Genomic DNA, 268,911 nt, shown 5'->3' on the forward strand with positions numbered 1-268,911 from the left:
CAAAGTGGCACATTCTGGCGGAGCCTTCCTGAACCCCTTTGTACCCCAAACAAAAATATGCATAACCCAACATGAGATGCATTGAGATATTAATATATATACTTGTGCTCTGTGGCACATACCCAGGGATTCTGCCATGAGCGAGTGGTAGATCTGTACATCCTCTTTATATAGAATCTAGAGCTGTGCTGTGTAATTAATATATTTAGTGGTATAATATAATATACTACTAAAGTTTATATAATATTATGCAACTAAAATTAAGTTCACTTGCTTCTACTTTTGAATATGGCTACTAGGAAATTTCAAATAATACATGTGGCTCACATTTTATTTTATTTTATTTTTTCACGTTTTATTTTTGGGATTGCGCTGGTCTATAGGCAGCTGGAGTAGAGAAGGGCAGAGAAAAAAGGTCGTGGAGTTCTTCTAAAACCTGGGGTGGGAAGCTGGGTTTCTCACCACCAAAGCATCTCTGCCCTGTTAGTGGCCTCACAATGACTCACAATTTTCAGGATGCTCCAAATCTGAGCAGTGTTATTTGAGGAAGTGGGCTCACACTGTGTCTCAGGAGCATCCTTAGGAAATGTTTGGGGTAGCCAATGATTGGTCCCGCTAATGTTGATAACAAAGATGCACCTGGTCAACTCCTACTCTCCCTTCAGGATTCGGTTCAAGCACTGTATTAGGCCCTTGCCCAGCTGGACCACATCTTATAGGTCTTCCATATTGTCTGCTGCATCAGTTCAGGGCTGGGCCCACAGTGCGTGCACAATACCTGTCACAAGCTGAACCGACTACTGACCTTTCCCTTGTACGTTTCTTGGTATTTCATAATTATTCTTTTTCCACTAAATAGAGAAATATAGTTTCCTCTGAAATAAGAATGCTGCTTAAACATTATGGTGAAACAATCCTCTCTGCATGGTATGTAGAAGGAAGGACCCAGAACCATTTGATACAATAGCCTCTAGGGAAGGGAACAAGGTGGCTGAAGACGGAAGTTTAAGAGAGATTTTTCTGTAGTCTTTCAACGTGGAACTTCATGTCAGGAATTCTTTTAAAATGTTTGAAAGAACATATCTTCACTATACAGAAAAAAGATTTTGAAAGCTGCGACTCCATCAGAGACTTGTAAAGAAGTTTTCTCGCAGCACTCCTTTTAGATAACAGTCAACAAATTGGTTCTGTGAAGCACCAGATAGTAAATGTTTTAGGCTTTACGGGTCTCCAACAACTACTCAGCTCTGTCACTGTAGCAGGAAAACAGCCACAGACAACAGTTAAAAAAAAAAAAAAAAGTGTGCGCAGCTATGTGCCAATAAAACTTTATTGACAAAAATAGGTTGGGATTTAGCCTACACCTATAGTTTGCCACCCCCTGCTTTAGATAGTGCTTCCTTTGAACAACAAAGAAAGTGCAATCATGCTTTTTCCTTCTTCATTCTTTTTTTTTTAATTAAAAAAAATTTTTTTGAGTTTATTTACTTATTTTGAGAGAGAAAGACAGAGAGAGTGAGCAGAGCAGCGGCAGAGAAAGGGAGCGAGAGAAATCCAAGCAGGCTCCGCGCTGTCAGCGCGGAGCCCAAAGTACGACTTAAACTCACAAACTACGAGTTCGTGACCTGAGCTGGGACCAAGAGTCAGATGCTTAATCGACTGAGCCACCCAGGTGCTCCCATGTTCTAGGTTTTTATCTTACTCTCAATATCGAATGCTCCCAGAGTATTAACTGAAAGCATAGTCCCTCCCAGGGAAAATGAATCAAAGCAATACATCTATTTTCAAGACAATTTCTTGTTCAAGGAAAAGATAAGAAGTTTCAAACTTGACAATAAGGCACTACATCACCACACAGTGCCACCTGGATTCCCCAACTTGTCACCAGTATTCTTCTCAGAGGAGAAGGTAGTACCAAGGAAGCTACCAGGATGGAAAGGGAGCCCCATTCGGAAGAGAGAAAATGGAATGGCATCCATAGATTTGCCACCATGTTTTAGAGGTCTTCGTGGACATGAACCTTAAAAACTAAAGCTGGGTGGCAAAAAGCAATTCACCCAGTTCAAGTTATATTTCCATCAAGGCCTGGTTTGGAAGACAGCCCCTGTAATAAAAGACAGATTAATAGGAGAAAAACAAACAGTTTACTAACATTGTATACCTCCAGTACACAAAAGATAATTACTCAGTTTTCAGAGCTTTTCCTATGTCTGCTGTTTCTTTAAAATCAGCCTAAAATAATCCTTATACCAATGAGACATATTTTGGGGGTGTTGGGGAGGAAGACCTTCCTGTGCCCTTCAAGGTCCTTCTAGCCAGACTAAGAATCGAACTGACATGAGACAGATTGACAGGAATAAATCAAATTTAATAGCATACGTAAGGAGAATCCACAGACATGGAAATTCCAAAGATAAGGAGGCAACTTGAAGTTTAGCTAAGGAAAGGAGGAGGGGCCTGAGGACACAAAGGGGAGAAAGACCATCAGCGGGAAGGAAAAGGAGATGTTTTGAAAAACAAGGTTGCCCTATTATGCAGATAAGGTTTTTAGGTAAAAGGGGGTCTCTGTTAACAGCGCTCTTCTCTCCAATGTGAATTTTGGCAGTTGAGGGGAAGCAGAGAGCTTTTCCCACATCTGCTGGGTTTGGATTACTTTCCACTAGAAATAATCTTTATGCCAAAGTGGCCCATCTTGGGGCAGCCTGCCCTGGGCCCCTACAGGGGCAAATTCTGCTCGCCTTCATTTCCCCCAGCACCTGACACCATGTGTGGCTCATGCTGGGGGTTCAAGACAGATTTCTTAAATGAACGATTTATAATAACTTCCTATGTGTTCAGGTCCCACAACTGCTCCGCTACTATTACCTACCACCAAGCCTTCAACGGATTCCAGGTTCAAGGAGTGTCTCCAAAAGAGAAAAACCTCACGGAGCAACGACAGAAAGACTAGTTTATGGTTTTTAAGTGCCCTTCTTCCGGTCCTATTTACATGCATCATTAACCCCCAGTGAGAGCACTCAGTGATAAGTGACTTTAGAAATCATAATCATCACAATTGAAAACTTCCATTTAAGCCAGACTACCCGCCCCTTTGTGATGTTAAAGTCTGCCCCCCCCGTGCTTAAGTCCCGCTTTCTATGAGGCCCGTTCCGGCTTTTAACCTACCTTGTGGGCTTTTCATTTGGAGCCTCTTGTGATCTTCAAGCTGTAATTTTCCCAAGTGGAGCCCTAAAGCTCTTTAATATTTTTATTTACCAGAATTACTCCTTTCACTTCTGCCTGTGTTTGCAGGATGAATTTTCTGTAGTGTCTTACAAAATAACGCTGTAACACCTCACAGTACTAAGAGGAAAAAGTTAAAGGGCCAAAGACAACCACACACAAGGAAAGTTAACTGAGCAGTTAAAATATTTAAATCAGTATCAGAAAGCTCCAGTGCGCAACAGCTGTCCTCTCAAGGACATCGAACAGGAGCATACTTGATACCCTTCAACTGTTCACTTTAAATTGGTAAATTCTAGGTTATGTGAATTTCAGCTCAATTAATCTATACATATATATTTTTTATTCCCCCTTAAATTCTGCCCGCCTGCCTTACTTGCCATCCCTAGTCTTGGACTTGTTTAATTTTATTTGTAACTAAAAATAAGCAGGGTGACAAACTGAAAGAAACTTGGGCCGCACCCAAACTTGTGGTTGAGTTCCAGCTCACAGAATGACTCCATTTTTACTTGAAAATCACTATTGCATGTGCCTTGTCAGCCTTCTCATACATCACAGTGAAGGCCGGGTTACCTGGATCCTTGCTCCCTGCCAGAACAGCACCACTAGCCAGACAAAACACAAACACACTTTCTCCCCCATGAGGTCATTGGGAAAAGTTTAATTGGCTACAGAAATTTGTGAGAACCAAAGGCTGCCTCTGGAGTGAAACGGAAACTAGCCCTTGGGTTCTGGTTCATCTATAATTAGATCCCCTTTGAGGCTTTACATCCATGTTTGGTGGAAAACAGAGCAGATTTTCCTCAGAGAGTTCGTTCATCCTGGCTTCAATTACATCAGAGCCTAAAAAAGAAAGAAAGAAAGAAAGAAAGAAAGAAAGAAAGAAAGAAAGAAAGAAAGAAAGAAAGAAAGAAAGAAAGAAAGAATATAAGTATTAGCAACATCAGAAACTGAATAATGTAAGTCTTAAAATACCTCCAACTAGCCTTTGTACCATTTTGGTTTGCTACTAAAGGTCTCCATGTTTGGGGCGCCTGGGTGGCGCAGTCGGTTAAGCGTCCGACTTCAGCCAGGTCACGATCTCGCGGCCCGTGAGTTCGAGCCCCGCGTCGGGCTCTGGGCTGATGGCTCAGAGCCTGGAGCCTGTTTCCAATTCTGTGTCTCCCTCTCTCTCTGCCCCTCCCCCGTTCATGCTCTGTCTCTCTCTGTCCCAAAAATAAATAAACGTTGAAAAAAAAAAATTAAAAAAAAAAATAAATAAATAAAGGTCTCCATGTTTGAGGTAAACCTAAACAGAGAGAGATATGCTTTCCCTAGTGAACATGAATATTCCACCCCAAAGTGAAATATGAAGAGAGCTCATACTAGAGCAATTAACTCTTTATAATCTTTTCAGAAGCTTCTGTCCTGCTAAGGGAAGCTGCTCATTCACTTCAAGGCCTGCCATAACACTAGACTTGTCCCAGGCAATATCTGCCTCTGAGCTTGAGTTTAATAAAGCTATCCAGACTGCGATCCTCCCTAATAAAGCCTAAAAGAGCCATGGAGAAAATAAGCTGTCCTCAGAAGCCAACCCGGTCTCTGGCATCTTCCTACAAAGAAATAAAATACAATTTTATTTTATACAAATTCAAGGAAATCTGCTTTTCCCTGAAGGACCTAAACGAGGGATCAGCAAACTATTTTTATAAATAAAGTTTTATTGGGAAAGCCACACCCCTTCATTTATGTATTGTCTAGGCTTGCTCTCCCTCTAGAATGGCATCGTGGAATAGTTCCAACAGAGACTGCACGGCCCGCAAATCCTAAAATATTTACTATCTGGCCTTTTACAGAACAAGTTTGCTGACTTATTACTACTCTAACCACTATCGCCCCCAGACACACATTTGTAAGTGCACTTACATATTTGTTCCTGGCCCCAGGTGCATTCTATTTTCTCCCTGCTAACCATTTTCACCAGAGCTTTCTCTGGTGCATCCCAGTTTCCCCAAAGCATGATCGGCTGTTAGGCCTATCCTAACTATGCCCTGGGATGCTCCTGTTTGCTACCTATGTTAGTCAAATAAGAGCATCCTGAGAGAGCAAAATCCTACAAGGCAAGTCCTACGATGCTACTTTCTCCACGGGACAACAGCTTATCTGTAAGACCAACAGATAATACTTGAGGATTCCATCTTACCCTCTCAGGAAGTCCTGATCATTCCAGGTCATGTATTAGTTTCAGCTTATTTCCAACTCAGCTATTCTTGGCTCTGAAAAGCTGTCATCACTGGCATCGCTGTATCTATCACTAGATCAAAAGAGGAACTAATTTAGCAAGGTGCAAAAAAAAAACAAAACAAAAAAAAAAAACAAAACAAAAAACAACCCTGGACCATTATTCTATTTCCAATTCTGAACACTTTCCATAATTAATCCCCATTCAGAGAAAATGCTAAGAAATATTCTACTGTCACTTTCTAGGCACTACAGAAGGAAGTTAGTTCAACTGCACACGGTGATCTCCTTTTGTCAGATGAGCTGATCACATGCTTTCATCTTAAGTTGGAGGTAACTTATTCAGAAAATTGATAAAATCATTTCAACTTAGATTACCATTCATAACCTTCTGAAGACTGCTAATAAAGATCAGTAGCATGAAAGTTTTCCATTCCAACATTCTCAGACATCCAAGGATTTGAGAAATAATTTGCACAATTATGCTATTTTCATATCAGAAACTTTATGGCATGTTCCTACTCCCTCGAGTCACATGTAGTATTCAAAACAGGACCAATTACTGACATAGATGTTGCCGTGTTGGGTTCCCTCAGAAGTGCACCTTCTCCAGGAGATAGCCCTGAAATTGTAGTTCTGTTTTGAGCCATGAGCTCAGGGTGGGGTTCCTCTCGTTCGGTTCCAAATAAGTCAGCAAGTAGATCAACTTCACAAGAGTTCTACTGATCTATGGAGATGACGTTGCCAGGAAGTATTTTATGTGTGACCCAATCCTGACCTTGACCAACTTTTTTTGCTGACGTATAGCAATAGAAATCTCAATTCCATAACAGGTGAAAATCCACTTTTTGTTTGTTTGTTTGTTTAAGGAGGAAAGGGAACAACTGAAGAAACCCTATGCTGACAGGTTAGGAAACAAAGATTTACTCTAAATATATTGAGCAAGTATCAATAAATACATAAACAAAAATGTGAAAGACAAGCCCACTCTCCTCCATGACTTTTGAACAAAATACTGGAAAGGCTGCAGGGGCGGGGCTAGAGTACGGATAGGAGATAAAAGATTAAGAACTGGCAGAAGAGAGCAGCCTGGGTGGCTCAGTCGCTTAAGCTTCCAACTCTCAATTTCAGCTCAGGTTACGACCTCACAGTTCATGAGATGGAGTCCTGAGACGGGCTCTGTGCTGACAGCGTGGAGCCTACTTGGGATTCTCTCTCCCTCTCTCTCTGTCCCTCCCTCACTCTCTCTGTCTTTGAAAATAAATACACTTAAAAAAAAAAAAAAGAATTGGATACAAGACATGTTAGAGAAACATTTAATGAACATATCCTTAACCAAATAGAAGAAAACTCCTACTTAGATTTTAAATCAGGAAAATCAGTTCTGTTACAAGAGGGTTTCCAGTAAAGAAAACACAGGAATAACTGAAGAACGTTTTTTCAGAAACTGCCCCTTCCTTATCTATGCAATCTCACTACACAAATGTAGAGTCTTTCCTGGTTCTGTGCAACAAAAAGGGATTTGGAAGTTGCACTCCACTTTCTCTAGGAGAAGAAATGAAGGTCAGGGTGTTGCAGTGATTCATCTGGCACACAGCTCATTCAAGGTGGGGCCAGAATCCCCATCATGCTAACCCAGGCCACAAGCTCAAGTCTAAACTGTGCTACAATGTGCCAGCAGTCACATGTCCTCTGACTCCACAAGTGAGAAGGCATCAGATTTTATACCTGCTTCCTTCCCTACTTCTGAGCCCAGGGAAGAGTAAGGTGGGCCCACATCTTCCCCCTCACACCCCTGGTTGTACTATTTATTAGCCACATACTTTTGGACTGACCTCTTGACTCCTGAGAGTCTGGGAAAAAGTAGTAACAATACCTACAACCTCACCAAAACGTTATGAGGGCCGAAAGAGAATACATACATGTGCTCTGGAGACTGTATAAAAACATAAGTGATTGCTGTTTATGGGATTTACACATTTACAACATGATAGTGCTCAACAAGTCGTGGAAATATAAGGTCATAAAAACTGCCAAGGGCATGATTTTCAGAATTGTTTCTTGTACCGAGTAATTCCCTGCTCACGTTAGCCAGCAGACTTGGGTGGATCTGTTTGTAAGCTAATGGCTCTCATTTCTATCTGATGGCTGGCTACACCAAACTCTGACCACACATCAAAATGGCATAGGCTGAGCCTAACAAAGCGAGACTCAGCTTGAGTTTATTCACGTCCCAGGCAAATGAGTGGGTTCACTCATTTTCTTTCACATGTGTCGCTGGCCAGAAGCAGGACGATGAAATAAGCCATGGCCCTCAAGAACAGAATCATCAAAATAGGCATTGCTGTGAAACGTGCTGATTTTAGGGCATTCACGTGCCAGCAAAAAGCAAGTGCTAGAAATAAAACGTAGATCATCACCACACGCAGAATAGCAATGGCTCCCACACATTCCATAAAATGCGGGTGCTACTCTGTGCCGTATATGACTTAGGGGTTCTTTTTGCTTTCACACGGAACAAACTTAAAGAAGTCATAAGATATACTTATTTGGGTACGTTTGCACTTAATTCGAGACATCACAGCTCTATCTTAAGGCTAACCCATCTTTTTAAATAATCTTCTCTGTACCCATGCACATGTTTCTCAGGAGGGAAAATTATTAGACATTAAGGTCTTACATGTTAAATTCTATGAAATGTCACAGAATATGGACTCATTTGTGTGTATCTTGATATATTTGATGAGGGGAAGTTTTTTTTTTTTTTTAAGTTTATTTATTTTGAGAGAGAGTGAGCACGCACAAGCAAGCAGGGGAAGGGACGAGAGAGAGAGAGAGAGAGAGAGAGAGAGAGAGAATCCCCAGTAGGCTCCTCAGTGCTGCCAGCACAGAGCCCAACTGGGGGCTCTAACTCATGAATCCTGAGATCATTACCTGAGATAAAATCAAGAGTTGGAGGTTTAACGGCCTGAGCCACCCAGGCGCCACTTGTGGAGGGGAAATTTTAAACCTGTACTGCCCAATATAGAAGCCACAAGCCACAGAAACTATCTAAATTTCAATCAATTAAAATCAAATTGAACTGAAAATTCCATTCCTCACTCACTTCAAGTGTTCACTATGTTACCGGGGCACTTGGTTCTTATCCCAGATGCACCAAAGAATTGGAGACCTGAGACCAGAATGGGGAGATAGAGTTTATTAACTAGATAAGTATAGTACACTTTCAAGAAAGAAAGGGGGCCACTGCTGGAGCAAAAGTGGTAATGGCCCCAAGAAGCTCTAGCTGCACCCTTTTAAACCTGTTTTCTGCATATGCAAATTTGGCTTTGATTGACAGCTTGTGGTTATAGTGCATTTTGGCTTCTGTGCAAGTGCCTACCCATGATGCACCTGTTATAATTGTATTTATTTGTGTATTATATATTTATGAGTTTCTAATGAGCTTTTGCTGTGACCTTAAGGGCAAGCTGCACCTTGTGCGCACATGCTCAGCTCGTGGAAGTCGCCTTGTGGCTTTTGAGCCAGCTGTGGGGCTAGGCCTTTCCTGTTCCCTTAGCTCTCAGAGGTGGCTCTGAAAGTGTGGCCGTTAACCCTGGGGGATGGCTCTGAGGGTGTGGCCAGCATCTGCTTTATGCCTCCTCCCTCTTGCTTAACTAACTACCTAACAAAAAGTCATGTGTGACTGGTGGCTGTCATATTGGGCAGTGCAGATTATAGAACATTTCCATCATTTCCATCATTGCATTGCAGAAAGTTCTATTGGATAGTACTTATTTTAAAACAAATGAATAATGATTTAAAAAAATATGATCATCTCCTTGTCACTCCCTAAAAAAAAAAAAAAATGTTTTTTAAGACCTGGCTATCTACAGTTAATGAAAATCACGGCAAATGTCTCTCGTGCATGCATATGCCCCCAAATAACGGAAGCACTCTTTTTTTTCCAAAAAAGTTTTTTACTATATTCTTTTTAAGTAGGCTCCAAGCCCAAGGTGAGGCCTGAACCCACAACCCTGAGGTCAAGAGTCACATGATCTACCGACTGAGCCGGCCAGGTGCCCCTATGTTATTTTTTACAAGACAAAATGAAAATCACCAGCAACGACTCATGGGAATCTCTATCCTAACAACACTGGCTTGACTTACCAGACTTGACTGCAACAGTCTATGTGTGGTTCTTTGACAAATAAAAGGCTTGTCATAATCATTTGTCAAAGATTCCTGGTTCCTAATAAATTCCCAGTGTAAGAAAACATATATTCCAAGGCACCAGGACAAGATATATGATGCCTCATATATCCCACCTTTTATGCTACCCCAGGGGCAGCCGTTAAACCATTTCTTCTCCATTAATAGAAAGAGGTGGTTGGAATTTAAAAAAACCTTTTTTTTGACGGCATACTGAGGATTCCCAGCCTACATGAGTTCCCACAATACTTTAGATCAAAATCCATTCTGTGTGGAACAAGCATGTTTTAAAACAGGTTGCCAGGCACACAGTTTTCTCCAAAGCATTGTTACTGCTACACTTACTTCCTTTTCAGAGAGCCCCTGGAAGCCATAAAATATAAGAGCAATGGAATGAAAACTTGGTATGCTGTGAATGACTTTTGCATTGAATAGTAAATGGTGGACTACAAGCCAGGCAGGGCATTAAAAGCACAGTAGTCTCTAGTACTAGGAACTCCATTCCTGGTGGCACCCGTACCATCAGCACTGCAGTGAACCACCATCAATAAAACAGCACCTTTCAATCAACATTTAAGCCCTAAGGGAAGGTGTACTCAAATGTGGTTTATTCACAGTACTTTACCAAAAAAGGTCTCAAGGTATGGAGTTGGTGACAAACAATGCGGGGCAGGGAAGGGGGCGCTGTTTTAAAAGGTGTTTTAAAAACTGCTTAAAAAGAATCATTTTTTTCCAGGTCACTTTTCCTTGAAATGTAATAAAGGGGAAAAAGTAGCCTCTTGATATCAGTAGCTGGAAAGGATGTAGACCCTGAGATTTAGGAGTAGGCTTGGGAAAAAGTACCCCGTAGGTAGCAAACCCAGAAGTCAAATCCATAGCACCTGCTCTATGTATCCACATTGTCCCCAAAGAAACAATCTATTTGCACCTGTCCCCTCTAAGGTATTTTTAGCTGGACTAACAATCAAAGTGACACTAGACAGATTAATAGGGGAAAACTGAAGAGGCAAAAGTTTCTCTTGAGCCTGCAGGGTCTTGATCGCCTTCAGCTCAAAAACAGTCCATGTGCCAGGGGCGCCTGGGTGGCTCAATTGTTTAAGCGACGGACTTCAGCTCAGGTCTTGATGTCACCGTTTGTGAGTTTGAGCCCCACATTGGGCTCTCTGCTGTCTGCACAGAGCCCGCCTCGGATCCTCTGTCCCCCCTCTCTCTGTGCCTCTCACACACTTGCTCTCTTTCTCTCTCTCTCTCTCTCAAAAATAAACACTTAATGCGGTGCCTGGGTGGCTCAGTCAGTTAAGCATCCAACTTCGGCTCAGGTCATGATTTCATGGTTGGTGAGTTTGAGCCCCGACTGGTAAACTCGAGCCCTGCTCGGAGCTCCACAGTCTCTCTCCCCGTCTCTCTGCACCTCCTGGGATTCTCTCTCTGTCCCTCACTCATTCTCGTGCTCTCTCTCTCTCTCACACACAAATAAATAAATGAAAATTTTAATAGATAAATAGATTTAATTTAAAAATAAATAAATAAATAAATAAATAAACAAACAAACATTAAACAAAAAATAGTCCATGTGCCAAAGTGGCATATTTTGAGGGAACTTGTCCCAAACCCCTTCAAACTCGAAATAATCTTTATGCCAAAGTGGCCCATCTTGCGGTGGCCTGCCCTCGGCTCCTACACACCATATATTGTAAGAATGGCCCTTGGCCACACTAACCGTGCAGCCCGAAATTTAAAAAAAAAGTAGGCAAAACGATTCCAAGTTTAAAATAGTGCTAGAAAATGTACATCGGAGAGGCCACACCCACCTCCAATGCCCCCACCACCGGTCAGCAATGATTTTCCTCCAACTAGCATCCTAACAGGATACAGATTGGCAGGATACAGACTCACCTCTCACTAAGAGGTTTAGGAATGTATATCAAGAGCCACAAAAGTGGTGTGAGCTGAAGCAAAAGCATTGAAATCTTCTGGGGAGATCGAGGGACTGCAAGCTGTTCCCTAAGGATTTGTGTGCATTTTATTCTAGAAGTCAAGAAGCCACTGAGAGTTTTAAACTCCAAAATAATGTAGGAAGATGGACTGAAAAGAGGAAAGCTGGAGGTAGAGACACCAGGTAGGAAGCGTTGTAGTAGGACAGCGGGACAGCAGAACTAAGGTAAAATTAATAATTCTCATTTAGGGGCACCTAGCTAGCTCAGTCGGTAGAGTGTGTGACTCTTGATCTCGGGGTTTGTGAGCTCAAGCCCCATGTTGGGCATAGAGCTTACTTAAAAAAAAAAAAAATCCCATTTAATTTCCCACCATAGACCAGACACTGTGTTAAGTGCTTTACATTTAGCCTGGGTGGCTCAGTCAGTTCAGCGTCCGACTTCGGCTGAGGTCATGATCAGTGGCATTCGAGACCTGCATCGAGCTCTGTGCTGACAGCTCAGAGCCTGGAGCCTGTTTCAGATTCTGTGTCTCCCTCTCGCTCTCTGCCCCTCCCCCACTCTCTCTCTCTCTCCCTCTCTCTCTCTGTGTGTCTCTCAAAAATAAATAAACATTAAAAAAAAAAAAAAAAAGAGGAGGGTCCTGCTTGCCGGGGAACTCAGGAACTTGGCTTTCAGAATGTTTTATCCGTTACTAACTGATAATGCCAGTTTCACTTGGTGCAGGCTGTACGTACAAGCAATGTGATTTACGGTGAATGCTTGCTTTCCTTCTGAGAGTCTGGAATGTGAGTGGCTACTAGGTAGAGAATGCCTATGTGACCAGCCCCAATAAAAACCCTAAACTCTGAGTCTCAAATGGGCATAAACACCACACACATTGCTGCAGGGGGAAGGCGAGCTCTGTGTGACCTTTCACGGGAGGGAGAGGGCACAGGAAACCTACAAATCGATTTCTCCAGACTCCACTTATATCTTTTCCTCTTACTGATCCAGCTGTGCAAACTTAACTCTGTCACTGTAGTGAATTTCAACCATGAGTACAACTGTATTCAGATTTCCTTCTAGTGAATCATCAAACTTGTGGGTTGTCTTGGGGCTAAAACAAAGACTTTGAGTTTGATATTGCATGTACTTTTGAGTAGCTTATAAAAACTTGAAAAGGGGCACCTGGATGGCTCAGTCGATTAAGCTTCCAACTCTTGATTTCGGCTCAGGTCATGATCTCACAATTCATGAGTTCGAGTCCCACATGGGGCTCTGCACTGACCGTGTGGAGCCTTCTTGGGATTCTGTCTCCCTTTCTCTCTGCCCCTTCGCTGACTGCTATCTCTCTCAAAATAAATAAAAATCAAACTTAAATTTAAGAAACCTGAAAAAACACTATCCTACAGCTGTTATGCCTCTTGAACAAAAGACTCCAAGTTGAAAACCAGGTGGAACTGGTCCTCATAACTGCTGCCACTCTACAGATAACAGAGTGGCCAAAAACTTAGCACACTAGTTCTAGATCCCCAAATAATATTCTCACTGCAACTTCCTAGGCACTAAAAGAGAACTCTTCTCCACAGGGCAGAATGCAGAGGTTATAGCTCAGGTGTACGAGCACAAAGCCAAAATTTTTTTTACATTCTGGGCTTTAAAGATGTCAGCTGCACATGTGCCATGTAATTACATACCGTCAGCCAATTTCTGGGAAAGGAAGTCATTATTCCAGTGTTCATATTCCTTGTTATGGTTGTTTATGGTTGATTACAGTCGGTAATCTTGTTTGACAGAAATACAGTCCCAACTCAGCTCACATTAGAGCCTGGCCGTCAAAGCAGCTGTCTGCTTTTCAATGTTCACTGACACCATGGAGCTGGGCAGAGAGAAGCTGAAGTTGAAGGTTCCTCTGGAATCCTGGTGTCTGTCACTGGGTTAATTCACTGGTGCCATTCTTAGTCAGAAAACCCCCTTAGGTGTCAGAATTAGACTACACTGTATCCATCCTCCCGTGCTACCTAGAATTGTTACTTTAGCAAACAAGGTTGTACTAAACAACCTGGTCTGCTGGGGAGCCAGGGAGGTAAAGATAAATAAGATGCTCGCCGCCCTTAAGAAATGCACTGGTTGGGGAGCCTGGGCGGCTCAGTCGGTTAAGGGACTAACTCTTGATTTCGGCTCAGGTCATGGTCTCGCAGTCCATGAGTTCGAGTCCCACACTGGGCTCTGCACTGACAGTGCGGAGGCTGCTTGAGATTCTCTCTCCCTCTTTCTCTGCCCCTACCCTGCGCTCTCTCTCTCTCTCAAAACAAACAAATAAACTAAAAGAGAGAAAGAGAAACGTACCGATTTATGGCTGATATGTAGGAATTGTCTGACTACCATGGAAGCACGCTGGTCAGCTGTAATTCCAACACCAGCATCAGAGTTATGTTAAGAAGTCTTTCTCAGAAACTGCTGGTAAGCTTTACTCAGAGACCACCATCCCCCATGTAGGAATCGGCAGGCCATCCAACACATAGGTGGGCAGTCCCCGCAAATTAGGTAGCATTTATTTCTAGCCACTGCTTGCAAACAACCAGTTTTGCGTGAATTATTTCTCTCAGCCATGTAACTTCCTCCACTGTCACTCTCCTTTTACATGTGGGCACCTGAAATAATGGAGACTATAAAGTGGCTGAGAAGGGTCACAGCGCACATGTGACATGGGACCCCACTGGCATTTCCAATCTGCTACATAAGCCACGCGGTGTCAGAACACAGGACGCTCTCTCCACACACGATCTCACACGGAACCATATCACATGAGCCTGATCAAGTGCAGCTGCTCAGCTGGAGCAGGGAAGCTTCTGGAGCCCCCTCAGCCTGCTCCTCGCAGCAGCCCAGATCCAGCTCCACAGGGCACAGTTTGAAAACCAGTGCGCCGGCTCCAGAGTATGAGGAATGATCATTAAGTCAGTAAGACACCCAACATGGAAATACATAAAGCTGTTCCCATTTCAAAATGTGGGTAAAAGAAATGATAGAGAGCCATGAGCTTCTCCTAGTAGGTGATGTCCCAAAGAAGCAGGCTTGGGTAACACGGGCACACACACACCCATCGGACACTGATCCTGGCACTCTAAACTGCAATATCACGAGGGTTATTTGCCACGATGAGGGTCAGTGACAGTAATCTTCTAAACAACACATATCCAGCTACTGTGGTACTAACTCTACCTAACCGCTCTCTGATTCTGGCCAGCTCCATAAAGTTACTGTATCCAATATTCTTGCATGAGAAGGAGTAAAGATATGAATTCTCCCCAAACTAACCATTTACATGTAAAAACCATTTACATGTAACCATTTACATGTAAAGAAATTTTCATGAAAATCCCTAAGGTATTTTTTTTATTTGAACCTCATTTTCAAAATCATTGTATAATTCATCTGGAAGAATGGCAAAATATATTTTTTTGAAATGTTAAAGAATAACGGGTGTAGGGTAGATAAGGACTTGATTTACAATAATGCTATGATAATGAAGAGGGTGGTAAGGGTTCAGAAATAAGAGATGAAATCATCAGTGGAACAAAACAGAAATCCCTGCAACAAATCTGAACGACTCAGCTTACTAACCATGGGGGTGGGGTGCAGATACTACCTTAAGTAATACACCAATAATAAAGTACATATAGATTATAGATTTAAACTATAAAATTGAAAGCATAAGAATACCAGTGGAAAACAAATGGGCCATTATTTATATAATATTTTTGATAGGGAAAGGAAGATTTTAGGCATGATACTAAAGGCAGAATCCATAAAAGTTAAAGATTTGATTACATAAATTTTAAAAATATGTAACTAAGGGCACGTGGCTGGCTCAGTCGGTAGAGCATGTGATTCTTGATCTCAAGGTTATAAGTTCCAGCCCTATGTTGGGTGTAGAGCTTACTGAAAAATAAAATCTTTTTTTTTTTTTTTTTAATTTTGAGAGAGGAAGAGAGCCCATGCACAAGCATGTGAGCAGGGGAGGGGTAGAGAGAGCAACAGAGAGAGAGAGAGAGAGAGAGAGAGAGAGAGAAAGAGAGAGGGAATTCTAAGCAGGTTCCATGCTGTCAGCACAGAGCCTAACATGGGGCTCAATCCCATGAACCATGACATCATGATCTGACCAAAAATCAAGAGTCAGATGCTTAACCAACTCAGCCACCCAGGCACCCCGAAAAATAGGATCTTAAAAAACACACACACACACACATATAAAGACTATACAAAGTCCTAACTGAAAACTCTTTAGGGAAAATGAAAACTACCATTAACAATTTAAAAGTCAAACAAACCCACTTTGAAAAAATATTTGCAACCTAAGAAAGGATTAATGTCCTTTATATATAATGAGCTTACCAATCCGTAAGAAAAAGGATATAATAGCAAAAGGAAAAAATAGAGCAGAGGGTATGAACAGGTTATTCCTAAAAAAGCAAATAAACACAAAACATTTTTATATATTCATTAATCAAAGAGTCAACACAAGAAAATCCCATTTTTCACTTATCAAAATGACACAAATTTCTAAAATAATACCCAGCACCAGCATGATTTGGAAAGCTGACATGCTACCATTGTAGATGTGAAGAAATCATTTTCATTCAGAGAAAAAAATTATGATTGTTAAGAAAGAAAAAATTACTCGTTACTTTTTTAAAAATCCTGTAATGATATTAAATTTCATGAGAAACCTAAAAAAAAAAAAAAAAAAAAAAAAAAAGACGAAGAAGAAGCCCAAGACATTGGTAAGCACAGCTTGGGATGGGGCTAGGAGTAGTAAGCTGGTTACCTAGGAGACAGTTTGCAGCCCTCTTGCAGGTAGGTATGCAGGTTCCCAGTTGCGGCAAGTAATAGTCCCAGGTATGGAGGGGAAGGCTTCATCGGCCTAGAAGAAAACTCAGGATGGAATTGGACACCAACAAAATAGGGGTGATCTGAAATGAGAATAATCATGATGCAATTGAAGCAGAAAAACACGAGAGCTGCTTTCAAGGTTTTATCTTTTCACAAGAAAACACATCAAACAGTGAGACAATTAACCTGCTATCATTGCCAGTGACTTTCATGAGTCATCTTCACACCAGAATTTCACACGGCAAAACACATCACACTTAATAAGAGATCTGGCATTTTATCTGTGCAAGGTGCCAGCATGAGCAAAATCAAACCAAACTTGAATGATGAATCCTGCTTGCCCAAAGTCCGCTTGCTTTTTGAAGGCACTTCATAGACTTACCTTGGCTCCATTTCAATGGAATCCCTCTCGCTCTAGGCTAATTGTAGGTCATTCTGTCTCTTAGCTGGCTTCAGGCCATTTCCTACAAGGTCTTTACCGTTCCCAAGGGAAGAGTGGGGGGAGGGGGGGGAGGGAATGCAGCAAGTACTTGAGGGTATTAATCAGAGATGGCACCATGAAACTGAACTGACACTCCTACTTTAGCCTATGCCAACTTATCTCCTGTGACTATGAGACTCAGAGTGATAAAAGGATGGCCTTTCAACGTGTTAATGGTGGTAACGGCTCAAGGTGGTAAGAGGTCAAGATATTTTTATTTTCTTCCTTATACTTTTCCCTATCATGTGAAACTTTTCCATGAGCCTATGTTCCTTACATCATTGGGGGGGGAGGGGGTGGAGGGGAAGTTAAGCGATTTTCATATCAAGGGTTGTCAAATCTCCTACACGAACAATTCAAGTTCTCTTAGATGTAATAGGAAGAGAAAAGTAGCTTTACCAGCTACTTTTAAATACACGAATCTTGTTTTAGAATGGAAAAAATTAAATGGGCAACATTTCCAAATCTCGGTAGAAATTGTACAGAATTGCAAATTCCTTCCCCTATCAGAATTCTCAAAAACTATGTTTTTTCCCCTGATTAGGAAGCAGTTCCTAATCAAGCAACTCTCTAGAAATCCAGCAACCCTCTTATCCCATAATCACTAGAGTACAGAACATGGTCAGTGCTATATTCCCTACTTTAAAAATTATTTTAACTTGGGCAACTGGGTGGCTCAGTCAGTTGAGCACCTGACTTTGGCTCAGGTCATGATCTCACAGCACTTGAGTTCAAGCCACACATCAGGCTCTGTGCTGACAGCTTGGAGCCTGGAGCCTGCTTCAGATTATGTGTCTCCCTCTCTGCACGTCCCCTGCCCGCACTCTCTCTCTCTCAAAACAAAATAAATAAACATTAAAAATAATTTTTAATTATTTTAATTGCTATATATATCAAACCGAAGATGCCAGAATATAAGTTTTATAGGGGGAAGTAAATATAACTTTAAAGCTTTCAACAAGATGCTTTATCAAATGAACTAAAATTCTAGTATGGAAATCTGGGATGCCTGGGTGGCTCAGTCAGTTAAGCGTCCAGCTTCAGCTCAGGTCGTGATCTCATGGTCCATGAGTTTGAGCCCCACATCAGGCTATGTGCTAACAGCTCAGAGCCTGGACCCTGCTTGGGATTCTGTGTCTCCCTCTCTCTGTGACTTTCCCCTGCTCATGCTCTGTCGCGTTCTCTCTCAAAAATAAATAAACATTAGGAGCACCTGGGTGGCTCAGTCGGCTCAGGTCATGATCTCACAGTTCGTGAGTTTGAGCCCTGCATCGGGCTCTGCACTGACAGCTTGGAGCCTGGAGCCTGCTTTAGATTCTGTGACTCCCTTTCTCTCCGCCTCTCTGCCTCTCTCTCTCTCTCTCTCAATCAATAAACAAACATTAAAAAAAACTTTTTAATAAAAAATAAATAAAAATCTAGTATGGAATTCAAAATCACAAATCTCCATCACTTACCACCGGAGACCCAAAGTTACAAGTGAGGAATGATGATGGAACAGAAATGCCCACTCTTGTAAGGTTATCATTTAAAGCTTTGCTATACAACATGGCAGCTCCCAGCCACATGTGGCTATTTAAATTCATTCAAATTAATTGAGCACATCTCAAATGTTCAATAGCCACACATGGCTAGTGGCTACCATACTGAACAGGGCAGAATAGGCCACCATGGCAGCAAGTTTAATTGGACAGCTCTGAGTCCAGAAAAATCCAGTGTAGAAATCCTCTACATCACATCTAGGAAGAAGCCTCCTTGAATTACAGGGACATTCAGGTAAGAAAGCTTGGTGAGGAGAATGCTACCTTCTCCCCGGAATGTGTCCCCTCAAGAAAAGAAGAAACCATCCATTCTTAGAAAAGAAACTAAGTGGGGCGCCTGGGTGGCGCAGTCGGTTAAAGCGTCCGACTTCAGCCAGGTCACGATCTCGCGGTCCGTGAGTTCGAGCCCCGCGTCAGGCTCTGGGCTGATGGCTCGGAGCCTGGAGCCTGTTTCCGATTCTGTGTCTCCCTCTCTCTCTGCCCCTCCCCCGTACATGCTGTGTCTCTCTCTGTCCCAAAAATAAATAAAACGTTGAAAAAAAAAAAATTTAAAGAAAAGAAACTAAGCAATGTAGCTTTAAATTTAATATGCAATGACTCTTACAGCACAGCATGTAGGGATGTCTTTGAAAGAAGCAGACAGTAATTGTGCTTTTTGTACAACTACACACAGAAGCCAAGCAATGAGTCTGTCATAGCCAGGGACAAAATATTTGAATGAATGGATCACTGTTCTGAATCACTTTCTCCAAAAAAAAAAAAAAAAAAAAAAAAATCCCCTATGCCAAAATGAGGAAAGAACCTAAAAAGTTTTTATTTTCATGATGCTCTATATTAGTCAGGTAAAATATCTGTTAAATAGTGCTCTTAATTGCTTTGAATCACATTCTGACGTTATAGTAATCTCAAGCTTTGTTTTTCCTTTTAGAACCCCTTTAGGAATGTTGAGATTCATGGATATGATTCTAAGGGGTAGCTAAGATCAGAATCTTTGGGGGGAATTTTCCTTAATAAGATAAATTTCTTTGCAATCAACTTTTAAAAATTGCAGGATTTCACAGCGTCTCTCATTTCCTTTCCAACACGCACGAGATTTGCAAGTATCAACGGGAATCTAAATCCAGGCGATAAAAGAGGCATCTAAGAATTTGCTGACAATAATGAAAGCCAGGAGAATTAAAAGAAAGTACGTACTTGAATGAAGTAAACAAATAGTTATCTGCTTAAGAAATTCTCTGCCCTCTCACATGCCAGAAAGATTTAAGAGAATTCAACCCCAAAGAGTGATCCACCCTATAAAAATTCTAAATGATAGGCATTTCCATCAGAAAGACTACAGGAAATACATCCCCATTCCCTAATTCAAAACTTCAGGCACGGACTGATAATCTTAAGTGGAATGTCCAATGAAAACAAGAGGAACAATAAAATCCACAGAGGTGGTCACAGGCCGTGGTTGGGCTCCAGCTGTGCCTGTGACTAGCTGGATGGCCCTGGGCAAGTTATTTATCCTCTCTGCACTCCAATCTCCTTCTCTGAAAAGTGGGAATAACATCACCTGCCTTAAATAAGGCACGCAGAGTCCCTAGCAAGGGGTCGAATGAGAAGCATCTAGTGAGTGTGCATGCAGTGTCCACTGCTTTCCCTCTTTGAGGTCCAGGTAACATGTTACTGTATTCAAAGAAGACTTCGCCAACTTTAATTCTCCTCCCTGCCCAGGACTCCTGAAATACCTGAACAGATTAGAGACAGAAAAGGAAAGGGAGAGAGAGAAGGAATTTGAAATAGAGGAATGTGACGTGGGCTAAGATGGTAAAAGAAGTAGGACATTTAGAAGAGTAAGTAGTCCCGAATATTTGTAGCCTAAAGTAGATAGGTTGGGGGGAGCCTGGGCAGCTCAGTCAGTTGAGCGACCGACTTCAGCTCAGGTCATGATCTCACGGTTTGTGAGCTCGAGCCCCGCGTCGGGCTCTGTGCTGACAGCTGGGACCCTGGAGCCTGCTTCGGAGTCTGTGTCTCCCTCGCTCTCTGCCCCTCCCCCACTCATGCTCTGTCTCTCTCTGTCTCAGAAATAAATAAACATAAAAAAAATTTTTTTTCAGTTGATAGGTTGAAACGATAGGTTCTAGAATGTCATGTTACCATTTTCAGAGTATCCTGTACAAACTAAGCATTTGATAAATGAGACTGGCTTATCCAACAAATTAGTGTCACACGCACTGCACAGTCACAGCCCTGTCCTCGGTAGGAGGTGTTGCAGAGGGAAGAGCCTGGAGGCAGGGAGAAGCTTTAGGACCACTCTGGGTTGGAGTCACCATGCACTGGGCCCAGGGTGGGAGGGATGGGAATGAAATCCCAAACTCGGTCTTTCTTTCTCGAGACGCAATCTACAGGACTTGATAGCTGATTACAAGTTGGGAGTATAAAAGGGAAGAAAAACTAAATGCATCCAATTTTAAGCCTGATAGTCTAGGACAGTGGTTCCCAATCGGGGCGAGTGTGTCCCTCAGGGACATTTGGCAATGTCTGCAGATGGTTTGGGGTGTTGCAACTTTTGGAGGTGAGGATGATACTACTGGCAGCCAGTGGGTAGAGGCCAGGGATGCTGCCACATATCATAGAGTGCACAGGATGGCCCCCACCACAAAGAATGATCCCACTCCCAATGTCAATGGTGGCAAGGGAGAGAAACACTGGACAAGGAGATTGATGATAACAGAAATAGTCAGGAGGAAGAACTAGTTTGGAAGCATGTAAAGTTAATTTTAAATAAGTTGAATTAGAAGTCCTAGGAGAATATCCAGATAGATAAACAGGTCAAGCAGGCAACTGAACATGTTAGGTTCAAGTTAGTTAAATGAAGTATATACGTGAGTCCCGAACAGGGGTTGGCAAACATTCCTGTAAAGGGCCAGGTAGTAAGTAACCTTAGAGAAAGAGTAGGGATCAGCTGTAAGCATGGGCTTACAATATCTTTGCAGCTCTGAATGAGAACACTGTCCTCTGTCTCATCATTAATGGTGTATGGTTTGTGCCTATGCTCTCGAGGGTGTCCCAGGCCACACACAACTTCTTCAGTGATCTCCCTCAACGAAAGTCTAATCCCTCTGTGCTGTTTGGTCTTACTAAGAACTTCCGTGGATACAGCGACTAGTGTTCAAAAGTCAAATGACTAGCCCACACTTGACCACAGACAGCAATATAGAAAGGCAGACTCCAGGTACAACGAGGGGCCCACGTCCCAAACACAACAGACGTCAACACCAGTCACCAGTAGTGAGGAGGGCGCTGGGTCATTCTTCCTCAAAGGAGGAAGAAGGCAAAGTGTTACTCAATAACAAGCTGCCTGCCTTTCCCAGAGCAACTAACCTAGAGGCTAGCAACGGGAGAAGGCCCAGAAAGGGGGCAGGGATGGTAAGGAAGCATACTGCTAGTGGGACTGGTAGACTCAGAACAATGTATCATTTTATGGTAGATTCAGACTACTAGGCCCCAAAATGATTAGGACTATACATGGTCTGTTTTCTCATGTAATTCATATTTAGTCATATTATTTATGCTTAGTTGTGTATTTATTTCCAAGGAGAGGGGAAAAGAAGGACAGCAAAGAAAATAAATCTCAACTTATATCTTCACATACAACATCAAATTGTATCTTCCTATATAACAACAAATAGACATTAGTTTACCATGAGAATTTTTAAAAACAAAAAGCCCACTTACTTGCCAGTTCAATGATTTCCATCCTCTCCCCATCGACATCCTGACCTACAAAACTTAAGTCCTTCTGCTCAAACTGACTGATCAGGCTTGGGTTCACCTGGAAAAACAAGAAATTAAGTGTCTTTGGGCAGAAGTATCAGCTTATGAAAATGTCCATCCATTTCAGTGATGCTCTTAACTAGTAGCTCATTTCTATACCCAGCTCCCAAAGCCTATTTTTAAACTCATGATGAACCTGAGAAACAGGCTAATCACAGCCCCTAAATCTGAGAAGCCCACCTTCTGTCGCTCAAAGACGAGATTCAAAAAGGACTGTGATGCAGATTTCTGACTTGGAGCCTTGAGATTAGCTATTTATAGCTGCCACCATATTTGCTTCTTCGAGTTATGTGTAATTAAGTATCTCTCCTCAAATCACAAATCTGCTTGAGGATTAAAACTATCTTATTTCCCTTGAGACTCACCCCAATGCTTTCTCTACGTATAGTTACATAAAAACTCTAAGGAGAAGCTTAGAGCAATTTTTCTGCTAGAATATTGGTTACAGATGACAGGTTGATGACCTGGCGCACACAGCCCCTTTCCTCGTTCATCTCGTCCCTAGTCCTTCCCGAAACTTTTCAGCCTCTCCACAGAAAGCACTTGCTCACCTAAAATCAAAGTGGGGTCCCACCTATTGTCCTCAATCTTAACCCCATAGGCTTTTATGTTATTTTTCTAACATTAGGTTAGTTTTCATAATTTGTAATTATTTTTCCTTTTTCTAACAGCTTTATTGACATATAATTCACATACCATACAATTCACCCACTAAAAGTGTACAATTCAATGATTTTTAACATATTCACAGAGGATTTCAGCTATGACCACAATTGATTCAAGAATATACCTTATCCCCTCTAACCATCATCCCCTAATACCCTCATCACCTCCCCACCAGCCCTAGGCAACCACTGATCCATATTGTCTCTTTAGATTTGTCATGTTAATGGAACCATACAGTATGTAGTCTTTTGTGACTGGCTTCTTGGCTTCTTTCCTTAGCATAACATTTTTAGATTCGTCTAGGTAGTAGCATGCATCAATATTTCATTTCTTTTCATTGTCAAATAATTCCATTGTATGGATATACCACATCTTATTTATCCATTCATCAGTTGGTGGATATTGGTTGTTCCTTTTTTTTTTTTTTTTTTTTTAGCTCTTATGGATAATGCTGCTTTGAGCATTTGCATATGAGTTGTGTGCATGTATATTTTCATTTCTCTTGGGTTATATATCTAAGGATGGAATTACCGGGTCATATGGTAACTCTGCATTTAACTTTTTGAGGAACTGCCTGATGATTTTCCAAAGTGGCTGCACCATTTCACATTCCTACCAAGTGTATCCTCACCACCACTTGTTATTATCCATCTTTTTTGACTATAGCCATACCTAGTGGTATTTCTTTGTGGTTTTGATTTGCACTTCCCTGATGATTAATGATGTTGAACATCTTTTCATTTGCTTATTGGCCATTTGTATATCTGTTTTGGAGAAATATCTAATCAGAATCCTTGCCATTATTTATTATCCAGTTCTAAGAATCCTTTATATATTCTAGATATAAGGACCTTGTCTGATATATATTTTCTGTTATCTTTTTTTAATCCTGTCCATTGGAATGTAAGCTCCCTATCAGGAGAGAGACCGTGTGTGCTTCCCCCTCCCATCTCCAGTGCATATCAGAGGCACGAGAAGAATGGAGGAATGGATGGCCACAGTATTGTGTGCACAGTAATTCTCACACCTTCTAGCTACCACTTAGGCAAAGCAGCTCAATAGTTTTTGTCCCACCAGTTAGGCCAGTTCCCAATGGAAATAAGACCAAAAATGGCCTATACTCAGCAAAGTGTTCCCTAATTGTAGTGACACTGTTGATAGCCTACCCGGCATCGACTCCCAGCGGTCTTCCCTCAAAACAGAACCGTGGACTTGTCCTAGCATCTACTCTACCCCCACATGACCCATGGGATTCCATCTCCCCCATTCTAAAAGTTGGTCCTGACTGGTCTAAGCCAACATGATAAGCCTATCCCTCTTGGCTAATGAATGATCCAAGAACTCAGGTTTAAACCCGGTTTAGCTTTGCCTTTGGAATGGTTACTATTTCAGAGGTGGGCAAGTGATCTGTATTGATCCAATCAGACTGAAGAAAAACTTCCATGTCTAGGAGAGATGCGTGTTGCCTCAGCTGCAGCTGGTAGCCATCTTGCATCTATGAGGGAAACCAGCCTAGGACAAGGTAAACACCGAGAAAAGGGTAAGGCCGAGAGAATCCCAGGGATAGTAGAAGCCCTGATTATACCATGCCTGGAGCTTGCCCAGCCTCTGAACTACCTATTATCTGATATAACTAGTTTCTTTACTGTTGAGGTTGGTTTGAGTAAATAACAAGCAGGGATTTTGATTCTTCCCAGCCAAAAGCATCACAATTGATACACCAATTAATCCTGGTATAGATAGTCTGCATCTTGGGGAACCTATGCTTCTCATGTGACAATCTCAACAGTCACTCTTAGTAATCATGTGACACTAAGGCTCTTGCTCAATGTAGATTTCCAAAGAGATTCCCAAACCAAGAACTCATTATGTGATACCCAGAGATGCATCCCTAACCTGAGAGACATACGGTTCAGAAGATGTAAGTGCCCTTTACCCAAACCTTCCAAAATAAAGGGCAGGGGGTTAAGGATAAAGATGATGACCTTACCTTGGTCTAGGAGACAACAGTTAGGGTAACATAGAACCCTGATAATGTCCCTTGTGCAGATACTTAAAGATTTTGCCTTTGAAAAGCCAAGAAGGGCTGAGCCCAATGGATACCACAGAGCTGGACACCTTTTCCAGAGGTCCGCTTGTAATCACCGGAGTTCCTTTAACTAAGCATCTACATTCCATAGTAATTTAGTGTGTGGGCCATACCTCATACCGATGTCTGTGCCTTTCTTCTATAAAAGGAACATCACCATAAAGTTTCCCTATAAAGATACAAGAATGAAATTAAAATCAAAGTAATCAGTTTTGGAATCACATTGATAGCATATGTATGGGGGACATCTCTTTGATCTCTATCCATATGTTAGAGGCCCAAGAATTAACTAGACTCCAGATAGTAATCTAGATTTTCTTTTCTTACAGTACAGAATAGGAATAGCTTCAAAACCCTAAAACAATTCTCAAGTACGCCATCACCATTGCATAAAGGGAAGCTCTCTGTTAGACAAGTTCACCGTGGAGTCCAAGAGATGTGCCCTCCTTTTATACACCTACCTGCAGTACTGAGAGGGGGAGTAACGTCTGCACCATCCCTCCTGTGCAGATTCATAACAGGGCTCATTTTACAAAAGAACAAAACAAAACCAAAGGAACGGAAACGAAACTGAAGGACTTGCCCAAGGCCCCACCCTGCTGGCAGCACAGTTCTGTCTTGAGCCCAGACACCCCCTGCACCTGGTCCATGCTTTCTCCACCATACCATCCACCTCAATGTAGTGGCCAAATTGGTTTGCACTCTGCCTTAAAAATAAGCCTGTCCTTCGACTCTAACATTTGACCTGTAAGAATTTACCCCGGAAAATAGAAACAAAGAGAGTTCACCATGAAGATGTGCACTGCTTCATTATTTACCAGCGGACAATTGGAAACAAGCCCAGAGTCAGGAATAGAGGACTGCTGGATTAAATGAGAGCACATCTATACCAACACTTCTGGGTTTTTTTAAGTTTTTTAAAAATTTTATTTATTTATTATTTTGAGAGAGAGAGAGAGAGAGAGAGAGAGAGAGAGAGAGAGCCCAAGCAGGTGAGGGGCAGAGAGACAGGGAGAGGGAGACAGAATCACAAACAGGCTCCTCACTGTCAGCGTGGAGCCCATCACGGGGCTGGAACTCATGAACGGAGAGATCATGACGTGAGCTGAAACCAAGAGTCAACAATTCTTAACCAGGAGTGCATGGCTCACGATCACGTGCGGGGCTGCTAAAACATGCCCATGTCACTGCAGGTGCTGCAGCCCAGGGCAGCATGTGGGGCATGACCAATCTGGCAATGGTCACAGTGACCGGGGGGATGCCCAGTGACAGCAGTGTCAGGCGGATAGCAGTGGCATCTGTCACCAGACCCCTCTCAAGAGCGGGCCCCCCTGGATCATGTGCAGAAGCAGGACGGCACTGGTACCAAGCAGGTTTTAACACTAGAGCAGCGGGAGAGGCCAAGAGCCACCCCCTCAGCGCCAGCCATCATGACGCAGACCCCCGGCACACGGAGAAAACCCGCCAATGGTGCTGGAGCGCATTGTCCAACTACAACAGAATGGCCGGCAGTGCTCAGTTCAACAGGCAGGGGGTCACCAGACTCTCCAAGACGTCACGAGGCTGCGGGCAGGGTATTCCCACCAAGACAGACCAAATGCCTCGTGCCTCCTTTGAGATTTTTGACTCGGATAAAGCTCACATCAGTTGTATTCTCGCATGACTGATATGATCGTTTATCACAACTGAACTTCTATTTGCGATTTTGTCCCTATAGATGCAGCTCCCGGGTGATGATGTTAATGATAGTGAATATTTACCACATGCGTTTTAGAAAAATCGGAAATAGGTGCGCACAGGGAGCTACTTTGAGAGAGCTCCAACATGCCACCGAGAGGGGGCTCGTTCACGACAGAGCCTTTGTACTCAAACTATCGGTTCATAGAAATGAAAGGAAAAATGGTAACTAATAGCACAATAATGCCCAGTTGGGGGGAAAAAAAGAAGAAGAAGCGTATGTATCATTGTGAAGTTACAAGAGAAACCATTTGAATGCTCTGGACCTAACTTTGAAAGGATCCTGATTCCCTTATGACCTCTGACTTTGTGATCGATCTTTTCCTCCTGTGGGCCAAAATTTCCTCTCTGCTTTCTCCATTACAACAGATGACCTAGAAATCCAATAACAGAGCCTACCAATATTGACAGATGGTGAGGAAAATGGCAAAAATCTCCACATTACGATATAAGGAATTATATATATCTATATATATGCTTTTATAAATAAAGTTTTATTGGGAAAGCCACGCCCCTTCATTTATGTATTGTCTAGGCTTGCTCTCCCTCTAGAATGGCAGCGTGGAATAGTTGCAACAGAGACTGCACCAGTCCCCTACGCCATTTAATGCATATGTGGCTTGGGTAAATTATTTCACCTCTCTGCCCCAGCTTCCTCATCTGTAAAATGGGAATTACAATAGTCCTATTTCATAGGGCTGTTGTAAATAAATCATGTGATTGCTATTGTTATCGCTAGACTAGGAAATCCAAGCAGGAAAATGATGGACATGATGGGGACTTGTCCCTTCAATTCTTATAACCAGTGTCTAGCACATAAGCAGGTAATCAATAAATATTTGTTTAATGAATGAGAAATATATATACAGGGGATATGATGAAATATGGTTTCAGAACTTTGGAAATACTGTTTTTTGCATTCAAATTCTTTCCCAATGGCTTACAAATCTGTCAAGAACGAATTAACAAAACTAATCCTTTGCCATATCCATGAAAAAAATTCAAATTTCCTTTAAAACTATATGTTGAGAATCAGCTCAGAATCTTAGCAGTCCAATTCTCTTTGAAGCCTTACAGGGCACAGGCTGACTCAGTCAGTGGAGCATAGGACTCTTGATCTCTGGGTTGTGAGTTCCAGCCCCACATTGGGTGTAGAGATTACTTAACATAAAATCTTGAAAGAAAGAAAGAAAGAAATAAAGAAAGAAAGAAAGAAAGAAAGAAAGAAAGAAAGAAAACACCTTAAAAACAAAATCAAACCAAGAATGCTCATTCTGGGGCCCCGCCCCAGGGATTCTGATTTGGTTACTCTCAGGAGAGTGCCTGGGCATATGGGTTTTTACAAAGTGCCTCCTCCCTGTGCGTTCCGGGCTAGGAACCACTGATCTACACTGTCACTGAAAGTGCTGTAGGAGAACAGTCAATGACAAGGCAAGATGCTAACTGCTGCTGAATGTGGAGGGTATCTAGGTGTGGAGTGAAAAGACTGCGGGGTAGAGACACCATGTTATGAAGAGCGGTTCTCCAGATGGATTTATCAAGCGCACACACACCATGGCATGATCTTGGCCACAGGGGAAATCCTCCACAAAACAACAGTCTTCCTTTCAATCCTAGTCTTTCTGGAGACAAAATCAAATGCAACACAGGAGCACCTGGGTGGCTCAGTCGGTTAAGCATCTGACTTGCCCTGAGGTCATGGTCTTGTGGTTCATGTGTTCGGGCCCCACATTGGGCTCTGTGCTGTCAGTGCAGAGCCTGCTTTGGATCCTCTGTCTCCTGTCTCTCTGCCCCTCCCCAGCTCATGCTCGCTCTCGCTCTCTCAAAAATAACATAAACATTAAAAAAATCAAATGCAACAGAGATTAAGTGCACATAAGGTTAAGGTTCACTTAAGAAGTTAGGCGCCTGGGTGGCTCAGTCTGTTGAGCGTCCAACTTCGGCTCAGGTCATGATCTTGTGGCTCTTGGGTCCGAGGCCCATGTCGGGCTCTATGCTGACAGTTCAGAGCCTGGAGCCTGATTCTGGGTACCCCCTCTCACTCTGCCCATCCCCCACTCATGCTCTGTCTCTCTCTCAAAAATAAACATTAAAAAAAATTTTTTTAAGAACCAAGTGCCAGCAAAGCTTTAGAGAAAAGCAACTGATAAAAGTCTTAAAACCCATAAAATGCTCCCAACATAGGCAGCAAGACACCAATAATAAGTACAATAGGTTTCTCAGAAACAAAAACACTTTGCCAATTTACATCATCTCCTTCTCTAATTTGCTACTGGGTAAATTCTGTCTCATACATATTATTTTTTCTCTCTTTCTTTCCTTCTTTCTTGAGAGAGAGAGGGTGCACGAGCAGGGGAGAGACAGTGAGACAAGGAGAGAGAAAATCCCAAGCAGTCTCTGCCCTCAAACTCACAAACATTGAGATCATGACCTGAGCCAAAACCAAGAGTCCGACGCTTAAGTGACTGACCCACCCAGGCTCCCCGATACATAATATATTCTTTTTTTTTTTTAATTTTTTAAAATGTGTATTTATTTTTGAGAGAGAGACAGAGACAGAGACAGAGACAGGACAGAGTGTGAGCAGGGGAGGGGCAGAGAGAGAGGGAGACACAGAATCCGAAGCAGGCTCCAGGCTCCAATCTGTCAGCACAGAGCCCGACGTGGGGCTCAAACTCACAAACCGCGAGATCATGACCGGAGCTAAAGTCAGTGGCTTAACCAACTGAGCCATCCAGGTGCCCCCAAAATATATTCTTAATCTATGCATGATCCTGCCCACTCCCACTCTCGTGTTAGTAATCCTAGCAACTGAACCTGAGTTATTTTTTGCTCCTTTTCAGAGCCAAAATTTTCCCCTTCCAAAAAGCTATATAAAGCCAAAAGGTGAAGGAAACCAAATGTCTATGGCTAGAAAAATGGATACACAAAAATGGACCATACATACAATGCAATATCATTCAGCCTTAAACAGGAAGGAATTTCTGACCATGCTACAACATGGACAAACCTTGAGGCTATTACACCAAGTGAAATAAGCCAGCCACAGAAAGACAAATTCTGGATGATTCCACTTATACGAGGTCCCTAGAGTAGTCAAATTCATGGAGACAGAAAGTAGAACCGTGGTTGCTAAGGGCTGCAGGCAGGGGGAATAGGAATTTGTTAAACGGGTACAGAGTTTCAGTTTTGCAAGATAAAAAAGTTCTGGAGATTGGTTGCACAGTAATGTAAATATCCTTAATACTATTGAACTGCACATGTAAAAACATTAAGATGGTAAATTTTATGTTACACGCATTTTACCACAATTAAAGTATTTTTTAAGTTTATTTATTTATTTTGAGACAGAGCAAGAGGGACAGAGGGAGCACAAGCAGGGGAAGGAGACAGAGGGAGAGAATCCCAAGCAGGTTCCACATTGTCAGAGCAGAGCCCAACTTGGGGCTCGATTCCAGGAACCTCGAGACCGTGACCTGAGCCAAAATCAAGACTCGGACGCTTAACTGACTGAGCCACCCAGGTACCCCCACAATTAAAATTTTTAAAACTGAAATTTATACAGCCCCATTCTTGCCCCCACCATTCCCTCTTCCCCTAACTTCCCCTTTATCCAAACCTCCCATCCGCATTGTTTGCAACCTATCTTACTGAACTGCTCTCAAAAACCCAGCAGATCTGTCTTCAGTTGGGACCACAGTAACTCCCCCTTTCCCCATCTGTGACCTCTGTTCCTCTGTGCCTTCTGCTGGCCCCGTTTACTAGCTGTTTATCCTCAACTGGAGACACCTGCCCAGAGCTGTACCCTCCCTTCTTCCCCCACTTTCACTCCTAAAAGCCATCACCCACATGCTGTTGACCCACATTCTGTACCTTCTGATCCTTCCCTTTCACCTGGGCTCCACAGCTCCTATTTCCAGGGGGCTAGAGGAAATCACCCATGGCATGGACAAAAGGTAAAATCGCTACCTGATGGGTTTTGTTACCTCTTTCCTCTTGACAGCACTGCCTTGCCTTTGCACAAATAGCTTTTAACTGCTGCACGAGTGTCTTAATTCGAGTCACTTCGAAGACTGTCCAGAACCATGCCCTGTGCTAATCAGGCACTACCAGGAGCTAGAACTCTCTGTGTACGTGCAAGTGTTTGCTGGTATTTGTCCAACGAAGAGGTTGTTCAGGGTGTGGATATGTGGTGTGTTTGGCTTGCATAGTGTTGGCGGACACACGGTGTTTTAAAACTTTAAATATGTTGCCAACATTTAGAAACCATGAGATTTCTCATGAAACTCCAGATTTCCAGATTCTGTTGAAAATTTAGACGACTGGCAACAGTGAATGCACAGTCCTTCATGTGACTATCAGTTTTAGCAGTTACTCCTTTGATGGATCAAGTCCTTGTCAATTTGCCCCAGTCCCCACCACTCCCTACTGCCTCTCTGACTCTAAGGCCTGATTTAGCTGCCACTGATTGTTGAGCTTAAGCTGTGGCATCTCTTATACCTGGCTGTTTGACTCATTTACATTCCCAGCCCAGTCCTACTGGCCCAGCTGCTCAGCCCTATGTTGATTCAGTGTGTGTGTCTCTCCTCAAGCCAAGCGTGTGGTTTCAGACGGGCTTTCAGAAGCCAGAGTGGGGTCTACATTTCCTGCTCTCCCTGCTCTCCTTTCACAAGACACTCCGGAAAGCTGTGGAATCCTGTCCTGGGTCTCTCAGCACAAGGCAGCTTTCAGCTCCGCAAGCTGTTTGGGTGTTTCTATTCCCCCTTTAATTAAGGTCCAGCCATTTGGTATAGTGAGGTGGTCAAGAGCTCAGGCTCAGAAATCAGCTGAGTGACTTTCTAACAAATAACCTGGCTAAGATGCCTTTCTCTCTCGTGCAAAATTCGCCTGGGTCCTAGGGGTGTTGAAACAAATAACTGAAATCATGCACATGATGTCCTAATTTACTGATGCTTAGAAAGTGTGCAGCCAGGGCCAGCCACTATCTTTGTCTTTCTTTACTTATTACTTTTAGATTTTACTACACCGCTTCCTTAGTTTTTATAAAACATCTCATTTCTTTTAAGTATCTAAACTCCTCCTCTTTCCCTAGTTTTGTTTGTCATGATCTTTTACCTCAATTTGCTAGTATAAAAATGCTAATTTTCTATTTTTGAAATGCGATTCCTTGCCTTTAACTCTACAGTTTTTTCCTTGCTCGAATCTCTTCCCCTCCACCCGGCTTAGTATTCTTATCCTATTTTTAACATCTCTTTTCTTAGATTTTTCTTTATGCTTCTGCCAGTCCCTATTAGCAGGTGGGAAGCAGAGAGACTAGAACGACGGGGAGGTCTGCTCATCCTCACCCTAGGCTCACTGCTTCTCCCCTCCCACTGCCATCGCAGGACCCCATTCTTTTTTTTTTTTTTTTGTATATTCATTAAAATTTTTTTTAATTGGAGTATAGTTGAAATACGATGTTATATTCATTTCAGGTGTACAACATAATGATTCAGTATCTCTATGTTATGCTGTGCTCACCACATTGACTCACTCACCATTGACTATATATATGCCCTATACTTTTTATTCCCATAACTTACTTACTCCATAACTGGAAGCCAGTATCTCCCACTCCCCTTCACCCATTTTGCCCAACCCCTCACCCCATCCCCTCTGGCAACCATCAGTTTGTTCTCTATTTATAGGTCTGGATTCTGCTTTTCATTTGCTTATTCATTTGTTTTGGTTTTTTTCAGATTCCACATTATGAGTGAAATCATATGGTATTTGTCTTTTTCAGTCTGACTTATCTCACTTAGCATAATGCCCTCTAGTTCCATCCATATTGCTGCAAACGACAAGATCTCATCCTTTTTACGGCTGAGTAATATTCCACTGTGTAAATGTACCACAGCTTCTTTCGGCATTCATCCGTTGATGGACACTTAGGTTGCTTCAATATCTTGGCTATTGTAAATAATGCTGCAAGAAACATAGGGGTGTATATATTTTTTTTTGAATTAGTGTTTTTGTTTTCCTTGGGTAAATTCCCAGTAGTGGAATTACTAGATCATATAGTATTTCTAATTTTTTTTGAGGAACGTCCATACTGTTTCCCACAGTGGCTATACCAGTAGTGGGGCCCCCCATTCTTAATACTGGGTCATACCCAGGGGTGCCTGGGTGGCTCAGTCAGTTAAGCATCTGACTCTCAGCTGACAGCTCAGAGCCTGCAGCCTGCTTCGGATTCTGTGTGTGTGTGTCTCTCTCTGCCCTTCCTCCAATCACACTGTCTCTCTGTCTCTCTGTCTCTCTCTCTCTTTCTGTCCCTTCCTCTCAAAATAAATAAACATTAAAAAATATATATTAGGTCATATCCAGAACTTTGAGAGACTTGCAGGTCTTATCGTATTGACAATATCCCCTTCACGTTAACGATCCTAACAGCCACACTGAAATAGTGCCTTTTCTGTGCCGGGCACTGAAGGACCCACATGCATAACTGATTTAACCCTCAGAAGAACCCCCTGAGGCAGGAGGCATTCTGGTGTCCGTTTTGCAGATGCAGAAACTGTAATGTAAGCACCTACACGGCCAGGTACTGAGAGCTGGGGCTGGGGGGGCCTCCGATGGGGCAGTGTGGCTCCTGCAGCGGGGCTGTTGGCCTCTCCACTGGTTCCCATGGGTGAAGAGCTGGGCACAGAGCCAGTCCAGTAAGGGTCACATAAATGCCTTCTGTTGTTGTGTCCCAGACCTGTGAGTCCCCATATCCACAAACACGTTAGCGAATGGTTTCCCCAGCAAAAGGCAGGAAGGAGCAGGGGAGAGAGCTACCCCGCACAGTGGACTACCGGCAGGGAGGCGGCGAGGCTCGCCAGCTGGCATGCTCCCATTGGTCTCAGCACGACAAATTACCGTGCCATGGACTTGCAACGTCCCTAAATCCCCGGTGACTTCTTTTAGATTGTTTTGTAAATCACCTCATTAACCGAGCCAAAGCTTTTTGTATGGCGTGATTATTTTCCTAAACCTCCTAACAATCTAACCACACCAGGAACTAGAAGCTGTTTTTCTCTATCAATGCCTTGATAAGAGATAAGAAAGCAAAAGCAATTTGTCTAGCCGGTGAAAATTTGTTCCACCTTATCCCCTTGCCTTTCAGTGCTTTCAAATTGGAGATTGACCACTCTGTATCTCCAAGGCCACGTATTTAGCCCAGATCCTTAATGCGGGCACTCACTCAACACTTCCTGGTTGGCCTGTTGCCTGTTCTCTCTGAACAAAACCTTTTTTTCCCTTAGACTGAAGCAGGGCCAAGCATTTTAGTCAAGTCCTCCTCCTCATCCTGACGAAATGCAAAGAAGATCCCCAAAAGGAAGTGAGTCTGTTCCTAAAGCACTCAATTTCCACTTGCTGCCAACATCATGCTCAGGAGCTTGACACAGGTGTGTCAAGTCTCACCGTCCCTTGTCATCTGCCCTGATGATGAGGGTCATCTTCTCAGAATTCTGATGGGAAATCACCAGGACCTGGTCTCCAGCTGGATAGACTGCACTGCAGAGGGCTTCTAATTCCTCTCAAAATGTGCCACATTCTCCACTGCACTGGACACCCCTACAGGGCAAAATGGCAGCCACTGGCTTTTTAAAAAACTTTTTTAATGTTTATTTATTTTTGAGAGAGAGAGAGACAGAGACAGAGACAGAGCGTGAGTGGGGGAGGGTCAGAGAGAGGGAGACACAGAATCTGAAGCAGGCTCCAGGCTCTGAGCTGTCAGCACAGAGCCCCACTCGGGGCTGGAACTCACGGACCGTGAGATCATGACCTGAGCCGAAGTCGGACGCTTAACCGACTGAGCCACCCAGGCACCCCATCATCCGCTTGCTTTTAACGACCCCACCGCCCAGCACTGTGCTCATGGGGTGGCCCTTTCCCTCCTCTGCCCGCACCCCCCACCCCACCTCAAGTGCTCAGGTCTGCTCTGCACCCTTCTACCCCTACAGCATTCCTGTTTCTAAAAGCAAGGGCTCCCGACCATTTGGGTGTTGGTTTGGAGAACAGAGTTTCTCAAATTGCACATCAAATACGGGATTGCTTTAAGAGGAGTCTACTCTAGCATCCCTACCAGTGCATAAACACACCAGATTGTGCAGTAGTTTTTAAAGTTTATTTATTTATTTTGAGAGAGAGTGGGGGAGGGGGACAGAAAGGGAGGGGTGGGGTGGGGTGATAGAATCCCAAGCAGGCTCCTTGTTAGCTCGGAGCCCGATGTGGGGCTCCATCCCATGAACTGTGAGATCCTGACCTGAGCTGAAACCAAGAGTTGGATGCTCAACAGACTGAGCCACCCGGGTGCCCCCCAGATTGTGCAGTATTAAAACATGCTACCTGCACGGTCCGAAAAGCACATTCTTTCTGGTAGGTGGCAGTTTGGTTTGAAAAACACACTTAGCACAAAGACATGCTCCCTTTCCTGGATGTCTCAGCAACATATCTGGGACCTGACTAAAAAAATGAAGCCTGGGGACGGTAATATTTTGGAAACTATAATCATCAAACAAGTTGTCAGCTGTCCCCTTAATGAGCTCTGAACCTTGTCTGAATTGCTTTGTATTTTACTTACGTCCCCATCTCTCACACTCAGTTGAGAGCCACAAGCAAAATGATAAAGTTTATTTTTGGAGTCTTAAAACCCTCTCATAAAAAAGTTCCCTGGTGCTTTCCCTGGTTCCTCTCTCACCTGAGCCTGACCCACTCCATCTCCAGTCATGCCTCATTTTTGATTTCTCACTCTTCAAAGCACTCCACTTAATACTTAACCTGCTCTGCACCATCTCGCCCTGCTTTTCAGATGTCATCTAATGAGTTAATCAACCAAGTAAGCATGTCACTGTGAGACAAGTCCTGCCATCTATGTATCCAGACAAAATGTGGTTTTGAAAAATTGAGGGTGTGAGGCGCCTGGGTGGCTCAGTTGGCTAAGCGTCCGACTTCGGCTCGGGTCGTGGTCTTGTGGTTTTTGAGTTCGAGCCCCGCGTCAGGCTCTGTGCTGACAGCTTGGAGCCTGGAGCCCACTTCGGATTCCGTGTCTCTCCCTCTCTCTACCTCTCCCCTGCTCACACTCTGTGTCTCTCTGTCTCTCAATAATAAATAAACGTTAAAAAAATTTAAAAAAAAGAAAAATTGAGGGTATGTAATTTACATGCAATGAAATCTACAGATCTGAAGGGTATATAGAGCTGTTTAATGAATTCACCAGTGGTAAGATGCATGTTTTTTTAAACATTTTTTTAAGTTTACTTATTTATTTAGAGAGAGAGAGAGAGAGAGAGTGAGTGAGGGGCAGAGAAAGAGGGAGAGAGAGAATCCCAAGCAGGCTTCAAGCTGTCAGCACAGAGCCGGACGCAGGGCTCAATCTCACAAACTGTGAGATCATGATCTGAGCCCAAATCAAGAGTCCAACGCTCAAGTGACTGAGCCACCCGAGCACCCTAAAATGCATGCTTTAGGAGTCGCATTTTGGAGAGTGATTATAGTGGTGGGCTGTGAGGTCAGGGCCACCCATTCCAGTAGAAGACTAGAAACTATGTGAGAAGAGTGGTCCAGGCCTGTTCTGACCATCCACTGACCATGAGCCTCATCCTGTCACTACGTGGTATATTTAGGCAGGCAAGCAGACAAGTGGGGAGATACCCTGAGTACTTCCCAGGAGGGTAACAGCCTTACTGCCTGGGACTACACCACGTTCGGCCTGTGCTTCTTGGTATAGACTAGGATTTGGCAAGCCATGGCAACTCCGAGGCAAACCAGGAATCCCCTGACTATGTTCAGCCCTCAAATGAAGAATGGTTTTTACATTTTCAAACGCGTGGAAGAAAAAAATCGAAAGAATATTTCATGACACATTAAAATTACATGAAATTCACATTTCAGCCCCCATAAATAAAGGTATACTGGCACACAGCCACACTTGTTCCTTTACATATGTGCCTCTGGCTGTTTTCACACTACAATGGCAGAGTTGAGCAGTTACATCAAAGATAGTGTGACCCCAAAGCTGAAAATATTTACTCTCTGGGCTTTAACAGAAAAAGTTTATTAACCTCTGGTTTAGAACATTTAGGTAATAGACTTTGGGCTGGTAGATCTCTCCCTTCCCATGTTTAAGTGTTGATGGGAACACGGACAGCATATACACAAATAAACCAACATTTTGGGGTGGGGGAACTTTCTACTTTGTAGTGGAAAGAAATGCAGTAATGTAGTAATGGAAAGAAAATGAAAAAGAAATGTAGTAATGAAAAGAAATGCAACATAAAGTACAATAATAAAGGGTCCTTTTTGTTCTGCTAATAAAGCAAAAAGACAAATGATAAAAACACTAGCAAAGCGATTAGAGAAAGCAAGAACAGTACAGTGTAGTTCACATCATTATGAACTGGTTCACCTCTTCCATCAAACAATCTGGCAGAATTATCAGTCATAAATGTGTTCACACCCTTTGACCTAATAGTCCGAGTCCTAGAAATCTATTCTAAGGAAACAATCAAAAGAACATAAACACTGTGTCAAGATGTTCACATTACCATTTTTCTAACAAAATGCTGGAAACATCCTGAAGTGTTTAGAAATAAGAAATGAAACAGGGGCACCTGGGTGGCTCAGTCAGTTAAGCATCTGACTCTTGATTTCAGCTCAGATCATCATCTCACGATTCATGGGTTCGATCTCCACATTGGGCTCAGTGCTGACAGCATAGAGCCTGCTTAGGATTCTCTCTCTCCCTCTCCCTCTGTTCCTCCCCTGCTTGCACATGCTCTCTCTCTCTCAGGATAAATAAACATTTAAAGAAAAGAAAAGGTCATGAATATGCAATTAATACTTAGGTGAAGTGTTAGAGAAATGCAGTCTAGAAAAATATCTTGTTTGTGAAGACCTTTGAACCAGCTTTGATAATTTCCCCCCACACTGTCATTAGTCCTTTAATAAGCAAAAGCCTTTGTAGATAAGGACAACACACACATACAGAACGCAGGACAGGAGTGAGCCTCTGGGAACACAATTCTTACAAATAGAGCAAATGATGATTAGCAGTACTTTGGTCCAAATCAATTTATACCTATAGTCTCCACTTCCAAAAACTCAAATTCAACTCATCTCGCTGCATACATGAAATATGTATAGCTGTTTGTATGTCAATCATGCCTCAATAAAGTGGTTAAAAAAAAGAAAAAAGAAAAATCAAATTCCTAGTTTTCATGAACCTTAGGGAACTAAGGACTCTAAGAAAAAAAAGGAATTTGTTCCTGATGAATATAAAAATCAGAATCACTTTAGTAATCCAGCCTTTGTGTCCACCAATATCTTTAGGCTTTGGTCCTATTCCAAAGTATTCTCTTTTACTAAAAAAAAAAACAAAAAAAATAAACAAAAAAAAAACAAAAAAAAAAACAACAACAAAAATAAACCTTTACTTTTCTGTTTTTCCATTCAACCCAGAGCACTGCAATCACAGGCCCATAAATCAAATTTAAATAATGAATGAATAGCATCAAATGCTTTCCATCAAAACTATAAATTATTTTCAGAAGCAATGTAAGCAAATGTATTTTGTTCCATTTTGCAGAAATATGCTGATGAGGGGGCTGTGGGGGGAGCCTTACAAAAGTAATGGGCTGACTAGAGAAAAAATGCTGCAAAAGAAATACGCCAACTAGGGGGAAGAAATCCACAAGATACTATGGTGCTATTTGTTTTTATATATATATTTTTTTTAATTTTTTTTTTCAACGTTTATTTATTTTTGGGACAGAGAGAGACAGAGCATGAACGGGGGAGGGGCAGAGAGAGAGGGAGACACAGAATCGGAAACAGGCTCCAGGCTCTGAGCCATCAGCCCAGAGCCCGACGCGGGGCTCGAACTCACAGACCGTGAGATCGTGACCTGGCTGAAGTCGGACGCTTAACCGACTGCGCCACCCAGGCGCCCCTGTTTTTATATTTTTATGACACTCAATACAGCCATGGCCAGTGGTCGTATTGGTATCTCTCATCTCCAACACGACACAAGTGCAAGGGCAAAACCTTATGCATCCTGAGGCTCACAGGTTCACACACTCATATGACATTTGCAAACTATGAAGCACAGTTTAAATTTAAGGGCAGGCCTGGGGCGCCTGGGTGGCTCAGTCAGTTAAGCGTTGGACTCTTGATTTCGGCTCAGGTCATGATCTCATGGTTGATGAGTTTGAGCCCTGCGTCCAGCTCTGCGCTGACAGTGAGAACCTCCCTGGGATTCTCTCTCCCTTTCTCTCTGTGCCCCTCCCCTGCTCTTGCGCTCTCTCTCTCCCTCTTCCAAAATAAATAAAATAGACTTTTAAAAAAAAATTAAGGCAGGCACGGAAACAACCCAAATGTCCATCAACTGATGAACATATCAACAAAATGTAGTCTAACCATACAATGAAATAGTGTTCAGCCCTAAAAAAGAATGAACTGCTGATACGTGCTACAATGTACATATACCTTAAAACATTATGCTAAATGAAATAAGCCAAACACAAATATCATATATCATATGGTTCCACTTATATGAAGTGTTCCTAACAGGCAAATCTGTAGAGACAGTAGATTAATGGTTGCTTAGGACTGAGGGGGGCCGGTCATAGCTAAAAGGAAACAGGGATTCTTTTTGAAGTGACAAAGATGTTCAGAAATTGACTGTCGTGGTAGTTGTACAACTCTGTGAATATAATAAAAAACAGTGAACTACATACTTTTAGTAGTTGAATTGTATGGTATGTAAATTATATCTCAATAAAGCTATTACAATTTTTTTTCAAAGTAGGCAAAAGATATTAATTAAAAGCAAGGATTTTTCGGGGCGCCTGGGTGGCTCAGTCGGTTAAGCGTCCGACTTCAGCCAGGTCACTATCTCGCGGTCCGTGAGTTCAAGCCCCGCGTCAGGCTCTGGGCTGATGGCTCAGAGCCTGGAGCCTGTTTCCGATTCTGTGTCTCCCTCTCTCTCTGCCCCTCCCCCGTTCATGCTCTGTCTCTCTCTGTCCCAAAAATAAATAAACGTTGAAAAAAAAAATTTTTTTTTAAAATAAAAGCAAGGATTTTTGTTCTCTAGTCAGCCCATTACTTTTGTAAAGCTTTGTTGTATTCAAGACTCATAAAAATCATCGACATTACTTTTATGCCTACTATAAAGAAAAACAAATCCTAAATCAGTCTTATTTCTATCAAGACAGATCAAAATTTAAAATATTTTGAAGACAATGCTCTTTTTTAGAAGCTTAGTACAATTAGCAATGAATCTTTTACATAAAACAGATACAATTTTAAAACATTAACTTTCTCACTAACCATTTTTTGTCTCTTAGGCAATTATTTGAACAAAGTTTCAAAGTATTTGAAAACATTTGAAAGCTGAAGAATCACTACTAATATCCACAGAGAGAAAAAAATTCTTATATTCTTAAAGAAAAAAGTCACTTAGAGAACAATGGTTTCTTATCCAGAGAGAGTAAAGAAATGTGCCTTGAAACTTTTCTTTTTTAAATTTCATTCTTACTGGGAAGCTTTATATTCCTTAGAAGCTGTTTATCACTGGGCACCTGGGTGGCTCAGTCGGTTAAGTGCGGGGCTCTTAATTTCGGCTCAGATCATGATCTCATGGGTTCATGGGATCAAGTCCTGTGTCAGTGCAGATTAGGAGTCTCTCTCTCCCTCTCTCCGTGCCCCTCCCCCCCCAAATAAATAAATAAACTTAAAAAAATTAAAAGAAGCTGTTTATCATCCATAAAGGAGAAACTCATATTTCTGGTCTTATTCTTCGTTAAGAGGTCATTTTTCTAAGATATGCTTATAACTTCATGGGAATGATGCTGGACACCCAAGATACCTGGGTTCCCTTCCCCTGCTTCCGGCCCTTTCAGCACCTTTCATGTTCCCTTTCATGACACTCTTTCCACTTGTTTTGAGGCCCTGGGGGAGGACAGGGCTGATATTTGTCCTGGGCACTACTGTATCTGCAGAATCTAGCACAGTGCATATGGCACAGAGTAGGCACTCAAGATGTCTTTATTAAACTGAATTCAGGGCTCTGGGGTTTTTCTTGCTTTATGTTAGTCTCATATAATGTGTTAATCTATGAAAATAAGTTCCACAGAAATTAGAGTAACCTTATCGGGAGTGAAAGATGAGCAAATATCAGATGGCAAGCCACATCATGTTTTCCTCTCCCCGACCTAAAGCTGCTGGGGGAACAGAGAAATATACTTCTCAGACTTAATTGCTCTACTCCTTAAGAAGTTTGTAAATTAGTGGCTGACACCAGTCAGACATCAAAGAAGTAAACAGGGAGCTAGCTGGTTTCATTGTAGTGGAGAAAACTGTGGCTTGGAAAGAAGTGGGTGAATCAGGGCTCTCCCCGTGCAAGGTCATCTCCAGGAGCATCGGTAAATCACAGAGCAGCCCGTTGGGCCCGGTGTCGTGGCGGTCAAATAAGAAGGGGCCTTCACAGGCTTTCTACCAAGCCTTCCGGGGAGACTAGGGGGAAAGCAGGAGGAGCAGCAAAGGCAAATGGGACAGGTGGGATAAAGAGTCACAGCACCTGGAGCTACTGGAAGGGAAGCTGGAGAGGTGGAAGGGGCAGCGTGGGCTCCAGAGGACTCTGACTGCGGCTGTGTCTGCACAGAGCCACGCGAACCACCCGCCCCGACCTCTGAGAGAACAAACGATCGTAGACACTTACTTAATATTGAATTTTCAGTTTTGAAAACAGTTCTTCTGATTCCCAGTCTCATTGTTCCTCCCAAATTGCCAGGGTTGTGTTCGGGCATATCAATCACCTTAGAAAACAAAACAAGTCCGGTTTTGCCATTTATACAAATGTAATTTCCCAAATTTCAAGCTTTACTTTTAAAGTAACAATCATTGGTTGGGTAAGGATGTTCCCTAGACAATAAAACCTGATCATTCCTTCCAATTTTCTTATTCAAATACAGCCATGCTTTACACACTCCTCACAGTAGGCTTCCTTTTCATCTCTGTTCTAATCTTTCATTCAAATCACTTGTACAAAATGTGTCAGGACCTTCTTTATGACCTTCCATCTGTCATTACTCAAGACGTCAATTCCAAGCAATGTTCACACTTCAAGTTCTGGACTTCTAGGGCCACTCACTTTGGTATTCGCATCCCCCCCCCCCCCACTGCCCATTTCATTCCCTAAAGATTCTCCATAAGCAAATCTGTCCATCCTTATGGAGAAGTACACCAAAAAGACTTTTTTTCTAGAAAACCTTAGGATTCCTTAAAAAAAAAAAAAAAAAAAGATAATGTCATCCATTCTAGCACATTCTCTGTGTCATAAATTTCAGCACCACCCTGGATCTCTCCCTCTTCCTCATGACTCATCTCTCATTTGTCAAGTCCTATCAATTTACCCCCTTCCAGACTTCCTGCATCCATCCATGGCTCCAACCATCACCCAAACCACAGCCCCTCAACCCAAGCTATAGCCAGAGCTCCGCATTCACGTGACCCCAGTCCACCCTGCACACTACAGGCAAAGCAGTTGTGGTATTTCTCCTGCTTGAAGTCCTTGACTGCATGATATCAGTGCAGCCTCGCCCTCCAGCCCCATGTCCCATGACCTTCCCCTCACACCCTGAGCTCTGGTCATGGTGGCCTCCTCCATTTCCTCCAGTGCATCTTCTTCCCTCCTGCCATGAGAACTCTGCACATGCTGTTTCCTCTGCCCAGAACATCTCCCATTCCCCTACCCTCTTTTCCTAAATGAAACCATCCTCAACCTTGAGACCTTAGCTCAACTATCCAACATGAACTCCTACAGGAGTTTATATTCTCAGGCACCATAGCCTAGTGAGGACCCCCATCTCTGCCCTCCCCAACCCTGCACTTCCCTTGTTCATGTCTGTAGAGTGCTTTGCCTGTGAGACTATACAGCCTTGAGGGCTGGGGCAGTGCTCTCTCTCCTTACATTGCATTCCCGGCCCCTTGCATATATGGGACTGGCGCATGGTATATACTGAATGAATGCATGCATGAATGAATAAATGAATGAACTCAGACCAAATAATTTCAGATTTATCTTTATGATTACTTCATAGAAATTCCAAAACATGATTTTTACGAAAAGCCTGTTCTTGTTAGTCATTGCTCTGTTGTTTCCGTTCTGTTCGCTACGATCTCGTGGTTTTGTTTCATCTATTGTTTTGTCAAGCTGTTAGAACAGACTACAGTCGGGCAAGTTAACGTGTTCTGATGAAACTGCTCAGGTTTCCCTCTCATAAAACCTTTCAGTTTCCCCCCACACACATTAAATGCCATGTAGTGCTCTATAGAAAACCTGGACAACTAGAATTTCCTGAGGTAAAAATTTTCCCAGAACTTGTATGATCTTATCAGCGCCCCAGAACTTTCCGAGCCATCTGAACCCTGCGTCCCAAGTGCACTCCAAGAGTCACCGAGGGGAAGGGGTGGAGAAAAAAACTTGATTACTCCCCTTGTTGGATGGAGTGCTCAGTTCTGAAGTGCTCTAGACCTTGACATCTCTTTCCTATCTTCTCTGGTTGGCTATTTATGGCTAGATTAAGTATTACTGGAGTGAGGTGAGAGAGGGCATTAGGTTCCAGTTCTCAAAGCTGAGCTGCTTATAAATGCCCAGCCCCTTATGTATTTTCTAGGAAAAGGCAGATAAGATTGCGCTACCCACCACAGCCTCAATTTTCACTGCAGTTCAAGACAACCTGAACCATGTAGGAAGAGCACAGCGATGACCCCCCTAACGCCCCCCACCCCCGCTTCTTAGAGGTGTATTCTGGTTGTTCGATCCACTCTTACTTCCTGTATTGGGTTCTTCAGCCCAGGAAGAGTCTTTTAACGTAGTTTGTGTAGTTACTGGCATGTTTGGTTTTCAAGAAATGTTCCGCCATGCACCACTGAGAAAAGTCAAATGACCCACCTGAGAACAGGAAACCTGCCTTACTGCTTACTTGAGATGATCTTGACAGACACAAGACCACATCATATCTCCAAAAGAAAAATGCAGTGGGCACAGGGGCTGCCTAAGAGTGTTAAATACTCCTCCAACGTAAAGGGAAGTCTGGAAATCCCTAACAGAGCAATATAAGAATATTATTTAAAAACATGGGGGTAGGGGCACCCAGGTGGCTCAGTTGGTAGAGCACATGACTCTTGATCTTGAGGTCTTGAGTTTGAGCCCCACGTTGGGGGTAGAGTTTACTTAAATACATACATACATAAAAATAATAAAATAATAAAAGCTTGGAGGTAAATATCAGGAGAACCAGCTGGAAGACTTGAGGGTGGCAGAGAGGGGGTAAGGATTACTGAATATTTTCATTATAGGCCTTTTGGAACGAGTTGGCTTTTAAAACTTTGTATGTGGTATTATTTTTAATGAAAATACAAATTTAAAGCCCAAACAGTGCAATCTATCATTTAGACCTTCCACTAGGGTGTTAGTTCACATTATCCCTGCTGTTTTCAGAAGCAATAACTACAACCGTCTCCGAACATGATGGCACAGAAAGAAATCCCAAGGTACAGCAGCCACAGCGATCCTCTGATTAAAACACGCTAGCACAGAAACCAGAGGAGAAGGCACAGAAGAGGTTAGAGAAAAGATGGGGGTGCAGGTGGAAGTAGCTTTCCAATGGTGAACGATGCCCCGCACGGCAGTGAAAGGAGAAAAGCACAGCAAGAACTGACAGGGGAGTCTCCGTTGTCTCTGGGCTGGCTCAGAAGGCCACATCTGGGGATTCTCATCAGACACTCAGTCTTCTGATGGAAGCCAGGCGCAAGCCAGTGGAATCCAAACACACCAAGGGGAAGGTTGGGGAGGGTAGAGAATACACCGCAGTTCTGGACAAGCCAGGCCCAACCAGCTGCCTTCAGTTACAGTCGCCTCCGATGAGCTCAAAAGTTGCCAGTAGGACTGCCTCTTGGGTTATAAGCAGCCTGATTCAGCAACAAAATTCGGGAAAACGTCTCTGTGCCTGGTATTTCCCTCCACAAAAAGCCTGAGAGACATCAGTTTCAAAACATATCCTTTATCGTGACTGGAGTAGTTAAAAAAAAAACAAACTCAAATATGCGTTAGTTTTAATCCCAACATTTCCAAAATACCCTACATTTGCATCTAAGAGGAAAATGCCTCTTCCACTGCAAAAGGACTGCCTTGGCCTGCTCTGATTTTGCCGAAATACTGGCTGTTGTCTGATCCCCACTACAGAGCTGTCCTTTCTTGGAACTGAGCCAGCCATATAGCATAAGAAAAATAAAAAAGGATCAATAAGTAACGAATATCGGTGGTGATAAAGCTTTAGATGTAAAAGTACCACATAAGGATAAATACAGCCCTGATTAACCTTTACCGAAGTTTCCGCAGCCCACGATAAAAGTGTAATGGGTTCAAGACTGGGTTCATGCGTCCCAGATGCCTTAACAACAGAGTCTAGGGAAGTTACGGTCTCTTATCAAAGATGAAATTCCAGCATACGAGGTAGTACACACTGACTGACCCAACAGAGCCCTGGTTAGGTCAGTTTCCCTTACGTCCCTTGCCTTTGGACATTTCATATGGGGACGCTGAAGGAGCCTACTCTCCCAAGCCAGCTGTTTCCAGTCTCTCAGGCAACACACAGTGATTTTTCTCAGACTTTCTACTATATTCCGCAAGTATTCTTTACAAGGATTTCCCCAACCCATTCCCTTCCTCCCGTCCATTAGTTTTTCCTGATCATTTTTTTTTTCAAGCCTGCTTCTGATTTCGATTCTTGATGACTCATGTTCAAGTTGTGCACAAAGTACGAACAAAGTGATGTTCAAATCTATACTCTTCTGCACGTGGCACTCAGGTCCCACCTCACTCGGGAACCCAGTCTGGCTAAGCTCTCCCCAAAGCGTCCTAACCTGTGGTTTCTACCTTGGATGGACAGGTTCATCGCTGATGGCTCCTCTGCTCCCCTCCCACCACTGCTCTACACCTATATCACCTCTTCATTACTTTTCCTAAAATGCCTTGCCCCCCCCCCCCATTCCACATGGGCCCATGCTTTCGGGCACCCTCCAGTTCTCCTTACTGACCCATGATTAACGCCATGTTATTATGCTAACCCTACCAAATAAATAATACGTGGCAAAAGAGACTTTGCAGACATGCGTATATTAAGCCTCTTGAGACGGCAAGGCTGTCCTGGATTACCTGGGTGGGTCCGATGTAACAACAGGGTCTTTATAAAAGAGAGGCAGGAGGGTCAGAATCAGAGGAGATAGATGACAGTGGCGGTCAGAGAGAAAAGAGAGAGAGAGACTGGAATACGCTACATTGCCGGCTTTGAAGATGGAAGAAGGCACCATGAGCAGGCAACCTCTAGAAGCTGGAAAGGCAAAGAAACAGATCCTCCCCTAGAGTTTCCAGAAGGAATGGCAGCCCTGCCTGCCTACCCACTTTATACTTGTCCAGAACTGTAAGAAAACAACCTGTGGGGCTTTTTTTTTTTTTTTGGGGGGGGGGGGGGTTTAATTGTGTTGTTTTAAGCCACTAAGTTTGCGGTAATTTGTTACAGTAGCCATAGGATACTAATACGGTCCTTCGTTGTATACAACCTTAGCCTCCTCCATCATTTCCTTACCTGCCTCCTCTCATAGGCTAAAGGGTGGGCTCATCAAGCACAAGGACTGGAGCTTCTTCTCTGTCTCCAGCAGAGTCCAACACAGTGTCAGATTCCAACTGATGGCTCCACAGTGAAATCTCCCTGGATTTCTATCAGAAACGAGCAGAGCAGACGAAGGGGCTAGTGGGCAGCCTAAGAGCAATGGAAGGGTCTCGGTCCTGAGCCGCAGATGGATGGTTTCAGCATAGGGGAGGGGAGGAACAGTGCCCCGCTCTGAAGCAGGGCACCCCTGAGCCCAAGCACACCTCTAACCCAATGCAGGACTGTTACATTGCCCTGTCTGTCTCCCCAGCCTGCCTCATCACCAGCAACGGGACGATGGAATCCACCAGGGTGAAGGCACGGAGCAGTCCCATAAATACGTTTATATTTTCCAGTGTTTTCAACTCATTTTCCACCAGTAAAAGAAGGCCTGTGTTACTTCCATCAGAAAGAAAACATTCTTATACCTTCAGGTGTGAACATAACACATAAGTCCTGCCTCTGGGCCTCACGCTAACGTTGACCAGCTCTCCTCACAGAAGCCCTCCTCCTGAGGGGGGCAGGCAGCACGGCGGCTGAGGGGGCAGCCTCGGCCTGGGCCAGAATCCCAGCTCTAGTACTGCCCAGTGCTGCGACCTTTAGCTGGTCCTTGAACGTCTCTGGAGACTGCAGGTAACAGTGGTATCCAGTTCACGGGGGTGCTGTGAGGATTGATCAAGGTAAAGGGCCAGGGTCGGCCAAGGGCAGCACTCAGCCACAGGAAGGACCAGCCCTCGCTAAGTGTGGGCTATGTGATCAGGAGGCCTCTGTGACCTCAGCACAGGCGGGCCCCAAACCGGGGAGACGCAGGGCCCAGGCAAAGGTCGGAAGTGGAAAAGAACGTGAACTCTGCGGCAGTGCACCAAGTAGGCTGGCGAGGCAAAGCTGTTCTTTGCTGGTCAGACTCTTTTCAAAACCTCAGGATCAAAGACAACATGAACCCAGGATAGAACTGCCTGCCCATTTTGTTTTGCAGGGCCTGACACTGACTCTCCTCCCAGAGGTGCTTTTTGAGGCACTACCTGCTGTGGGCTTCGAGTCAAATAACACAGCTAAGGAAGCCTATGGTACAGGGGCTTTTAAAATAAGTTACTCTTGGCATCCCTAGGAAACACTTAAGTCTGTCCAAAGATCAAGCAATTGAATGGTGAGGTGATAAATAACCTTTGCCTCTCCATTTTTCCATTACCAATCTTGTGCCTTGTCATTTTTTCCCCTTCTCTAGTTTCAAAATGCACTCTTTTGAACACACCCTGTGTTTATCGCCCGTCTCCATGTATTTTTAGTTAATGTTTCATGAGAATATCTAGTGGCGGATTTCATGTTTCTCACTGCGGGTTTATCCTCACACTTGAGAACACAGGTAAAGAGAAACATAAGGGACGAGAGATGGGCCTGGCAGAGCGGAACAAGTGAACATTTCAGACCTATGGGTTGTTTTTCAAGTTCTGTTAGTGTTTACTACAAGCATAAGTTCTGACAACAAACAGCATTGGGCCTCGCTTATTATTTTTTTAAAGATTTTATTTTTAAGTAATCTCCACACCCAACGTGGGGCTCAAACCCATAACCCTGAGATCAAGAGTTGCATGCTTTACCGACTGAGCCAGCCAGGCATCCCAGCACTGGGCCTCTGTTAATCAGAAGTCCTCCCTTGAAACTATAGATGCGTAGCCTGAAAGACTGTTAACCAACACCGTTCCAAATGTCTCTTTTAGGGTTAATTTCATATGCACACACCCTATATATACAACATATGCCATGTGCTATACATAACATATATCTGTCATATAATATGCAGTTATTAAAATTATATAGTTGTATATCATATAGTTATTAAAATCATTTCTTTGATATGGACTCAAGAAATATGACAATCGCCGTGTTGATTTTAGCTCACAGGCGGTAATTTAAGAAAACCGATGATTTAAGATGTTTTTACCACATTTGGAGAGATTTGAATTTGGCCTGTGATAATGGCATTGTGGTTGTGTAGAAGAATCTCCTTGTCCTTATGAGACAAGATTGCTGAAGTATTTAGAGGAGAAACCGGTCTGCAACTGATTCTCAAATGAATCTGGGCAAAAGGTAGGTTGGGTGTTCACTGACCACTCTTGCAGCTTTTCTGTAGATTTGAAATATTTTTTTAAGTTATTGGAAGAAAAAGATATTTTTTTTGCTGTGATTGTTCAACAAAAGCTGACTTCCTCCCAAGTAAAACAGAGCATAAGCATAAAAACACTAGAAATTCTCTAAAATCTTCATTAAAATGCATTGCCAAAATCAGAATATTTTTGCAGAAAATCTTACAACTAAAACCAAAATGCTTATCTTTACTCCAAGAAGTGAGTTCATATATATTCAATACCAGTGGGTACCAAAGTCAAAGAATCTGTAATAAAAGCAAGAATAACATCTACAAGGACAGTGAAGGCACATGGAGTGATAAATGCTCAGGACTGCTGGGAAGTTCTTAAGAAACTGTAAGATTTCACATTTGTTCTCCAAGGTAAATAAGGCCCTAGAAGTTTAGAACTGAAAAGTGTCAGAGAAAAATACAGTCCAATAGCTCAATGCTCAATTTATACATGATATGATGAAGGGTCAGAGAAAATTATACAAGCGTGGAAGTGTGCAAGTATTTAAAACCTGATGAGGACTCTTAAAGTCAACCTGAAACCCTGGATTGCAAGTTACAATCAGTATTAGATTAATGCCCTTTGGAAACGTCCTTGTTCTTTCATAGAACGCTTTCCAGTAGAAATAAATTTAGTCTCCAATTTTAAATCCTGGCAGTTCCACAAGTTTGAAGTATTTCCAACTGAATAAAAGTAAGTCAAGTATTTTCACAAGTTTTTAGAATGATTAACAAAATATATTGGGGGAAAAATAGTTATACACCTGAAACTAATGTAAAATTGCGTGTCAACTGTGCTTTGATTAAAAAAAAAAAAAAAAAACTTTGTATATATGGTAAGGAAAGGAGTAATGAGAAAAAAAAGCAGATACGAGACCAATAAATAATAGAAGAGTTGAAAAATGATCATGCGACTTGGTAACCTTGCTTTGCCAAATAAAACCACAAATTATTGTGTATCTTCTCCTTGTTTCTGAAGTCTGCTTCTCAGTGATACTTCTGTCCATTCATTCATTCAGTTGTTCAAGTATTTAAGGACCTAATCTGTACAAAACACCACAGGGACTTCCACAGCAATGCTGCAATTTCTTAGACTATATAGTATTGACCACCCACGATAGCATTTTTTTCTGCATATGAAGAAAGTTACTTTTTCGAGCCTAAATATGCAGCCAAATTGAAAAATATACAACTCTCCATAGTTAAGCTTTCCAAAATGTGAACACTCAGCAAATACAGTAACGCCACATTGGAGGGAAAATACAATGTAAGGGGGGGAAAAAATCCAAGTTTACGCTTGGGACTCTGAACCATGAAGCAACTGTTAAGGTGGCCATTTATTGGATCTTGCCCTTAATTATGAGGTTCATGCAGTCTCAAGCTTGGGTTTCAAAAACCATTAATAATTACCCTTAAATGGCAAACAAAAGGAAAATTTCATAATCAGGGTGGTGAGTCCGTAAAGACTATAAAAGTCACGATCCTGCTCAACTCTTCGCACTCCTATTTGATTCTTCTAGCTGCCTTGCTGCTGGGCAACCAGGTAAGTGTGATTTTAGTACTTCCTGGAGCTCTTTCTGCTTCTTTTCAGAATGGTTGTCAAAGATACAGGTCAGGAGAGAAAGTGGGTTTGTGCCATCTAAAGATATTACCAGTAACTTAGAGGCTAAAAGCTGTGGTCAGGTTTCTTCAAGACCACAGCCTACAGAGCACAGACCAGGTACATAAAATGTGGAGAATGTCACAACTACTAATCAAAGTGTAAGGCTCCAGGGACTATCTCGTAACAGATGTACTCTAAGAATACACACTGAACATACTAAGATGATTATTTTTACTACACCAAGGAAAGAGCCCAAAGGCACTGAAGTGTTGGCAATCATCGGTATAAAACTCCAGCTCAGCTTTCTGGTGAGCTCATTCCTTTCCCGATTTACAGGACACCAAAATGAGTGCAAAAAAGTCTCCTGAAGAACTGAAGAGCATTTTTGCAAAATACGCAGCCAAAGAAGGTGATCCAGACCAGCTGTCAAAGGAGGAGTTGAAGCTATTGATTCAGACTGAATTCCCCAGTTTGCTGAAAGTGAGTGCACAACCACAGAGCCCACGAACGAACGGGGACTCTGATGGTGACAAGGGAGGACAGGGGAGGGGAGAGGCTGAGGAATGCAATACCCATCCGAGCTGGGTCTAGGCCAGAGCACACAGCAGACAAGGTGCGGGCATCTGTTGAGCAAGGACACTTGAATGTGTTTCCCTCCCTGATGGCAGACCACATTTCAGAAGGCAAGTACCTGGAAAGCAGGTTCCAAGCCTTCTATGCCCCACAGCCTGGCACAGAACTCTCCATGACCAGCCAGAGTAAAAGGAAGCAATGATCGCATTTTCATGAAGTTAGACCTACAGGACCCACATGTCACCCTGGGTTCAGCACCTCTGTGCCAGGCTTCAGGAAAACAAAGAGGTCTGCAAAAACATCATTGGTTGGCCTTGGACGTGCTTCATTGTTATAGGTAGGATCTGTCAAGAAGACCAATGCTTATTTGGCAATCTGAAAAGAAAACCCACTTTGCGCTGACAAATTGCCATCTGGCAACACCCATTTATATTTCAAAAGCATTTAAATTTGTGTTAATTTGTGTTAAGCACCTAAATCTGTGTTAATGAGGCAGCCATGCATTGCTAAACAACTTCCAGGAAGGGATTAAATCTCTTTAGCCCTACAGTTTCTTGTCAAAACTGTTGCAGAGTTGTCAAAATCAAAGTGCATCTTGGGGCAATAAAGAAGAGAGGCAGGCTGATTCTCATTGCTCCAAAATACTTTCTTTCCTTCACAACTAAAAGGGATCTTCAAAATGGAAGCACAACTGTTTCATCTGACTTGGTTACTATTTAGCTGTAACTTCAGAAGAAACCATTTGCTGCCCAGATTTTGTCCCTTCTGCCAGTATGACGTGTGAGAAGGTTCTCACTGTAGTTGCTGAGGTTTCTGTTTTTAGTACTAAAGAGTGGCTGAATTCAATGACTTTATAATCCAATCTTGCCTCATTTTCTTACAGTTAAAATATAAAGTAACTTTCAGAAACAGTTAAAAGTGTTAGCAGAAAAGGGGATTTTTTTTGAACTTTCTGGATTTTTATTTTATTTATTTATTTTTAAGTAGGCTCTACGCCCAACGCAGGCCTTGAATTCACAACCCTGAGATCCAGAGTCAGATGCTCTACCAAGTCAGCCAGGTGCCCCAGTAAAGGAGACTTTTTAATTAAAAATTAAAACAGGGGTGCTTGGGTGGCTCAGCTGGTTAAGCGTCCGACTTCAGCTCAGGCCATGATCTCATGGTTCATGGGTTCGAGCCCCATGTCGGGCCCCGTGCTGACAGCTCAGAGCCTGGAGGCTGCTTCAGATTCTCTGTCTCCCTCTTTCTCCAACTCCCCTTCTCAAGATCTCTCTCTCTCAAAAATAAAAATAAACCTTAAAAAAATAAAACAAAGGTCTTTGAGAAAGATTAAAATCCTTTTTCTAATGTTTCTTTTTGAGAGAGAGAGAGAGAGAGCGGGGGAGGAGCAGAGAGAAAGGGAGACATAGAATCTGAAGCAGGCTCCAGGCTCTAGCTGTCAGCAACGAGCCCAACGCCCACCTTGAACTCACGAACCCGGAGATTATGAACTTCGAAATCATGGCGTGAGCTGAAGGCAGATGTTCAACTGACTGAGCCACACAGGCGCCCTGAGAAAGACTAATTTCTAAAAAACACTCTGAAGTTTTTCCAAAAGGAAGAAAAATTGTAATAGGAAGGAACAATAATAAAAGAAAAATAATAATCAGGAAAGCCTAGGCAACCTACTCCAATAAGTGGTTTTAAAAGTTAAGACTGAGGAGGGAGATGCCCAGGTGGCTCAGTCGGTTGAGTGTCCACCTTCAGCTCAGGTCATGATCTCACGGTTTGCGAGTTCAAGCCCTGTGTCAGGCTCTCTGCTGTCAGCACAGAGACTGTTTTGGGTTCTCTGTCCCCCTCTCTGCTTCTGCCCCACTCGCTCACTCTCTCTCTCTCAAAAATGAATAAACATTTATAAAAAAATAAAAGGTAAGAGCAGGGGATTTTTCTATATTTTCCTATGGTTTATGTTTTTACTACAAAAAGCACATGACTTACAATTTTGATAAAGGTAGGAATCTGCTTACCAAGTCGTGTACCTGATTATATTTTCATAACGATTACTAAGGTTTTCCAAGCTACAGTCTTTCCATCATCACCTTGCATGGTTTAGAATCTAGCAAATGCCTCAGGAAAAGTGTTTGGTATTTATACAACAAATGCTGAGTAACTAACTTAGTTTAGTCTTCTGATGGCAGCAAAGTACCAAACGTCTATAGGAATCTTAGGGGTTAAAACATATTTTGATGTGGCGATCAGTTGTACAACAATGTCAACATACTTAAGAGTAGTGAACTGTTCACTTAAAAATAGTTAAGATAGGGGGGCGGCTGGGTGGCTCAGTCAGTTAAGCATCTGACTTCAGCTCAGGTCATGATCTCACGGTTCATGGGTTCAAGCCCTGCATCGGGCTCTCTGCTGACAGCTCGGAGCCTGGAGCCTGCTTCGGATTCTGTGTCTCCCTCTCTCTCTGCCCCTCCCCTGCTCACATTCTGTCTCTCTCTCTAAAATAAATAAACATTTAAAAATTAAAAAAAAAAAAAGTTAAGATAGGGGTGCCTTGGGTGGCTTAGTTGGTTAAGCGTCCGATTCTTGATTTCAGCTCAGGTCATGATCTCACGGTCCGTGAGTTCAAGCACCACGTCAGGCTCTGTGCTGACAGCTCAGAACCAGAACCTGGAGCCTGCTCTGGATTCTGTGTCTCCCTCTCTTTTTCTCTGCTCCTACCCTGCTGGTGCTCTCTCTCTCAAAAATAAATAAACATAAAAAAAATAGTTAAGATGGTAAATGTTGTGTGTTTTTTACCACAATTTAAAAAAAATTGAGGGGGCGGGGGGTCGCCTGGGTGGCTGAGTTGGTTAAGTGCCTGACTTTGGTTCGGGTCACGATCTCACAATTCATGAGTCCAAGGCCCGTGTCGGGCTCTCTGCTGTCAGCACAGAGCCCACTTCAGATCTTCTGTCCCTCTCTCTCTCTCTGCCTCTTCCCTGTGTGCATCCACCCATTCTCTCTCTTTCTCTGTCTCTCTCTCTCCCTCTAAAATAAACATAAAAAACATTTTTTGAAGCTGATTTATAAACTAAACTGTTATTTCAATGAGTTTCCTTGGTACTATTTTGCCACAGATAAACTCCTACCTGAAAGGCAGAAATATAATGGCCTTAAGATTTGAGTTTTAGGGCAGAGACAAAAATTAAGTCTGCATAAGACACTTCAGAGTCAGGGGGCACCAGGGTGGCTCAGTCGGTTGAGCTTCTGCCTTCAGCCCAGGTCATGATCTCACAGTTTGTGGGCTTGAGCCCCGCATCGGGTTCTGTGCTGACAGCTCAGAGCCAGGAACCTGCTTTGGATTCTGTGTCTCCCTCTCTCTGCCCCTCCCCTGCTCACACTCTGTCTCTCTCCCTCTCAAAAATAAACGAATATTTTTAAAACATTAAAAAAAAGAAGACACTACAGAGCCAGTAGTCAAAAAGGAGTCAGGCTTAACATGATCTCTTGTAACATCTCAAGCAGTGATTCTCCAAACGTGATGGGTCCTGGACCAGCAGCATCAATATCACCTGGGAGCCTGTTGGAAATACAGATTCTCAGGCCCCACCCCAGGCCTAGTGAATCAGAAATTCTGGGAGTGGGAACTTGCCCATCTGTGTTTACTAAGGTCAGCAAGCCCATCTGGCGACTCTGATGCACACCAAAGTGCAAGAACCACTGCTCCGGTCACCCTGCACAGCGTAGAGGTGGGCCGCAGCCCAGGGCTTGGGAAAAACTGGTGTGATTCGTAGTTAAGGGGTTAAGCTCTAGGGTCAATGTTTGAGCCTCAAGCCCTCTCTTTATTTACAAGCTGTAGAACAAGTCAGCAACTGTCTCAGAGCGCCAGTTTCCTCACCTGCAAAGTGGATCTCCTCCAGGGGGCGGTTGGGGAGCACTTAACAAGCTACAGAAAGACTGGGCACAGTGCTGCCTAGGTTATATGCTGGCCCAGCCCTGGGAGCCAGACACAGAACTAGCTCCCAGGAAAACTTGGGGCACGAACCCTCCAGTGTTTGTGGGCCGTGGGCTCCTTGGCAGTCCAGTGAAGCCGCAGATTCCTTCTCAAAGGAATGTTTTTAGAGGCATAAAGAAAAATAGATCGCACAGAAAACCAATTACAGTTGATCCTTGTACAACATGGGTACAAACTGCGAGGATTTTTTACAGTACAGTACTATAAATGTATTTTTTCTCCCTTGTGACTTCCTTAATAACACTTTTCTTTTCTCTAGCTTCCTTTATTGTAAGATACAGTATTTAATACATGTAACATACAAAATATGTGTTAATCAACTGTATATGTTATCAGTAAGGATTCCAGTCAACAGTAGGCTATTAGTAATTCAGTCTTGCGGGGAGGCAAAAGTTATCCTCAGATTTTCGACTGTGTGGGGGGTTGGTGCCCCAACCCCTGCATTGTTCAAGGGTCAACTGTATATTAAAATGCACATTATCAATATTAAAATAATAAATGTGTGATATAGGAAAAAAAATAAAAAGATAGCCAGTTCAGTGACAGGGAGCATGACTGCAGATAAAGTTGGTCTTTCCACCTCCAACCATGTAATTGAAACTTTAGCTGCCTTCTTGGGACACAGACCCAGTGTCTCTCATTTCAGAAAATGTGTAGCAGTAACTGATTTATTTTCTCTCCTCTCCCTATCCCATCCTTCTTGTCTAAAACCAGGGCCCCAGCACCCTAGATGACCTGTTTCAAGAACTGGACAAGAATGGAGACGGAGAAGTTAGTTTTGAAGAATTCCAGGTGTTAGTCAAGAAGATATCCCAGTGAAGGAAAAAAAACAAGACAATGTATCATTCCAAAAGAAGAGCGCCTGGGATGTGGCCCTATTCTATATGGAATCACTAATGTCTCTGGTTAACTCTTTGCAATTATAACGGTTTGGCTGTGAAGGCCAATTACTGTTAATAAAGAAATTCTTAGACATGTCTCTCCTTGTCAAGTACTGACCCCCTGGCTTAATAGATTTGAAATAACCTTAGTCTAATGCATATAATTATATAGATTTTTTTTTAAAGGCTGGGAAGAGTTCCACGATCTTCACGAAGACTACAAACATGGCATCGGAGGCTTGGAAAGAACTCTGACGTGCCAAACCAGGGCCCTTACTCCAGTCTTCCACCAGAATAACCCTTTTCCTGCTCTCCCTCCCCAGCCACTCAGGGCTCACATCATTTCCAGTTCCAGCCCCTATTTCACTCTAGTCAATAGCTGGTGAGGAGCAGACTTCAAAAAACACATACTTGTCTTTTTTTTTTTTTTTTAATTTTTTTTTTTCCAACGTTTATTTATTTTTGGGACAGAGAGAGACAGAGCATGAACGGGGGAGGGGCAGAGAGAGAGGGAGACACAGAATCGGAAACAGGCTCCAGGCTCTGAGCCATCAGCCCAGAGCCTGACGCGGGGCTCGAACTCACGGACCGCGAGATCGTGACCTGGCTGAAGTCGGACGCTTAACCGACTGCGCCACCCAGGCGCCCCCACATACTTGTCTTAAAGTCACCTCTGGCGCTTGCTGTGGTTTTTGAATCAATGACCCTCTCCGGGAGCAGAAGCATTACAGGACCAAGAGTCAGTTCTGCTCCATCACCGAGGGGGCGGCCTTGGTTCTGGTACGTAATGTGTAAAATAAAAGGCACAGGAAGACAGAGGGCCCTCCCAGCTCTGGCATCCCGTGCTGCCGGGACTCTCCGGATCTGAGAAACAGCTGGGGGGAAGGCGGTGGAGGTGGTGGTGGGGGGGGGAGTGTTGCTGGGGAATTTAACCAAAGAAAAGAAAAATGACTTCTAACCCTACCAAGAAACAAGGCAGATTTTTATACACAGTGAGGAAATGTTTAAATACAATTTGTATCATTCTAATTCAATACAAGAGCACTCTCATTGCACCAAAAACTTCAAACATTTCTAATGACTAATTATATTCCACTGCAGGGATACCCCATAATAGTCTCACCTATTTCCCCATTGTGGGACACTTCGACTATTGTCATTTCTGATTCTTCTAAACAATGCTATACTAATGAGTAACTGTTCATACCTCTGTCAACACACCATATTACCCTCCTTAGGAGAATTTCTGAGAAGTAAATGTCTGAGTCACAGCGTATGAATATTTTTATGGTTTGTGAAATAGACCACTTAATTGATTTTCCAAAAGGTTGTATTGATTCGGAAATCTACAAACAGGTAGGAGAACGCCAGCTTCAATCTCCAGACAGCATTAGTTGGTCTCATTTTAACAACTTCATTAGTCACCATAGTGCACATCTTCTACTCATTTCTAGTTTTCATAGGGATCCCCATTGACTTTACTGCTGGATATGGGTTTGTAAAAGATAATCTTTCTCTTGTTTAAGAAGTCCCCTTCTCAGGACGCCTGGGTGGCTCAGTAGGTTAAGCATCCGACTCTTGATCTCAGCTCAGCTCTTGCTTGATCTCAGGATTGTGAGTTCAAGCCCCACATTGGGCTCTGTGCTGGGCATGAAGCCTACTTAAAAAAAAAAAAAAAAAAAAAAAAGTCCCCTTCTCTTCCTAGTTTGTTAAGAGATTGTGAGCAGGAAGGTTTGGGTTCTATAGATTGCCTACCGAGCATCTATGGAGACATGGGGGTTCTCTGTTTTGTCTGATCAATATAATACATTAACCAATTCAACCCCCAGGTTAAACACGCTCAATTATTCTGTAATACTGTTAAATTGGGCACTCTCGTATTTTATTTCAGATTTTCACATCTTTATTAATAGCCAACATTAGTCTATAGTTCGGGGTTTTATTTTTTGTTAGCGGTGCTTTGTTGACTTCTAATACCAAGGTCATGCCAGCTTCCCATTTTAGCCTGAATTCTGGCTCTCAATCTGTCCCTCACAGAATAAATGTACATAATCTCTTTCAACTCCAACATATATAAAGCAACTACTACGGACAGGACATTACACAAGATGCCAGAGAAATAAACTTCTAGCCCTCTGAGATCCTAAGTCCGTAAGTCTGGGATCAGGTCAAGGAAAGGCTTAATCGAGAAAGTAGTATTTCTGGCTGGAATTTGCAGGAAGAGCCTTGAGGGGAAGCTGCAGGGAAGGGGCACCACTGGGCTTCAAAAAGAGAGAAAACACCCCAAGTAAACACATCATGTGCAAGTTCAAGGCAGTTTCAGAAACACACATACTACATTTTGGTGCAAAGCCAGCTACGAGGAATTAGAGGGCACGAGGGCTTTAGATCATGAGAGTCCTTGGTTGCCATGATAAACCAAGGTCAGAAGAAAGGGAGAGGAAGGGTGTAGGAGGCATAAAGTGATGTGAATGTGCTTTAGGAAGATGAGGTGGCAGCAACAAAGAGGTTGCAAGGGGTGGGGGGTTGTCAGCAGGGTGGAAGCTGGGGCTGGGCAGGAGGCCTCCAGGGCAGATGGGGCAAGCTGGGAAGGCCTCCCGGTGGCAATGCACAGGAAACGCAAGGTAGAGATACCTTCTCTACCTGGCTAAGATTGACTGACTTGGACAAATTATCGTCTGACAGTCTTCAAGAAGGGTGAAAAAGCATGAAGGGTTGTATGTAGCATGGGTGTACATGTCTATTTCATTGGCTTCCTTGGCCCGGTTTCCAACAGTGAGCTCATCTCCCACATCCAACAGGATTCACCTGAATTTCCTCTTTTTTTTTTTTTTTTTTTTTAAATATTTATTTATTTTGGGGAGACAGAGAGACAAAGTGCAAGCAGGGGAGGGGCAGAGAGAGAGGGAGACACAGAATCGGAAGCAGGCTCCAGGCCCTGAGCTGTCAGCACAGAGCCCTATGCGGGGCTTGAACCCATGAAGCATGGGATCATAACCTGGGCCAAAGTCAGACGCCTAACCAATTGAGCCACCCAGGTGTCCCTGAATTTCCTCTTGAATCAACAGTACCAGCTTGTCAACCACAAAACATCAATCTTCACTAGACTGTAGGCTCCACCAGGGCAAGGATTTTTATCTGTTCTTTCACTGAGGTATCCGCAAGTCTAGCTCAGAGCCTGGCATGTGGGACAGGTTCAATAGCTATTTGTTGAATGAATGATTCCTGAGTATCCAGTCACTAAATCTCATTGATTCATTCCATAAAGCTGCTCTGCCAGCCAAACCTTTCTACTCTAAGTCCTGCTCCAACCCAGCTCCTTGGATCGCAGACTGAGGCTGCCCTAACATTCAACCAGGTACTGTGTCTGGAGTCTTCTCTCCCCTCTCAATTCTCTCTCTCTGTCTGTCTGTCTGTCTGTCTCTCTCTCTCAATAGTTGAATCTTTCTCAAGCACTCGTTCTATTGGAAAGCCTTCAGCTACGAGTACGGTATTTGCATACTATGTCAAAGTTGACAGGTATTATCTTACTGGTTCCCTATTGCCTTCAGGATTAATTTTGACACTGATACTCAAGGACCCCCACAAATCCGCACCAATCTCCCCTATTTCCCACCACTTCCCAATGGGAGCCATATGCTTCAGCCAACCCACTCGGTATTTTATAGGCAAATCTTGGACATTCCGGCCTAGCCTAACCTTCCCCTCCTCTCTATAAAGTCTCCAAGCCTTTGACAACCATCTCTTCTTACTATAACCCACAGTATTTTTCCCCTGACTCTGAATTCTTAAGTATCTAAGGTCTACCTGTGCTGTGCAATACTGTAACAATTAGATCACATGGCCACGGGCATTTAAATCAACTAAAATTCTATGAAGTTTAAAGTTCAGTTCCTGGGCCACACTAGCAACATTTCAAGTGCTCCATAGCCCCACGTGGCTAGTGGCCATCTATCATATTGGATGGCACAAACCCAGAGCATTCTACCATGGCAGAAAGTTCTAGTCGACAGCATTTGCTAGCATTAACGCACACACTGCCCGTATGTTTGGTTATCTGTTTTGCCAGTCTATGGCTCGAAGCCCCAGCTAAGCTTGCAATACACTATATTTGGGACTGCACTTCAGTGGACAAGCTCCAAATGCACAATGACTTTTTTTCTTTTTAATAATCTCTTTCCACTAGCATGCAGTTATTTCTACTGCAGAAAAATCTTTTAAGTGGTTGAAATGCTTATTCCTAAAGCATTTCCCATTGAGCTCAACGTACAAAAGCTCTCAAACGCATTAGCTTTGAAGTACTCATTTAGCCATTTATTGTTAAAATTATAGACTAACCTGGTGATTCACAAATGGGGGCTCATTCCAAGCACCCACACTGTCTCCTTTCAGGAAATAGGCCCGAGTATGGGGGAGGGTCGGGTGAAAAAAATGCCCTTGCCATTCATTGGACAGCAGCCATCATGCCTAGAAGAATTTTTCTTTCCCAATAGAAAGCAGGTTCTATGGCTAACAGCCTAATATCAACTCTGAACCTACTGCCCCCACAGAGACAGGATTAAATGACTATTAGGCTATCAGACTGGTCCATAAAGGGCTATTTTACCCACAGTATAGCTGCCTTCTTGACAGCTGCTTTGATGGCAAGAAAAGTTCGTTAGCCCAAACTAAGCTCCAAATGACTTCTGTAAGGCGATTTTGTTAGCTGGGAGACACTCACTCAGTGTTCTAAATGCCAAGCAGTCTTCGAAGTAATAAAAAGTGGCCTGAAAGGTTTCTCTCGGTGGCTGGCTGGATTGTTTTTTTTTAATGTTTCTTAATTTGCTTTCCATGTAAAGTTGTTGAAAAATAACATGGAAGAAAAAAAATATCTCGAACAGGGCTTCATCTAGAGGTAGGAAAATGTTATGTATTAATTATGCTTAATGTACAACACAAACGACACTTCACCTGAATCGACTTTTAATTATGTGTAACTATTCCACAGATCCACTGTGTCAGATGTGAAATTCATTTCGACTTTGAAAATCCTTGGATCAAACAAGGGTAAAAGAAGTCCTATACATGATAACTAAAATTGAAATATATCAGACACCACAATCACAAACGTCCATTTGCATCTGCTTCAAATGCTTCAAATTTCTCCCTTTCCCTTACCAATACCATTGTCCAGGTGTACATGTGTTCACTGATACGTTTGAAGGTGGAACGTGGATTTGTTTTCAGAATGTTACATCTTCTGTAAATTCAGGTTTGTTTTAGTTACTATTTTCAATAAACAGAAAAGAAATGCTAAAACGTAAGCATATCCACATACCTAAATATTGGAATGAGATCCTTCTTCCCATATATGTCTCAAAAACCAAAAATATTCTAAATATAAAAAGTACACAATGCCGTGAACTGGAGAGATCCGAAGCCAAATTCAAGGTCAAGGGTGTCAGCAAGCAGCCAAAAATCAGACTTGCTATAGAATCCTAAATATTCTGCAAATTCACATAGCCTTCGGGCTTACCTTGTGGATTAAGCAGAGAGATGACACAATAAAATAAATTTTATCCGCTCTCTCCTGGTACTCTCAGAGTCTACCTTCATTCTTAGAGAAAAATCTACTTCTCCTTTTATGTGTGTAACAGATACCTCCTCTTAAATATCTCTCCTGGGTGCCAGTGTCTCTACTAGGTAAGAGACATTTACATGCATAAGGGAAATCTCCATCTGTAAGGGTGTCTTCCACTCCACACCAGGAAGAGGACGACTAAATCTCCAGAAACTCATATGAATGGAGAAAGCATGGATTTAAATCTGCATAACAATCATGCTCTTGTTTACTGCGTTTTTCTGGGTAACCCCCCCATTACCGGCTTCCCACTCCCAACATCTGTCTTTAGCTGGAGAAGTTATTTAATATGATGGCTTGGGCCATTTGGGGGAGTTACTCAGTTTTCCTGGGTCTCTCCCATGTATACAGGAAGCATACATGTTCTGAAGCTTTCTTTGCTTTTGTCCTGTTAATCTTTTATTACAGGGAGGCCTCAGCCAAGAACCTAGAAGGGAGGAGTAAAAGTTATTTTTCCTCCTCCACACCTATGAAACAGATTTTAGCAGCAAATACACCCCAGAGGAGGCTCCTGGCTTCCAAATTATTTACTTTTTCAGCCAGAAGGGCCAGAATGACCATTACCCACTGTAAGTCATTGTTATTTGCTCAAGTTTAAGTGATTTCCCCAGGCTTCCTGGTGTCTGCCGCCTGGTGATTCTATTACCCTAGCCTTTTTCTTTAATAGGACTTCTCACCATCATCACAAATGCTGGCTCTTAAGGCTATTTTTCTCCAACAAACTGATTGCTGGCCATAAAGATGTTCAGTAGCAATTAGGTTTTATTGTTCCCATCTCACTTATGAGTATAGAAGCTATCAAAATGCAAAATGCACAGATCGTCAGACTTAGTAATTCTCCTTCTAGGAACTCATCCCATAGAAGTGTGCATGTGTGGTGCAAGGACGTATGTACATGGATCCTAATTTGCAATATGATTTAGGGTAGCAAAATAATGGACACAACCTAAATATTCATCAATATGAGACTGGTTAAATAAAAGACGCATATAGCAGGGCAAGCATGTGGAAGTTCCCTGTGCACTGATGTGGAGTGATCAGTACAAAAAGCAAGGGGGAACAGTGGCTCAAGCATGCTAGCCAATGGATTTTTTGAAAAGGAAGCACATAACCGTATACATGTGTGGGTATATGGGGATATGCGCTCACACACACACACACACACACACACACACACACGGTGCAAAGAATAGTCGACAAAGAATTAACCTTGCCAAAGCTATGTAATAGTGGCACCTACTGGTAAGATCACTTCCTGTCCCAAAGTATTACCTTAGGAAAGAAAACCCATGATTTGCCTGCATAGCCATTTCAGCCATTAGTCAGGAAATATGTTTGTAATAAAGCTTCATAAGGAACTCTTCGCTAGTATTAGGTCTTCTGAGCATAAGACTTAAAAGTACCATCTGGCTGGGAAGTTATGGTTCATTATGGTCTGAATTGCAAGCTATAAAAAGGAGTGAAGAATATCTCTATATCCTTCCGTGGAGTGATCTCTGGCATATAGCGTTAAGTGAAAAACGCAAGATACAAAAAATTGGGCAGAGTATGCTATCATTGATCCAAGAAGGAGAGGGGGTTACAAGTAGACATATAGGTTTGCTTGTATTTTGTAAATGGAAAGAAAACATGTTTAAAAAAAATTAATGACTACCATAAAGGAAAGGAAGGAATGGGATGGAGGAGAGAGGAACAGAAGTGGATTTCTCAAAATCAGTGGTTCTCAATGGGTGCTATTTTGCCTGTGTCCCCAGGAGATGTTTGGCAAGGTCTGGAGGAATTTTTACTGTCTCAGTTGGGGGTTGGGAGGAGTGTAGTACTGACATCTAGTGGGTACAGGCCCTGAATGCTCCTGAACATCCTACAGTGCAGAGGACAGCGCCCCCCCCCTACCCCCCCGTCGCCACAACAAAGCATAACCCAGCCCAAAATGTCAATAGTGCAAATTATATATCTAATAAGGAACTTGTATTTAGAATACATAAAGAACTCTCACAACTTAATAATACAAAGACAAGGGGTGCCTGGGTGGCTCAGTCAGTTAAGTGTCTGACTTGGGCTCAGGTCATGATCTCACGGTTCATGAGTTCAAACCGTGCGTCGGGCTTTGTGCTGACAGCTCAGAGCCTGGAGCCTGCTTCGGATTCTGTGTCTCCCTCTCTCTCTGCCCCTCCCTAGCTCACAGTCTGTCTGTCTCTCTCTCAGAAATGAATAAACATTAAAAAAATTTTTTTAATAATAATAAGACAAATAACCCAACTTGAAAACAAGCAAAGGACTTCAATACACGTTTCTCCAAAGATGATATACAAGTGGCCAATAAGCACCTGAAAAGATGCTCAATATCCTTAGCCATCAGGGAAATGCAAATCAAAGCCACAAGATACAACTTTACACTCACAGGATGGTTATAATCAAAAAGACAGATAGTAATGAGGTGCCTGGCTGGCTCAATTGGTAGCATGCAACTCTTTATCTTGGGTTGTAAGTTCAAGCCCCATGTGAGGTGTAGAAATTAAAAATAAAATCTTTTTTTTAAAAAAAGACAGACAATAACAAGTGTCGAGGCTGTGAAGAAATTGGAACACTTAGACACTGCTGGTGGGAATGTAAATTGTTGCAGCCACTTTAGAAAACAGTGGGACAGTTCCTCAAAAGCTTCAACATATATTGGAGCGCCTGGGTGGCTCAGTCGGTTGAGCGTCTGACTTTGGCTCAGGTCATGATCTCATGGTTCAGGAGTTCGAGCCCCACGTCGGGCTCTGTGCTGACAGCTCAGAGCCTGGAGCCTGCTTCAGAGTCTGTGTCTCCCTCTCTCTCTGCCTAACCCACTCTCATTCTGTCTCTGTCTCTCTCAAAAATAAATAAACATTAAAAAAAAAAAAAGCTTCAACATATAGTCACCGTATGACCTACAATTCCACTCATACGTGTATATACCCAAGTGAAATGAAAACATGCGTCCACACAATAACTTGTACACCAATGGTCATAGCAACATTACTCACAATAGTCAAAAAGTAGAAACAACCCAAATGGCCATCAATGAATGAATGGATTAATAAAATGTGTTATGTCCATATAATGGAATATTATTCTGCACTAAAAAGAAACAAAGTACTGATAGATGCTATAACACAGACAGACCTTGACAACATTATACTAAGTGGAAGAAGCCAGTCACAAAACGCCACATATTGTATGATTCCATTCACATGAAGTATCCAGAAGAGGCAAATCCATAGAGACAGAAAAGAGATTAATGGCTGCCAAGGGCTAGGGGTGATAGTAGCTTGGGGGTGTCAGCTAAGTGGTATGAGGTTTCTTGTGAGGTAATGAGAATGGTCCAAAATTGACTGTGGTGATGGTTGCACAGATCTGTGCATATGATAAAAGCCACTGAGTCATACACTTCAAACGGCTAAATTTTACGGTATGTAAACTGTATCTCAGCAACACTGTTGAAAACAGCAATCACGGGCACCTGGCTGGCTCGGTAGGAAGAGTATGCAACTCTTGATCTCAGGGTCATGAGTTCAAGCCCCACGTTGGAGGTAGAGATTACTAAAAATAAATAATAAATAAACTCAAAAAAAAAGCGATCACAATGGTCAGGTATGCACTCTCCCAGAGGTGGGTACGAGGCACAGAAGGCAGAGGCAAGAAAAGAAAGGAGGTCAGGATACACTTCCCAGGATGAATAGGAAGTTGTCAGTCATCAGGTTTGGTTTACTTTTCTAATTAAATTTTTCATTGGTTTTAGTGAGATCCCATGGGAAGGGAGGTTGCAGGAAGGGGGACAACTCAGGTATAGGGAATACATCTAAAAAAATCGTTTAGATTGTCCAAACATAAACCCCCAAGTGCAGAAGGGATGGGGACACCAGACGTGAATTACAGCACCCCCTTATCCATGGTTTCGTATTGTCGGGGGTCAGTATAGCTACATCGCAGCACCTGCGTCAGTCACCTAACCTCATCGCCTCACATACACATTTTAGCAGCTCACATCCTCACAGGAAGGAGGGTGAGTACAGCACAGTAAGACATTTTGAGAGCCAGAGAAGCCACATTTGCGTAACTTTCATTACGGTACCTTGTTATCATCATTCCATTTGATTATTGTTGTTGTTCATCTCTTATTGCGCCCAATTTATAAACTATCACAGGTATGAATGGATAGGAAAACATAAAGCATATACAGGGCTGGGACTGTCCGCAGTTTCAGGCAGCCCCTGGCGGCCGTGGCACGTGTCCCCCATAGATAAGGGGGGACTGCTATAGCAAAGCCGCAGGAGACACAGCGCAGTGGCCTTCAGTCCCAGCCAAGAACCTTGGACTGAATATTTCCTAGGAAAAGGAATCCGTGGAAGATGAGGAGCAGCGCAAAAACATTGTCACGTTTGTCTCAGAAAGACCGATGACTGCCAATGTGGAGACTAGACAGACGGGCGAGGAGTCCAGAGACAGGACAGCCCATTTATTTATATTAGCTGTTATAAATTGTTGTCGCAGTCGATTTCATCGTTTCCTAAACATTAAGCTTGAAAACAGATGCAAAGAGAGATCAGTCCAGGACTGTGTCTTTCTTCAAGGCACAGCTGACAAGAGGGACTATTGAGAACAAAGCAGGTTGATACAAAAATAATAGTAGCAGTAGTAATAATAATAATAAAATCATATCTAACTTAAAATGTCCTGATGTTGTAAGGAAGAAATAATAATAATAGCCCCTTGTGAATTTAGGTCAGAGCTGGAAACAAAATGACAGTGACCCAACCCAGAAAGATAAACAAGGCACTTACCACAGGAACATGGGCATTTGGCTCAAATTCTGTGGAATCAGCATCTGAAGATTAAGAAATGAGTTCAATAATTCACTAATATTGCTGAAAAACAGTTTAATAAGAATTTTTTTTAATAAAAGTTATTAGCAGGGCACTTGGGTAGCTCAGTCAGTTAAGCGTCCGACTTCTGCTGAGGTCATGATCTTGCAATCCGTGGGTTCAAGCCCCAAGTCCGGCTCTGTGCTGACAGCTCAGAGCCTGGAGCCTGCTTCAGATTCTGTGTCTCTATCTCTCTCTGCCCCTCCCCCACTCACGCTCTGTCTCTCTGTCAAAAATAAATAAACACTAAAAAAAAATTTTACGGTTATTAGCAAACAGCAGGCTTACCTTTCAAGTTAAGGCAGTTTCTTGCAAACTCTATCACTGCTAGTTGCATCCCGAGGCAAATCCCTATTTGAAAAAGCATATATATAAAATGGATGAGCATATTTTGTATTGCTTCATATTTCCCATTCATTTGCTTACTGTCAGTCTTCTCCATCTAGAATGCAGGGTCAAGAGAGCAAGACTGCCTGCCGGGTTCACTACTGTACCCTCTGCACTCAGAACAACTGTGGCAGAGGCAGGAAGGGGGATTAGACGACTTGGACTTGAGGAAGAAGGAATTCAAGGTCAGAAAAGGGCAAGGGAAGACAGGGCAAGGTCCAAAGGCAAATCTGCCTCCTTCCAGAGGCCTCTAAATAGAGGCATAGGTGTGGGCTGCACAGCTGTGCCAGAGCACCTGGTTCCTTCCGAGAATATCTAACAACACCCCGACTCAAGAGGGAGACTTCACACTCCCTCTTCTTGGAGGGCAGCCTCAGGCTGGCTAGCGGGCAGGGATCTGAGGAGTGGGAAGCCTGTGTCAGGCTGCTGGGCCCAGAACAGCCCTATAACCTCCCCACTGAACACCGGCATCTCCAGGCGGGCTGGAACATGGTGGAGAGCAGGGAAGGGAGATCCACAATGGAAGCCAAGAGAGCTCGATGAGGAGAAAAACAGACACCTGTGTAGCTCCAAGCTGTCACATGGATGGGCCCTTCACCCGTCTCCGCATCCACCAATTCTGTCCGCTAAACGAATGCCAAGGAACACTCCAGATGTCATTATAGACACATCTAAGGTATACAAGGGACTCATCAGAGAAGAGCAATCCACATACTTGGCACACCAGAACAGAAGTTGGTGGGCATGAAACAGCTGGGTGCATTGGTGGGGGGGGGGGGGACTTCAGAAAGTTCCATATGGCTAAGACATAAAGAGACACTGTGGTAAAGAGAAAGCTAAAGAGTTGCAAACTATTCTATGCAGTGAAATCTGAATAACACTAAACACGTTTGGACAAAAACCGAACAAGATGACTTCGGAAGAAAACAGTGGCCCACATGAGCTCAGACTGGGCCAACAGAGCAAGGTACCAGGGTATCTGACTACTCCTGGCTTCTCTTTTGAAAATGGATTGCAAGTGGAGAGCATCTAGGAAGCCACTCAAAGGACAGGAGGCAGTGGGGAAAAGGAACAATGTGCTGATATAAAAGGCACCGTAGCCAGTCCACACGGTCACAAACCCACCAGTACAGCCAAGCACGGGGTGAAACACAGCCTGTCCCCACTTTCCTTCCCACACCCCCCAGCCCCTGCCCGATTTGATTTCCCAGCTGCACGGCTGCCATTACCCCATCGAGGGGCCAATTCATCTGGGTTCACCGGTCCAGAAGCCACGCTTTGCAATTTGAGCAAAGGCATTAAAAAGACCTCGCTCGCTCTACCAAATTTTAGCAGAGCTCTTCCTGTGACGTTGGATGGTCTGACTGTATTATCTTTTCTAGTTTCAAGCAGTGAAAACACGGATTTGGGCCCTGTGGCCGACTATCTGCTACTTGAACGTTCAAATCCTAGTTCACACCCTTCACGTGAACAAACCCTATGAAATGTTAGCCCTACTAGATATCAACAATCTAATAAACTCGTAGTTAGGATCCATAAACATGAGTTTTACCCAGGAAAGGGATCTTCTTTGTCCGTGCCCAAGAGATTGCCTGGAGTTTTCCCAACGTTCCTCGGATTCCGAAGCCTCCTGGCACAAGAACGCCACTGCAATCGATACAAGACGAGGGTGAATTTGACGTTGTCTTTATTTTTAAAACTCTTATTCTCAGCCGCTCGTGTTTACTGATCCCAAGTCCAACACTTGCCACAGTTGCTAGAGAATATGCTTGAGGTCTATTTTCAGAATTGATGACATGATTTCATCATGTCCTGAACTTTCTTCTTGAAATCCTCCCAATGTTATGAAGAAGATGGAATAACTTTTCACAACTGACTTCAATCTATATTTTCTGATAGGTCTTGGTGGTCTGTGAGCATACATAGTGACTGAGAAAACTCAATTTGCTTTAAAATGCCACTGAGAGAATTGTCTGAATAAAAATAGGTTAAGGTTCTTTTAAAAGTACTATTATAGGGGCGCCTGGGTGGCTCAGTTGGTTAAGCGGCCGACTTCGGCTCAGGTCATGATCTCGCCGTCCATGAGTTCGAGCCCCGCGTCGGGCTCTGTGCTGACAGCTCAGAGCCTGGAGCCTGTTTCAGATTCTGTGTCTCCCTCTCTCTGGCCCTCCCCCATTCATGCTCTGTCTCTCTCTGTCTCAAAAATAAACATTAAAAAAAAATTTTTTTTTTTTAATAAAAAAAAATAAATAAATAGTGGCACATGAAAATTTCCTGGCCAGGAGATACTTTAAAAACCTTCTAGGCAAACACTCATTTGAGGAGACAAGAATTCAAGAGATAGTTGGGACGGTCATGCTACCCTCACAATACAGTGCTGCCCCCCAAAGTTCTGTTGATTACTTATAAAATAAAATCTAGGGGCGTCGGGGTGGCTCAGCTGGTTAAGCATCTGACTTCGGCTCAGGTCATGATCTCGGTGTTCGTGAGTTCGAGCCCCACATCGGGCTTCGTGCTGACAGCTCGGAGTCTGGAGCCTGCTTCAGATTCTGTGTCTCCCTCTCTCTCTGCCCCTCCCCTGCTCACTCTGTCTGTCTCTCTCTCTCTCAAAAATAAACATTAACAAATTTTTTTTTAATTTAAAAACTGCACCAAAATTAGGAATTGAGGTAAATCCAATCATTATGGAAAAAGCACAATGGCATTCTGCTAACTGGTCCTGGACAGTCCTCAGCACTCACTCAGCTTTGCATAGCTTCTGCCAAGCTTCATGGAATTTCACCGGGTCCTCGGTTTCGGTGGTCTGCTCCAGATCAAAGGAGTCTATGTACTAAAAAACATCCAACAGATTAAAAGAACATTTAAGAAAAGTGATACTCAAAAATACTAGAGGCATCTAACATTGTGACCCAATTATTCAATAACTACTTATTATGCAAAAGAGAATCCTGTGGAAATAACTGGAAGCCGCACTTAATCTAGACCCAGACACTGCAGGAAAGATGGGAAGGAGCACCGTCGGGAAAGTCTCTAGGGGGCTGATGTCCAAGAAGCTCAGCCCTGGAGGATGAGCATGCGCAGACAAGTTGGGAGGCCATCAGGAAGGTGTGTGGGAGACACGGGGAGGTGGGGTGGGTGTGGAACAGCTTGTATGAAACCTCAGAGTAAAGACAGAAAGGGGTGGTCACTCTGGGGCCCTCAAAAGACACTCCACTGAGGGAGAGGAGAAGTTGACACTTGAAGCCATTGGAAGGTCTTAAGGAACACAGAGAACAGAGAGGGATTTTAGAAGAATCACTGTGCTACAATGTGGAAAATGGAGGGAAAACGGCAAACCCGTCGGGAAGCCAGGCGAGGTAAACACAGAAGCAAAGTGGTCTGAAAAGAATATGGCAAGACCAAGATTCAAACAGTACTTCGCAGAAGCGAATGTCAACAAATTCTGTCAACCGAGAAATCACGTACAAACTACTCCTAGGTACATAACAGTCCCTAGAGACCTATACTATTCTAGTATTTATTCTGTAAAAATTACTATCTGAATATATCTTAACATACAAAATTTTAAAGGCTTTATAACGTTTGCGGTCTAACAATTTTTCTCTTGCTGTTTTCTTTTTTCTACGAGGGGGTGGGGGACTTGGATGAGCAGGAAGAGCAAGAAGAGAAGTAAGTGTTCCTTGGAAAACCACAAATCAAAAGTGATCATGAAAGGAAGGGGCGAGACAGGTGAGAGGAAAGTCACATAGGTCCTTAGTTGGAAGTTATGAAATTTCTCAGATGTATAAATGAATCTTTTTGGTCATTATATAAAGGTTCACCATTTAAATCAAGATAATAAGGCTTGCTTAAACCACAGTATAACTGTATAGAATATCATTAAGTATAACATATATATAGATAGATAGATAGATACACATACATACATATATATGCATATATATGTATGTGTGTATTTATCTAGAAAAATATACACATATGTGTGTATCTGTCTAGAAAGATATGCATTAAACTGGTAATGACAGGTACAAGAGAGAAGTAGGATTTCAGGAAGGAAGGACCTTCTACTTTCTGCCTTTCATACAACGCTTTATTTAAATTTCCTACACTAAGCATGTACAACTTCCATATCTAACAAAGACAAAGAATATACTCAAGCTGCAAATATGAATTCCCCCAGACCTCCCATACATCTTTTCCCTTTGCTGACTTTGCTCTCTCTCCTTTCACTGTATTAAATCTTAGCCACAAGTCCAGCTATGTGCTGAGTAGTGTGAGTCCTCCTGGTGACATCAATCCTGGAGGCTGTCTTGGGGATCCTTCGACACAACCTGCCTCTGAAACACGAGATGTCACAGCGAATGACTGAAATATATGGAAGAACAGCTGGGGCTCACCATCAGGTTCAACTTGTGGTTGATGGCCAACGCAGAATGTTCTAGGGCTTTGAACACAGAGGCGTAGCAGTCCCTGAGCTTGGTGTATTTGCCAACCAGGGCTATGGAGCACGTTTTCTGCAATCGTTCATACCTGAGATGAAAGACAAGTTTAAAAGTTATATGCATGTAATATAACATCACAAACACAATGACAGCCACTGTTCTTTTCCCAAGGCACTTTTTAAAAACCTTAAGGGCAGATGAGCCTCGAACTGGATGTACTTGACTCAAATCCCCACCCCACCCCCAATGAATGAAAATCTGTGTGCCAACAGATTGCAAAATCATAAGAAACCCCAATATTGGCCTATATAAGCCGGCACAGATATAAATCCAAGGAAACAGTATCAGAGAAAAAGCTAAAAGCATTAAAAATAAAAAAGCTCTCCCCATCTCATAAACATGAGCTGTCCTTAAATTCATTTATAAGGTGACACTGTATAAGAAAATGCGTTGTGAATGTCAACAGGAAACAGTTCAATATTAACTTTGTAAAGTGACATTATATAAGAAAATGCGTTCAAACTGTCTAATGTTAAAAATGGTTATAGTCCCAGCTGGCCCACAAAAGCCAGGTTATTCGTGGCATGCCTGAAGAATGGCACTAAGAGAACTCTTTAAACTACTACAAGCCATTTAGATCAGTTTTATGAGAAAATGCCATTCTACATAAGATGCTCAATCACATTTTACCATTAAACACACGACGTTTACTGTTGCTTTTGTTACCAAATCTGTTCAACGAACCTGAAAATTGTTTGGTCTGGTACTACGTACGTAGAAATGTCATCTAGGGGCTGAAGATGATTAGGGTGATCCCCAAACACCTTAGAAGAGAAAGGTTGCCATGAGCGGGAGTAGTCCTCTTTCCTACCAACATCTGCTAAGTGTGCCAGAGAAATGTGATCGCAGGCAGGTGAGGAGGAGAAAAATGCCTAAGAAGCTAAGGAGTCAAAACTGACAGTAAAGGTGGCTTTCTGGGAAGGTGACTGAAGCACCTGGGAAAAGCCTACTAAATCTTTAGCTCGCTCCTGAATTTTACGTCGCTCTGGAGATTGCGTGGCTGCCCGGGCTTCACCCCATCGCTGCAGAAAGGACACAGGTGACAAAGCAAGTGGCATCGAGGCAAGATTCCGATACCAAGTCAGAGGGAAGCGCTTCCCGTGCCAGATTTGGCCCCAGGGAACTGGCGATCGTGACCCCATCAGAGCACAGCGGCCGGGCTGAGCCCTTACCCTTGCGTCTCACCCCTCTATTGAAGGAGGGACGTTGGCTCCGGTCCCGGGAAGGAAGCAGGACTGGGGTCAACACTACCAGCTCCTCCTTCTAGTCACTCAGTCTGGTCTATCCGGGGGAGGAGGAGTCACTCGGCAGCTGGGTGAGACAGGGAAGTCCACTGGGCCACCCGTCCCAGGGAGAAGGGCTGCCATTGGGAAAGGATATGTACCCTGAGCCCACTCCCCTCGTACTCTTTCCCTCTTGGCGCTGCAGGCGAGGCTCCCGGAGCCCTGTCCAGACCAGCCCAGCTCCCACATGCTCTCTACTCGGCCATTAACTAGGTGTGAGAGGCCAGCCACAGAGGCTGCCATGAGCCACTCCGTAGGCTCACCCCACAGGCAGGTCCCCGGGGAGGCGAAGCCACCTCCAATTTGGTCGGAGGTCCCAGGCGAGCTCTGCCATCCAGTTCAGCCAGGGATCCCTGGCCTCTGAGCAGCACTGGACTTCCATGAATGAGCCTGCCCTGTGACCTCGATTTGCTTTCTTATAGCTGTCTACATACCACCATTACCAATAAACCAACAGCACCACAAGGGACCGATGCTCAGTATCCCTTTTGCTTAAAGACCGCAGTGAGCTGAATGGTGGCCTCCAAAGACATATGTCCCCCAGAACCTGTGGATGTGTCCATATTTGGAAGAAGGGTCTTTATGGATACAATTATGTCAAGGATCTTGAGATGAGATCATCCTGGATTAGGATGGGCCCTAAATCCAAAGACAAGCATCCTTATGCAAGCAGAGAGGAGGAGGGGAAAAAGAAGGAGGAGGAAGAGGAAGAGGAGGAAGTGGAGAAGGAGAGGAGAGACACAGAGAAGGCCATGCAATGACAGAGCCGGAAACTGGGGTGACATGGCCACGAGCCAAGGGACACCAGGGATTCCCGGCAGCCCCAGAAGCTGGAACAGTTTCTCCCTCAGTGCCTCCAGAAGAAACCAACCCTGCTGAAGCCTTGATTGTGAATTTCTGACGTCCACAACTGTGAGAGAATGAATTTCTCATATTTTATGCGGCCCAGTTTGTGGTAATTTGTTTCAGCAGCCACAGGAAACTAATAGGAAAACCAAACCCTGGCTTTAAAAAGCACAGCAGCATAGAGTAATTTAGAGTTATTTCCAATAAAAAGAGTTAAACCATTCAAATTTCTAGTGCTTAAAGAGGATCAGCCCCAAGCTACTCAGAAAATTCCTGTAACTGATTCCTTAACTGTATCGTCATTCAGTAGAGCACCTGAGTTCCGAAACTGTACTTTATTCCTGATTTTACTTGCCCCAGCAATTCTAAAACTCTTTTTAAAGTTTTAAGTGAGAGGGCAAGAGAACTTCAAACTACTGGTCATCTACCAAAGGCAGTCATTTTGTCACCATCAAACCATTTTAATTATTGTTACCAACCTCAGTAACACTGAGGAACCAATACCCAGGGCCCAATGCAAGACTAAGGTTTAATGTGTTTTCTCTCATAATTATCTCAATGTGGGTACTAGTATCCCCCTGTTATATATGGATGCGAAAGCAGGTCCAGAGAGGTTGAGTAATCCACCCAAACTCACGCAGCTAGTGAGAGGAAAAGTTGGGGCCTGAATGCAGAGTTCCTGATGCCAGAGCTTACATTTTCTTATTGAGATATAAGTGACATATAACATTACATTGGTTTCAGGTATACAACATGATGATTCAATATTTGTGTATGTGTGTTTGTCACTGCTAAACCTGTTGCCTCTACCTAAGTTGCACAAAAATCCAGCAGTCAGGACTTCACAGAGTTAGGCCTTGTCTACATCTAGTAAAACAAACAGGTGATAGGGATTTAATTTCCATATGGCTTCAAATGAGACAAACCTTGTTGAAATTAATACCGTTGTCTTAAAGCTAGAACCTATCTATCTGAGGTTTTGATAACAATGCTGATAGCTAATAACTGCAGGAGGGAACAATAATGATATAGCCTAAACTTCTCATTCAAAGGGATTTTTGGGGTGCCTCGCTGGCTCAGTCAGAAGAGCATGCAATTCTTGATCTCGGGGCTCTAAGTTCGAGGCCCACAGTGGGGGTAGAGATTACTAAAAAATAAATAAACTTAAAAAACAAAGCAAAACAAACAATAATAACAAAAACCTGTGACATTTAAACCTGTTTAAAATATTCAGAAATGGGGTGGCAGGGATGAAAAAATATATATATTCAGAAACTGGGTGCCTGGGTGGCTCAGAGGTTAAATGTCTGACTCTTGATTTCGGCTCAGGTCATGATATCATGGTTCGTGAGTTCGTGCCCCACGTCGGGCTCTGTGCTGGCAGCATGGAGCCTGCTTGGGATTCTCTCTCTCCTTCTCTCTGCCCCCCTGCTCATGCTCTCTCTCTCTCTCTCTTAAAATAAATAAATTTTTAACAAAGGAAAAAAGTTTAAAAATATAAAATATGTATTCAGAAAACTAAGAAATAAACTAATAAATCAAAATGCTTCCAGAATTAACAACAACAACAACAAAAAATCATTCCAGAATCCAAATTCTTTCAATTCACTTTCATTTAAGTAGAAAAAAATCAAAAGCCCCAGAAATCTTCAAAGAATATAGCAAAACACTCTAACAATGTGTTAAAGCTTTAGATAAATCCAGACCAAAACATATACAGACAGAAAGTGGAATGTGACATAGATATCCTTCAAGCTATGTCTCAGTCCTACCCCGAAACCCAAGAATTCTTCAAGATTACATTAGTAATTCCTTTCACGTACCTGTCAGCCATATTTCTCCACTTGAAAAGCAAGTTACTTGCAGAATCACCAATGGGCAGATCCAATCTCTCTTTAAAATATTTGACAATGCCTTGTTCCTCCAAAAGCACAGGTACTCGATATGTAGAAGAAACATCATGGATACATATGACCTGATTAATGATGATAAAACACCATATTTAAGTGGAACACCTCAAATATGCCTCAAGAATGAGCCAAAACTCAAGAGACATGGTAGTTCATTTATATTGATTGAGGAAAAGCAAGAGCCCAGTGACCCAAACAAGAGGCAGAAATAATACAAGCTTACTTTGATCTAATCATAAAACTCTTTGAACTCCTTATTCTAAATTGGGAAACATGGATGCTGTGGTAGCATATATATATATATATATATATATATATATATATATATGTATATACATATATAGACTTTGCTCTCAATTTCTGGCACAAAGCTTTAAAAACCTTTGGAATTTCCTGACAGGGGTAGGGTTATCTTTGTTATACTAATGAAACGACTCATGGTGGCCCCTAGATGGCTTCAGGATGGGAGTTGGTCACCAGAAAACCCAACCAAGTTAGGCTAGAACTTTCAGCCACTTGACTTCCGAGGACAGCAAGGGGGCTGGAGCATGAGTTCAGTCATGTGACCAATGGTTTACTCAACCAAGCCTATATCATGAAACCCCTATTAAAAAAATTCTGGACACCAAGACTCAGGGGACTGTCCCGGTTGGTACACGTACAGATGTACCAGGATGGTGGCACAGCCTGACTCCATGGGGACAAAAGTTTCTGCACTTGGGATCCTCCTAGGCCTTGCCCTACATATCTCTTCATCTGGCCGTTCATTTGCACTCTTTATAATAAAATGACAATAGTAAGTATAGCATTTTCCAGAGTTCCATGAATCGTTCTAGAGAATTATCGAACCTGAAGGGGTTATGGAAAGCCCCAAATTAGCAGTCAACCAGGCAGGAGTGGAGGTGGCTTGGGAACACTGGAAACTTTGGTGTCTGAAGTCGGGGGGGACGTCTGGTAAAGAATTCAGCCCCCGGGGCACCTGGATGGCTCAGTCGGTTAAGCGTCCGACTTTGGCTCAGGTCATGATCTCACAGCTCATGAGTTCGAGCCCCGCTTCAGGCTCTATGCTGACAGCTCAGAGCCTGGAGCCTGCTTCTGTTTCTGTGTCTCCCTCTCTCTCTCTGCCCCTTCCCTGCTTGTGCTCTGTCTCTCAAAAATAAACATTAAAAAAAAATTTTAAAAAAAACAAACAAAAAAAACCTCAGCCCTCAAATCTGTGGAGTCTGATGCTCACTCCAGGTAGTTAGTGTCAGCATTGAAGTGCAGGACCCCAGCTGGTGTCAGAGAATTGGTGTTGGAACACGGATGCTTTATGTGTCAATATCTAAGACATCTGGCCCAAGGCATCACCTTCTAAGTCTAGGCTAAAGCAGTAACACTGAACACGTACACTGTGTCTTCTAAATGTGGGGATGTGGTTCGCTTGTGCATTCATTTGTTGCTGTTGCTGCTGGTGTAGTGCTTTTGTCTACTCCCTTCATTTGGATACATTTCCAAGTACATATTGAACCCAGTCAAATTAATTACACCTGTTAGAGGAGAATGGCTTCTTTAAATGTCAGGTGCTATGGTTGTTTTTCACATCTATCCTAACGAACTTTCATCACCCTCTTAAGTACATCCGAGGGGCTGCTGGCAGGCATGTAAGGGTCTGCCACATTCTAAGTCAATGCCAAAGAAATGTTCTTCTGTGTGTTCAGTCTCCCCAAATCCATTGCCAAATCCACCCAAGGGTTCCTAAGCTGTTTGGACATCACCAACTTGATACTTAGAGGACTTTTGGGCCTCACTTGGAACAAAGAAATGGGAGCATTAACTCACATCAGAAAAAAATAATGTGCTGAAAAATGGCTAATAAACTAGCCTGTGGACTGATAGGATAGGGCATTCTTCAGAATCTATGGTCCTGTAGAAAACAGGCTCTGTGTGGTCAGAAATTTGCATTCTTCTGTTCTCAAAGCTCTCAGTAGCCCAACTCTGAAAACTGTATCCTCCTTCCATTTCAGTAACCAAGTTGTATTTATACAACACAGACACAAAGTACTATGTACCAGTAGGAAGGATACAAAAAACAACAGAACAAAACCAAAGTGGCTTGATGACATACAAATACAGGAAAGTCCTTCAAACCTGCCATCACATTTTTCAAAATAGTTCAGACGTGTGTGCTGACCCTGAAGCATTAGACAGGAGGCTGTGCACGAGACTGCCTCCAGAGATACAGAAATCCAATTAGAGGGTTTTAGGCTTCAAAGAACCCAGAGCTAATCTGAAGAAAACAAAAGGTTCCTGCCAAACCTCACCCTTTTCCTGAGTGCCATTCATATCACTTTGTAAACTATAGCAACTCTGATCCCTTACACCTAAGCCTCATTGCAAACAAGAGACAGATAAGAGAATGAAAGAAAAAAGAAAAAGCTCTCAGATACCAAAATGGAAAGTCCTGCAGGACAGAGGACGTGAGCCCAAATCACCGTACAGTTTCTGTAGCAATGAATTGAACTGAAACCACTGATGTAATCAGAAGTTAGCGTGAATGTCAATGTAATGTGTGGTCTGGATGGAGCGAGCTGGAACACATACAAAGGAGAAATCGCAGTGAAAGCAGTAAGTGTCCCGGAAAGACAAGATAAACAGACGATAAGCAGGCTTCACATGGTTCTCTCTCTAGAGGTTTGACTGTAAGTTAAAAAGCCCACCTGGCTTTGTACCTGTAACTTGAGGAGTGATTATGCAAAGAAACATGTGATCTACCTAAGGAATCAGGAGTCTCTCACATTGTTCACTTCAGGGCAAGGGAGCTGTGGCTGGATATGAATCTCCCAAAGCTTTCATAAATGCCATGAAAAGTAATATGATAATTGAAGAGATGCAAAACACTAGCATCAGCAGAAGTGCCTGCAAAGCAATAAAATCGAAAGAGCAGCACTAACCTGTTCAGGGTTCACATGACAAAACATTGAAATCTTTTCCTTCACGGCCATTTCGATAGGTGTTGAACTCCGGCAGACAATCTGTCAACGTCAGTTTTGCACAGGTCAGCAAGCAGGAACCCAGCTGTCCGTCCCACCATTAGTTTTTAGGAGGATGCTATATTAATCTCTTCTTTCAACCAGAGACCTGACCAAGTATGTACCTGTTCATTCTGGGTATTCCACCGGACTCGTAGAAACACCTGAGCACTGATATAAGCCAGTATAATCAAACTCAACACAAATCTACCAGTAAGAACTCAAAACGTCCAGGCGTCTCTAGTAAACAAGAGGGAAGGCTCACAAACGTTGCTTCTTTAGATATAAGAACAGAGCTTGACCAGGGGTTGGCAAACTTTTTCTCTAAAGGGCTAGAGAGTAAACATTTTAGGTTTTGCAAGTCAAGAAGTGACTGTCCTGACTACTCAGTTGTAGCAGGGCAGTACGAAGGCAGCTGTGGACAAATGTAAGCAACAGATGATACCATGTTCCAATAAAACTTTATTTATGGGCAGGGGGCCTGCAGGCCCTTATTTGCTAACCTCTGATCTAGACTATTCTGGTGATAACTGGATGACCTGTTATAAATAAGAGCAGTGACAGCCCACCCTAGTGGGTCTCAGGAAAATCTCAAAGGTCCCACCTCACTCTAAAAGACCTAAGGACCATAAAAATGACAAGACGTTGCACTTGCCCAGCTGTCAATGTGGCCAATCGCATGAGGACCCTGAGGAGAACAGAGCACCAGTTTAGAAATGTGTGAAGCTACCCTCGAGGATATTGGACTGTCCCTCCCCTGGCCCCCAGAGACACGAAGTTCAATGTCAAAGGAACCATTTGAGAGATAGAAAGGACTTAGATGATGCTATAGATCAAGAAACGGAGGTCCTATTCCAAGAAATTTACTCACTCTCCTTAACTCACCAGATCAGGAGACAGGCCTAACCCTCTCAGCGCACGGACACTGTTTTGTGTGGGTTTGGTTTTTTGTTCTCCAGTAGCACTGGGCTGAAAAGAGATGGGTCACTGTCAGTATATTGGATATTTAGCTCGTCTGGATAATGAATGGCTCCCTAGCTTAAAATATGGAATAAACAGGCAGAGAGTTTCTCTTTTGCTGTCCTGCCCACTGCTCCCTTGCAGTGTATTCAATAAACTTCTATCTCCTTTTTAAAAATGTGGAACAAATAGAATATCATAGGAAGACTTTTAGAAGTTGCTGTCTACAGGGCTGCCTGGGTGGCTCAGTTGGTTAAGCGTCCAACTCTTGATTTCAGCTCAAGTCATGATCTCACAAACTGTGAGATTGAGCCCGGAGGCAGGCTTTGTGCTGGCAGCATGGAGCCTGTTTGGGATTCTCTCTGTCCCTCTCTCTCTGCTCCTGCCCCACACATGTGCACGCTCTCTTTCTCTATCAGAAAATTAAAAAAAAAAAAAAAAGATGAAAGAAAGAAAAAAGAAAGAATTTGCTGTCTATATACTTATCTGGAAAGCTCACCTGTGGAACTAGGCTAACATGGATATTGCAGAAATTCTCTCTTTTTGCTTTAAACTGGAATTGTCTGAATGCTTCCACAAACGGCATCCCTTCAATGTCTCCAATGGTGCCACCCAACTAGGAATGGGAAAAAAAAAAACAAAAACACATGTGATCTTCCACAGTATATAGACTAACAGAAACATTATTAATAAACAGAGCACAAGACAGGGCACGCCAAGGTGGCTCACTCGGTTAAGCATCCGACTCTTGATTTTGGCTCAGGTCATGATTTCACGGTTCATGGGTTTGAGCTCTGGGTTGAGCTCTGTGATGACAGCATGGAGCCTGCTTGGGATTCTCTCTCTCTCTCTCTCTCTCTCTCTCTCTCTCTCTCTCTCTGCCCCTCTACCCCCCCGCCCCTCCCCCACTCACTCGCGTGCTCTCTCTCTCTCTCAAAATAAATAAACTTAAAAAAATAAACAGCACAAAAACAGAGGTTTATACACATACCAAAAATCATTGAATTGTATACTTAAAGCAAGTGAAATTTATGATATATAAATTAAGCCTCCCTAAAACTGTTTGATATGAAAAGGAAAAGCGTGGTACATTTAAGGAGATGAAACAAAGGAAAGAGAAAATGGAAACTAGAAGGTAAACTAAGAAGAAAGGATACAGTGTAACATAACCAGGTAAACAGATAAGAGAATAAGCAGAGAACATCACGAAGGGAAAAGAAAACGGAGCGCCTGAGTGGCTCAGTTGGTTGAGCACCTAACTATTGGTTTCAGTTCAGTTCATGATCGATCCCCGCATCCCATTCTGCACTAGGTGTGGAGCCTGCTTGAGATTCTCTCTCTCCCTCTGTCCCTTGCCCAGGCTTGCTCTCTCTATCTCTCCCCCCGCCTCTCTCTCTCTCAAATTAAAAAAAGGGAGGGGATGGGGCGCCTGGGTGGCGCAGTCGGTTAAGCGTCCGACTTCAGCCAGGTCACGATCTCGCACTCCGTGAGTTCGAGCCCCGCGTCAGGCTCTGGGCTGATGGCTCGGAGCCTGGAGCCTGTTTCCGATTCTGTGTCTCCCTCTCTCTCTGCCCCTCCCCCGTTCATGCTCTGTCTCTCTCTGTCCCAAAAATAAATAAACGTTGAAAAAAAAAAAATTAAAAAAAAAAAAAAAAAAGGGAGGGGAGAGGAAGAAAGCGATGTCAAGGAGGGCTCTAAGAATGACCGGACTCCTGGGGTGCCTAGGTGGCTCAGTCAGTTGAGCATCCGACTTCAGGTCAGGTCATGATCTCCCAGTTCGTGGGTTTGAGCCCCACATCGGACTCACTGCTGTCAGTGTAGACAGCGTAGACAGATCACTGCTTCAGATCCTCTGTCCCCTTCTCTCTGCCCCTCCCCTGCTCATGTGCTCTCTCTCAAAAATAAAAAAATAAAACATGTAAAAGAATAAAGAATGACCTGATTCCCATGTTATAAGATCCTGTTGTGTGGAGACAGGGACTAAGTTAAGTAAATGAATTCTGCTATTACTGATTCACTTTACAGATAGTAAATCCCCCCATTCAAAAAAATGGGGAACCATTATAAAGCTGTCAACGTTTCATCTCACCAAGATTGAAAAAAAAGTTTAAATTTTTTTTTAAATGTTTACAAAAAAAAAAAAAAAGAAGAAGGCTTTAAGAAAAGGGAATGCATAAGCAGATAAAAAGATCCACAATATAGGCCACTGAGAAGTGAGATCAGCTAGTTCCTAGGGGTGAAATACCTCGTGCTCTCTCTCTCTTTCTCTCTCACTCTCTCTCCCCCTTTTCATGTGTATACACACACACACACACACACACACACACACGCACACACACACACACACCCCTGCATGCAGCTGAACATTTCTTTTTGCGATGGTGATATTACTAGAATTAAACAACTGCTATTAAAACATGCTGGCTTTCTGAATCAGGTAGTGCCGAAAGAATATTCCTGACAGTGTAATCCTTTGATAAATGTTAGCTTAATTTACAATGTGCTTCCAACAAGTAAGGCATTTTGAAGTAAGCATTTACTTTAGGATAAAATTTGCCTTAGCCTACGCATCCTCACCATATTTAAATACTTAAAGATATCACCTGGATTTTAAAATTAATTCTTTAGCATGTGACAATCTACTGCATACTCAACACTATAAATGAGGTGCTGAGAAGAATTTAAGACAATGTGCTCTTCAGGAGCTCAGAATTTAGCGACAAAAATCTAGCAGAGGTAAAGAACAATAATCCAGAGTAAAACTTAGACACTAACTGGAATGATCCGGACGCTGAGGAGGAAAGAGATCATGGTGGGCCCAGTCCCAGAACCCACCATCTTGTCTGGCTTCAGCTACCTGACTAGGTCTGAAATCTACTACGAGCCCTGGCCTGTCTTCCCAGCGCAACTGGGTTTTGGAGCCAACAAGTCCTTGACATCCCGGATGGCTCAACAATTACTCAAACTTACCGTGTCCCAAACCGAACTCCCCCCACCCCTGGGCCTGTTTCTCCACGTGTCTCCTCATCTCAGCAAAAGTGTCTCTTCCCACTAACTGGTTCAAGCCAGCTGTCTGGAAATCATCCTTGATCTCCACTTTTCCTCATCCAACTGAGTCCAGCGGGTCATACCTGTAAAACCTCTTGAAAATCTCTCCCCTGCTCTCTATGCCCACCGTTACCACCTTAGACACTCATGCCAACACCACCTTTTGCCAGGATTATTGCAATAATCTAAACTAGGGGGTGGTAAACTACAGCCCCACTGCTTGCTTTTATATATAAAATTTTATTGATTGGCCAAAGGTATGCCTATTTATTTATATACTGTCTGTAGCTGCTTTCACACTACAATGGCAGAGTTGACTCTCTGACCCTCAAAGGTAAACATATCTACTATCTGGCCCTTTATAGAAAAAGTGGGCTGACTGCCCCCCCCTCCCCCTCCAAATGGTCTCCTAGCTTCTCCCCTCTCCTATCCTACAATTAAATCATCTGTCACACACCAGCAGAGTGACCTTATAAAAACTCAGAATATTAAAACAAAACAAAACCTCACAATATATCTCTTTTGTGCTTATACCCTCAGTAGCTCACTGCTTCACTAAAAATAAAATCTAAATTCCTTTAGGCAGCCAACCAAAAACCCTACATGGTCTGGCCTTTGCTTAGGGTTCTAATCTCATCTCACGCCCCTGCTCGCCGCCCTCCCCCCGCCCCCCCACTCCCGACACACCCTGCCTGTGCATCAGCCCCACTGGCTTCTCAGGTCCTCAGATGGGCCGCTCTCTTCCTTCCTGCCCCTTAAGCTCTCTTACCCTCCTTCTTTATTTATCTACACCTATCTCTTCTTTATCCTTCAGCCTGAAAGGTTATGTCTTCCTCAGAAAGCCAGACCTTGCCACCCACCTAGAGTAGCCTCCCTCCCACTGCTCCCTGTCATAGCACTGTCTGTGCCCTTCCTACTAACTCAGCACCAGGTGCTGTTATTTCGCGTGCGCACTTGTTTCCTGCCACTAGCTATAAGCCCCAGGAGAGTAGGAACATACCTGCCCTGCTCCCTACCCTATCTCTGGCATAAGCCCAGCTCCCTGCACACAGCACTGGGGTTGAAGGGGTTCAGGACAGGTCTCCCAGAAATATGCCACCTTGCCATGATTATTTTGTATTAAAAGCAATCAAAACCCAGCAGAATCAGGAAAAGTTCTTTACCTCCCCCTCAACTGCCTAAATTTACATTGGGTAGTGTGGGATCCCTGTACCGGGAAGAAAGTTATTCCCAGAGATCCCCTTTACCTGAGAAACTTAGCTGCATAACAGGGAAGTCCGTTTTCCAAACATCCCCTCTGTCTCCCTGCAAATGGCCTTCCTCCCTTTGTATCCCCTAGGCCTCTACTCCTCTCCTTGGTTCAGGGTGTCATATAAGCCTCATTTTGCCTGACTGCTTGGGAATCTCTCATGTTTATATGGATTTTCTGTACGTATGTAATACAGCCTTTGATTTTCTCCAGTTAATCTGTTTCATGTCAATTGGATTCTTAGACCAACCGGAAGAACATTGAAGGGTAACAGTAAAATTTTCCCTCTCCAACAGGGTTTAGCTTAGCAGTCATCTCAGGGCAGAAGGGTCTCAAAATTCAATATAAGCCCTAGGTAACAGCATTCTAGTACCTGTTACCATAACTGCAATGGAATCAAACTAAGAAATCTCGAGACTACATTGTTACAGAAAAGAAAATGATTCTTTATTAATTTTAAGTCAGATAACAAAACAATTAAAATTCAAGCTTTCTGGGTGTGGCACAGATAGAAATATACGACCTTTCTGTAGGAGAATGACAAACTTAATTACGAAAATCCTAGAAATATCACATGCAATCAGGAAATTGGCAGGGGGTGAGGGGTTTAAGTGCTCACCAACTGCAAGGTACCAGAATCTAATGGGAAAATATTTTAGGGAAAAAAAAGGTCTGCACTGAAACTAAACCATATAGGGACATCTGTTTTTTCATAGGTGTACTCTGGTAATTTAAGGGCAATCTGAAAACGGAGACAAAAAGCTTTAAACATTATCCACTTCTGCCCTCACATGGCTTACAGTGGTACTGCACAGTCTCAGCCAATTTGGAAGACCCCATGACCACTCCTCTGGCTCCCGATTACCATCGCTGTCATCAGAAACCTTCTGTATTATTACTAGAATACTCCTAAGTTCATTATTTCCCCCACACAACAAGGAAAATATCACCCATAGCAATGTTTTAAGACTTATCCAAAGTTGAAATCAAAGCAACAGCAAATTTATGAGATGTGCAATGTCTGTTTTGCCTTTAAGGAAAGGATTCTTCTTTTTTGAAAGAAAGAGAGAGAGAAAGAAAGAAGCCTTTCATTCCTTTAAGCCAGGCATAAATTATTTCAGGTGTATGTGGAGATAACCTAGACTAATACAAATAAAGCTTGTCAGCTCCACGGGTCTGAGAAGTAAGAGCCTCACCAAAAGGCTTTGGAGACATTTCAACAGCTTCTACACGCTTAAAACTGAAAATCAGCCTGGTGGTCTTTTTTTCAAAAGCTTAAATAGTGCACAAACACAAATGTTGAGCACAACTTAAAACGAGCCTAAAAGGCTGCCTGATCTAGTGTCCATTAAGCAAATATATGAATGTCAGGGTCATATGAAGAAGGAGCTTTGCTGGGGACAACTTGTCACAGTTTCTCTGTTTCCAAGAAATTAAAAACGAAGACGAGGAGTCCTGAAGAGCAGGGCTCGGGTCATATTTGCCTTCCTATGGCTAGCAGCTAGCATTGGGACCAGTGCCTATTAAGCGCCAAATTAATGTTTTTTAAGCCAAACCAATCAATTCAAGAACAGGATAAAAATTAATATAAAGAACAAAGGCATAAAAAAAGAACAATATGCAAGTACAGGCCTAAAATGTTTGCTTGTTGTTTGATGGGATGGAAATTTCAGTTTAATTTGAGATGTCATTGAGAATTCTTGATTTTACTGTACAAGTGGAATCTTCAACAATTAGAGTCTAAATCTGTAGTATGCAACTTTGTAAAATGATGACAAAGAGAATCAGGTGTGCTGGCCCCAGAAGGAAACATAAAAGCTTTCTTCAAGGATGATTCTCAAAAAACAATAGCTAAGGGGCGTCTGCGTGGCTTAGTCGGTTAAGCGTCCGACTTTAGCTCAGGTCATGATCTCACAGTTTGTAAGTTTGAGCCCTGTGTTGGGCTCTGTGCTGACAGCTCAGAGCCTGGAGCCTGCTTCGGATTCTGTGTCTCTCTCTCTTTCTGCCCCTCCCCCACTCGCACTCTGTCTCTCTCTCTCTCAAAAATAATAAATAAACATTAAAAAAAAATTTTTTAGGGGCGCCCGAGTGGCTCAGTCGGCTGGGCGTCTGACTTCGGTTTGGGTCATGATCTCGTGGTTCGTGAGTTCAAGCCCCGCGTCAGGCTCTGTGCTGACAAGAGCCTGAAGCCTGCTTCAGATTCTGTGTCTCCCTCTCTCTGACCCTCCCCACTTGCACTCCGACTCTCTCTCTCAAAAATAAATAAACATTAAAAAATTTAAAAAAAAATTTTTTTAAGCAATAGCTAAAAAACAGACAAAATGAAAAAGGGTTAAGAAGGCTCTTCTCAAGGTCAAATTGGGCTTATATGTTAATGATGTTCAAAGGCAGTTCAATTACATTAAAAAAATAGATTTACCCCTTCTCCTTTTCTGTGATGATAATTTATTTTTTAAAAAAGAGCAGAGGCAAAAACATGCATACACATGACCATTCGGAAATTTTCCTGTGATTAAGGTTAATAGTCTTAAAAAAAAAAAAAAAGGCTATTTTTTGCCTTTCCTGTTGCTAGAACAGCAGAATCTAGTGAAAGTGCTAGACCAGCACTTTCCAGTAAAAATTAAAATATTTAAAATTTGGTTTTTTAATTTTTAGAGAGAGAGAGGGGGTGCAAGCGAGGGATGAGGCAGAAAGAGCTAGAGAGAGAGAGAAAGAGAAGCAGGGCTCACCCGAAGAGGAGGGGCTCACGTTTTTACCTAAAGTGGGGCTCGAGTTCACCCAAAGCAGGGCTCGAGCTCACAAACCGTGAATCATGACCTGAGCCGAAGTCAGATGCTTAACCAACTGAGCCACCCAGGCGCCCAATGTTTTAACGTTTTTAGCTGCCACATTCAAAAGAGCAAACAAAAGTAAACAGGAGAAATTAATTTTAACATTATATTTTATGTAGCCCAATATATCCAAAATGTTATTTCATAGCTGGAAAGGCTCTAAAGAAACACAAGGAAAGAATGGGGCACAGGTGTATCAAAATCTTAAAGAGCAGTCGAGCTGAAGTTAGAACTCACTATGATCCACCACAAAGGCTTGTGGCCATGCCGCAGCCAGGTCCCTACCACAGACCTGGAGCTGGCAGAGGCTATCACAGCATTGGCAGGGGAGCTGGCTGTAAACAGATGAGGTGAGGGGCTTACGGTGGATGCTGCGGAGGCTATGATGATTATAATGGCCATAATGATGGGGGCAGCTGGGTGGCTCAGTTGGTTAAGTGTCCGACTTCGGCTCAGGTCATGATCTCACAGTCTGTGAGTTCGAGCCCCACGTCGGGTTCTGTGCTGACAGCTCAGAGCTTGGAGCCTGCTTCGGATTCTGTGTCTCCCTCTCTCTCTCTGTCCCTCCCCTGCTTGTGCTCTCTCTCTCACTCTCAAAAGTAAATAAACATAAAAAAAAATTTTTTTAAATAATGGCTATAATGATGGCTATGGATTTGGGTCAGACGGATTTGGAAGAGACCTCAATTATTGTTTTTCAGGAATGTCTGATCAGAGATAATGGAGGGGTGGCTCTACTTTCCAGAGCACAACGGGACATTGTGTACACACGCAGGGATTATCTTACACAGCTACTGAGAACGACATTTATGATTGTTTTTCACCACTCAACCCTGTGAGAGTACGTACTGAAGCTGGTGCTGATGGCAGAGTCGCTGGTGAAGCAGGTGTCGAGTTTGCAACTCGTGAAGATGCTGTGGCAGCTACGTCAAAAGACAAAGCAAATACGCAACACAGATATGTAGAACTCTTCTTGAATTCTACAGCGGAAGCAAGCGGTGGGGGCTTATGGTAGCCAAATGACGGGAGGCATGGGCTTGTCAAACCAGTCCAGTTACGGTGGACTGGCCAGTCAGTAGCTGAGTGGTGGTTGTGGAGGTGGTCATGGTGGCTACAGCAACATGAGTGGATATGACCAAGTTTTACTGGAAAATTCCAGTGATTTCCAATCAAGCATTGCATAGGCAGCCAAGCAGCAGCGAATAGCAGCTACTACCAAAGTGGAAGCTGTGCATCTCTGGGAGGGAACAAAATGGGAGGGATGTGTAGCATGTCCAGTATAAGTGATGGAGGGGGAAAGTAATTGATCCTGATCACTGACTCGTGGTCGACGTTTTTCTTTTTGTTTTTAATGTTTATTTATTTTTGAGAGACAGAGAGCGTGAGCAGTGGAGGGGCAGAGAGAGAGAGGGGGACAGAGGACCCGAAGTGGGCTCTTGGGCTGACAGCAGTGAGCCTGATGCAGGGCTTGAATCCACAAGCCATGAGATCATGACCTGAGCTGAAATCAGACGCTTAGCTGACTGAGCCACCCAGGTGCCCTGAGAGAGAATCTTAAGCAGGCTCCATGCTCAGCATGGAGCCCGAGGTAGGGTTCAATCCCACAACCCTAGGATCATGACCCAAGCCAAAATCAAGAGACAAACACTCAACCAACTGACTCATCCAGGCACCCCCAAGTTATTAGGTATTTTACATTCTTCTTTTTATGCTGTCTTTGAAGCTCAGTGTGTATTTAAAACTCACAGCACATCTCAATTAGGATGGGCCACATTTCACGTGCTGAACAGCCTCATGGGGCGAGCAGCTACCATATTGGAGACAACGAGGTTAACCTGCATAAACCAGAGGTGTGAGAACTTGTCCTACCTTCTTCCAGGCTTGAATGAAATCATCCTTGGGCTGAACTTTAAGATACTGAAATTGCTAAATGGCATCTTCAAGCTGATATTAATAAGTAGTTTTTTAAAAGTCAAAAGTCATGCATGTGGTTAAAAATTGTAGGGGCCTGGGGTGCATGGCTGGCTCAGTCAGTAGAGCATGCAACTCTTGATCTAGGGGTTGTGACTTCAAGCCCCATGTTGGTCAAAGAGATTACTTAAAAAAAATTGTAGGGGCCAAAGGCAGGCCACCCCAAGATGGGCCACTCTGACATAAAGATTATTTTAAGTTAAAAGCAATCAAGACCCAGCAGATTCAGAAAAAGCTCTTTACCTACCCTACAACTACCTAAGTAGAACTGTGATAGAGGACCTGCTCCAGGAAGAGAGCTATCACCATAGATAACTATATCCTGATACGAACTATGGTAGACAGGGAGGAACTCAGCAAAGTCTGATCAAATTCCTCTCTGTGTCTCGCTGTTTCTGAGTGTAACAAATGTAAACATTTGTTAACCCAGCATTTTCTCTTTTCCATCTTCTTGAAGGTTACATTCCTTCCCTTTGCAGACCCAGACACCTACCCACTTCTCCTCAGTTCAGGATGACATATATACTTCATTGTGTCGGACTCCCCTTGGAATTGCCATGTCTATGCGGATTGCCCACGTGTACACTATTAAATTTGGTTTTCTTCTGTCTCATGCCAATTTGATTCTTAGTTCAGCCACAAGGACCTCGAAGGGAACAGGAATTCTTGTACCCCAACAAAATCAAATTGTTCGAAAGAGCACACAATAAAAAGCAGGAGTCCTGTGCCCCACCTCTTCCTCTCCCAAATCGAGATTCTCCAAGGCAAGCGCTTTAACTCCTTCGTTCACGATTTCTTCTGCTGGTTTCTTCCACATCTCTAAACACCATCTCGCTTGACTCTTTCTTAACTTGCCCATTTCAGACACCTTCTATAAAAACACAAATCGACTTCCTCCTGTGACGGATGAGGCCGAAGCTCTCTGCCGCCCCATCCCCAGGCGGCAATCTCAATCGTTGCTTCTATTGGCTACTTTCCTAACCTGAGACACTTTTGCGTCTTTTTTTTTTTTTTTTTTTTTGCCAACCACTACCAGTTATCTGCAGCTGCCTCACAATGGAAAATGAGGTTCTTATCTCCCTCTCCCTCCCTCCCTCTCCAGCACCCGCCACGTCTCCACCTCACAAATCCTCTTTTCAAAGCTGATGACATTTACATCCCTGCTTTGAAGCCTTCTCTGATGCATCTTGGGGATCGATTCTAAAACCTGAAAATTCATATAACAGACTGACTGCGTAAGTCTCCTTCACTGAAGAGTCACGCTATGTCCCAGTTCTCATATCAGATGCTATTCTTCCTGGAGCTTTTATCTGCCTTTCCCTTGTCTTACACTCTGCCTTTATCATTGCCTCAATCTGTTTGCAAACTATTCACTGTATTAGATATGAAATATGTTTCGGGGCACCTGGATGGCTCAGTCAGTTACGTGTCCGACTTCGGCTCAGGTCATGATCTCATAGTTCGTGGGTTCAAGCCCCACATCAGGCTCTGTGCTGACAGCTCGGAGCCTGCTTCGGATTCTGTGTCTCCTGTCCCTGTCCCTCCTCTGCTCATGCTCTGTCTCATTCTGTCTTTCAAAAATAAATAAATGTAAATTTAAAAAAATTAAAAAAAAAGAAAAAGAAATACGTTTTAAGAGAAGCCAGCCTAGTTATGCAGGTATGTTCAGTTTATACAACTTCATCAAGCTATATTCCTATGATATGTGCACTTTCCTGTGTCTGTGTCTGATACTCCAATTTTAAAAAAATTCTAAAGAAAGCACCCTCTCTTTTCCTCATCAGTTGTGAAGGAAGAAATAGCAAGGGAGAGAAACTTTTGCATAGCACACTTACACATTTATATGAAGTTTAACATACTTAATAGTATGCTACTACGGTAGTATGATCTATGGTTAATAAATGATAGCACGGCACATTTATGTTAAGTTTATCAGCTCTGTTAACAAAATGTGAACGCCTGACATGCCAAGTGTTTTATATAATTGCACTTAATCCTCCCAACAACCCTGTTAATATCATCTGGTTTGTATTACAATATTACATAATTATCATGTTATAGATGAGTACATTGAAGCTTTGAGAAATAATTTGCCAAAAGTCACACAGGCATCTTAATAGTGGCCAGTAATTTTTGAGTACGTACTATAGATCTGACACCATTCTAACTACTAAGTGTCGTATTTAAGCCTCAAAACATTATCCCCATTTAGCAGGTGAGTAAACTGAGGCACACAGAAGCACACTTGTCCAAGGTCATCCAGCTGGTAAGTGGCGCCGCTTGGCTATGAACCCAAGCCACCCGGGTCCAGATTCTTTTTTTTTTTTTTAATTTTTTTTTTTTTTTTTCAACGTTTATTTATTTTTGGGACAGAGAGAGACAGAGCATGAACGGGGGAGGGGCAGAGAGAGAGGGAGACACAGAATCGGAAACAGGCTCCAGGCTCCGAGCCATCAGCCCAGAGCCTGACGCGGGGCTCGAACTCACGGACCGCGAGATCGTGACCTGGCTGAAGTCGGACGCTCAACCGACTGCGCCACCCAGGCGCCCCCGGGGTCCAGATTCTTAACCACTGAGCTATATACTACTTGGAAGTCACAACAGAAATCTGAATTTGTGCAGGCGGTCCATAGGAACTAAATGGTTCATTATTCTGCTGTCCTGCCTAGCAACTGGGTCAACTGACGTTTAGAGAAGGAGTACATGCACGTTCCCATTCATTGAGAGGAAGGGAAACAGTAAACAAATAATAGGTTTCAAATACTGTGTTCTTTCTTTAAGCAGCTAATACTCACTTCTCACTTCCAGATCGCCACCACCATCAGATTTCCCTAACTCCGTCTCTCTCTACTTCCAGAGCACTTTGTAAATACAGATGACCTTTGAACAACATGGGTTTGGATGGTGTGGGTTCACTGATACGTGGCTTTTTAAAATAAATACAGCAGAGTACTGTAAACATATTTTCTCTTCCTTGTGATTTTCTTAATAACATTTTCTTTTCTCTAGCTTACTTTATTATAAGAACATAGTACATAATACATATACGAAGTATGCGTTAATTGACTGTGTATGTTATTGGTAAGGCTTCTGGTCAACAGTAGACTGTTAGTGGTTAAGTTTGGGGGAAGTCAAAGTTACACATGGATATACAGGGATATTTTCAACTGGGGGTGAGGGGAGAAGTCAGCGACCTTAATCCCCAAGTTGTTCAAGAGTCGACGGTACTCAAAGAACACTCACCAGAATGCATCATGCAACTGATTTCTCTCCACATGCAGGTGGCTGCACACCGATCCCAAGAGTACTCACCGTGTTTAGTGCTCATCTCGCCCACTGATCTGGGACCACCAGGGCAGGGACCATCCATGTCATTCCCTGCTGTAATCCCACCTCCTAGCACGGTGACTAGCACATGGGAGGCCGTCTATACATATGTGCTGAATGAATGAAGGCTAGATGCTTAAAAACCCAGCAGGATATAAGTTTACAAAACAAAAATTTCTATGCTTGCCTCAATAACGCATATTTGGGGCTCTTCCTTATGACCATCCACAGGCACCATAGCTTGATTCATAACCCACTCCTGGACAGCATCAGTAATGTGAGGGACAACTGTAGAAAGAAGGAATAATTAGCACAAAAGCTTATTTCATGGTTATCAAGGAGAAAGGGACGTATTTGTGTCTTTAGACCTCCCAAGTAACCTGAAAGCCACTTGGCAAATGAGACAAATTACATTTCTCATGTTATTATCCATCTCACTGAAATGAATATTATAGGCACAATATAGATTTAATCACTTAAATGTTATGTCATTTCTATTGAAACTGACCGACCACGGAGAACAAGAAACAGAAAAGAGAAATGCCATGTTTGATTCAACTAGAAACATCCATAATGTCAACTAAAACCTGCAGGGAGGGCTGTCAAGGGTACTGTATGCTGGACCCCACGGGGAAGAAAGACGCAGAGTGGTCCGGCCCCACGGCCCACCAGCCAGTGGGGACGGGTCTGCTCAGGGTGTAGATGAGACCTTCATGTTGACCAGGGGCCTGGGGCTGCTCACGTCAGGTGAAGAGGCCAAAAGGTGACGGCCCAGCAAGGATTTGAGGCCCAGAGGTCCCTTAGGTGGTGAGCAGGCCTGCAGCTAGTGATCTCTGCTGAAGAGACAGAAAGGCGACATCCTCTCGGGTACAGCCAACTAACTTAATGGGCTACACGAAGCAGGAACGTCGCCCTCTGGGAAGCTGAGGCAAGGAAGGATCTGCTGCCTGCTCTACCTCACACCTGCTGCTCCCTCGAGGTGGCAGGAAGTCGTCACCAACCGGTACATCTGGAACAACCCACATACATGCAGCAACGCTCCCTCCCATGGGTCCTCCCAAGATCTACACTCAGGGGGAAAACTTAGAAACCACAAGCATAGCTGACACCTAAGCCACACCATCCAGTTTCAGTAATAACACGGCTGATCTTTTGATGTCCATCCATCCAACCCCCATGTCTACTTCTCAGCTGGTTCCAACGTGTAAGTGATTTAAAGGAGATGGGGAACTATCACCTTTACCATGTGGGAACGTATGAGTACTAGAGTTGGTGGGGATGGGAGGGAGAGAAGGGAGGACAGGGTGTCTCTCTTAAGACAAAAGAGAATCCTACCACTCAGGAAAAGGCTTGGTGAAAAAAGGGTCAGACCATACTACCAGCCACTCCAACCAGCCATTGAACTCCAGTTCAATCCCCCAGTGCATCCCCAACGCTGTCCTTCAAAGTGGAGTAAGTATGATCCATGCAAAGATACAAGAACAAAGGAGACAGACAAAATAAAAACAAACCAAAAAAATCTGCATCTCAATCAGGTAAAAGTGATGAATATGGTTCTCCATGGATTTTATACATAAAAGCTAAAGACAGATATATGGACTAGGAAAAACAATGACATTAGTAATAAACAAAAAGACTGATGAAAATACAATCAAGAACATGGAGGGTGAAGTAGACACCTCTGAATAAAACAAAGAGGAAAAGAAAGCAGAGATATGAAAAGGATTGGAACTTGTAGAGTTCAGGGACCTTCTCATCTTTGCATCTATTTTGAGCAGGTGCTCAGCACACAGGTCTCGCTAACCTTTATGGAAAAGAATACCTTGTACTGTTTTCCCCAGGTAATCACCACGCCTCTCTTTATTGATCACATGCTGATATATCTTCCCAGTGGTGATGTTGTTGTCTCTATAAAGGTTAATATCCAAGAACCGTTCATAATTTCCAAGGTCTAAATCAACTTCTCCACCATCATTTAAGACAAATACCTCACCTAAGATAAAAAAAAAAAAAAAAAAAAAAAAAGGCAATGTAAATATTACAAATTTGCTTTCGGGGCGGCGGGCTGGCTCAGTTGGTGGAACGTGCGACTCTTGATCTCAGGGTGGTGAGTTCGAGCCCCACATTAGGTAAATAGCAATTTACTTCAAAGCATGAGTGTCCTGGATTCTGGAATTGGCACAAGAACGTTTTAATTCCCATCTCAGGAATCTTAAGCCACAATTAAACAGACAATACATAGAAAGCAGGGCCCCAGCAGGCCAACAGGGCAACTTAGTTAAAATGAGGCAAAAAAGCCAGTGTGTGCAACCAGCCACCTGCACAACGGCACCTGAAAAAGGACAGAGATAAAGACTTAATCAGACAAGGATGATTGTGCTAACTATTGCGCATGTCTCCAGGTCTCTGCTGTTGCTTGAGGGCACTGATTGGGAGTCCAGTGTTCAAAAACCACCTTGTAAGAATTGAACCTCTCCCTGATCAAGGAAATTATATCATTTACTCCGATTTCAAGATGTTCACACCAAAAAAAGAAGGTTGGTTACCTTATAAACAGAATCAGAAACCTTTTTTTTTTTAAGTTTATTTAATTTGAGAGAGAGAGATAGTGCACAAGCAGAGGAATAGCAGAGAGAGAAAAAGAATCCCAAGCAGGCTCTGCACTGAAAGTGCAGAGCCGTATGCGGGGCTTGAACTCACGAACTGTGAGCTCATGACCTGAGCCGAAGTCAAGAGTCGGATGCTTAACCGACTGAGCCACCCAGGCACTCCTCAGAAACCTTTTATACCTTCATTCATGTCTACCTTAGAAAGTACCTACGTGAGGTCAGGAAGATCTCTAACTTAAAGAACAAAAGACCAAACTAATGAAATAGCACTATTTTCACATTCCCCAAATTTCATTTCCAGTCCAAATTCCACTGTCTCATGTTAATGAGGAATCACCAATCTATAGGAGTCTTTTTACTTTGATCATCTTAACTTCTGACACATAAGGGAAGATCTCTGAAATCTCTTTAGTTGATTCAGGCCAAACCCAGTTGAATTTTTAAAGTCCTGAAATTTTAAATTCCTAAAAATTTAAAAGTACCTACGCATTATATTTCTAGGAGAGAAAGAGAAAATGTGAATGACAAGTCTTTAAAACAGGTTCTGGAGAGCCTGGGTGGCTCAGTTGGTTGAGCATCCAACTCCGGCTCAGGTCATGATCTCACAGTTGCTGAGTTCAAGCCCTGAGTCTGGCTCTGTGCTGACAGCTCAGAGCCTGGAGCCTGCTTCGGATTCTGTGTCTCCCTCTCTTTCTGCCTCTCCCCAGCTTGTGCTCTGTGTCTCTCTCAAAAATAAACAAAAAATAATAATTTAAAAATAAATAAACAAAACAGGTTCTTAGATTTAGTGTAGTTATAATAAAAATTCCAACATATTTTTTCAACTTGAGGGTGACCCTAAAGTTAATTTGCTAGAAAAACAGGTGATTACCAAAACAAAGCACACAAAAAATAATAAAAAGCCCTTGTAATGAATAACAGTGAGTAAAGGAAGATCGAAATACATATGCATACCTATATTCCAATATATATAAAGATGGAATAAGATAGCATCCACAAATGTACAGAATCAAAATATCCAAAAGATCCCTACTACATAAAAGAATTTAATATAGGACCTGAAAATAATAATAATAAAAAACCTAAGAGCAGCATCACAAAATCAAAGTAAATAAACCACTCAGAAATAAACTTCAAAGAAACATAGGGTCTATATTTAGGAAACTTTAAAAACCTTACTTCAGAGACAAATAAAGAAGGCATAAAAATAAGGAAAGCTGCTTCTAAAGCTCCTGAATGGGTCAGTCAATATTTTCGGTGTTCAATTCTTCCCCAAATTAATGCATAAATTTAAGAAACTTTTTGTCAAAAACTCCGACTCAACTTCTTGTAAAGTTGAACACAATGGTTCCTAAGTTAATTCTGTATACAACAAACATTTTGGAGTTCAGAAAAAAAAACAAAGGAAGAAGAAAGGAATATGGAGAGCTCTGACCTACTTGATAATAAAAAGCTGCAGCTATTAAAATGATAGGCAGGAATAAACACAGAAATCCGGAACAGAACAGAGGACAAAGATAGACCTAAGTAGAGACAAAAATGTAGTATATAATAAAAGGTGGCATTTCCAGGCAGCACGAAAGGGATAAAATCTTTGAGAAATGCCATTAGGAATAGTTGGCTAATCAAAACAAAAAAAAAAAAGAAAAAAGAAAAAAAATTATGTTACATCTTCATACATTCCAGATGTGTTATCAATGTTAAAGCAAAAGGAAATGAAACTATAAATATAGATCCATAAGAAAATATAGATGAGTATTTAAATATTCCTGTGGCAGAGAAGCCTAAAGTGACATCAAAGGCAGAAACCATAAAGGAAACAGTTGATATATTTAATCACATAAATGGCAAGTTGAAATTCATCAGTGACAAACAGAGGTAATGTTAAAGCAAATTTCAAATAGAGTAAAACTATATATGTATATATATATGTATATATATGTATATATATATATGTGTGTGTATATATATATATATACATATATATATAGGTTAATACACTTTACATAAAGTATTCTTGAAAATCATTTTTAAAAATCCAAAAGAAAATTGGCATAGCACATGGCATTAGCCAATTTTGCTGCACACCAAACAACCCTAAAATTTTAGTGACTTACAAAATGCTTATTGATTTCTCCCTTGAGTTACATGGGGGCTGTGGGGCAGTTGTGCATCTACTCCGTCTCATTCCAGGACCCAGACCTACACGGGGCAGGCAATTCTCAGGGAGGAGAGCAGAAGCACCAAAGAGACAGAGCCAGATCATGCCACGGTACCAAAAATTTCTGCTTCAACAAGGCAGATGTCACATTCACTAATGTCTCCTAGGGAAAAACTCTCTCGGGTTTACCCAGGACTAATAGGGTTCCCAGGGTTTGGACTTTCAGTTTCAAAACCACGAAAATTCCAAACAGACCTGGACGATTGAACCACCGTACATGACCAAAGTCCAAAGTCAATGGGACAAGGAAATTTACTCCACAGAAGGAAGTTGTGTAATGGTTTCAAACAAAAATATAATCTACCATTGACTTCAATAAGTCATTCCACAGACAAAATGAAAATCAAAGAAATCCAAATTAGAACAATGAGATACTTTTAGTTTTGTTTTGTGTTTTGGTTTTCTCTCTGGTTAGTAAAGTTTAAAAAGAATAATATTCAGCAGGGATATAAAAATACAGGTCTTCTTATGCAGTTGATGTGTATATAAATTGGTGCAAATACACAGCCTTTATCAGAAAATTCTTGGAAACAAGATGGAAGTTGAAATTTGAAGTTTTTCAGATTATGGAAAGGTACTATAGAAAATTCTCCATATATTAGAAAACACTTCAAATGCAAACACATTCCAAGTGAAATAAAGAATCAAACACATTCCAGGGGCACCTGGATGGCTCAGCCGGTTAAGCATCTGACTCTTGATTTCAGGTCAGGTCATGATCTTACAGTTCATGAGTTCGAGCCCTGCATCAGGCTCTGTGCTAACAGCGTGGAACCTGCTTGTGATTCATTCTCTCTCTCTCTCTCTCTCTCTCTCTCTCTCTCTCTCTCTCTCTCTCTCTCAAAATAAATAAATAAACCTTATTTTTTTTAAAAAAGAATCAAAACATATTCCAAGTAGAATAAAGACTAGAAATAGCCACACCTTTATGAAGATTTTTCAATTTTCAAAACTTTTGAAAAAAGACTATAAATAACCACAAACTTATGAAGAATTCTAAGTTTTCAGAACTTTTTTGATTTTAGAGTTATAGATAAGGGATCATGAGCCTAAAAACCTTTGGTAATATACATCATACGCCAAAAGCCTGAAAAGCATATGTGACATCAAAAATTCTGCACACAGGCATTTGTTTAAAAAAATAAGACTTCAAGGGGCGCCTGGGTGGCGCAGTCGGTTAAGCGTCCGACTTCAGCCAGGTCATGATCTCGCGGTCCGGGAGTTCGAGCCCCGCGTCGGGCTCTGGGCTGATGGCTCAGAGCCTGGAGCCTGTTTCCGATTCTGTGTCTCCCTCTCTCTCTGTCCCTCCCCCGTTCATGCTCTGTCTCTCTCTGTCCCAAAAATAAATAAATAAAACGTTGAAAAAAAAAAAAAAAATAAGACTTCAAGATTTCCATCACAGTGTTATTTATAATATCGATATACTGGAAATTATTTCCTATTATTGTACAGATTGTGTGCAGCCTTTAAGAGTATAAAACATATATAAATGTCCACATTACATTGTTGTAAAAATTAGATTAAAAACTAGTGTGACTATAAGATCCAATTCATTTAAAGTTCAAAAAAAAAAGCAAAAGTAATGTCTGGAGTTAATCTTTACGATGTGTCAAAAAGTTTAGAGAACAATTGATTAAGGAAGCATTTTCCTAATTGTTGAAAAATAACTGTTAATGCTCATCTATCCCTACTAGTAGGTTACGCAGCACGCAGTGTATTATGTAGTGCGTAATAAAAATAAGATGAAAAAGTAAAAAAAGAATAAAGCTAAAAAGAATAAGCAAAAGTAATCTATGGTGTTAGAAGACAGGATAGCAGTCACCTTGGTGGTTTCTGGTGGGGAAAGATGGAAGGAGCAAAGAGGGGTTTCTGTTTCTTGATCTGGGGGCCAGCTACACAGTATGTTCATCTTATCAAGTGGTACACTTACGATCTATGCACTTTCCTGCTTGCATGTAAAAAGTTTAAAAAGAAAGTATCTAGAGGCTCCTGGGTGGCTCAGTCGGTTAAGCAGCCGACTTTGGCCCAGGTCATGATCTCCCAGTTTGTGAGTTTGAGCCCCACATAGGGCTCTCTGCTGTCAGCACAGAGCCCACTTTGGATCCCCTGTCGCCCTCTCTGCCCCTCCCCTGCTCGTGTGCGCTATCTCCCAAAAATAAATAAATAGTAAAAAAAAAGAAAGTATTTAAGTGCTAATATCTTTTAAAAAGTAATTGGCATATATATTCAAATGTCAACATTACTAATAGTTGCCCCAAGTGGTGGGAAATGGATGATTTTTATTTTCTTCATGACAGTCTATATTGTCAATATAACTGTCAATATGATCTATATTGTCTGACTTCTCTTAACAATGAAATGTTAAGAGAACTATATGACCTCTATTGTAAAATAAAAAACATAATTTGTATTGCAAAAGGTACAATCAAAATGGTATCCTCATACACATGTTCATAATGTATGATCCAGCAACTCTACTTCTGGAACTCTATCCTAAAGAAATTACCCAAAATACAAGAAAGAACTGCAATTTAACCCCATGCTTTATAAGACGGGGAAATTATTCTCTCATACCGTGCTCATAAGGTGAAAAAGTGCCTGCATCGATGTTAATATAAGGGTCAATTTTGATGGCAGTGACTCGGAGTCCACATGATTTGAGAATCGTTCCAATGCTGCTCGCGATGATCCCTTTACCAATGCCTGAGATGACCCCTCCAGTGACCAGAATGTACTTCATTGGGAGATGAGTGGCTAGGTGCCAGCACCCAGATATAATCTGAAAGATAATAAAATTAAGGGTCAGGGAAGAGAAACATATTCTCAAACCAGTGAAGCAGGAGGGGGTTAAACCAGAATTTCAAAAGCAGACAGCATTTTTCCATATAAAGTAAATTTTTGAAACAAAATCTTATTTTCTCGGTTTTCCATTTTCGTCGATATGCAGGAAGCTGTGGAAACTTTCTGCAAGCAAAGTGGCTGGCTCCATTGCCCTGATTTTCCATTTACCCCAACTCTGTCACGTGAAAAACTCTTGCTTTTCATCACGAGAAACCAAATTTTCATGGAATTCAGAGGCATCGTAAAATTTTTGCTTAAGGTTTATTTATTTTTCAGAGAGAGAGAGAGAGAGAGAGAGACGGAGTGGGAGTGGGAGGGGAAAGCAAAGAAAGGGAGACACAGAATCCAAAGCAGGTTCCAGGTCTTGAGCTGTCAGCACACAGCCTGACGCAGGGCTCAAGCTCATGAACCACGAGATCATGACCTGAGCCGAAGTCGGACAGTTAACCAACTGAGCCACCCACCTGCCCCAGAAGAGACAAGGACCTATAATCAAACTGATCTGTACTGATTGTATCTGGGCAAGTTACTAATCCCCTCTGTGCCTGTTTCTTTATCTGTGAAATAGGATAAAAGATACCAGTCCCAGGGCGCCCGAGTGGCTCAGTCAGTTAAGCATCCAATTCTTGGCTTCAGCTCAAGTCATGATCTCACGTTTTCATGAGATCGAGCCCCACATCAGGCTCTGCACTGACAGCATGGAGGCTGCTTGGGATGCTCTCTCCCTCTCTCTCCACTCCCCCCACCCCCACAAATAAATAAATAAACTTAAAAAAAAATAGCAGTTCCTTGGAGCATTATTCAGCACTAAAAAGGAATGAACTATCATGCCATGAAAATACATGGGGGAAACTGCCATGCATATTACCAAGCGAAAGAAGCCAATCTGAAAACGTTACATGCATCCTGTATGATTCCAACTATTTGACATTCTGGAAAGGGCAAAACTATGGAGACAATAAAAATATCAGTGGTTGCCAGAGTTTAGGGGGAGGGAAGGATAAATAAGCAGAGCACAGAGGATCTTTAGGGCAGTGAAACTGTTCTGTGTGATATTCTAAAAAAAATTTTTTTAATGTTTATTTATTTTTGAGACAGAGAGAAACAGAACATGAACGGGGGAGGGTCAGAGAGAGAGAGGGAGACACAGAATCCGAAACAGGCTCCAGGCTCTGAGCTGTCAGCACAGAGCCCAACGCGGGGCTTGAACTCATGAACCGCAAGATCATGACCTGAGCCGAAGTCGGACGCTCAACCGACTGAGCCACTCTGGCGCCCCATGTGTGATATTCTAATGGTGGATACACATCATTATGCATTTGTCCAAACCCACAGAATGTAAAACACCAAAAGCAAAATGCCAATGTAGTCTAATGGACTTTGGATGATAATAATGTATCAATGTAGGTTCATCAGTTGTAACAAATGAACCACTCTGGTTCCAGATGTTGACAGTGGGGAAGGCTGTGCCTGTGGGGGCAGGGGATATATGAGAACTCAGTGCTTACCGCTCAGTTTTGCTATGAACCTAAAATTGGTCAAAAACACAAAGTCTGTTTTCTTAAAAAAATCAATATTCAAATAAGCCAAGATTTTAAAAAATCTCATAGGTGGTTGTGAGGATTGAATGAGCTATAGATTAGAGGTCAGCTGATGCCCATTCTGATTTTGTAATTTACTTTCAAAACAAACTATCATGATTTGAAGGTGTATAAGGTTATACCTCACTTCAGAGCTCTGAGTTCAATTTAAACTAGTCGACCATGGTCAAGGCAAGTAAACTGAAGCCATCCAAAATATACATGAAGCCATACAAAATACACTGAGCCCAGGTGGCTCAGTCGGTTAAGCATCTGACTCTTGATTTCGGCTCAGGTCATGATCTCACAGTTCGTGAGTTGAAGCCCTGCATCAGAGTCTGTGCTGATGGTGTGGAGCCTGCTTGGGATTCTCTCTCTCCCTCCCCCACTTCTCCTTCCCTGCCCCAAATAAATAAATAAACTTAAAAAAAGCATACAGATATAGATATATAGATATACACATACATATAAGTATATACTTTTATACACATATGTCCCATCCCAAATGGCTTCCCTAAGTCCCTGGACCTACCTTTGTCTACACACTACAGGTGATCACATCCAGTGCCATTGTTCCCCTTCCCTAGCCAGCTGGCATTCCATTGACTGCAGCTAAATTTAGCATAAAAGATTCACAATCAGTCCAAACCCAGAATGGTCCTCCTGTGGATCCACAATACATCTGAATATTCGCCTCTTTCCACTCCCACTGGCCCAGGTGATGATTATAGGGGTAATTTCTTCACAGCTCTCCCTTACCCACTCCTCTGTTGATTTCTTCTGTTTTGATAAGTGCCCCTCCTCTAAAGTCAGACAGCCTGGGTTCAAATGTTCACTCTGTTATTTACAACTCTGACCCTGGGCAACTTTTTCAGCTTTTCTAAACCTTGAATTTCCCTACCTGTGCAGTCCACAGACATAATAATAGTGCCCGCGGTATACGGGCATGTGGGCATTTACAAAGAGAGTGCCCAAGTGCTCAATGAAAGTTAGCCGTTAGCATTTTTCACAGCACTCTGCTCACCATTCAATCAGCTCACAAGTGTTTATTAAATGTCTACTATGCTTGACATGTTCCCAGGTCCTGGGGCTATGGGGATGAACAAAAAGGCAAGACCCCTGCCCTCTTGGACTTCACCTTTCCTATGGGATTAAGGGGCAAATTGAAGCCAGCATGCGTTTTGTCAGTTGAGAGGAAAGAATGAATACTAGAGGTCATATCGCCCCGAGCCGCAGCTGGACTAGGAACAGCAATCCAAGGAACCCAAAGGATTGCAACTCCATTCCCTTACAAGTAAAGACGTAATTAACAGGTGTACCTAATGAAATCTCCAACATAAACACAAAGTCAGAGGAAGGAGCACCCGAGCACCTGCTAGCATGGTCTCATGGCATGCACCTTCTCAGGAGATCCCTGCCCCAAATCTTGCCCTTAAAATCCCTCACTTGCAAACCATTAGGGAGTTAGGAACTTTAGAGGATTAGCTCCCTGTTCTCCTAGGTAGCATCACACCAATAAATAGCCTATCTTCCTTTACTGCAAAAAGCTCAGTGTCAGTTTTTATTGGCTTGCTGGGCATGGGTTGAACAAAGTCTCATTTGGTTCCGGTACAAAATGAGCACTGCTGTAACTGTAACTTATACTTGCACTGTGACACTATTAAAATGACTTCCTGGGGCGCCTGGGTGGCGCAGTCGGTTAAGCGTCCGACTTCAGCCAGGTCACGATCTCGCGGTCCGTGAGTTCGAGCCCCGCGTCGGGCTCTGGGCTGATGGCTCAGAGCCTGGAGCCTGTTTCCGATTCTGTGTCTCCCTCTCTCTCTGCCCCTCCCCCGTTCATGCTGTGTCTCTCTCTCTGTCTCAAAAATAAATAAACGTTAAAAAAAAAAATTAAAAAAAATATATATATATACTTAAAATCTATGTAATAGTAAAATATTTACAGATTAAATGATATAATTTGATTTAAAATCACTGGGGAGAAGGGAGAATGGGGAGTTTTGGAAGAAACAGTATTTGCCATAAGTTGATAATTGGTGAAGCTAGGTTTAGGATCCACAGAGTTTCATTTATATTCTCATTATTCAGAAATTTTGTGTATGTTTGAAATTTTCCATAATAAAGAATGAAAACAGCCCTTAATAGGAACAGTGCTTCTGGCAGCACTTAAAAGTAGCCATCTGTGGGCGCCTGGGTGGCGCAGTCGGTTAAGCGTCCGACTTCAGCCAGGTCACGATCTCGCGGTCCGTGAGTTCGAGCCCCGCGTCGGGCTCTGGGCTGATGGCTCAGAGCCTGGAGCCTGTTTCCGATTCTGTGTCTCCCTCTCTCTCTGCCCCTCCCCCGTTCATGCTCTGTCTCTCTCTGTCCCAAAAATAAATAAACGTTAAAAAAAAAAAATTAAAAAAAAAAAAATGACTTCCTGCGGTCCCTCTGTAGTTCAGGGCTCAGGTCATGAACTGGTGGTTCCTGGGTTCCAGCCCCGTGTCGGGCTCTGTGCTGACAGCTTGGAGCCTGCTTCAGACTCTGTGTCTCCCTCTCTGTCTGCCCCTCCCCCGCTTGCTCTCTCTCTCTCAAAACTAAATAAACATTAAAATATTTTTAAATAAAAATAAAAATAAATGACTTCCTATTTGTGAAAGTTAGCAAAATCAAAAAATGCCATTGAAAACAAGAGTGCATTCATGTGAAGTCTCATTATGTGGTTGTCAAAAAGCCTAAGAATTTTTCATAAAAAATTCCCTTATATACAAGGATATAAAATCGAATACATGATCTCAATTATATTTTTTAATGAAAACTTATCAAAAGTACCTCAAAAAGCTAAATTTTAATATTTAGGTGGTTGGGCTGTAGGCAATTACTACTTTTTTATATTTTCAAAGGCACAAGATAACCTTTTTTAAGCACATCAGATATTTTACAATGTTCTTCTTGAAAATGTAACTTAATATCGAAGAGACACCTACTCCTTTCGACTTGTAAGCAAGGCAGTAAGTTTGAAGCAAAGTTTTAAAACTGTAAGAAAATTCAGGCTCTTTAGGCTACTTCCCTTAATCTATATGTTCTTCACCATTTGAAGACTAAAGTTTTCATTTACTTTTTTTTTTTTTTAATACGCAGTGAACGGAACTGTAAAACAGTTTGTAAAACAGGAGTGTGTAGAGCTGCTCTGTCTGCTGTCCAATAAAAACATTACAGGAACCACCGGTGTAACTTTAAATTTAGTAGTAGTAGCCGATTTAAAAAGTAAGAAGAAATAGATGAAGTTAATTTAACAATATCTTACTTAACCCAATGTATCCAAAATAGTATCATTTTAACATATAATCAATATCAGAATTCATTAGTGAGGTATTTTACAACCCTTTTTTTTTTTTTTTTTTTTTTTTTGTACTAGTCTTCAAAATTTGGTACTTCGAGCACATCTCAATTCAGACTCGCCATATTTCCAACGCTCAAGAGCCACACGTGGCCAGTGGCTGCCACACTGGACAGTTGCGGGCCTTGAGCAATTAAAAATGTCAGAAGCACCAAGACACACCTTCTCAGTGACAGCCATTTAAAACGTATTAGTCACAAACAAGAGTACTTCCTGAATGATCCCATTTTATTAAGTTCTAAAGCAGGCAAAACTAAGCTATTATAGAAATCAGGCAGGTTGGGGGGGGGGGGGGATTGACTGGAAAGGGGCACGAGGGAACTTTCTGGGGTGATGTAAATGGTTTACGTCAAAGTTGGGGTAGCGATCACACGGGTGTATAATTTGTCAAATCCCTGATCTGCACCCTTAAAATGGGTGCATTTCGTTGCATGTAAATTACACATCAAATCCGTAAAAACTGCTGCAAAAAGAAAGCTATTTTGTAACAGCTGCGTACTTAGCCACAGTGCGCCCTTAGCAGCTATTCTGGGGAAAATGCTAGGGTCGTTGTTTAAGGAGTGCACCAGGCGGGGGAGGGGACAGAAAGGCCATTTCACTCCACGCGGGGCTTCACTTCCGCCAACGCCATCTCGGGGCTCTCCCGGCTCCCGAGGCCAGGGAGAAATGGGGCCCGGGGCGCAGCCTGCCCCTGCGCCCCCTTCCGAGGCCCGTGCGGGGAGAAGCGCACCCAGGGGACGCGACGCTCGGGAGGCCGGATCGCGGGGCCGCCGCACGGCAGGTTCCGACGGCACTGGGCGCGGGCAGGGCGGCCCCGGCCCCCGCCCGTCCGCCGTCCGCCGGCGGTCTGCGTGCGCGGGGTGCGGGGACGCGCCCGGCTGCCGGCCCCTCTCGACTCGGCGCGGGCGCCATCGGCGAGCGGACAAAGGCGCCCGGCCCCACGTGCGCGCCGGGGCTGGGAGCTCGGAGGCCCTGGGGGTCCGGGGAAGGTCCGGGAGGGGGGTTACCTGCGGCGGTGGTGGTGGCGCCGGGAGGGTGGCCAGTAGGGACGGCGCGCTCCGCCCCGCGGCGGGCCCGCGCTCACCTGTAGGGCTGGGGAAGGGGCCGCCGCTAGGGGTGTCCCTTGTCGCCACCGGGTCCTTCCCGCTGCCCGCGCGGGCCTCGGGGTGCGCGGCGCCCTCCTCGCCCACCTTTCCCTCTCCTGCTGCTGCCGGCCCCGCTGACTCACGCTGGTGAGCTTGGGGTTTGCACCCGCGTTTGTGCAATGTTCCAAAACAAGCACCTAAAAAGTGACTCCTCCGGCACAGACAGCTTCCCGCCACCCTCCGCCCTGGATGCACTTGGCCCCAGGCCTCGTTCAGCCCAGGGACTGCTCCTCCCCTCCGTGGCTCACTTAGCAGAGGCACTTCGGAAGCGCGGGTGAACGCCACGTTCCCGGCGAGCCCCTGCCTCTAGGCAAGGCGACACCCTGGCTTGGGTCCTCCCGTCCAGTTCTCACCACTGTAAAGACCTTCACGCTGTCACAAACGTTTGTGGAACCCTTACTGCACTCCAGGAACTGCAGGAACGCTAAGAAGAGGACGCAAACAAAACTCGATTCCTGCCTCTGAGGGGCTTGCAGTCTGGAGGCAGCTCGACACGTCTATTGAAATCATTAAAGTTCCTTGGGGCGCCAGGCTGGGTGGAGCCTGCGACTCCCGATCTGGGGAGTGTAGGTCCCAGCCCCATGTTGCGTGTTGCGATTACTTAAGAATACAATTTTGGGGACTCCTGAGTGTCTCAGTGGTTAAGCGTGGGACTTCGGCTCAGGTCATGAACTCACGATCCTGAGTTCGAGCCCTGCACAAGGCTCTGGGCTGACTGCTCAGAGCCTGGAGCCTGGTTGGGATTCTGAGTATCACTCTCTCTGCCCCACCCCCACTCGCCCTCTGTCTCTCTCTCTCAAAAATAATAAACATTTTTTAAAGTTTAAAATAAAATATTTAATAAAACAAATCAGTAAAGTTCCTCAAACAGTACTAGTGAAGGGGAGAGGGGGCGAAGCTGGGTTGGGAAAGGACAATCAGGGCTTCCAGACTGTTTAAGAGTATTTGGAGGATTTCTGGCGCCTGAGTGGCTCAGTCGGTTGAGCTTCCGACTTGGGCTCAGGTCATGATCTCGAGGTCCATGGGTTCGAGCTCTGCATCAGGCTCTGTGCTGACAGCTCAGAGCCTGGATCCTGCTTTGGATTCTATGTCTCCCTCTCTGTCTGCCCCTCCCCCACTTGTGCTCTGTCTCTCTCTCTCTCTCTCTCTCTCTCTCTCAAAAATAAACATAAAAAATATTTTTTAAAAAGTGTTTGGAGGCTGGCTGGGGCTGGGAGAGGACACACGTTTTTAAGGCAAAGGGAGGAACACAAACCGCTGAAGGAGAAAGGATCTAACTGGACAATAGAAGGGATGGGAATTGAGATAGAAGAGTTAGGAAAGTGGTGAAAATTGTGAATAACCAGCGAGAGTCACTAGAGTGCCAAGTGAGACAAGTGTCATTGAAGACCTAGAGGAGTCATAACCACTGTTGCATAACGGTGGCCAGCTATGATTTTGCCAGCTATATAGGTAGATCTATAAATATGGATATTTATGATTAAAGCAGTTTGTGGGCTGAGTAGAGGGAAAAAGAGTGAGGCAGTTAAGGGCCTGAGAGAATCTGATTATGGTAATGCACTAAGAGTCTAGTCCACGCAGGGAAGGACTGACAGCAATGTGGAGCTGACAGACTAGGAGAAACAAAAGAGAACTAAAGACAAAGGGACTATGGGAATAAGGGAGCTGGCACATTGTCACCAGAGTGTGGGGTTGGCATTGGAGACTTCAAAGGGTAAGTAATTCCAGGAGATGATACAGTTTAGGGTCTGACAGCTAAAATAGAGTCAAATGAGATGGGCACCACTGAAATTGGACCTAGCACCCACCAGGCCGGTGCGCAGGACAGTGAGGGCTTTGAACTTGGATGAGCCAATGGAGGCCAAGAAACCAAATCTTCAGCGAATGTGGATGAGTGATCCCAAAGCTAATAGATGACAGCAACAAGGATGGTTGGAGGGTTGTATGGCAAAAATTAGATGAGTTTCAAAGCAAAGGGGAGTTTCTCTCCACCAAGGAGGACAGAGTAGTGTCAAGGAAGAAGCAGGAAGGAGCTAGGGACGGTGATGTCACCTTCTGGAAAAATAAACAGAGGCTCCACTCAGTAGGAACTGTATGGAAGCCCGAAGTCTTCATGAAAGCCAATAAATACATTTTTTGAAAAGGAGGAAACACCTTTGAAGGCTGGAGGCATGGAGAGGTTTGTTATGAAACAAGTCTCCCAGAGGATCCTGTGGAAAGAACATTTATGAAATGGGTTGACATCAATGGTGATACTTACCTGCCACATATGTAAGACTTCCTTCCACATTTCAATACTTCATTCCCTTTTTATAACCAGGACAATTACTATGATCCCCTTTCTATAATGAATAACCTGAGGCTTAGAGATGTGAAGTTTCCTGACCAAAGGTATATTAGTTAATATGAGTGGCAAAGTCACTGTAAAACATTTACCCCCAAAGCCAGATTCTTCACCACAAGATGTGGGGTCTTATCCTTATCTTAGTCTATTCATCTATGTAGCTAACAGATAAAAGATATTTTGTGAATACAAAGGGATTACTATGATAACTATTGTATTATTAATCCAAAATTGTGGGGGGGGGGGAGTGAATCTAGCAGAAAAACAGATTTGATAAGAGGATTCAGATTGAGTGATTTGGGTGGGACAAGAATATCCTCATTCAACAAGTGTTTATTAATGGCCTACTACCAGCATAGCAATAAGGATAAAAAAGAGATGATAAAGAAGTCTGCCATTAAGTAGATGGCTCATGCTCTTTTACAGTCTTTTTATTTTGAAGAATTCTACCTTTCAGAACAATTGTAAAACTGTCTGTTCCCTGGGAAACACAGCCTTCACTGTGGTTTTGGGTGCTCCTGGAGATAAAGCAAAAGTAAAGTGGAATAGGCTGGGCCCTACCTCTGCTTACTGAAAGCCCACCCCCACCCCCACCCCCCCCACCCCCGGCCCCTGGCTGTATATTTTTGCAGGTGAAGAAACTTGAAGGGCAGAAAGGACAAATAACAAGTCAAGGTTATTCATTTAGTAGATGGTGAAGTTAGAATCTTCATTCCTGTAAGCTCCTGACTGAAATTCTAGGCTCATTTCTATCATACTTGAACCAAATATCCCTTCTCAATAAAGTGTTGACCGCCTTCAGGTTCTCACTGACACAAATCCTAGAAAACATTGGTCCTAAGAGGTCTGACTCTAAAAACAGGCTGGAATGTCATTAATGCCACTGAATTGTACCTTTAAAAATAGTTAAAATGGCAGATTTTTTAATATATATTTTATTACTATTTAAAAAATTAATAGTGTAATATACCAAAAACCATTGAATTGTACACTTTAAACACATTAATTATGTAGTATGTGAATTATATCTCAATAAAGCTGTTTGGGTTTATTAAGCTAAAGTCCTGGACCTGAATTGTAAATATACCTCAGGCTGGAAAACTGGAGAGCAGGGAAATCAGAATCATAATCTATCACAATCTGTCCCCAAGTATTCACACAAGTCACTGGAACTAAGTTACTCTTTTCAAAATGGTGGGAGGAGGAATCATGGGTGTCCTTTGCCAACGGATTGCTTGAGACTGTGCTTGTGAAATATGTTCATGAATTGTTTGGAGGGGTAGTTGTTTACTTGACTAGTTTTTTTGATTATTTACATGTTATTATGGGAAAAAATAAAAGTATAGAGCAGCAGACATAAAGTATAACCACCAGCTTGGACAACTGTCAACCCCTGGACAGGCTTGTTTCACCTATATCCCTACCCATTTCCCCCCATCCTGTATTAATTTGAAGCAAATGCCAGACATCCTATCATTTCATTGGTAAATATCTCAGTACAACTCTCTAAAATATAAGAACTCCTTTAAATACACACAATACTACCACCACAATTTAAAGATTAACAATCCCTATGTCCATCAACACATAAATGGATAAACAAACAGTGGTATGGGGCACCTGGGTGGCTCAGTCAGTTAAGCATCTGACTCTTGATTTCTGCTCAGGTCATGATCTTATGGTTCATGGGTTGGAGCCCCACATCGGGCTCCATGCTGACAATGCAGAGCCTGCTTGGGATTCTTTTTCTCTCTCTCCTTCTCTTTCTCAAAATAAATAAATATTCAGCCTTTTTTAACACAGCCTTTTGTTAAGGCAGAATTTTAAGAAAATTCTGACACATGCCACAACATGGATGACCTCAAGGGCATTTGCTAACTGAAATAAGGCAGTCACAAAAAAGACAAATACGGTATAATTCTACTTACATGAAGTTCCTGGAGTAGTCACAGTCATAAGAGACAAATAAATTGGTGAGTGCCAGGGGCTGGTGGGAGGAAAGAATGGGGAGTTGTTTAATGCATTTTGCAACTCACAGAGCTCTGGAGATAGTTGCACAACAATGTGAATGCACTTAACGCTACTAAACTGTACACTTAAAAATGGTTAAGATGATACATTTTATGTGTATTCTACAATTAAAATTTTAATGTGACGATTCCTTACTTTCATCAACTATCCATTGCTCAAATTTCCAATTCTTATAAATGTCATACTTTTTCTCCCAATGTTTGTTTGAATTAGTATCTAAATAAAATCCACTGGTTGTCATGGGTTATGTCTCTAAATTCATTTCTAACCTATAGGTTCCCCTTCTCCTCTGTTGCAATTTATTTGAAGAAACAAAGTCGTTTGTCCTGTGGTTTCTCACAGCTTAGATTCTGCTGCCCGCATCCCATGGGGTCCTCTAATGCTTTCCTTAGTCTGCTGTATTCCCTGTAAACTGGTCGTTGGACCTAGAGGCCCTAGGCCAATTTTGATTCGGACTCAGAAAGGGGTTAAAGACCTCCATTCCTGCGTGGACGGCCCAGCGTGGCCTGACAAAGCGAGGCTGAGGCAGCAGCCAAGCTGCTTAGAGTGACAAAGACCCGTTTACACGGCAGGGTCAGTCACCTAGAAACGCTGGGGAAGGAGGAGAGACGACAGGGCGGGACTACGCTGGGAAAAACCTTTGTCCGCTTTCCACGCACGTCATAAAGTTACTGAAATAAACAGCCCACGGGGGCGGGGCCTTTGGTGGAAGTGACGCACGCGCGGCCGGCGGCGGAGCTGCCATAGAGATTGGGAGACGGATAGACAGGCTGCTCGCGGGTCGCATTTCTGGCCATCTCCCCCGGAGACAAGCGTTGTGGAGTCGCTAGCCGGCGGTGCTAGTTAGGGTCTCCGGTGACCCGGACCGCGGTAGCGGCACCGCGGGCGGGATGTTCCGGAGTTTGAGCAGTTGGTTTGGCTTGGAGCAGCCGGCGGCGGGTGGCCGGCAATCTGAGGGAGACAGGCAGCTGGAGGGAGACGCTCCACCCCAGAACTGCTCCGAAGCGGTGACCGAGTCGGTGGAGGGGGAGCCGCAGCAAGCGGGGGACCAGGAACTCCTTCACCAGGCGAAAGGCCTCGGCAGTGAGTCTCTTCCAGCCCTCGGGACCAGAGAGTGTAGGGGGATGCCCGCTCCCTCCTCTTGACGCCCGGGGCGCAGGCCCGACTGCTTGGGGGGTGTGGAGCGGGTGGAATGGGAGGAAGGTGTGTCTGTGGGTCCTCTTGGGACGGGAAAGGCTGGTGAGGATCTGGGCAAGGCTGGAGCTTCATCCAGCAGTCAGATTGTGGGCAAGTTCCTGGTGACAGGTCACCGCCTTACGAGGTGTGTAAACATTGGGAGCCAGGGCCTCCGCAAAGCGGTGTGGCTCCGACGTCTTTAGGTTTGACAGGGAATCTTTTTTATTCATTTCTTGAGCTTTCACCTCCACACCCCCCACCCCCAGGACGGGGGGCGTTGGGGAGCTTAAGTCGGTTGGAAAAGTGCCCTTTTGCGTCTGTAGCGCCGAGTGTGTTGTCTGAAGTAAATTGCGGGAAGAGTTACCGAAGGCGTCCCTCAGGCGGGTTTAGGTGCAGCGGAATTTTTTTTTAAGGCGGGAAAGTACTTGTCGATTATTGTCTGGGATGCAGGTTTCAGTACCGGATGGCTTGTGGACGATTTCTCATTTAATCTGTTAAACACCTCTGTGAGTTGGGAGAACAAGCCTACAGTTACTGGCTCAAAGCTATGGCAAATGGTAGAAGTGGAATTTGAACCCAGGCCTGTCTCATTTGAAAGGCCGTACCCTTTGCGAGCCACAGTCTAGTTAGGGAGGACAGTGAAAGTAGTAGGCTTGAAAAATAAACACATCGCTCTGGTAATTCTGATTCTGGAGACCTTGGCGGGCTTAAATGATCAAAGAAAACATCCTTAAGAAGGTGAGTCCTAAAGCAGGTGGCACTAAAGTGAGAGAACTGTGGCAAAGGTAGATAGTAAACTTAGCAAGCATTTTTAAAGAATCTGCTAAAAGGCAAGAAGAGCATAGGGGAGGGTGGAGTCTGAAAGTGGAGAAACACATGTTAGAATAAGAAAGGCGCTAAACCGGCCACCTGGGTAAGCATCTTGATTTCAGCTCAGGTCCTGATCTCATAGTTTATGAGTTCAAGCCCCGAGTCAGGCTCTTTGCTGACAGGAAGGAGCCTACTTGGGATTCTCTCTCTCTCTCTCTCTCTCTGCCCTTCCCCGGCTCATGCTTATCCTCTCTTGTTCTCTCTTTCTTTCTCATAAATTAATACATGACATTAAAAGAAGAAAGAAAGGCTGTAACATTCAAAAAGTTTGGGGGAAGGGGCAGGGAAAATAGATCTAATGTAAAATCATGGCAGTACAGAACCTCAGCTCAAGGCCCCCAAACAGTGCACAAGAGAAATAAAACCAAGTGCTGTACAACAAAATCTCTAAAGAGGGAATACCTGTTTCCTGTGTACAAAATTGAGGAGAAACGAGCTTGCCATTTTCAAAAGATGTCAGATGAATTGGACTAGAACTAGAAAGGCTATGTTAGGTAGTTGAGATGGATACAAGTGGGACCATGTTAGGAAAAGCAGGGTATGGGTGTTTACTCCATTTCATACAACATAGAGAGCCATTTTCGTTGATCTTCAGGGAACTAGCAAAAGTCGCTTCTGGGGTGTCTGGGTGGCTCAGTTGGTTAAGCCTCCGACTTGGGCTCAGGTCATGATCTCATGGTTTGTGAGTTCGAGCCCCACATCGAGTTCTCTGCTGCAGCGCAGAGCTAGCTTTGAATCCTGTCTCCCTCTCTCTCTGCTCTTCCCCTGCATGCTCTCTCTCAAAAATAAATAAACATTTTTTTAAAAGTCACTTTTTGGGGCGCCTGGGTGGCGCAGTCGGTTAGGCGTCCAACTTCAGCCAGGTCACGATCTCGCGGTCCGTGAGTTCGAGCCCCGCGTCGGGCTCTGGGCTGATGGCTCAGAGCCTGGAGCCTGTTTCCGATTCTGTGTCTCCCTCTCTCTGCCCCTCCCCCGTTCATGCTCTGTCTCTCTCTGTCCCAAAAATTAATAAACCTTGAAAAAAAAAAATTTTAAAAGTCACTTTTTTTTTTTTTTTAAAGTAATCTCTACACCCAACTTGGGGCTTGAACTCTCAACTCTGAGATCAAGAGTCACATGCTGGGAGCGCCTGGGTGGTTCAGTTGGTTAAGCGTCTGACTCTTGTACCCAAGGGATACAGGAGTGCTGATGCATAGGGGCACGTGTACCCCAATGTTTATAGCAGCACTCTCAACAACAGCCGAATGATGGAAAGAGCCTAAATGTCCATCAACTGATGAATGGATAAAGAAATTGTGGTTTATATACACAATGGAGTACTACGTGGCAATGAGAAAGAATGAAATATGGCCCTTTGTAGCAACACGGATGGAACTGGAGAGTGTGATGCTAAGTGAAATAAGCCATACAGAGAAAGACAGATACCATATGGTTTCACTCTTATGTGGATCCTGAGAAACTTGACTGTGGGGGAGGGGAAGGGGAAAAATAGTTACAATCAGGGAGAGAGGGAGGCAAACCATAAGAGACTCTGAAATACAGAGAACAAACAGGAATGATGGGAAGGGGGGGGGGAGAGGGGAAAATGGGTGATGGGCATTGAGGAGGGCACTTGTTGGGATGAGCACTGGCTGTTGTATGGAAGTCAATTTGACAATAAATTATATTAAAAACAGTGAGGACTTTATCATCAACTTGAAACTTCATGTTTGTATTTAGTAACAAAGTCCTGAATATTCTAAAATAGATTTATTTTCAATATGGATGTCTACTTTGTAGCCTAATGCTCCCACCTCTTTCTTTCCTCACCAGACTCTTGGTGTTTGGGGAAGCTAAGGTTAGCTGGAAGTACTACCATGAATCTACCCAAGTGGGAGTCAGGCTCAGAGATGTTTTAATTTCATGTTTGTTTGGTTTTTTTTTTTTAAGTTTATTTATTTTGAGAGGGAAAGAGTAGGGGAGGGGCAGAGAACGAGGAAGACAGAATCCCAATTTCCCCACCCACACGCACATTGCAAATGTTGTTTCCAAATAAGAGAGCTCCTTTGGTTCTGAAATTTATGTGATTTTAAAAAGATGTAAAGGTTCTTGTTTACACACAAACCTTCAGAAAGATAAGAGAGATGATCAGATATTTTCTTATTTCTATGTACTGATCCTAAAAGGTATGTTGTCTTTAAAAAGACTGATCTTTTAAAAACTGAAATTAGGGGCACCTGGGTGGCTCAGTACATCAAGTGTCAGACTCTTTATTTCAGCTCAGGTCATGATCTCCAGGTTCATGGGATCCAGCGAAGAGTCTGGGATTTTCTCTCCCTCTCTCTGCCCCTCTCCCACTCTCTCCTTCTGTCTTTCTCTCTCAAATAAATAAACTTTTTTTTTTTAACGTTTATTTATTTTTGGGACAGAGAGAGACAGAGCATGAACGGGGGAGGGGCAGAGAGAGAGGGAGACACAGAATCGGAAACAGGCTCCAGGCTCTGAGCCATCAGCCCAGAGCCCGACGCGGGGCTCGAACTCACGGACCGCGAGATCGTGACCTGGCTGAAGTCGGACGCTTAACCGACTGCGCCACCCAGGCGCCCCTAAACTTTTTTTTAAAAAACCTGAAGTTATGGGGCGGCTGGGTGGCTCTGTCGGTTGAGCATCCGACTTCAGCTCAGGTCATGATCTCATGGTTCGTGGGTTCAAGCCCCTCATCGGGCTCCGTGCTGACAGCTCAGAGCCTGGAGCCTGCTTTGGATTCTGTGTCTCCTTCTCTTTCTGTCCCTCCCCCATTTGTGCTCTGTCTCTCTCTCAAAAATGAAATAAAAATATTTTTAAAAATAAATAAAATAAAATAAAATAAAATAAAATAAATAATAAAAAACCTGAAGTTAAACACCTCTGAGCCTGACAACCACTGAATAGATTCATTTCTTTAGCCTTTTAAAATCTACACGGATTCTCCTGGGAGCCCCATTTGTTCTGTAAACATTTGTTGAGTGCCTGCCTTCAGGGCTGGACTCTAAATACTTCTGGTTCATGGTGATCTATTTGTAAATGTAGGCAACTCACCAGTTACAAGTGGTGGACACCCAGGCCTACATTCCATTCCGTCACCTAAAACCAAACCTTCCCATTCTTGGTCCTCTCTCCTGATAAACTCCAGCCTCCTAGGATCACCTGCTTCAGAAGGAGACAGTTGATAAGGGAACTCACTGAAAAGCTCCTCCCAACCTCCCTGAAGGCCTCATGCCTCAAAGTAACTTATTATTCAGTACAAACTGGTTGTTTGGTTTTTGTTGAAGTCGACCAAATTGAAGGTTTATCTGTACTTTTTTTTTTAAGAAAATTTTTTTATGTTTTTATTTTATTTTTGAGAAAGAGACACAGAGCAGGGGAAGGGCAGAGAGAGAAAGAGATAGAATCAGAAGCAGCCTCTAGGCTCCGAGCTGTCAGCACAGAGCCCGACGTGGGGCCCGAACTCACGAACCATGAGATCATGACCTGAACCGAAGTCGGACGCCCAACCGACTGAGCCACCCCGGCGCCCCTGTACTTTTCTTTTTTTTTTTAAAGAAAAGTCGATACCTCTGAGAATGTTCAATACTGAGTCATTTGCATAGTTTAAACAAGTGGGAGAGTGGCCAAAAATGAGCTTTGGCTTTTTCAAAACCATCCCTAAGGTCAGTCCATGCCCAGAAATGGAGGAAGGGCCATCGTCTCTTCTCCTTTGAAAAGTACTATTAGTAGGGGGTGCCTGGGTGGCTCAGTCAGTTAAGCGTCTGACTCCATTTTGGCTCAGGTCATGATGTCATGGTTCAGTTGGTGAGTTTGAGCCCTACATTAGGCTCTGCACTGACAGCGCAGAGCCTGCTTGGGATTCTTTCTCCACCCCTCCCCTGTTCTCTCTCTGTCTCTCTCTCTCTCTCTCTCTCAAAAGTAAATAAACTTTTTTTAAAAAAAGAAAAAAGCTATTAATATTTGCAGTGGAACTATGTTAATCAGGCTATCCTCTTTTTCTATAGGGAAAGTGCATTTCAAGTTCTAGGTGCCTAACTTGCTTAGTGTACGACTAAAAGGGCTCCAAAAATTAGTGTGTATATAGGAAAATATACGTCTGCTTTGATACAGAAGTAAAATAACCAATTCACTGCTGATGACAAACTCTGGCTTACCATGAAGAGGACAGTACAAATGGTTAAGAGCTTGGATCCCATGGCTTATGATCAATACTAAACAGAACTGGGGATTTTGGCTTGAAGAAGAAACTTAGGGGCATTGCTCAAAATTCTGAAAGTTTTTTTTCATAGAAAAGTCATTTTATGTTAGTTAAAAGGACAGATCTAAGTCTGAGAGGTAGGAATGACAAGGCAAATGAAAAGATTTCCTAATTAGAGGAGGATAACAGTAATAATTGGCTACCCGTTGAAGTCACATGCTCCCTATCCCTAGTAGTGGGGCTACCTGGATAAGAGGTTCAATTAGGTAACCTCTAAAGTCCTCCAACATGAAGGTTCTAAAATTTTATGGAATAAAGTATTTTTGAAAAATTAGCCAGCGCCTTAAGAATATTAATTTTCTAAAGCTTTGCCTTAGAAATCACTATCTGCTCATTTTCTTTCCTGTTTTAGCAGCAAGCAAACTCTACCTTCTTCCCTTTCTTCTGATAATTTTAATGCTTTTTCTAACCTTTGAGAACCTTCCCACTTTATCTTTTTTTTTTTTTATGTTTATTTATTTTTGAGAGGGAGAGACAGAATGCAAGCAGGGGAGGGGCAGAGAGAGAGGGAGACAAAAATCTGAAGCAGGCTCCAGGCTCTGAGCTATCAGCATAGAGCCTGATGTGGGGCTTGAACTCACAAATTGTGAGATCATGACCTGAGCCAAAGTTGGATGTTTAACCAATTGAGCCACTCCGCGCCCCCCACTTTATCTTTATCATTCCATTTAGTTCTTCAAGCCCTTGTCACTTGCTCATCTGACATGAGGCAGTGTGGGATTTGGGGCACAAGCTTGCCAGTTAGAAGCTGATAGCCTGTGTTTGAGTTTTCTGTACTATTGTCTTTATTGTGATATCAGTTGCAAATTACAGAAAAGTCAGCTGCAAATTACGGAAAATCTAACAGAGGCTTAATAAAACCACCTTGATTGTGTCGGAAGTCCCCAAGACCACCCCCAGCTTTGATAAGCTCCCACCAAAACTGGGGTTGTTTTGCCAAGGAGGAAGGGAATAGGCATTGGCCAGGCCATCAGCAGAGTCTGCCACTATCTTAATGGGCAAATCATTTATCCTCTGTGAGCCTTGGCTTACCTATCTGTAAACTGGGCAGATTATACCTATTGTTCCCAGGATGATTATGAGTCTAAAATGAAGGTAAAATGACTGCTTTCAGTTTTTGAAATTTGCCCCCTCCTTTCATAAGGTTGCTTAGTCTTGCTCACTGGACACATTTTATTTAGTCTTCCTTTTCTTTGGTTGCTGCTTCATTTGAGACCTCTTTATGCCTGTGTTCTCGAAATGGACATTGTACTCCTATTACTTCCTGTTAACTCTTATCTTAGTCTCAACTTTTTCTAACCATGTAGTTAAAACTCTTTAACTTGGTGTCAGCCGATATGTTAATTTGCAAAACTAATAAGCCACTTCTCATCTTTATGAGCTTTCTTACCTGAAAATCTCCTATCATGCTTTCCCATGCCCCTCCTCCCTCTGACTTCACAATCCAGACCACTCTCTAATTACTCTCTTCTCTGAGTGCTTCTGTTTAATGATTATTCTTGCTCCTCTTGTCTTTGAGCCTTTTATTTGGTTGGAAATGGGCATTCCTTGAGGGCGAGAACTATACTTTCTCCAGTGTTCTCTGTGTTCAGTGTACTGTACCTCATTAAAATCTGAGAATTGAGATATTTATGCTAAAATACCAGATTTTATTTATGTGTGTATTTTAAATGTTTATTTTGGAAAGAGAGAGCAAGCAGGGGAGGAACAGAGAGAAGGCGAGAGAGGATCTGAAGCAGGCTCTGCACTGACAGCAGCGAGCCCAATGCAGGCCTCAAAACTCGCGAACCACGAGGTCACAACCCGAGCCGAAGTCAAACACTCAACCAACTGAGCCACCCAGGTGCCCCTAAAATACCAGTTTTTTTTTTTTTTTAGTGTTGATTTATTTTTGAGACAGAACCTGACTGGGGAAGGGTCAGAGAGAGGGAGACACAGAATCTGAAACAGGCTCCAGGCTCTGAGCAGTTAGCACAGTGCCCGATGTGGGGCTCGAACTCACAGACCGTGAGATCATGACCTGAGCCAAAGTCGGACACTTAACTGACTGAGCCACCCAGGCGCCCCTAAAATACCAGTTTTTAAATGGCAGTACTCCTTGGAATAGAAATGATGATTCTTTTTTTTTTTTTTAAGTTTTATTTATTTTGAGAGAGAGAGCAAGAGAATGTCTGTGTTGGAGAGTGGCAGAGAGAGAGGGAGGGAGAATCCAAAGCAGTCTCTGCACTGTCAATGCAGAGCCTGATGCCGGGATGTTGGGCTCAAACTCATGAATCATGAGATCATGACCTAAGTCGAAACCAAGAATCGAAAGCTCAACTGACTGAGCCACCCAGGCGCCCCATAAAAATAATGATTCTAATTAAAAACATTTTCCTGAGGGCTGCCTAGGTGGCTCAGTCAGTTGAGTGTCCAACTTCGGTTCAGGTCATGATCTTGAGGTTCACAGGTTCGAGCCCCGTGTTGTTCTCTGTGCTGACAGCTCAGAGCCTGGAGTCTGCTTCAGATTCTGGTCTCCCTCTATCTCTGCCCCTCCCGCTTTGCACTTTGTCTATTTCTCTCTCCAAAATAAACATCAAAAAAATTTTTTTAACATTTTCCTGAGAGAAAATCTTAAAAGGAACCCTGCTCTTTTAGAACTTCAGATTTCTTTGACTCTCTGCAAAGAATATTATTACAAAATAATCTGGCTGTCTACCCAATTTATTGTAAATAGACTAATCATAACCAAACAGAAATGAGGGACTTCCCTAAAACCCTTCCCTAAAACTTACTATGTTGCCCCCCATTTGTCCATTCAACAAGGACTTATTGGTCACTCACTGGGGATACAGTGGTGAATCAGACAGCCTTGGTCCCTGCCCCAGTGGAAGTTAAGATGGGCCCTGAGTCTGTCTGGGAAGACAGATCCACCAAGTAATCAATAGAGTGTCATGAATATTGTTGGTTGGGCAACACAGGTGCTGAGGGAACACATCTCAGGAGCTCCTACTCCAGTCAAGGAGCCAGGGAACATTTCCTGAGAAGTGATATGTAAGTGGAGATGCACAGTATATGCAGAGTTAAGCCAGATAAAAAGAGGGAAGATAAAGGTGTTTCAAACCTAGGAATAATGTATCTGAAACCTCCTTGGAGATACTCAAGAATTTCTTGGGATCATGTGAATGTAGAATAGGAGGGGGAAGAATGGTGAGAAGGAGACCATAGGCAAGTAGTGTCCCGTTTTATAGTCACAATGGGGTGTTGACATCATGGACAGGTGAATGCCACCAGATGCAATGGGAGAAAGTAGACTCTTTATGGTAAAGGCTATGGAAAGTGGAAGAGAAGGTCATTCAGATGGGGAGATAGTACTGCTGCTCCCAGGTAGTGGTACAAGTTACCTGATTCTCTGGAAGTGATACCAGCCACCAGTGAGGATTTAATCTGGTGTGCCAAGCTCCTTTTGCCATTCTTATCTGGGTTTTCTCCCTGAGTGTTGTAAGAGTCAACCCACCTGCCCCTCAGCAAGTGCAAGTAGCAGAGGCAAGAGTGCCCTAACTTAGAGAGTATCTCCCACTAGATGAGATTGGAAGGCAGTGGCCCAGGAGCATCCCCCAGTGGGTCCAGCTTCAGGACCTGCCTGAGGTTGCTTCCTGCAGCCTATGTTGTATACATTGTGGACTTCGAAATGGTATTTGTTTACATACAGGCCTTTATGTTGCGGTTGCAATAGAGCTTTGATACATAATGTCTTTTCAGGTCTTTAGAAACATTAATTTTGTGCTTTTGAAAGGTGAAAGTTTATATGTTCCCGTTTTAATTTTATTCTACATATTTGCTCATTATTATTAGTTAAGAAGGACTTATGTTTATATTAGGGCTTGCCAAGATTTCTATTTATTAAAAATTCCCCCAGATTTATCACGAGATGGGTTCATGTAGGGAAGGAGGGACATTTTTTCTTTGAACAAGAGGGAAGGAGAAAATAAAATAGGATATTTAGGGTCTAGAAAGGAAGGAAAGTGAAAAGGAGCCTTGATCTTATTTGTGAAGTTGGAAGGGAGATTACTTGCTGAGATAAGTTAGAACAAGAGACTACTGGGGGAGAAGGGAGGCGTATGCTTAACGCTGTTTGCAAGAGATGAATTAAAGGCCAGGTATGGATGGCCGGCGGGTCCACCCAGAAGGTGGGGTACTGTCAGTGCTTCTCGTTTCACGTCCTAGTTAACAAGAAACATGCCCTATGGTTGAAGATTCGCATGAGAGCTCCTTAAGGGAAAAATCACAAATATAATAACCATTGTACTTGAATGGAGCATAGACTGTCTTTTATCTTTACAGACTATCTATTTAGCTTTGCAACTGCTGCTACAAAAAAGATAACTGAATCAGTTGCTGAAACAGCACAAACAATAAAGAAATCAGTAGAAGAAGGAAAGATAGATGACATCATTGATAAGGTACATTTCAACATCTTTTCAAATTGATTAGCAGCTAAATATAATTATCCCTTCTTTTTATGAACGTCATTAATCCAAGTAGGATATCATATTCCGATAAAAATATTAATTGTTGAGACTCTTGGGTTTTTTTTTCTTCTTTTTGTATAAGAAGTAGCAACGATTTAAATAACCTTGGTTTTAATTTTAATATATTCTGAAATACACTGATACTTTTGCATAATACTGAACTTTTTATATTGTGAGTTTAATTTTAAACTGTAACTGTTTCCAAATATTTATGCCTTTGCATCATTCAGTTAAGTTTTTAAAGTCCCATTAGGAATTACATTTTCAGACTCTAAGGAATGAGTTTGTTCATTTCCTGCAGTGGTAGGGTGTAGGCCTGGGGAATTTCATTTATGTTGATAATTATTTGAACTAAGGAGGTCATCAATTAAACTTCAGATAGCTTGTTATTTAGCTGCTTTGCTGTGTGTACTACATGTTAGAATGAGATTTGACCTGGCTTTTATTGTTTTTTGGGATAAAACAAAAATTCAATTTTTAACTCATTTTATCTTTGCATTTGAAAAGATAATCTATCATAAAAAAGGTTGTACACTTAAAATTCAAAACTATTGAATTGATTTTCCCTTTTGGTGGAGAAAGGATGGAGTATCACTTTTTTAACCTTTTTATTTGAATAAAATTAATAAAATGTCTCAAATGACTTCACAAATCTTACATGTAATAAGCTTCTCGAAGTAATTTGACTCTTTATATATTTTTTAACAGACCATTATAGGAGATTTTCAGAAGGAACAGAAAAAATTTGTTGAGGAACAGCATACCAAAAAGTCAGGTATGATATCGGTTTTTATACATGACTCACCTACCAAATTTTATTGAGCACCTATTAATGTGCCAGACACCACACTGAGGCGCTGAGAATACAAAAATGTGTAACAGCTCCCATCCTTCAGGTAGCACAAAGACTAGTGGGGAAGTCAAGCTCATAAACCTTTGGGGTTTAAAGGAAGGGAGGAAATTGTTCCCACGGAACTGGTGACAGCCCCTCTGGGGAGCTGGCTGTGACAGAGTGAGCATTCATTTCTCATTTTATAACATGGCCAACACACTGTGTGATATACACATAATTGGCACTTAGCAGAAGTTGGCTCCCTTCCCATTCTCTTCAGGAGATAAAAACGAAAGAGCTTTCTAGAGGAGTGACAGAGGGCCATGAAAAGTCATGGAGTGTTTGAGGAAGTTAGTGCATTTCATTAGTGACAAATGCTTGTTTAAATGTTTGCAGTTACAGGATCTCAGAATGTCTACTTTTACTGTTTGGATGTACTCAAACACAAAACCGGCCTCTTGTCTTTGAATTTGGCAAAAGGGTAAAACAATTCCATCAGTGTGAGCAGTGCCACAAATTCAAAAAGAGCTAGTTAGTCCTGTGGCGGGTCAGGCAACTCAAAGTGGAAAGCAGCTTTGGGGACAAAAAATCTATACAAATTAGCCTACCTTAGGATAGCAGAGAAAGTGATCCTGGCTTGGAGACTTGGGGTAGGAGCTGGTCAGAGCCTCTGAGACAGGAACTTTGAGTGAGCAGGGGAAAGGCTCAGAGGCACTTTCAGTTTTGAGACACCCATTAGACCCCAGGTGAGAGGAACATGTACAAAGGCAGGGAAGGGAATGCAGGAAAATTCCATTCCTCGGTTGCACAAGTCATATTTCAAAGGCCCAATAGCCACAAGGGGCTAGTGGCTTCCATATTAGACAGTGCAAACCTAGAACATTTCCATCAGTGCAGAAAGTTCTGTTGGTCGGCACTGCTCTAAATTAACTGAACGGGGTCCAACAGGAGCAGTTGATTCCTGTGTGAAGCATGCATGAAGAATTCCATCTACTGATACAGATTAGAAGTCAATTTGTGTAAAAGCCATGAGAGTAGGTGAGCTCAGTGAGAAGTGTGTCGAGCATGAAGAGAGCTGAGCAGAGATCTAACAGTGTTGACAGGAAGGAAGGAATGGGAGAAATTGACAGTTCCTGAGTGCCTGATGTTTACATCCAACATCTTCTTTACTAAAAGGTAGGATCAACAAGGTTAATTCGCTGCAGGTTGCTCAGCTGGTAAGTGATGAAACAAATCTGCCATCAAAACCAGTGCCCATTTACTTACCAAAAGACAACAGCTAGGAGAGAGAAGCAATAGAAGCCCAGAGAGGGGAGAATTTCAAGGAGAGTTAGGTCGGCTAAGAAGTCCATTTGCAAGGACCATGAGGAAAGGCACCATGTGAGTGTTCCTTGTGCATTTGTTCATTTAACGGTCACAGAAACTCAGAAGTACTTATTCTTATCTCCATTTCACAAAGAAGGAAACTGGGCCTAGAGAGAAAAGAACTAAGAACTGTCCGTGGGTTGGACAACCAGGAGGTTACTGGTCACCCTAAAAAGAGCAGTTTCAGAGGAACAGGGAGGCAGGGAGTGTCTCATCCATACTGGTAGTTTGAGCCTTGAGAGGACCTCATCTGAGGGTTAAGTAGTACCAGGAGAGGCCACCCAAGGTGAATAGACTTAAATTGGACGCCAGAATATTAAAGCAAATAGTGTTTTCAAGGGGCTTTACCCCAATTTTTTTAAGTATGAAAATATGCTTATTTTATCTTATATTTAACAGAATTTGGATTATAATTGCCACCATTTGCTTGTTTAAGATGAGCCTAAGAATGAGCCAGGTGTCTGTCTGTCCATATGTCTATCCACACATGCACATAACTTTTCTATCAGTTGGTACACAATAGGATGTCTCTTCCATTGGACTTTTGCCACATGACACAAAAGGGCAGGGGTGTTTTGTTGAAAATACTAGGACCCCCTACATGTATCTTTTGTGCTGACCTCCCACCTCCACAGCCCCAGCTCAGATGGTAGCCCCAGTTCGGATGCTCACTGGCTTTGTCTCCACTATTTCCTACTTGCTGCTCCCTCTGAACACCCCCTACACACACCCAGCACTGAACTCCTCCTAGACCAAGATCACCTCCCAGGTCTCCGCAGAAAACCCCTGGGACTCACCTCTCAGTGGCTGCATTTGTCACCCAACAGTATAAGCCTGATGAGTTGTAATCCCCTTCTTCTTGTGAGCCCCAAAGACAACATGTCTGTTGTAGATCCCAGCCCTGTGGTTTACTTCCCGATTTGCCCGTTTCTTTATTTGCTTTCACTCCTGACAACCCTCTTCTCAGTTCCTAACTGCTTATCACCTTTTGTCATGAATCAAGTACAGTGACTTTTTCAAAAGAACTTTTTAGTTGGAAATAATTTCAATTTACAGAGCAGTTGCGAGTATAAAGGGAGTACTGAGAACACCCATACCCCCTCTCCCTAGATTGTTGGTTTTAGTCCAACTGCCTTGTCCTTTACACCCTTTCTCCCTCTGTGTGTGTCTTTTCTGTTCCACTCAATGTGTGTTTCCTAAGAATTAGGTGTATTCTCTTACATAATCACTGACCAGACAGTTACCAGCTTTAGGAAAAGAACACTGATACGATGTGCATATTCTAATTTTGTCAATTGACCCAGTAATGTCCTTTGTATGTTTTCCACCTCAATACAGCATGCAGCATAGCTTTCCTCATGTGTCTTAGCCTCTTTTAATCTGCACCAATCCAGTACCTTTGTCTTTTAGGACATTAATGTTTTCAAAGGATATTCTGCCCCCGCCCCCTTGGCCTCCTTTTTTTTTTTTTTTTTTTTTTTTTTTTTTTTAAATAGACCTTTCCTAGTTGGGCTTTGGCTGATATTTCCTCATGATTAGATTCAGATTATGCATTCTTGGCCAGAATACTACATAGATGATGTTGTGTCCTTCTCAGGATAGCCCATCTGGAGGCCTACGATGACCATCTCTTTTTCATTGGTGATGATCATTTGGGTCACTTGGTCAAGGTGTTGTCCAATTTCTCCACCATATAATTCAAGTAATTTTTTACCAAATGCGTACATGCTTTAGATTCATATCTTAAGTCTAGGAATTATGATGAATGTTCATATTTGGAGCTCATTAATAAATTGCCACATTGATTATGTGGCAACTTATTCTTTCAAACCACGATTGCAGTGTAACCTTTGTAACATGTTTTTCTCTTTTTTTCTTTATTATTAAAACCTTTAGAAGCAGCAGTGCCCCCATGGGTTGATAGTAATGATGAAGAAACAATTCAACAGCAAATCTTGGCCTTATCTGCTGTAAGTACCTTGTGATTCCCTGTATAGAGATACTTTCTTCCTATCATGACTTTATCCATAGAATGTTCTTCTTCTATATAGTATTTAAAATGTTTTGAGGGGCGCCTGGGTGGCGCAGTCGGTTGAGCGTCCGACTTCAGCCAGGTCACGATCTCGCGGTCCGTGAGTTCAAGCCCCGCGTCGGGCTCTGGGCTGATGGCTCAGAGCCTGGAGCCTGTTTCCGATTCTGTGTCTCCCTCTCTCTCCGCCCCTCCCCCGTTCATGCTCTGTCTCTCTCTGTACCAAAAATAAATAAAAACGTTGAAAAAAAAAATTAAAAAAAAAAAAATTAAAAAAAAAATAAATAAAATGTTTTGAGATACTAGAACTGTACACATCAACTTTCGCTGGTTTTTCCCCCTAAGTTCCCCCTCCCGCCAAGTTTTAACTTCTCCTTAAGTTCTTTTTTCTTAACAGAAAAGTATGATCTGTTACACAAAATAATTATTTCAGCCTTAAAAGGATTCTTTTATGTTATTAAGATAATCTTTTGAGATATGCTATCATACAAAGTTTCTAGATATTCTAGTTCATCTGAGTGAAAAGATTGTATTCTAAATTTTCTCTTTAACTATCATATGTATTTTAAAATGAAATTGAAAGAAATAAACTTTTCTTTGCTGGCCTACAAAGATTTCTCTTGGGATTTCAGAGGGAACATAGTGATACCAGTTAACAGTTGTACAGAACCTGACACTTTCAGAAAGAACTTTCTTACCCATTATGTCCTTTAAGCCTCACTGTACGTTTATGAGGTAGGTAGGGCCTTTTATTGTCGTCGTGCAGGCGTGATGACTGTGACTCCCAAATGTGACACTCACTTCTTACATGTGTCTCCACTGGGCTGTGGATTCTTAGTGGGTGGAGAGACTGGCTTTGATCTCTGTCCTCAGCACCTAGCAGCCTGCCTGGCAGGGGACTCAGCAAATAGGGCTTTGACTGTATCAGTGGTTTTCAAGCTTTGTTTTTAATCTACTCTTTTTTTTTTTTTTTTTTTTTTTTTAACCAAAGTCATAAATGGAACTTCAGTCTAGAAAACAGACATAGAGCTGGGCTTTACTTTGCTTCCATTGTCCTCCCCCAGGGCATTTTTAAGATTTTTTCTTTTTCAGTAGTAAACCCCTTAAAAGATTTTTTTTAAGTTTGTTTATTTATTTTGAGAGAGAGAGAGCAAGTGCAAGCAGGGGAGGGGCAGAGAGAGAGATAGAGACAGAGACTCCAAGCAGGCTCCACGCTGTCAGCACAGAGCCTCACATGGGGCTTGATCCCACGAACTGTGAGATCATGACCTGAGCGGAAACCAAGAGTCAGATGCTTAACCTACCGAGCCACCCAGGTGCCCCTCCATTAGTAAGCCCTTTAAAGGCCTGAGCATCCATTACAAGTTCAGTATGAACACCATGTGTTTTGTTTACTGTGTTATGGCCAAACTTGATGCTGACATCACATAATGCTTATCTCCAGAAGAGAATTGGGACAGTGAGACTGCTATTTGAGGGCAGACATCAGATACTCACAGTCAAGTAAGTCCTCATAGCTCCTCTGTCCCCCAGACCTGTTCCTGTCTTCATCTTCTCCATCTCAAAATAAGACTCCAGTCATCCACCAGTTTGTTCTAGTCACTAACCCAAGAGTCTTCCTTCAGTCACACCCCACCCCCACCCCGCCTGGGCCTGCTGCAACCTGACAACGCTATGTTCCTGATACACCTCTACACCACTTCTCCACTGCTGCTGCCACCACAGCGGTCCCAATGCCATCATCTCCTGCCTTCAGCGTCCCAACCGCTGTCCTATCCTTACCCCTTTCCCTACAAGCTCACAGCAGCCACAGGGGTCCCATTTATGATGTAAATCCCTTCGTGTCAGTCTCCCACATAGAGCCTTCTAATGGCATCTCGTCTTGCGTGGGCTAGGATCTAAACCCCTTCCACTGGCTTCGAAGGCCCTTGGCTTTGCATCCCTCACCTCCCTCGTGCCCCACTGCCCTACATCCCAGTGTTCCAGCCACTGTTTTTTTCTGGAACACAAGTGAGCCAAGCTTTGTCCTGCTTCAGTGCCTGGTGCTTGCTGTCCACTCTTCCTAGAAGCCCACCCTACACCATTCCACAAGATCTCATCTCAAAGGTCACCTCCCTCGCCACCCTTTCAGCCCTCTACTAGTCACCCCATCTCATAGCCTTAGCAGTCTAAACCCTTGTCTGTCTCTTCCCACTCCCCCACCCCACAAGTGGAATGGAAACACTGTGCAGGCAGGGAGGGACTCCATTTGTGCTGTGCCCTGCTGAGCAGGTGGCACGGTGCCTGGGGCACAGCAGGTACTCAATGGGCATCTGCTGAATGGATGATGCAGTGAACATTGCACACAGACATGCCTGCAAGAGAGCACTCAAGATACCAGCATGACCCAGAGGCTTTGAACCATCTTCAGTACATTCCTTATGGTGGCTTCTGAATGTTTTAAGAGATGGACTAAATTGCTATAGTGAAGAAATAAAAAAATACAGTAGGTTAAACAAGCTGTGACTTTCCCTCCCTCTTCCCCCATCATGTAAGAGTCTAGAAGTAGATGGTCCACGTAGGTGTGCTTTTCCCATGAACTCATCTATAGACCCAAGTATTTCCTGTCTTAATCTTATCCTATGCCAGCCCCTAGACTGTTGTCTGCCTTCTCTGCGGTGAAGTCAGCTCTCATGACCGTGCCTGTGTTCCAGCCTGAGGGAACTGGGAAAGAGGATGGTGGGTACACCAGACCATTTGGAAGATGAGACTCAGAAATTGCACCTATCCCTCAGGCCTACATCCCTTTGGCAACTTAGACACATGGCCACTTCTAATGCTGGGGAGCCTGGGAAATCCAGTCTCTGGCTGGGTGGCCACATGCCCAGCTGGAACTCAAGAGTTGTGATCCTGGAAGGGAGGGAGGAAGGGATACTGGGAGATGATTAGCAATCTCTCCATCAGAGTTGCTACATTCTCCTACTTGCCAAGCACTAGTTGGGACAATTCAGAGCCTATAGCAGAGTAGACCTTTAAGTTTCTCGTGCTGGGGCACCCCTCAGGGCATCATGCATAAAAAAGAAATTGATAGTACAGCTGTCATTAGGTAGTTGTGAGAATGCAATTCAGAAAATTGTGTTTAGAACCTCCCCTGGGCCAGCCTAGTCCTGGGCCTGGAGGTCGCTGAGACCTGCCCTCCAGAGCCCAAAGGCTTACTGGACATCTGCTAGTGGAGTCACACATAGCATCGCTCCCATGCTGAACACTGTCGTGCGGGACACCCAACGAAGCACCAAGGAAAGCGGCATGTCCCTGATTTTGAAGAGGGAAGAGGATGATCTCAGGGCAGCTTCCCAGAAGTGATGACGTTGGAGTGGAGTCATGAGTCTTGGGAGGAGGGTGTGAGGATGTTTGGGGGATGTGGGGCAGGGCTTGACATTCAGGTAGGGGGTTTTGTAAGCATTCGGATATGACTGGACTGCATGGTGCAGGTGGAGGTGTGGATATGGAGCCAGATCATGAAGACCTTTCTGTACCATTCTGGTAAGTTTAGGTTTCATCTCAAAGGTGACAAACGAGTCATTTAAGGGTTTTAGTGACCAGTAAAACACATGTTTTCCTTGGGACAGGGTAGAAAGTTGCTTGCTCTGGGTGGGAGAAATGGGACTGGAGATACAGCGGCTGCTGTAGAAATCCAGGTGAAACGTGATACGGCAGTTTTTAGACTTTGAAATTTTTACATGAGAAGGTAAAATAACTAAACCCTATTTAGGTTCAGATTTGTTCTTTATTGATGTAGGCATCTCAAAAACCAAAAATATGGTTAAAATCTAACACGGGCAAGATATGATGAAACTGATGCTTAAAACTTTTTTTTTTTTTTAACGTTTATTTATTTTTGGGGCAGAGAGAGACAGAGCATGAACGGGGGAGGGGCGGAGAGAGAGGGAGACACAGAATCGGAAACAGGCTCCAGGCTCCGAGCCATCAGCCCAGAGCCTGACGCGGGGCTCGAACTCACGGACCGCGAGATCGTGACCTGGCTGAAGTCGGACGCTTAACCGACTGCGCCACCCAGGCGCCCCTGAAACTGATGCTTATAGTAGCCAGTTTCTAAGATTATTTAAGCAGCCAATTTTCTAAGATTATTTTACAGTAGTTTTCACATAAAGATACTCGCTGGAACAAATGTACATTCATATGATTTGAAACTCTGTAATTTCAACTAACTGCCTGATTGAACTTCCTGGCCTCCCACAAGGCTCTCTTCAGTGGAGACTGTTAAAAAAATACATGACAGGGAACACCTGGGTGGCTCAGTTCAGTGTCCCACTCCTGGTTTCAGCTCAGGTCATGATCTCAGGGACTCCATGCTGATAGGGCAGAGCCTGCTTGGGATTCTCTCTCCTTCTCTCTCTACCCCTCCTCCCTCTCGTGCGCATATGTGCACCTGTGTGTGCACTTGCTCTCTCAAATAAACTTTAAAAAATAAATAATAAATACATGACAGGATTGGTCATTCTCCACTCTCTCTTAAGCAGACAGGTTAATGATACTTCAGTGGATTTTGTGGCTGAAATCTTTAGGAGAATTGAGTATTTGTCAAACTGGTGATGCACTGTTACATATTAATTGCTGTCTACATTTTTCCCCATGTTTTTCCCCTTTTCATCAAAGGACAAGAGGAATTTCCTTCGTGACCCTCCAGCTGGAGTGCAGTTTAATTTTGACTTTGATCAGATGTACCCTGTTGCCCTGATCATGCTCCAAGAGGACGAGCTGCTGAGTAGGATGAGATTTGCCCTTGTTCCTAAACTGTAAGTAAGCAGTGTGTTCCTGAGCCAGAGCTACGCTGCTCACACAGCACGTATTAGCATTTTCTAGTGGCCTTGGTCATATGCAGAGTGTCGGGGCAGAATCCTGGAGTGGGGGCCAGAGCAGTTTCCTGTTCCGTCTTCATGAAAATAGGCTCTGTGGCCCTTCAGCTGGTGTGCATGCGCTCTCTGTCTCTCTCTTTCTTTCTCTCTTTCTCTCTCTCTCTCTCTCTCTCTCTCTCTCACACACACACACACACACACACACACACACACACACACACACACACACACACACACACACATATACAGCCATAGAATCGAAACTGAGAGTGGGCCTAACAGGAAATTTGGGGTGGAGATAAGATGCGCTGTTTTATCCCCAGTTAGAAGCTAGAACACAGTTTCCGATAGAAACAACCAACGTGCCGTGTCTTCCAAATAAAATTAAGGTCCCCAGGGCTCATTAGGACCTGGCCCACCACCTTTTTACACTCTGGCTCTGCTCTCTAGCAACAGTGTTCTTGTTCTCCTTCCCACCCGAAGTTTTCCTCTGCCCGCAGGCCTTGTTCTCCTCCGAAAGTCTTGCTTGTCCTTCAGCTCCCGTGCAAGCATAATGTCTTCAGGGACACAGCCCTGACCGGGATCAGCAGAGGCCCCCCACGGTGGGTGGGTCTCCTCCCTTCCCTTCTGCCATCATGGGCTCTTGCTTACCTTTTTTAATTCCAATTCCTTGTTTTGAATCTATTGCATTTTTAGTCCATGGTCTTTCTTACTCCGTGAGCTTTCCATTATTATAGCACTCTAGTCTTTTTGGATGGGTGCAGTATCTTCCTGGTCTCTGAGAACCTAGTTTTCTTGAAATACCCTTTTGTCTCAGTGCTTTTCTTGAATTTTTGTGTTTGTTTTGGGCTCTGTGATTCATGTTGCAGGCTTTCCTTATCCGTCCCTCTTCGTATCTGAAGGCACCCTGCGGAAAGGGCACTTAGAGCTGTGTGTTCCCACAGGCCTTTCGGGCAGGGTGGCTTCCCTGAGAGGACTCCACCTCCTGCCTGACCAGTCTCAGCCACGCCAGCTGCCTGAGTGTGGAGTGGCTCAGCTCACAGTGAACCGTGGCTCTCTGTCGCATGGAAGCACAGTCCCCAGCTGGAAGGGGCGGTGCGGGAGTCAGCCAGCTCGCTGCTCCTCTGGGGCCTCACCACCATGCCTCCTGTCTCGAGCCCAACCTGCACCCGGCCTTCAGAGACGCCTGTGCCTCCCGTCCCTGGCTCTGTCCGAGCGCACCCCGGGTGAACCGGCCCGTTCTCGCCAGCCGCCCTTCCTGCAGGCTTTCTCCAGTCTACAGAGTAGATTGCTGCTGGCCCATCAGCCTTTCCCCTTCCACTGTGCTTTCCTCGCCAGTTCTCTCTGTCCTGGGGGGTTTGATTTACTTAATTCCTTTTCTATTATTTTAGAATGGCTCAAATCTCATTACAAATCTAATCCTTAGACTGTGTCCAAAATAGCTATTTTGGGGGCACCTGGCTGGCATGACTCTTAATCTCTGGGTTGTGAGTTCAAGCCCCATGTTGGGTGTAGAGATGACTTAAAAATAAATAGGTAGATAGGTGGATAGATAAAGGAGCTATTTTTAGTGAAGAATATATTAAAAAAATTATCAACTGATCTTTTTTTCACTATTATGCTCACAAAACCCTGAGAGTTGGTTTTTGAACAGTTCATGTGTATATATCTGATAGAAGCTCTTTCATCTTGGAATTTGAGGTTGTACCTATTCTGAATAACTGCCTCTTTCTGAGAGAAGAGTAGCAAAGCTCTGGGGTTTGGGTGGGCTTTGTACCTGAAGGCTCCATCAACTTGAAGACCATTCAAATCACCTTGGGTCACACAGCGGGCTCTCTGCCAATGCTCTCAGGACGGTCCCGAGACCCCGAGGCAGTGGGGCATGTGGCCCAGGGTTACGCATGGCAGGCATGTGGCTAGGTGTCCACAGCGTTGGTTAGTGACAATTCTGGATGCCTTCTTACTGCTGACAGTAATTTTAGAGTCTTGAAAAGATTGGGAGAATTGGTATTTGGCAAGTAGTATTTCTGGTTTGTTGCTAGCTAGTTAAATGGTCTATTGAGTAATATAATTCCAGTTTCCTATTGCTAATTCTGTTAGGGATCATTTAGAAATTAGGGTTATCATTTTTTATAAGTCTTTACCCATTAGAAATGCTTACTGAAATATTTGTGGATGGAAGGATGTGATATCTGGCATTGCCTTAAAATATTCCAACCCATACCCAGAGAAGGGCATGCGTGGAAAAGAGAGGGACAGACATGAAGTGTGATTGGCAAAATGCTGGTGATTGCTGGTTAGGTCACAGGTACAGGGGCCTTCTTTGTCCTAGTCTCTCCACTTTTTTTTTTTGTTGAAATTTCCATAATAAAACACATGAGCCATCACACACAAATCTAGGACTCCTGCTTTGGTCCTTTGAGACACTTTTTCTAAGCAGAAGCCATCACTAACCGGGGAACAATTTAGAAAACAAATCAAAACAAACTTGCTCTGTATTTCAAAATGCCTCCTAGTGTGTTAACGCTTCCCTGTGACAGCAGGGCTGGCATGAGACGGGCCCTGCTCTTGCATCACAGACGCCCTCTGAGGTCTTTACTCTGACAAAGCAGAGAAATCACAAGTCCTTTCCGCCTTGGACTGTGACCTGTGCTCATTGTTTCCCAGAGGGTATTCACAGCATACTAGTGCCTGAAAATAGTTCATGAAAGCCTAAGTGATCAGATAGTAGACATTTGGGAGTTGCTAACTCCCGTGGTTTTCTTTATCACAGAACTTCTCAGAACCTTTATGTGTCATCTGTATTGTGACTCTCCAGAGGGTCACGGAGTGTTTCTATAGTGTGCCTCCGTGACCACTTCCTCGTCCATCAAGAAGGAGAGGGTCTGGGAAAGAAAACAGTCCAGATGCTTAGCTTTATTGAGAGAACGAAGATTGCCCGTAATCTGTTGTAGATTGCCGGCATATCTGTTTCATTTTGGACTTTGCATAGAGGTCAGAATTAAGAGTGACCTTGAAAATATTCAGGGAGCTCACTACTTCCTGGGTAGCTAAGCTCCCTTCTGTCTCAACGAGATGTTAACAGTTGAAGATTTTTTAACTTAACTGGGTAAAGAGCCCCAGTTGTTTTCTTTGTTCCCCAGGTGTCTTCATCTCTGTATCCCCTCAACATCCAGGTGCTTACCGGTCCAAAAGTGAGTCCTCTGAAAGGAATGTAAAGTGCTGTCTGCCTGCAGTAGAGCACACTAGAGTGTACCTTGGGTCGCTCTGTAATGCCACCTAATGTTCTGTTAGCTATTCTTTTTTTTTTTTTTTTTTCAACGTTTATTTATTTTTGGGACAGAGAGAGACAGAGCAGGAACGGGGGAGGGGCAGAGAGAGAGGGAGACACAGAATCGGAAACAGGCTCCAGGCTCTGAGCCATCAGCCCAGAGCCCGACGCGGGGCTCGAACTCACAGACCGCGAGATCGTGACCTGGCTGAAGTCGGACGCTTAACCGACTGCGCCACCCAGGCGCCCCTCTGTTAGCTATTCTTGCGGCTGCAGCATACTGTTGTTTGCTCAGGTAAACTTGTGCTTGACTGTAACCCCTCGCCAACTGCTGTTAAGCTGGGTCTCCCTCCTGCCAAACTACTTCCAGGAGATGTTCTAAGAAAAAGAGAGTTGTGAGACCACACGAGGTTGGGACATGCTAACTTGGCATCGAGTAGGAACTTAACAAGTAAGAGGTCATTATTCCTGTGACCATCTGTGTTGGCAGATAATCTGGCTTATTCGTCCCTGAATCACCTGGCACGGGGTCTGATGCCTGTGGCACTCGGTGAACATTGGTGGAATTAATGAAAGAAAAGATGGGCTGCGTCTAGCAGCACGTCAGCTTCTTATCTAGCCCAGCTTGTGTCGCTAATCTTGTATTTTGCCCCAGTCACTGAAAAAGCTCGTCTCCTGGCCCAGCTTCACCAGTCACAGATGTGGCAACCCTAAGGCAGGTCCTGTCCTCATCCGTAAGCCTGGGTCTCAGAATTTTCTTAGTTCTCATTGATACTCTTCTCCTCCTTCAAAATCTTTTTCAGTTATACTTTCTTCCTCAGGTTTCTCCCCATTCTAAGACCCTGCATCCATCCCTTCTAGTAAACCGGGAGATAGAGACACATTCTCCCACCCTTTTATGACTGGTAGCAACATGTTCTGGGAACACAAAATGCGTGACTCCTCCAGTACGTGTGCCCCTGCACAACTCTGCAGGTCACCAAAGCCGTCGCTGGTTCAGTGACCTGGTGGGGAGGGGAGTGCATTTTATGTTTTTTGTTGAGTTTTGTTCTGCCTTCCACCCTCGAGATCTTTAATTGCTCTGAGGTAAGCATACTCATCAATGTTTATTATTATTTTATTTAAACAATCACACCTTTATGTAGAAAGATTGGATGTATAACATGAAAACTTTTTTCTCACTCATTTGAGACCTAATGCTCCATCACTCCTGAATGCTTTAATGTCTGTTTCCTACGAATAAGGCTTCTCCGGCATAAACACCTTGTAACCACCTGAATCAGGAAATGGTCACTTATGCATTATTACCTTCTGATTCTCAGACCCCTTTCAAGTTTCATGGGGTTGTTTTTTTTGTTTTGGGGGGTATTTTTTGAGAGAAAGAGTGAGCAGGGAAGGGGGAGAGGGAGAGAGAGAATCCCAAGCAGGCTCCATGCCTAGTGCACAGCCCAACGCAGGGCTCCATCCCACAACCGTGAGACAGCAACCTGAGCCGAAATCAAGATTCGGGTGCTTAACCAACTGAGCCACCCAGGCACCATCCACCTTTTTCTTTTCTTTTTTTTTTTTTTTTTAAGTAATTTCCATACCCAGCATGGGGCTCGGACTCACAGCCCCGAGATCAAGAGTCACATGCTCTACCGACTGAGCCAGCCAGGCACCCAACCGCATTCAAGTTTTACCATCTGTCCCAGTGTCCTCTGTACTAGCAAAAGGATCTAGTACAGGCTCAATTGTTGCATTTAGTTTTCATGTCTCATTGGTCTCCTTCAATCTATTGCATCCTATCAAGTGGTGCACGCTGCCATTTTGTCCCATTACTGTCTGCACTTTGGTCACTAGATAAAGGTGGTTTCTGCCAGACTTCTTGACTATAAAGTTATTTCTTTCCTCTTTGAAATCAGTAAGTATTTTCTGGGGAGGTACTTTGAAACTCTTTAAAAATACTGCATTCCTCATCAGACTTTGAATGTATTCATGTATTTATTTGTATCTGTATATACTCATGGTCCTGTTTTATGCAATGGATATAATCTGTTGCTATCATTATTTATTTTGATGCTCAAATTATCACCAACTTGGCCAGTGGGAGCCCATTCAAGTTGGTTTCTGTGTCTTTTTGACTCATCCTCATTTTTTGAGTGCTTTCTTACTTTCTGGTATGAAGTAGTCTAGGCTCATCTTGTTCTTTCCCTGCTGTAGCCCTGGAATTGGCTATTTACCCAAAAAACTCTGATTCATTTTAGTGGAAAATGGTGTATAGACACCAAGATCTGAGCACTTAGGCATGCTCGTTTCTATTGAGGTGTCACTACTCCTTGGTTCACTCAGTGAACAGAGCTGGGGAATATTTGTGCGCTCATGTATATACACATATACTCATTTGCATCTCTACTAAATGAAAACTATGTATTCGTAGTGCTACCTCACAACAGGGATCACTCTAGAACTTTCTCTTTCAATGTTTCTCATTCCCTTTCCTGACTGTGAGAAACTTGGTTCCGACTATCCTTAATATTTTTACTTAATTGATCAACCCCCTGCGTGTAACCAGTCTTCCATTTTCACCACCACCCCCTTCCCTGCTCAGACATACTCCTCTCCCAGCTCAGGCTGTCACTCCCCACTCCACGCCACCCCCACGTGGACCCTTACCTTACAGGACTTGGTCACCAGCACCCCCTGCCAGGTGATTTTCACATGCAGACAAGTAACGCCCCTAAACATCTCTTCCCACCTCTGCTGAAACAAATAGCCCCTGCATGTGTTTGTATGTGTTGCGTGCATTCTCAAATGTGTCATTGTCTGTCTTGAAAAGCGTGAGGGAAGAAGTGTTTTGGAGGAACTACTTTTACCGCGTCTCCCTGATAAAGCAGTCAGCCCAGCTCACCGCCCTGGCCGCCCAGCAGCAGGCCGCCGGGAAGGAGGAGAAGAGCCACGGCAGGGACGAAGACTTGCCAATGACAGGTATGCTGGGAGAAGACTTGACTCGGTGTAAAACAAAGAGTTACTGTAAAAATATTTTTAACTCAGAGACTCTCATGAGCTTGTCATCTTGTGTATACCAAAAATGTCATTGTCATCTTCTGGAAAATTCTTTCCTTTCCCGAGGAAAGAGTCATTCTCCTTGCCCTCTCTCTGACCCTGCTCCTACGTCTTCCCCCAAGCTCTCCTTTCCTTCGCTTTCTTTTTCTTGTTCTTCGGGTTTTTTATCTCTTCCTTTTTATTTCTCCCTTAGTCACTAGTCCTCTTTCCATCTCTTTCTTGGCCCTTTACCGCATAGCATTTCATACCCTGTGTCCTCCACCGATTCAGGCCATCGCTTTTCTTGGTTTTTCTGCCTTCTGTTCAAGCTGGTGTTCTCCTAGTACTGTAATCTGTAGAGCTCCATTCCACTCCAGGTTGCCAGTGTCTGACTCAGACCGAGGCACCATCCCGTTGCACATTGCACTCTTGGGACAATTGACCCCTCATTGCTGGGGAAGTGTTTTAAAATATTAGCAACAAGTGAAGATCTGTAATAGCAATTAAAATAAGAATGGTATTTTATGTCACATTTGTCACGTTTAATGAACATCTGTGTATAGGTGCTAATTACAACTAGAGACTTACCTGTTCATAGAATTTTAAATAATTAAGCAAAACCATGTATCCTAAGGTACAGGCTGTACAGACCACTAGAAAAGAACTTGACACTGCATTTAGGGTCAGGGAAATGGAATGAGGTTGCTCTACACAGTACAATTTGGCATTTTGCATATAAAGAATCCCAGTTGTGTATTATTCTTTGCTTTTTGTTTTCACTAATTTTATTGGGAAATGCCATGTAACCAAATACTGCCTGTGTAACAAAACAGGCTTAAGACAGGGTTCGATAAAGACTATACACCTGGTAAGGTTCACAAGGTAGAAAATGCTGTGACTGAGCATTGCACTTTGCTTTGTGCTTTCTAGCATTCGTGACAAAAGGAAAATCTGATAAATAACTGAATTCTCATTATCCTAAAAGAAGGAGTATAACTCTTCCTGAATTTGACTTCGGCTAACACTGAGGTCAAAATTTATTTCTTGCTTGGAAATCTTAAAAGAGGTGCATCAAATAGGATGACCTGTAAAAATATCCCCAAAAGAAAGAGGTTGAGATGGTGTCACCTAGCTTTTTCTTAAAAGCATAACATAAAAGCTCATTTATGAAAATTATTTAGTATCGTCATATTTGTGGCTACTTTAGTTGTTACTATAATATGTATTCAGAATTGAATCAAGCCATTTTTATCTCTTTTATTCTCACTTCTTAGAGGCAGTACGGCCCAAAACACCGCCTGTCGTAATCAAATCTCAGCTTAAAACTCAAGAGGTAATACAGTTTTACATTGTACCTACTCGTTGATGTCTGGAAGTGAAGTAACTCTGTGTTAACTGTCTCAGATCCCATTTGAAACTACTTATGAATACGGGTCTTAGCTGTTTTGAAGAGGGTTCCAGCAGTTGTACAGTTAGGGACATGTAGCTGAGACCTAAGGCGGTTCCTTGGCATCGGTCATTCTAGATGTGCTCTCAGGAATTGGACCTAATGACTGGAGTGGCCCGAACTGAGGGAGAGCATAGTGGATTCAGGTGGTAGCTCATCTGGTGCCCACGCAGCTGTGTAGGTTAGAAGGCCGGAGAACAGCGAGCATTCGACTAGTGGAGGAAGGACATGAAAGTGATGTTGTGCTAAATGCCACGTAGAAAACCATTCTCAGCTCGTTTGTTGCATTTCAGGATGAAGAGGAGATTTCTACCAGCCCAGGGGTCTCTGAGTTTGTCAGCGATGCCTTTGATAGCTGTAACTTAAATCAGGAGGATCTAAGGAAGGAAATGGAGCAACTGGTTCTTGACAAAAAAGAGGAGGAGACAGCCGTAGTAGAAGGTACCAAACAAAGCAAATAGCTGTGCTCTTTTCCAGTTCCAAAGCTGGTTGTAGAAAATGTCATTCTGAAGCAGATCTACGGACATACTGTAACTTCTGCATCAGAATTGCTTCTCTGTTTGCCGTTAGAAGGTAGCTTCTAGCACGTGTGACCAGACCTCACATTCCCCTGCCTGAAGCATGCGCCGGAGTGTAGAGAGGAGAAACTGAGCCCAGAGAGGTTATATGATTGGTCCAAGGCACCTGAGCCCCACGAACATGGGGACAGCAACAGGCGACAGTGCATGCCCTTTCACTTAGAGACACTGCCCTCCAGCCTTCTGCTTGGGCTTATACTTACATATAGAGGATTCTTTTCCTCACTGCTGTGTGCCACAAGAGCAGTGCTTCTGGGAAGGAGCAGGCTGCCTTCAAAAAACAAAAAATTTCAAGACAAAGTACAAGTGGAAGGAGGGGAGGCTGCTTTCTTTGGCACATCAGGGCGAACGACTGGCTTTCTACTGGATGAAAAGCAAAGGCTCAGGTTAATCATCATCACATTAAGAGTGTTTATGAAGCCTTCTGAGGTTTCAAATGCACCCAGAGAGTCAGCTATTCACCCGGTTGTACAGAGAGCACCCGTGAGAAAAGTAGCCTCCCAGAGGTGAACCGGAACCCTGTTTGCGCACCACAGAGGGACTCTGGGGGAGAGGCTTGGGAAGGGAGGAGGAGGGAAGAGCTTCTGGGGGAAAGAGAAGGCCAGAGGGGAAGTGAAAACTCGGGCTCACTAGGTGCCTCAGACCCCTCCCACCCCCATCTGTTTTCTGATAAAGCTGGCTGCCGGACCCCTCGTGAGGACAGCGCGCAAGAGCCCCACGAGCCCCGCGGGTTGTAGGCAGTCCTAGGGCAGGCTGTGCACCGCTTCCCTTTTTGCCGGCGCTGGCTGGTAGCAGAGGCCCCACAGGAAACTGGAAGTCTCCCTGCAGCAGGATTCATTAGGTGCTGGCTGGCTGCTCTGAGCAATCTGTTCTTTCACTGAATTCCTGCCCGACTTTTGATTTGGACCACGTGATATTCTTATACATATTCATTATCTTGCCCCCGCACCTAAACTGTAAGTTCTTCAAGGGAGTTACACCTTGTTCTTGTTATCCCCACGGTACCCCACCAACATGGAGTCTGGCACCCAGTAAGCAGCATACTGTGTCCTTTCCCTTGAGGTCCTGCTGCCAAAAAAATTAAAAATTTGGTTTTGGTTTTTCTTTTCTCTATAACTACTAAGTTTAAGGTTTGTTTTTAAAAAATAAAAATGGGGGCACCTGGCGGGCTCAGTCACTGGAGCGTGTGACCCTTGATCTCAGGGTTGTGAGTTCAAGCCCCATGTTGGCCATAGAGATCACTTAAAAATGAAATCAATTTTAGCCTTGCTTTTTAAATAGCTGGTTTGTTTGTTTTCTGTTTTTTAACACAACATAGCAGATGCCTTCTCGTCTACATACATACATGCATGTACGTACGTACACACACACACACACACACACACACACACACACACACACACCTATATTGAGTGTCCAAGCAGAAAGTTGCGGTTCTGAATGTCGGCTCGGAAGAGGAATAAACCCAGTGTGAGGGGCCAGGCTTCAGCAGGAGACCTCCTGACTTCAGGTTCTGGTAATTGTTGCCGATCTAGGGAGACGACTGCTAACGTGCTTTCACAGAGACTGAAGCCTCCGGATCTGCCTCCGTCTGTATGTCTGTTGCTATCAAACTGTGTGTTCTTAGGCAAGCCACTTAACCTCTCTAAGCCTCTGTTTTCCACCATGTAAAATGTACAGCAGTATATCTAGTCCCTGGATTGTTCTCAGGGTGAAAGAAAAAAAGTGGTATGTAGAAAGCAGTTAGTACAGTGCCTGGCCCTGAGTGCTCAAGAAACATTAGCTGTTTTGTCTGCCATCGTCGTCATTGATAGCAGTAAAAATCAGTTTGCAACCGCATATTGATTATCAATTATCCACTTAAATATAAGGAAAAGCAGAGGTTTTAGTAAAGCAAAATAACACCTGAACTTAGGGCTCTTACCAAGTTTATCTTTCTAATCCTATTTCCCTTTGGTTATTGTTAAAATTTGGTCCACTTTTCTGAGCACACGCAGTGAGGAAACCTGAGACGTTAAACGTTACCATGGCAGGGACTTCCACAGGTAATTATACGCAACCGAATTGTTAAAACTGGCCTTATGAATCTTTACCTTCTCAATTGTTTCTTTCAGAGGAGTCTGCAGATTGGGAAAAAGAACTACAACAGGAATTGCAAGAATATGAAGTGGTGACAGAATCAGAGAAACGAGATGAAAACTGGGATAAGGAAATAGAGAAAATGCTGCAGGAGGAAAATTAGCTCTTTCCTGAAATAAAAGAATAATCCTTAACATTCTGTAACTGACATTAAATTCTAGATGATGACACTCGCTGAATTAGAAGGCAGAGAAGATTGGTATAACTTTATGAAATTCAAAATTATTCTTTTTTCAAGCTGAAACTTGCCTTTTCTGCTTTTAAAAAAAAACATAGGACAGTTATTCTAATATTCAAAAAGAGATGTTTTATGTAATATTTCTTTAATATAAATCTAGTTAGAGATGTTCATGTAGTCAGGATGGTATCTTTGCCACAGAAACGCTTTTCCGTGAGGTCAGAATTATAATTTATTCTTCAATTGTGGTTTTCTAAACATTTGTACTTCTTGTTGCATTTTCATTGCTACATGTATGTTACAGTACTTAACGGATTGATAACTATCAAAATGACCAAATTGTACCAAAGAACTTAAAAAGAAGCACTTTCAAGACTATTTTCTTGCTAGATATTTTCTAAAATTCCATCTAGAAACCTAAGGATAAGATAATTGTTAATTTTAATGGTATAAACATCACACAATTTGACATTGAGAAATACTGTGCAAAAACATTTTTTTTTTTTCCTCTGGGGCCTTTTCTTTCTTTCTTATTGTATTGTTTGTTTGTTTGTTTGTTTGTTTAACTATACCACACTTAATATTTTTGCTTTCCTAAATTTCACATCACGGTTTTTGTAGAAAGCGGGGCATTTCGTCCTTTTTATATTAATGATCTTCAAGAAGCCCATTCACCTTACAGTCTCTTGTTTTTGTGAAAATCATCACCACATATAAATGTTTCAGCTTTGTTTGTCTTAATTAAACCGTCAGTCTTTATAAAAGTGTGTTCCTCTGAGTACAACTTAGGGAACTTCACTGCTCAATCCCACCACACCAGCAGGCCCGTGTTCATAGACTATGGTTATTTTAAAAGAACAAGGTGGCTTAATGTCACAACACTTCCAAGGCATTTACTTCCTGAAACTTTTGTATTTTGCAAGGAACCTTTATTTCATACAAGGGAAGAGGATTATGACAATCCTTTATAGGAAAAAGGTACATATTTATATTGTGGACATCATAAAAATTAGTCCCTGGTCCTCTGGCAAAGGTATAGTGAATGAGAGAACGGGGTCCAAGAGCTTTGCTCTTGTTTGGAGCTTGGTGTACACGCTTGTGAGTGAACCAGACTGTCTCGGTAGGATCCCTTGGATTATAGCAATAAACGCACGTACTCTACGAAACCACTGACCCCACCGTCAAGGGATTTCCACTGCGGTGTCACAGTTGCTGATTACTGAGTTCGGGTTCAGAGACTGTGATTGGCAACTTCTAAAATAACCCTGTTGAGGGGAAAATTTGGTTTGTTTGTTTTTAATCAAGTTTTCTGGAGGGCAAGAAACACATAAAATGCCTTTAAGTAGCTGAAAAGCCTGGATGTAAGCAGATCAGAATATGATAGCACTTAGCTCTTATATGCACTAGCATTGATATTGTTGAATAAACAGAAAAGAAGCTTTCAGAGAAAGTAAAAAAAAAAACTTAAAATGACAATAGACATGTTACAGTTATTACTGCCAACTTTATATTATACTCTTATTGCATTTAAAAACAACCTAACTGCCACTGCTCTATGAAAATAAAAGGATAAAATGATTTTATACACAGCATAAAAATACAGTTATGCTCTATTTTTATGATTCAAATAGGAGTAAACTTGTGCTTTTATAAATGACACAGGTAACTGAAGTGTATTCCTTTTTTTTTTTTTTTTTAATATTTTTGGGAGAGTGCTTGCGGGGGAGGGGCAGAGAGAGGGGGAGAGAGGATCCCAAGCAGGCTCTGTGCCGACAGCAGCGAGCCCGATGTGGGGCTCGAACTCAGGAACTGTGAGATCATGATCTGAGCTGAAGTCGGACGCCCAACCGACTGAGCCACCCAGGTGCCCCTGAAGTATATTCTTTTAAAGGGAGAAATAATTTGTAACTGTGTTTAGTGAAAGATTTGTATTTATTACATGCCTTGGGGGTAGCCAACAAGCTATACTGAGCATAAGAACACGCAAGCTTCTTAGAACGCTGACATGGAAACCTACTTCTTCACTCCGTGGGGATTATACCTCACTACTCAGAGTGCGGCCCAGGAGCCAGCAGTGACCTGCCCTGGGAGTTTGCTACGATTGCAGGGTCTCGGGCCCGGCCACAGATTTGCTGCCCCAGGTTGCACGTTACCAAGATCCTCAGGGATTAGAATGGGCTTTACAGGGGCGCCTGGCTATTTCAGTCGGTGGGGCGCGCGACTCTTGATCTCAGGGTTGTGAGTTCCAGCCCCACGTTGAGTGTAGAGATTACTTAAAAATAAGTCTTTGGGGGGAAAAAGGATGAACTTTACAGTTTGAGGCACATTGGACTAACGTACTAAGGCACTCAGGGCAGCCAAGGTTGTTGGTGCTTTTTACTTTTCCCTTTCCACTAGCGTCCTTGGATGATGGTATCTTTCTAGCTGGTGTTACAGACCCCTCTGCTGTTCCAGGTTTCCAGGGGGACCAGGACTACTCCTGTTCAGTCAGATATCTCTAATATCACACATTCCAGAGGAAAATGACAACACTACAAAGTGCAGAGATCGGGCTCTCTGCGAACTGCTTCACACGTTGATGAGTTTTCTCTTAGGTTCTTGAGCGATATCAGAGGGCTCATGTCCCCTGAAGGCTAAAAAGGATGATGGGTGGCGCCGTGTATGGCATGTTTATGCACATGAAATCAAGTAAAAATAGTCGAAAGGGTAGTAGAGTATCAACCTATGTCTTTAAAGCCAATTTTCGGTACATGAGTGTTACTATGCAGAAATTTGCACTGTGTTTATTTGTAGTCCCAGCAGTTTATGGCAAGCGGGTGAAAACCGTTGCCGCAGCCAACTCAGTTACAAGGTCGGAACTCCATTTGTGCAAGAGTGGTAACTTCTACAAAGTGGGAAATCTCCATTTGTAATTTTTGAAAAGTTAAACCAAAGAACCTTATCTTTTAGGAAATAAAGCAGCAATTATACTTGTGACTCACAGTGCTTTCAGATGCCCTACAGTAACCAAGATGGTTTTTCATGCTCAAACTATTACAAATAGGATTTTTAGGACATTTTAAAGGTTTACAAAACAACAACAACAACAAAAACCCCTCATGATCACATCTATCTTGCCATATTTCATTTCCCTCCTTGACTGCTTTGGTATAAAAATCAGGACTGTGAATGTGCTTCTATAATTTTTTTTTTTTTTTTTACGTTTATTTTTGAGACAGAGAGAGACAGAGCATGAACGGGGGAGGGTCAGAGAGAGAGGGAGACACAGAATCTGAAACAGGCTCCAGGCTCTGAGCTGTCAGCACAGAGCCCGATGCGGGGCTCGAACTCACGGACCGCGAGATCGTGACCTGAGCCGAAGTCGGCCGCCCAACCGACTGAGCCACCCAGGCGTCCCAATATAATTTGAATAATTTGATGGAGTTCTTTCCAGTAATAGTGAGATTTTTCCCTCCATTTTGAAGTAAAGATAAACCTTTTTCACCTGTGAAAATTAGGTGCATTTAATTTTAGCAAATTTATTTTTCAGCTTTTAAAAATATAAGTGGCAGAAATTTGGGTACCGTTTATATAATCAGTTTTATTGAGGGGGAAACAGTCCTTTTTAATAAATGATTATCTCCAGACTATGTTGATAGGAAAATAAAATTACAAAATGCATCTTACAATACCCGAAAAAGATGGTGCTTAGAAAACTAATGAGCCATGACAGATGACAAATATATATTCATGAAGCTTTAATCACATGCGGTTATTTCAAAGTTATCTGGTATGTAAGCTTGTGTTGTTAGGATTAAAACTGCTTCGGGGCGCCTGGGTGGCTCAGTCGGTTAAAAGTCCGACTTCAGCTCAGACCATGATCTCATGGTTCGTGAGTTCAAGCCCAGCATCAAGCTCTGTGCCAACAGCCTGGAGCCTGCTTTGGATTCTGTGTCTCCCTCCCTCTCTGCCGCTCGCCCTCATCTCCCTCTCCAAAATAAACATTAGGAAAAAAAAATTAAAACTTCCTTGAGAAAGTACTGAGTTTTAAGAACACATTTTGCTTTCACTGTAGACTTCTACTCAAGTGCAGTGGGTTGTCCTTCATAATAAAAAATCATTCTAACCCAGTCAGATCTTTCATTCTAAAGCTATCGTGGGGTTTTTCCCTCCTCCACTAGTTATAATACGTATTGATCGATCTTGTTCTTTCCCGATAACCATGATGGGCACTGATTGTGCTTTCTGCTGGCTAGAGCTAAAACTCAAGGTGAGCCAGTTCTCATTAAAGCTGAGGGAAAAAATTAAGCCCGTGACCTAACAGGGGCATCCAGCGGGCTCAGTCGGGGACAGCATGCGACTCTTGGGGTCATGAGTTCGCATCCCACTTTGGCCCTAGAGCTTACTTAAAAAAGAAAATAAAAAAACCCTGTGACCTAATAGAACAGATCAGTTCAACGTAATAGAGGATTTTGGTGACTACTACTGATGTATCCACATGATAATCATGAAAATTGCCATTAAGAACATAATATTATTCTCTGCCATCACTTAGTGCAAAAATCCAGATGCAGCAAAATGGCCACATCATTCAACAATATTAACTCTTTCATGAAGACACTGTAGGCTATAAATGTGATGTGAGAACTGTGTATCCCACTACCGAAAGAGTGTGGCAGAAGATACATTAGGATGCCTGCCTGGCTGGCTCAGTTGGAGCATGTGGCCCTTGATCTCAGTATCGTGAGTTCAAGCCCCACATTGGGTGTAGAGTTTACTAAAAAAAAAAAAAAAAAAATGCCACCAGAAAGATTAGTGTCCTTTGGTAATTGAACTAACAGAACACGTGCTTGTGAAATTAAGGCATGAAAAGAGACACTATTAAATCTGACAACACACAAAGTAATTTCATAACAACAACCAGGGATGCACGTCTTAAGAGTCCGAAGTACCACACTTTTAGAACCGGCTGAGCCAGTAGATTTATTGGCCTAGGGCAGTGACCCTGAACTTGAGAACTACCTGGGAGCTTGAAAAATGCTGATGCCCAACCTCCACCCCCAGAGAGACTAACTGGTTCCGGATGGAGCCTGGGCGTAGGTTTTGTTTTTTGGTTTTTTTTTGTTTTTTTTGTTTTTTTGTTTTTTTTTTAATGAACTCCCTGAGTCGTTCCGATGAGCAGCCCGATTTGCAAAGCTCTGGGCCTCGGGGGAAGAGGCCTAGGATAAAAAGATTTGCTCGGGCAAAATAACCAGGGGGGCGCTGAGTTACTTACTTAGAAAAATGAAAGGGTAGAATTGCCTGTTTCCTGTTTGTGTTTGTTTTTTTGTTTTTTCATTTTTTAAAGAAATCTCTGCACCCAGTGTGGGGCTCAAACTTAACAACCCTGAGATCAAGAGTCACATGCTCTACTGACAGAGCCAGCCATGGGATGGTTTTCAAAGTCCATCCCGTGTCCTAAATGTTACCCTATTTTTACCCTTTGTAAAATAGATAACGATTTTAATTCTGTTTTCAAAGTGGTTTTTAGTTTTCTGAAATGTACGATATCTTGGGCTTTGAGATTGAATATGGTAGACTAAGTATATGCGTTTAGCTCCACCCCGTCCACAAATCCCACTAAATGACAGTAAAGCAGTAAAAAGAAAAGGTATAAATTCATAGTAACAAAAACAGGAAAGCAGGCAACAGTAACCAGATGGTGAGGAAGACATTCTGATGTTTCAGAACCCTGAAAGGCTCAGAATTCCCAAAGGTGTGCCCCCTCTAAAGACAGGGAAAATTGGTATCAGCATAGGCGACTAGAGAGACCTTTCCCACAATTTACAACTGAAAAATCAAGAAAGAGTGGTATGAGCATATTATGAGCTACAGAAGCAAACAGATGAAACTGCTAAGGGTTTAAAATGATGGCCCCTGGGGAAAAACAAATAAATGGGAAAAAAATGACGACTCCTGGGAAGTGGGGATAGGGAAGGGCAAGTCAGGGGTCTGCTGTCCTGAAAGCCTTTATCATTTGACTTCTAAAATTAAGATTAGATTATAAAGAGAAGTTTTTTTTCAATGTTTTAGTTATTTTTGAGAAACAGAGCGTAAGCGGGGGGAGGGGCAGAGAGAGTGGGAGACACAGAACCTGAAGCAAGCTCCAGGCTCTGAGCTGTCAGTGCAGGGCTCGATGCGGGGGCTCGAACTCACGAACTGTGAGATCGTGAGATCGTGACCTGAGCCGGAGTTGGACGCTCAACAGACTGAGTCACGCAGGCCCCCCTGATCTTTTTTTTAAAGCCACTTTTGACCAGGGTATGGGGAGAAGGGAATGCAAATACTGTAGATGAGAATGCAAAATTGTAAAATCTGTCAGAATGGCAGTTGGATGATATGGATCAAAATGTTAAAAGTGCAGAACATTTAGTCCAGCATTTTCACTCTTGGAATTTATCCTGACAAATTGGACAAGTGCTGCTTTGGCTATAAAAGAGGAAAATTGGAAACTACCTATATGTTCTACATCAGAATCTTCGTTTGAACAAGTGACGGCTCATCCATATAATGGAACGATATGCAAACATTTTAAGTGATGGATTTCACACCCCCCAGATGCTCAAAAATGTATAAGTCTTAAAATAGCAAGTTGGGGAGCGTGTCAAACAACTGGACTGTCGATATCCTGCTGGTGAGCGTGTCCACTGGTACAATCTCTTTGAGGGAAAGCAAAACTTGGCATTACTTAAATGCAAAGTTGAATACGCACTTCTCTTTGACCAGCAAGTCCCCTCCCGGGGAGTATAAAATGATATAACTATTTATGAAGAAAATTACCATTACTTAGTAAAATGGAAGATAAATAGAAGGATATATCCAATGTGACATGTGCCAAAATACCCATAATAGTGTTTGTTCTAGGAGCCTCAGGCTGCCCTCAACCCAAAGGACCATCAACACAGAATGGAAATATACACCAGAGTCCACAGCAAAGAACATGAATAAATAACAGCTACACCCGGGAATGTGAACGAATCTATGAATCTCAAAATGTTTGAGCAGAAAAAGCAAGACCCAAGAGAGCAGAATGACTTCGTCTGCATAATCTTGAAACACAGTAAACAGTAAAAAACAACAACAAAGACAACCACCATGAAAATCAGATACTACAGAACTAGAAAAATGAGGGCCCTCTCACAATTTAGGAGAGACAGAAAAAGAAAGATAGGAAATCACAACCGCGCAAAAGTACGTGGCTACAAGATCGACCATTATACACAAATATCAGCCCAGCACGTACAAGGGCTCAAAAAAGATCGATACTCAAGCTTGTTTCCAATCCACAGAGATATTTAACGAAAGTCAAAAGATTTGTACTATCAGAAGAGAAGCAGGAGTAGAGCGGCACCATTAGAGAGAGGATTGCCAGGTGCTGTCACTCCTGGTGCTCTGAGGGTGAAGTTAAAACCAGCTCGAGAGCCCGCAGCAGCTCTTCCAGCCATTTGGGTAAAGAAAAGTCTCATTCTTTGAAATAATAGGTTTAAAGGAAACCTTTGGCTTTTAACTGGAAAATATATTGCCTGCGGTGCACTATGGTGATGCAAATCCAAGCTGAGTCATCGCCCTGGAGATTAACGCTCCCCAGATTGGCTGATGCCTGCTTGGCAGAGAAAGGCCCCCTCCCTAGTCGGCCCAGACCCTATTGCATCTGTTTGTTCATGGAGGCTCTGGGTGTGATTTCTCTGGGATAAAGCATTTTGTTCACTGCGTAAGAAAATGGTGTCGGAGGTCTGTATTTGACAGGAAAGAATGTTCGCAGTATGTTAGATGAAATATAAAAGGCAAATAACAAAAATATATTTGATAAGGTTACATTTTTTTCTTCCCCCAAAACGCACGTGTATGTGTGCATTGCGCATGTATGTGCATAGAAAAATGCTCACACCAAAATGATTCTTACACCAAAATGTTAAGGCTGGTTGTGCCTTTTTAAAAACTCTCTGTTTTTGTCTATATTTTCAGAAATGTCTGTGTTGGGCATAGTAAGACAAAATAGAAAAATAAAATGATTTCATAATAAGCGAAGACAAAGAAATTAGAAGGGAAGAGTAATAAGCAGCAGGAGCACAAGACAAAGAATCAGAGAAGCTAAACGATTTTTTTTGAAAGATTTGATCAAGATGAAAAAGAAGGCACAAATAATATTAGGAATTAGAAATGGGATAGGGGCATGCCTGGGTGACTCAGTCGGTTAGACTCTTGATTTGGCTCAAGTCATGATCTCACAGTTGGTGAGTTTGAACCCCACATCAGTGTGGAGCCTGCTTGGGATTCTCTGTCTCCCTCTCTCTCTCTCTCTCTCTCTCTCTCTCTGCCCCTACCCCACCCCCCTCAAAAAATAAATAAATAAGCTTTGGGGAAAAAAAAGAAAGAAAGAAAGAAATGGGAGAACAGCATTCCTAGCCAGTGAGAGTGGCCAATAAGAAGCAAGTAAAAGTCTTCAGGGGAATCCTCAGAAAAGTTGAATCAACCTCCTTCTTTCTTCCTTCTTGCTCCCTGGAACCTGTATGTGATGGCTGGTGCTACAGGTACCTCCTTGAGACCAAGAAAGAAAAGTCAAAGAATTACAAAAACCTCAACTTGGATAATTGAGGTTCTAGACCAGGGGTCAGTTAAGTATCCGTATGAACTTATGGGTTTAAATATATTTGATGTGTGTCTTTATTACAGTTTTTCTCTTCGCTGATTTGTAAATTCTTATCTTAGTTCAATAGGTGCTTCTACGAGTAGGCCCCGGAGCCCTTTTGACTCAACTTAGTAGCTTTTGATATAGCTTCATTGTTTTGCTGGATACACACACTCACACACGCGCACAGCCACACACAGGCATGCACACGTACACAAGATGTTTCATACTCGTCTTTTATATGTCCTGACTCAGATATAGAATCAGGCATTTCTCCAAGAGCCCAGGTTTCTTTTGATTAGACAAAGTATTTATTCTTCAAGAATTGTCTTGGCTATTCTTTGCCCTTTGGTTACTATATTCAGGACATAGATGGAGTTTTGAAGAAGAGTCAATGACACAAAGAATTGATGAGGGAAAGTTCTTTTTTATTAAAAAAAAAAAAAAAACAACAACCCTCCAGCTAATAAATACAAAAGGTGCCAAATGAAGTAAGGGTTTAGTTAATAATCACCAATGATGCTGAAACCATTAGAAGAAAGGTTGATGGGAAACTATAATGAACCTAAAACAAACAGAAACTCTCATATCTTAAATGAGATATTAAAAAGTATTGCATCCATGAAAAAATAACAGTATGCTATAGAAAAAGAGCATTCAGAGAGCAGGAAATAGGTCTAGAGAATTAAAATATGATGGCATAGGTCAAAACTTCACTAAAGTATTAGAAAACAAAGTTGAGATGATCTTCTGGAAAGCAGAGCAAAATAAGTGGCAGAAAAATAGAAGAGAAAAGGTAAAAGTTAGGGGATCATTCCAGAATGTACAACCTCTAGCTTAAGGAAGTCCAGAAAGAGAAAACAAAATGGAGAGAAGATTATGAAACAATTAAAGAAACTTGAAGCACACACATGCACACGCACTTCCCCATAAAAAACATAACTGTGTTTTAATTTTGTTAATCTCCTTTTTACATTATTTCCATGTGAATATTATTTACAACTTAGTCATATAAGCCCTATGAATATAGTAGTTTTCTTGTTCAACTTTTTTTGTCTCTGAGTTAACTATTGCCTTATGTTTTTATGTGCTTAATTTTGTATACCCCTATGACCCAGTTCTCTTCTAGAGTCTCTGCTACGAATACATTCAATGCAGTCTCCTTTCAATACATTCTAACACCTCAGGTAATTGAGTCATTTTATCTGATTCAGGAGACATCCCTCCAGGACACCTACTCCCTTCTGTTCTGATCTGGACTGTTCACTCTTTCCAGTCAAGGCCTCCTTTCTCTGGTTTGCTCGACTGGGTCCCTTTTTCTGGATTTCATATTTTTCTTTTTTCTGAGTTACCCCTTTGTATGTTACCCAAGGTTAAGTTATGCTTTGGTAACAAATGATCCCAACACCTGTCTGGTCTTCAACAACAAACCTTTCTCAGGTGTGTTATGTGTCCCTCATGGGTTGGCTGTAGGTCTGTGCCTCTCCTCCCCAGGACCAAGGGGATGGAGAGGCCCCTGGCTGGGACATCAATGTCAAACTGGAGGAAAAGACAATGTAGGTAACCAGAGATGACCCTTAAGCTTCTGCTCAGAAGTGATATTGTCTATTCTGCCTACTTTCCAATAGCCAAAGCAGGTTACATAGCCACTCTTGAGTTCATTCCCTATCTATGCTTTGGCTGGGTATATGATTCTTGGTGGGAAAAAATTTTCTTTCAGGGTATTACAGGTATTGAGATATATATAGATGTATAGATATCTATATAACATCATGCTAAGTGAAAGAAGTCAGACAAAAGGTCACGAATTGTATGATTGCATTTATTTATTTATTTATTTATTTATTTATTTATTTATTTATTTATTTTTAATGTTTATCCATTTATTTTTGAGAGAGAGAGAGAGAGGCAGACAGAGAATCCCAAGCAGGTGCTGCTCAGCACAGAGACCGATGCAGGGCTCAAACCCACAAACCGTGAGATCATGACCTGAGCCAAAATCAAGAGTCAGATGCTTAACTGACTGAGACCACTAGGCACCCCATGTGTGATTGCATTTATATGAAATATTCAGAATAGGTAAATCCATAGAGACAGAACAAGGATTGTTCATTGGGGGAGGGAATGGGGAGAAATTGCTTAATGACTACAGGGATGATGGGAATGTTCTGGAACTAGATAGAGGTGGTGGTGACATGACGTTGTGTATGTATCAAATGCCACTGAATTGTTCACTGTAAAATGGCTACTTTTGTTCTACTCCTGAACCCAAGACTACTGTATGTTAACTAAGTTGAATTTAAACAAAAAAAATCATAATAAAATGGCTACTTTTATGCAAATTTCACCTCAATAAATTTAAAAATATATAGCAGATACATTATGTATGTATTTTATATCTAATATGTGTATTATATATTAGTTGTGTATCATATATCTAAAATATATCCCTGAGACAGTAAATTTGAAAACACACTGGACATTGGATTAGATGAAAAATTATTGTTAGAAATTTAGCATTGATGGGGCGCCTGGGTGGCTCAGTCGGTTAAGCATCTGACTTCAGGTCATGATCTCGCGGTTTGCGAGTTCAAGCCCCACATCGGGCTCTGTGCTGACAATTGGAGCCTGGAGCCTGCTTCGAATTCTGTGTCTTCCTCTCTCTCTGCCCCTCCCCTGCTCACTCGCTCTCTCCTCTCAAAAATAAATAAACATTAAAAAATTAAAAAAAAAAAGAAATTTAGCATTGATAATGACACTGTGAATATGTCCCTCTGCCCTTTGGGTCACTCAGACCCCTCTGCCAGGACTCCCCTCCCTAGTCTTCCCCATGATCCAGCCACTGACACCACTAGAGCCACCTTGAGCCCAGGGCCTCCAGGACCCCAGGCGGCCAGAAGTTGACGACCTGTGCTGAGCCTTAAGCTCCCCTCTCAGAACGTCACACCCGCCCCTCCAGGTGCCTTGGTTCTCCTGGGCCAGCTGCTCTCCATTAGGCCCTGCCATTGGGACGTGCTGGAGAGAGGACCTGGTTCTAGCTTTGTCCCCATCAATTTCACCTGGCTGTCGTTAGTTTCAACGGGAGCAGCTAATTCCCATTTGCCGCTTTTCCCTGAGAGACCCTGGCATCGACAGTGCCCCCCTCATCGGAGGTGCGGACCCCCCCTCCACGCTGGTCACCCCAGTACTTCCCACTTCTTCTCTGTTTCCTCCAGTCCTAGGAGCAATAGCTGTTTCCGGCAAGTGCGACCTCAGGGTTCCCTTTTCCCTCTCCAATATGTGGATGAATCATCTTCACATTAAATTTGATCTGTGACATAACTGTCTTGTTGAAATTGGTAACCGAATGTGGCTAATGGGACGCACTGCAGCTGCAAACTAACAAGCACAGGTGCAGCTTTTTACCGAGAACTTTTTCCTTTGCCTTTATTTTTTTTTTTTAAGTTTATTTATTTCTGAGAGAGCGTGGGCACACACGAGAGCAGGGGAGGGGCAGAGAGAGAGAGAGAATCCCAGGGCAGAGCCTGACAGGGGCTCGAATTCACTGCGAGACCATGACCCAAGCCAAAATCAAGAGTCAGCCGCTTAACCCACTGTGCCCCTCTTTTGCTTTTAAATTTCCCAGTCTCCTCCGTCAGGGAGGCGGATTTGAGGCTAACTCTCTTGTCCTTTGGTCGTCTCTCGAATAAGCCCCTTTCCTGCTGCATACTCAATGTCTCTGATCGGCTTTGTTGTGCGTCAGGCAGAGGGGCTTGGGTTTGGTTACAAATTTGGCAAGCCAGGGGGGAGCTCCGTGCCCATGGTTCCTCGGGGCCCCCCCCCTCCCCCCCGCAGGTAACAGGAGTCTGGTGAAGAGTCTCAGCAGCTGCCTAGATCTTTGTCCTCGGGACTGTCCCCAGGGCCCCACCCCGATTGAGCACGGCTGACCCGAAGCACCTAATCTAAGTCTTGCGGTTTGGAAATGGTTTTGAGGTTTGGTCTGGACAGACTTCTCTTGGTGAGTACTTTGTGTGACATGAGCTTCTTCCTCCCGTTTGGCTTGGCTCTCTTAGTCTTCTTCCTCTCATTTGCTTGCCTCCACATAAGGGGTTTGGTTCTCCTAGCCTCCTTTTCTTGTATGCTTAAAAAAAAGGCTAGAGGGGCGCCTGGGTGGCTCAATCGGTTGAGCATCTGACTTGGGCTCGGGTCATGACCTCGCAGTTCATGAGTTCCGGCCCCACGCTGACAGCTCAGAACCTGCTTCCCTCTCTCTCTCTGCCCCTCCCCCCCCCCCCCCCCACTCATTCTCACTCTCAAAAATAAACATTCATTAAAAAAAATTTTTTTTTAAGGCTAGAGAGGAAGCCATTTGGTTCAGTGACATGCCAACTTTTCAGGGAGGAACCAATGCTCATAGAGCTACTCTGGGCTTTATTTGGTTTGCTTCTTGCTGCATCTTTTGGTGTCTTTGCATAAAACTGGCCATGGTGTAAGTGGAAAATGGGAAATGACAATTTGATCCCTGCATGCAGCCCTTTGGGCTGTATTCTCCAAAATTGGGCAACAGTTTTGTGTTTTTTTTGTTTGTTTGTTTGTTTTTTGTTTTTTTGCAATGCTGCTTGGCTAGATATTTGCTAGACTCTGGAGAAAAATGACCAATTAACAGATCCATAAATTATAATACCATCTTGCAACTAGATTTGTTTTGGAAGAGAGAGATACTGAGAAATTGGGCCTTTAAGATTTTGTTTGCATCTTGTGTATCCGTATATGTGTCCATGTATATTGTAAATGTGAGATCTTTTTCTCTACCTCCTGATGGTATTGCTAAAATTAATTTGTAAAAGAGCTCTATTTAGTTGGTTTAAAGGCAAATACTTGTAAGAATTGGGAATGTAAAAACAATTTTTTAATGTTTATTTTTTGAAGGAGAGAGAGAGCGTGTGCGAGTGAGCATGAGCAGGGGAGGGGCAGAGAGAGAGAGGGAGACACAGAATCTGAAGCAGGCTCCAGGCTCTGGGCTGTCAGCACAGAGCCCGATGCGGGGCTCAAACCCATGGACCATGAGATCATGACCTAAGTCAAAGTCAGATGCTCAACCGACTGAGCCACCCAGGCACCCCAAGAATTGGGAATTTTAAAACTCAGATAGTTTTCAACTACACATGATCTTGGGAAACACTTGACATTAAAGCTAATTTAAGGTTGTTTAATTAAAATGGACATATATTTAGAATTATCAGCATTAAATGTAAAAGTTCATGGGGTGCCTGGGTGGCTCAGTCGTTTGAGCATCCAACTCTTGATTTTGGTTCAGGTCATGATCCCAGGATTGTTGGATAGAGCCCCACCTCTGGCTCCTCACTGAGCATGGAGCCTGCTTAAGATTCTCTCTGTTTTCCCCTCTGCCCCTCTCCCCTACTTGCCCTCTCTATCCCTCTCTCTCTACAATAAGAAAAAAAAAATTTTTAATCAATGTAAAAGTTCATGTTATCTCCATTGCAAAATTTGTCAGAAAAGGAAAAAAAAAAAAACTTAGAGCTTTGTCTACTGCTTCATGAAGTTTTTTGGGTCATCTAAGATGAAGCAGTAAGGGAAACAACTCTGTATGAAAGGAAAGTGAGACTGGTTAAAGAGGGAAAACTTAGAGCAAAATCTAAACATAAAAAAGGAAAGTTGTAGAAGGCTTGTGAGAAGGGAATCTTTGGTAAGGAATTTTGTACACCGCTTGGACTAAGGTTATAGAGAATGAGCATGGAGGAAAGTTTCTTAGGGAGTGATCAACCCCTGGGGAAGAGAAGGGAGAGTAAAAGGGCAAGATGAAGTGAAAGTTGAGCAGTGATGAAACATTAACAGAAGGCTTAGCTGATTCTCAGCAGTTGCAAAAGTTGGACTACCCTTCAGAACCATCCAAAATGGGGGCAAAAGGGCTGGGCTTCCAGTCATTGGATGTGACCACCTGGGAAGAAGCCATGGCCTTCCAGTCATTGGATGTGACCACCTGGGAAGAGGGCATGGCCTTCATGAGGCAGCAGTCTTCAGCCAAGGCAGTCCCTGACAGCCTAGTAGAGTTGAGGATGGTTAGCAGTCTCCCCACAGCTGAGAGTCCTCCATATCATAGCATCCACAACTCAGATCCATGCAGTGCCCTGGACATTCTTGTCAAAGTAACTGTGTGTCAACATGGGAGGAGACACGGAGGGAAAAAAGAGATGGCAGAAAGTCATTAAAAATTCGTCTTGGAATAAGAGTTTTAATATCCAGTACACTGTACGAGATTGGGATTTGGTTTTCTTCTCTGTTAAAATGACAGTTCTTTGAGGTTATTGGTCTGAATTGTAAGCCAAGGTCATTATCTTTAATCTGTCTAGAAAAACAAAATTTGTATGTGTTGTCTTTATTAGGTCTCTGATTAAACTGAGGTTTCTAATTTTCTCCCATTGTCTTGAAATCATTGAGAACTAAGCTAGCCCTTTTTTCCAGAAGACCTGCAAACTGAGGCTAGAAAACTTGAAGTAAACTTCAGAGAAAATGGCCACACTAGCCCATGTTTGCCTGTTGCTGTGTGGGCCACTCAGATCACTGGAACAAGTTTATTCCTGTGTCCTGATTTGATGGGTCCACCACTGGAAATTCCAGACCTTGAGATAATCATGGATGGGAGCAGTTTTATGGATCAGGGACAACAAAGAGCTAGATGGAGTGGTGACCCATCAGCTATGGTCCAATGCCAAGGACACCCCAAATTGTTTGCTCAAGAGAATAATCGGGGAGACCAATGCGCCAACCTGGCAGTCTGTACAAAGATTCCAAAACCATCTATAATGGCGTTAGTACTGGACAGAGACTTAATTAAGTATCCGCCCCAATATTCCTGGGAGGGTCTCAGGAGAGCTAAAGAATGGGGATTTGGATACGATGCTGGCACTAAAGACAGCTGGAAATATAATGAATCCTTATCCTGGTTACCATAGTCACCAAAACCTGTTATGGGTGAGATGCTACTCTTCAGTGGATCCAGAAGTATTTGGTGGGTCCCAATCTTCAAAGAACAATTCCGAAATAAGACATTTATGTTAAAAGTAATCCTAAGACTGGGCCCCCACCAGTTCTAAAAGGTATATAACTTAGAGGCACCAAACCTGGAGAAGACTGACAGACTAGACCATGATGCCAAAAACAGGTAATTTTTTTAAAAGTAAACTCTATGCCCAACATGGGGCTTGAACTCATGACCCCGAGATCAAGTTGCATGTTCTAGTGACTGAGCCAGCCAGGCACACCCCAAACAGGTAATTTTTATATTTGTTAGAGTTTGTAGACAACTTTACAAGTTGGGTTAAAGCTTTTCGCTGCTGTTCAGAGAAGGCCTCAGAAGTTGTCAAACACTGTTAAGCAGAATCTTTCCCAGGTTTGGATTGCTGCTAATAGTTGAGAGGGACAGTGGAGTGGCAATTGTGGTCCAAGTCACACAAGCAATGTCCAATGCCTGGGGCATCCGGTGGATATTACATCCTTCCTAAAAACCCCAACCAACTGGAAAAACAAAACAAAACAAAAATGAACTTTGGTCAAGATGCCAGGACACTAACTCAAATTGGGAAAAAGCCTTGCCCGCTGCTCTGCTCCAGCTAAGAGTGGCCTGTAGAAGTCGGCTTGGTTTAAGCTCCTCTGAAATGTTACATAGACGACTGTTTCTACACCCCTTTCATGACTTAGGAATTCCCGATGGGGCTCACCTTAGGGAATCGGATACTATCAGATATATCCTGGAGCACCTGGGTGGCTCAGTCAGTTGAGCATCAGACTCTTGATTCCGGCTCAGGTTGTGATCCCAGGCTTGTGGGATTGAGCCCCGTGTCAGGCTTGGTGCTGAGCATGCAGCCTGCTTAAGATTCTCTCTCTCTCCCTCTGCCCCCTTCCTCACTCATGCTCTCTGTCTCTAAAAAATATATATATATATATCTATATCAGATATGTTCAATAGGTTTGCTTCCAGCAGGTTGATGAGCCCCGCATATGGGCCCTTGTACTGCCTGAATCCTGGAGACTTGGTGCTATTAAAAACCTGGAAGACAAAGTGCCCAGAGGACCGGCTCCAACCTCGTTAGATAGGACCTTATGAGGTGCTGTTGACCACCCATTCTTGAGTGACACTAAAGGGAATTAAGCTGTGGCTTCCTCACGCAGGTTCCCTCCACCCTCAGCAAGAAGAACACCAAAAAGAACACTGCTTGGACCAGCAAGGCTCTGACAAACCTGAACCTACTATTCAGGAGAGCTGCTCTGAAGACATCAATCGAGGGTCACTTGGCTGGCTCAGTTGCTGGAGCGTGCGACTCTTGATCTCTGGGTTGTAAGTTCAAGCCCCATGTTGGGTGTAGAGATTACTTAAATGAACACTAAAAATTTTTTTTTTTTTAATTTTTTTTTTTTCAACGTTTATTTATTTTTGGGACAGAGAGAGACAGAGCATGAACGGGGGAGGGGCAGAGAGAGAGGGAGACACAGAATCGGAAACAGGCTCCAGGCTCTGAGCCATCAGCCCAGAGCCTGACGCGGGGCTCGAACTCACGGGCCGCGAGATCGTGACCTGGCTGAAGTCGGACGCTTAACCGACTGCGCCACCCAGGCGCCCCTAAAAATTTTTTTTTAATAAAGTACAGCTGCAACTTTTTCATTGGCCTTTAAATTCCCCTGACTCTCCTTTAGGGAGGTGTATTTGAGTCTTGCTCTCCTGTCTCATTTGGCTACCTCTCAAACCCTTTCCTTGCTGCACACTCCATATCTCAGTGACTCTTTGTGCATCCAGCAGGTGAACTTGGGTTTGGTTACATTGTTACATTCTTTTGGCAAAAGAGGACTGATGCATCACCGGCAGACAGTGATATTTGCTTTATAGTTTGTTGTTATGTCTGAAATATTTCATTTACTTTTATTTTACCACTTAGCAACAAACAATATAAGGAAGCTAGGGAAAAATCTGACAAAAGATGTACATGCAATGTAAAGAGATATTAAAGAACACTTAAATAAATGGGAAGATATACTGTATTCATGCATGGAAAGACAAATATTCCTAAAGATGCCACTCTTCTCCAAATTAGATCTTGGAGGGAGACCTGGAATATGTAATTTATCATCCAAGGAAAATTTTAAATTGGGGCTCTTAGACCAACTTTGGAAAACATTGAAAAGAGATAATATTTCAGGTAGAATATTTTCTCAAGAAAAAGTTGATATTTATACAGGGATTTTTAAAAAGATTTTGTCTTTAAGTAATCTCTATACCCAATGTGGGGCTTGAACTTACTATCCTGAGATCAAAAGTCACATGCTCCACTGACCGAGCCAGCGGGCTCCTCTATATGGTGACTTTTTTTTTTTTTAAATTTTTTTTTTTTTTTTTCAACGTTTATTTATTTTTGGGACAGAGAGAGACAGAGCATGAACGGGGGAGGGGCAGAGAGAGAGGGAGACACAGAATCGGAAACAGGCTCCAGGCTCCGAGCCATCAGCCCAGAGCCCGACGCGGGGCTCGAACTCACGGACCGCGAGATCGTGACCTGGCTGAAGTCGGACGCTTAACCGACTGCGCCACCCAGGCGCCCCTATATGGTGACTTTTAATAGAGTCTAACCCATGAATGTTTTGTGCTCTTTATTGTCTTTATATACGTAGTTTCCATTTCTTTGGAAGTATATAATTAAAGCTGAGACTTGGGGAAATCAGAACAAAAATTCATGAATGCCTATACTCAAATGTGCAATATATGTATTTGAGTTCTTGAAACGCATGTACTCTCCCAATATTCCAGACATGATAAGAATTTTGGAAATATCCACCTCCTGCTGGAGCTGGCTCCCCAGTGTGTGCCGGTCTGACAGTACACTCCGTGACCTGCCATCAATATGCTTGAGCAATCCGGGTATAAAGTAAAATCATTGCCTAAATCTTTTAGCGTCTGCCAGCAATGTGGAAGTGTATAGCAAATCCTGCAATTGGCCGAATTCCTATAAGCACCAAAATCAGGGTTAGCTCGCAAGGATGGTATTGGGTAATCGAATTAAACAATAAGCTCTCTGTTCTATGACAAGGCAGATACTCCTTCCACTGCCTCCAGCCCCAGTAGTATCCAACAAACATGAAATTTAACTCTTTTTTTTTTTAATGTTTATTTATTTTTGAGAGAGAGACAGACAGACTGTGAGCAGGGGAGGGACAGAGAGGGAGACACAGAATCCACAGCAGGCTCCAGGCTCTAGGCTCTGAGCTCTCAGCACAGAGCTCGACACGGGGCTTGAACTCACAAACCATGAGATCATGACCTGAGCCCAAGTTGGATGCTTAACCAACTGAGCCACCCAGGTGCCACATGAAATTTAACTGTTGATGAAGTAATACTCTTGGTGGCTTTATAGGCTACTAGGAGCTTTTCTTTCTCTGAAAATACTGAGGTGAGCTAGTTAAACTGGCATGGTTAATTTAACTCCCGTTGACCCTTTAAGACACAGCTTAGATGTTACCTTAAACCATCCTTAGATCTTTTTACCACCAGTAGAAAATAACCCTCAAGAAGTTCCTTTGCAATACCTGTATCTTATGAATTACATCATTTGTGTATGTCACTGTCTAGTATTGGCCTGGGAGCCCTTATTCTAAACTGTGGTATGCCTAGTGTCTAATAAAGAGCTCAGAATGTAGTAGGTGCTCAAATGTTTACTCGATGAATGAAAACTTTCTATTGCCACCAAGTTTATTCTGGGCTGATCTTGGTCCTGTGGCTTGCTGACGTCTTCTCAGTGTAATGGTGGGCGGTGGGGGAAGTGTTGCTACCAGGAGACTCCCCAAGAGGTTGCACAAAGGAATACCACTTTGGGGGATTGAAGGTTTGGTCTTCATCTGTACAGGTTCAGAAAAATGAGGGATCAGGACATTTTATCTATTCAGAGGCTCTTTTTCTCAAGTATGTAATGGGAGCTTTCTCTCAGTGTGACATTCTACTGGGCACTGGTAGTACAGGAGTTTGATGGGCACAATCCTCACCCTCACTTCATTTACCACCTGGTTGCGGGAAAGAGTCAATTAAGCCTTTATACTGCAGAGTGGGGCTGACTCGGGATGAGTAGTACAGCCTGATAGGGATGGATAACGTGGTGCATCTAAGACACTCTGGCCACCAGAGAGGCTTCCCGGAGGGACCACTCGCAATACGTTCTTTCCAGAACACAGCTCTTGGGCCTGATTTACAAAGTCAAAATGTCCCTTTATTAACAATAAGCAATGGAAGTGGTTCCCTGAATGGAAATGCACACATATTTACATTCACTCTCTGTAGTCAGATCCACAGAGGGAGCCAGATTCTAATGGTAAAGTTGTTTGGCAAGACATCAACACAGTTTTCCCTGTTCAAAGACATTTGGATGATGGGGCCACCATCCCCACACTAGGAGTTAGGCTTGTGAATAGGGCCATTATTTTTGAAGTTCTCTTTTTTGACTAGGATTCTCTCTACCCCCCCCCCCCCCCCAACATTGCCTAGATGGTTTTTATGAGCCAGGCTTTCCTGACTCTCCCTTTTCCAGGTTTCTATTCTTCTTCTTCTCTTTTTTAATGTTTATTTATTTTTGAGAGGGGGGGGGACAGAGCACAAACAGGGGAGGGGCAGAGAGAGAGGCAGATACAGAATCCAAAACAGGCTCCAGGCTCTGAGCTGTCAGCACAGAGCCTGACGCGGGGCTTCAACTCACGAACCGAACCGTGAGATCATGACCTAAGCCGAAGCCGGAAGCTTAAAGGACTGAGCCACCCAGGCGCCCCTAGGTTTCTATTCTTCTAATAGACACACTGCTTCTCTAGATTTGTCAATACTTTTGATTATGTTATAGGGTATTGTTGGGGAAGAAAAATTTCCCTCTATCCTTCAACATTGTTCTAGGTAGTCTAAGAATCAAACTGACAAAAGACAGATTAACAGGAGAAAATAATATTTAATTATGTATGTACATGGAATCCACACAGACATGAGAGGTAAAATGAAGTGTAAAGGTCCTCCAGAACTAAGGAGAAGTGGGTAGGGGTCTGGGACCACAAAGGGAAGGAAAGCAACTTACCCAAAGTTGAAAGAGTAAATGTTTGGTAAACGGATGTTTGCTGGGCCACTCAAACAATGGGACACAAAGAGGAATTTGGTCAAACAGGCTTGCTGGGTTCCTTCTTGTCTACCATACCTAGTCCACAGTATAATATAGTTACCTACTGTACCAGCTCTCTTTTTGAAGCAGGCCCTCTATGTTCTCTTAGGCAGTTAGGGGAAGTTCAGAGTTTCTTCCTGAGTATTTTTGGGCTTTGGTTATTTTTAGCTTGAAATAATCTGCATACTAAAGTGGCACATTTTGGGGCAGTCTGGCCTTGGCCCTTACAGTATGATGAGGTCTATAATTTACTGTCGTCAAGAAGTGTGGTCTTAGTAGCCTCTGTGTGTGTGTGTGTGTGTGTGTGTGTGTGTGTGTGTGTTGCATTAAATTATGGGCTAGCAATGACTCTGCTCAGGACTTTACACACCACAGGTGGTCAGCTGTATAAATCAGAGAGTCCATATGCCATATTATACCTACAGATGCTTCTGTCAGCCACAGCTCAAGCCAACAGCTTTGCTAGGTAGCAAAATGAAGGTTAGAAATTGGTTTTCATTGGTGGAATTAGTAGTTTATTAGCTAGTATAACAGGTGAGAGAGATGGGCTCGAATTGGTGAAATCAATGATATTGAAGACATGTGTATTGTTTAGAATATGTGAGACTGTCTTCAACATTGCAATGACAGGGTATAAGAACCTAACAAGTTGGAAGCCTGTTTCCTTAGGGATAATACTATAGGCTAAACCTTCAAATGGCCCTGTGTCCAGCTATGAATTCTAAGGGTTCCAGTTCCCTGATAATGTCTATGAGGCCAACAGGATCCCTGCTCTGTAATAGTGGTGAGTCTGTCTTGAGTGCCTTGCATGGTTATCAGAGTACGTGAAACAACAGAGAGCTGGGGCATTACTGAACTTACTATTCATAAAAAGTGTTTTGTGCCACAGAATCATGGCTGTTTCATAAACATCTGAATAAATGGGCCCATATTTAAGTTATATACATAGCCCTTAGGGCACCTGGGGAGAATACCCCCTAACCAAGGAGAAACTTGTGACCTTCACTTTCCTGGCAGGCACAGTTTTGTTTTGTTTTTTTAATGTTTAGTTATTTTTGAGAGAGCGCATGCACGGAGGAAGGGGCAGAGAGAGAGGAGGACAGAGGATATGAAGCAGGCTCTGAGCTGACAGCAGTGAGCCCGATGAGGGGCTTGAGCTCATGAATCATGAGATCATGACCTGAGCTGAAGTTAGATGCTTAACTGAGCCACCTAGGTGCTCCAAAGTACGCACAATTCTTTTAAAAGAATTTTTTTTAATGTTTATTTATTTTTGAGACAGAGAGAGACAGAGCATGAGTGGAGGAGGGGAGAGAGAGAGAGAGAGAGAGAGAGAGAGACAGAATCCGAAGAAGGCTATAGGCTCTGAGCTGTCAGCACAGAGCCCGACGCAGGGCTCCAACTCAGGAGCTGTGAGACCATGACCTGAGCTGAAGTCGGACACCCAACCGACTAAGCCACCCAGGTGCCCAAAGGTAGGCACAATTCTTAACAGATGACAATTCCTTGAGCAAATGTGAAAATAATTAATGAAGACAGAATACGGGGTGCCTTTTTAAGACTCAGAAAGAAAAAAATGATGGCCCCTGAAAACCTAAAATATAACCCCAACAATGGATCCCAGCAAAGTGCTTTATAGAGCTTTCGACTAAGGCTTGCCAGTGATCCTTTGGAAGACATTTAAGATAAAAATTGAAACAAAGAAAGGGTATATGAAAAACAATCAGGTTAGTCTGACCCAAGGAGTATGAGAATGATCCAAGACCTAAAGGGCCAGGCAGAAGCTATTTGTCTCACCAGTGTTGAAAGCTATGCATCACCTCTGCTATGCTATATTCCTTAGAAGCCACTTACTAAGCCTGGCCCACACCCAAGAGGAGGGGAATCAAACTCCACCTTTTGAAGAAAGGAGCATCAAAGAACTGTGAGCAGATTTAAAAACCACCATTGCCTACATTAAAGATGTTATAGGTCCTCTAAAATTCACATTTCTCTCAGGAGCAGTAATAGCTATGTTTCTCTTGAGCAACCACTTTGTTTTTATGTTACAGTGTTGTGAATCACTCTGCAAATTGTGTTTTCCTCTTTTTTCAGCTGTCAAGAAGCTCAAAATAAAAATTTGGCTCACCTCCAGCTTGTGTACAAGACCTCAAGGCATGTGTTCTATGGATTCAAGTCACCCATGACTTCATCTTCTTTTTCCTTTCCTACTTTCACTCTCATTTCCCTCCCCATCTTTTATACTTACGAAAGAATGAATAACATGATATAGATCTATACATCTACACACACACGTGTGTTGTGGCATATGGTGTATATGTTTACAAGCAACCTAAATCCCTTTTGAAATAAGAACATGTATAAATAAAATAAATACAGTATTTTTCATCTTTTAAGACTTGAGGTAAGTTAGTTCTTTTGTTTTCTTTCTTTCTTTTTAATGTTTATTTATTTTTGAAAGAGAGAGAGAGAGAGAGGGAGGGGCAGGGAGGGGCAGAGAGGGGGAGACTGAAGATTCCTAGCAGGCTCTGTGCTGACAGCAGAGAACCTGATGTAGGGCTCGAACTCCCGAACTGTGAGATCATGACCTGAGCCGAGGTCAGACACCTAACTGACTGAGCCACCCAGGCGCCCCTTGTTTTCTTAACAAAGATAATTACTGACTTTCCCCCCATACATACTTATACTCAAACAATACAGAAAACCATGAAGTAAAAATACTCCCAAATCTCACCACCCAGGGAAACACATTATTAACATTTCGGTCAATATCCTTCTAAATATCTGTTTATAAACATACAGGCAATTCTACACAAGTGGATTTTTTAATTGAAGTATCACTGACACACAATGTTATATTAGTTTCAGGTGTACAATAGAATGATTTGACAAGTCTATACATTTATGCTATGCTCACCACAAGTCACCATACAGTGCTGTTACAATACCAATGACTATATTCCTATGCTGTACCTTTCATTCCTGTGACTTAATTCATTCCATGACTGAAAGCCTGTACCTCTCACTCCCCTTCACTCCTTTTGCCCATCTCCCACCCCTCCCAAATGGAATTTTAAAAAATGTTTATTTATTTATTTTGAGAGAGAGAGAGAGTGTGTGCACAAGTAGGGGGAAGGGCAGAGAGAGAGGGAGAGAGAGAATCCCAAGTAGGCTCTGCACTGTCAGCACAGAGCCCCACGTGGGGCTGGCCCCCACGAACTGTGAGATCATGACATGAGCCGAAATCACGAGTCAGATGCTTAACCAACTGAGCCACCCAGGCACCCCTGGAATGTTTTTTTGTTTTTTAAGTAAGCTTTACAGCCAACATGGGGTTTGAACTCACAATCTGGAGGTCAAGAGTTGCATATTCTACTGACTTAGCCAGCCAGGAGCCCCTGGAATTTTTATTTTATTTTTAAAAAATTATTTTTTTAAGTTTGTTTATTTATTTAGAGAGAGTGCAAGCAGGAGAGAGGCAGAAAGAGGGAGAGAAAGAATCCCAAGCAGAGCTCTATCTCAAGAAATTTGAGGCCACGACCTGAACGGAAATCAAGAGCTGGCACCTTAACTGACTGAGCCACCCAGGCGCTCCTGGAATTTTTTTTTTTTTTTTTAAAGCTGACTATGCTATGTATATTTTCTAGGTCATATTTTAAAAATGTTGATCATTCTTAGTAGCTGCATGGTGTTCTATTGTACCATAATTTAACTACTGTGCATTTTAACATTCCATTCCCTGAACAGGTTTGAAAAAGCATTACCCACACATTTATTATGCATCTTGCTGGGAATTTTACCTTTAAGAAGGTGAGGCATGGTGGCTGAGACCATCAGCTTTATATAGAATCTGGGTATGAGTTCATTATCTACTGCTCTAGTTTTGAAATCTCAAAGCTGGACTGAGGTGTTCTGCCCATGAAAGAAAATACAGGTACTTTTCCCCAAATTTACAGAAATCATTAAAATTCATAGATGGAATTTCCACAATATTGAAATTTACTCTCAGGTCTATTATTAAATTTTTAGCGTCTGATACCACTGTTTTGTATTCAACTCTAATAAAAAATGGTAAAGGATTTACACAAATTTTCATAATGAGTTAATTATCAGAATTTCATCACGGTCTGTGACTTTCAGCGACTCGGTCCTTAGAGATCTGGTTCCATCAGATGGAAACAGGGAATATTTCTGAGCAAAACTGCACCTCCCGCCCCAATCCTGTCAAGAAAATAAAATCGATTCAGCAAACTCCATTTGTTTAAAAATTTCTATAACGAAACGACTAGCGGAGAAAATAGGATACATTCAACATGTATTAAGTATGGAGAACTGTGTTAGAAGACCGGGCGGTTCAGTCAAGGTGAATAGGACACAGCACCCACCCCGCAGCTCGGGACAGGTAAACAGCTCTGGTAGAAGAGCAGGACTCGGGGCAGGTGTCCCAGCCAGAGACCTCAAATTCTGAAAGCTAGTCCATCTCTCCCGCCGCGAAAGTCACAATTTCCCCTTATCCCTAAATAATTTAGCATCAATTCCGAAGAGGAGCAACAGAAACAAAAACACAACAACGTATGCCCACTCAGCTCCCTCCCAAACACTGCAATATTTCTAAACTTTTCCCTCAGGATAATAAAGAGTACCTTCCGGTACCGATTCATCGATTCCAGAAAACTACAAGTCCCAGTAGGCTGCATGCGCAGCTCAGAGGATAGTCTCCCCGTTTCAGAATGCCGCCTTATGCTCCAATCCTGAGCTGGGTCTGTGAGCCGTGGCCGCGCGGCCTGCTGGGACTTGTAGTCCGCTTCAGAGTCCCTTTTCCTGTCTGCGCAGGCTCGCGCGGCCTGTGTTCGCCCTTCGGCCCTGCAAAAGCCCAGCCCAGGCTTCAATGCTCCCCACCCCCATCCCGCTCCATCCCCTCGGGGGCCAACCTCCTCCGGTCACGTGGCAAGCCTTTCATGCGGCGATTGGCCGTGGGGGTTCAGGGGCGGGGCGCGGGGGCCCTGAAAGGTTCCGTGCCCCTTGTCGGGCCGCTTGTTTGGCTGCTGCCGTCACCTCATGGCGACGCGAGTAGAGGAGGCAGCGCGGGGAAGAGGCGGCGGCGCCGAGGAGGCTATTGAAACCGGACGGGGCGGACGGCGACGCAGCCCGCGGCAGAAGGTCAGTCTGGGAGGCGTCCGCGTTGTTGCCGGCAGGGGAAATGCTCGGGCTAGCTCTTTCGGGGTCCACATCTTCGCTCTCTCCGGTTACCTTTAGCCACGGGACGAACATCCGGCCCTTTTCCCTCCCGGGGGTGACGACAGTGGGAGCAGGTGGGGGGGGGACTGGGACCGGGATGGATGGGGTGGGAGGAAGCGATGGCTGGGGTTTCGAGGCGCGTGGCAGACGCGGGGAGAGGGCAGGGGGCGCAGCCCCGTGTGAGGGGGAGGGGGTGCGAGGCGGGGGCGCACCAGGTGTGACAGCCACGTGCGGCCGGCGCCGGGGAGCCCCGGGCGCCAGGTGTTCCTTCTCCCAGCCCCCGCCCTCGGCGTGTTCTCGGTGATCCCTGTGTTCCCCGCGCTGGGCGCCGCCGTCGGGGGGCTGCCTGGGTCAGTGGCCGGTCCTGCTCTTACCGGGCAGGTGCGCAGGGCGCGCTGCGGGGTGCGCCGGGGCGGCGCGGGCGAGGCTGTTGCGCAGTAAGATAACCGCGCGGGAGCCGGGGTTGCACTGCGCCCCCCTTCCCCCGCCCCCTCTGCGCTCCCCGCCACTGCGCGGGCGGGCGAGCGCCGCGGGGCTGGGAGGACCGTTCGGCTCCCGGCCCTGGGGCTCATCTCTGGGCGCCACCGGCCTGGTTACACGTGGGGCCGGCGATGGGAAGACGATGCTGGAGGACCTGGGTCCCGCAGAGTTGGGGGCAGCATCGCGTGATAGCCGGTCTTCCCATTTTAGCCTCCCTCCTCCTTCTTGCTCTTTATTTCCCCTCCTTTTTTTTCTTTCCTTTTTTCTTTTTTTTTTTTGGGGGGGGGTGAACGGAAACTTGACCGCCTCCCCCACCCTGGCCTTTGGTCTCTGTTAATCTGGGAGGCAGGCTGGACCGTTCCCCTTGCCTTACTTGACTCACGTCAAGGAGTTTTCAGTGTCTCCCTGGATACAGGAAAATCGAGACCTCCAGAATGGGAGAATTCCACTTGTTCTGGAGTCAGTGGGTGGAGTTCGAAAAAGATTGCACAACAAATGGGGTACAGGGCTTTCAGGACCCAGGAGTGGAAATCCGCAGGGTAAGGCGCTGGAAAGGTGAAAACCCTGTCTCTTTTTCCTTACAGTGGAACATATTGAAACGTTCAACCTGTTGGACGTCCTGCTTGATCACTCGGGGTTGTTTAATATTACTTAGTTATGTGTTTGAATACTCTCAAAAATCACCCCTGTGTGAAATTACGAAATATTTTTCTAATGCGAATTTACCATCTTGAAAAAGAACAAAGGTTTGGTTTACATCTGAGCAAAGTGTCAAGAATTGGCTTTGGGGGGCCTGTTTCTAAGGTCAGGTATTTTCATGTCTTTCTGCATAAGGGTGTTACTACTTCTCAGTTACTTCTTTTCCTCTCCCTCTCTTTGTACTGTAAAATAAAGATCCAGTACTTGAAGGAATGAAAGAGAAGCTGTGGACCGAATGTACTCTAGGGATTCAGAACTGTCACTTTGGACACTTCATTTGTTCCCTGAGAGTGGGGAGCCAATCTCAGTGTTTGATTTCATAGGCCTCCCAGGGGAGGACTCCGATTAAAAAGCCACTACAGTTGAGGACATAAGTTCCCTTTTATGCCACTGGGATAAGGACCAGAAGTCTGAATTAGGAACTGAGGTTTAATCAGCTAGCATTTTAAATGACCAAGATAAGAGGTAACGACCCTTTGAGGCAGCACTCTGGGTTACAGCTGGATATGAATAGTCATGTGTGTCTGTACTGTCTCATTTTTGTTTACTTATCTCATGTACCTTTTTTTTTTTTTTTTTTTTTTTTGCTCATGTTTTTCTGGGCATCATTTTTCCTTTTGATTTCCACTTGACTATGACATGGAATTGAAATACATGATTAAATATTAGTTTTTGAATTTTCATTTAAAAAAAACTAGGTGATTGTCTTGTGTCTGCAAAAATCACTTGTTTATGACCCTTAATTTTTTTACTTTCTCTGGGTTATCAACTTGAAAAAAATATTCCTAATTATAACTTCACTTGTACTCTATTTTCAGGAAGCACAAATGATGTTTAACTAATTGGCATGTTTTCAAAATATTGAAAGAATTAAAGGAAAAGTGGTCACTTTGGTTACATTATGGGACTTAAAGTGAAAAACAATTGCAGATGGGCTTTATTGGTTCCTAGTTGTTTGAACCATCTACTTAGTCCTTCACCAGCTCAGTTAATTGTGTCATTGTTTCATAACTACATTCATTGAATAGTCTCTTGAGGTAACTTTTTCTTCGGAAGTTAATACTCGTACATTTCTAGGGATCTCTTGAATTGTCTAAAGTGCTGTCTGACATGATAGTCACTAGCTGCATGTGGTGGTTTAAATATTAATTGAAATTGAATAAAATTAAACATTCCATTCCTCATCCATACTAGCTACATTTCAAGTGTTTAGTAGCCAGTGTGGCTAGTGGCTACCGTATTAGAGCAGATCAAAAGTATTTACATCATGGCACAAAATTGTGTTTGACAACATTGGTCTGAAAAGATAGGATATACGCGGTCATGTATTCCAGGCATTTTTTACCCTCTTCCGTGGGCCTCTTGTCTACGCTTGGCTCCGGAGAGTCCATTCTGCTAGTCTTCTGGCGGTTTTCTCCAGGCATTTTTTAGAACACCAAGATCATTACTTTCTAAATTTCTATATAGTATTTGTTTTAGAAGGTTGAATTTTTAAAAAGTTCATACTCTTTTTGAGCAGTTTTAGGTTACAGAAAAATCGAGCATAAATTACAGAGTTCCCATACATTCCCTCACACAGCCCGTTACCCCTATTATTTACATCTTGCAGTAGTATGGTGCTTTTGTTAGAATTGATGAGTCAATTTTGATACATCACTATTAACTAAAGTCCATAATTTGCATTGGAGTTCATTCTTCGGGTTATACATTCAGAGAGTTTTGACAAATGTATAATGTCATGTATCTACCATTATAGTATTCTATGGAATAGTTTTCACTGCCCTGAAAATCCGCTGTTTATCCCTCCCTCTATTCCCCCCAGACTACTGGCAGCCACTGATCTTTTCACTGTCTCTGTAGTTTTGCATTTTTCCAGAATGTCTAAGGTAGGTTTTTTTTTTTTCCCCAATACTAGATTTTTGCTTGGGAATATTAAAAATTATTTAACTACTGTTAAACTTATTTTTAGGTCAGTAAACCATTTGGAAGGATAAAGATATGTAACCAAGGCTCAAATTAGCAAAATCTTACATCTACATAGTGCCCCATAATTTTTACAGCATATTTGCACATACGTTAACTCTTTCAGCATTACTGGATGCTATGGAGAAGGCTGGGCAGCTGTCGTTGCCCTCATTTAAAGATGACAAACTACTCAGCAAGGTCTAATAATTTGCCCAAGGGATGAAGCTGAGTCTGGAACCCAATACCCTTTCATCTAGACTGTGGTAATAAGTACTGTACTACCAGGTGAATAGTATGGATTTTGGAGTCAAGACTCTTGACTCTCTGCCATTTACTAGCTGTGCAAGCTTGGGTGAGTTTCTCAATCTTTCTGAGCCTCCATTGCATCATCTGTAAAGTGATGATGATGCTAACACCTACCATATAGGATTGTTGTGAAGAGTAACAGTTGATGGAGAGTGTTCAGCACAGTCCTGGGACTGGGCATGTAGAATTTTATTTGATCTGGCAGGGAGAATATATGAAAGATCCATTCCTCTTGCTTTTAGTGTGCTATTAATTTTGTAAATCCATCTTCCAACCTTTGTATTCTCTCTTCCCAGAATCTTTCTGTGATAGATGAAATGAGGAAAAGTCCAGTCAGGGTGTAGCAAGAGTGTGGGGTAGGAAGAAACCATTTCACTATTTTGTTTTTTCTCCCCAGTTGTGGATTTGAATTTCCACTCTTTTGGCACAGAGATTAAATAATAAGAATCGAAGTGATCTTCTATTGACAACGTTGTTGTCTGTCATCAAACTTCGGTAAATTTCGTTTTCAAGGGGAACCAAAGAGGCAGCAGTAATGAGAGCAGACCAGATATAACACATTCCTTTACTAATACCATGTTTTTAGATCTTAATATGCCACATTTGTTTACTATGTTACTGGAAGATGTTTTGTATATTATGTGTTTCATTTATATCGGTCTTGACTAGAGAATTTTTTTTCTCAATTGAAGTATAGTTTACACACAATGTTACATTAGTTTCAGGTGTACAACTTAGTGATTCAGCAAGTCTGTACTTGATGTTGTGTTCACCACAAGTGAAGCTACCTTCTGTCACCATACAGTGATGTTATAATACCTTTGACTGTATTCCTTATGCTGTACCTTTCATTCCGGTGACGTATTCATTCCATAACTAGAAGCTTGTACCTCTCACTCCCCTTCACCCATTTTGCCCATTCCCCCCCCCCCCCCCCCCCCGGCAGTCCTCAGGTCTCTGTATTTATGGATATGTTCGTGCTTTTTGTTAATTTATTTTTTTTTAGATTCCACATACAATGAAGTCATGGTATTTGTCTTTGACTTCACTTACATAATGCCCTCTAGCGCCATATAGTTGATTAGAGAAATTTTATGGAGGAATGTATATGTCAAATCTAGATGTCATGAAACAGGGTGTGTATGATTTGCTTTTGTGTGGGATTCTTCACAGAAGGATTCACTATAATAGATTTTTCAATAGATGTTCTGTTCAGATTTTAACACTTTACAGAGAGGTGTGTTTCAAAGGAAAGAAATTTGAGTCCTCACTGTTTCCTATTTTGTATTTACTATCCTAGTAAGGATATCCTGGGTAAGTGCAGTGTGCTAGGCACTTAAAATGTGCTTCCATTCTAGTGTCTGCAGAGTAGGTGGTATCCCCAGGTGTATAGATACGACATCTGAGGCTCAGTCAAAAAACAAAAAAACTTGCTTAAATAACATAGCTCAGAGTTGGTGAAGTTGGCCCAGCGTTGATATATAATTGTGCAACTGATAGGCCCTACTGCATGGACAATTTCTGCTTACCTAGCAAGTTTTAGTCTAATATCCCAAAGAAACTCCTTTACCTTTTCCTCCCCTTCCCAGTCCTTTTCCCTTCCCTCAATTCTTTTTTGCTTGGTTCTAAATTAATTATCAGTAACTTTCAGTTAGTATAACAGATGTGACAGTATTTTAAATGTATAAAGTAACATAAAAATTTAATGTAGTATTCATTAGCATTGAGAATTAGCTATGTTTAAATTTTTCCCAAGTGGAGCATTTCCAGAAGAGAATAAGTATAGGTCAGGTGACCCTTTAAGGATTTGAACCCTGAAAGTATATTTTTATGATTCAGTTTATTTCCTAGTTGAAACTCTCTTGGTACTTATAACTACTTAAATTTTATTACTTGAAAGAAAAGATAAATACAATGGCCAGTGTTGTCTTCCTGTGCTATCAAAATATTTTTTTCAAAATAATTTCCTTAGCATTTATTGCTCAGGGTGTTGATTTGCATTGTGTTTCATTACCAAAATGTCCCCAGAACGCCCCCCATTATCCTCAACTTCCCATTCTACAGTCTGCCATAAGTAATATTGCTAAACTAGCACTTTTCCACTTTTTTTCACCTCTCCTTTCAGAAAGGTCAGTGTAGAATAGTTTGGCGAGGAAGATGTGCCAGTAGCTTAGAAGCATATTTTGCTAAGGATTTTATGGATCCATGTGTGGGCCATATTAAGAGTGAGAATGGAGGCATTTTGCATAATTTGCAAATGCATCTTTATTCAGATATTATTATAACAGTTGTGTGTGCTACAGTTTATGTTGATTAATCTTCTTACAACTCTAGAAGGTAGATAATTGTACATCCCTAGTTTACAGATAAGGAAACTGAGAGGTTGACCAATCTCGTGGCTACATGGGAAACAGTAAGTGGTATATTCAAAGGTCAGGCTTTTGGGGGGCTGAAGTTGTTACCCATATGCCATGTGTCTTGTGTTTTCAGCGCATTTCTCGATATTAAATACAAACATCCACCTTGTTAAATGTAAGCAAAACTTGGTGGTGGGTGAAAAGAGAAATAATTTTTGCTAAATGAAAACAGATTATAAAGGGTGGGTCGGATCTTTGGGGGTATAGAAAAGCTATTGAAATCTAGGAAGTTTTGAGGGGAGTTTTGAGCCTTACAGGTTTCATAGCTTTTGTTTCATGGTCGGCTTTAAGATAAATGATAAAGAATGCGTTAATTCCCCGCAGAAACACCTCTAAATGTAATTTGGACAAATGAAAAGAGGGTTTAGAAAGTCCTTTTTTTAAAAAACCTATCTTTTTTTTTTTTTAAATGTTTATTTTGAAAGAGAATGACTGCGCACACATGAGCAGGGGAGTGGCAGAGAGAGAGGGAGGGAGAGAGAATCCCAAGCAGGCTCTGTGCTCAGCACAGATCTCACAAACTGTGAGATCATGACATGAGCCGAAATCAAGAGTCTGGTGCTTAACCGACTGAGCCACCCAGGCTCCCCTAAATTACCTGTCTTAAAGTCCACACAACACAGTGTTAACAAAGAACTAAAGTGGTCTGGGTAAGTAGGACAGGAAAAAAGAGATAGCTTGATGTTCAGAGGTGCATCATAGTTGGTAAATGTGGAGCTGGTGAAGTGTGACTTCATGAAATTGGGATGGGGTGTTCCATTTAGGTAACTCCTAAAAGTAGGAGATCATTTTACATCTCAGGAGTCTGTGCCTTGAGGATGCTAATTTTGTGACCCAGGCCCTTCTCCTCTGCAAAATCGGTCAAGTCCAAGCATATTTCAGTAGCTTTGGGCATTAAAATTTTTGGGTTTCCTGATACTTTTGCTGCCTAGATAGGTGTTTAAGTTAATGCAGGTATCTCTCAGATTGCAGATTATCATTGGGTTACAGTTTTAGAGCTAGAAGTGATTTTACAGATCAGAGTCTAGCACCTTTTATTTTTTATAAAATAAATAGCCATAGAAGTTACATGTGAAATCTAATGCCATCATCCTTGTTTTAAAAGGCAAATGATGTGCACATTCTAATATAGATGTTAGCACCTACCACTGGAGATGGTAACACTACTGCCAGGGAGGCCATAAGGCTACAGAAGCTGTGTCGCAACTAGACCTTTTCCGGATCTGTTTGCTCACTCTTGGCTTCTTCACCAGTGGGGGAAATCAGGTTCCTTCATCCTAACTTCAGCATTGGTTTCCCTCTTTCTCATTTACTATTAATGCCTCCATGTGCTCCCCGTCCTCCAAACATACTGCAACAGATCATCCTGGAGCCTTTTGCTGCCAAAAATTAAGAGTTGGGACAACTAGCCCTTACTGCCTCCAATTTTTATCCCTCCTCAGAACTCTCATTTCTCTGGCTTTACTTATGTTTTAATTTATTCATTATTTGGGTAACTACTTTATTGAGGTATAACTCACATACCATACAATTCACCCACTTAAATGATACAGTTCAGTGATTTTTAGTGTATTCACAGAGTTGTGTGACCATCACCACATTTATTTTATTTTTTGAATTGGGAAGTGTTCCCCCCCCCTTTTTTTTTTTAATACTTATTTTTGAGAGAGAGCAAGCAGGGGAGGGGCAGAGAGAGGGGGACAGAGGATATGAAGCAGGTTCCATGCTGACAGCATCGCAGGGCTCGAACTCATGAACCATGAGCTCATGACCTGAGCTAAAGTTGGATGCTTAACTGACTGCACCACCCACGTGCCTCAACATACTAATTTTTGTTTTAATGTTTTTTTAAATTTATTTTTGAGAGTGTGAGCAGTCGGGGGGGGGGACAGAGGATCCGAAGCAGGCCCCACGCTGACAGCAGGGAGCCCATGTGGGGCTTGAACTCAGGAACCATGAGTTCATGACCTGAGCCAAAGTCGGACACTCAACCTACTGAGCCACCCACATGCGTGCCCCCCCCCCCACGTTTATTTTTTAATATAACCTTGGAAGAACGTATTCTCTGGAATGATACAGAGAAAACTAAGAATTCAGTCTCTGCTTTCCAAGCCCTAGGTTCATGACCGAACACAAACTAGCTAAAATTGCCTTATCAAGTGAGCCTATTTGTTCATCATACCTGTCTGTAAGACAGTTCTGAGGATTAAATGAGGAGAAGCGTACCAAGTACTGTTGGAGAGGTTTCTGAATGAGCCAGAGGAAATGGCACTCCTCTCCCTGTTCACACTAGGTCCTGGGGCCATATTCTCTAAAGATGGATCTGTTTGGTTAAGGGTGCCAAGATAATGACCTCCCTTAGACCATGGTTTGGCCAAGCTGGCCTTTTAGTCTGTCTCTCTTCCTGTTCTGCCACAGCCAGGGCAGCAGTTCTCAAACTTTTTGGTTTCAGAATCTTTTTTGAGAACCCCAAGGTGCTTTTGTTTTTGTGGGTTACAGCTAGTATTTCACATATTAGATATTAAAACAAATTTTAAATTATTATTCATTTAAAATGAACTAATGTCGTACCAGTTATCTATTGTTGTATAACTTAGTGCTTGAAACAACATTTATGATCTCACTGTTTCTATAGGTCAGGGGTGTGGGTGTGGCTTAGCTGGGTCCTCTGCTTTAGGGTCTTGTGGACTATTGTCATCTGAAGGCTTGATGGGGATGGATCCATGTCCTAGTTCACTCATTGCAATTGTTGGTAGGATTCAATTCCTCATGAGCTGTTGGCTCGAGGCCTCCCTTGGTTCCTTGCCACATGGGCCTTTCCATCTGTATCTCACAACATGGCTGCTGGTTTCATCAGAATGAGCAAGAATGTCAGCACAAGAGAAGGAAGTTGCAGTCTTCTCTCACATAACCATACAAGTGACATCCCCTCACTTTTGCCAGATTCTTCATTAGAAGTTAGTCACTAGGTCTAGCCGCATTCGAGGGGAGGGGATTATACAAGGTTGTGAATATGAGGAGGATCACTGGGATCATTGGGAACCATGTCAGAAGCTGCCTACCACATATTAACCTAATGTTTTTTGAAAATTAAAAATTATTGATTTTCCAAAGTAAAAGAACAGACTCCTAAATACAGAGAACAAACTGGTGTTGCCAGAGGGGATGTGGGTGGGGTAATGGGTGAAATAGATCAAGGGAATTAAAGTGAGAAGAATGGCATTCTTCTCTGCCCCTCCCCCACTCATGCTTTCTCTCTCTCTGTCTCAAAAATAAACATTAAAAAAAATTGGTTTACCAAATTGTGTTGATTTTCCAAATGTTGACACATTTTGTTATATAATGTCAAAATCCTGTTAATATCACCCCTGATGTCCTCCGCAGAGTCTTTTTTTAACAATGTTATATTAGTTTCAGGTGTACAGCATAGTGATTTAATAATTCTATACATTACTTAGTGCTTATGACCTTAAGTGTAGCCTCCATATGTCACCGTACCGTGTTACTACAATGTTATTGACTACATTCCCTATGTTGTACAGTAAAGTCTTAAGTATTGGGAAGCTGTCAAACTTATGGTAGCAGATAGTTTTCAGAAATTCTAAATTTTGCTTAAAAACTCAATTGTTATCATTGGCAATAAATACTGTCAGTTGTTTGCCTTGAAGTAACAAGCTCAGTGTATATATTTTGGAGACTCCATCTGCCAAATACCCAAGTCTGAATAAACAAGCACAGGTTGGTTATCTTTAAAAAAAAAAAAAAAAAAAAAAGGTGATGAAAAAAGCTGCTGGTTGGGCTTATAATTCAAGCAACCGCATTAGTGGTTTTCTTCAAGATCTGCTCATGCTTTGGTGTGCAGCAGAAGTGCTTTATGTGTACTTTATGTGTTGTCACACAGAGATAAAAAGATGTGTAGCCATTGGTTGAGATTTAATAAAAATTCGTAATTTTTACTGCTTCCTCAAGGGCATTTTTACTCGCCCCCCCCCCCCCCCCCCAACTTTGAGTACACAGTGTTGAAGAAAATGATGACTTAAGAGTTTGATGCCGCTACGTTGACTTTGTTCTAAGAAGGCAGCACTGGTATTCTTTACTGCTTTTGTACCATTAGTGCAAATGTTAACACCAAAAGACAAATAATATCTCCGTATTACTATGAAAATTATGTTTGAGCTTGCACACTACCGTGAAGGGTTCATGGGGACCATACTTTGAGAACCACTGTCCATGAGTTTTATTGGAAGTGGGTTCTGCTTTTCCTTGTTGTTTCCCAAGACAATTCTGTCGGAAGAGAATAGGTTTATTTTTCCTGGGCCTTTTCCTAAGACTTGTTCTAGGAATGTGGAATCCCAATTATTACTGAGTCAAGTGCTTTATCTTGCTAAGGGGGCAATTCAATAATCCTTAGCAACCAGAATTTTTTTTTTTTTTTTTTTACAATTCCTAATGGCCAATATAAAGGTAGGTTTTATTTGCTAAAGGCTTAAAGAACATTCTAAACCAAAATACATTCATCATGATTCGTGAGTGTGTGTGTGCACGCGCGGGGGGGAGGGGGGCTAAAATATACATAACATAAAATTTACCATTTTTTTTTTTTAATTTACCATTTTTTAATGTTTATTTTGAGAGAGTGCATGTGTGCGCACATGGGGGAGGGGCAGAGAGAGAGAGAGCGCGCACGCGAGAACACCAGGCAGGCTCCTCGCTAAGAGTAGGGACAAGAGCAGGGACTGGATCTCATGAACCAGATCCTGGTGAGATCCTGAGCTGAAAGCAAGAGTCGGACACTTAACTGACTGAGCCACCCAGGCGCCCCTAAAATTTACCATATTAACTATACAGTTCAGTGGCATAAATTATATCAATTACGTTAACAGTGTTGTGCAAACAACACAATCATCCATCTCCAGAACTTTTTCATCTTCCCAAACTGAAATTTCTGTATTCCATTCCCCCTGACCCAGACCCTGGCAACCATTATTCTATTTTCTTTCTCTGTGTATTTGACTACTGTCAGTATGTCATATAAATGGAATCATATAGTGTTTGTCTTTTTGTGTCTGGCTTTTTTTCACTTAAGATGATTCTTTTTTTCTAAGTTTATTTAAGTAATGTCTACACCCAATTTGGGGCTCAAACTCCTAACACCTACATCAAGAGTTGCGGGCTCTTCCACCTGAGCCAGCCAGGTGCCCCCACTTAACATGGTATTTTCAAGGTTCATCCATGTTCTAGCATGTGTCAAAATTTTCCTGTCTAAGGCTAAATAATATTCTAATGTATGTATTATATGCCACATTTCATTTATCTGTCTGTGAACACTTGGGTATTCGTCATGATTCTTAACTTCAAATGTGATTCTTTAGGACACCCCCCATAGAAGCATTACTTCCAAGCTCAGTAAATGCAGGTCTCAAATAACGGGCTTTTCCCCTCTTCCTACTTTTCTCCCTAGTTTATCTGTATAATGGGGTGATGTTCTCACTATCTTAGAACTGTAAGGTTAAAGTAAATAATGTACTTAAAATGTCTAGCGTATAACAATTAGTAAATGTTAGGTTTATTCTTTCCTTAGCCTTATGTATATTATGTTAACCCTGTTTTGTAAATTCCGTGTATCTCAAACAGTAGACTTAGATTTTTTCAGTTTATTTTAATTGAGGTAAAATGGTAATATCACATATTAGTTTTAGATGTACAATGTAATAATTCAGCATTTGCGTACACTACGAAGTGATTGTTACAATAAGTCTATTTACCATCTGTCACCATACAGTTGACCTCCTTTACCCTTTTGCCCACCTCCAACTCCCTTCCTCTCTAATAACCACTGATCTGTTCTCTGTATCTATGAGTTTTGTTTTTTAGATTCCACATATAAGTGAAATCATAGGGTTTTTGTCTTTCTCTGACTTATTTCACTTAACATAATACCCTCTAGGTCCATCCATGTTGTTGCAGATGGAAAGATTTCATTCTTTTTTATGGCTGAATAATAACTCCATTGTGTATATACCACATCTTCTGTATCCATTCCTCCACTGATGGACACTTAGATTGTTTACTTATCTTGGCTATTGTGAATAATGCTGCAGTGAACATAGGGATGCATATATCTTTTCAAATTTGTATTTTCATTTTCTTGAGATAAATACACAGAAGTGAAATAGCTGGATCATATGGTAGTTCTACTTTTTTTTTTTAATTTTTTTAAATATTTATTTTTGAGAGAGAGAGAACGAGCAAAGGAAGGGCAGAGAGAGAGAGAGAGACAGAGACACAGTGAGAGACACAGAATCCAAAGCAGGCTCCAGGCTCTGAGCACTCAGTGCAGAGCCTGACACGGGGCTCGAACTCACGAACTGTGAGATCATGACCTGAGCTGAAGTCGGACGCTTAACTGACTGAGCCACCCAGGCACCCCCTTCAGTTGTTTTTTTTTTTTTTTTTTTTAACTTATAAAGTGATTTGGCAGATATCCTAGCCATAGTTATAAATTGAGGCCAAGTTTAAATGAGATATTCCAATTTTCAGAATTGTTTTAAGAAGGAAATAAATGAGAACTACCCACCCTCATGCTTAGTAGATCTTCTATAATCCAGTAGGAGATGTGTGTATAAAGATGGGACAGACCCAGAGGTGTAGAGCAGGGTGAAGGGAAAAGATGACATGAAACAGGAACTCTTGCCATCTTTAGACCTAATCTTGGGGGTGTAGTGGTAGAATAATAGGTATAATACTGTGATGTCACCCCAAAATTAATCAAAATTAAATCTGTCAACTTCAAAGTTTTTTTTTTACTGAAATTACTACATTCACATAATAAAAAATAAAATAGAACCAAAAAGTACAATATTAAAAGTAAGCCTTCCTTCTTTTCCAGCTTCTAAACCCCCATCCATTGTGAACAATTTTGAGGATATCCTCAGAAAATTTTTACCAATATACTGGCTTATATATGAATACTTTTTAAATTTATCCTGAGACATTCATCCTGCACTAGATGTTTGTCTTTTTCCTTAGTTATACCTTGGAGATCTGTCCATATTTTATTTACTTACTCCTTTATTTTAGAGCATGAGAGAGAGAATCTTCCGTGGAGCCAGTCGTGGGGCTCAGTCTCATTACCATGAGATCATGACTTGAGCCAAAGTCAAGAGTCAGATGCTTAACCAACTGAGCCACCCGGGCGCCCCTGAAGATCTGTGCATATTGATGTGGATCTGCCTTATTCTTTTGAAAAGCTGTGCAGTTCTACCTTGTATGGATGAGCATTATTTATTTAACCAATTCCTTACTGGTAGACAGGTGGTTTTGCATGGTAACAGTCAGTAATTTGGTGAATAGCCTTTTTTGCCTTTGAGTGAGAATGTCTCTTGAATAAACTAGCCATGGAATCACTAGGTGAAAGTGAATATGTACTCAGATATTGGTAGATACTGCTAAATACCCCTACAAAATGAATACTCTGCTAATTTAGACTCCCTGGGACTGTACTGAGGGACATGTTTGCCCACATGAAGGTTTGTTTTGTGGTAGGTTAAAGATTATTTATTTGCATTTCTTTGATCTTGAATGAAGTTAAATATGTTCTTTAACTGTGATCTGCTTGTTCACAAACTCTTGCAAATTGGGTCTCTGACTCATTTGAAGCCTGTACAAATGTGGCCTTTTGGCTGGTCCAATGTTTTCAGTTACTGTTTAGTAAATTGATCTTCCTCTTCTTTAAAAAAATAAAATAACTTTTGTGCTTCTTGATTTATTTAGACAGAGCTTTCCCATGCCAAGATTATGGAAAAAAAATTTTACTTAGGACTTCTAGTGCTTTGTGGTTTTCATTTTTTTCAGTCTTGGTGCATCTGGAGGGATGCTACAGGATATCATTCTTTTTCTCCCAAATGGTTTGGAAAATATCGGAAATCACTTCTTTTCCTTTCTTTTCCTTTCTTTTCAAGTGATTTTATTGGTGAAATTTGTTTTGTTTGATTTTTTTTTATGTTGTTTTTTTTTTTAAGAGAGAGCGCACATGCACACTAGAGAGTGGGGGGAGGGGAAGAGAGAGAGGAGGATAAGAGGATCCAAAGCGGGGCTCGATTTCACTAATGGTGAGATCATGATCTGAGCTGAGGTCTTAACTAACTGAGCTACCCAGGCAACCCAATCGTTTTATTTTCTTTACCAATTTGAAATGACACCATTTAAAAAAATATAGTGAATTCCCACATATGGTTCTGCATGGTCTGTTTTGGAAGACAGTGCTATATAATTAGGAATTCTCAGACAAGTATTTCATGCCTGAGATAAAAATAAGGACTCATCTGTGGGAGTTTGTATTTTGACATATTAGGAGTTTATCGTCTTAAAGAATATAGGCATACTATAGAGACGTACACCAAAATATGCTTATATTCTAGTGCACGGTAATATATCCTTTTATCTGTTAGAAATTAAAACTCTTTCATTTCATTTCTTTGTTCTAGTAAATCTACTAAAGGAGGTATCGAGTTATCTAATACATATCTTAAAGGCTTTGGTCCAAGATGATTGAAACATAATTTTGAGATGAATGATTGATACAGTGTTAACTGTGTGGAAGAGTTTGCTATCCAGAATAATTCTTTTAAAGACTAAAATAGCTTTACTATATTAACTATTTTAAATGACTTATATAAAGCCAAAATCACTTTTCTAATTTAGAAAGTACATGAAACCCCCACCAACTCCATCCACCTATTTAAGAAAATTAAAAAGCACATGAAAATGTACATTTTTAATAAGTTTGCAAAATTTGTATTTGGAAATGTAAAAGCTTCTCAAAATGGATATGTTTAGGAAGGAGGTTCATATTTTAAAAACCAACCAAGGCTGATAGTGGATGTCTGGAGAGATACAGAGTATCTTTGGTACGTTTCAGGATTTCCTCCTGCAGTCCTTCCTTTGCTGGCCTGCCCTGAGCCTGGTAAGTATGTACTCTTGTCCTCACATTCCTGTTTGGCAGTTGACACTCTTAGGGCAAATTATTAGAAACCTAGGGTTGAAGAGATTTTTTTTTTTTTTAATTATTTAAAAAAAAATTTTTTTTTTCAACGTTTATTTATTTTTGGGACAGAGAGAGACAGAGCATGAACGGGTGAGGGGCAGAGAGAGAGGGAGACACAGAATCGGAAACAGGCTCCAGGCTCTGAGCCATCAGCCCAGAGCCTGACGCGGGGCTCGAACTCACGGACCGCGAGATCGTGACCTGGCTGAAGTCGGACGCTCAACCGACTGCGCCACCCAGGCGCCCCAGGTTGAAGAGATTTTTAGACACGATTTAGTTTATCCTAAGACACAAAAAAGTAAAATAACAAAAACCTTAATGCCTTAAATAATCACTTAAAATTATTTAAAGATATCCTTACCTCCTGGGAATGCAAGCTGGTGCAGCCACTCTGGAAAACAGTATGGAGGTTCCTCAAAAAACTAAAAATAGAACTACCCTACGACCCAGCAATTGCACTACTAGGCATTTATCCATGGGATACAGGTGTGCTGTTTCGAAGGGACTCCTGCACCCCCATGTTTATAGCAGCACTATCAACAATAGCCAAAATATGGAAAGAGCCCAAATGTCCATTGATGGATGAATGGATAAAGATGTATAATATATATATATATATGTATATGTATATACATATGTATATATATGTGTATGTATATACACACACATATATATATACACACACATACATACAATGGAGTATTACTCAGCAATCAAAAGGAATGAAATCTTGCCATTTGCAACTACGTGGATGGAACTGGAGGGTATTATGCTAAGTGAAATTAGAGAAAGACAAAAATATGACTTCATATGAGGACTTTAAGAGACAAAACAGATGAACATAAGGGAAGGGAAACAAAAATAATATAAAAACAGGGAGGGGGACAAAACAGAAGAGACTCATTGAGAACAAACTGAGGGCTACTGGAGGGGGTGTGGGAGGGGGGATGGGCTAAATAGGTAAGGGGCACTAAGGAATCTACTCCTGAAATCATTGTTGCACTATATGCTAACTAATTTGGATGTAAATTTTAAAAAATAAAATTAAATAAAAAAAAAAAAGATATCCCTACCTCTGACTTAGGCCTGTGTCCTCTCCCTAAGTCCCAGAGTTAATCACTGCTAGAAATCTTAAAGCTTTTTCCCAGTGTTTTCCTAAATTCATCCTAGTATATCTAACATGCCATATATTTTTAGACATCCATTTAATTTGTTAGGCTTATTTTATAAACTGCATGAGAGATGTGTTTGACCTTTCATTTTTCAAGGCTAATGTATGAAATGAGGGGAGTTGTGTAATGGAGAAAACCTAGGCTCTTGAGTTTGACCTGGTTTTGAATTTGTGAGCTCCTTTTATTGACTTTAATATGATCGTGGGCAAGTTACTTTAACTCCCTAAGTTTCATTTTCCTTATTGGGGAAAATAAGCCCCACCTGTCAGAGGGGAAGGTTAAATGGGGGTAAGGGGCTTGCAGGTTCTGAAGGTTCACTTTGCCTACTTGATAAATTTTTCCACGACTGTTTGGGAACTTGAAGCTAGCTAAGATCTCTCCTCAGGAAAATATATACATGTGCAGTCTTTCCCGCCTGCTCCCTCTGAAGGGCCACCCTAGCCCTCAGTGGCAACGACTGAGTGATTTCTGCTTTCAGCACATGCCTAGCACTGGTTGAAGGCATTCGATCTCATTTAAGCAAATGGTAGTTGAAATAATTAGGAAGTGAATGTGGGTGTTGGCTTTTTAGTTTTTTATTTAGACCAGTCTTATTAAAAGAACAGCCATTACTAAAAAACATTTAAGCGCTTGAAACAAAATAAGCCAAAGAAATCTGGTTCTTTAGCTTTAGCAATATTTGAAAGAGCATAACAAAGTTTTAAATTTGAAAATTGTTCACCTTTCTCTTTATTATTCACAGTATAAGGGAAAGAAATTTATTTAAATATTTTTTTCTTCAGGCTTTTAATTCCCATGTGATCTCAGTTTCAAATGTACTGATGGAAAAAGCTTTTACACATAGTAGATGAATACAGTGTATTCATGTTTGCAAACATTTTTAGCAATAGCGATTCTTTGCTCCTACAGTTAATGATTGGTGAACTGGTGGCTATCATTTTGAAGGCATCTCTTCTTCACTTAAGGAGTCATCTTAGCTCCAAGTATTTAGACAATGGAAGGAAGGTTGAGAAATGTATCCTTTGACAGGAGGGGATTGGCTGGGGTGGAGGATTGCTAGGGTTTAGGGCTCCAGTAAACACTGCTCTGGCCGAATGGACCTGCTCTCTCGAGTGTCTTTCAAGCTGTAAGAGCTGTGTGTGCTGCTTATGACTGTAGACTCATAAAAATGTGATAGCTCTTGTTTGATGATTTTCAGGGAAAAGTTCGTATAGAAATTTATCTTGAAACTACTTACTGTTGGTTTCATTTTCATTTGAGATTGGAATTTCAATAAACATTTCCTTCTCATTTTTCTTAATGATAGGTACTATGTTAGAGAACTGTATTCATCTTGGTATTTAAAAAAAAAAAAAAAACAACAAACTGTTATGAAGGTAACTCATGATCCCTAACTTGAAAGATAAAAATAGGCATGCTGTAAAAGCCTTGTGTTCCCCTCCAGCCCCGCCCCATCAGTTTCTCGCCATCTCTCCATTAGTATGTTTCTTTGTATCCTTCCAGAGATTGTATATGATTCTCAATCATAAACTTATACCACCACCACCACCACCACCACCACCCCCCCTCCCCCCCCACACACACCCAAATTGTGGCATACAGTACATAGTACAGGGCATTTTTCTTTTTCCCTTTTCAGCTTATCCTTACAGATCAGTAATTATGTAACTACCTTATTGTTTTTTTTAAATAGATGCAATAGTACTCTGCTGTATGGATGTACCGCATTGATCTATCCAGTCCATTATTTTGGTAGGGTGTATGTAGTCATTTTATCTTATTTTATTTTATTTCATTTTATTTTACTTTATTTTTAAAGTTTATTTGAGAGAGAGCGTGCACGCACACGTGAACAGGGGAGGGGCATCAAGAGAGGGGACAGAGAATCTGAAGCGGGTCCCACACTGATGGCAGAGAGCCCAATGCAGGGCTTGAACTCACCAATGGTGAGATCATGCCCTGAGCTGAAGGCAGATGCTTAAACCAACTGAGCCACCCAGGTGCCCCTATTGATTATAGTTCACATGCGATATTAGTGTCAGCTGTACCATGTAGTGATTCAGCATTTATGTACATTACATAATGCCCACTGCAGTTTGCCATCTGTCACCATACAAAGTTACTACTGTCCAGTTCATAATTAATGGACATTTAGGGTATTTCTGATTTTTTTTGGTTACTATAAATACTGCTACGTAAGTTTATATTTTGCAGATGTATTGGTTTGTCCATAGGAGAAATTGAGAAGAAATGAGTTTGGTGGGTCAAAAGCTATGTGGCATAAGTTTTTCCCCAACATTTTATTACGGAAAATTTCAAACATAAAGTTGAAAGAATTTGATGCTATCAACCATATTGCCACCATTTAGATTCTTCCATTGATAGTTTACTATACTTGCTTTTTCATTTATCTATCCATCTATTGGTCTCTTCACCCATGAAGCCATGTTAGGTATGTACATGCTGGGTTTTAACAAATGCATGCAACTCTGTAACCCAAATCCTAGTCAAGTTATAGAGCATCCCCATCACCCCAGAAAGTTTCCTTGTGCCCCTTCTCACACAATCCCTGCCCTGAATTGGACTCCTTAGTGGTTAAACCAGTTTGTCCCCCAACCAGGAATGCTTGACAGTACCCCACACCCTCTCCCACATTGTGTGGTCAGTGTTTTTGATGTGAATAATGTCATCTGATAGATTTTTTTTTTTTAACGTTTTTTTATTTATTTTTGAGACAGAGAGAGACAGAGCATGAACGGGGGAGGGACAGAGAGAGAGGGAGACACAGAATCAGAAGCAGGCTCCAGGCTCTGAGCCATCAGCCCAGAGCCCGACGCGGGGCTCGAACTCACGGACCGTGAGATCGTGACCTGAGCCGAAGTCAGACGCTCAACCGACCGAGCCACCCAGGCGCCCCTCATCTGATAGATTTTTTTTAAATGTGTATTTATTTTGAGAGAGAGCAAGTGTGAGTGGGGGAGGCACAGAGAGAGAATTTATAGCAGGCTCCACACTGTCCATGCAGAGTTGACGAGGGGCTCAATCCCATGAACCGTGAGATTGTGACCTGAGCTGAAATCAAGTGTCAGATGCTTGACTGATTGAGCCACTCAGGCGCCCCATTATCTGATAGTTTTAAGTTGTACTTCTCTTATTGTGAGTAAAGCTAAGCATATGTTTACTAGCCACTTGTATTTTCTTTTCTGTGATTTTTTTGCTTCATATTGTTTGCCCATTTTTGTTGGGTTGTGGGTCTTAGCATTCTTTGAGTATCCATTTGTGTTAAATAAAAATTACTTTTTTAATGTTTATTAAAAATTTTTTTTTTTTAATCTTTGTTTTTGAGAGAGAGACAGAGTGCAAGCAGGTGAGGAACAGAGAGAGAGGGAGACACAGAATCCGAAGCAGGCTCCAGGCTTTGAGCTTTTAGCACAGAGCCTGATGCAGGGCTTGATCTCCCGAACTGCGAGTTCATGACCTGAGCTGAAGTTGGACGCTTAAACCAACTGAGCCAGCAGGCGCCCCTATTTATTTTTAAAAGTTCATTTATTTTGAGAGAGAGAGTGGGGTAGGGGCATAGAGAGAGCTGGACAGAGGATCCACAGCGGGCTCTGGGCTGTCAGCACAGAGCCTGACGTGGGCCTCAAACCCACAAACTGTGTGAGATCCTGACCTGAGCCAAAGTTGGACGCTCAACCTACTGAGCCACCCAGACACCCCAATGTCTATTTTTGAGAGAGAGAGTGCGCACATGCATGCATGAGCTGGGGAGGGGCAGAGAGAGGGAGGCAAAGGATCTGTAGCAGGCTACGTGTTGTCAGCGTAGAGCCCGATGCAGGATTTGAACCCATGAACCATGAGATCATGACCAGAGCTGAAGTTGGACACTTAACCGACTAAGTCAGCCATGCACCCCCAAAATTAATTTTTATCTTAAATGACTTGTGTAGAAGTTTTAATAACATTTACATATGTTCTATGATGCTTCCCGTGTTATTAGCATGAGTAGTTTTTGAATTTTTTTCAATTCCAATGGGAATAAAAATTGGCTGTAGTAATACTAGAAAATATAGTGAAGGAAAAAGAAGCACTACCCATAATTATACTATTTAAAAATAACCATTATTAATATATAGATGTATTTCCTCCCGGCACTTTTTTTTTTCTTTTAATTTTATTTTTAAGTAATCTCTACACCCAACATGAGGCTTGAACTTAAACCCTGAGATCAAGAGTCACATGCTCTACTAACTGTGCCAGCCAGGTGCTCCTTCTCCCAATAATTTCTTTGTGTATGTATACACATACATAAATGTACATGCATGTATGTAAAATTGGTGTGTACTGTTTTGCAATTTTTTATATACATAGTATTTGGGGAGCGTCTTTACCCATTATTAAATACACATCTGTAAGATGGCTAGGCCAGGATAAGGGTGTTTGTATAGGGTAGTCATGAAGCAGTATATCATTGTGATTAAACACGTGGACTCAGAAACCAGATTGCCAGGGTTCATATCTTTGCCCTGCTATTTACTAATTGTAACCTTTGGCACGATACTTTATCATGTCAGTTTGCTCATTTGTAAAATGGAGATAATAGTACTTCTCTTGTGACATTATTGTGAGGATTAAGGTAGTTAATATAGGAAAGTGCTTACAGTAGTGCCAAGATGTAGTATTTGCTGTATAAGTACTAGCTGCTGCTGATATTGATTATACAGGAGATGATCCCCAAGGAAAGGCATCCAGAATAGGTATTAGAGCAGAGTAGGAATTTGTATTTGCTGTATGATATAGAGGTCTCTGCTTAAGCAGATGAAGGCTGAGACAGAATTTACAATATAAATAAAGTAGTTGGCCTAAGAATTTGCTTCATACCATGGCCTAGTGCAGAACCCAAGTAAGTTCTTGAACAAATCGTCCTTACGGTGGAAAAATTGGGGCCTGCTATTTCAAGAGTCCAGCTGGACCTGGGCTTATTTATAAACAAAAAAGATCTTTAGAGCCAAAGTCAGTCTTTCATTAGCACATGTGAAAAATATATCAAAATTAGTTGCACCAGTTTTGTCATGTAATACTGTGTTGCTTCTAAAGTAGTAATAGTGGTATTTTTCTCTAAGTTGTGTAGTAATGTTTAGGTACTCTCTGTGGCTTGTTTTCAGTAGCCATTTTGGCTCCTTGTGCTCTCCATCAATTGGCAATTGAGTACCTTTTATGCATAAGTTTTTGCTGTCTACAGGAGGATATGCATACCAAATAAGTGATAATGTAATATGTGTGACGGTTGAGAGGTGAAGGGGGCGTGTCTGGAAAAACAAAAAAAACAACAACGTAGTATTAACTAAAAATAGAGAATGTTGAAATAGGACACTGTGGAATGTGATGGTTGTGTGCTCTGCAGATCCGCATCCTTATTTATGCTCCGTGCTGCCAGCTATTATTTTGAGTTAGGTAAACATTTTGGCCTTTCTAGTCTTTAAACTTTTTTCTGTCTCTGATAGTTGTAATTGCTTTTAATCTGAAAGCCAGAGTAACTTTTAATTACATTGATGACATTTTGAAATTGGTGAATATATTGCACCTTTTCTCCAAAATCGAGAGAACAGTAATAGAAGATACTTCCAAATCATACCTCTGATAAGGGACTTGTGTCTTTCCTATATAAAGAACTCTTACAACTCAATAATAAAATTACAGATAACTCAGGTAAAAAAATGGGTGAAGGATCTGAATAAACATTTGTCTAAAGGAGGTATACAAATGGCCAATAACTACATGAGAAGATTCTCAACATCATTAGTCGTTAGATGAGATACCTTCACACTATAGTGGCTATAGTCAAAAGGACAGACAATAACAAGTGTTGGCGAGGATGTAGAAATAATGGAACCCTTACACATTGCTGGTGGGAATATAAAATGGTGCACTTAGAAAAACAGTGTCAACAGTTCCTCAAAAGATTAAACAGAGTGACCATATGACCCTAGCAGTTCCACTCCCCAGGTATATACCCTGGAGAAATGTAAACGTATGTCCACATAAAGACTTGTACATTAATGTTCGTAACAGAATTATTCATAATAGCCAAGAGTTGGAAATAATCCAGATGTCCTGTCAACTGATGAATGGATAAATGTGGAATATCCAAACTATATGGAATATTATTTGGCAATGAAGAAAAATGAAGTAGAGATAACATACTCCAACATGGATGAACCTTGAAATGCTTTGTGAAAGAAGCCAGACACAAAAGGTCACATATTATTATGTGATTCTATTTATGTGAACTGTTCAGAATAACCACATCTGTAGAGACACCATGCATTAGTTGCCTAAGGCTGGGGGTAATGGGAGGGTTTCTTTTTGAGGTGACAGAAGTATTCTAAGATTGATTGTAGTGATGATTGCACAACTCTATGAATATACTAAAAACCAGTGACTTGTACACTTTAAATTGGTGAAATATATGTGAATTATATCTCAATAAAGGTTATGCAAAATCACTAATAGAACTGAAACACTAGAAATTGACAAATTCCATTCCTCAGGTACCCTTATTAAAATTGATCCTAGAAGAGGCCTCAGGTTTTCCTTGGTGAAAATTATTCCTGCCCCCGCTTCTTTGAACAAATTGCTTGCTCATATTTTTGGTGTGGTTTAACAAAACATTTTCTGGTACTATGTAGATTTTATTATTATTACACTTCTGAGAATTTCTATCATGTGTTAGAGATATAGCAGTCTTCCATTTTAGTTATCTTTTACACATATTTTTTTTTTTTAACGTTTATTCATTTTTGACAGAGCGAGCGAGCATGAGTCGGGGAGGGGCAGAGAGAGAGGGAGACACAGAATCTGAAGCAGGCTCCAGGCTCTGAGCTGTCAGCACAGAGCCTGACGCGGGGCTCGAACTCACGAACCGTGAGATCATGACCTGAGCCGAAGTCGGACACTCAACCAACTGAGCCACCCAGGTGCCCCTATTTTAGTTATCTTTTAACAGACTTTCATCAGTATTTAAAACCAATATTGTGGCCAAAGCATAAGAGACTCTTAAAAACTGAGAACAAACTGAGGGTTGACGGGGGGTGGGAGGGAGAGGAGGGTAGGTGATGGGTATTGAAGAGGGCATCTTTTGGGATGAGCACTGGGTGTTGTATGGAAACCAATTTGACAATAAATTTCATATATTAAAAAAATAAATAAAACCAATATTGTGATTTCTTGAACCCATTCTTACGCTAATAGTTTTCAGGTTTAAAATTATTTTTTAAAAGTTGGGAAAGATGATATTAATAGCACTCATTATTTTTCCTCTGTACTGCTTTTGTGTAGAGGATATCTGTTAACATTATCCATGTGCCCAATAGTATATGGCAATTCAGTATTTGATATAAAGTAGAGGTGGAAATAGTAGTTCTATGTATAATGTGTCATTAAAATGAGCACTTTACATTTCAGTTTGATAGTAATACTTCTGTAGTATGTTATTTGGGCAGATTTGTGGCTTTACAGGTTTCTGCAGTAATGAAATTTAACAAAAGATGTTTCTTGAAACTTCATGAATGTCTTCTAAGTTTAAATTTAATACCTATGGGTTACACTTGAGAAATGTCATTCTACAGAATGCATTATGCATGGAAGTGAATTTTAAACCTTTTTTAAAAGAATATAAGAGTCTTTGCAGTATTTCTAAGCATTTAGGCTTAGAGTGTGGTTTCAAACCATAACTCTGAAAATAGACAACCCATTTCCCCTTAATGCATTAATTTTTTTTAAGAAATGAAAGTATTATGTGTACATTATTTTTAAAGTATCATGGAAAGCAACACATTGCTTTTTTTTCAATTTTATTTATTTGTTTTTAAATTTACATCCAAGTTAGTTAGCATATAGTACAATAATGATTTCAGGAATAGATTCCAGTGATTGATTCCCTATGTGTAATACCCAGTGGTTATCCCAACAAGTGTCTTCCTTAATGCCCCTTACCCATTTAGCACATCCCCCCCACCCACAACCCCTCCAGCAACCCTCAGTTTGTTCTCTGTATTTGAGTCTCTTATCTTTTGTCCTCATTTTTATATTATTTTTGCTTCCCTTCCCTTATGTTCATCTGTTTTGCATCTTAAATTCCACATATGAATGAAGTCGTATGATATTTGTCTTTCTCTAATTTCGCTTAGCATAATATCCTCTAGTTCCATCCATGTTGTTGCAAATGGCAAGATTTCATTCTTTTTGATTAAAGCACGTTTCTAATCTTTTTGTCAAGAGGAAAATGTTTTGGTTCTTCATAACTCTTGAACAGTATACAAATTGCACTTCTAAAATTTTTTTTTAAATGTTTATTTTTGAGAGAGAGAGAGAGAGTTCGAGCGGGAGAGGGACAGAGAGAGAAAAAGAGAGGAGGGGGGAGATACACAGAATCAGAAGCAGGATCCAGGCTCTGAGCTATTAACACAGAGTCCGACGCGGGGCTTGAACTCATGAACCGTGAGATCATGACCTGAGCCGAAGTTGGATGCTTAGCCAACCGAGCCACCCAGGTGTCCCTAAATTGCACCTTTTAAAATAAACTTTTCTGAAGGTATGTTTCACTTCAATAAAGTACACAAATTGTAAATGTTTAGGTGTAATGTATTTTCATAAAGTGAACATCTGTGTTACCCCATCTGGATCAAGAAATAGAATATTACCAAGCACCGCAGAAGACCTTACTCCCAAAGGTAACCACTTGATTTCCAGCACAAATGATTAACCTTGCCTGTTTTTGAACTTTATATATAAACGGTTTCCTATAGTATGGATTTCTGCACAGCATTTGGTCTACGCGACTTACCTGTGTCACTGCATCTAGAAGTAGTTCTGGTGCTGGATGGCGTGAGCATAGTACAGTGTATGCCTTCTGTTGATAAAAATTTGGATTGATTCCATGTTGAGGCAATTACAAGTAGCACTGTTTTAAACTTTCTTGGCCTTTGGCTGCACACGTGTACACTCTTGGGTAAAATCCTAGGAGTAGAATTAACTGGGTTGAAAGGTATCCATTTTGCCAGTTTTTCAAAGTGACTGTACCAATTTGTTCTTCCAAAAGCACAGTACCTGATTGATCAACGTTACAAAAGATTTAGTTCCCATAATCTCCCTATCCCCTGCTACTTTGCTACTTTAAATTATTTTTAGGGGCGCCTGGATGGCTCAGTTGGTCACGTGTCCAACTCGTGATTTCGGCTCAGGTCGTGATCTCACGGTTCCTGGGTTTGAGCCTTCTGTCAGCTCCACGTGGACAGCTGACAGTGGGGAGTCTGCTTGGTATTCTCTCCCTCTCTCTCTCTGCCCCTCCCCACGGGCACACATTTTCTCTCTCTCTCAAAATGCATAAACTTAAAAAAATTATTTTTAATTCTTCAGTTGGAAATACTATTGTAACTTGAAATAACAAGTCTCTGCTCTCCTATTAACTGGAAGGTAAACCTTTGTCCACTTGTGATAAGAGAAACACACTACTAGACAGCTACCCCTCAATTGTATTATTCAAAAAAAGGAAGATGCCCTCCTTCATACAGAGAGGAAATGTATAGAATTCAAATTTGTGCCACATCATATGACCAAGTAGTGTTAAGGGGTGAGGGAGAATCCCATAAATGAATGGGGTTAACAATAGAATAGAAGAGAGAGTAAGGTAAATTTTACTGATTTGAGAATAAAATACTAGAATACTGCCTTCTCTCCCATGCCTACTGTCTATATTTGTTAGGGCAGGGATAGTTGCTTAAAACATTATTCTCAAAATTTCTGTGGCTTAATGTGAGAGAAATTTATTTTTATGCTCCTCTAATCCAGTGTGGGTGTTCTTTGTAAGAAGGGCAGCCTTCCCTTGTAAGTACATGGGACTTAGGGGCCTAGACTGTCACTGATTTCATCCTGTGGCTGTGCCATCTGTCAGGGCGTAGGAGACCTCTGCATTCAGCCAGAGTGGGGAAGAGATGATGGGGAAAGAACGTGTGCTTCTAAGAATAAAAGTCTTGTTGCAGAAGGGACAGTCTTTACTTGGTCTTAATATTCTATTGGTGGGAACTTCACATGGGAGTTCCACTTACATATGGGGGCCTGGGCAACGTAGTCCCAGGCGGACATTTGTCCAGTAGTGCCAGCTCCACAGGATATTGGAGGAGCATGGGTGTTTGCTGGATAGCTGGTGAGCCATCTCTGCTGCACCATCTCATCAAGGATAAGACCAGGATAATTAATGGTCACTAACTTGGGAGAATTTCACTTCTAAGATGCTAATTATTTTAAGTAGTGAATTTTTATGTGGAGCTAAGTTTAGATTTACAACTAAATGTCATTTCTCACTTCTTTTGGTACCACTTAGTTGTGTGATTTACTTTAACTTTAATTTTCTTATACTTTATAGTTACATCACCTGTCTATGAAACTTAGAAATTACCATGTTTATATCAGTTTTACAAATCAGTAAGAAACAAAAAAAGCTGTCAACCTATGGTATGTCGTTGGATGTAAACATTGATTACATTTGATATAACCCCTCTTCCATCTTTTTTCCTCCTTCTGTCTAGTTTGTGATTGGCACGATGGAAGAAGCTGGAATGTGTGGGTTAGGGGTGAAAGCAGACATGTTGCGCAACTCTCAATCAAATGATATTCTTCAACATCAAGACTCAAATTGTGGTGGTACGAGTAACAAGCATTCATTGGAAGAGGATGAAGGCAGTGATTTTATTACAAGGAACAGGAGTTTGATGAGCCCAGCATACTGTACACAAGAATCGAGGGAGGAAATTCCTGGGCGAGAGGCTCGAACAGATCCCCCTGACGGTCAGCAAGATTCAGAATGCAACAGAAACAAAGAGAAAACATTAGGTAATAATCTGTGCTCCGTGATTGGGCATTTTCACATGCTGCTCTTTTTACTTCTGCTTTCTTCAGTGCAGGTGATCTTGAACATGGCTGGTGTTGAGACACATATTTAGCTAACACAACTCTTGTCTGCAGTGGAGTCAGTCTGTATCTGCTGCCTTTTGTGTAGGAGACAAAGAGCAGGAAATTGTTTTCCCTAAATAATCAAGAATAGGCTTTCTTGACAAAATTTGGGGCCAACTTGACAGAAGTAGTATTTGACTTACCTTTTTGCATCTGTAATGGAGTCTGACTGGAATTTACTGTGAAAACTGTATATTTATTTGATTTTTTTTGAAAACTCCTCCTATAACTTTAGAGAAAACAATGTCTGGAGTTCAGAAAGTGGGTTAAGACTGGCTTTCAAGGGTATGTTTTCTTTTTCCTGCTGTGTTTGAGATTTAGGGCTAAAAAGGTAATGCATCAAATCTTGTTAGGAAATCCGAAATCCCCTTTTATTTTAGCTTTACTTATTGCCCCTAAGTTTTTTATACCTACTATACCTAAGATTAATAGTGTTAGATTTGTATGGTTTTCTCCATAGAATTATCCTTATATATTTTTTAAGTTTATTTAGAGAGAGAAAGAGTGAGAGAGGGAGGGAGGAGCAGAGAAAGAGGGAGAATCTCAGGCAGGCTCTGTGCTGTCAGCACAGAGCCCATCCAGGGCTCAAACTCAAAAAACCATGAGGTCATGACCTGAGCTGAAATCAAGAGTTGGACACTTAACCAACTGAGCCACCCAGGCGCCCTGAATTATCCTTATTAAATCCATTTTCTGCCAACTTGGAAAACCTAAAAATTATTATAGAAAGACAAATAATTTTAATTCCTTACAAATAAATTTCTTCAAAATTGGCAGCCCCAGTTATTTGTGTGAAAGCAGATGGAGTCTTAAAAAGTTACACATAATGTTACCATGTGACCCAGAATTCAACATTTAAGTATGTACCCAAAAAGGTTGAAAGCACATGTCCATACAAAAACGTGTACACGAGGATTCATGGCAGCTTTTTTCATAATAGCCAAAAAGTTGAAACAATACCGTTATCCACCAGCTGATGAATGGATAAATAAAATGTGAATCTGTACAGGGGAATATTATTCAGTTCTAAAAAGGAATGAAGTACTGATAACATCCTACATGGGTGAATGTCGAAAATGTGCTAAATGAAAGGAACCGGACACAAAAGTCCATATGATAGGTTTCCATTTTATATGAAACGTTCAAAATTGGCAAGTCTGTGGAGACAGAAAGTGGAATTGTGGTTGCCAGGGTCTTAGAGTGGGAGCGAGAGGGAATGACTGTTAACGGATATGGGGCTGCTTTTTGGGGTGATGAAAATGTTCTGGAATTAAGCAGTGGTGATGGTTGCATAACTTTGTGAATGCACTCAGTTGTACACTTTTAAAAGGGTGAATTTTGGGGTGCCTGACTGGCTCAGTCGGTAGAGCATGTGACTCTTGATCTCATTGTTGTGAGTTTTAGCCTCATGTTGAGTGGAGAGATTGGTTTAAAAAATAAAGGGGTGGTTTTTATGGTATGTGAATTTTATCTCAAAAAAAAACAAAAAATAAGAAAACCCAGATGGAGTATGGGTTTTTAAATCTTGATTAAAAATTGCAGGTTATATTATGGCTACTTCTAATCCTATTTAATAATCATGTTTAGTCATCTCTTAAAATTCTTACTGGCCTTGGGCTGTGAATGAGAGGTTTTGGTATTGTGGATAGGAAGGTGTTCCATTTTGAAGTCATTTTTTCTTTAAAAAAAATTTTTTTTAATGTTTGTTTATTTCTGAGAGACAGAGACAGAGACAGGGACAGACCATGAGCAAGGGAGGGACAGAGAGAGAGGGAATCACAGATTCTGAAGCAGGCTCCAGGCTCTGAGCTGTCAGCACAGAGCCTGACGTGGGGCTTGAACTCACAGACTGTGAGATCATGACCTGAGCTGAACTTGGACGCTCAACCGACTGAGCCACCCAGGTGCCCCAAAGTCATTTTTTTCTTCATAGCAGTCTTTATACCACATAACAGAGTCATTTTAATATATATTTCTAGGGGCTCCTGGGTGGCTCAGTTGGTTAAGCATAGGACTCTTGATTTCAGCTCAGGTCATGATCTCATGGTTCATGAGTTGAAGCCCCACATCGGGCTCTGTGCTGACAGTGCAGAGACTGCTTGGGATTCTCTCTCTCCCCCTCTCACTGCTCCTCCCGTGAGCACATATACATGCTCGCTTGCTTGCTCGCTCGCTCTCTCAAATAAAATGAACTTAAAAAAACACACACACACACACATATATTTCTAAATGAAATATCCTACATATAAGAGAAAACATTTTTAAAAATAAGAATGGTTTTTTAAAAAATAAAACATTACAGGGGAGCCTGGGTGGGTCAGTTGGTTAAGCATCCAACTTCGGCTCAGGTCATGATCTCATGGTTCATGGGTTCGAGCCCCGTGTCGGGCTCTGTGCTGACAGCTCAGAGCCTGGACCCTGCTTTGGATTTTGTGTCTCCCTCTCTCTCTGCTCCTCTCCTACTCATGCTCTGTCTCTCTCTCTCTCAAAAATAAATAAACATTAAAAAAAAGATTTTAAAAATAAAACATTACCACTTATTTTGAAAGACCATTTGTCCTCTATCTCAGCCACCTGCTTCTCCCTGCCAAAAAGTTTTAAAATTACTGTTTTTAGTGCCTCTCATGGGGAAAAGAAGTTATGATGACATTCTTTTATATACACTAAACTTGGTTAACACATGGAATGTGCTTTTACTAAATCATCAGAAGTTATTTTAATTGCTCATGGAAAAGATATATGTCACAAGTGATTATGTGCATCTGAGATAGAAAGTACCAACTGAAATTTCTTTTGAACTTGCTTCTATATTTGTACTTGGTGAGGAAGCTTTTAAAAATATTCTGCCCTTTGTAACTTGCCCTTTGTCTTAACTTGGACACCAATGGTTAAGCAAGGGAATTTTTAAGCCGTCAGCAAGAGTTCTTACAAATAGCTAGCGGTATTAGTGAATGAAGAAATTTGGGGGAGGTGGGGGTTGCGTGCTAATCCAGAACTTAAAAATAACTTTCTTAATTTAGCTGGTAAATCTTACTTCTGGTTGTAGGCACAAATTATTTCACTATGGCTATCAGAACATAGGAAGTGTTCCATAGAATTTACAGGTTAAGTTTGATCTCACTCTTCTGGGACTTATTTCTTATCTTGTTAATCATCAGGAAAAGAAGTTTTATTATTGATGCAAGCCCTAAACACCCTTTCAACTCCAGAAGAGAAACTGGCAGCTCTCTGTAAGAAATATGCTGATCTTGTGAGTATTAAATAAAGGTAGTAAGGTTCATATGAAATACAGCAAAATATGTACGTACTTGATGTAGCTTTAGATGTAACACATTGTATTCCAAAATTGAAGAGGAGACTGTCGTTTCTTGGGGCTTTTTGTTGCTTGTATGACTTCATTTTATAAGGTGATACATATAGAACATTGTAATGCTAAGATACAGCATAGATTTTTTAAAACTCAGTTTTAGGAATGAAAAGGCTGACTTAGAAGCACTGTGTTGTGATGCTTTAGATGCTAGTTGGGGTGTAGTGGTTCCTGTACTTAACTTTTCCCAAGGGAATTCTAGAGATAAAGGCTCTACCCATTGTAAATGAAATTGTGAATTAGATGAAATAGTCTACTAAAACAATACTGTCTCAGGAAATCTTTATTTCACATCTGTGTGCCAGAGATTTCTTTTTCCATCTTCGAAAGACACTGACCTCATTTGTTCTGTGCCTATGTTATTTCAAGTAGCATTAGTTCTCTTTTTAAATTTTTGAAAGCAGTCTCAACATGAAAACTCTGCCATCCTGTTTAAGTTGAAGAATAGGGAAGTCAGAACCCTTTGAAGTAAGGGTTGTGGGAAACTTTTAGAGTGAGTAGTTGTAATATAAATGCTAAAAGTAATGCCTTTTGTAAAACTAGTGTGAACTATTGACAGTTTTTATGCATTTTCATCTATTGTTAAAGCAGTTGTTACATGTCATAAATAGTACTTTTTGTCATTGACCAGCTCTAAAAACGAATTGTTTTATTACTCAAAGAATTCTAGTTACTCTCCCTTGATTTATAAAGGGGTGTGTGTATTCCCCCACGTAGCTGGCATTCGGCAGCCTAGCACCTTCTATTCAGAGCAACAGGAAACCTTGTGTGACAGTATAAATGGCCCAGAACAGTCACAGATGCAAAGATGGCAGAAAACACAGTGTGTTCAGATTGCTGGCTTCAGGAAAGGAATGCTTCCGTCTGCAGAAGACAGTCGCTGTTGGTTGCATCCGCATGAGAATCCTGCGAGAAGTGATGGGAAAAGAAGACAAGGTCAAAAAAGGGAAAAGAGAAAAAGCAGTGTAGAGGGTTAGCTACTTGCCCCAGTATTGTGACGATGGCAGACTGCCGTGAATAAGTTAGAAGAAGAAAGGACAAATAGTCGCCTACGGCAGTTCTTCTCAGATTCACGCATGTCATTGGAACTTCTGTTAAAAGGCACATTCTGATTCACTGGGTCCAGGTTTGGGCCTGAGAGTCTGTATTTTAACAAACTCCCAGCTGGTGATGATGTTAATGCCGTTAACCCTGAGATCACACTTCAAGTAGCAGGGGTCTATGGTGTTTTTATTTGTGGCTTTTGTGTGTGTGGAGGTGGGTATGGTTATTTTTTTAAGTACCAGTAATGATAGCTGCATTCATTTCAGGATGCGTAACACATTGGAGATTGGCCTAGTGAGTAACCTGACTTATATTTGTGCTGAATTTATGAAGGATGAGGTGTGTACTGTTTACAGGAAATGTACTGAAGTTTTATTTGTTGAAACAACACTCATTTCTTTTAAAAGGTATATAGGCTATATAGCAGTGAGACCGTGAATGGAGTAGCCTTTTCCTAAGGATTAGAGACCTTCCCTTTTGCCATCACTGTCCTCTGCCCTTTAGGGGGCGGCATTATCTGCCATCACTGATGCCCGTGGCATGGATGAATAGAAAAGGCAGAGCAGGTAGAGTGGCGTGTTGCACTGCAATCGGTATTGTCCATTGGGGAGACCTTGTGGCCTCCACAATTTACCAGATAGCATAGGTTCACGAAATCCTCACATTTCACTTGCTAAGTGTGGATACCCTTAGGCTGGTAACACGATTCTTTTTTTGAGAGAGAGACAGAGAGGAAGACACAGGATCTGAAGCAGGCTCCAGGCTCTGAGCTGTCAGCATAGAGCCCGATGCGGGGCTGGAACTCACGAACTGTGAGATCATGACCCGAGCCGAAGTCAGACGCTTAACCGACTGAGCCACCCAGGCGCCCCTTACAACACGATTCTTAAGTACTTGTTATAGTGCTATTCTTTCCCATTCCTTAGTCAGTTTGTGTAGATTATTATAGTGGGATAATAAATCTTGATATCTGGTGGCATAGGTGTTGTATGTATCCTTCTTATTACTCTTTTTGCCAGAAGTATCTTGGCTACTCTTGGCTCTTTATATAAAATTCTAAGTTCAACTTATTGGGGAAAATTGGGGGAAGAAACACCAGTTGGGGATTTTGAAGAGCATTTCATGGAATCTGTTGGTGCATTTGGGGGAGAATCGCCATCCTCCTGAAGTAGATGGAATTTGAAAAGTATATATCCTCGGTTGCCTGGCTGGCTCAGTCCATCGGGCATGTGACTCTTGATCTTGGGGCGGCGAGTTTGAGCCCCACATTGGGTATAGAGATTACTTCAAAAAAAAGTGTATATCCTTATAGGAAAGAAATTAGGTTCTTAGACACCATACACGATGATTAGTTCCAAATGGGTTAAGGATTTTAAATGCCAAAAATTAAGCTTGAATAATTTTAGATATTTAGATTTAGATAATAAGCGAATATTTTCCTAAATTGGGGTTAACGGAAGGATTTCTTACAAAAAGCACTATCAGAGACAGGATTACAAAAATTGGCTGTGTTAAAATTAACTTACTGTTCAGCAAAAGACATTAAAAAATTGGGAAGAATATATTTCCAACCAACAGAATATGTAGTTTCAAGGCTATCTAAGGAATACCTACAAATGAATACAAAAAGGACAAATAACCCGATGGAAAACTGGGCAAGAGACATTTAAGAGGCATTTTGTAGAAGTGGAAAAACATGAAGATTCAAAGATCTGCCTTAACATAAAAGTACATAGACATATAAAGAGATGTTCAACTTTATTAGTGATCAGGGAAATGCAAATCTGGACCACAGTGAGATGCGATTTTATGTCCATTGTAGTGGCATAAATTTAAGAATTCTGGTTGTACTTAGTTTTGGAGAGGATGTGCATCTATATCTACATGAACCTCTTATAAATCGCTGATGGGAGAATAAATTTGCCAGCCACTCTGGAAAACAGTTTGGCATTGTCTTGTGAAATAGACCATTAATCACTGCCTAGCAGTCCCACTCCTGGGTTTGCACCCAGAGAAATTCTTGCATGTGTCTACCAGGAAACACATAGGGCAGTGTTCATATCATTGTAAGTAATAAAGTCTGGAAACAACCCAAATGCCCATTGCCTTGAGAATGGATCAAATATGTTGTGTGTGGTATATTTTTAAGTGGAATGTGACCAGTGGGCCAAATCTGGCAAGGCCAGTTTTTGTACTGCCCATAGCTAAGAATGGTTTTACATTTTTAAAGTGTTTAAAAAAAGAAAATGACACAACAGACACAGTATGTGGCCCACAAAGCCTAAAATACTTACTTTTGGCCATTTACAGAAAAGGTTTGCTGCTCCCTGATCTGGCAGACAATTTGGATGAGTTCCAGCAATCTAATCTACAGCTGTGCTGTCCAAAATGGGGCAGCCATTAGCTACGTGTAGCTATTTAAGCTTAAATTAATTTAAATTCAAGAAAATGAAAAATTCACATCAGTTGTACTAGCCATAACAAAGTCAAAACGATTCTTTAAGGACCACACACAGATGAGATAAAGAGGGGAGAGCAAAGGAATTGTGAGCCCAGGATTCAGGATTGTGATTACCTTGAGTCCAGAAGGGCAGGGGGAGTTTCCAGCTCACGGTGGAGTTACAGATAGTGTGTGCAGACTGGAAGCTTCTTGGAACTGTCACGGCCCACAGTCCATCTACTTTGCAAAGGATTTTACAAAAAGAAAATTATTTTTCCTGGAGGAATTTCTCTAAGGTTGTTTTTAATAGCTGTAAGCCTATGGCCTGTAAGGATGCTTGGTATGTTTTGATAGGCCACAAGGTGTCGCTCTTGCTCTTGAAATTGACTGCATCATTTCCTTCTGTGAAAGGTTCGTAAGGCTGCTATCTTATCTGTTAGTGTTGATTGAACCTTGAAATAGACTCATTTGCTCCAAACCCAAAATTGCAGCAGTTCCCCTCTCACTCACAAAAAATCCTGAGTGCTGCTTGTTCTAATTTGGGTAACCATTTCAGTAGAGTAGCTCGTGTGTATTTTTCAGAAAAGTAAAACTCGATGGTGTTGGTTTCTAAAGTTTTTCCAAAAACATTTAAAAATTTTTAATAAAATTAGATTAAGGGGTGCCTGGCTGGCCCAGTGGGTGGAGCCTAAGACTCTTGATCTCAGGGTTGTGACTTTGAGTCCCCATGTTGGGGGGAGAGTTTACTTAAAAAAAAAAAAAAAAGATGTATTTTTTTCCCTACCCTAAATTATTTGCTTATTCTCCTATCACAACTGGAAGAGAGACAAGGTTGGCAGAGTAGCATGACACAAAAATAATTTAAAGAAAATCTTGTACTACAATATTTGGTGTTTGAAAATGTGTTCCATAGTTCTTACTGTATTTCCTCCAGCCATAAATCAAAGGTTTTCATTGTACTTCCTAATTGTAAAGTGCTTATTAATTTTAGCTGGAGGAAAGCAGGAATGTTCAGAAGCAAATGAAGATTTTGCAGAAGAAACAAGCCCAGATCGTGAAAGAGAAAGTTCATTTGCAGAGTGAGCACAGCAAGGCTATCTTGGCAAGAAGCAAACTAGAGTCTCTTTGCCGGGAACTTCAGCGTCACAATAAGACATTAAAGGTTAGTTGGTTAAGTTTTCTGTTTTTCAAGGGGTACTGACCCTGACGTAGCTTGCTTTATAATTACTGTGTACATATTTAAAATAAATGCTTCTCTCTGCCTGGAGACAGATACCAGCCACATTCTACTGTTTTGCTTGGCCTGATGCTTCTTAATGAACCTCATACCTGGTCATGGGGAATCTAATTGAGATTGATATTTAGACGACAGCTTTCCTGCCTGGAGTCGTGGCTTAGGAAGCTCAGAGCTGCAAGTTTTCTGCTGAGCACTGATGTAGTTAATTACCACGTAGGAAAAGTTGAAGTGAAATGAGAAGCTGAGGAGAAACAGTTGAGGCAGAGACTGAGCCTGGGAAGGGAAAACACCTGCCGAGCTCCTTAAGGGCTATTAATCAGCTACATTGCCAAACCACCCTTGCCTCCCCCCCACCCAGCTGCTAAGTACTTTTAGAATAGCGCTCAAATCTTGGCTGAATATAAAGGAAGACGGAGCAGGTACCCAAAGATGAATTGGTGCCAGCAGGGGAAGAAGGAAAAAGAGCCAGAGACATGGAGAGGCAGGCCTGCCCTCATGTACAGCTTTGGTACGATTTTGACTAAGCAGGATCTCTCATCAAACTGCCCCAGCACAGCAAATGCCCAAGGCCCTAGAATATAGTTGCACTCAGGAAATGGATCTTCACCTACTGTGGGAGCTGTTAGTTTTTTTGGCTTTTGAATCCTTGTATTTACATAATCATTAAAGTAGGTATGTTTTTCTTGTAGCAAATCAACATTTTGATTGGACTGATAGCTGTTTAGACATATAGAAGTCTTTTAACACTTGTATCTTAGCAAGTGTTGAAAGTAAGCTTTTTAAGATACAGGTTTCTTTTGTCCCTCGGCTTCTAGGGAGTAGTGTAACCAAGAAGGTAAGCTGCAAGGAGGAGTCTCTCGGCAGGCTGGTTTCAGATACTGCTGTGTAACTGGCCGGGAGGGTGGAGGGAGCTGGCTGTGTGGGGAAGCAGCTCCTTACTTAGCTTTCAGTACAGCGAATTATTCTATCTACTCAGGCAAAGCTGCTGGCTTATTACATGAGAACATTCTGGTCACAAATACAGGGAAGGAATACTTCAGGGTAGCAATAAATGAACCCCCGTGGCAGCAGCTTCTTTTATGAGCATCTTCTCTATAGGTCTATACCATTAACAGAACTTATTTTGGATAATAAGGAAGAAAACATGCAGCAGGCACGAGAGGAGGAAGAAAGACGTAAGGAAGCCACCGCACACTTCCAAATTACTTTAAATGAAATCCAAGCACAGCTCGAACAACATGACATACACAACGCCAAGCTCCGCCAGGAAAACATCGAACTGGGAGAGAAGCTTAAGAAGCTCATCGAACAGTACGCACTGAGAGAGGAGGTAAAGCCATTTTCTGGGTGTAGACAGCTCATTATCAGCAAGGATTTTTCACCATTCACGACTGAAGGAAAACTGCCATCACAGGAGGTTTAGGGACTTCTGTATGCATAGGGGGAGCCGGACATTTCATGGGAGAAGCTCAACCACCATGGGAACAGGAGTCTTGGGGACCATCACTTAGATAGTGGAGAGTCCATGGATTCGGGGAGGTGAGGCAATTTCTTGGAGACGTGTTAAGTACTACTTGACTTCCATGTAATACTAGAAGATTGTGTTTTTAGCATGCAGGTTTTTCCCCTTATCTAGACTAATAATAAATATTTGGCCTCCAAATATGCTGTAACTCAGATATATGTGACAATCTGGACAGTCTATATTACCACCGTATTACACCTGTGTTTCACATTTCTTTTTTTTTTTTTTTTTTTAATTTTTTTTTAATGTTTTATTTATTTTTGAAGGAGAGAAAGAGAGAGAGCGTGAGCGGGGGACGCGCAGAGAGAGAGGGAGACAGAATCCAAAACAAGCTCCAGGCCCTGAGCTGTCAGCACAGAGCCCGACGCGGGGCTTGAATTCACAGACCATGAGATCATGACCTGAGCCAAAGTCGGACGCTCAACTGACTGAGCCACCCAGGCGCCCCTCACATTTCTTTTTATTTTATTTATTTTATTTTATTAAAATTTTTTTCAACATTCATTGTGGAGAGAGTGTGAGGGGGGAGGGGCAGAGAGACAGACAGACAGACAGAATCTGAAGCTGGCTCCAGGCTCTGAGTTGTCAGCACAGAGCCCGATGTAGGGCTCGAACCCATGAATTGTGAGACCATGACCTGAGCCAAAGTCGGACGCTTAACCCACTGAGCCACCCAGGCACCGCTCACATTTCTTTTCAAATGGGGGCTTTATACTATGTGAGAGGATAAGAAAGAACCTATTTCTCAACTCTCCTACCCATTAAAGTAAAAAATTGACTGGAAGGATCCATGCCTGCTGATCTTGATCATTGGCCTCCAGCTAAGACTTTTTCAAGCTAGTCAGGAAGTTCACAGGTGCTGTTTGTGTTAAAAGCAAGTAGGCGATGGCTTGTTTTCTAAGGTTCCTTACTTTTGGAGGTCAAATGGGCAGGACTAGAGGCATCAGGCTTTTAGAAAGCCTTTGAAAAGCCTTTGAAGTTAGGGAAATGTGCTTCTGTGTGTGTTGTAGCCCTACACAAACAAGTAGATTAAAATAGCTGATTAACATTAAATAATAAGATGAGCACCTCTGTGGGTCACTTTATCCAGTTTTGAAGGCAAAATTTTAGATCATATTAACTTACTTTCAGCCCTTCAGAAGCTGTCATTTAAAAGATTTTTGTTTCTGTTTTTTTTTTTTTTTTTCTTTTTTAAATGTTTATTTTTGAGAGAGTACAAGCAGGGGAGAGGCAGAGAGAGAGGATCCAACGCAGGCTCAGTGGTGACAGCACAGAGCCCGATGTGGGGCTCAAGGTCACAAGCTGTGAGATCACTACCTGAGCCGAAGTCACATGTTTAACCTACTGAGCCACCCAGGCACCCCTAAAAGAATTTCTTTTTAATCACTCTCTCTGCATTTTGCTTTTTGTTGTTGTTGTTGTTAATGGAGAATTACACACTTAACGGTAGAGAGTATATTACCTGGTTTCAGCAGGTGAAACCATAGTTTCAGCTTTATTCCCATCACCTTGCCCTGGATTATTTTGACACAACTTCAAGGTGTCCTGTTTATTCCATTCATATGTATTTGACGGTGTACCTCAAAAAAGACCAGGGATGCTTTTTTTTTTTTTATTTTTTTAAACGTTTGTTTATTTTTGAGAGAGAGAGACAGAGTGCGAGCAGGGCAGGGGCAGAGAGAGGAGGAGACAGCAGGCTCCAGGCTCTGAGCTGCCGGCATAGAGCCCAAAGCAGGGCTCAAACCTGTCAAGTGTGAGATCGTGACCTGAGTTGAAGTCGGATGCTCAACAGACTGAGCCAGCCAGATGCCCCAGGGGATGCTTTTTTCAAGCACAACCACAATATCATTTTCATACCTAAGAGAATTAAAACAATTACTTAACATTTAATATTGAGTCATTATTCAATTTCTGTGGTTCCCCCATGCCCCCCACCCCCCTTTTAAGCTATTTGAATCAAGGTCTAAATAAAGTCTGTTTCACTGGTTGATAGGTCTCAAGTCTGTAACATGAAGATTTCCTTTTCACTCTTTTTCCTTTTTGTAAAAATTTTTTTACTTAAAAAAAATTTTTTTTAATGTTTATTTTTTGAGGGAGAGAGAGAGGGGGGCAGACTGCAAGCGGGGGAGGAGCAGAGAGAGAGAGACGGAGAGACCAAATCGAAAGCAGACTCCAGGCTCTGAGTTGTTAGCACAGAGCCCGATGCGGGGCTCGAACCCAAGAACCGCGAGATCATGACCTGAGCCAAAGTCCAATGCTTAACTGACTGAGCCACCCAGGCGCCCCAACTCTTTTTCCTCTTAAGGGGTTTATCGAAGGAACTTTTTTGTCTTAGAGAATAAATTTTGTATTAGATTATAAACCCCTCAATTTTCTTAAAATTACTCTTTTAGTTTTGTTTAATATGACAGTCTGCCACATTATAGATGTAGAACACTTGAAAATTCTGTATGTTTAAATCACATTACGTGTGAGACTTCCTTATTTTGAATATAATCAGACGTTCTTTGGTCAGGAAGAGTTACTCTTTCTGCATCTGAGAAGGGATGTTTTGATGACTTTATTGTACATAAATAACCACCTGACAATTTCATTTGGAAACCATAGCAACCTTTTACCAAATTTTAGTATGTGCTAGGCACCAAGCACCTTACGTAGTGTAACCATTGCACCGGGTCTTACAATTCTGCCGCAGAGTGTGGTTCTCCCCGCTTAGAGGAGGGAACAGAGATTTGGCAACGGAGAGATTTGTCCAGGGCCACACACTAGCCAGAATTTGACCGGGGCCACGTCACAGCGTGCTGCCTCCATCTGAGAAATTTGGGGAAATTTAAGATTTGCGGAGAAAAATACCTAGGAATTATGTGTACGATGCACGGCGTTAACAGTTTGATCTCTTTATCCGTATTTTTCTTGATACACTTTAAGCCTCGTTTTCATCATAGGGCAGAAATAGGAAGTACAGGTGTGTGGCTGATGAGGCTCCTCGACAGCCCAACTCCAAAGGGAAGGGGTACAGGGTAGTAGCCAGAAGGCTCCTTTCCTGCAAGTGTGGGAGGGTCTGCAGTGTGATGTAAGGCACACGCTTCTCCAAGCGCATGGACCCGGTGTCCTCAGCTGTGGTGGAAGAGCAGGGTGATTGTGAGCGTGGTATCGTAACTTGTGTTGTTGCCCCATCATTGTGTTCCTGTTTCATTAAGTGATGGAAGAAATCTTACTTCTCCCATAGCATATTGATAAAGTGTTCAAACATAAGGAGTTACAGCAGCAGCTTGTGGATGCCAAGCTTCAGCAGACGACACAGCTAATAAAAGAAGCTGATGAAAAACATCAAAGAGAGAGAGAGTTTGTAAGTTCTCTTTCTTAACAAAAAATTTGTCGAAATTGGACCAAAGCCATTTGAAGCATTGAAACTTACTCTACGTTTAATACGGCACCCGGGTCATGCTAACTGGTTTTTTGTTCTAGATTGAGAAGGGCATGTGTGTCTCAGAACGCATTTGGCTTTTATTTCCATTTTTTATACAGAAGATACACTGAAGAGTTTAGACCAACTAGTGGAAAGACCTGCACTCATTTGACTTTTCCATGCTTAGAATAATAGTCACCAAGTTCCAGAATTATACCAGTATTTAGCGGTTCAGTTTAATATCAAGCTTACCGAACACTAGTCTCATATATTGTTATATTTTGTCTTTAAATAAGTAACTTGAAAGTAGGGAAACTATTTGTCTACTTATTCTGGCATAATATTCTGATAAAATTTTAACAGAATTCTCTCTACCTAATCACTCAGCATCGTTCCCAGAGTGTATGTTCAGACTATATTTCCCGTCAGTAATTATGAATACCATGGAATCTCACTGGGTATGTACATTTAACACACGCAAATTCGACTCTATATGCTTAACCAAAACCAACCAACCAACTGGGAGATGATTATGGCAGTGAGGACTGTTCCATCCAGCTTCTGCGGAAGTACCGTAGGCGTTGAGGCGAGCCTGCTCTGAAGACTTGGTTCGTCAGTGCCCCTCATTGTGTGAACTTACCGTGTTGAGTGTGAGCCTAGGCTTAGGAGAGAGAGATTTTTCATACAGCACGATCCTTCTGTGTGAACTGATAATGCTGTCCTGTGCGTGTTGGAAGAAACGGTTGTCATTTCCAAAGCAGGAGTATGAATTTTGTACATTCACACACGCACATGCCTACGTTGCACGTTTATACTTTGTAATTGGTTTAATATCTTTTCCAGGCTTATTTGGACTATGTGTGACATTTTCCTTCAGGGACTGAATTTCAACAGTTGTTGACTATGCAACCTAGCTATATAATTTTCCTGAAAACTCAAGTATATAAATTAAAGCGCTCATCCACTTCTCCCCTGCTTTTTAAAAAGTGATCAGAAACTGGTGTCTGATTTCACTGCTTTGCTCCATACCCTTTCGCTCTGCCTCATCTTGGTTCTCAAGGAGTACCGTGGTTTTCTAAGTCACTTAGATAAATGTCAAGATTCTGAGCCCTGTTTTCTAATACCAGACTTGTCTTTTCACCTGAAACATAACAATTTAACCCTGAGTTTTGTTAAACCTATTATTAGGCCTCTAGCGGTACTCTTTCTAAGCAGTAAAAGATGATTCCAACATTCCTTAGTGTTAACAAGGGGAACAGATTGAAGACGATAGGTAATGAGCAGTTGATGTAACAAATATCTATAGGCTTGTAGTTTTTGCTAAAAAAAATGAGTGGAAGGATTAAGCCAGACTCTGATCATTTGACATAATAGTCATATTTGTAATTACTATTAGTATTCTGCCAGAATGTTTCTGTTTTCTAGTTATTAAAAGAAGCAACAGAATCAAGGCACAAATATGAACAAATGAAACAGCAAGAAGTACAACTAAAACAGCAGGTAACTTGACAGCAGGGGGTAGCGGCGTTTGTAAGAAAAATCTGTGGTTCATTTGATACATATCTTGAATTTTCTCTAAGATGCTCGTGCTTATTCCCAGCCAGAACTGAGAGTAGATCACGTGTCCCTCCTGGAGTTTTTCTCTTCGCTTAGGGTGACCAGCTCATCCTGACTTGCCCAGGACTTTCCTGGTTTTAGCATTCAGAGTCCCGTGTCCCTGGAAACACTTAGGTCTCAGGCAGACGGGGACAATTGGTGATGCTGTCTGCAGTGCCCCCTTTCCAGGTATTTCCTCCCTTTCCCAGTCTGTTCCCATGTGTGTCTGCTGATTTCCAACTAAAGAAAACCTGAGAAATCTTCAGATTGTGTAGCTCTTTTGTATTAAGATGAATTCTACAAAATTGCTGGTACTTCTTTGACCTACAAAAATGGCAATTTCATATAGTTGAACCTAAAATCTTTAGAATTTTGTGCGGTGAGCACGTAACAGGTAGTTTTAAAAACTGTCAACCACCATACAGTTCTACTCCTAGATAGAGCTGTGGAGGCGGTGGTTTTCATGGGGATCCTTCCTACTTTTCTTTCTTTTCTTTTTCTTTTTTATTGTTTGTTTATTTTTGAGAGAGAGCACGAGCAGGGGAGAGGCAGAGACAGAAAGAGACACAGATTCAGAAGCAGGCTCCAGGCTCTGAGCTGTCAGCACAGAGCCCAACACAGGGCTTGAACCCATGAAGGGCGAGATCATGACCTGAGCTGAAGTCGGAGGCTTAACCGACTGAGCCACCTGGGTCCCCCCTGCTTTTTTCTTTTCAAGTATATGATAACGTTATTGTTAAGCATAGTCACCATGCTGTACATTAGATCCTCAGAACTTACTCATCTCCTAATTGAAAGTTTTTGCCCTTTGACCATCATATTCAGGTATCCCCCTCCCGTCAGCCCCTGACAACACTATTCCACTTTCTATTGGAGTTCAGCTTTCTTAGATTCTGTATGTAACTGAGATCATACAGTGTTTTTTCTCCGTCTGGCTTATTTCACCTAGCATAATGCCCTGAAGGCCCATCCATATTATCACAAATGGCAACATTTCTTTTTTTTTAGTGGCTGATTAATACTCTATTGTGTATATGTACCACATTTTCTTTATTCATCTCTTTGTGGGCACTTAGGTTGTTTCTTTATCTTGGCTATTTTGAATAATGCTGCAGTGAACACAGGAGTGCATAGATCTGTTTGAGATAGTGATTTCGTCTCCTTTGGATATACAGTATACCTGGATGTAGGATTCCTAGATCATATGTTGTATTTTTAATTTTTAATTTTTTGAGGAACCTCTGTACTGATTTAATGGTGGCTGCACCCATTTACATCCCCACCAGCAGTGCACAGGAATTCCCTTTTCTTCATACCCTCGCCAGTGTTTATTATCTCTTGTCTGTTTTATAATAGCCATCCTGACGGGTGTGAGATGATATCTCATTGTGGTGTCGATGTGCGTTTCCCTGATGAATCGTGATGTTGGAGCACCTTTTCATGTTCCTGTTGGCCATCTGTGTGTCGTCTTTGGAAAAATGTCTATACAGGCCCTCTGCCCATGTTTAAATTGGACTATATTTGTTTTTTGCTATCAAGTTATATGAATTCCCTTAGATATTTTGTATACTAACTCTTATTGGGTATGTGGTTTGCAGATATTTTTTCATTTTGTTGATTGTTTCTTTTGCTGTGCAGAAGCTTTTTTAGTTCAGTGTAGTCTTCACTTACTAATTTTTCCTTGTGTTGCTTGTGCTTTTGGTATCATAACCAAAATTTCCAAGACTATTGTTGAGGAGTTTTTTCAACCTATGTTTTCTTCCAGGAGTTTTATGGTTTTGGGTCTTATGTTTAAGTCCTTAATTTTTGTGAGTAGTGTAAGATAGGGGTCCAGTTTTCCCAACACTATTTTTTTTTTTTTTTTAATTTTTTTTCAACGTTTATTTATTTTTGGGACAGAGAGAGACAGAGCATGAACGGGGGAGGCGCAGAGAGAGAGGGAGACACAGAATCGGAAACAGGCTGCAGGCTCTGAGCCATCAGCCCAGAGCCTGACGCAGGGCTCGAACTCACGGACTGCGAGATCGTGACCTGGCTGAAGTCGGACGCTTAACTGACTGCGCCACCCAGGCGCCCCTTCCCAACACTATTTATTGAAGAGACTGTCCTTTCCCCATTGGGTATTCTTGGCTCCCTTGTCAAATATTAGTTGACCATATTTGTATGGGTTTATTTCTGGGCTCTCAGCTCTGTTCCATTGGTCTGTGTCTCTGATTTTATGCCAGTAGCATACTGTTTTGATTACTTAGCTTGTAGTATACTTTGAAGTCAGGGAGCGTGATGCCTCTCTGTCCAGCTTTGTTGTTTCTCAAGATTGCTTTGGTTATTCTGGCTCTTTTGTGGTTCCATTCGAATTTTAGGATTACTTTTTCTATTTCTGTAAAAATGCCATTGTGATTTTGATAAGGATTAAATGTAGATGGCTTTGGGTAGTATGGATACTTTAATTATACTGACTTTTGATCCATGAACACAGGGTATCTTTCCATTTTGTGTTCTTCAAGTTTTTTCATCAGTGTCTTAGTTTTCAGCATGTAGATCTTTCATATCCTTGGTTAAATTTATTTCTAAGTATTTTCTTGATTTTGATGCTATTGTAAATAGGAGTTCTGGTTGTTTTTTTTTCTTTTTGGTAACAGTTTTTTGGTGGAGTCTTCAGGATTTTCTGTGCATAAGATTGTGTCATCAGAAAACAGATATAATTTTACTTCTTCCTTTCTGATTCGGATGCCTTTTATTTTTCTTGCCTAATTACTTTGGCTAGGAATTCTAGTACTTGTGTTAAATAGAAGTGGTGAGAGTGGGCATCCTTGTCTTATTCTGATCTTAGAAGGAAAGCTTTAAACCTTTAGCTGTGGGTCTATCACATATGGCCTTTATTACGTTGAAGTATGTTTGTTCTGTACCCCATTTGTTGAGTGTTTATATCATCAATGGGTGTCGTATTTCGTGAGATGTTTTCTCTGTATCTGTTGAGATGATCATATGGTTTTTCTCCTTTATTCTGTTAATGTGAAATACCACGTATATTGATTTGTGTATGTTGAGCCATCCTTGCATCATCACTGGGATGAATCCCATTTGATTTATGGTATGTGATCTTTTTAATGTGCTTTTCGATTTGGTTTGCTAGTATTTTGTTGATTGTTGAGAATTTTTGCAAGTTTATCCATCAGGGATTTTGGCCTGTAGTTTTCTTATAGTATTCGTATCTGGCTTTGATTTCAGGCTAAATGGTGACCTTACATAAACAAAAAAGTTGGGGAGTGTCCCTTTTCTTCCGTTTTCTGGAATAGTTTGAGAAGAATTGGCATTCGCTCTTCTTTAAGTGTTTGGTGGAATTCATCCATGAAACCATGTGGGCCGAGGCATTTCTATGTTGCTTCCCTATTTTCCAACCCAGACCCCTTAGTTTTGTCCTAATGCAAACCTTTCTTGGTGTTTGTCTTCTGTGGAGTAAGGCTAGCAGACGCTGCCTCCCCACTCAAAGAAAAGATAGAGAAAAGACTTCCTGTGTCTTTATAGACAGGTGAAATTAGGTATTTACCTGTAGTTCACCCTTTTCCAAGTAACTAGATTATATTCAGTTGAAGAAAGTATTATCTATTTTATTAGATAATAAACGTGTTTTAATGTAAGGACTCTATATTAGTTCCAAAATGCATTGATACATTGAGACTGCTGTGAATCTTTATGACCACCTCTTTTTCAATGCTTTTTGTCTTCAGGCCTGTTTTACAGTGTGGCGATTGATACTCATTTCCTATGAAGTTAGACTAACTTTAGAGTGAAAATTTAAGAAGTCTTTTGAACTTCCCACTATAACTTAGGATTGTGGTAGATTGCTTCTAGGAAATTTGAACCCCTTATTAGCTCCATAAACTCTGCTGTCCATGTAAGTGGAGAAGAGAATTGATATGGAAAAGGTATATAAAGTCTATCTATGTACAGCTTTGGAAAATAGACTTGAAAAAATTTTTTTAATATTTGTTTTTGAGGGAGAGAGAGAGAAAGAGCGAGCGAGCAGGGGAGGGGCAGAGAGGGACACAGGATCCAAAGCAGGCTTTGCACTGATGGCAGAGAGCCTGACGCATGGCTCGAACTCTAGAACTGCAAGATCATGACCTGAGCCAAAGTCAGACGCTCAACTGAATGAGCCATCCAGGCGCCCCTGGAAAATAGACTTGAGTGTGGGAGTCCCTGCAAAGCACCAGAGGACCCTTCTGTGAAGCTCCCAGGCAGCTCTGATTCTGTTGGACTGTTCTCATTGTAACTTATGTTTGCGGTCTGTGTCACCCTGGGTCGTGTTATCTGATTATTAGTTTCCTTTGCTGTCACGTCTTCCTTTTCCTAGTCCCTAAATGTGGCTGTCCTTTCCAAGAGTTGGTCTCATTCTGTGTTCTTACCACGTCAGTTTCCAGCATTTGTTGAGGATAGAGTCGAATTGGTGTTTGTTGACCCATTGTTCTGTAATCCAGGCATGTAAGGCCAGGTGTGATGGTAGTTGCCACTTACTAACTACCCAGTGTGGGCCAGCATTGAGCTCTCGGATGGGACAGTCTACCTGGATGTTGCATCTTCAGTAACAGTGGCTGTGGGGATGCTTGGGTGGCATCGGTTGAGCACCCAACTCTTGATTTTGGCTCAGGTAGTGATCTCAGGATCAGGGGATTGAGCCCTGAGTTGGGCTCTGTGCTGAGCATGGGGTCTGCTTAAGATATTCTCTCCCTCCCCCTTCCCCTCTCCTCCCACCCCCCCACCCCTCCCTCCCTCCCTCTGCCCTTTTTCCTCCCTCTCTCTCTCAAATAAAAATAAAATAAAAAACCAAATAGAATTTTAAAAAAGCTGTGAACATGCATTTTAAGCTTTTTGAGATTATACAATGCAATAGGGACATTATTATGGTCCTTACAAGCAGGGTAGTTTCCAGTATTTAAAGTGTACTTTGAGCCATGGTCCTCAAGACCCAAACCGGTCAAAATCAAGTAAGTCAAAAAACCCCATCCCACTGAATTCTTTCTTTCCCTACCCAAACCAATGCTTCACCTTCTGTTTCATTTTCCTGTATATGTTAAGGAAAGAGTTATCCTTTTTTTTTTTTTTTTTTTTAATATTTATTTATTTGGGGGGAGAGCATAAGCGGGAGAGGGGCAGATAGAAGCGGGCTCTGTGCTGACAGGCTGACAGCAGTGAGCCCGATGTGGGGCTTGAACTTAAATGGTGATCTCGCGGTCCGATCTTGCGGTCCGTGAGTTTGAGCCCCGCGTCAGGCTCTGGGCTGATGGCTCAGAGCCTGGAGCCTGTTTCCGATTCTTTTTTTTTATTGTATTTATTTATTTTTTTTTAATTTTTTTTTTTTCAACGTTTATTTATTTTTGGGACAGAGAGAGACAGAGCATGAACGGGGGAGGGGCAGAGAGACAGAGAGGGAGACACAGAATCGGAAACAGGCTGCAGGCTCTGAGCCATCAGCCCAGAGCCTGACGCGGGGCTCGAACTCACGGACCGCGAGATCGTGACCTGGCTGAAGTCGGACGCTTAACCGACTGCGCCACCCAGGCGCCCCCTGTTTCCGATTCTGTGTCTCCCTCTCTCTCTGCCCCTCCCCCGTTCATGCTCTGTCTCTCTCTGTCCCAAAAATAAATAAACGTTGAAAAAAAAAATTAAAAAAAAAAAAATGGTGAGATCATGACCTGAGCTGAAGTCGGATACTCAACCGACAGAGCCACCCAGGTGCCCTTTTTTTTTTTTTTTTTTAACGTTTATTTATTTACTTTGAGAGAATGAGAGCATGAGCGGGGGAGGGGCAGAGAGAGAGGGAGAGAGGATCCCAAGCAGGCTCTGTACTGTCAATGTGGAGCCACACACGGGGCTCGATCTCAAGAGCCACGAGATCATGACCTGCGCCGAAACCGAGGGTCGGTTGCTTAACCAGCTGAGCCACCCAGGCGCCCCTGGAAAGAGCTGTCCTTGATACCAAGCTAAGAACTGTGCAGGTGATATTCTAAAAGAATGCTCTTTTTCCAAGGACAGTTTTTCAAATCTAAGGAGAGGGAGTAGTTCGGGAACAGTTAGTTGTATGAAATTTGCAGTTCTACCAACCACAGCAGTTTTTATTATAATTGGTGGATTGGAGCTAGTAAATATTTGTACATTTTAAACATTTACTTCTAAAGATGTTTAAGTCCACGAAACTTGCTAAGTTTCAGTGGATCTCAGTGGGTTATGGAACTTGAGCTATCTCTGTCCAGCACCCGAGGGCTGCTTTGTGTCTGCTCTTCCTTCTGTCACTTATAACAAGTAACTAATGCTTAAACATAGAATGTTCTTTTGGAAAGTCTTTTGGGATTTCAAATGGTTTACCTGGAACTCAGAATATTTCATACTTTTTTTCTGTAGCTTTCTCTTTATATGGATAAGTTTGAAGAATTCCAGACTACCATGGCAAAAAGCAATGAACTGTTTACAACCTTCCGGCAGGAGATGGAAAAGGTATTTGCGTATTTTTAGTAGAATATTACGTAAAAGGGAATTAGTAGAAGAAGCTATGTTAAGCATGATCACTGCCTGGACGAGCTGATGCTGTTCTGGTACAGTCTTCATTTGCCCTGTTCTGATCCTCTAGTGGCATCCTGTGTGGTCGTTTTGCCCTTGGAGTGGTAGTCCGTGTAGCTAGTGAGCTCTGTGCTCTTAAATACTAGCTTTATTAAAGTGAATTCCTCTGTCAAATACAATTTGTCATTACACATAAATGGTTTCTTTTTTTGTTGTTGCGTCTTGTTTTATTCACTCAGGTGACACCCCACCCCTCCTTCACAAAGCTCTGTGTTTTTGGAGATTTTTTAAAGACATCCAAGCCCAGAACACATTTTGGTTGGTTGATTTTATATATATAGATATATTTAAATATCTATATATATATTTTTTATTTATATTTATATTTATATATATACACAGAGAGGCAAACACATTTATGTATATTTTTATATATATATATGTAATCAATATATGTATATATATATATATCAGTGTTTCCACCTTTTTAAAAAATTTAATTATCTATTTTAAGTAATCTCCACACCCAACATGAGGCTTGAACTCACAACCCCAACATCAAGAGTCGCACGCTCCACCAGCTGAGCCGGCCAGGCGCCCCAGTGTTTTCTACATTTTTAGCTTTTCGTTTTCTTTTAACTATACCCCCACTGAATTCTTTCTCCTTCATCCAAACCCTTTCGGTCTTCGGCTTCGGTTTAATTTTCCTGCCCACATCAAGGAAAGCGATATCCTTGATACCAAGCTGAGAACCAGAATATGTACACATATATCCCTAAATCTGTCCATTCATTCTCCTTTTACGTGGCATATTCCCCTTAAAATGGGTCCTTGGAAAAGGGTGGCGGGTTGGAGACAAGTACGGCGGCGCCTGGCACTTTGTGAGCATTCGGTGGGTGTGTCATGACTGTGACTGGACCGTGTGCAGTGGCGGGGAGTGTGTGCTCCAGGCAGCGTCCCGGTCCCGTGTAATGTGACTGTGGACAGGTGGTTTAACCTTGCTGTGCCTTCCTCATTAAAAATAACAAAAATCCCTATCCTCTGTAAAGCCGAGTAATTCCAACAGTACTTGGCCATGTTAAGCGCTCAAATTACCACCTTCGGGTATTTTTAGACCCGGTAATCTAGGGAATTTGGTGAGCGGTGGATCAGTTCTGCCTGCCAGTCCTCCCAGCTGGGGCTCAAGTTGAGGGGTGCTCTTTCTGCACAGCATGCTCCCGAGCACGCTGTTCTGGCAGAACCGTTTAAGACGGGCTCTCCAGTCGCTGTCCTCGCCGCTCGTGGCTTGGAGATCACTGTCGGTCAGCACTCGACCCCAGTCTTCCACGAGCTCTTCGCATGGCCTTTGTCCCACTCTGCGTGGTGTTCGTTTTGTGGGTGACAACCCACGGCCCCGGGCATTGGCTCTGTCATACCCTTGTTTCCCTTAACGGCGCCTGGCTCAGTGCCTCAGCTGGGGTCAGGGCTGGGGCACGGTCAACAGGGCATGAAGGAATCTCGAAAACGGGACTCATTGACAGGCGCAGATAACTCTCATTGTGAGTTTCTGAAAACTGGGTTCTTGTAGTGCAAGTTTAAAAACGTTCCCCTTATTTTTGGAGCCATTTTATTGTTAGCAAAACCTGAAGTCGACCAGTCCGTGAGGTGTGAGGATGCTCAAAGCTAAGGATGAACTACTTTCATCCTTCTCTCTCACTGGAGTGCTCGCGAAGTTACGCTGCCGATAGTTCCAAAACTGATACGGTCTTGGGGCTTGCGGTACGTCACTAATTCTTTTTTTGCGGGGAGCTGTAGAAACCCCTGTGCTTCCAAGAATCAGATGAATTAGTTTAATGAACAGAAGACTCCTAACGTGGACATGTTTTTGTACAGTCTGGGGAGGAGGTCTCTCAGCTGGATTGAGAGACGCACTCCAGCCTAAGCCGAGAATTCAGTGTGGTGTCTGACCGCTTCCTCCATGTGCTGCTGCCTCTGAAATCGAGGAGATTAGATTTGTTTGTCTCATAATGTGAAACCCCTACTTTGGTTCCCGCTGCTGCCGCCCTAGATGCTTCTGAGATCAGCTCTGCCGCCAACGGACGGGCACAGCTGTCAGCTGGGCAAGGCAGGTGCAGTGACGGGGGCGGGGCGGAACAAACTTTTCTGTGGTGGGACAGGGTGTACAGCTAAGAAATGGAACTTAGAATTTACATTTGCAATTGTGTTGATTGCCAGATGACAAAGAAAATTAAAAAACTGGAAAAAGAAACAATAATATGGCGTACCAAATGGGAAAACAACAACAAAGCGCTTCTGCAAATGGCTGAAGAGGTGAGGTGGTTTCCCGTGAGTAAGGTGTGTTTGTAGTCATGGGGACTCGTGGAGCTCAGGCCCTAACAGGGCAGGGGGCGTGTGGGGACACCACGGCCGGAGTCAAGGGCTCTGGCCAGAACCGGGGGTGGGGGGACAGCTTCGCAAAATCTGCAAGTGTCTTTCGGGGTTGTAGGTGGGGGGCCCCGAGGGAGGCCTTAACAGATTTCCTACTACCCGCTCAGTCGGTCCAGGCTTCTGCTGGAGATCGCCGGAAGGCATGTGGATTTCGCTTTCTTCTACGGGAGTCAGTTCTCACACTGGAACTTGCCTCAGGTTCCAGCTTGTTAACAAGCTTGGTCTTAAGACCAAGATGGCTAGGTTCCACCCAGAGTTCGGTTCACTAGCTTGAGGAATCAGCTTTTCGAACCAGTCTCCTGGGGCTGCCGGTGCAGGGCCCACCTCCAGAAGCACCGATCCGATCTCCCGGTGCGGGAGTGGAGTACAGAGAACAACTCCAGTGCCTTTCTTTCTGCTTTTTTTCCAGCCTTGAATCTTGTTCTCATCTAACAAAAGAAATGTATGTAGAAATGAGTTTTCTGTTTTTAATCAGGCCCTTAGCTTTTTTTATCTTTAGCTTTGTGAGGAGTATCTTGAATTCCCTTAATTGTTGATCGCTACAAAATGTTTTTTTTTAATTTTTTCAGTGTTTATTTTTGAGAGACAGAGCGTGAGCGGGGGAGGGGCAGAGAGAGGGAGAAGGGGGGGGAGGGGAGACACAGAATCTGAAACGGGCTCCGGGCTCCGAGTTGTCAGCACAGAGCCGGCCACAGGGCTCGAACTCAGGAACAGCAAGGTCACGACCAGGGCCGAAGCCTGATGCTCAACCGACTGAGCTACACCAGGCGCCCCGCAAAATGTAAAAAGTGGATTTTGGATATTTCGGGACCCTAGGATAACGTTAACCGTGTTAAATACATTTGGTGCCTGTAGCTAGGTATGTAGTGAAGCTGGCTAGACGGTTAGGTGGTGCTTGAGGAAATGGAGCCCGTTCAAGAGGGGGATTAAACAAGTAGTTTCTGACGGGACTCCGATTTGTTCACATTTTGTATCCCGTAAACTGTACTCCACGAGGTCACAGGAATCATTTTTCCTTACAGAAAACTGTCCGTGATAAAGAGTACAAGGCCTTTCAGATAAAACTGGACCGGTTAGAGAAGCTGTGCAGGGCTCTTCAAACGGAACGGAACGAGCTCAATGAGAAGGTGGAAGTCTTGAAGGAGCAGGTCTCAGGGAGGGCTGCAGGTGCGGACCTAGCACTGCCTGGGACGCAGCCCTGCGCTGTCCCGGTGTCCCCCAAGGAGCCGAACACTGCTTCTGAAAGCGCCCCGGGAGTCTCCCCGGAGGCCGTGCCCAAGGCGGCGAAGGAGAGAACGGCCGTGTCCACCGGGCCAGGTATCGAGTCCGTCGACTGAAATGAAGTATGATCACTGTATCGAGAGCTATATTTTGTGTATAATTTTCTGTTAGTAGTAACTATTGGTTTTGTGGTGAAAATTTTCTTACTTTTTCTACCATATCTGTATTTTCTTAGAACTACTGGACTTACGTGGTACAGGAGGCTGCTTAGCAGTTTTGAATAGTTTTCCTTCAATACGTTTTCCTCAGCCGTGTTGCACATCTGCCTCATTTCCCTCCATTGGAACGAACGCATGTGACCATTGCTTTGTCCTATCTTCCCTATTCCTTGCACAGAATTATTCTCATTTCACTCGAGATGGGACCGATCATTACAGGGGAACTTTGTTCTGATAATGGTTCCTTGGTGTGAAAACCATATTCATTTAAACATCCCGGCCCCCCGATTAATATTACTCAAAAAGAAATCAAGATGATTAGCTTTGTCTTAACGGTCCATTTAAATGCCAAGTAAAAATAAAGTAGGGTTGGGTCAGAAACCAGCATAGCATCTTTGATTCAGATTAGCTTTTTGATAATATTTATATCACTTGACAAATTGACATGGCTGCAAGCCTCAAATTATTCAAAGTTTCGGCAGATTATGTACATAAAGGTGTCACTTTTAAAATAGTATATACAGGCAAATCATTGGACAAACAGGCTTAATCTTGTGACTAAAAACAATCCTACTGCTTCGGTTTCAGGTTAGAACTAGAACCAGTGTTTGAACTTGGACCACCTAGACACTTGGACCGCCGTGGAATATGGTCGTTTGTTGGCTTTGTTTGGGATTTGGGTGCACATCCTCCACTTCCCGCAGAAAGCAGCCACTGGTGGTTGTCATTTTAAGCCGGGGAGGGTTCAATTCGCGTGTAGTTTTCATCAAGCGGAAGTCCCTCCTCTGCTGCCTTCTGGCTACTTGAAATTTGGTGTTCAGCTAGTTGCGTGAATCCCAACAGCAGTTCTCCAGGTTTTTAAAAAGGGAATTTTAATTGTGGATCATGCTAACCGAAACATTTTATTTCCAAACAGAAAAGACTGGAACTCACATTTTTAACTGTGGGAAGACTTGGCAGAGAGTTTTAAGTAGTCAGGATCCATTACTTAGGCTCTTGGTGTGTGGCTCTACCACCCCCTTTTCTTACTGTCTTTTAAGAGAAAAGCCAGTATTAATTAATCTAGGTCTCTGCAATTGGCTTGGACTGGGGGAACTTGCCCTCTGAAGCATGTCACTTCTGAATTTGTTCGGCTTTCCTTTGTTCTTAATCATGTTGAGTGTGGCTGAGTTATGCAAATGAGAGGTCAGGTTGCACCATGAAAGCTTGGACTTTGCTCTGATTTGCATTGAAAATACTTTATGAAATAAAAAGGCTCTACTAGAATGGATGCTCTAGCACATTCCACTGAGCACAACTATCAAACTGAAATTGCTCACTGGACTGAAGTTTGTTCTGTCTAGTTAAAAAGGTTTTCTCTTTAAAATTGTAAAGTCCTGTCACAGTCCTAGTCTAAACTGGGTTCAGAGAATCAAAGTTGTCTAAAGGAAACTTCCACCCTCGGTCATATGAAATCGAGGGGTCAGACAGTGGAGGAAAAGAAAAGCACAGAGCACATTCTGTCATTACTGTCTAAAGGAGTTGGAAGCAAAAACAAATACCCCTCCTCCAACGGCCTCTTCTTATAAATACTCCTTTCTGCTACTAGATGAAATGTTGGACTCGTTTCCCCTAGAGGAGATGAAGGTATATATCAAATATAACCTACTTTGAAATTAGTACTAATGATATTTCACAAGAACTCTGCTGGATGTACAGCCCTTACTGTTGAAGCCATTTGTGTAGCCCACCACGTTTCTTTGTGGTGCTTGTCCTGTGTGGAAGATGTAAATCTTGGACCTGTTGCATATTTTCAAGGGCTTTATAAAGCAATGTGATTAACAGTACTTGGCCTGCTGCTTTTGGCTTACTATGTGTATTTGTAGCTAGATGCGATCACGGCATTTCAGGGAGGTAGATTCTGCTTGGGATGCACTAGGTATCCTTTCAGAATCTTGCCTCCCCTTAACCCTGTGAATCAAAACAAATGGGACCCTCTGAGGCGATCTCCTCCCCACCCCCAAGCTGTCACCTCACCAGCTCAGTGTTGTGGCTTTGTAGCACGCCCTGTGTCCACCATATTCTAGAACACTGTAATGCTCTTAGGTTGGTCCAGAAAAGGTTTAAGTGTCGAATTCACTTCAGTTGCATTTGTTGCACCATCCTGGGATCTTGCTGTGTATTATTTCTAGTGGCGGTAGACTCCAAGGAGTAGAGAATACTTGGATCATGGACCATTTCACCCTCAGACTTGTTAGGAGTACATTTCTTGGTCTTGAGACCAGTGTTTTTTTTAGTTATGTATGCAACTGCCTTTATTACACCTGGTTATCACAATTCAATTCTCAGGTGTTGCAGAAAAATCTACCTCTTTCAGACTGTAGATGGAAATAACTGTGAAAAAAGATGCAGAGATCTTCTAGTTTGTGCTAAACACACTGCTTTATTTTTTACAGCCCACGTCTTTCATGAGGATACGAATTGTTCAGAGGCAGTCTTGTTTTGCTTTTCAAAGACATTTTGTAGAGATTTTTCACTAATGTGAATCTGATTTTATCTACTCGATTCTGTATAGATGAAGTAAATATGTATGATAAATTTAACGGCTTCTCTCTATTTTGTTCCCCATGTGTCTAACAATGTGTCTGAGGATTCCAAAGACAGCTGTAGATAGTTGGTTTCTTAGGCCTTGGGAGGGATGGAGACTGGGTGGAAGCCTCACTTCGTGTGGCAGGCCTCCGTGTGTACCTTAGCTTTGACTCTAGAAAAATCCTAGAAGTTTAGCTGCTGTTGAGCCCTAAAAAAACAAGCCTTGACTGCTCCTAGAACATTCCAGGGTGTACCTATTTGAACAAGAGAATTAGGTGTAACAGGCAGAGAAGAAACTTTAATTTTTGACAGAGTCCGCATGAGTGGGAGAAGGGCAGAGAGAGAGAGGGAGACACAGAAGCCGAAGCAGGCTCTGAGCTGTCGGCCCAGAGCCCGACATGGGGCTTGAACCCACGAGCCGTGAGATCATGACCTGAACCAAAGTCAGACGCTTAACAGACTGGAGCCACCCAGGTGCCCCAGGAACTACCTAATTTATGAAGACGAGCAAAAAAGTATTTAAGCACATACAGATATAAGAGGGGCCAGCAAACAAGTCAGGTGTAGTAATTATTTTAGACTTAGTAATTATTTTAGACTTAACGGGCCACAAAGTCTTTGTAAAAGTCAATTTTCGTTCTTTTAAACAACCTTGTAAAATTAAGTGTAGGGTGCTGGGTGGTCCAGTTGCTTAAGTGTCCGACTTCGGCTCGGGTCATGATCTCACAGTTGGTGGGTTTGACCCCATGTCGGGCTCTGTGCTCACAGCTTGGAACCTGGAGCCTGCTTCAGATTCTGCGTCTCGCCCCCCCCCCCCCCCCCCCCCCCCCAAAATAAACATTTAAGAAAAATGAGGTGTAAAAACCATTCCTAGCTGGCAAGTCTTACACAACAGGTTGGGGGGCAAACCTGTGTTTGTCCGCTTTGCTGACCCCTGCTATGTAAGCAATCAAGCTTTCGTGGGGGAGGGGGTGGGGAGACGTGGAAGATCAGGGTAGTTCTCAGGGTAGTTCTGGGTTTACAAGTCTATCGACCACGAACACACCTACCTTCTCCCTACCTTTGCAGGACATTGTCCACGTACCCTGGAGAGAAAGTCAGTTCAAGGCACATATGTACCAGCTTTCTCACAAGACCGGACACACACATACATACTCTCCTACCCAGGTTCTAAAAGAATAAAACAGACTTTATTTTAAAACTTTATTTCTGCAAAGCCAATCAACAAGTGTTGGAGGGAAAAAGTGTAAAAGTTATTCTTGCATATCTGGGAACAGCAAGCACTTAGTTTGAGAAAACAAGAACTTAAAATAGTTGAATCAAAGGCAGCACCCTGCTACTTGCATTTTAAAACGGTGATGTTCTTTCTTAACATAACTTTCTTCCCTAAAAGCTACAATATGATACAGTACGCAATAGCTCACTTGAAAGTGCTAGAATCAGAAGGTAAAGAACGCCGTATGCCATCCCACTTACATGTCCTACTATACAATGCCTTTTTGGCGCTTGATAAACCAAGCATTCGTGTAGCATTACATTCAATAGAAACGTTTCTTGTACTTTGGGTTTTAAGATCCTTGCCCCTCCAGTTCCGATGTTGTGACATCTGACTCTTCGTCATTGTAAATATTTTCAGCCTGGAGAGGACAACCAAATAAAAGCATAGGTAAAAACGCCTCATCGTTTTTACAAAATTGTCTAAAACAGCATGAGATAATTCTGTCTACGCTTTAGGATTCGCCGGTCAATGGGTTTCAGTGTTGGAAATTTTTAGGTTAGAGGTTTTCCCCCCACACTTTAATGAGGACACACTGAGGTGGTGTTCTTATTCACCAGTGTGTAAATCGCACCACCATACCTAGCTGTCCACGTACTGCTTATTCCTATCGTAACAAGTGTTTTCCAAAAGTATTTCAAGCATCATTTGGATGAAGCAGTAGCCCCGAAGTTAAGAGATTTGGCTGGTTAACAGCGCCTTAGAAAGGTCAGGTACTTAGTACTCCTCACCAGAGAACTAACTCAGTACCCTGCAAATGCTGCCTATGATGACACAGCAGACACCAGACATCCAGCAGTGATGCCAAGAGCCCAGGTGAAGTGGGCAACGGTCGTGCAGAGCAACCAGATGTCGTGTCCATAGCTGTGTGTGTGTGTGTGTGTGTGTGGTGGTGGGGGGGGGGTACACACGGGTTTCTCCTGACCTGACAGGCACATAACTGAACTAAAAGACTGTTGTTAAAACGGACAAGTCTTTTAAGATTGTTTCCTTTCTGTATTTGGTGTGATATGCACAACTTATAATAGAAATACTTTGAGTAAATAGTTTCTTTCTCCTTTTCATTCAGGAAAAAAAACATTTTAGCTCACCATTTGCCATATCTGCATGATGTTATCCTCAGACACCGAGCAAATGACCCAAGGTTCATTGGGGTTCCAACTAAAATCTGATATCTTGGCGGTGTGTCCTCCATGAATAAACTGTTAACAAGAGTTGAAAAATAAAGCCTTTGTTTCGTATCTTAAGTTTCCACAGCATCAGTCTTGCAACGGAGGTTTAGAGGGAGGGGTTTACAGGCTTAGTAAATCCACCCTCATTTTGCAAATTTCCAAACCCTCAGAAAAGGTGACAGAACATAACAGTGAATGCCTGGACACCTTCCACCTACATTTCCCAAATACTAATGTTAACACGTGTGTTTCCCTACAGACACACCTGCTGAACCACCCCTAAATAATTTGCCACACATCACCCAAAAGTAAGGGTATTTTCCTACACAACCGCACTGCCATTTCCATACCTAATACATTTAACGTTAATTCAGCCTCATTATCAAATGTATGTAGTTAGGTACCAATATTTAAGGCAATAAATTTCCATAATGTTCTATTACAGACATTCTTAAAACTGGCCCACCTGAGGAGTCTCCTGGTTCTTCTCTGTAGGGCCCCCCCAGGTGCCCCTTCTCCCCTTGCTAAAAGAAAGGCACACCTCCCAGCCACCCTCAATCTTTCCATGGCGCATCACTCAAGGTGGGGATTAAGAACCACCACCAACAACAACCTGGGCGGGGGGGGGGGGGGGGCCTCTAAAAGCAAAGCCCCAGAAAGGCCAGGCAGAGAGCTTTGCTATGAAGTGAAGGAGGCAGAGGCTCACTTCCTACAAGACACAGCCTCATGAGAGAGTACTGGGCTTTCCTTACCTCAGAAGAAACCATTCTCACAAGGACAGTATGAATACACGATTTTGAACAAAGAAGTCACAGTTCCTGACCAAGTCTGATTTGACTCGTTTGACAATTAGGTTACAAGCAAGGTAACTATTTTACCTAATAATTTTTTTAGTTTAAAAACAATAGGAAAAAAACAGCTTTTCAAAATCACGTTAAGGGGGACATAAGAGAAAGTATGTTCAGACCACAGGCTTGGAATACAGAAGGAGTCCTCAAATCAAGATTCTGTTACACTAAAATTATAGTATCCAGTTTACCACAAGTAAATGTCCCTTGATTTCAGGCTCTGTTGTCAAAGGAGCAAAATCCTAGTGATTTCCTCAAGAACTACAAAATTGTTCTAGAACCATAAGATACAGGGTACCCAAAAATAGCTGGAAATCTTGAAAACATACTAAGTGCACGAATTAGTCACAAAAGACGTTATATTCCATTTCTAGGAATTGTCCAGAACAGGCAAATCTAGAGATACAAAGTAGATCACTGGTTGCCAAGGGCTGAGGAAAGGAGCAGACCGGGAGCGGACAGAGTTCCTTTTTGAAAGGGAAATGATCTAAAACTGATTTGTGGCAATGGTTGTACGATTCTGTGAACATACTAAAAACCATTGAATTACACAGTTTAAATAGATGAACTGTATCTCAATGAAGGTTTTACCAAAATTAAGTACAAACAGCTGGGCGAAAACATCTTGTAGCAACGACTCAGCTAGAAAATACTTTAAAACCACGAAATGGGGCGCCTGGGTGGCGCAGTCGGTTAAGCGTCCGACTTCAGCCAGGTCATGATCTCGCGGTCCGTGAGTTCGAGCCCCGCATCGGGCTCTGGGCTGATGGCTCAGAGCCTGGAGCCTGTTTCCGATTCTGTGTCTCCCTCTCTCTCTGCCCCTCCCCCGTTCATGCTCTGTCTCTCTCTGTCCCAAAATTAAATAAACGTTGAAAAAAAATTAAAAAAAAAAAAAAAAAAAAAACCCACGAAGCCATGCATCCCAAGACAGACTTTAGATTAAGCCACTCAATACAGAATAAACCATTTAGGTGCTATCATCTGTCTAGGACGACAGTTTATTAAGAAATGCTATCCTTTAATCAGCAGGACACAGAACATGCTAGCACGTGAGAGTCTCCTTATACCCCTTTGCCACTTTCTGACATTGCTGGTGGGCATGGGAACACATCGGACAAGGAGTAAGGGGATCTTGGACGTCCGTGCAACATGGAGGTTTAGTGAGCATCTTCTTTTAAAAGTGGTGGGCAAAGCACAAGTATACTAAAACTGAGTACTGGCCTAGGAACTAAAAACACGTTACAGAGGAATGAGTGACTATGTGCCAAGTAACTGGTGGAAACGAACGTGGATTCAGAGTGAGGACGGACCACTGTGAAGTCTGGCCATGCTTAGTAGGAAAGGGACTTAAAGGACGAAGACCGACAAGACAGACACACCACAGAAACCTCCCAAGGGCCAAGGAGATGTAAGTGATTCAATTAGGAGTAGGGGAGAGATGGTAGACCATGTTGGCACCAACAAGATCGAGAATGTCTTCATTTTCTGGGCAGGGGCCTCAAAAACTCAGGTCACTAAAACATGTCTATATGGTTAGATAGTGGGAAGTATTGCTGAGTATCAATACCTACCCCCCCACACCCCCCAAAAAAACCCTCAGAAATATTACCATCGGGAATCAGTGAGAAATTACACTATTTCCCAGGAACCCAACTGGTTCTTAGTGAAACATTCGTAAAAACCTACTGTGCTCTATTTACTAGTTTCAATAAATGTCAAAACCCAATCACAATAACCTTTAAGACCTCCAATTTGAAATCATCTTCAAGAGCTAGCGCTTGAAGTTCTGACTTATTTTCCAGATACATGGATCAGTAACAAATTGTCCAATCTGCACATAACATTTCATCTTGCATAACAAAGCCAAAATATACCAGGAGTTCTGGAGGCCCATCTTCTGCGTCTTCTGCTGATTGTTCTTCCCCAATTTTGCTATTAAGAAAGAATATAATGCTCTCGTTATTGGAATTCTTGTAATGGGAAGAATGTTTGCAAAACCAGCATCAGCCCAGAAAACACATCTTAAAACACACGCTAGAAACAACTTCTATACCGTATCCATGACAGTTTCTCTACTAATTACTGGTGGAAGGATGGGATGCTTACTTCCTGTAAATGATTTAAGAGCTGTTCGTAACTGAAGACCCCACAATGAAATGGCTAGTAAAAGTTAATTTACAATTCGATATTCAAATAAATACAATTCATTATTCTTTTTTTTTTTTTTTTTAATTTTTTTTTTTAACATTTATTTATTTTAGGGACAGAGAGAGGCAGAGCATGAACGGGGGAGGGGCAGAGAGAGAGGGAGACACAGAATCGGAAACAGGCTCCAGGCTCTGAGCCATCAGCCCAGAGCCCGACGCGGGGCTCGAACTCACGGACCGCGAGATCGTGACCTGGCTGAAGTCGGACGCTTAACCGACTGCGCCACCCAGGCGCCCCTACAATTCATTATTCTTAACTGTGGTTGTTTACTGCATTGGATTTAAAAGGTGAAACAACACATCAGTCAAGGGAAGGCTGTTTTTTTTTTTCCTTCTCTTAAATTCCATTTGTAGAATTTGCCAGCAGGCCCAACAGTGAAATCTCTTTACACACCAAATATCAGCCCTGGTATCTAGCCCCAATGTGGACTTAGCTAAGTAATAACTGCTGAAAAAGCAGCCGAAATACACAACCTTCTAAGTGATACTTTTTCTTCCCATTAAACTCAAACCAAACACATGGGGGACTGCTAGACAATTCTGTTTATCCTCCGGTCAGGAGTACCAATTGCTAACACTGACCTTTTTTGTTTTGTTTTAAATGTTTGAGAGAGAGAGAGAGAGAGAGAGAGAGAAAGAGAGAAAGAGAGAGAAAGAGAATGAACTGACAGGGAAGGGATAGAGACAGAGGAGAGAGAATCCCAAGCAGGCTCCATGCTGACAATGCAGAGCCCAATATGGGGCTCGATCTCACGACCCCAGAATCATGACCCAAGCTGAAATCAAGAGTCGGATGCTCAACCGACTGAGCCACCCAGGTGTCCCTAACGCTGACCATTTTAATCCATAATTTTATCTAATGTAATTTTAACAGTATGCAAGTCATGAAAGGATTTTAAGAAGAAATTTTATAATGCCTGCAAATTTATTACGGGCACCTATAGGGACAATTCAGCTGCATCACTCCATACAACCACTAGTTTTAAGTTTCTAATTTTACTACTAAAATTGTTTTCAAATAAAACTGAACATAGTCAAATATCTGCTTTAAAGATCGTCTACATTTCCAAGATTCTATCATGGCCAGAGTTTGTTGCACAGGAACACAGAACATTAGATGTTTAGAATACGAGCACTGTATTCCACAGTGTTTATGTCCTCTACACTGAAGGACCTGCCTGTCTCTGTAATTAAGGTGGCCTTAGTTTTAATAAACTAAAAACTTAGTCCACTTCAAAGCAATACATTTAAATGAAGGTAGAAAACAAGTTATCTTTTGCTAATTTAACGATTTAAACTTAGGATAATGACATCTTAGAAACATATATAACTGGACACCTTTATTAATGGGTCTAAAGGTTCAGACAAAAAAAATAAAGGAATTTGAAATTCTTAGAATAGCTACTCAAAAATCAAGGAACTTTAAACTTTTTTTTTTTTTTTTTCAACGTTTATTTATTTTTGGGACAGAGAGAGACACAGCATGAACGGGGAGCGGCAGAGAGAGAGGGAGACACAGAATCGGAAACAGGCTCCAGGCTCTGAGCCATCAGCCCAGAGCCCGACGCGGGGCTCGAACCCACGGACCGCGAGATCGTGACCTGGCCGAAGTCGGACGCCCAACCGACTGCGCCACCCAGGCGCCCCGCAAGGAACTTTAAACACTGGGAGAAACTAGAGCCTGGGTGGCTCAGTTGAGAGTCCAACTCTTGATCTCGGCTCATGTCACGATCTCTGCGCTGACAGCACGGAGCCTGCTTGGGATTCTCTCCCCCATCTCTCTGCCCCTCCCCCGCTCGCTCTTTATCTCTCTCAGAAGAACTTAAAATAAATACAATAAAATTGGAAGAAACTATAAAATACTGAGTCCCAGAAGAACATAAGGTCTCTCACAGCATGGGCTGCGCTTATCCCGTTCCCAAGTGTATCCCCAGCAGTTACACAGCCCACAGTGGGAGCTCAGCTCTTCCAAATGAACCAATGAAAGCACCGAAGAGCAAGCGGTAAAAACACTCTAGGAGTGCAGGCATCACGTGAGCTCCAGTGAGACGTGAACAGCTAGCATCCACACCCCCTTTCTACAGCAAGACTGTCCACAATACAATTATCTGGATATTAAAACCACACACTCCCCCCAACTTCATGCCTGAGTATCAACAGAAAAAAAACTGATCTTATCAATCTAGTTTGCAGTCCATTTGCTGATTCATTTCTATTTCACAGAAGAAAGACTCTTAAGGAAGGTACATGAAAGTTGCTTTAATATATTTGGCTTATTAAACCGGGGTTAGCAAACTACTCTCTAGTTTATTATTACATCATCTGCCAGATTAACATACTTCTGCAGTTTCTCGTCACCAGATTGTGAGTTACCTTAAATCCCACACGTTCAGGCGGCGATCAGTACCACTTGAAGCCAGAATAGTTTCGTTATGTGGAGACCAGTGGACCTAAGTAATACAGATTTGGAAGTGTAAAGAATCATCTGTTCCTACATTTGGATAGTTTCTAATCCTCGAGATTTTCCCATGTCCTGTTCTGCAATACTCTCTGTGGCCTGCGGCCCTCCTTCCTTGTCCTAGCTTTTCAAGTGCTCTTAAATGGCCCATCTCCCTAGCCTGCCCCCCGAGAAGGACCACACTTCCCAATACAGGGGACCTCAGCTAGAAATCCCCATAAACTTATTCGGCCCCATAACCATCCCAGAATCTTGTAAACTTTTCAATGAAGTGCATCTTAAGCCTATCCAAATCTCCATTTGAAACCACATACAAGGTTTTGTTTTGTTTTTTTCACTAGAGGACCCACCCACACTGGATACCTTAACTGAAGAATCCTTGGGTTTCAATTTTTAAACTGATCCTGTTTTGCAAGGTCTTTTCTACTTCTAAAGTAATAATCTCACAGAGCTCCAAGGTACTTCCCACTAGTTAACCTAGAAGAGGAACTTAAAAATATATACACATACCATGTCTGCTATAAAAGCAAAAAAATTTTAAATAGCCCCCATCCAAAAGTTAGTAAAAACCTGACAGAGACACCAGAAAACTGTCACGTACCTGGAAAATTTCATCTTTATGAGATTCAAAGGTATGGAGTTTTAATTTTAAATTACGCAGATCCCATAAAGCTACAGTCTGAAGAAAAAATAAATGAAAAGGAATTCATTTCTCCACTTCACAGAAGAATTTTAGAGTATCTGATTATAGAACAAGGCAACTGGGTCCACAAACACCAAATATACAAAAACTTAGAAACCTTATCCGCAGAGCCAGTTGCGAGAATGAACTCGCTGTAGGGATTGAACGACAGACAATTGACCTCGGCAGTGTGAGCGTCCACGAGGTGGCTCGGCTTGGAGGTGGTATTGGACCTGGTGTCCCATCTACAACACAAAGGTACAAGGCACACAGCACAAGAGGAAGCCACCCGACCCTCCCCAGCTTGTCACACGCTCACACTCGTTTCCAGGTCCACATTGCTCCACACCACCCTATCTCCACTATGCTCGCCCCTTTAGAGACACCCCAACCACATACAGAGCTGCCATCGGACTTCCAACCACTAAAGGACATATTCTAAACCTACGGAAAATAAACTAAGGCTATCATTCCTGGTTTCGTGTTGATTAGATTCCTGTCTTAATTACCAACTATTTCAAGCATACGCCAACTACTCCGTAGAGAATGATGTAATAATTTGATTCCTACAACCTAGCCTTGTCAAATTTTACTATCTGGCCATATTAGCCTCAGATATTAGTTTACGAGATAAAACACATGACAGGTGACTGAGCGCAGCCCTGTGGCTGTGACCTGATGCAATCATTCTTAGCGCTCATCTTCAAAGTCACCTTGACTCCCAATTTTGATATTTACCACTACGCTACCAAGCACGTTTCTTCACATTTACACTTTTTTCTTTTTTCAAATAAAAATTACGTTCATTCATATAGCACAATAACTTCTATGCAAAAACAGCCATTATATGGCTTCTTGTATGTCAATTCTACCTCACTAAAGTTTTTAACGCCAGTATAGAGCTTAAAAAAAAAAAAAAATCAAACCACAGGCCACCAGAATCACTGATGGTCTCATACAGGACACCCATATACGAAGACCCCACTGAACCTTCCACCTTACATCATAAGTTTCTGATCATCAGCAACAGATCCAAATAATGACTCGTGTAGCAGATGCCAGGCCACATCCTCTACGACAGCTGAGTGGCCAGTGAAGATGGCTTTAGCGTCCACAATCTTGCCTTCCTTTGGTCCTGCATTTATATCCCACAGACAGACAGTCTAAAGGAAGGAAAAAACAAATAACCTTCGTTAAAAAATTATTTAACTATAGGCGCCTGGCTGGCTCCGTTGGAAGAACATGCGACTCTTGATCTCAGGGTCATGAGTTCGAGCCCCACGCTGGGTGTAGAGATTATTTAAATAAACTTTAAGAAAACTATTTAACTATATAAGAGGTAGAAATAAACACAAGGCAGAGGAAATGTAAATAAAAGTAAAGCTTCAGAAACAGAAGAGTGTATCGTTGTAGTATAGCTTCCATGATCTGAGATGCAGGGGCAAGGAAAGGAAATGGTAACAGGGACGGGGAAACCAAGCATGATGGCAGCAAGAGACGATCACATTCGAGTTTCCACCTAGATACAGTCAAGTATCTAAAAGTCAAGTGTCTAAAATTCATCTAGATTACACAATGCAACATTGAGAGCCCAACATTCCATATCCACTGAACAGAAATTCACATCCTAAAAATTCAAGCAAGGTTGGGAGACTGGGAATTAAAACTAAAACATGCCTCTTAAAAAAGCAAAGAGGCTAAGTCTCACTTCACAGCAGAAACCACTACAGCACATTAGAAAGTGAGACAGGTGGATAGCCCAGAAACCCCAACTAGGCTACTTTGAGGGGCCAAACCTTAGGGCCTGCAGACAGATCCCCACAATGTACTCCTCAAAATATCAGCAGAACCCAAGGAGAGGCCACAGGCCTCAAAGATCACAGATCAGCAGGCTCTGGGAGTGGAGTCTTCTATTGACAACCATCACAAAGAGGAAAGACATACTGTTTATGAAAAAAACATTGTAAGCTATATAGGGCAATGATTATCATCCAAACAATTTAAGACAAAGGTAAGCCCACTAAGGTATATTTGCAGTAATACCACTGACACTGGTATGGGATTCATCTTTTTTTTTAGTTTTTTTTTTTTTAACGTTTATTTATTTTTGAGACAGAGAGAGACAGAGCATGAATGGGGGAGGGTCAGAGAGAGGGAGACACAGAATCCGAAACAGGCTCCAGGCTCTGAGCTGTCAGCACAGAGCCCGACGCGGGGCTCGAACTCACGGACCGCGAGATCATGACCTGAACCAAAGTCGGCCGCTTAACTGACTGAGCCACCCAGGCGCGCCATGGGATTCATCTCTTTTAAAATCACTTTCGAGGAGGCCCTGGGTGGCTCAGTCGGTTAAGCATCCGACTTCGACTCAGGTCATGATCTCACGATTTGTGGGTTCCAGCCCTGCATGAGGTTCTGTGCTGACAGCGCAGAACCTGGAGACTGCTTCAGATTCTGTGTCTCAGTCTGTCTCTGCTCCTCCCCCGCTTGCGTGGTCTCCCTCAAAAAAATGAATGTTAAAAAAAAAAATTAAACATTAAAAATAAACATTAAAAAAAGTTCAAAAAAAATCACTTTCTTATCTGAGTTTCAGCAACAAAGCTATTTCCCAGTAGCAGCTATTTACCCATGAACAAAAAAGTAGTTTTACATAATACACACACCTTAGCCTTTGTTGATACGTACACACTCAGATGCAAAATTTACAAGCACTGAAGAGAAAGGAACATGCAGAGCTCTTGCCATCCTCCCCTGCTCACTTCAGAAGGATCCTGGGAAGATTAGCAAGATGCCTGGCACATGCAGAGCCCTTGGGAAATGTCAGCTTTTATTATGACTAGCAACTCCCAGCCTAGTGTCTTCAAAAGGCACTAGTAATTAAGTTACTGAGTATAACCCATCCTCCCTGTTTTGGAGACTCTATCACACCCACTTTGAGGGAAGGGGAGGAAAGCCTCCCTTTGGAGAACTAAGGGAGACCTAGCTTCCCAGCCTCCCTTGTGACTGGGACATGATGTCGGCTCCAGCAGTCTGACAAGGATTTTGAACTGTGACCATCAACAGGGAAATCTGTTGTCAGGACTGCAAGCGTGGGGAAGAGGGAGTGGAGTATAACATCTACCAGCCTGATCTCTGAGTTGTGGATCTGACCTCTCCTCTCTGTTCTGGACCATTTTCTAGTCATTACAGCAATTCTGTGAGCTACCCTGCCCAATGTCCTTCTGATGAATTCCTCTTCTGTCTGCCATCAGCCAGAGTTGGTTTCAATTGCCTGCAGCTGAAGAATCTTGACTGGGCCAATTATCTGCCTTAAATATTTAGAAAAACATCAACAGAAATTGTGACCAGTAGAAACATAAAGGTCTGTGATGTGACAGGTCCTGTTCTAGGCAGGAGGATATACTAAGGAAGAAGGCAAAGAACCTGTGGCCAAGTTATAAAAGATTTCAAAAGCTCCAGAAGTCTACTCTCAACTCTGGGGGCAGTCATAGCAAACACATTTTGCTTACAGTATGGGTTCCATGAAGGAATGTATGGAGCTGCAGGTGGCAAGAATGCTACAAACACTGGGGGCGCCTGCGTGGCTCAGTCGGTTAAGCCACCGACTTCGGCTCAGATCATGAGCTCGCGGTCTGTGAGTTTGAGCCCCATGTCGGGCTCTGTGCTGACAGCTCAGAGCCTGAAGCCTGTTTCAGATTCTGTGTTTCCTTCTCTCTCTGCCCCTCTGCCTCTCATGTGCTCTGTCTCTCTCAAAAATAAACTTTTAAAAAAAATTTAAAAAAAGAATGCTACAAACACTGATATAACAAGATCACTTTGCATTTGTGTGGTACCTTTAAGATACTTGTATGTAGGATGCCAAGACAACTCAATAGGTAAATATTAGTCTCCTCAACAAACAGTGCCAGAAAAACAGGATAATCACATGCAGAAAAGGAACATGAACCCCTACCCCACACACAAAACTAAACTCAAAATGGATAAAGGACCCACCTATACGCAAGATCTAAAAGTATGCAATTCTTAGAAGAAAACATAGATGTAAATCTTTGTGATGTTGGATTATATGTAATGGTTTCTTAGGATACCAAAAGCACAAGTAACAAAAATAAAAACTAAACTGGACTCAAAATTATTTCTGTGCTTTGGAGGACATCACCAAAAAAGTGAAAAGACAAGCCACAGAGTGGGAGAAAATCTTTTCAAATCTCATCTGATAAAGGACTGGTATCCAGAATAAAAACAATTCTGACAACTCACTAAAAGAAAAAACCCGAAATTTAAGGGGCACGGGGTGACTCAGTTGAGCGTCCAATTTCAGCTCAGGTCATGATCTCACATTCTGTGGGTTCGAGCCCCGCGTCAGGCTCTGCACTGACAGCTTGAAGCCTGGAGCCTGCTTCAGATTCTGGGTCTCCCCCTCTCTCTCCCTGCCCCTACCCTGCTTGTGCTAATAAAAAAAACAAAACGAAACAAAACAAAACCACAAAATTTAAAATTTGACAAGGAATTTGAATACAATACTTTTCCAAAGAAGATCTATAAATAGCCAATAAAAACATAACAAGATACTCAAAATCATTAGCCATCAGAGAAATATAAATCAAAACCACAAGGAGATACCACTTCACACCAACAAGGATGGCTCTAAGAAAAAAGAGACAATAACAAGTGCTGAGGAAGATGTGAAGAAACTGGAACCCTGGGGTACACACTGCTGGTAGGAATGTGAAGTGATGCAGCTGCCGTGGGAAAGCTTGGCAGTTTTTCAAAAAGTTAAACACAGAATTACCATATGACCCAGTATTTCCACCCCTAGGTAATGAAAACCTACATCCACACAAAAACGTGTACAAAAACGTTCACAGCCAACATCATTCAAAATAGCCCCAAAGCAAAGCAAAACAAACAAACAAAAAAAAACAAAGCCCAAAGTAGAAACAACCCAAATGTCCATCAACCGATGAACTGGTTGTTCAGCCATGAAAAGGAGTGACGTACTGACCTATACTTCAACATGGATCAACCTTGAAAAACTTATGCTAAAAAAAAGAAACCAGACAGAAAAAAAAGCACACATTCCATTTATATGAATTACCAAGAATAGACAACTCTAGGGGTGCCTGGGTGGCTCATTCAGTTAAGTGTCTGACTTCGGCTCAAGGTCATGATCTCGAGGTTTGGGAGTTCGAGTCCTGCCCTCCATCAGGCTCTGTGCTCACAGCTTGGAGCCTGGAGCCTGCTTTGGATTCTGTGTCTCCCTCTCTCTCTCTGCCTCTCCCCTGTTCACGCTCTCTCTCAAAAATAAATACACATTTAAAAAATTATAAAAATGAAAAAATAGACAACTCTATAGAGAAAGTAAATTAGTGGTTGGCAGGAGCTGGGGAAGTGGGGAGTGACTACTTAATGGGTCAAGAGTTTCTTTTTGTGACATTCGATGAAAATGTTTGAGTTAGTAGGGAAGATTGCACAGCTTTGTGAATATACTAAAACCCAGTGAAATGTACTCTTAAATAAAAAAGTTTTTTCAATGTAATTTCTATTTGTCAGGTCTCACACTTCACTGTTTCCATTAGATATACTTTTAAATAATGGGACACCTTTTGCCCACCTTCCTTCTAGTCTAAGGCTGCTTCAAAAGAGCTCTGTGGAATCCCAAGGCTCCACCAGGGCGATATGATAACCATTGCTCTAAATCCTGTAAAAATGTTATCACAATAATCAGCAGCACTATCTGAGAACACCTCCTGCAGTGCAGAACTCTCCCTGACAGTCTTTAAGGACAGGAGATTGGGAAGAGTAAGTTTCTCACATGGTCGTCTGATGCACTCAGGAGATGTCCACTCAAATTAGAATTCCAGGAAAGACCATAGCCTTCCTTTTGGTGGCCTCTTAACCGAAGATCGGGATTACATTCTCCACTTGGGTCTAAAGAGAAAAAGAAACACATTAACTACTAAGTGATTTTCTGTTTATCAGAACTAGTAAAAGCGATTTTCATTCCTCACTGAATGAGCTGTAACGTTCATTATAATGCCTGGAAAACACCACATATGAATGACGACTTAGGACTTGGTCTGACCCCCAGCCACCCTGAAAAGCTGTTCTGTGCTTCATTGCAAATACTCAATGCAAACCAAGACTCATGACCATAAAATGACTAGTTCCTTTGCAAAACCTAGTACTAGCTCCGACACAAACCCTTGAAAACTACAGCTGTTCCCTCAAATGTGAGTGGCAGCAACCCTCCCATGGATCAAATTGTTTACAACTTTCTTGTGAGGAAAGAGTTAACACGGCAGGTCTGGTTGCTCAGCCCTTGCACGTATCCAGGGTAGCCCGCATCCATGACTGACCCTTAGCCACCCCCTAGGAATGTGACCCTCACAAAAATCGTCATCACTGACATGAGGTTGTGTACGCCCAGGGCAGTGAGGCATGCGGTAGCAGCTTGTCAAGACTTGCAGGATTGTTTGGCGATTCATGATGTACCTGGCTTCACTGCTAGGGTCCCGAGTTTCCCTCAGCATGGCAGGTCAGAGCAGGATGTGCCTATGTGACCAGACCTCTATAAAAAACGCCAGATCCGGAGACTCAAACAGGATTCCCTGAGCAGAGACATTTATCACATGCCCCTGTGGTCTGCTGCTAGAGAAAAAGCACGTTCCGTATGGCCCTGGTGGGGAAGGACTCAGAAGCCTGCGCCTGACCTCTCTGGACTCTGCCTGATATGTATCTTTTCTTCCTGCTTTTTGCTCTGTATCTTCTGCGGTGATAAACCCTAGCCAGGAGCATAGCCTGCCGGGAGGTCCTTCTGTTCAATCAACTGAATTTTGAAGACGGTTAATAGACTCCCAAAATGTTTAAACCTTTAAAAACCATAGAGTACACTAGTTTCAAAAATGTTGGAGCAATGGCCTGATTTCATTACTACATACCTGGCTTAGCAGGGTGCTTTGTATAGTCAAAAACCAGCACATCAGAAGATGGTGTTTTTGTAGCAATGATGTGAGGATTCTGCGGCATGTAACGAGCACGGTTTACTTCTCCTTCATGGTTAATTTTAATTTCACATTCAATTTTTCCTGTTACAGAACCAAAGCCACCAAATTCTAATGTGAGAAGAAAGAAATAAACATACACTTACGATTAAAATTCACCAGTCATTTAGTTTAATACACCCAACAGATTTTAACAGAATACAACATAACCAGAGAACACAAAAATAGGGGTTCAGTTGCCACTTGAAATTAATTTATTCTCAAAGCCCATTTGGAATGGAAAATGATAACACTATTTTCTGCAAGTTAAGTTTCACCTTGGATTTAGAGTAATTAAAAACTGGCCTCTTTCAGTTGTGAAGAGGATGTAATTATTCCTAAAATCAGAAATCCATACTAGCTAACCCCCAACTCAACTCTAAGACACAAATATGCTGGCTCCACCAGCACACCTAATTCAACTGCTAGTGGAGTGTCAAAGCTAAAACGAGGGGGCTAACCTATCTGGCGTGTGAATAAGACTATAGTGTTGAGTAGTTATTAAAAAGGCCTTGGAGGGGCGCCTGGGTGGCGCAGTCGGTTAAGCGTCCGACTTCAGCCAGGTCACGATCTCGCGGTCCGTGAGTTCGAGCCCCGCGTCAGGCTCTGGGCTGATGGCTCAGAGCCTGGAGCCTGTTTCCGATTCTGTGTCTCCCTCTCTCTCTGCCCCTCCCCCGTTCATGCTCTGTCTCTCTCTGTCCCAAAAATAAATAAACGTTGAAAAAAAAAAATTAAAAAAAAAAAAAAAAAAGGCCTTGGAAAAGTAACAAAGTCACATAAAAAGTAGAAGAACCTCTGAGAAAGCAGCAAGATGAAAGCAGAAAGAATACAAGTAGAGAACATCTAAGCAGATAAGGACAAATGAGAACATTTTCTTTTTTGTGCCCATAGATTAAAAACTTGAGGGGCGCCTGGGTGGCTCAGTCGGTTGAGCGTCTGACTTCAGCTCAGGTCACGATCTCGCGGTCTGTGAGTTCGAGCCCCGCGTCGGGCTCTGGGCTGATGGCTCGGAGCCTGGAGCCTGCTTCCATTCTGTGTCTCCCCCTCTCTCTGCCCCTCCCCCGTTCATGCTCTGTCTCTCTCTGTCTCAAAAATAAATAAAATGTTAAAAAAAAAAATTAAAAAAAAAAAAAACTTGAATAGTTGCTGACACTTAAAACGTTGGGAGGCTCATTATAACTGTATCATTTCTTCCTGACCTATATTGCTACTTCTTTGTCCATTCCTTTTTTGTTCACCCTGTGTCTCCGGTTAGGGAATCACAACTCAAATGCCTAATGGAGCCAGGGAGGTAACAAGTAAAACAGACTGGCCAGGGCATGGAGGAAACAAACCAAAAGCAGCAAACCATTTCTGTTTCAGCCAGCTCTTGCTATATGGGAATGCTTAATGAACACTGGCTCCCATGGTTTAGTATCGGTGTTCAGCCATTCTTCTCCGTGGCAAACAGAGCTTACTACTCCGTGTGGCTGAAAATCATCTCTCATTCCCCACAGCTACTCCCACACAACCATATACAATCACCTCTTTCCCTCTCAGCACTTCCCTTTCCATCATGTCAATGGGAGAAATGTTCCCTAGGAAAGACCACCCCTCCTGATCCTGACACTGCTCCAAACCTGCCCCAACTTTGATTTTCAACCCACCACCCAACCCCCCTCCCTTAGTGGACTCTAACAGCTCTAACACTTCTATATCAAGACACTCAAGTCCCCCAATTCCTTTACTTATTACAACCTGAACAGCTCTCCTCTTTAAAAAAAAAAAAAAAATGGATTTCTAGGTAAGATTTACTTCGAACACAGGGCTTTGTTTTCTCAAACTCAAAAATTTGAAAAAAAAAATCCCACTATTTTAATAATAGTATCCATTACAAAATACTGTAACTGAAAACAGAAAGAGGTATTAACTGAATTACGTCAGTCACTTGTTAGAATATACTGAACAAGTGACTTCAGTAACTTCATATATCCATAGGTTATGCAGAGGGACTAATTCTTAAGCCAAGGGTCCAATAAACACATACCTCAGGATTAAAAGCCACTAAAAATTTCTGATTATAACAATATTTACAGAAATAACACATAAAGTTGTAGGGAAACGGACTGTGAATTATGGGAGTGGCAAATGGAGTAAATCATTTTGGAAGATAGTTTTCCACTATTTTAAGTGGACAGTGAATACACCATACGACTCAGCAATTCCACTCCACTAGATAAATCTTCCCACATGTGTATAAGGAGACATGGCAAGGATGTTCACCGAAGCACCATTTGTAAATGCAAAATACCACATACACGTAATCCAACTGCCCCCAGTTGAACAATGAATGAAATAAGGTTTAATCACAGTGGAACATCAAACAGCAGTTCAAAGGAGACAGGCATCTACATGGTACACACACACATTATTGCATAAAACAAGCTGTAAAAAACCCTTCATATTTACTACTGTATGAGTAATAACAGTTAAAAATGGCACACTGATTTTCAGGACACAGTGATAAAGTCTTCAAGGAAAGCAGGTCAGGAAAGGGGTATGGGGTGGCAAGACTTTAGCTATAAAATACTTTATTTTCAATAAGAAAAAAATTAAAGCAAATTCCTTAAAATGTCAAGATGAAACCTTTTAGGGCTGTGCAGAAAGCACTAACCCAGCAGGTCTGGCTGCTGAGCCCTCGCCGCTCTGAGGGACACTGGGACCATGAATGACCCCTGGCCGAGTCCTGGGAACACAGACCTCAGAATGTTCTTTCCGTTACTGATGGACTGATGGTTCTGTGGTGTACACCTGGAGCAACAGACCATGCTGTACCAGTTTGTCAGGGTCGCTATGCGCAAACATCAAGATTGACGATATGCACCTGGTTTCATTGCTGGGGTCCTGAGTTTCAGCTGTCTTAACTGGCTGCCAGCAGGATGTGCCTGTGAACCGCCCCCCACCCCAGCCTCACATCCAGACACTCAAATGGGTTTCTCTGGGCAGGAGAGAGAGATTCCGCACATGTCCTTGTCGTCTGCTGCCAGAGAGAAAGTACATCGTGTGCGGTCCTGGACGAGACTTGTGCCAGACCTCCCTAGACTCCCTGATGCGTATCTTTTTCCTGTTGCTTCTCCTCTGTAGTCTTTACTGTAACAAATTTTAGCCATGAGTATAATTTGCTATGGAGTATTGTGAGTCCCTCTAGCACAATGACCAAACTTGGGTGATGGTGGGAATACCAAATCAAGGGAATGTAGGTTTGACAGGGTAAAAAAGGAAGTCAATAGCTTCCATAGAAAAACCACTGTTAACTGTTTGGTATGTATGCCTGCTTTTTCCTATGCACACGCAACACATATTATTCCTTTTACCAAAATTGGTACTATAATCACACAGAAGTTACTCGATTTATCTTGGACATCTTTCCATACAAGAGCATACAGACTTGCCTCATTCTTTGTGAGTCTATGTAAAATTTCAGATTTACCTCATTCTTAACAATTGCTGCACGGTATTTCAAACATACCATAATGTGTTTAACCAATTTCCTATGAACTAACATCTGGGTTGCTAAATTGATCCTAATTTTTCCATCTTACAAATAATGTTATATCATGAAATCTTTGTGCACATGTGAGCAAGTAGTTCTATGCGATAAAGTCCTAAAAGTTAAACTGCTGAGCCAAAAGAGATTAGTAGAAAATTGTAATAACATATAACTAGAAAAAGGCACACTCCCTCAGACACCAATAGAATATATGGTATACCTACCACCCTTCTCACTGTCACAGTGGGAAGCATCAAACTGTGCATCATCGTTCGGAATATGGACTCGAGCAACCACAAGATGATTCTGCTCATCAGATGTGTGAGTCCCCAGCACTAGCCAATGAAGGGCATAATCCTTTCCTTCCGGTCTGTTTAGGAAAGAAAATAAGTCACACTAATCCTACAGGAAACCAGTTACTAACAAATGCAATCCATTACCAATCTCCATACCCATAATCATGACTTCTCACTTAAAAAATATCTACCAACTTAGTACGTTAGATATTCCTAATTTTCCAGTAAGAGACAAGATAGAATGTTAAGTTTAAGCATCGAGTCCAAAAAACTGGGTTTAAATCTTGAATCAAACTAAAATTAGCTATATGCAATTCCTTAAATCACAACTTCCTGTGGACCTCAGTGTCTTCACCTAAAAAACAGGTTATGAGGGCAAATGGCATGATGAGAAAATGCTTTATTGACGTTCACGGTGCTTAATGTTGGAGGGCCAAGATGTACGGCTCTGGGCCCCAACACTAGACAAGTTAGGCTATTTATGTTTGTTCCTAAATTTTAGTTGTTGAAAGGATTTAGTGGTTTTTAAAAGAGGTGTGAGGGTTGCTTCTATGAATGTAATTTAGTAATAACTTAAAAAATACAAGGCGAGGGGCACCCGGGTGGCTCAGTTAGGTGTCCGACTTCAGCTCAGGTCATTATCTCACAGTTTGAGTTGGAGCCCCATGTCTGTCCCTGCGCTGACAGCTCAGAGCCTGGAGCCTACTTTGGATTCTGTGTCTCTCTGCCCCTCCCCCGCTCACACTGTCTCTCTCTCTCTCTTTCTCTCTCTCAAAAATAAACATTAAAATTTTTTTTTAATTTTAAAATGGTGAGATTTTACTAAGATTTGGCTTAAAATAAAAAAGAACAATAAATACATATACAACTCCAAAACCAGAACAAAGCAACCATGGTTAAGCAATAACAGGTTGTTTGAAAGAAGACAGGAGTCTTAGTTGATGTATGTTCAGTGCCCAAGAACAGCATATGGCTATCAAAAAAGATAGTTCCATCTTAGGTGAACTTACATGGGGAGGGAGAGGCAATGCATGGGAGCACTCACCCACTTAAGTTTAAATGAAAAAAAAATACCTAGAAAATAGACTCAAAGCAACTGTACTTTAGGAGGACTTAGACAAAACGAAATCTGTTCTGTACAGGGAATACTAATTCAAAACAAAAGGGAACTTCAACATATCTCAGTAGAACCATTTGAAAAGAAATGGAAATGCTTGGGAGAAAGGAGGCACCACAGAGCAATGTTAAGGCTGACATAAAAGGAAGTCACTTTTCATAGGGTTAAACAGAAATAACAGGTTCTAAGGAGCACGGTCCCAACATGGAATGGAGGACCTGAAAAATTCCTCGACCCTAAATTCAATTTGGGTTTTCCCTAACACTATACCCATATAAGGATTTTTCTTTTTTCCTGTAAATCCTTTCATCTCCATCATTAAAATACAAACCTATTTTCCTGAACCAATCAATATTACAAGGTTTCCCTCCAATGCTGGAGGCACCTAAAGCCACAGAAGCACTAATGTTAAAAGATCTTGTCCTTCTGCAGCGCCAGCATCTTTTGATCACTTTGACTTCACTGCTAAGAAATTTCTCTAACAATAACAGATTGTCACAAGGTTATTATTCTCAGGAGCACTGTCTTAGCGGCAAAAGACTGACAACAACCTAAATATCCATCAATAAGGCACTGGTGACATAAATTATAGTATATCCATAAATGGAACTCTGTGGAGGCCTTAAAACAAGAGAGTGTATTGGGGAGCCTGGGTGGTCAGTCAGGTGTCAGACTCTTGATTTCGGCTCAGGTCATGATCTCCCGGGTTTGTGGGTTCAAGCCCCTCATTCGGTTCCTCGTGCTGTCAATACGGAGCCTGCTTGGGATTCTCTCTACCCCCCACAGGCTCTCACTCCCTGTCTCAAAAATAAACAAACTTAAAAAACCCACCAAAACCCAAGAGTATATTTAAGCATGCTGATAGGAAAAAGTCTCCCATGTAAACCACCAATTGAAAAGTCAAGTGAATAACTTGCTACATAAAAAAAGATGGAGGGGAGGGGCACCTGGGTGGCTCAGTCGGTTAAGAGTCCAACTTCAGCTCAGGTCATCTCACAGTCTGCGAGTTCGGGCTCTGTGCTGACAACTCAGAGCCTGGAGCCTGCTTCAGATTCTGTGTCTCCCTTTCTCTCTGTCTCTCTGTCTCTCTGTCTCTCTCTCTCTGCCCCTCCCCTGCTCATGCTCTGTCTCTGTGTCTCAAAAATAAATAAAAACATTTTTAAAAATTTATAAAAAAGATAGAGGGAAGATATGTGTAATGTATTTTATTCTGGCAGGAAGAGTTAAAAAAAAAAAAAATGACGGTCTCTGCTCTGGGTAATGAGACCAAGAGAATAGGGGACATGGAAAGGGGATTTATTTTTTTTACTCTATGCACTTCGTACCATCTGAATTTGAATGATTACAAAGCGTTTTAGGTAAAGACTTAAGTTAGTCTCAATATGTTTAAGAAATTATCTAATAAAAGATATGGGTTAGAGGTGCCTGGGTGGCTCAGTCGGTTAAGTGTCCGACTTCAGCTCAGGGCATGATCTCGCGGTTCTTGAGTTCAAGGCCTGCGTCAGGCTCTGTGCTGACAGCTTGGAGCCTGGAGCCTGCTTCAGATTCTGTGTCTCCCCCTCTGTCTCAAAATAAGTAAATATTAAAAAAAAAACTAAAAAGAATAAAAGATACAGAATAAAATTATTTTCTTTTATTAAAAAATTTTTAATGTTTTTATTTACTTTTGAGACAGAAAGAGACAGAGCATGAGCAGGGGAGGGGCAAAGGGAGAGGGAGACACATAATCTGAAGCAGGCTCCAGGCTCTGAGCTGTCAGCACAGAGCCCGACGCGGGGTTCAAACCCACAGACTGAGATCATGACCTGAGCTGAAGTCGGACGCCCGACCAACTGAGCCACCCAGGCGCCCCTAAAATTATTTCTTAAAAATACCTAAATGAAAATTTTTACAAGGCAAATCCACTATGTGGACAACTAACGAACTCAGTTTAAGGACAATAGCTTAGAAAGTACAAGTAGTTACTGGGAAGTATGTAGGTAGAAGGCAGGCCTTATGAGGTTGACCAGAGTCTAGTTCCTCAAAGACCCAGGCAGTAAGAGCAGCCAATATTTCCACTGTTCCATATAGTAACAAAACATAGTCACATTCCCTTATACCCAAACAGAATCCTGCAAAGCACCACATAGCTATCCTCAACATCCAAGAATGTAGGCAGGCTGGCTGGCATTTTCTTGCATTCCCACAGCCACTGCACACCCCACAACCAGACCCCACTTCTTTGTAATGCAAAGAATACCATGGAATACATAATTTAAGGTATTTTCTGTTCTGTTCCTAAGTGTTCATATGCAAGCAGTACCTGGGAGGATGCCTAGCTGGCTTAGTCAGTGGGACATGCAACTCTTGATCTTGGAGTTGTAAGTTCGAGCCTCACATTGGGTGTAGAGATTACTTAAAAATCTTGGGGCACCTGGGTGGCTCAGTTCATTAAGCGTCTGACTCTTGATTTTGGCTCAGATCGTGATCTCACAGCTGGTGGGAGGGAGCTCCACATCAGGCTCTGTGCTGAAGTCCCAGAGCCTGCTTGATATTCTCTCTCTGCCCCTCCCCCCAAACTATATTATAAAAAAACCCAAGAAAATAAAAATCTTAAAAAAAAGCAGTATCTGGGCTAAGAACATAGAGATCATTTTTAAAATTGTTACACAAAACATATCACAGATAATATTTTTAAAAGACTCAAGTAAGCAGTTTGCACTGAAATCCAAATGGAGAAAGTTACTACACTCTAATAAATTATTTCTCAACAATGGGGTGGGAAAATCACCATCAGTCACCACTTACTGTGTACTTACTCTGTGCCAGCACTTTAACAGTGCCTAATCTCATTTAATGCCCTCAAATACAGGCAGTCAGAACCTAGAGCACCTCCATTTACACATCAGACGACTTGGGAATGGATATTGACCAACCTGCCCTAATTTGGGTACTGAGAAGTAGGGGGCAGGATTCAAACTCAGGTCTCTAACCTTACAGTCTCACCCACCCCCGCTGTTTTCTACTGTTCAGGTAGGTCAGAAAGATCCAAGAGAATATAAGTTAAGCTGTTAAGGTTTTTAATTTACTTAACAGAAATACACAGAGTCAAATGTACATGGTACTCTAAAGGAGAACCTGAATACCTTCAGGTATTTGATGCTCAAAAGTGTTATGTCAATGCTTAGAAGTCTCCATTATTTATTTCTTGGCTACTCTTCCCACATCTGTATATTTACACTGCGATTTTTGGGAACCCCAATGGAAGTCCCTACCTGTATGTAGGACAATGTTTGCATATGGGAGTCTGACCTTTATTTTATCTTATAAGATTAACTGGGTCTTGAAGTGCCTCAGTGGCTCAGTCGGTGGAGTGTCGGACTCTTGATTTTGGCTCGGCTCATGGTCTAACAGTTTCGTGGGTTCCAGCCCTGCACTGGGCTCTGTGCTGATGGTGTGGAGCCTGCTTTGGAGTTTTCTCTCTGCCCCTCCCCCACTCATGTTTTTTTCCCCCCTCTTTCAAAATAAACTTAAAAAAATTAAATACAATTAACTTGCTCGTATTTTCATAACTTGTCACAAAATCCCCTTCAGAGACTAGTGTCGTCAATCCTCATTAAGTCATATACTCACATTACCTAAATTGAATAGTTTTAAAGTTCATGGCCAAATTCCTACTAGAAAAAGTGCAAGCATATGAGAAAGGTAGTCTAGTACAGGAGTTACCTCAACTCTGGGGCACCCAGATTGGGCTCAGAATCCCACTTCACCACTTACCAGTTGTGTGATCTTGGGGATGTTACTTAACTCTATCCCAGTTTCCACCACAGTAAAAGGAGGATAAAATCACAGTACTGTTCTGAGTATTAAACCAAATTAGCAGGACACAAAACTCTTGACATGGACCATACCCTATTCTAAACGTTCAATAATGACAGCACTTATTACCAGAGAAATTTAAGAAAGAGCCGAAAAGAACACTCTTACGAAGACCAACAACAACCTCAAAGTGTTTTCCACGCTATTAGCCAACAACCTCTTTTCTTCAGTGAACTGTTGCTAAATTCTTTTCCCCTTTGTCCATTAAAACCTATTCATATTGGGGGCTGATTACATGAGTGTGCTCGCTTTGTAAAAATCCATCAAGCTGTATGCTTACGATTTGTGCACTTTTCCTGTAAATATCCTATTTTTCAATAAAGTTTTAAAGAAATCCATTAGTCTAGGGCCCCCCAAAATGCTGCTCTGTATTGAAACCCAAGAAACATCAAATATGTTAGGTGTTTTCTACAAATATCATTAAACGCACACATTCTTTACCCCCTTTTACACCCACGCTTACATGTCAGAAATCATCCCACAAATCACTTAAGTTTTGAGAATAAAAACCACCTGCCAGTTCATCCAAGGGCTAAATTGATTACACGCTCATGTTCTATGTGTAAAATGCTGAAACTTGGAAATTCAGGACAATAGCTAAATTTACGCAAAGTAAAAGTTGCCAGAAACCCTTACTTAGTCACTTCAGGAAGCCACTGAACGGTAAGACTCGGCCACTGAAGAGCATGGGTCATAACCAGGTCATACAGAAACGGCGTATTCTTCTTCCAGATTTTATATTCTTCATTGATGACACGCTCCTCCACAGTATCTTCAAACACTGAAATTTGGAGAAAGCCCATACAATTAAGCGGCTGAGAGAAATCGAAGTCAGAATCTGTACACAGATACTGGAGGTCACCTCGAGATGGCCACACCTAACCTACTCTTTAGCTTTACATCTAATTTGGACGCAAACTAACTGCTCTTCCAGAACGCGGAGAAAATATTTATTAACGCCAGGAAGCTTATTTTTTGCACCTAGAAGTCAACATCGCTTGTGTGTACAGAATTGAGTAATTACACGGACAACGATTCTGTTTTGCCAGTTACAGCTGTTCGCACCTGTTCTAAGATGACGACTCGTACGTACAGGGGCTCCACGACCCACCCGGGGAGCCGAATCCACGTGTAGCAGAAACCCCTCGGCCCGCTCCCTCCATCCCCCACCAGGAGCGGCCTCCGCTCCCACGAAGCCCGCGTCAGCAGCCATAGGCCGGCGTGTTCCAGAATCCCCCGGACAAGGGCCGCGACCCTGAAGCGATCGACGCGCGCGCGTGGAAGGAGCTGCCGTGCCCGCTTTCCGGCGGTGGAGGCCGCCTCCGCCCGAGAGCCAAGGGCGCCGGAGGGAGCGCCGCCGCCGGAGGGGGGAGGGGAGTTGGGGGGGCGGGGGAGGGAAGGGGGCCCAACCCGCGGCCCCGCGCCCGGCTCCGGAAGTGCTCAGAGCCCTCCGCGCCGCGGTCCCGTGCAGCGTAGGCCCCTCGAGGCGCGCGCCTAGCCTCGCGCCCGGCCCCGCCCCCTGCTCCTCACGCCAATTCGCGCCTTTCGCCGGCGCGTGCCGCGGCCTCGCGCGCCGGCCGCCCCCCGCGGTCCCGGCGCGCGCCGCCCCGCAGGGCCTCTTACTCTCTTTACTCGCCATCTTGCGTCGGGTCGTTCGCCCCTCGCCGCCGCCTCGGACTCCCCTCGCTAGCCAACAGCAGCCCAACCACAGGCGTTCCTGCCTCGCCCAGGCGCGTCACACACTTCTAGTTCTCGAAGCGCGAGCTCCGTCTTACAGCCTGGGTGCTCCCCAGACGCCGCGTCCTTCTCTCCTGCCTCCTCCCCGCTCGCGGGTACCGAGGTCTGAGGCGCTCTTCTCTCTCTCTCCAAACTTGGAACGAGACTTTTCAACCCGCGCCTCCCAGCCCGCCCAGGCAGCTGAGCGCAGGCGCATCCGCCCTGGGAAAAGTGAGAGGCGGTGGAGAGGCGGGCCTGGGAGCCAACGGCTCCATGGTTTTGACCAATGAGGTGCGGCAGGCGGGTTCACGCGGCGTTTGGAGGCGGGCTTCTGGGGGTGGGCGGGGCGTTCCGCGGCAGGAAGTTGGCGAAGCGCAGGCGCGAGGACTCGCCCAGCGCTCCCAGGGCCCGGCGCGGGGGCGGATGGGGGCGCGCGGGGGTGGGGCGGATGGGCGCGCGGGGGTGGGGCGGATGGGGGCGCGGCGTGCGAGCGGCGCGGGGGCCGAGAGCCCCGAGGCCACGGGGCGTGGCTGCTTGCCGAGGCCGAAGCGATGGGGTGGGAGGGGGGTAGGGAGACTGCCGCCGCTTAGCCAAGCAAAATCTCACAGCGAGAGAGGAAAATGGTTTCTAGTCTCGAGAGATTATGTGCCCTCAAAGTCTCCCCGATAATCACGGGCATGCAATTCTGTGCACCCTGAAAGGTTTCCTTTCCAGCCGACTGACTTTTCCTGGGGCCCGGTCGAGTGGAGGTGGGGTTCGTTGGAGGCGAAAGGAATCTTTTACAGAGGCCGCGGGCGTTTTCGACTGCTGAAGCCGCCGGGCCTCCCTGTTAGGCTAAACCTGCGGCCTGTGCTGGCACAGGCCGCCAACGGCCCGAAGTTGACTTGAATTACATTTTCGTTTGTTCGCGTATTTGGGTCTTTAAAATGATTTGCGGCCTCTCCAACCGCAGAGAATTTTGTCCCTACCCCGGTGTTCTTGTCTCCGTCCCAGGCCGGGACCCTGCTGAGTCATTCTTGTCACCTGCAGGGGTCCCAGGGCAACCCCTCTCCACGATTGGCGAAGCTGGGGAGAGCTGCCCTAAGCTGACCCGGGATGGCTTGCTTTGAGCCCTGCTCTACCTTGGAACTTGGTAGCCCTGGAGGAGTGCGTTCGGGCGCGGGGGTGAGGAGAAAGTGGGCTGCAAGGCCAGATGGGCCAGGAGCACAGGGTACGGGGTAGGGGTAGGTGGCCGAGATGCCTACCTGCATAGGGAACCTCAGTGTGCATCCAGACTCTGGGAGAGGCTCCCCCTGCAAAAGCACCCCGGAACATTTGCTGCCTTTATATTTTCCAAGTGCGACCATGGTGATTCTCAAGCGAAATTGTTCAGTTGCCCCTGTGATGCCCACTTTTCTGATTGGGAAACACACTCAGACGTTACGCTACTCGATGGCAGAACCAGTAATATTACCTTATATAGAAATTTATTGTGTGGTGCCTCTGCTTTCCAGTAGGTTACAATTCATTATTATAACACTCTGCCTTCGTGTTGGGCCTAAGAGACTAAAGCTGGGGCAGGGCCGGGCGGGGGAGGGGGGGCCGCGGCTGGAAAGGGACGAGGGTTGGAAGGGCGTTTAAATAGTACAGTTTTCATATTCTAGAACAGTGGTTGGCAAAAGTTTTTCTGCAAGGGGCCAGGAGAGTAAATATTTCAGGCGTTGGAAGCAACTACTCAGTCAGCTCTGCCACCTTATAGTGAGAAAGCAGCCCCAGCCAATATGGATGAACCTGGCTCTATTCCAATAAAACTTTATAGACACCGAAATTTCACATAAATAATTTTCACATCAATTTCACGTGCCACAAAATATTGATTTATTTTTCAACTACATCAACATGGAAAAATCATTCTTAGCTGGTGGGTCATACTAGAGCAGGTGGTAGGTTATATTTAGCCAGAGGACCCTAGTTTGCCCACCTTGTTCTAGAATAATTGTCTTATGGCTTTGCTTCAATGGGAACATCCTCATGTGCATGGCAAGAGAAGGCTTGGCGGACAATTTCCAGTCTCCCTTTAATCTATTTTACTTATATCTGATGGGTAGGCATGATTTCCAAAACCTATTACATGTGTAGAGGGTTGAAAGAAATCTTCCCAGACCATATGGCTTTAAAATCTTTATACCATCCACCTGAGGGTCAGAGAGGGGAGTATGAAGCAGATATTTTGGGAGTTTCTGAAAATATTCGGGCACTATCATACACCTAATCCAAAAGTATCATGTACAACATATTTTATTAACTGGATTTTTTTTTGTTGTTAAGTAGAATCTGTCGATTCTGTTTCTCTAATTTTTTTGGTCTTTTGTTTTTCTGGCCAGGTATCTTTTTGCCTCAGTAATTAATGTTTCCCTTCAAATTGCTTAACTGTTAAGTTTTGCTTTTGTTTTTCACCCCAACTTTTTAGCTCCAGTCCTAATCTTTTCTCCCACTTTCTCTTTGTTTCCCACTCAACTAGGTCTGCTCAATGAGTAAGGCACCAACAGGTGCATGCACAAAGTATGCTCTCTTACCGAAGATCCTCTGTTTAGGTAACTTTCTCTAAGACTGTTGACATCAAAGTGGCTGTATTGTCAGCTGCCACTTTCTCCATGCTTACAGTGTTTTACAGACTATTATACTTGTGTATAAACTGAAATGAGTTACACAGAACCGTACTGACCTTTACTATGTGTGATATAGTCTGATATTTTCTTTTGTTGGAGAAATATACAGATCACCCTATACATTGATTTTTGTGATCGCACTTAGTCACAACTTGAAGTTTGAAAAACAGGGACACTTGGATATTTTTGAAACCTTTAGCCAGTCCCTGGCTTTTATAAAATAGCAACACGCCCTCATCCACCCCCACAGGTAATCACATTCTAACCCCTTTACTCTATCTTCTTTTTTCTCATAGCGCTTATCACCACCTGACAAATGTTTGTTCATAGGTTATTCCCCCTACACTAAAAAATATAAATTGCAGGATCTGTGTTTTGTTATATTCCCAACCTGGACCAGTGCTTACCACGTGAGGAAGCTCAGGCAGAGAATGGTGGTTTTTCGCCAAGGTCACATAGCTAGTGAGTGTTGGACTTGGAATTTGAATTCAATTGGCCTTATATTAAGACAGCAAAATTGATCCTATGTGATAGAATGAACTGTTTACCAAAAGAAACAAGAGAGGGAAATAATACCTCGATATTCTGTGTTCATAAGCAATCTTCACTCATTTTTGGTGAAAATCTTAGCCATTCAAAGAAATTGTGGAATACCTACTGTGTGTCATGCATTGTTCTGGGAACTGAAGATACCTGAAATAAGACATACAGAGCTCCTGCTCTGTATTCCTTTATTTTTGTACATATATCCCTTCTATTTTATACATTCTTTTATTGTTTTTTTTTTTCTTATTACAAAAACAAAGCTCATCACAGAAAAATCTGAAAATCACACGAGCAAAAGGGAGCATAAAGAATACCGATTTCATCCAAATTGTTAGGAGCAGAAGAAGATACAGAAAATATTAATAACTATCATGTCTTGGTTACTGGTATTTTGAATGATGGTTATTCTATTATTCATATATTGCTCTATTTTAAAAACTTCTCCAGGGGCGCCTGGGTGGCTCAGTCGGTTGCATCTGACTCTTGGTTTCTGCTCAACACACTGATATCAGAGTTTCATGAGGTCGAGCTCCACGTCGGTCACTGCACTGACAGCACGGAGCCTGCTTGGGATTCTCTCTTTCCTCTTTCTCTGCCTTTCCCCCAGCTTGTGTGCTCGCTCTCTCTCTCTCTCAAGATAAATAAATATTTTTTAAAAAAATCTCCAATGGACAGACATTACTCTTAAAAGCAGGAACCCCCCCCCTCCACATTTTAGAAAAAAATATAAAAAAATGGTTGACGAGTAATGCACACAAATGAATGGTCTTGGTGTGATAGAATTCTAACTAATTTCTCTTAAAATATTGTTTAATGCACTTGTGTAAGAGGACGTTGAAGGAAAATTATTATAAAATAGAATACACTGTACTTGTTTGAACTTGTACTTTTGTTTTCATTTACTATTGTGATATTAGGTAAAGTGAAATCATTGTTTTATACTTATAAATGTGTTAATATTTAACCTTTGTGGGTGTCCCTCTGGATTTCTGAAAGGCTAGCTTATCCCGTTGTACTGGCTGTTAATGTTAAGCAACATGAGCTCTGCATTGGTGACAGTAAGTAAAGGAAATGACCTAGACCAGAATCCCTGGGGCTTAGACTTAGAATCACTGGGGCGGAGTAAATAAATATTTGTCAAACGAAAAATATTGAATAGGAAACTCCTCCTGGTCTGTCCCAGTCCATAAGTAGTGATGACAAGACTTCACACATAGAACCTTGTTTTAGAAAAATTGCTTTGAGTATTCCACCCTAAGATCATTGTTCTTTTATTCAACCTTTTAGTACACAATGCATTGTAATTTACAAGGAAAGACTGCTTCTGAAGTTCAAAATAGTGAAAATTGGTTGTAATTGCTGGCCATCATCCATTCTTCCTTCTCCAGGAAGTAGCATGCTAAATTTCTTTGACTGAGCTCCTCTTCCTCCTTCACACTTCTTACAGGCTGGTAGGATCATGATCTCACGGTTTGTGGCATCAAGCTCCATGTTGGGGCCCTGATTTGATTGCCTGGGTGGCTCAGTCGCTTCAGCGTCTGACTCTTGGTTTCTGCTCTGCACTCACAGCACAGAGCCTGCTTGGGATTCTCTCTCTCCCTCTCTCTCTCTCTCTCTCTCTCTCTCTCTGTCCCTCCCCCACTTTGGAGAGCTCTCTCTCTCTCAAAATAAATAAACATTAAAAAAAAGATACCCCACCCTCAACCAGCCTAACGGTAGGCACTTAACCCCAGTGGGGCCAGTCAGCCACACCCTTCCTGGAATGTGGATTCCATAGATTCATGCTTGTAAATACCTCAAGGCCTTCCATTGGTTCCCACTTCCCAGATCTCTGGAATGGCTCTGGTTCTCACCTTTCCCAAATGGATTCCTTTGATTCTGTGAGTTCCTCATATCTTTCCATAGATTCCCTTTTTGCCTGAGGTAGCCTGAGTCCATTTGTCGTATGCAAACAGAATCCCCGATAGTCACCTAACCCTATCCCCTTCCAGCTCCAAATCCTGAATTCAACCACAGATTCTCATGAATAAGGAACGTGACCCTTATAGTTGGAAAGGAACTAGAAAAGATACTAAAAAGTTGGGGGAAAATTAAAAAAAAAAGTTGGCAACATTTTGTTCAATTGTGTAAAAGCTACAGAAAGACAAAGCCATGCTAAGTATTTCAAAAAGCATATTCAATACGAAGAATTGAGTACATCGATGTTAGATGAAAGAGGGGACGACAAGGTAACCCAGATATTTGTCACTGCTTCCTGTGCCCCTAGGGCTGATATAGTGACTGCAAGCAGTTATCACGCTCAGGGCTGGGAGAACAAAAGGAAAGAAGTGGGGTTACCAGAATGCGGAGTGTGAAGGAGAGGTCTTGCTCTGGCTGGCTCTTGGACCTTTGGTGGAGGCACTCCACACAGCCCCAGATCAGATGTACTGTGGAGCTCAAGGTCAGACCACCAAGGAAGGGGTGGCCAGTGAGCGTTGGTGCCTCTGTGGGGATCTGGTGTGGTATGCTGGGAAGATTGAAAGAGTCTGGAAAGAAAGAAGCTGGAGACTGGAGCTATGGAGGGAGGCTGTTCACAGAAGCCAGCAACCAGAGGTCCCTTCTTCCTTCCTGTCTCCCATCAGAACCTTCCATTGACAGAGCCTAGTAGAGAGGCAACGGGCTTAGGAGTTTGGGAAAAGCAGTTTGCAGAGTCTCAGCCCTGGCATCACGCAGTAGAGTGAAAAAGGGTTAGTTTAGAGCTGAGAGATGGTGGCAGGTAAATAACCACGACAAAAGCATGCTTTGCTTTTAAGAGGATCAGTAGTGGTTTTTGAAAATAGAACTCCCTAGACAATTGGAAATTTTCAATATATCTGTGACTAAATGTAAATTGCATCATTAGTGTACTTTATGCCGAAAGACATAAAGGGCACAAATTTCAAACCTGTAACATGTTCTCTGGCCCTTAGTGATGGCATATGGATGTATCAGTTGGAAAATTTGTCTCCTAATACATATTTATGAGGTACAAGAGGTACAGCAAGATTGTTCCCTTTGGTCATTACAAAGAGGAAACCAGCTTTGATGTAGACCTATCTTAATCATCAAAAGGTCTACTATTGTAAGGTCATTTACAAATTCCTATCGAGAATTGCTTTTCAAAATATGCTAGGAGAAAAGCCAGAGAAATTCATTATATCATTGAGAAGATACTTTATAATTTCACTTAAGGGAAATTACACATGCTTCAAAAGTATAGACTGATTAAGCCAACAGATTTTATTTTGAAAGTTTGCAAAATTACTAGTCTTCTAAGATTAATGAATAGAAGAGGAAATTACTATACTAGTAGCAAAACAAAATGTTATATGAAAAATGCATCTATGAGTGTTCATGGAAGCTTTATCTGTAATAGACAAAAGCTGAAATCAGCCTAGATGTCCCTCAACAGATGGAGAGTTCAACTGTGGCACATCCATACCACGGATTTCCACTCAGCCATAAAAGGAAAGAATCTACTGATAGACACAACTTGGACGAATCTCTAGGGAATTATGTTGCATGAGAAAGCCAATCACAGAAGATTATGTACCTTATGATTCCATTCATATGGCATTTCTGAAATGACAAAATTTTAGGGGCGCCTGGGTGGCGCAGTCGGTTGACCGTCCGACTTCAGCCAGGTCACGATCTCGCGGTCCATGAGTTCGAGCCCCGCGTCGGGCTCTGGGCTGATGGCTCAGAGCCTGGAGCCTGTTTCCGATTCTGTGTCTCCCTCTCTCTCTGCCCCTCCCCCGTTCATGCTCTGTCTCTCTCTGTCCCCCAAAAAATAAATAAACGTTGAAAAAAAAAATTTAGTGAAATGAGAAAATTTTAGGAATTGAGGAGAGATCACTAGTTGTCAGGGGTTAGGGATTGGGGGTGGGGGTTCAGGAATGTGATGTGAATGTGACTATAAAAGGACAAAGTGTTGGGGCACCTGGGTGGTTCAGTTGGTTAAGCAGTTAAGCATCTGACTCTTATCTTGGCTCAGGTCATGATCTCATGGTTCCTGAGATCAAGCCCCAAGTTGGGCTCTGCGGTGACAGCAAGGAGCCTGCTTGGGATTCTCTCTCTCCTTCCCTCTCTTTCCCTCCCTCACTTGCACGCGCGCTCTCTCTCTCTCTCTTTCAAAACAAATAAACTTAAAAATTGTTAATTAAAACTTAAAATTAAAAATGGTGTGCAGTAACAATAAAAAAACCTTAGCAATGCTTTCAGTCTTGTTCCATTTATTAACTGAAGTAAAGACAATAGTTCCTACGTGTGTGATTTTTTAAAACTTTTTAATTATGGACAATCGAAAACAAATACAAAAGAAAATAATTGAATGAACCCCCATGTGCACACCATCCAGCTTTGATAATTATCACTCATGGTCAAAGGTGTTTCGTCTGTACCCCCATCCACTCCTGCCATCCCTCATTATTTTGATGTACGTATCACATCTCATATTATGTCATCTGTAAATATTTCTTTATGCATCTCTAAAATGTAAGAGTTCCTGGGGCGCCTGGGTGGCTCAGTCGGTTAAGTGTCTGACTTTGGCTCAGGTCATGATCTCGTGGTCTGTGAGTTCAAGCCCCGCATTGGGCTCTGGGCTGACAGCTCAGAGCCTGGAGCCTGCTTCGGGTTCTATGTCTCCCTCTCTCTGCCCCTCTCCCACTTATTCTCTCTCTCTGTCTCTGTCAAAAATAAATAAACCTTAAAAAAAAAAGTAAGAGTTCCTTTTTCTTTTTCTTTTTTTTTTTTTTTTTTTTTTTACCAAGGATGTTGTGTTATAGGGGTTTTACATTTTTTTAAATGTTTTATTTATTTATGAGAGAGAGACAGAGTACAAGTGGGGAAGGGGCAGAGAGAGAGGGAGACACAGAGTCCAAAGCAGGCTCCAGGCTCTGAGCTGTCAGCACAGAGCCTGATGTGGGGCTTGAACTTGTGAACCACGAGATCATGACCTGAGCCGAAGTTGGATGCTTAACCGACTGAGCCACCCAGGTGCCCCAAGTTTTACATTTTTAAAAAGTAATCTCTATGCCCAACGTGGGGCTTGAACTCACGACCCCAAGATCAAGAGGCATGTGCTCTACTGACAGAGGCAGCCAGGTAGCCAGGCACTCTAAGTTCCTTTTTTGAAAAACTTCAAAATAACAACAATACATTCTCACATACAAAAAAAAAAAATGTAGCTATTCCTTGATATCAATATCCAGCCAGCATTTATATTTATTGACTTTCTCTTAATAAAGGTGTATGCTTTAGCTTAATTTATGTACAATAAACTGCACCTATTTAGTTGAGTGTCTGACTCTTGGTTTCCATTCAGGTCATGATCTCACGGTCGTGGGATCGAGCTCCATGTCAGGATCTGTGCTGACAGTGTGGAGCCTGCTTGGGATTCTCTCTATGCCCTTCCACCACTCTCTCAAAATAAATAAACAAAATAATACTCTAATAAAAATTTTTTAAATTTTAAAAAAGAAATTAAAAAGTTAACATCATAGAAACAGAAAGTAGAAAAGTGGTTGCTATGAGCTGAGGGTGGGCGAAATAGGGAGAAGTTGGTCAAGGGTACAAACTTTCTGATATGAGATGAATGAGTTCTGAGGATCTAATGTACAACGTGGTTAATAACACTGTATTGTATATTTGAAATTTGCTAAGAGAGTAGAACTTAAATGTTCTCACCAAAAAAGTTAAAACGGTAAATATGTAATGAATGTGTTAACTCGGTGTGGGGAAGTCCTTCCACAATGTATATGTATAGAATCACCCCACTGTACACTTTAAATAGTTTAAAATTTTGTCGATGATGCCTCAACAAAGTTTGGGGGAAAATGCTAGAAGACAACATAGGAGAAAATCTAGGTGACTTCGGACTTAGTGATGACCTGTTAGATATAATACCAAAAGCATGATCCACGAAAGAAAAAACAGATAACTTGGACTTCATTGTTCTATAAGCCTAAAACTGTTCAAAAAACTAATGTCTATTAATTAAAGTGTTATCCTCTGCAAACCTCAGTTTCCTCATCTCAGAAGTGAGGAATTAGACTAGATCTCAGAATGAAATTTGGTCCTTGGAAGTAGCGATGAATGATCGCCACCCCCTGCACTTCCCAGTGTGTACTTGAGGATCGTTGTATACCCCACCACGTGGCTTCTAGCGATTGCACTGACAGGTCAGTGGAGCCAGCATCACTTGCTTTGCGTGTTCTGGCAAAGAGACTCACGCAGAGGTTTCCTTTATCAAGTCTTTTTGGTGATTTTTTTTTTATTGGAGAGAGAGCAAGTGGGGAAGAGGGAGAGAGAGACAGAGAGAGAGAGAGAGAGAGAGAGAGAGAGAGAGAGAGAGAATCTAAAGCAGGCTCCATGCACAGCAGGGAGCCCCACATGGGTTTCGATTCCAGGACCCTGGGATCATGACCTGAGGTGAAATCAAGAATCAGATGCTCAACCAACTGAGTCACGCAGGCGCCCTTTGGTGACTATTTCTTTTTTTTTTTTTTAATTTTATTTTTTTTTCAGATTTTCTGTTTATTCATTTATTTTTTTTGCCATTTATTTATTTTTTTTATTTTTCAATATATGAAATTTATTGTCAAATTGGTTTCCATACAACACCCAGTGCTCATCCCAAAAGGTGCCCTCCTCAATACCCATCACCCACCCTCCCCTCCCTCCCACCCCCCCGTCAACCCTCAGTTTGTTCTCAGTTTTTAAAAAAAAAATTTTTTTTCAACGTTTATTTATTTTTTTTGGGACAGAGAGAGACAGAGCATGAACGGGGGAGGGGCAGAGAGAGAGGGAGACACAGAATTGGAAACAGGCTCCAGGCTCTGAGCCATCAGCCCAGAGCCTGACGCGGGGCTCGAACTCACGGACCGCGAGATCGTGACCTGGCTGAGGTCGGATGCTCAACCGACTGCGCCACCCAGGCGCCCCTATTCTCAGTTTTTAAGAGTCTCTTATGCTTTGGCTCTCTCCCACTCTAACCTCTCTCTCTCTTTTTTTTTTTCCTTCCCCTCCTCCATGGGTTTCTGTTAAGTTTCTCAGGATCCACATAAGAGTGAAAACATATGGTATCTGTCTTTCTCTGTATGGCTTATTTCACTTAGCATCACACTCTCCAGTTCCATCCGTGTTGCTACAAAGGGCCATATTTCGTTCTTTCTCATTGCCATGTAGTACTCCATTGTGTATATAAACCACAATTTCTTTATCCATTCATCAGCTGATGGACATTTAGGCTCTTTCCATAATTTGGCTATTGTTAAGAGTGCTGCTATAAACATTGGGGTACAAGTGCCCTTATGCATCAGTACTCCTGTATCCCTTGGGCAAATTCCTAGCAGTGCTATTGCTGGGTCATAGGGTAGGTCTATTTTTAATTTTCTGAGGAACCTCCACACTGCTTTCCAGAGCGGCTGCACCAATTTGCATTCCCACCAACAGTGCAAGAGGGTTCCCGTTTCTCCACATCCTCTCCAGCATCTATAGTCTCCTGATTTGTTCATTTTGGCCACTCTGACTGGCGTGAGGTGATATCTGAGTGTGGTTTTGATTTGTATTTCCCTGAGGAGGAGCAATGTTGAGCATCTTTTCATGTGCCTGTTGGCCATCCGGATGTCTTCTTTAAAGAAGTGTCTATTCATGTTTTCTGCCCATTTCTTCACTGGGTTATTTGTTTTTCGGGTGTGGAGTTTGGTGAGCTCTTTATAGATTTTGGATACTAGCCCTTTGTCCGATATGTCATTTGCAAATATCTTTTCCCATTCCGTTGGTTGCCTTTTAGTTTTGTTGGTTGTTTCCTTTGCTGTGCAGAAGCTTTTTATCTTCATAAGGTCCCAGTAATTCATTTTTGCTTTTAATTCCCTTGCCTTTGGGGATGTGTCGAGTAAGAGATTGCTACGGCTGAGGTCAGAGAGGTCTTTTCCTGCTTTCTCCTCTAGGGTTTTGATGGTTTCCTGTCTCATATTCAGGTCCTTTATCCATTTTAAGTTTATTTTTGTGAATGGTGTGAGAAAGTGGTCTAGTTTCAACCTTCTGCATGTTGCTGTCCAGTTCTCCCAGCACCATTTGTTAAAGAGACTGTCTTTTTTCCATTGGATATTCTTTCCTGCTTTGTCAAAGATGAGTTGGCCATACGTTTGTGGGTCTAGTTCTGGGGTTTCTATTCTATTCCATTGGTCTATGTGTCTGTTTTTGTGCCAATACCATGCTGTCTTGATGATTACAGCTTTGTAGTAGAGGCTAAAGTCTGGGATTGTGATGCCTCCTGCTTTGGTCTTCTTCTTCAAAATTACTTTGGCTATTCGGGGCCTTTTGTGGTTCCATATGAATTTTAGAATTGCTTGTTCTAGTTTCGAGAAGAATGCTGGTGCAATTTTGATTGGGATTGCATTGAATGTGTAGATAGCTTTGGGTAGTATTGACATTTTGACAGTATTTATTCTTCCAATCCATGAGCAGGGAATGTCTTTCCATTTCTTTATATCTTCTTCAATACCTTCATAAACTTTCTATAGTTTTTAGCATACAGATCTTTTACATCTTTGGTTAGATTTATCCCTAGGTATTTTATGCTTCTTGGTGCAATTGTGAATGGAATCAGTTTCTTTATTTGTCTTTCTGTTGCTTCATTGTTAGTGTATAAGAATGCAACTGATTTCTGTACATCGATTTTGTATCCTGCAACTTTGCTGAATTCATGTATCAGTTCTAGCAGACTTTTGGTGGAGTCTATCGGATTTTCCATGTATAATATCATGTCATCTGCAAAAAGTGAAAGCTTGACTTCATCTTTGCCAATTGAACACAAGAACGCGAAATTAAGTATCAGTTGTATAAATTGTGGATTGTCTGTGGATGTACTACACCACCATTAAAAATGATGATATAAGTTCTAGCTCAGTGGTTCTCAACCTGGGGCGGTTTTGCCTCCCAAGGGACATTTGGCAACGTCCAGAGACATTTTTGGATTGTCATGACTGGGGGAGGAGAGTGCTACTGACATCTAGTGGGTACAGCCCAGGGCTGCTAATTCCCATCCTACCATGCACAGGACAGCCCCCAACGCAAAGAATAGTCCCCAAATATCAGTAGTGCTAAGGTTGACAGACCCTAGTCTAACCAAATGTCTGTATCTCTGTGGAAGCTTTACCTCCTTCCTACATATCTGTAACTGTTTTTGAAGCATTTTCTCTCTTCCTCATACTTGGAATAGAGATATTTATGTTCATGTCTTATTTTCCTTTCTAGGTAGAAAGCTCCTTTCCACAGACGGGATATGTGCCTGGTTCATCTCACTATAAACCAGCAACCAGACCACTTTATGCCTTGTAATTGTTTAATAAATATTTGTTGAATTATTACATAAGAAAAAGATATCATGACTCTGTAATTATTGAAATGGAAAGATGCTTCCAATATATTTAACGGGGAAAAAAAGGTTACAAAATGGTATGAGTGATCTCCAGATTCAGTGCAATTCCTATCCAATCTTAGCAAACTTCTTTGCAGAAATTGATAAGCTGACCCTCAAATGCAGATGGAAGGAAGGCCAAGGGAACTGGAAAAGCCAAAACAATCGTGAACAAAGTTGAAAGACTCACACTGCAGAACTCTCAGAATAAATTATAGGACTACATCTTTGTGGCCTTGACTTAGGCAATTTCTTAGATATGATACCAAAAGTACAAGTGACAAAAGATAAACTGGACTTCATCAAAATCAAAAACTTCTGTGCTAATGATACCCTAATGACAGGGGAAAGACAACCCAATGAATGTGAAAAAAAAAATTGGAAATCATATATCTGATAAATGTATCCAGACTATACAAAGGACCCTTACAGCTCAATAATAAGAGAAAACCCAATTTTCAAAATGGGCAAAGGATCTCAATAGACATTTCTCGAATAAAGATGCATAAATGGCTGATGTAGGGGAAGAAAAAAAAAATTCCCTCTGCCCTTCTGAATTTTCTACCAGGGCCCCTGTAACAAAAGACAGATTAGCAAGAGAAAAGCATACAAATTTATTTAATATAGGTTTCATGTGACACAAATGCTTTTGTAAGGAAACACAGACCTGAAGAAGCAATTAAACCCGAGTACTTTTATGCTAGGTTTGATGAAAAATGGACAATCGTGGAAAACTGTGATGAAACAAAAAGGGTATGAATGTTCTGTCACCAACAGGCACGTGAAGAGGAAAATAGAAATAAAACCACAAGATGCCACTTCACACCCCCAAGAAGGGCTGGCTTTGTTCATATTAGCCAAAAAGTGGAAACAACCAAATGCTCATCAATCGATGAATGGGTAAATAAAACGTGGTCTCTATGCAGTGGAGTATTATTTGGCAGTAAAAACAAATGAAGGCTCTCTGTGTCTTACACCATGGATGAACCCTGAAAGTACTATGATAAGTGAAAGAAGCAAGCTTCTCTTTATTTAAAATTTTTTTAATGTTTATTTGTTTTTGAAGGAGAGAAAGAGTGTGAGTGGGGGAGGGGCAGAGAGAGAGAGAGAGAGAGAGAGAGAGAGGGACCCAGAATCCGAAGCAGGCTCCAGGCTCTGAGCTGTCAGCACAGAGCCTGATGTGGGGATCGAACCCACAGAGATGTGAGATCATGACCTGAGTCGAAGTTGGATGCTTAACTGACTGAGCCACCCAGGCGCCCCTGTATGCTTCTCTTTATATGAAATGTCTAGAATAGGCAAATCCATTAGAGACACAAAGTAGGTTAGTGACTGCCCAGATTTGAAAGGTTTGGGAGGAAGTGGGGAGTGAGTGTTAATAGGTCTGTGTTCCTTTTATGGAGGATAAAAATGTTCTAAGATTACCTGGCTGGCTCAGTTGGTGAAGTGTGAGACTCTTGATCTCGGGGTTGTAAGTTCAAGGCCCACGCTGGGTGTAGAGATTACCTGAAAAATAAAATATTTAAAAATAAATAAATGAATAAAGAAATAAAATTAGATTGTGGCGATAGTTGCACAAACCTGTAAATATACTAAAACCCAGTCAATTGTACATCTTAATTTTTTAATGTTTAGTTTTGAGAGGGGGGGGGAGAAGGAGAGGGAGAGAGAGACACAGAGAGCATGAGCGGGGGAGGGGCAGAAAGAGGAAGACCCAGAATCCGAAGCAGGCTCCAGGCTCTGAGCTGTCAGCACAGAGCCCGATGTGGGGATCGAACCCACAGAGCTGTGAGATCATGACCTGAGTCCAAGTGGGAGGCTTAACCGACTGAGCCCCCCAGGTGCCCCCAGGTGTACATTTTAAATGAATTGGACGGTGTGCTAATGATATCTCAATAAAGCTACTTTAGGAAAAGAAAAAAACAAAAGCAACACTGGGGTATTTCCTCCCTAGAATGTAGTGAGCTAAAGTAATTGTGGAACTTTAGCGGGTCAGTTTGTACCTGGTTTCCAAAAACATTGTTTGTGAAAACCCTGACTGATGAGTCGCAGCTGCACTAGGAGGGATGTGACTTGGCACTCGCCCTCAGAGACGATGCACCAAAGCGTAGTGTTCACGGAACTGCTAAATTGCAGGAGCGGCTGCCTGGAGTTGAAGTTACTCTGCACTGGTTCAACGCAACGCTCTCCACTGAGCATGCTCAGTGTAGTGGAGGGACCCGGAAGCAGCGCCTCACTGCGTGGCCCAAGCCCGGGAGGCAGCTGCTTTTTTGGCACGCGCAAGGCCTGCTGCGTGTCTGTTAAAGCTATGTAAACTAGCGTGTAAGGAGAAATACCACAATGTGTAGCGCAACCTTATGTTTAGCTATATTGGTAAGTGATTCACTTTGGGTGACAGAATTCCAGATGATCTGTATTTTCTTTTTATACTTCTCTGTATTTTCTGATTTGTGTAATCGATAAGGTTTTACTTATTTTATGATAAAATTATTTGAAAAACAACAACAAAAATTTGCATTCCTGGGCTAAATCCCACGTAGTCATGGTGAATGATTCTATGAATGTCAAATTGAATTTCATCTGCTATAATTTTATTTATAGCTTTTCATCTAGTGCCTTGGTTCTTCCCTCTCCCCCCTCCCCCCACTATATTCTTCAAGATTGGATTTAAGGGTTGTAGTGTTCTCATACAATGAATTAGAGAGTTTTCCATGCTTTTCTATAACCTGGACCTGTTAGTTGAGTATAGGAAAAACCTGTTACAGATTCCAGCTTTGTTATGAAAGGATATCACTCAGGAACAACCAGATGGAAGAGGTGCGTAGGGCAAGGTATGGGGAAAGGGACGTTGGGTTTCCATGCTCCCTCTCAGAGAGCAACCCTCACAGCACTTCCTTCTATTCACCAACCCAGAAGCTCTCTGATTTTTGTTTTTGTTTTTTGGGTGGCAATGATATATTAATGTTGTCTTCAGAAAAAAACAAACCTTGGAGTTCCTGGCTGGCTCAGTCAGTAGAGCCTGTGACCCTTGATCTTGGGGTGGTGAGTTTGAGCCCTACGTTGGGTGTAGAGATTACCTTTTCAAAAATTTAAAAAGAAGAAGGAAAGAGAAAATAAACCTCTGTAAAGAATTTAGCGCTTTTTTTTTTTTTTTTTTTTTCCCCACACCAGGAGATTCAGTGGTGAGGCTGGAACCCCGGGCAGTGGAGAGGGAGCTTGGGCGGGGCTCACTGCTCCAGGAGAGGCCCTACCCCACGGCTGCCTCTCGGTTCTCCCTTTTGATTGTGCAAGCGTGAGAACACTCTGGCAGGGCCGATGAGGAGGTGGGGAATAAACTTTGGGGATCAGACGCTAAGCAGGCTGAGCCCAGGTGCCAGCTGTATAAGGGAATGCCAGGAAGGACCACCTGCCGGCTCCCAGAAACAGGAGTCTCCTTCATCCAGTGGGAAGCGAGGAGGCTCGGTTTAGCACCCCCAGGCCTCCACCCTCCCCACCGCACCTCCCCCACCATCCACACAGGAGGAACCTTAGGTTTCAGTTACTTGCCAGCTGCCACGTACAGAGTTCTTGGGATCATTCATGGAATAATCCTGCTTGTCTCCCCTCACTTTTAAACGGTTTTATAGTACTGTCCTTTGTTTCAACACAGTGTCCATATCACAAGTGTTCACGAAATACTGAGATTTAAGACCAATATTATTACACGATCAGACCTTCTCAAACAGATTTTCTTTAGTAGTCTCTAGAGATCTCAAAGTGCAGGCGCTGTTTTACGTCCCTTTTCTTTGTAGCGGTCAAGATTACTAAAGCTTTCCAAACTCTCTCTTTTACAAATGTGCTGCTCCACCTCAAACACAGACTAGTTTTCATCTCTAGCCACAGGAGGGCGCACAAATACATTAATCAAGTGAGGTGCGGTATGAAAAATTAGGGCCGATCCCGACTTGGGTTGAGAAAAAAACCGTGTGCTGTGTTGTATACACTTGTTAGCGCAGAGCAGCACAGTCTGACAGAACTTTCTGCGGTGACGGAAATGTTCTGTATCTGTGCTGTCCCGTACATCAGCCACTAGCCACATGGGGGTATTGAACCCTTGAAATGTGGCTGATGTGACTGAGGAAATGAGTTTTTAATTTTAATTTACACATTTAAATAGTCACATGTGCCTGGTGGCTACCATATTGGACCACGCAAGTCTATAGCACTGGACTCCATAGGAATATCGGTTTTTCTGAGTGGCTTTAAGTGTTGATATCTTTTTTTAAAACTTTATTTATTTAAAATTTTTATTTTTTTTTTAAGGTAATCTCTACACCCAGCGTGGGGCTCGAACTTACAACCCCGAGATCAAGAGTCGCATGCTCTACTGACTAAGCCAGCCAGGCACCCCTATGTGCTGACATTTAAATAACTTTGGACCTAACAACGCTAGCTTGAGATGTTCCCACCACTGGCCAGCTACTGTGCCAGGCATACTTATATACCCACCTCACTTGACCCTTACTATGCACCTAAGAGATGGATATTACTATATCAATTTTATGAAGGAAGAAGCAGACTCCAGAGAAATGAAGTACATGGTCCAAAGTCATCAGAGATAGTCGTCGAGCCAGAAATACCCATCTAATATTTTTTGAGAGCCTGCTATGTGTCAATCAATATATCAGCTAGGCACTATTATAGACACTGGAAATCTATACTAGGAACCAATGCTTGATACAGAAGCCGTTTTAGAAAATGCTATCATTCTGTTCTATACTTGCACGTTTTTGCATATCATCTTCTCAGAGTTGGAAGGGACCTCCAGACTAACGGCTAGCACTGTCTCTGATGCAGGAAACTATCACTATGAGCTCTGACCTAGGTAGAGGGATAACTGGGTTCCATCTCCAATTATGTCACTAACTAGGCCTGTATGTAACCTTAAGTAGATAGTTTGCCCTTCCAAGGCTAGGATTTCTTCATTTCTCAAACAGCACTTTTAGCCTAAGAGATCCCCAAGGGCTATTTCATATTTCACTGATGCTGAGACTTACATTTTGTCACCAGGTTTCATCTAATGGTCAGTGGCACTTCACTGATAGTTGGCAGCAATTTTTCTTAGTTATATATATGAAATAGTGGTGTGTTTTATAATCATGACACGTTAGACTAGATGAAATATGGTCTGCGTAATTTTAGAGTATCAGTAAAAATATTTATCTTGAAATTTATTTGAGTATACATTTTGAAATCCTCCCAGAGGCGAAGACAATGACATTCTAATGTGAGTCTAAGTCCAGTTTAGAATATTAAATTGCATAAGTCAAAATCAGTGCTGCCCCAAGTGGCTAAAACACGGCATGCAACACACACACTCAAAACTCCAGCTGCGGTGATAACCCACACCCCATAGACTCCATCAGCAGGATTAATCGTAGGCGAAGTTGGGGGTGGGTGCAGTTTTGTTTGTCTCGCGGGGTGTCCCATCCTTCTTGGTTTTTTTTTTTTCTTCTTTAGGTACTCAAAGCTCTTAAGTACTTCTCCTCTGTGATGCCTTCTTTCCTTTCTTCTGCCCCAACCCCTGTCTCTATCAACTACACTTGAGAGTAAATTAATTACAGGTATATTTTCTCATCAAGATACACGACCAAGGAGATCACTTGGTGCCAGTGGTGCGTTGGTGTATGTTTAACAACCAGCTCTCTGTGGGTGGGGGTGGAGGAAGGCCCGATTTGTAGCATTTGCCAATTCCTGTGGCATAAATATACCCACAGTAGCTGCTGCTGATTTTAAGATACTGATATGACATCAAGTGCTTTGTAAAAATTCTGAAGATTTAGGGGTGCCTGAGTGGCTCGGTCGGTTGAGCTTCCGACTTCAGCTCAGGTCATGATCTTGTGGTCTGTGAGTTCGAGCCCCGCGTCGGGCTCTGTGCTGACAGCTCAGAGCCTGGAGCCCGTTTCGGATTCTGTGTCTCCCTCTCTCTCTGCCCCTCCCCTGCTCATGCTCTGTCTCTCTCTCTCTCTGTCAAAAATAAATAAACATTAAAAAACATTTTTTTTTAAATCCTGAAAATTTAATGGTTAGTTCTCATAGGCCAATAGGACCCTGCTCCAGCCTACCACGGCTTGATACAGATCTGGTTATCCCATTCTTTTGCCACAGTCCTATGATGGTTCCTGATTGCCTCTGGGATAAAAGCTAACTACTCCAGCTACATATATAAATAAAAGTAGGGGATGATCCAGGTCTCACGGATCCTAAAGATGACGCCGTTTGAGGGCCCTCTTAAAGAACAGTAATACAAACTAATAGTATAACATCAGGTACACAAGTGAATAATTGTTTGGAATGAGAGAAATCATAGCAAATCACAAATGTTAAAAAGCCGACAGATACCAGAAACATCACAAAAATCTGAAAAAAAGAATCACATGATATGATTGGAAGAACTTTCCACAGACATGCTTCCGGCTCTGGACATTTTATCTTTTTTTAAACTTTTTTTAAAAGTAGGCTCCATACCTAACATGGGGCTTGAACTCACAACCCTGAGAGCAAGAGTCACATGCTCTCCCGACTGAGCCAGCCAGATGTCCCTGGCTGTGGACTTTTTAAATCTTGTTTCTTCTCCACTACCCATGTACTTCTGGTGCCAGGTGCTCTAAGACGATCACATCACCATATGCCCTCTGGGCCCTCTGCAGTGGGCCATGGGAGTATCCTGGGAGCCATTCCCACTTGGGGTGGCTATCAATGACCTAACCATTCATGGAAGCGATTACAAACCACGTAAGTACGTCTCTCCAAATCCTAGCAAACTATGTCTCCAACTCAACTTCCCCTTAGCTGGGCCCCCAAATGCCTGTGGCCACTCCAGTGCCACTAAGCATGATGGGAGGTGGATCAGTCAGGGTTCATGGAGGAAGGGGAACTGCCATGGATGATATACAGTAAGGGACACGTTATAGGGTCAGATCTTTGGCAGCTCTGGGAGCCGGGTGACAAGGCTGTGGAGGCGGCTGCCGCTGTGTCTGTGGTCGAACCTGAAGTTTCTATGAGGACATCTGGACCAGCAGGTGGGAAAGAGAGCTGAAAGTAGGAGGGCATCTGGTGACGACAGAAGGAGCTGTGGGCCTGAGCGCTGCCCAGGCCCAGCTAAGTGGGCGTCAGATCAGTGACACTGCATGCAAGCTGCCACAGTGCCTGGCACCCTGGACCTTCAGACCTTCAAAAATGTGACTGCTAGTTAACACCAGCCGCCCACAAAATGTCTCTAGTGGCCAGTGCGAACTTGGAACCATCTAGGGAAGAGAACATAGCTCCAGCTTAGCTACGTTGAGGCAGGACAAAGCCATCACAGGAAGTGTGACAGGAGGGACACTGGAATGGAAGGAGACCGTGTTTTTAACTGATTTCAGCTCATGCATTTTGGTTTTGCAAATGTAAACACAGGGCCCTGTAAACACGTTGCTGGAACTTTGCTTAAGCTTCATTAGCTTCACGCTAAACATCCTGTTAGAGGGTCCAACCCACGTCAGCCTTCTGGGATCTCCTTTCTCACTCTCTCTCTCTCTCTCTCTCTCTCTCTCTCTCTCTCGCATGCACACACACACATATTCACTGAGCTCTTCCATGCCAGGCATATTCTAGGCACTGGGGATCCAGAAGTGAGCAACACTGGCAAAAATCTGTCCCCTGATGGAGCTCACCTTGCAGTGGGCTGAACTAGCTAAAACAGAGAAACACGTTTGTGCGTCAAGTGGCTGCATGTGCTCTGGAGAGGAGTCAAGTGGGGGAGGGAGCTAGGGAGTGGGCGTGAGCAGGGAGGGACCCTGGGGGTGGTCAGAGAAGGCATCTCTCAGGAGGTTGAGCAGAGATCTGGATGAGGGGACGGAGGGAGCCACGTGGCTATCTGAGACACAGTGTCCCTGGCCAGGGAGCTAGCGCAAAGTCCCTGAGGCCAAGTGGAGGGAGCGTGCAAAGAGCGGCACCTCGAGCGAGCTCTGGCACAGGTGGGAGAAGAGGTCAGAAAGGTGGACGGGGGCGGGCTGGTGAGCCCTTACCTTTCAGTGGGAGAGCATGACCATCGCCAGGATGGCGCTTCAAGTTTCTGCGTTGAGTTGGGCTGAAAGGGGACAGAGATGGACTTAGGTGTCCAGTTAGGAGGCCCGCACAGGGATCCCGAGTCACGCTCACCGCTCTGAGCACCAGTGAGATTTTGCCCAGCATACTCTTTCCCACCTGCTTTGGCTTTTGGTGTTTTTATCCTCACCCACCTAGATTGTGCTTCCTGCTTCCTCTTCTCGTGTAGACTAAATTTGATGTCAGAATTTGACTTCAATTTTAATTTTCAAATATGATATAATAACGTTAAGATTGCAAGATTTCCTCCTGAACCTGAGGAGAAACGGCAGATGAATTGCTAACGTGAGAAGATGTTTTCAAAACGGGAGAATAGTATCTCCCTAGCAGGGCCTGGGCTAACGCTCACATGCCTCTGAGAGCGGGTGTCCCCTCGCGTCTTGTGCCTCAGGTGCCTCACTCACCGCATCTTAGTCCTGGCCCGGCAAGTCCCCAAAAATGACATTAGAAGGGGAAAATCAGTAACTTCACAGCAGAGAAGCCTGGCAGACACGAGACCCCGCCTTCTCCAGGTGATCCACGTTAACTTCACCAGTAACGGGACAAGCTGACCCCGTGTCGTACCCCGAGGAGGACACAAGATCTTTTATGTGGCATCCCCATCCCAAAATGCAAAACTCTATCTGATCATGTGAAAACATCGGATGAACCTAGATTGAGGGACCTTCCATAACATAACTGGCCTGTCTTCTTTACAACTATCAATGTCACGAAAGGCAAAGGAGGCCGAGGAACTGACTGGAGAGAGAGGACAGCTAAATGCCATGCAGAGTACTCCTGGATTGAGTCCTAGACTGGAAGAAAAGAGCTTGAAAGGACATTATGGCGACAGTGGAGAAAATGTGAATCTGAACTGTAGATTGGATAATAGTGGTGTATCAATAGTAAATTTCCCGATTCTTGTGATTGAACTGTGGTTATATGAGAGAATGTTTTTTATTATTGGGAAATACACTTTGACGTATTTAGGGAGAATAGGGA

General features: G+C 42.6%; 5 protein-coding genes and 1 pseudogene across 14 annotated transcripts; 4 read left to right on the plus strand and 2 right to left on the minus strand.

The window, feature by feature from the left end:
• Positions 1-3,863: 3,863 nt before the first annotated feature.
• Positions 3,864-110,237, minus strand: CTPS2 (CTP synthase 2). 5 transcript variants are annotated; one of them, XM_045472922.1, is made up of 20 exons: positions 109,804-110,237; positions 109,566-109,624; positions 98,923-99,127; positions 93,341-93,511; positions 91,706-91,806; positions 79,592-79,708; positions 79,018-79,101; positions 78,055-78,135; positions 75,035-75,186; positions 70,978-71,110; positions 69,322-69,410; positions 68,133-68,227; positions 66,482-66,544; positions 66,113-66,156; positions 41,519-41,615; positions 25,155-25,210; positions 22,188-22,284; positions 16,378-16,522; positions 5,405-5,515; positions 3,864-4,065 (listed from the first exon to the last, which is right to left on the minus strand). In XM_045472922.1, exons 3-19 carry the CDS (start codon positions 99,086-99,088, stop codon positions 5,446-5,448), a joined length of 1,761 nt encoding a protein of 586 aa, XP_045328878.1. In that variant the 5' UTR covers positions 99,089-99,127; positions 109,566-109,624; positions 109,804-110,237; the 3' UTR covers positions 3,864-4,065; positions 5,405-5,445. The 5 variants fall into 5 exon arrangements, with proteins under 5 accessions (XP_045328878.1, XP_045328876.1, XP_045328875.1 ...); XM_045472920.1 differs by lacking the exons at positions 109,566-109,624; positions 109,804-110,237 and adding an exon at positions 105,647-105,796; XM_045472919.1 differs by lacking the exons at positions 109,566-109,624; positions 109,804-110,237 and adding an exon at positions 105,233-105,547.
• On the plus strand, positions 50,061-55,785 carry S100G (S100 calcium binding protein G). The gene is made up of 3 exons (XM_045472925.1): positions 50,061-50,191; positions 50,588-50,731; positions 55,521-55,785. Exons 2-3 carry the CDS (start codon positions 50,597-50,599, stop codon positions 55,623-55,625), a joined length of 240 nt encoding a protein of 79 aa, XP_045328881.1. The 5' UTR covers positions 50,061-50,191; positions 50,588-50,596; the 3' UTR covers positions 55,626-55,785.
• Positions 77,279-87,632, plus strand: LOC123595332 (annotated as a pseudogene).
• Positions 110,238-110,377: 140 nt separating the features above from the next.
• Positions 110,378-141,865, plus strand: SYAP1 (synapse associated protein 1). Its single transcript, XM_045472924.1, has 9 exons — positions 110,378-110,751; positions 120,302-120,420; positions 121,198-121,264; positions 124,583-124,656; positions 129,372-129,511; positions 135,661-135,809; positions 137,141-137,199; positions 137,607-137,754; positions 140,006-141,865. Exons 1-9 carry the CDS (start codon positions 110,559-110,561, stop codon positions 140,131-140,133), a joined length of 1,077 nt encoding a protein of 358 aa, XP_045328880.1. The 5' UTR covers positions 110,378-110,558; the 3' UTR covers positions 140,134-141,865.
• Positions 141,866-166,030: 24,165 nt separating this feature from the next.
• TXLNG (taxilin gamma) lies at positions 166,031-220,982 on the plus strand. Of its 3 annotated transcripts, none has more exons than XM_045472415.1 (10): positions 166,031-166,188; positions 192,938-193,241; positions 196,520-196,611; positions 201,204-201,374; positions 202,585-202,779; positions 206,204-206,323; positions 207,809-207,883; positions 214,379-214,471; positions 216,749-216,844; positions 217,020-217,569. In XM_045472415.1, exons 1-10 carry the CDS (start codon positions 166,087-166,089, stop codon positions 217,233-217,235), a joined length of 1,464 nt encoding a protein of 487 aa, XP_045328371.1. In that variant the 5' UTR covers positions 166,031-166,086; the 3' UTR covers positions 217,236-217,569. The 3 variants fall into 3 exon arrangements, with proteins under 3 accessions (XP_045328371.1, XP_045328372.1, XP_045328370.1); XM_045472414.1 differs by lacking the exon at positions 217,020-217,569 and adding an exon at positions 217,984-220,982 and having other exon boundaries at positions 166,034-166,188; XM_045472416.1 differs by lacking the exons at positions 206,204-206,323; positions 207,809-207,883; positions 217,020-217,569 and adding an exon at positions 217,984-220,982 and having other exon boundaries at positions 166,032-166,188.
• A 1,175-nt stretch (positions 220,983-222,157) lies between these two features.
• Positions 222,158-247,432, minus strand: RBBP7 (RB binding protein 7, chromatin remodeling factor). 4 transcript variants are annotated; one of them, XM_045472419.1, is made up of 12 exons: positions 247,078-247,432; positions 246,091-246,235; positions 240,408-240,553; positions 236,553-236,726; positions 235,427-235,542; positions 230,614-230,774; positions 229,730-229,856; positions 229,531-229,608; positions 228,845-228,921; positions 226,139-226,196; positions 223,336-223,446; positions 222,158-222,605 (listed from the first exon to the last, which is right to left on the minus strand). In XM_045472419.1, exons 1-12 carry the CDS (start codon positions 247,091-247,093, stop codon positions 222,537-222,539), a joined length of 1,278 nt encoding a protein of 425 aa, XP_045328375.1. In that variant the 5' UTR covers positions 247,094-247,432; the 3' UTR covers positions 222,158-222,536. The 4 variants fall into 4 exon arrangements, with proteins under 4 accessions (XP_045328375.1, XP_045328377.1, XP_045328373.1 ...); XM_045472421.1 differs by having other exon boundaries at positions 236,553-236,699; positions 247,078-247,398; XM_045472417.1 differs by lacking the exon at positions 247,078-247,432 and adding an exon at positions 246,520-246,987.
• Between the last annotated feature and the right edge of the window lie 21,479 nt (positions 247,433-268,911).

This window comes from Leopardus geoffroyi, chromosome X, assembly GCF_018350155.1.
Source record: "Leopardus geoffroyi isolate Oge1 chromosome X, O.geoffroyi_Oge1_pat1.0, whole genome shotgun sequence".
Classification (NCBI taxonomy): domain Eukaryota; kingdom Metazoa; phylum Chordata; class Mammalia; order Carnivora; family Felidae; genus Leopardus; species Leopardus geoffroyi.

Coding starts and splice junctions, on each gene's coding strand:
- RBBP7 (XM_045472417.1), bottom strand. CDS start 246,667: ATGGCTGCTGACGCGGGCTTCGTGGGAGCGGAGGCCGCTCCTGGTGGG. Junction 240,554..246,090: donor TGGCTTCCTGAAGTGACTAA/GTAAGGGTTTCT, acceptor TTTCCTAAACAG/ACCGGAAGGAAAGGATTATG. Junction 235,543..236,552: donor AAAGCACCCTGCTAAGCCAG/GTATGTAGTAAT, acceptor TTTTCTCTTTAG/ACCCAAGTGGAGAATGTAAT.
- CTPS2 (XM_045472922.1), bottom strand. CDS start 99,088: ATGAAGTACATTCTGGTCACTGGAGGGGTCATCTCAGGCATTGGTAAA. Junction 78,136..79,017: donor TAGGCCTGTCTCCTGATCTG/GTGAGTTAAGGA, acceptor TGACGTTGACAG/ATTGTCTGCCGGAGTTCAAC. Junction 41,616..66,112: donor CAAATGCCCATGTTCCTGTG/GTAAGTGCCTTG, acceptor TTGTTTTCTAAG/GTGATTGATATGCCCGAACA.
- S100G (XM_045472925.1), top strand. CDS start 50,597: ATGAGTGCAAAAAAGTCTCCTGAAGAACTGAAGAGCATTTTTGCAAAA. Junction 50,732..55,520: donor AATTCCCCAGTTTGCTGAAA/GTGAGTGCACAA, acceptor GTCTAAAACCAG/GGCCCCAGCACCCTAGATGA.
- SYAP1 (XM_045472924.1), top strand. CDS start 110,559: ATGTTCCGGAGTTTGAGCAGTTGGTTTGGCTTGGAGCAGCCGGCGGCG. Junction 121,265..124,582: donor ACAGCATACCAAAAAGTCAG/GTATGATATCGG, acceptor TAAAACCTTTAG/AAGCAGCAGTGCCCCCATGG. Junction 124,657..129,371: donor AAATCTTGGCCTTATCTGCT/GTAAGTACCTTG, acceptor TTTTCATCAAAG/GACAAGAGGAATTTCCTTCG.
- TXLNG (XM_045472414.1), top strand. CDS start 166,087: ATGGCGACGCGAGTAGAGGAGGCAGCGCGGGGAAGAGGCGGCGGCGCC. Junction 201,375..202,584: donor GTCACAATAAGACATTAAAG/GTTAGTTGGTTA, acceptor TTGGATAATAAG/GAAGAAAACATGCAGCAGGC. Junction 207,884..214,378: donor AAGTACAACTAAAACAGCAG/GTAACTTGACAG, acceptor TTTTTTCTGTAG/CTTTCTCTTTATATGGATAA.